Genomic DNA, 281485 nt, shown 5'->3' on the forward strand with positions numbered 1-281485 from the left:
GGGAACATGCTTTCACGTTTTCTGAGTCTAGTTTGTGAGGTGAAAGGTTGTTGCCTGTATGTGGCTTTGCACAGTGCTGTTCATTTTCAGATCCATTTTTTGGACTGTTTTCTGTCAGTGTGTGGTCTTTTGTAAGCCATTGATAATGATGGAGGAATTCTATGCTTTCAACTGCATTTCTTGAAAAACAACTGTTTTTAGTAAATCTGCAGCTTGCAGTGCATCTAAAACAGTCTATTTAGAAAATTGTGAAACATTTTATGTTAGAACACATCTTGTCCATTCTAAGAGCATTTAGACATCAGAAGCAGTTTTATGCAAAGCATGATCGAAGACATGACAATTTATCCTCTCCAAAATGTCAGATTTATTGAAATAGATGTATTTCTGGAAATAAGAAATGTCTACTATTGAGTTACTCATAGATTTGAAAGCTGAACATTTGCATGTTGTGGTTTTGGCACTAAAAGTAACCTATGTGCTGTTCACGAACATTGGCTTATTGTGATTTTTCCAGAACATCTTTATGTTCTTCTCTGCTATATTGAGCACAAAGTTTTCTTGGCCTAATCTTTTAAATACTCTCCTAAATTGGATCATTTCAACCATGTTATTCATATTTTATGTGGAACAATGCAGGACTGTAAATCAAATGTAGTCAGCCATTTTAGTTTCAGAATCAGAAATATTTGGAACCTCATGTACATCATAAACAAAAAGAGGTTTTTGTGCATGTACAGGAACATTTAGTTATGTAATTGTGACCAATCCTTAATAAATTCCATGTAGTGTCAGCGTTGAGGAATAAAATCTAATGAATGCAATGCATACTGACCTTATATAGTTACCTCATTTAGTTCATGAATAGTTCACCCAAATAAAAATGTTATGTCGAACTCGCTTGACTTTCTTTATTCTGTGGAATAGTGTATACTATAATATACTTTTGAATAGCCTTTGTTTAATAGCCTTTTTTTATACAGCGACTTCAGCAGTTTATAGTGACCAAAACTGCTAAAAAGTAGGTTATAATAATATAACTTGTGTGCAATATTCCAATTATTCTGATGTTGTTGGCAGAGACGTTATTGTTATTTGCTGATAACTTTCCAGTGAACATCTGCAGCCAGACTGTGTGAGTGAGTTGCCTTGAAAACTTGATCAGTCTAATTCACGACAGTTCGATTTGGTTCCTCAAACAAAGCTGGACTACTTTTATGGGTCTTTTTATAATTAGAGTTTAACAGCGGTCGTCACTATGAGCTGTGACTGTAAGGAAAAGTATAGTGTGCGTGAAAATTCTTCTTCTTATTATTATTTATTCATTTATTTGCACAGAAGAAAGGATTTGGTGAGTGAATCATGCCTATTGTTGTGTGAACGATTCCTTTTAAATTCAGTAGGTAGGTCATGAATGAACAAGCTCTGTTCTTCTCCCACCCACAGAGATACAGAGTTTCCAACATCTGAATTTCTAAGAAATATACGCCCACATCCTCTTGGACTCATTCTTGTCACTGTCAGCATGTTCATCAAACCCACCTAAGCTTCGCAGGAAGCAAATTAAACACGTCTCCTTAATCAACACCCTCAAAGTAATCAAACTCTCGAGTGAAGAAAATTTGATCTGGATTTGGACTAGGTACTTAACTTCAGCCAATTTTTTAGGAAACACTGTGCAGACTAAGCCCACCTGCTGATAATCACCTGCCAGACCAGCTCCTAGCTTGACAAATGCTACATCTGGGAATCCTGTGGCCATAATTGATGTGTTAACAATTGGAAGACTGGGAGAATCCTGCTGTAAGTAATGGGTATCCTCCCACAGGGCTTCTTGTAATTGAAAGGTACAGCTGGACTCTTAATACTTCATATTCAGTTGGGTTTGGAAAATGGCAACAAAGGCATGACCATGAAGCGAGGACCATGTTTGTTCCCTGAGTGGGAAAAACCAGCAGTGAGGTGTCATTGCAAGAATGATGAATTGCAGTGTGGTTATGTAGTTTGGAATGCTCAAGCCAACTATTATCAAATGAGGAAATTGCGGAAAACACTGAGAAGCACACTAGAAACACGGAAAGTTTCAAAAGTATGCCACGTCATTCATAATAAAGATTTTCTAAAGAAATATTTTACTCTATGGAATTAAAAAAGTAGCTGTCTACCAAGTAAAATAGACCTTCATGCTGTGGATTGCCTATATAAACGTGTAGCGTGGTTTCCTCCCTTTATTAAAAATTGTGTGCACCTATTAAAATTTTGTTAGCCTTAAGGTCATTTCTGCTTAATGGTATGAGAAAGACATTTCATACCACTAAAGCGAAGACATAATACAGTCTGCTGTTTTCATGTCTTTGTTTTAGTTGAACTACTTTGAACTTTGGCTAAATAAATGAGCCCTCTTTGTTTTGGCAGTGTTCATCGGTAGCGTTGTAATGGTTTATAATTCCATGCAATAAACGGCAATTAATGTGATCACTTCTGCGGTGCGCCTGGGACAGTATAGCAGCAACAAGTGATTATGCTGACAGAGAGACGGAGGGACAGAGGCAATAAGAATTTCCATGGAAGCAGTTGGTGAGATGTTTTGAGAGGGAACACGTCTAGCCATATGAGCGTGTACAGTCTCGTGCATAGAGAGAAGGCAGCGTAACACTACTGGAAGACAACCCGAGACTCCGTCACGTAGTCTGAGAAACGGCTGTTGCGCAAAGCGAAAAGCCAGCTTTGTTCTAGGAAAATGTTTGTCATTTTAGTCATTTCCAGTGTATTATTGCTTCATGGTTATGTCATTACAAATTTTAGTGCCAGACTGGGTAACACTGTGTTGATACAACAGTCACGTTCACAGCAGTCAAAGGTCATTATTCGGAAGCTTGGAGAGTCATGGCTTCATATTAATGTTATAAGACAGTTTTCTTAATGCACCCCGTAAATATGGCATGTAACCACATTTATGCATAGATAACACTGTGCCAAGATGCCTTTGCAACAATGAAGCTGAAAAGTTTTACATAGAGATGCACTGGTGAATCGGAACTGGCCGTTTTTTGCTCCAAACACAGGATCGGCAACCAGCTTTTAATTTTATTTTGGCTGATCTCTATTCCGGGCTTGCACACAAACTGCATTGCAATCATTTCCCAAAATGTCATTTGTCATTTTTGTGCTACAGTAACAATTCATTGCCCTTACACAGAAACATTTTGCATCGGATGCAAAGAAGAGAACACAGACTCGCCAGCAGAGAAAATGCTGTACCAGACACAGCAAGCTCACTGTATATCATCACTCGATGCTCAAAATATAGGAAGAAATATATAAATAATGAATTCGGGGGTGAGGGTTTATATGAATGTATCTCTGACAGTCTTCAGAAAAGATTTGATGGCATTTTATTTTCCTCTTACCTCCTTATAAAGTAGTGTTTATAAGTGCAGCGCTGCTTTGTGTACAGCGGTAAACAAAAAAAACACTGCTGTTCCATAAGCGCCACCTACTGTCAGAGGGAATTTGCATTTTCATTCAGACTGTCTGTGTTTAGTTCTGCGATAGCTCTTTTGCAAAATCGTTATTGTAACCCTTATTGATGAGCAGCATATAGGTACAAATAGCAAAGTCACATAGCTTCTCAGTTGTTTTATCGATTTAAGGAATTAAATCATGTGTCCTGTATTTTCTGTTACTTGTTTAGAATCAGAACTAGTGATATCCGATTGGTGGATCAATCACCGTTTCCTTTGGGTTCCTTTGTTTTATATATGTAAATATTTAATTATTCATTTCAGAGGTCCTACACTTAAGAATGGAAAGACAGTTGTCACACATGGCAGATACTCAATGTCAAGTTAATAGGGCTTTGATCCAGGTATGGAGTGTGGCGACTCAAGGTTCCTGGAATCGCTCAGCTCCCGTTCCGGTCCGTGTTTTCATATTCACACTCCTTGCTCACATGAGAAAAGCCGCTCTATGTTCACGTCATAGCAAATATGATTCCCAGTTCACTGTAACATCCTTTAAATATTATTTTTGAAATATTACAAAAGTCTAGGCACAAGATATACTGATTGAAAAAATACATAAACAGTACTTGGAGAAAAGTATGCTTTATTGAAACACTAACATTAGCCTGTTAACATGTGTTTTGCACGTGATGGAACCATATCAGAGTGAACTTGGAGCGAGAGAAAACACAGACGCTCCTCAAAAAAAAAAAAAAAAAAAAAATTCCTTGCCTGGCTTCTACTCTGCACCACTCATGTCCTCTGTGCTTTTTGTGTTGCGATTGGACTGCTTTTGATGTTTAAAGATGTTATGGACATGTTAAGGTTGGGGAGGGTCTCTGATTAAACCCACTTATTTAATTTAATTCTAAATATAAAAGAATAGCAGAGTTCATACTACAACTATAACGATAACGGCACAGGGAAACAATATCGTTGGAATCATTTTTAGAACTTTTTTTTTTTTCTTCTTCTTCTTTTTTTTTTCAGCTGATGAGAGATAAAAACATTGACAGCCAATCAGAATCAATCCTGTTTTAAAGAGCTTGGGCATTTAAAGCGGCAGACGACAAAACTGCAGCGTATGCTTCTAATAAACAAAATGATATCCTTTGCTGGTGTGGACACTAATATAGTTATCATTACAGTTATTGTTCTTGGTGTGAATGGGCCTTTACAGTTTTTTTTTTTTTTTTTTTTTTTAATTGCTTTGGTGCAGTTTTCACAAGCAATTGGTAAATTTTCAAAACTCATCACAACAGATCATCAAAAGTGCACTTTTTTCAAACATTTCAGCATGTTTTCAATTGTGTTAGTACAATACACAAAATCACAAAGTATCCTTTTCACTACGCAAAATAAGTGTTTCATCTATATAAATGTTACATTCATAGTAAATGCCTTTCGTAATGCTATTACTTTCAAACTTTTGATTTGCATCTCTTTTCGTTCAGTTTAATACATTTGTCTGTTATTTAATCCAAATGATCTTAATGGTTAATGAATGAATCATTTGGTGATTTCTGTAGATACAGACTGTATAGATATAGTTTCTACTTTGTTTGCAATTGCTGATACGGATAATTAATTTTTATTTTACATTATAAGTGATTTATCTTAGATTATAACCACTATGTTCAAAGTGTGTGTGTGTGGTCATGGTATTCCCTACGTTATGGGGACCAAATGTCCCCACAAGAATAGTAATACCAGTAAATTCTGACCTTGTAGGGACATTTTTTTGGTCCCCATGTGGAAAAAGGCTTATAAATCATACAGAATGTTTTTTGAAAATCTAAAATGTCAGAAAGTTTTCTGTGATGGGTAGGTTAGGGGTAGGGGATAAAATATACAGTTTGTACAGTAAAAAACAAAAAACATCACGTCTATAGAATGTCCCCATAAAACATGGAAACAGTCAATGACTTTATAACATCAGATTGATCAGATATACATCAGAAGAAGAGAGACAGCATGCAGCATTTTACATAACAGTATGTACAGGTGCATCTCAATAAATTAGAATATCATGAAAAAGTTATTTTTTTTTCTGTAATTTAATTAAAAAAGAAAAACTTAAATATATTCTAGATTTATTAGACAAAGTAAAATATTTCCAGACTTTTTTTGTTTTCATTTTGATGATTACAGCTTGCTGCTCATCTAAATAAAAAAAAATCAGTATCTCAAATTAATTTCAAGTTCTATTAAATGACCATTCTCAGGGTATAAATACTGGGTTTAGGTCAGTAATCCCAACAGCAGTCATGGGGAAGTCTGCTGACTTGACAGTTGTCCAGAAGACGATCATCAAGACCCTCTACAATGAGGGTAAGCCACAGAGGGTCATTGCTGAAAGAGCTGGCTGTTCGCAGAGTGCTGTGCCAAAGCATATTCGTGGAAAGTTGACTGGAAGGAAAAAGTGTGGTAGGAATAGGTGTACAAGTGAAAGGAATGACCGCAGGCTTGAGAAGATTGTCAGGCGAAGCCGATTTAAGAGCTTAGGAGAGCTTCAAAAGGAGTGGACTGAAGCTGGAGTCAGTGCATCAAGAGCCACCACACACAGACGTCTTCAGGAAATGGACTACAACTGTCACATTCCACGTACCAAGCCACTTCTGAACCAAAGACAACGTCAGAAGCGTCTTACCTGGGCTAAGGAGAAAAAGAACTGAACTGTTGCTCCGTGGTCCAAAGTTCTCTTTTCAGATGAAAGTAAATTTTGCATTTCATTTGGAAATCAAGGTCCCAGAGTCTGGAGGAAGAGTGGAGAGGCACAGAAACCATGTTGCTTGAGGTCCAGTGTAAAGTTTCCACAGTCAGTGATGATTTGGGCTGCCATGTCATCTGCTGGTGTTGGTCCACTGTGTTTTCTGAAGTCCACAGTCAACGCAGCCATCTACCAGGAAATTTTAGAGCACTTCATGCTTCCTTCTGCTGACAAGCTTTATGGAGATGCTGATTTCATTTTCCAGCAGGATTTGGCACCTGCCCACACTGCCAAAGGTACCAAAAGCTGGTTCAATGACCATGGTGTTACTGTGCTTGATTGGCCATCAAACTCACCAGACCTGAACCCCATAGAGAATCTATGGGGTATTGTCAAGAGGAAGGTGAGAGACACCAGACCCAACAATGCAGATGACCTGAAGGCCGCTATCAAAGCAACCTGGGCTTCCATTACACCTGAGCAGTGCCACAGGCTGATCGCCTCCATGCCACGCCGCATTGATGCAGTAATTCATGCAAAAGGAGGCCCAACCAAGTATTGAGTGCATAGAAATGAACATACTTTTCAGAAGCCTGACATTTCTGTTTAAAATATCCTTTTTTTTATTGATCTTATGAAGTATTCTAATTTATTGAGATAGTGAATTGGTGGGTTTTTGTTAAATGTGAGCCAAAATCATCACAATTGAAAGAACCAAAGACTTAAAATACTTCAGTCTGTGTGCACTGAATTTATTTAATACACAAGTTCCACAATTTGAGTTGAATTACTGAAATAAATTAACTTTTCCATGACATTCTAATTTATTGAGATGCACCTGTATGCTATGTAATACTGTAAACAGATTACCATGGTAGAGACTGCCACATTGCTGTAACTCACCCTTATAAAGGTCAACTACAGTATAGATTCAGTCATATGGTACAGTGAGAACATTTACTGTATTGGCAGCAAACTCTCTCCTCGCACAAAGCCTCATAGCCATTTCATAACTTCATCACACCTTTTGATAACACAATGAATAGATACTATTACAAACATTATGGATTGTATGCCAATTATGTAATGCTAATGTAAGTGTATTTTCTAATTGTGGCATCTGTAGCCTGTGTAACTGTAAATATTTCAGCATCAAGGGTGATTTGAAATGTATCTTGCATTGTTTGCTACTGAATGAACTGATTGTTAAAAGTACTAAACTGAAAGAAGATCATACTGTTGTGTTTCAGTGATTAAACCAAATGTTCTCATTACATATCACAATGATCTTGTGTTTTGAAACAGTGATTATGTAGAATGAAAATATGTACAACTAGAATGAAAGCATGAGATCAAGTTTTGAAACAATGACTAGCTGTGTTACAAGTGTGATCAGTTTGGAGTTTTGTACTGAGTTTTGAAAACGTACACTTTAGATGTGAAAATAGTACCAAAGCAAATAAAAAAAAAAACTGCCAGTAGGTCAATTTTCTGAATTGATCCATTCAACATTTTAAAGGAATTTAAATATTTTAATCTAATATGTAGGTACATATGGTTGTATTGATACTCTATATTGGCACACATACTATTATTTACTTTATGAAGTTTTGAGGTGTATATCAAAATAGCATTGTATCACTTTGTTATACCATGACTATACCGTGTTTTTGACACAATAGTTTATTTATAATAGGCTACATTTTGTTATAATGTTACACTTGACATGCTTCTAGAAAATTTGTCAGAAAACACGCTTCTTAGAAAATGTAATTTTGCTCTGCAGTATGTTGATAAGTTTTAAAGGAAGCAGCAACTAAGTGTAAATAGCCACAAATATCATCTTATTCATGCATAAGTGCATGTATGCATGTTTAAATGGGTCATAAATGTTTTTTTTTTATAATGCTTCCTGAGATGCACTTATAGTGTAGTGTTAGTTAATTTACACTTACATTGTCGTATTTCTGTTTGTCGTATATCTGTCTGTAAAAGTCTGTTTGTAAAGCCTGTGTTGAATTGCGACAGATTTACTAAAGAATCCACAGTGAAATTAATTAAACAAACTAATAATGCTCTATTTCACATAGTTGAAAATAAACAGCCACTTTCCTAACATTAGGAGCGTATGGAGTTAACCTGTGTCTGTGCAGGCAGATGTATTCATATCTGTTACATAACAAAGAGGAGGAAGTGCAAAACGAGTCATTTTTTTTAATTTCGGTTTCAATAAAAGCCATTTTTTGGATTGACAGGTACGTTTTGAGTTTTGAAGTTACAGAATGTTTTTATAGTACAACTTTTATCAAAAGATTAAAAAATGACATTTTTTAATTGATGGCCCCTTTAATGTTTAAAGTATTTCAAATCAAGACTAAAATTTGACAGAAATACACGCCCAGCTAAGGTGTATGTTCTAGAGTATGGAAAAATAAACCTTGTAAACAAGGCGATTTGCTCTTATCACTGTAATGGACTACAGACACCATATTGAGCATTACGGTTTCTCTGAAATTTTAGTTCTGAATCTCCAATAAACTTTAATAAAAAAAAATGCACATAACATGTTACATGGAGAGAGACAGAGAGAAAGAGAGAGGTTAATTTGTTTCATTTTTATTATAAACAGTATTAATTGAAAATAAAATTGAGAAATGTGCAGATCACTTTGAAACTACATGTACATTGGTTAATATATGCAAACTTTATCTGTATCTTTAAATTACCTTAATTTGCAATTATAATAAAAGTTGGTCAACAGGTTTAACTTCTTGCAGTTTGTGATAGCTTTGTATTTTTCAGTGTTTCAGTCTTTGAATGGACACATTTCAGTTTTATATATACATGAATTACCCTTCACCTCACAATTTCAGTTTCTAATCCTTCCGCCACACTACTACACACACATTGACCCAGATGTTTCCAAGTGTTTCTTTCAAGGGTGCATTTATTGGCGTCCTCTGAACCTCGAAGTTGCCCGTTGAGGTGATCGTTGAGGTGCCCGTTGAGGTGCCTGTTGAGAGACTTGTTGTGGCGGTCCATTAGAAGTAGCATTGAGTAAGGCACACCCAGACGTCAGACAGACTCCAGGAACTCCACGTAGTCCAGGGTGGCCTCTCAAACCAGGCTGGCCAACATGGCCTCTCTCTCCCATCCGACCTGGTTGCCCATCAAATGCCTGGCCAGGTCGCCCACGCTTACCTAGTTATATTAAAATATATATACATTTTTTTTTTTTAAATCAGCTGCATAGTCAACCATCATGGCTGTGAGATTCATTTGATCTCATTTGATGTTTCTATTACAAGATAGGTTAATTCTTGTTCATTATTATGTTACCCTTTGGTCCCTGCTCCCCAATGTGGCCAGGAAGGCCATAGCCTTTAGCTCCCTTGTCTCCTGGTTCTCCCCTGTCACCTGTGGCAAACACATTTGATTAAAATGAACAAACATCTCAATCTGTGAGTGCTACACCTTCAGGCAGGAGAACCTCAAATAGATGTTGGTGTAAACCTTCTTTACACTGATTAACAACCATGTGTGTGCTGAGGTCATTACTGAATAAATGTATAAAGTTACTTGTTTTTGGCAGGAAACTGATACATGACATCACTGCCAGACTAAATAAAGGCCGGGACACACCAAGTCGTCAGGCAATGTCGGGTCGTTTTTAAGCATCGGTCGGTTTAGTTTTTCAGTGTGTTCCGCACCATTGGCTCCAGTTGGACGCCATCAGGGTTTTTCGGGCCGATTCGGCATGTTGAATCGGAGTTGGGCCATCGGTGAGAGAGAGAACTCTGATTGGCTGTTCAGCTTAGCGAATGAGTCAGTGCATGAGAATAAAAGCGAAACTGATGAAAGCGAGCAAAAAAGTCAAGACGGTACAGACAGAAAGGGTTCAAATATACAGATGATTCTGGAAAACCAAATAACGTGCAGGATCTGCACATTGAGAAGCAACAGTTTCAAAGTAGCTTCCCTAACAGATCCATAACCCCCACCTGCAAGGGCAAAACATTTGTCTAGTTTGTTGACATTTTTAACTTTTATATTATTTTATACTGTCAAAACAAGGTAATATAGGTAATTTTTTTCTTTAAACACTTAGTTTGAACTATTGCACCTGTATACTCATTTGCCTCATTAATGCCATTTGGCAGAGTCGTCGCACATCTGCTCATGTTTAATAAAGCTATTACTTTTCCTCCACTGATGCTTGCAGACTAACATTACTTAAGAACACAGGCGCTGATGTGTATTTATTTCATGACACATCCCATTCCAAAAGACAACAGTTCCTTGTAAAGGTGAATCCCTCATATGGTCTGCTCACTTGAGCAGCTTTTCCAGCTGAGAAGTATTTGTTATGCTAGTTCCTCATGCATGAACACGGCCAAGAGCAATACTGACAGATGCCCTTCATAGCATTATTGTTTCTCTATATCTGGGCACGTTCTTTATTTGTAACTTTTTACGCTATCTGATGTTAAGGCAACTGCATATGATTAGCGTGAAGGTTCCAACATGGAGGACCACCCTTGTATTGGTACATGTCCAATAAGCTGTTTGTACAATATGTACTACAGTGTGAAGATGGTTTACTGTACCTGGTGAGCCCTGTCTGCCCAGGTCACCGGGTTCTCCATAGAATCCCTGCTGCCCGATTTCTCCTTTAAGACCATCAATGCCAGGATCACCCTATTATAATAGTTGCAAATTTAGTTATTTGTTAGTAATTAGTCATTTAGCAAACACCGTTTGTCCAAAGTGACAGTATATTTATTTCAGTTGCAACCTCCTTGGAACAGCCTTGATCAAGGGTACAATCATGGTAGCTGTGGGAATCAAACCAGCAACTTACCAATTACCAGCTCTGAACTATGTCGACTTGAGGTCTGTTCCTCACACAATGCTATTTGATGGCTTTAGGAGACTTTTTGTAGCCACTGGCAAATGTGTACTTTTGTTGTATGGAAAAATAGTAGCTTAGACATTCTGCAAAAAAATCTTTTGCTTTTCATGGAATAAAGTCATACAGGTTTGGATAAACATGAGATGATAGTGGTGAGCTACAGTATTCTAAAGGGATACAGTACCTAAGAATCAAAGTCTCTGTAGACTCTTTGTTATGCTGATCCTGAAGTTTTAAAAAGTGAAACCCTCTTTATGTTGAATGCCGTTTTTTTCCACAACCTTCAATTTTACAACCTTTTATGTATTACATGTTTAAATTTGAGGCTCTGTGAACTTTTATCGGCCTTTGGGCCCCTTGAGTGAAAATGTTCGAGAAGTCTGAAAAAAAGATCTGCTTGAGAAATATGGAGAGGCTTTCCACTCCAGTGAAGGTGGGATTCTCTCCAAAAACCATTCAACACAAAGCAAGTGCTTCGTCTGTGACTTCCTATTTGTCTTCACGGGGACTTGGAAATTTTGAATGTTTTAATTCCAACCTATTCTGCCAAACACTGCTGCACACTCTCCAGAGGCCTTCACACTATGTACATATCAGACTTGGCCTGGAAGAAAGTTGATGTATGGAGCATGTTCTTCCTTAGTTTACTATGTTAAAAACAGGTTTAACATGTGCTAACTGTGATGTCTAAAACAAACCACATCTAAATGCTTTTGTTTCCAAGGCCTAGCAAAATTCAAACTGTTCCAGAGTTGTAGTGGGGTAATTCTTCTTAGAGGTGGGAAACTTACTGGAGGTCCAGGTGGTCCTTTCGATCCTGGGGGACCTGGGGCACCCATTGGCACATCTCCATAGAGCGGGCACACGGCTGCGCAAGTTCTTTTCACAGAGTTGGCAAATGCAGACATCTGCTCCAGCACCACCTGCTTGCAGACCTCGATAACATGTTGAGCGGGGAGAGTGGGGCCCTACGAAAGAGATCATTACCACTGAAACATGGAGCTCAGATCAGAGCACCTCTTGCCCGTGGTAGTCTGGAAATGTGTGGCTGTGTAATAAAGGAGAAACAAATACAGCCAACAATATTTCACCAGCCTCATTATGGATTTACAGCCACACTAAATGAAAACCTTGCCCTGAGCTGCAGAGAAAGTCGCACTAATGAGAAAGCGTTTACTAGCGATCTTGACACCAAAATAGTTACCACATATTTCATGCATGTTACGCCAAGTGCCACAAGGGCTGAATCTCCCAGAGGCTTTGAAGGCTTTGTCTTGATGCTTGTTAGTCGGCTGGTGAAATGCAAACAAAAACACCTAACAAAGCTGTAAACAGACATTTGTTTCAGCTTAAGTAAGGAGGAAAGGTTGAATTTCAGTTTTCTTATGGACCTTCGGTTACTTATGGACCCTCATTTGCTTATGGACCATAACATAAAGTCCATAAAGTCCCTCAAGCAGGTGGCAGCCATTTTGGCAACATGGCAGCTAGGCAGCTATTTTCTATCTAGGTAATAGGAAAAGGAGCACAGCTTCTACTGTCTCTGCTTAAATGGGGGAAAGAGCTGTGCCATTACAACCATATGTCCATGCATCACAATATTTTTGGCCAGAGAATTGTATTAATACTTAAAGGTACACTATGTAACTTTTGGCCCACTAGCAGTTAAAATAAAAATTGCATGCATTTTGCGGATGAACATTGTTTTGGTTGGGCTTCGGCTCTGTGTGACTGTGTGGATGAATATGGTTCTTTTTCATAACTAAAAAAAGAGATTATTCCACTGCTCATAAACATTCACTACTAGGCTTCAGAGATATAACCAGTTTAGATGGAAAGGATCTCAAGCTGACTAGCTGAAGACGTTACTGTAGCTTTACCCATTAATAGACCCTGTACTTCCTAAATAAATTCCAGCTCAGTGCTACAACAACCATAATGAAATGAGCCTTCAGAATAGATAATGCTTTACAGTGAACTCTGTTAGAAAGCTACATATGACAATTTAACTGTTCAATAAAACACCTTCACCTGTTGAGTAATAAAAACACCATCATCTCCGTGTCGGTTTTACAACATTTCAATCCCTCTGTCCTCGCTATCTCCGAAAAGCCAAGCTGATGTTGATTCTTGTTTTATTATGAGCTCTATCACATTCTCTTTTTGCCATCAGATAGGGCTGCACGATTTATCGGACGATTAGAAAAATAACATTGAAATCACGCTTGAACGATTTGGCTTAGTGCGATTATGAAATCGCAAAGGCTGCGATTATTTTATTTTTTTATGCGCGGCATGTTAATGAAGTATGGCTCCGAATGCTAATCCATCTGAAAGCACTGCGAGCTTGAGTCACCTATAACGTACATTTGAAAAAGCAACACGCGTCAAACATCTTTCCAGACATGAGAATCATCTTGTCCAAAAAAGACAACATTTAATAACATGTTTTTACTCCAAACTCACTTCATAACGACAGTTGAGCATCCTTCTGTGAGATGATGTGGCTTCTTACACAGAATAAGGCAGTCGTGTGTTTATTAGTCATGTTTAATCAATCAAAGCGTTTCAATCTTCTGTTTATTCAGCTACAGTGATATTATGGGATTGCCTGAAATGACGCGTTCTACTTTGGCAGCAGGGCATATTTGCAGTTTCTGCGCGAGAGCGCCCTCTGGCTTTCAGATGGAGAAGCATTTACTACTGATCACAGACCTGTAAAGCTCTGACAAGCTGCGCATAAAATAATCACAGGCTTTGCCAAATGGTGTGCGATTTAATTGCTATTAAATTGCGATTCATTGTGCAGCCCTATCATCAGACTTTCCTCTGTTCAGCGTTTGTTTAAAACGGGTGATTTCTGAAGATTGGAGATTTAGTTGCTCCATGTCAACCTTTCTTGCTCGTTGTGGCAACTTTGACATGCGTCAAAGCAGCCGGAGCAACTTTTCTCTATGTAAGGATATGATGGGTGAGTGGCGTATCTACGCAATATTGTTTCTTTATTTTTATTTATATACTTGTGCCTTATCATATCATACAGTTAAATAATGAAAAAAAAAGTCTAAATAAGTGTAAACTCAGAGTCTGGTGTTTCTCAGTACTGTCAGAGCAGCTTGTGTGTGGTGTGAGAGACCCTGGGCTGCTCTCACATAGTTACACTCCCTGTCACGAGTCAGGCTAAAAATGTATATTTTCGAGTCCAGTCTATCCAACCCATACATGTTGTAGAGCAATAAGACAAGGCAGTGCCTTTAGCAATAAGGTGACTGGCTCTTTGAACCAAAAGGCAGAGACTTCATTGCATAGCGAGCCTTATGTTTTCTCCAGTTCAAGTCTCTTCCTCTTTATACTGTTTCTGACTGTAGCGTACAACTGGAAAACAGAAGGTATGAGTTGTATTTTTAGACTTACTGGTGGGCCTGGAGGGCCCTGAAAGCCCACTGGACCACCGTCTCCTCTCACTCCCTTGGAGCCTACACGGCCTTTTCTACCCGACTCTCCAACAGGGCCTCGCTTTCCTCTGCTTCCCTGTTGCCCTGGCACACCAGCGTCTCCTGCCTGGAAAACAAACAAATACAAACACACTCATAAACAAGCAAGTGCACTTTTATACTGTGTACATATTTCTGAATGATATCTCGACAGCACGCCTGGAAAGAAATACGAAACGGAACTCAAACAGTACGCTCATGTGGCCATCACTTGGTTTGTAATCCAACTGGATTTCTTCTGTTGTTGTGACAGTGGACAGATCAAAAACCCATCGCTGCTAATGCTTATACGAAAGCTCCATGGTGGTAATCAAACTAAAATGTGAACAGTCTTACCCTGCCTTTAGGTCCTTTGACTCCCTTTGCACCCTGTGGAAACAATGCGGTGTTGTGAGAAACTAGAACCATATGATAATGGAAATGTGTCAACAGGAAATGAAATGCATGAGTGTCGCTAATTACCTTCTGCCCTTTGCTTCCCTGGACCCCTTGAATGCCTGTGTCACCCTGGAAGACACAAAAGCAATGTTTACAACTGCATTCTGGATTTGATAGAACAGATGTGATTTGTAGTTCAAAATAAGTGGTCAAGGTGTTGTGAGGGGAAATCCCGAAATGCTGGTGATGCTTTTCATCACTTTGTGTTTGTGTGAAAAGAGGGCTGTAAAACTCTGAGGAAAACCATTTGGTGTAATGTGTCCTAATCGGAAAATTGCCCTGGAATTTGACACATTAGCCTGTGATCTAATTTTGTGTACTCTGGCTCTCAACTACTCTACTGACGCTCTACACAACGAACATGATGTTCCATGTGTTGCTACAATGTTTCTGCTACCAATAACTGTTTTTATAATTCTTTCTAGATGTGTGTGCATTTGAATTCTAGACCAAAGACCCTGCTTCTATTCCTAAAATGAACAGGGGCAGGAACAAACCCAATATTTTCCATTTTCTAACTTTTGTATACTTTCCATTTTCTAAAACTTTCTAACCATGTATATTACATTACATAACATGTAGGCTCTTACCTTGATGACCAGTCGTTCAAATTTCACAAAATATGTTCTGGTAAATGTGTCTTTACAGTAGTTAAGAGCAATCAGCACTTATGGCAATATCCACGTGATGCTGAAATAATGTTTAGATAACAGATGACCACAGAGGGAAAAGACGTGGCTCTATTAACACCATATGATGCTTCATCATCTAATGCTAGAGCCCCTGTGGAAATTTGATTATTTTCAAATATGTTGATGAAAAGTCTTGTCTGCAGCGACATGTTTAAATGAAGTGTGGCGATCTTCTCAGAAGTTTAGATATCAGCGGAGGGTTGATGCTGGAATGAGAACAGAGCAGTCAACAGTTTCAGTCTAACACACTTTGTAGTGTGACTGCACTCAGAGCCAAGTGACTGTATATGCAGCCAAAAACTGCAGTGCTAACCAGTGAAGAGCTGCACTGCTCAGACATGACTCCAGTGTGAAAACATGCTGGGGTTCTATGCTTTCAGATGACGGCGGGTGTGTTCTGGCTTACCTCCATTCACTTTTTTTTTTTTTTTTTTTTGTGAATGGGTCAGTTCCCACTTTTCAAGAAGATATTGCAGCAGTTTGTCAGGGCTTAAACAAATCTGGTGACAGGTTGTATTAGTATACATTTCACAAATGTTTAAATGGTTGTCTTTCACAGCAGATTAGCCCATTTGTTCATCTGATGGTTTGCTGCTCACTGTAATTGCTCTTATTCTAATGATTCAGTATGTATAGATGCCAAAAGCACTACATAAGAAAATGTAGGCCTCAAAGTTTGTTTGTTTTTTGCTTTTTTTTTAGGATCCTGGGATATCTGGTTGCAGTAAGCTAGTACTGAGTGACACGTGATCTTATACATCTGCAGTGGCCCCTCTATAAAGATTGATGAACCGATAGGCCTATAGAAATACTGTATGATTTACAGGAGATGATTTACATCGCGCCCTGTCCCCAGCCCTGTCTAGCCATTGCGGTGTCTTGCAAGATTCAAAATGCCCTTTTAATGAGACAAATTAGTGTTAAATTTGTGTTTCATAAGCGAGTGGAGATCATTACCTTGGGGCCTGTTCTGCCGGGTATTCCCATGTGCCCCTATGAAGAGACATGGCATGTTTTAGCATTTTGGAAGGTATGAACTTCTATTTCAAAAGCTTTGGAATATTTGGAATATAGCTCACCGTTCTTCCAGGGGGCCCAATAAATCCTGGTCTTCCTGGCTTTGCAGCGGAGCCCTTGTAACCTTGCGGCCCCTGGAGATTATAGCACTTTATAAATCTACCAGAAGGCAGGGTGTATTTCTATGTTGTAAATGTCCAAAGGTAAAATATTTAGGTGGTATTTACATATAGCTCAGTGTACTGGTCATTTCTTTACATGAGCACTTACTGTAAGTCCAGGAGGGCCCATGTTCCCTGGAGGCCCTTGTTCACCTTTCTCACCCTGTGTGAAATATAAAAGCACGTTACATAAGCACACACAGCTACACCCAATCAGACAGATGCTTCTTTAGAGATGGGGTCATAAAGCAATTTAGCAATAGTGGTTCTGATTCGTTAATGATTCTTTTAGTATTTTTAAAATATTAATTATAAATTTATATCTAAACAATCAACATGTATCACAACACAAACTATATCTAAATATAAACAATATGTATTTAAACATATCTTTTAAAAAAACTATGCTTGTTAATGCATTTTAAGTTTTTAACAACAATTACATATTGTCAAGTACACATAACACAGTAAAGTCCCGTTCACACCACAATTATAACAATAACAGCACAGAGAAGCAACATCGTTGGAATCACTTTCAGAACAATATTTCCAGCTGATGAATGATAAAAAGCATTGACAGCCAATCAGAATCCATCCCGCTCTAAAGAGCTCAAGCATTTAAAGCAGCAGCAGATCATAGTTGATCCGTGACCTGTACAGACCAGGCCCCACCCCCACAGTTCGGCACGCACGTGATTCGCTGATTAATTGCACAGTTTAACCATCTTAGAGTGATAGTTAATCATTTGCATGTGTTTTGTCTTCCCAGTTTACACATTCAAGCCATTTTAAACCATTCAAGTGCAAGAAGAGGAGAAAGAGAACTCAATTTGATGCTCGCACGCTCGCACACATGGAAAGACAGTTTCAAATAGCGTGCGAACACCTGCGAATTGATAGCTCGAATTGATTCCTTTTCCGCATCTCCTTGTGCTTAAATACCCATCTCGGCTAGGGGTTGAACGACTTCAGATTTATTAAAGTCGACATTTATGTGATAAGTCGATGTCGACTAATCGCTGATTATGTCATTAATGAACAAATAAGTCTGAACCTCGAGCTGAGACTCAAACAGCTATGGCATATGACGCAACGCTGCCCACAAGGCTATTGCTACCACATAACAGCTTATTTTGATCAGTTCTTTTGTCTTTGGGTCGTTATATTTCTCACAGATTTCTGCTCATTCTAAATCAGATACGGATAAAGTAGCACAGTAAAGATTACATTTCTATGAATACATTTGTGAGAGAGTAATTGCGTGTGAATTAATTCTACCTGTCAGCATCTCTCTACTAATAGTGAAGTTGTGGGTTTTAGTTACTAAGAAATATATGCTAGAACTTTTCAGTTTCTGAGCTATTTTATTGATAAATCACAGAACAGTGTTCAAAATACATTTCTGCACTACTGAATGATTCTGTGTGCGCGTGATGTGCGAGCTACTGTCTGCATGTGTGTGCGTTACAATGCAGCAGTGCATTAGTTAAGAACACGATTAACTTACATGTCTAATAAGCCGTTTAAAAAGTGCATTCTCTCGATCAATTTTGAGCATCCGGATAGTATAATCAAACATGTCTTGTGGAGCACTCTCGAAGTATGCATTTATTTGTCATTTTAACTGTTTTTAAACTGTGCGCAAAAGTGGACTTCAAAGATTTCTTATCCTGTTGCGCCCTCTATAGGCCATGACCAGCAACTAGTCGATGTCAAGCTTAAAGCAGCATGCGATTCACTAGAAAAAAAATGTTGAATAGTTTACATTCACTAGCTGAATAGCAGTGTAAAAACAACAGTATTTTTTAGTGTATGAAAATTCGTTTGTGCATCAGAGGAAAAATACAGCTCAAGAAATGCTAAAGACTGTATGTCATAAAAATCATTCTGTTCCTTTTATATTTTTTACAAGATTGATTTATTAATTCTTAGATTCCTATAAGGAAGTGGTTGATTAGGAAAAGTTAGGTTACCCTTTCGCCAACTTGTCCATGTCTTCCGTCGGGTCCCTGTGGTCCTTGATAAGCCTGCATGCATTTATATACCATGAGATTTTAAGTAATCTAATGGGCATGAAAGCATTGGAAATCATTATTTCTGAACTTAATATGAAACAGCAATCTATACCTCAATTCCAGGGTCTCCATCTCGCCCTGGAAAACCTGGATCACCAACTATACCCTGAAGTATTCAAAGGAAGCAGCACTAGACATTTCACTTACTGGTCAACAAATGATTTGACATTATGACCGGTTGACAAGAAACCAACCTTTCCCCCCATTCCACCAACTCTTCCTTTTGGGCCTTGAATACCCTGTGGATAGTAAAAAGTTATGTGTGTGCCAAAAAATGTTTCCATCATTCAACTGACTGGTTAAGCTTAGCAGAGGAGTGTAAAAAGCAGCATGATTTGTGGGAATGTGATAACTAGTATACGTACTGGCTTTCCCTTTTCTCCAGGTGTTCCTCGCTCACCGGGATCTCCCACAATCCCCTGTCACAGAGCAGAGACAGATTATAAACATCAAGTCAGATTCCTGTGATATTTGCATCGTTTCAAAAAGACCAAATGTCCAGCTTTACTACTCGCGACGTCAGTGGATTGTATATGGCAGGATATCCACACAAGTTGGGTCAGAATCTGTATGCAATCTTAGAAATACTGAATTGAGCTTTAATTTTCCCCAAACTACCATATTTTTCAAAGCTGGCATTTGCAAACAATTTTGCTGATGTTTAAATTATCCCTGCAGACAGTTTCATTCCTCTTCAAACCCCAAAAGATCAGGAATTTGAAGCTTGTGGGTTTCCTTGAAGCTTTGCGTTCCTTTTACCAGCCCATGTTTTAAAATTGCAATAACCCTAATAATAGGCTTTATTTAGTTTATTCACAATAAAGTTTCTTCTTTTGATTTTGGGATAAAATATAGAATAAACATTCCCCCCTTAGAGTCCTAAAACTTTTCCACTTTGACCTCTATGAGTACAGAGATGTGTACATGCATAGATAATTCCTTGAAGTGTCAATTTTTAAATTTAAGATCAGCCCATGGCTTTTAAATGTCCCCAGCCTGTTTTCATACCTGACGACCCCGTGGTCCTCGAGATCCTTCAGCTCCGGGTAAGCCTTCATTTCCCTGTTCCAAGAAGCAATGGGAATTGTGAGATTTCCAACCAAACACAGCAACAAATGTTTTAGAGACAAAAACAAACCAGAGTGAAAGAGAAAGCATACCTTCACTCCCTGATATCCCGCAGCCCCCTCGTATCCCCGTTCTCCTGCTGCACCCTGGGAGATGTGGTGGGGAGCAAATGAGTCATTCATATCCCCAATAACACAATCCATCTCGCATGTATTTTATCGAAGCGAAGTGCTTTAGAACAGAACTTACAACTTCCCCTGGCTGGCCGGTTTCACCCCTCTCTCCAGGTGACCCTCGCACTCCCTATATTCAGATGCATACCATAACACTTATACAATGTCCAATGCATTGCTTACCGTGATGTGTCCAAGCTATGATACAGAACATCATTTCTTTGTGTGGTACTATAAAAATTTGGTTTCTACAGATTTTTTTTTTTTTTTTTAACCACAATCTATAAGGTATCAGTGCCGTTGCATTAGATATAAAATATCAACCCATATTGGCCGTTTTTACAACCAGCTGGTGTCTAAACGTGATTTAGTAATGATGTTTTTACCTTATGGCCTGAAGCTCCTTTTAGCCCTTTCAGGCCTTTGGGTCCTCTGTCACCCTGTGAGAGAGAAGACGATTTGTCATTGTAAAACTTTGGAGGCAGAGCTACAAGGCCGTCAAAGTGGGCTTTGCATTCGTATATATTACCTCCTGGCCTCGAAGTCCTCTCATGCCCTTTTCTCCTTTGATACCTTCTTCACCCTGTGGAACACGAGTTGACCGGTGAGCGAGTCTGTACAACAGTGCCAACCAAGAGACTGTACAACGAAGCCACTCACCTTAGGCCCAGGTTCTCCTATGTGTCCATAATCTCCAGTGTTCCCACGTATCCCCTGCAACAAGAAGGTTTGAGATGAATGCTTGCAAAATTGCTTGTAACAGTAAATAGAATGTAACAGATGCAGAATTTAATTGGCCAATAAGGTTGGCCAAAGACGTAAAGAACTCTTGTTTACGGTGCTGGGAAAAGACAGCATGTATTCCACTATATGAGAGCCTGGAGCTACAGAACGGCTGGAAACGGTTCCCTCCATGTTGGTATAAAAATGCACTTGACCAAACAGGATCCTTACTCACACAACTGAACAACTGCCAATAGCTTCCAGGGTTATAATGAGAAAAACCTACATCTAAATGGCAAGCAGTGGAAGTCTAAACTTCTTAAGGCCTGTGCACAGTTTGTTTTCTTGCTAATTTATTTCTTAAAAAGTAAATGACACATAATTAACAATGCATTTAATTTGCTTTTGCACCACAGAGGTCAAATGTGTAATTAGGTCTAATTGTGTAATATTTCTTCCTTTCCTTCATTTGTAAGCCATTATCAAGGATCTTTTTTCTGGACTGATTTGGGGAGAAATCTTTGGAATTCTCCAAAATGAATTTAAACATGGTGAAATGTGTTAAATGGATCTGAGAACCTCTTAAGGCCTGTTTCAGAGTATGATCAACACATTTTTTAGAGCATTCGCACGGCATGTCGAGACATAGCAGGAGCAAAGCAGAAGCGACAGTGCTGTGAACGTTTTGGCCTTTTTGCTGTGCTGCTCATGCTCAGTTAAAGCAACAATGCATTGTTTGTGGTCAAAATGGCCATAACACAAAAAAGTAGTAACCACACAACATGTTATATGGTTTAACATCGTATATGATTATATGCAGCAATCACTTGACAGGCTAAAGATGATTGGACGACTACATCATTGCATGCAGTTTCATTTCACGCACTAGAAACATTTTCACCAGTGTGAAAGGACAATTGGCACTCACTTCCTTCGCTCTGCTTACTCTTCCGGTGTGAAACGGGCATAAGCCTTGTTGACACACTGATGGTGATTAAAGGATTAGTTCCCTTCAGAATTAAAATTTCCTGATAATTTACTCACCCCCATGTCATCCAAAATGTCTTTCTTTCTTCAGTCAAAAAGAAATGAAGGTTTTTGAGGAAAACATTCCAGGATTTTTCTCCATATAGTGGACTTCACTGGGGTTCAACAGGTTGAAGGTCCAAATTGCCATTTCAATGCAGCTTCAAAGGGCTCTACACGATCCCAGACAAAGAATAAGGGTCTTATCTAGAGAAATGATCAGTCATTTTCTAAAAAAAAAATATATATATATATATATATATATATATATATATATATATACTTTTTAACCACAAATGCTCCTCTTGCACTGCTCGTCTTTCATTGCTCACTGCTCTCACGCGTGATGTAGGCAGAAGTACCGATCCAGTGTCTACAAAGCGAATGTGCAAAGACTAAGTCAAACACCCTCTACAAAAAAAAAAAAGGTACAACAACGATGTCGGACGTTTTTGAAGTTGGAGGAGAAAATGAGATAGAGTTTTTCGCCCTACCGCAGTACTTCTGCCTATGTCACACGTGATCTTTCCAACATGATTACGTAATGCGTGGCGCATCACAGAGCGGTGCAAGACGAGCATCTGTGGTTAAAAAGTATATACATTTTTATATTTTTTTTTTTTAGAAAATGACCAATGGTTTCTCTAGATAAGACCCTTATTCCTCGTCTGGGATCATTTAGAGCTCTTTGAAGCTGCACTGAAACTGACATTTGGACCTTCAACCCGTTGAACCCCAGTGAAGTCCACTATATGGAGAAAAATCCTGGAATGTTTTCCTCAAAAACCTTCATTTCTTTTCCACTGAAGAAAGAAAGACATAAACATCTTGGATGACATGGGGGTGAGTAAATTATCAGGAAAATTTAATTCTGAAGTGAACTAATCCTTTAAACCACTGGAAGTGCTGAGCCTCTTTGCTGTTGGTTGTTATTAGTCATTCCTACTGGACTGTAGTTTCCAGAGGTGGATCACTGTGATCACCACTGGTCTCCACACTGCTCTTTTGCATAAGGTTGAACTCTTCTCAACTTTGTTGCATTGAGGTTGCTTTGCTCATTCGTCACTTTCAGTGAAATGACTGGCCATTATCAAACACTGAGTCACTTAACACAGTTAACTAACAACTTCCTCAGTACATTAAATTCGGTGCCACAGCCACACTTTGCCATTAGTGGAGTAACCTCTGGGAACAAGGGTTCACAAAACACAGTAAAGACTTTTAAAAACTTTTCCTGGTACAAAAGAGACCCCACACACAGCAGCAGATGTACAGTGTGTTTGCGGGGGAAATGCACTCAGTAGGCAGTAAACACCACATCGCCCCCTCCGCTGCACAATCCATCAGACAGACCCACTCCTACAGCGCTCTGACTGTACCGCATTAGCAAAGTAATGAACATGCATTTTGGAAAGATAGTATAGATTCTCTGACTGATTAACACAAGCGACTACAATGTTAATAATTGGAAAAGAGCATGTTCACTCCGTCGCACGCTGCCGGGTCTGACTTTTAAAGATATTATTCCAGCACACCACAGAGAACTGGACTCAGATCAAAGAGGTAAATTAGTCATAACTCTGGGGTGGAAAGAATCAAGTTTACCGCCCAAGGTCGCTCACGAACATGAACTGTGCTTGCATAGCCCAAATGTATACAAGTAATTGGATCCTGATGCGCAATGCCATGTCCTTTAATTAAGCTGATCGGCAGACATTGTCCTGTATATTTGCAGGGCCTGTTTAGACTCTAATGGCTTTGCTCCCTTCGAGTTTGTCTCAGGGATTCTGAGACTGACGCCACAACTGATTTTTCCATTTATTTATTTATACCCCTGCAAACTCAAAAGCAAGTGGGCGTACCGTAAATATAACGATCCTGGAAGCATTTTAAAAAGTCACATTACGCACAGTGTCCCAGAACATTTCCGAAGGAGTGCAACGGTACCGTTCCGGAAGTAAAAAATTCAGTTATTTTCTCCATGGAGAAATATTTTTTCAGAGCCTACCTTGATCCAATATTTAAATTAGAATTAGCCTTCCCTATGTGTTATTTATAGTTGAGATGAGTTAACCAACTGAGCAAGGGTGTTTGAGAAGTTTATGTTGGTACAGTTGGCATTTGGGCCACAGTGTGCTTACAGTAAATTAAGTCCTTAACTTTGTTCTTACTGCACCAATTTTCTTTGCTTTTTTTCTTCTTCTCAATCCTTAGGACTGACTGTCACCATTGACATGTTGCAAAAATGCATGTTCTCCTAAATGTCATGCATTCATGCATGAACTGTCTAAAACTGCTCACGCATTCACCACTCAATCGAATGCTGCATACGAGTGTAAATGAGTGAAGTCAGACAACTGCACTGTAAAACATTTTCAGCTGATTAAACTTAAAAATGAAAGTTCACCTGCTGCCTTAAAAATGTGAGTTAATTCAACTTGAAAATAACCTTTGTTTCAACTCACAAATAGTCAAGACAATACATTATTTTAAGTTAAAAATTAAACTTAAAGTAATGCATTGTCTTGACTATTTGTGAGTTGAAACAAAGATTATCTTCAAGTTGAGTTAACTTATGTTTAGTTGAGTTAACTCACATTTTTAAGGCAGCAGGTGAACTTTCATTTCTAAGTTTAACCAGCTGAAAATGTTTTACAGTGTGTAGACTCTACTGCACTGTCAATGTTACTATCACATCACATCCCAAATAATGAAAAAAAAAAAAAAACTATCTGAAATCTGATCTGACCATTAAGACTTTAAATGCATTTCCAAAAGTCTGATTTTAATCAGATTTCAAACCACATATGGATGTGGTGTGGATCGGGTTTGTAAAAATTTGTATCTCATGTGGTTTTTTTGCTGTTCGGACTACAAACAGCTAAAGGAATTTGAGTCGTACAGTATAAGCCAAAAAATCCTTGTCTGAACAAAGCCAAGACAATTGCTTAGAAACCTTCCCAGAAAACTATATGGTTGAAACTTTCCAGTTCATGCAAGATATTTAGAATATAGACAGATAAGTGACAAGAAAAATGCAAAACCTCTGTATTTGTCCCAAAGTTGAGATTTGGCTGGTTAGCATGCCAATGTTAGCCCTAATCTGGTCTGAAAAATCGTCAAGCATTAATTAGAAGTTTTTTTGTTGTTGTTTTTTAAACAACATTATATAATTAATATAATTAATATAATATAAAAGTTAACATGTATTCATTATTTCCATGAGCTCATTGTTTCCACCTTAAATTAATACATTGTTAGCTAATTGTGTGATTTGCATATGTACATTTCGGAAATTACATTAATTTGGACACAGTCAACTCTGAAACAGATCACTCTAAATTGTAATGTTGACATGCATTCTCTGTAAAGCTGCTTTAAAACGATATGTATTGTGAAAAGCGCTATACAAATAAATTTGAAATGAAAATGAAAAGCATGAAATAGACTTTTTCTTGTGCAGTTAGACAATCAGCATTATCATTATTTAAATTTGATTGTGATTATTCACATGACATTTACAGCTCAGATTACTGGCTGAAAATCCTTTTGATACCATGAGCAAAGATGGTAGGTTGCAAATCTTATACTTCTAAGGGTTATTGAACCAGCCAAGCAACTGTCCTTAAAAGAGTGCCTGCAAGTGGCAATTTTATTTAACATTGCTTTACACACAGTTTTGTATTTTTATTATTGTTCATTCTTAAATGTTTTGAATACTTATGATGGGCTTTAGCTAGTGTAGAATAGTAACAGCCTATCATTGACAGTGATTACTGCTGCTGTCAGTAAATATAAATCTACCACAGGATGCTCTGCGGAATGAGAGAAGCCACAGTGTTTACCATTTTTTCAAAGCGAGTCCTGACTCTTGTTTCCATCATGCTGTACTTCAGTAATGCTTCGACTGCCATTTTCCACAACTTCACTTCCCAGACAGGATCTATTCCAGGTTAATTCCCTCCATCTCTTCTTTCAATCCTCTCTGCTTGCTTTCATTCCTGACTGTGCATGTTTGTCCTTTAATGACCTCTCATTAAGACCCTAATGACCAGCGACTGCTGTTTGTTGTTTGACCAACTCAAACACAGCGGAGTCCCACACTATGGTGAGAGATTTCAGACAGAACTCTTACCCAGTTGCCCAATCTGCCTGGCTCTCCCGTATTCCCTGGCAGGCCTCTGTGACCCTACGGAAGAACGATAGAGTTGTAGAGATTGCATAACATAGTTTATTGTTTAGGAAGAGAGAAGACAGATTTTGGCTACCTTGGGTCCTGGCCGTCCCTGGACACCCGGCTGTCCATGTATACATTTACAGGTTGCTCTTCCTCTTCCTGCAGTTAAACCAATCTCAGCATATCCTCCGCACTGTTGAGGATCAAGCTGATGAGAACAGGCTGACGAACAGCTGAAAGCTCAAACAGAAGAGGGCAAGAGCCCACACACGGGGCAACTGACTCACCACGCTGGAGAGTTCACAGCAGCCTTCAGAGTAAGCCTGATCAGCATCACAGGAGACTTCCATCTTTTGTAGATCCACCTTCACAAGAAATAAGTACTTATCAGATATATAATTAAATGTATACTTAAGCATGCTTGGCTTATTCTGACTTGGCTTATACTAGTATACAGAAAAGTCAATGTATATTTGGCTTATCCCTGTACAGTTTTTTTCTGATCAAGATATTCTTAAGAAAATTATAATTTCATTCCAGGCTCATTGGAAATACGTGCCTGTGGTGATATTTCTGGAAATTATTAGGTTGCTTCTCACACATTTCGCAACACTTTCAAAGTGAAATGTCCAGTGAGTGGCACTAAAAGCTCATTCAGTTTTATCCAAATGCACATGAATCTAGCAACGTCTTATTACGTTGTTTGTTGTATCACAGCAATTTAGAAATGTCTGGTGGGTGGTGCTAAAAGTTTAATGTTCCATGGCATTTGAAAATAACGTAGCACCTACACTAAACCTAACCGATAGTGTTAGGTGCTGTACCGGGTGAGCTGCCAAGCAAGTTTACAATGTCAAAAAAGTCAAACATATGGAGCCTGTTATGTGATGTAGACATCAAAATGTACTAGTTTTTAACTCTTGCATTATGGTGTTTTGAGGTCATAATATAGTATTGTGCAAGGAACCCCACAAGTCTTCAGGACGGGACTTACCATTGGGTTAGACTGGGCTCCAGCCCATTGGCCCCGCCCAGTAAAGCCCTGGGTATACTTAGTTTTTTTTTACGCGTACGCTAGTGCAGTGGTTCCCAACCTGTGGGCCGCGGCCCACTAGGGGTCCTCAGTGATCCTCCAGGGGGGCCGCGAGATAAATTAAAATTAATTTAAATATATTAATATAATTAATTAATTTAATTATTAATGTTACATTAAAAAAAGTGCAGTATTGATTCAGAGAGGAGGGGGGCCTTGGCGTAAAAAAGGTTGGGAACCACTGTGCTAGTGCACAGTTGAACGCACAGCCTTGTATACTTCATTTGACTTGTACGCATACACAGGCAGTTTTGAACAATCTCTCGCCACAAGTTACAACCCATATAAATATCTTTGTATTCTTTAATGCTAGAGTTGTACAAATCAGAGTACTTTCTAACCTCTTCACACAATCTCTCGTCTATGTAGACCTCCATTGTCGCTGTAGCTTGCATGCGTTACGGTCTGTTCTGTTTTTCTTTGACTACCTTGTGAATCGACACCCCCAGGGCACGGTTGCCACCTTGTGGATAAACTAATTATTGCAAAAAAATTAAATGAACCTGTTTGTACTAGTACGCATGGTTGCAAAAATTTGGCAGTGCGAGTACAGTATGCGAGTTCTCTTCTGAACTCTGCCTTTACATGTTTTCATTCGTTTGATTAGTTCAGTTATATGCCAGTCAGAAATTATTAGCTGCATTTCAACTGTTGAGCCAGTGATTTTCCTGTGGAGGTCATTTGTAGTGTAGGTAGGGCCTGAACAGTGACTTAAGCCCAGGGGCCCCCAGCCTCCTAAGTCCTGCCCTGCCTAGGTTGTATAATTTAGTATTCTAAGAATACTTGTCTTGTAGTTGTCTTTGCCTATATTAAATACTTTTTTACACATATTGGCTTCTTTTAGATAGTACTCCAACATATGTTTTACATACAGTACTATCTGATAAACTTACATATTTGAGTTTAGACTAACAAGTCAGTTTTGGTGTGGAATAGCTTAACTCTTTCTCCGCCATTGGCGTAATTTTCCGTCATTTATGACACAACGCTTCCCCACCATTGGCGGAATTTTCAGGCAATCCATGTTTTCACTGTTATACAGTATGGGGCGCTATTACGCTTCTTCTGAAAGAGTACAGGATCGAAAAAGAAGCAGAAACAAGCAATAGAAGCAGTGCTTATACACGTTGCAGTCTTTGACAAAAAAAAAAAAAAAAAACTATTTTTTTAAGCTTTTTGTTTAAAATGTAGCTTTTTTTAAAATAAAATTACCCACATTCAAGTGTCAATTAAAAAAATGAATGAAGCTAGATTTTTTTTTTAACCAGAGGCTCTTGCATGTTCAGAGTAAATAAAGAGTTAATAAAGAGGGATAGAGTTAATAGAGTACATAATATATGGGTGGAAATGAACTTGATCTTGCAGTACTAGAACCTATACAGAATCAGATAAACCTTTGGTTGATGTTATTGACATTTATACTTTCATTATTAAAACTATTAAACTGGTGAGAGAAGTATATAGCTAGTAAACTAACAGTATACCTATAAGTTCAGCTGTAGTATAGTTCACAGTATAGTTTCAATAAACTTAGATGTAAACTACTGTTACACTTAAAGTACACTTAAAAGTATACATTTAAATATGTGCGAATTTAGTTTCAAAAACTACTGAATAGTGTACTTACAAGTATACTTGAAACAATAAAGTATGTGTGGAAAATATGGAAAACTTTACTTTAAAAATATAAATTAGTTATTTATCTGCAGTTTCATTGATATTATTTACTACACTTCAGTTAATTAAAAAGCAGATCGCCTATAACGCCAACTCTAAAACTGGGGTTTCCCACGCTCGCGTGCAGTCATGATCCGTTAATGACATTATTTATCGCAATGTATTGAATCGTGATACGTATCATTACATTAGGTAGTTACTCATCCCTCACTGACCTGCTATGGGCAAATTATACGTTGTTGGAATTACATTGTCCCTGGTACTCACCGAGACAGAGCGGTCACCTGCAGCCCTCTTGACGATGGAGGTAAAGCCTTTCCGGATCACCGGCCGCGGCTCGTCCAGAGGCTCCACGCTGACCTCCTCACAGTCCACCAGGAGCTTCACCTGCTCTCCTTTCACACTCAGAGCCAGCTTGTGCCACTCGCCGTCAAAGAGTTTTTCCACCCTCTGGAAGGTCCGCAGCATCTGTGTGCCTTGTGGGCTGGTGTAGAAGAAGTCGAGGGTTTTGGTGTCACCCTGAAAACGAAGGCCCACCTGGTCCCGTCCTTCAGGGTCGCTGACTTGCCACAGATTCCAGGATGTTTTGGCAGTGTCCTTGGTCACTTTGAAGGTGGCAATGATAGAGTAGTCTGAGGGTAGACCGCCTGGGTAGATGTCGCTGGATGGAGGGATGGGTGAGAGCATATGTGCAGTTCACAGGGAAAAGAGAAAGGAACACAATTTTACTGCAGAGAAGGCCAAATCAGAATCAACCTCTGCACAACTACAAGCAACACAAAGTAGTGGTGTTTTGTTCCAGAATGAATCAGTGTTGTTGAAAGAATTGGTTGAGTGAATGATTCAATAAGTCACTCATTAAGACTTTCCTACCGGCTGAAAGAGACTAATGCACAGACTGTTCAGTATGTCTAGAATGTGCAAACGCAGATGAGACGAGTGAAGAAACAGTGAAAAGTTGGGCTGTGTGTCAGCACTCTGGGAACCTTGGAGATTCTCTCATGGAGATTTGGATATGTATTACAAGTATAAATATTATGACAATATTAGTAAGATTATATAAATGTCCTATAAGCTATGGGTACAGTGGAACTTTGATATACAGTATATTGTGGTCAGTGCTGGGTAGATTATTTACAAATTGTAGTCGATTACTGATTCCGAATTACATGCCATAATCCGACTACTTTTTGATTACTTTTAGATTACTTTTGACCTAACTCGTTTATCACATTGATTTGAATAGGATAATATTTTACCATATTTATATAAAAATACAAAGAGAAAGAAAATATATTCCATTCTTTGTTATTAACAAATGAAGTGCATTAAATATTACATTACATAATGGTTTCCCAGACTGGGAACTTATTAACTTAAAATCTTAGGTGGCACTTCAAGTAAATATATAAGGTCAAAGAGGTTCAGCTGACAAAAAAGTTGAGGAATCCCTGCATTGCATGTAAATATGAAATTATGTGAATTTGTACATTTCAATGTGTTTTGAAGGACAAAATCCTTTCAGAGACAGCTATACATGGTTAAATGACTCACTCAGTGATAAATAATAATCAATGTTTTCATCAGGAGCTGATTAGATATGTATTGTTGCAACGTTGAGAAAACACCATGGTCTGATTACTAGTATTTTAAAATGTAATATAATTACAAACACTTAATTTTTGGAATCTGATTTCGTAATTCAGATTACATGTAATCGGTTACTACCCAGCACTGATTGTACTGAATAATTACCATTTCCAAAAACATGCTTACGTTTTTGCTAAATAGTGGTCTTTCACAGTGACCTTACGTGAAGTTTTACATTAATCTAAACCAAATGGTCTCCAATTGTTTCCAATTCCATTTTCTGCTCCTGTTTGTTTTTTAAGAGAGCCAGTTTGCTGAAATTAGCAGTTAATGTTTCCAAGAACAATGTTCATTTACGCACAGTGTGGTTCCACAGCTCTCATTTTCTGTTTTGATGTTGTTGATCCACATTTGGTGGCTGTTTTACAATCATGTACTTCTCATGATTCTTTGGTCAAGTAGGGGATGTTAGTGGGAGGTGGTTGTGGACAGCATTGTTGGCCCACACGCACAAAAGGAAAGACCCAGCACATGCCATAACCACAGCTGACACGAACGAACAGCTGCTGGAGCTTGAGAAAATCCTGAGAATATAATACAAACATTTCAGGACGATGACTGTGCTGTTTAAGAACAGACAGCTCTGTGTATCTGTGCTATACATCCCGTCGAGGATCATGTGTGAGTATATATTTGATAAAATCAAAATAAAAAGACAGATTATAGCAGTGGAAGATTCTGAGAAGCAGGAGCAGGAAATGAGAGATATTGTTTGGAGGCGAGCATGATTACGCTCAGTGGAAAAGCAGAAAGAGTGGAAAAGTATTATGTCAGAAGGACGATATAAATACCTCGTGCTCTTCTTGAGGTGGAGGGACGGGTTAATGCGGTACGCCACCGCATCGGGTTCAGACCCATTGACCCTTCTCACCCCTCTAGACTCGGACAAGCGGAACTCTTCCAACAGGTCATACGCTAAAAATGAGAGCAAATAGACCACTTAGAAGGGGGAAAGTCAAGCCGGGAATTTAATTTTTAAAGAGTAAATGCAAGGGATTTTTTTTATATCTTCAGCTACAATTAATTAATCAAAGTCTATGTCATGTTTTATTCCCTAGTAAAGAAAAGGAAAGAAAAACTAATGGAAACATTTGGATATGGAATCTGGATATTGAATTAAGCTGACAGATCAGTTTCCACAAAAAAAAAAAAAAAGGGCATGATAGAGTTCAATCTTCATTAAGTAACCCTACTGCACAGATGACGACATACTGGCCAGAAATCTCTTAAAGTGGTCCGTGCTTCCCTCTACTGGTCAATAAGAGGAGCAAATGTACTCTTTCATAGCTATATTGACTTCACCGCACCTGATATCTGGCTGCCTGTGATCACAACCAGAATAATCTGAGATTCTCATAATTTTAACATCTGAGGTCCATTTCATTTACATTGAAACAATTACCCTCACATGATACTGAATTTTGCGGTCAGTTAGATTCTTACTTGGTAATTCCTGACATCTGACAAGGCCAAAGACAGCCAGGAGGACTGTGAACACCAGCATTTTGTTCAAAGCTGGAGTTTTGGAAATCAAGACTATCAGGATTTAAATGTGCCTGCAAAAGGAAGAAAGATAAGATGGAGCAACTGGGAAAGACAAATAACATTGATGTGTAGACCCTGCATAATTGAACTACAAAAATTACATACAGTTGTGGTCAGAATTATTGGCACCCTTGGTAAATATGATCAAAGATGACTGTAAAAATAAATCTGCATTGTTTATCCTTTTGATCTTTAATTCATGAAAAGGAAAAGAATTGAAAGTGGGGGGAAATTCACATTATGAAATAAATGTTTTTCTCCAAAACACGTTGGCCACAATTATTGGCACTCCTAGAATTTTTTATGAGTAAAATATCTCTGAAGTATATTCCCATTCATGTTTATTTTTTAGCACACTAGGGTGATCGTGAACATGAAATTGTCCAGCCATGACTTCCTGTTCCACAGGAGTATAAACATGAAGAAACACAAAGGCCAAATCATTCCTGTAATCATTCAACACAATGAGTAAAACCAAAGAATATAGTTCTGATGTGCAGCAAAAGATTGTTGAGCTTCACAAAATAGAAAGTAGCTGTAAGAAAATAGCTAAAGCATTGACAACCCCCATTTCCACCATCAGGGCAATAATTAAGAAGTTCCAATCAACTAAAGATGTTACAAATCTGCCTGGAAGAGGACGTGTGTCTAAATCGTCCTAATGCGTGGTGAGGAGGAGAGTTTGAGTGGCCAAAGACTCTCCAAGGATCACAGCTGGAGAATTGCAGAGATTAGCTGAGTCTTGAGTCTCAGAAAGCCTAAAAAAATGATCAAACAGCACCTACATCCCCACAAGTTGTTCAGGAGGGTTTCAAGAAAAATCCTCTGCTCTCATCCAGAAACAATCTCCAGCAAATTCAGTTGTCAGACACGACTTGAACTTTAAATGGGACCGGCTTCTATGGCCAGATTAAACAAAAAAGAGCTTTTTGGCAGCAAACCCACCAGATGGGTTTGGTGCACACATGGATAAAAAGTACCCCATGCCCACGGTTAAATATACTGCTGGATCTTTAATGTTGTGGGCCTATTTTTCTGGTGGAGGTCCTGGACATCTTGTTCAGATACATGGCATCATGGATTCTATCAAATACCAACAGATAAAAAATCAAAACCTGACCGCTTCTGCTAGAAATCCAATAATGGGCCGTGGTTGGATCTTCCATCAGGACAATGATCCAAAACAAACATCAAAATCAACACAGAAATGTGTCACTGAGTACAAAATGAAGCTTCTGCCATGGCCGTCCCAGTCCCCTGACCTGAACCCTAAAGAAAATGAGTCGAGTGAACTAAAGAGAGAAAGAAGCACCAACATGGAGCTGGAATCTGAAAGATCTGGAGAGATTCTGCATGAAGGAATGATCTCTGATCTCTTGTCAGGTGTTCTCCAAACTCATCAGGCATTATAGAAGACGACTCAGAGCTGTTATCTTGGCAAAAGGAGGCTGCAAAAAGTATTGAATAAAAGTGTGCCAATAATTGTGGCCAACGTGTTTTAGAGAAAAACATTTATTTCATAATGTGATTTTTTTCCCCCCCACTTTCAATTCTTTTCCTTCAATGAAAGGTTAGATTTTTGATCATTTTAAGAATTAAAGATCAAAAGGATAAACAATGCAGACTTATTTTTACAGTCATCTTTGATATTTACCAAGGGTGCCAATAATTCTGACCACAACTGTATTATGTACAGTAAATGCCCATTGAAACTACACATTTATATAACATAAATGGCATATAACACTAGCAAAATGCTTTGATTAATATAAACATGATATTTAACTAACATTTCAATTCCAAAATCATTTGAAATGTGAAGGAGGTTACTGCTGTGAAATAACACTGTCAAGATGCACTTCACAAACATTTGCTACAAAATTGCTTGTACCTAATCACATAAATTTCTATTTTGTGAAAACACAATAATTTCTTTGTAAGCACTTTTTTAAGGTAAATATTTCAAATTTTTCTATTACTATTTTAGTGAGTTTAGAATACTAGGACAATCAATACTAAAAAAAAAAAAATACGCTGAAGCAATAAACAGTACAGTAAATTTGCCATCAACTATATGACCTACGTAAAGTTTTCAACTGCTGAATAATAATGATTTTAACACAGATTGTGAACTGCCTCCTTCAGAAATTGCAGATCACACTTTAAATGAACTAAAGAGCAGTATTTGCTATAAACATGCATCATTTACTTACATATTCTTGTGAAGCTGTTCACTGCAGATCGGTCCTTGGCTGTTCCAGCAGTGATCATAAAGGCAATTTTAAAGAAGCATCTCTGGTCCCAATGCTGACTTCAGCCTAAACCTGCCGAGAAGAAAACCTGATCCATGAGCTCCACTCCACCCTCGGGCCCAAGAGGCCTTCATCCCTCCAGCACATTATCCTATGCAAACACTGACCTCCACATTCTTGACACAATCATTCTGCAGTCAGACGTTGCATTTGGGGAAGTTTTTATCCATGCTGGTGCGTTCATGCACATTTCAGGTGGGCAGTGATGTGTGTGCAACTACTGTACATCATAGAGACCGTTTTGTACCTAATTCTATGGCTGCTGCCCCAAAAATGACAACTAGGTTTTTACACAGATTGTATTCATAACATGTAGATTAGATTTTTTTTCTTCCAATTTGGGCAGACCAATAACCCTAACCCTATATATATAAAAGCATTTCAGCACTAATTTTAACTAAATAGATGTTCCCAATCTTCTAGCTGAACTTTCAGATAGACACCAAAAATAAGAAAAGTCAAACTATATCTCTGTTAAGTCTTCAGCAGACAGTGGATCACTGTCTAGATAGCGCACTAGGAGACAGATGTAGTATGTCACAGATAGGCACTAGCAGAGCTCTGCAAACATTCTGTAGGCCACAAACTGACCTACTCTCCTAAACTATTAACCAGACCTGAGTGGGAAAATAAGCTACATCAGAGATATTCAATCAGAACAGCAACAGAAAACACTAACATATACTGTATTAAAGAGATTGGGTCAAGCTCCTTTACTTCTTTACATTTTAATTCCAGGACACTTACTGTAAAAAAAAAAAAAAAAAAAGTATTTCTTAAACCCCTTACAATTACTTGCAGTGTTGTTTTGCTTTTTTGATCTATTTTTAAATCGAATCTTAAAAATGACATCTGTGGGGTGCGTTTCCCGAAAGCATCATTCAGCACAATGTATATCTTTCATTCCGAATATATATACGAATGTCATTTCCATCTCTTTGTTTGTCAAGAGATTTATAGCACCGTTTTTGAAGAGTGTGCATGTGCGTACGTGCTCTAGTATGTAAGAACGAGCCTATGATTGAATCTGGAAATAAAGCAAAATAACTGAGGAAAATGAGAATTAGTCCTCAGATGCCATGTCCGTAATTTATAGCAAAAAATCTATCATTAATTCAGTCTCAAACGGATTCATTTAAAGATGTTATTACTCCACCATCTGCATAACCAACGTGGTTGAACGACAGGTTTGCAACAATGCGGTTTCGGGAAACGGTCGAGACTAGCTAGTTGATTTCTTGAACGATGCGTTGTACTATGATGGTTAAACAGCAAGTTGTGTCGTTGTATGGGAAACACATCCCAAACTCAAACACATCTGAACAAGTTAATCAAGGTCTTCAGGACCACTAGAAAGCTGTAGATGAGTTTGGAGATTAGGGTTGGAGATAAACCCTGCAGGACACTGGATCTCAAGGATCAGAGTCGCTGATGAAGGCCAAAGCTTATAATTCACATCATTTTAATCGTCATCTAACCATTCAGTGAGCCAGTGTGTCCTATATGAATTGAGGCATTGTCTGGAAAGAAATGTTTCATTATAGGATGAAGATAATCACACAGAACAACTTTGCAGTAACCCAAACCATGCCAGCAAACATGTAGTAAAAGAGCCACTTAGATACCCCAGCTTTTCCTTTCATTTGGTTCCTCTCTGGTACAGGCTTTGATACCAGAAAATGGTCTCACGATTTCATTTGTGTCAATTTAAACATTGTCTACTGTAAGGCTTATCACCTTACACTCCAAAAAATCTGCAACATCTGTATCTTTACAACAGCTTGTCACTGGTGCAGAACCCATCAACTTTGTATTTATCTACTCGTAAAGGTGTATTAGGACCTTAGTATTATGTAAACCAACTATGAACCTTTTATGTTTAAATATGGTACAAAGACGCCCCTTTAAATTGTTAGTTCACCCAAAAATGAAAATAATGTCATTAATTACGCACCCTCATGTCGTTCCACACCCATAAGACCTTTGTTATTCTTCAGAACACAAATTAAGATATTTTTGTTGAAATCTGATGGCTCTGTACTCTGGCCACTGTACTCACATGAACTGATTTAAATATGTTTTTAGTACATTAATGGATCTTGAGAGAGGAAATGTCATTGCTGGCTATGCAGGCCTCACTGAGCCATCGGATTTAAACAAAAATATCTTAATTTGTGTTCTGAAGATGAACGAAGGCCTTACAGGTGTGGAACGACATGAGGGTGAGTAATAAATGACAGAATTTTCATTTTTGGGTGAACTAACCCTTTAAGGGTCCTGCTCCAGTATCAAGCTGTTGTACCCATAAGTGTATACAATTTTTGTGTTACTGTAAGTTGATTCAACAGGAATTACAGGAGTGTCCATATTGTGTAGTTTACCTAGTCTATACTAACACTATCAGTAACACTTTATTTTAGGGTTTAATTGTCACTTTTAACTAGTTGCTTATTAGCATGCATATTACTAGGATATTGGCTGTTTATTTGTACTTATAAAGCACAAATAAATGCCTTATTCTCAATGACCATATTCTACATCCTTAATCCCAATACCTAAACTTAACTACATTACTAACTAACTAACTAAATAAGCTGTGATTAGGAGCTTATTGAGGCTAAAGTCATAGTTAATAGTGAATATGTGTCCCCATACTGAAGTTTTACCACACTAACAAGCACTGTAGCTGTGTCCCAATTCTTCAGAGGTTGCAGACTTCAAAGGCATCTGCGAAGGTCGGAGCGGGTGTTGTTAAATGGGACAGTCTAGATAGGAAGGATAGTTCTTGTTGCCTAGCAACTGTGACAGCTGGCGTTGACAAGCAGCAGTAACATTTGTACTGGACTTTTTTTTTTTTTTGTTATATTATATTATATAGTTATATTCAACTGTCTGAAAACAAAACAGGGTTCACAACATGTCTTAATATATCTAGGTCCTTTTATGTATAAAGAGTGTAAACCATGTCACCATTTGAGTGTTTTTTTAAAAACAACAACAACAAAAAACATTTGTATCATTAGATATTTGAAAAAATTGAACCCAGTACTTACATTTAAAATTGTAATCCAGCATCAAAAAAAAAAAAGAAGAAGAAAAAAGAATCTAATCGTCACCAGCATGCAATGAATCTTGGGATAGGCTAGGTGGTGATGAATCCACTCATTCTATCCTTCGCAGCATAGGGAATGAAGGAGCCTTTGTCACGCCGCTGTGACGCATTCGATCTTTAAAGGATCCAGCCTCTGAATTGGGATGCAGCTTGTGTCTTAAAAGTAAAGTGGCTAAACTTTTCCATTGGGCCATTTTTGATACACCATTTGAAAGAGAAACAGCTCCTTGGCATGACCTAAAATCTTAGCTTTATTTTTTTGATGTATATAAAAAGGGTTAGTTCACCAAAAAACTGAAATTTCTGTCATTAATTACTCACCCTCATGTCGATCCACACCCGTAAGACCTTTGTTCATCTTCAGAACACAAATTAAGATATTTTTGATAAAATCCAAGAGTTTTTTTTTAATTTAATCTCTCATAGAAAGCAATGAAATTACCGCATTCAAGGTCCAGAGAAGTAGTAAAGACATTGTTAAAACAGTTCATGTGACTGCAGTGGTTCAACCTTAATGTTATGAAGCGATGATAATACTTTACAAGAATATTACCCCTGTCATTCTCCTGCGCAGTATATGTTGAAGACACATTGCAGAGCTTCCAGGTTCTACGTCAGAATGCCGACTCATTATTGTCCGGCTCCTGCATCAGCATCACACCATGCGTCGTGCTGCTCACGTGAACAGGCATCGGCCAAAACTGAGCCGGCGTTCTGACGTAAACATGAAAGCGCTGAACTGCGTCAACTGCGTATGAGTCTGACAGGGTAGAGAATAAAATTGTTGAATAAAGTCTTTATTTTTGTGTTGTTTTTTTGCACAAAAAGTATTCTCGTTGCTTCATAACATTAAGGTTGAACCACTGCAGTCACATCGACTATTTTAACGATGTCTTTACTACTTCTTGAATGTGGTAATTTCGTTGCTTTCTATGAGAGAAACCTCTTAGATTTCATCAAAAAATATCTTAATTTGTGTTCTGAAGATGAACGAAGGTCTTGCGGGTTTGGAACGATATAAGGGTGAGCAATTAATGACAAATTTCATTTTTAGGTGAACTAACCCTATAATTGTTGTTCCTCCACCTGAGCTCTGCCTTTTTTACCTAAAGGGATAGTTCACCCAAAAATTTAAATTCTGTCATCATTTACTGACCCTCAAGTTGTTCCAAACCTGTATAAATTTCTTAGTTCTGTTGAACACAGAGGAATATATTTTGAAGAATGTGGGAAGCTGAACAATTCTGGGGCACCATTGACTTCTTTTTTTCCTACTATGGAAGTCAATGGTGCCCCAAAGCGGCCTGGTTACAAACTTCCTTCAAAATATCTTCCTTTGTGTTCAGCAGAACAAAGAAATGAATACAGGTTTGGAACAACTTGAGGGTGAGTAAGTGATGACAGAATTTTCATTTTTGGGTGAACTACCCCTTTAATGAAACCATCCAACTTAATTTCCCTAGACATTTTCTCAACTGTTGTCATTTCTAAAATACTGTCAAAGTCGTCCACAAAATCCACACCACTTTTTGTTCTGCTATGCCTTTCCATCTGCTTTGGCTTGTGGAGCACATTCTGTCAAGTATTTATTTTTGTCTCCCATGGTCCACTTGTGATGGATGTATCAGTTGACAGCCTTTAAAGATTTGACCCTTTTGAATGATCCTATTCAAGCTGCCAGCCACTCTGCCGGGATGCTCGTGGCAATCATCACGGATCCTATCAGTTCATCCCTCAGGACTTGTGTAATCAACGTAAGTCATAAACCATCGGTTGTGGTGAGAACATCTTCACTGTATTTGAGAAACAGCTGTTAATGCTTTCTGGCACATTGGTGACATAATTAGGCCAGCCTGTATTCACATAATGAATCACCATTTGAAGCACTGTATCTATTCTTTTGAACATGGATCGTTTCAAATAAATCATTGGCCTTGATGCATGTGTTGAGTCATTATGGGCCTCATTGTCATTTGTTAACCCAGCTGTAATGCTGGGGGGAAAAATGGCTTTACTGGTCCACTGTGAGCCTCAAACAAAGCCAACTTTACCAAATCCAGTGATTAGTTCTTCCTTAAAGCACTCGTTATATCAACCTAGTACTTTTCACTTTTCAGCTGTTGGAAATTGCAAAAGAAGCCAGCAAGTCAGGAACATTTTTGCATAGCCAATCAAAACAGATGTTATCCATCTATCACAAGGTAGAAGAACTGATTATCCCAATTATAATTATTGAATCTCTGTCTTATTGTATTGCAGTTGCTGTCATTTTATAAAAGCTATAAACCACTCAAAACCTTGTCTAACAGTGATTTAACCACAATTAGCCATTCTGCTTCACAATGTGCCCAAAACACCCCCTGACCATGATAAAAAATCTCTGTAACGGATGGCCTTGAGTGGCTTACTAGTTTATGAAATCATTTATGAAAGAAACTGAACAGTAAACAGTGTTAAAAATAAAGTAGATATAACGGCTTCAAAAAACAAAAACAACTGAGACACTCTCTAAGCATTTATGAGCTGTGATGAAAATGATATTCATGGAAAAAAGCTTGATCTTTACTTTCATTCCCAAGTTTATGATGCAACACACTGGATCCATGCCGAAACATGCGCATTAGCATGACTTACTTTGGCAGATCCTGTGGAGAAAAATCACACACATTTCTGAGAGAATATACATGTTGACAAGAATCAGCTGATCAAACGGCTAGTGATTGATGCAGAACTTGACAAAAACCAAATCAAAACTATCTCTTCTTTCCCCCCTAGTTCTCTGGTGCAAGGCTAGGTTGTCCATATCCCGTAGGAAGATGTTAAGGATTAACACCACAGCACCACTGACCTCACTTTATCTCATCTGATTACACTCTGACATACTAACATTAATCCAACCAACATTAAAGGCCATCTGGCATCTTTACACAAGATTTCTTTGGTCATATTCACTGCCAGAGGCTACAAGGCTGACATGGCATTTTAGTCTCATAAAACATTTTATTTTCTTCTTAAGACTTGTTAATCTCAGGCCTGAGACATTATTGTGTAAATGTTCATCATTGTTTGAATGCGTTACAGAAGTCAGATACTTTGGAGCGAATGGAAACAAGTGAGTCTGTGATTGTTATATATATTGTTGAGCTTTCTGCAAGCATATTTATTACAAAAAGTTGAGTAATTTGCATCACTCAGGCAAAAAGGAACCATAGAATACACAGGCATGATTGCACTTATATGAATGTTTTTTAGTCAGAAAGTTGTAGTCACAGTTAGCAGGTGGCACACAATCTGTGATTTGATGAAATGAACATTACGGCGAGTGCTACAGACGGGAGTTTATAAGTTTAAAGGCCATGATCAGGATTAACTGTAGTGTATAGCAGTGGTTACAGTTGGAAGTATTGTATTGCCCTTTAAATGCACAACAGCAGCTTGTCATTGCACTTTAAATAGATGAATAAATAATTGTGGTGTCCTGGCAGAATACAGGGGCATATTATCGGCAACAAGCACATCCGCTCGAGGAAATGACTGTACATTCAGCTTCTCCCTCAACACGAACATGTGGAAAAGTGTTAGTTTGCCTAACAACATACAGTCTTTTTTGTGTTCGCTTTCCCAGCGATCAAACAAAATATTAAAGACGTTCACACGAAGTACAGGACAAATACACAAAGCCATTGCATTCCACACACACACACACACACACACACACACTCCACATGAACTTCCTTTTTCACGTTCACAACAGAATAATTTACATCTTGCTACGCTTTTTAAAAACGATAACACTTTGCAGTCTTTAGTGCGAATCTACGTCTGTCCAGTCTGGGTTTAGTGTGCGCTAACCAGTGCTGTCAGAACAGGGCGCTGTAACGTGGCCCCTTCTGTGGACCGGACTGTTGACTATCTCTTGCTGGTCTTGGCCAGTTTGCTTGTAGGGGTGCTCCTCCTTTGGGGAGTTGGGATTTTGGAGGGCTTCCCCCCGTGTTGGCGAGAGGCTGAGCGTGGCGTCGGCCTCCCTGAGTCTGTCACGTTCTCCGACGCGTCCGAGCAAACCGACTGGATGTCTGAAATATCGAAGTCTGAGGCGTCGCTGCCACGGCGACTGCTCCCTCGGCTTCCTGCTTTGCTGCCAGGCCTGCTTGGGATCTTACTCAACCCTGAGGAGAAAGTTTAAAGCCAGTTACAGCTCAGTGCCACAACACTGACATTAACATAATGACTGATGACTAGAGATGAGCAATTAAGATGAAAAAATTATATATTTATATTTTTTATATTTTTTTTTCCCCAAAGGAACCAGAATCGTTTCATCCAAACAACCACTGTTTACAAAATGTAGATTCAAAATCTTTAATCCAAGAAGTAAAACACAAGGAAATCAAGGCATGTTTTCAACACTGCTGTTTGCTAATAAATATAATTGAAAATATTTGTTTGAACTGTTATACAATATATAGTAATAGACAGCAATATTTAACTAAAAATTATTAAAATATTATCATCCTAGTGCAATTGCTCTTTGGGCGACCCGTGTTCGAATCCCAGCTCATGGTCCTTTCCCAATCCCACCCCTTCTCTCTCCCACTTCACTTCCTGTTCTCTCTCCAACTGTACTAGAAGTACAGTAAAACCAGTCAGTCAAAATCATGTGACTATTCAAAATATCACACGGCAGCAAGAAAACTTTACTGAAGAGCAAAAGGTCTGTCAGACTCACCCATGGCTTGACCTCTGGCCTTCATGACTGCAGCATTAATCAGGGTTCCATCCTCTCCCGACTGAAAGCCTTTTCCTGACAAATATCCTGGAAGACGAAGCTTGCTGCCCTGAATGGGGGTGTTCTGTAAGATGTCATGATTTAGAAACAAATTGGCCATTTAGAACAGGACAATGAGGATGTAACTGGTAACTGACTGTTCATTGACAAGCAAAAACAGCAATCTCTGAATAAGAAAAGGTTTCTAAGATGTCGAAGATACACCTAACATGCTGGCAATAGGGGCTTTCGCACCGGAAGAACATTTTTATAGTTTCTATAACTACAGGTGGAAGTACCCGCTTTTTGGCGCGTTCGCACCGCAGGAACTGGGAACGATTTTAGTTATAAGAACGCCTTTCGGGGGAAACTAAATATGCTTGTATTTCAGAGTAGAGTCTAACCCAGCACAATAGGAACTACCAGTGACGTAAGTGTTTGTTGATTGGCCGAGCACATGCCATGTCAAACATAGGCACTTGCCAATTTTAAAAAGCCGGGTAAACACACAGTTTACATATAGCCTACTTACTCCACGAACTAACATACAGAAAGTTAATGGTAGTTGCATTGTGTTCTTTTCTCAGCCTCGATGATATGTAGCACTGCAGGAGATTGTGTCTCTTAGCCCTCATTTTTGCTATTTCAATCGCATAACTTATACATCTACACTCCATCTCTGTTATCATGAAACCCACACACAACAAACACAGCTCTGATCACGGCGTCCTCCATCCTCCAGTTGTTTAAATGGCGTCACTGTCAGTCGGCTTAAGTCACTTCAGAGTTCCTACTGGAGGTGCAAATTCAACCAGGAAAATGGCCCTATGGGAAAGTTCTCAGGGGACCGCCCTGGTGGCTAGATCCTATAACTGAGTTCCTATAACTACCCGGTGCGAGAGACCCTAATGAAACTGCACTGAAACACACAAATTCTACATTTGACACAACAGAAATCCTGAATGAAACATTTAACTGGACAGATGGGATTAGGAGTGACTCCTGTATTCCATACACACACATCACAATCATTTAGGGAGTCACTTCTGCATTTGAATGCATTTGTTAATCCCAAAACTTTGCAGTGTGTACGTTACATGGCCAGAATGATGGAATAAATGCATGACAGACAAGAAAATTACAGTTTACTGCTTACATTGAATAAAATTCAGCCATACACACCAGGAGACAAAGAGGAAACAGTTTAGAGTGAGTTCTGGATGTAGAAAAGATCTCACAAGCATCAAGTTTTAGTGGCAACAGTTAGAATGAGAAAGAGAGTTATGTTTAGAAAAGGCCCAGTTGTCTTTGTACATCAAGCTGATTTAATTTAAGACAATCACACCATCCCCACTGCAACAGAGATTTAAAGATCAGAATTAAAGGACTTTAGCAAACACATCCGCCTTAATAGCAGACCAGCAGAGTCTCTTCCATGCATCACTGCAAAGCCAGAGATAGAGACTGAACTCAATTCCAAATCCACACAGGAAGCGATTAGATCAGTAACAAGGCAGAAACAGAGGTCAGGAGCAGAAGACGGAGATTAGATGGGGATTTGCCACTCATTTCTTAAGCACTATACCTCATTGGACGACCCTTGGCTGTCAAAGGAGTCAGATGATTTAAGAGGAGTAGCTGATTTGCTGTTTGTCAGCCAGGGTTTATCATAATTTCGGGTTAAATGTTGGGGAGTCTGTGAGAAACAGTTGTGGATAAACCACATACAAAGAGTAGCAATAGAAAAAAAGAAAAGAAAGACAATACAGGAAACAATTATATATCAACAAATGATGATGGGATAGTCAAAGGCTCTGTTTCAAATCCTAGTGAGCTCCCTATGTAGGCAGCACTTTATGATGAAAAGATGTTTTTGCTGCCTTTCCAAAATATCATCTTTTGGCCAAATTCTAAATTCGATATCAACAATGAAGTGAGAGAAATATAAATTATAAACATAATTCATTAACTACTAAAAAGGTTGATTAAAAATAGTTTAGTCTAAATAAAAATAGATTTTTAAAAATTTTTTTTTTTTTTTTTTTTACATTTTTGCAAAATACTAACACCAATCCAAAGTGCCTTTCAGTTCACTGTACGGAAGACCAAATGAAAAACATTTATGTCAACCTGCATTTGCAATGGACATTGGTTATGCTCATCTTTGGTAGCTCCTCTGAAGGCGTCTTGAGTAAAACAGCTTCATATTTAACGTTGCATGTACAAAAGACCTAAACCTGAAGCAATGTGGCCTGTTTTACAGAATACAGAATTTGTTGCACATAACCTCTGATTTACTTGAACGGGGAAATACCAAAATCTCAAAAACTTTAGCAATTAGCGATCAGCTTTTTTATTTAGAAGGCGGGACTTAAGGCCCATTCACGCCAAGAATAATTACTATAGATAATATACAAACCCGATTCCAAAAAAGTTGGGACACTGTACAAATTGTGAATAAAAAAGGAATGCAATAATTTACAAATCTCATAAACTTATATTTTATTCACAATAGAATATAGATAACATATCAAATGCTGAAAGTGAGACATTTTGAAATGTCATGCCAAATATTGGCTCATTTTGGATTTCACGAGAGCTACACATTCCAAAAAAGTTGGGACAGGTAGCAATAAGAGGCCGGAAAAGTTAAATGTACATATAAGGAACAGCTGGAGGACCAATTTGCAACTTATTAGGTCAATTGGCAACATGATTGGGTATAAAAAGAGCCTCTCAGAGTGGCAGTGTCTCTCAGAAGTCAAGATGGGCAGAGGATCACCAATTCCCCCAATGCTGCGGCGAAAAATAGTACAGCAATATCAGAAAGGAGTTTCTCAGAGAAAAACTGCAAAGAGTTTGAAATTATCATCATCTACAGTGCATAATATCATCCAAAGATTCAGAGAATCTGGAACAATCTCTGTGCGTAAGGGTCAAGGCCGGAAAACCATACTGGATGCCCGTGATCTTCAGGCCCTTAGACGGCACTGCATCACATACAGGAATGCTACTGTAATGGAAATACTTCCCAGAAAACATTGTCGGTGAACACAATCCACCGTGCCATTCGCCGTTGCCGGCTAAAACTCTATAGGTCAAAAAAGAAGCCATATCTAAACATGATCCAGAAGCGCAGGTGTTTTCTCTGGGCCAAGGCTCATTTAAAATGGACTGTGGCAAAGTGGAAAACTGTTCTGTGGTCAGATGAATCAAAATTTGAAGTTCTTTTTGGAAAACTGGGACGCCATGTCATCCGGACTAAAGAGGACAAGGACAACCCAAGTTGTTATCAGCGCTCAGTTCAGAAGCCAGCATCTCTGATGGTATGGGGTTGCATGAGTGCGTGTGGCATGGGCAGCTTACACATCTGGAAAGGCACCATCAATGCTGAAAGGTATATCCAAGTTCTAGAACAACATATGCTCCCATCCTGATGTCGTCTCCTTCAGGGAAGACCTTGCATTTTCCAACATGACAATGCCAGACCACATACTGCATCAATTACAACATCATGGCTGCGTAGAAGAAGGATCCGGGTACTGAAATGGCCAGCCTGCAGTCCAGATCTTTCACCCATAGAAAACATTTGGCGCATCATAAAGAGGAAGATGCGACAAAGAAGACCTAAGACAGTTGAGCAACTAGAAGCCTGTATTAGACAAGAATGGGACAACATTCCTATTCCTAAACTTGAGCAACTTGTCTCCTCAGTCCCCAGATGTTTGCAGACTGTTATAAAAAGAAGAGGGGATGCCACACAGTGGTAAACATGGCCTTGTCCCAACTTTTTTGAGATGTGTTGATGCCATGAAATTTAAAATCAACTTATTTTTCCCTTAAAATGATACATTTTCTCAGTTTAAACATTTGATATGTCATCTATGTTGTATTCTGAATAAAATATTGAAATTTGAAACTTCCACATCATTGCATTCCTTTTTTATTCACAATTTGTACAGTGTCCCAACTTTTTTGGAATCGGGTTTGTATATTAGTGTCCACACCAATGCACGATATCATTCTGTTTATTCTAAGCACGAGCTGCAGTTTTGTCATCTGTCGCTTTAAATGCTGGATGGATTCTGACTGGCTGTCAATGTTTTTATCGTTCATCAGCTGGAAAAAATCATTCTGGAAATGATTCCAACGATATCGTTCCTCTGTGCCGTTATCGTGGACCCTGCTATTCTATATTTAGAATGATTTTTCGAACTATGTCTTTATCGTTATAGTTATCGTCATTGGTGTGAACGGGCCTTTATTCTGTAATATAGCATGTTGTACTTTCTCCTCTTCTTAGTAATTTGAGTGAACCATCTTGGCATATATACAGTCTTTGACAAAACTCACTTAAAATCATCTATGACTGTGATCCGTGTGCTATTTGTATTATGCGCAGAGTTTTTGTCTTTGTGGTACGTTCCAAACCAATCACTAAGGTTTGTCACCTTACAAAGCAGCTGCCTTTGAAAGCGTTGGGCAGCAGGCAGCTCACTAGGTTTTGGAACCAAGCTAAATGATTGGCGACAGGAAAATGTGACAAAAACATGGAGAAGTTATGCATTTCTCTGCAACCCCATCAACAATAAGCATACCTTGGGTGTGCTGGCTCCGGGTGGATTGGGTTGTGTGGCACAGCTGTGGCTGGAATTGGATCTGTTAGGGGAGGTGCCTCTTGAAGATGGCCGTGACCTTCGACCTCTGTAGCGGAAACTGGCCATCACCTGGGTGGTGCCTTCTGGGAGAATAAACTTCTCGCGCAGCTCCACATTGGTTCTGCCCTTAGCTGGAGGAAGAACACACAGTTCAGTGAGCCGGGAGCCATGACCGCACCAAAACCTTTAGCGTGGGTTAAAAAATAAGCCTCTGAAAATTGATTCAATGGAACATTTGGGGTTCAGTTTCAACTTAAGGTCTGTGTACGACATATGTGGTACACTCTTAAAAAATAAAGTTTCCAAAAGGGTGTTTTTGCAGTGATGCCATAGAAGAGCCTTTTTGGGTTCCCCAAATAACCTTTCAGTGAACAGTTCTTAAAAGAACCATTTTTTCTTAGTGTGAAGAACATTTTAAAAATCTGAAGAACCTTTTTCATTTTTATCATCGATTACATTTAGTCATAGTGTCAATTTAGTAAAAAAAGAATTATCATTTGATCTGTAAATTTATTTTTTGATGCTGTTCATAGAGATTGACTTGTTTTGAACCCAAACCATTAATTTAAATCAAGTTTCAGGAACTTCTTTCTGAAAGCCATTTTAAAGGTTCTGATCTTGGTTGAAGGTCTTATGAAGGAATTTTGAACCGGGTTGGGGATTGATGGGCACCCACTCAAATGAGCAAAACACAGTTCAGGGTTTTGCGCTTTGGTTTGATGTAGGGAATGACTTGCATGCATTTCACATCACTGGCAAATAATAAATAATAAAACAGTAAAGAAAAAACATTGATGCTGCATATAAATATATTATCGTAAAGTAGAAGATGATTAACTTCCAGACACTGCAGATTAGAAAAACAATTTAGCATAAAGTTTAACAGTGTATCGTGTATTGTTCACTTCAATGTGATGTGAGTTATTCATATCTTGCATAGATGAGATTGTCGAGCAAGTTTCACGACACTGAAACAGAGCTACAGTAAGCACATGCAGAGAAAGCGAGAGAGGACACATGACGCAAGACAAAACCGCATGCTAAACAGTCCCAGACAGCACGATGGAAAGGGAAGCATGAGATTAATGTTAATGAGAATACCATTCAAGGATCACTGCAGTGCACACACACACACACACAGGGATGCACACATACCACTGGGATGGAGCAAGGACAGAAAGTGTGAGAGTTGCCAACCTATAGGAGACTGAGTAATTGAAGAATTTGATTCCGAGCGCAACATTTTACTCCCGTGGTGGTGAACTAGAAGAAACGATAATTGGGTTCACTAACAAAGAAGCAGGAAAAGGGAAATTCTGAAAGAAAAGCTTCATGGGAAGAGACCGGCAAGCTTTAAGAATCTCATAAACAGCCAATTAGAGTGCAGGAAGAAAAGATTCAGCCACAGTAAATTATTACAGCATACATAAGAATATCATCAGCATGTTCTCTTTCTAAATATTCAAATTCTTTACTAAAATTTTGATTTACTATGCATAGGTTCTGTTCCAATACCTAGTCTACATGGGCAGGTGCCTTCTAAGGCAGTATCTTGACTGAAATAAGTCAATTTATGAATAAGACCGAACTATTTTAATACATACTTTTCTGTAGCTTGTCGCAATGCTATATTGGATTGCCTTTTCCATTAAGCACACATGTGATACTGCTTTTGAATTTGGTTAAAACAAGGTATCTTGACAGTATAACAATGGAACTGCCTTTGCATTGGGAATGTGTCTATGATGTGTTCAAATGCTGCCTACATAGGAAACTCAGCTAGGTTTTGGAACAGAACTGTTGGAGCAAAACACTGTTTACAAATAAGTTGAACAATTTTGTTATTCACAACTTCAATGTAATTAAATCACCCGTCTGAACACCATGGGCTAATGTTGAGTACAACATAAAGTGGAGTAAAAGTGGGTGGACATTACCTCTGCACGGGTCATTTTTCACCAGGAACTCATCCAGGGCCATCCAACCACCACCCACCCGCACCATCACCGTACTGCGCAGGATCCGCACCAGCCGGAGCTGCTGGGAATCTCCAAACTGGACATGAATAGAGAGCATAGTCATTCCTCCGTGATACAGTCATGTTGTCAGTGACAGGCTCACAGCAGAGCAACATCAGAAACATCTGCCCTGTAACTGTGTTTTCAAAGTAGTAAAAGCTAGCCACCAAATGTGTGGTGGAAGTCAAATCACATTATTATTACAGTCCCAGTTAGACTACTTCTGTTTATTGTCTAGTTTCCTCTTGTTGCCCTGCTGAGCCATTTAATTTAGACAAAACATCTTTTGATTGAGACACAACATTGGTTTCATTCCAGAAGACATGAAATGAATGGTCAATCCAACTGGTTTCATTTGTGGCTTTGTGCTAATTTAAGACTGATCATGAACAGAATATTGAGTGTGGTGGTGCGGTTCACTGTATCTCATTAAAGGTGCACAAAGTTAATTTTAGTTTGTTTTGCTGGCTTATACGACAGTAGATCTAGACCCTAAACTGCCACCTGCAGGCGTGGAGGAAGCATTATGCGAAAGAAAGAGATCTCTGTAATAAACACTATTATAGAAATACTTGATTTGCATTCAAAAGTGTCCTATGTATGTCTTTATCACAGTTCTCTCCTCTCTCTCTCACTTTATATATATATCTCAACAACTAAACACATCCAATTAAACAATTATATATATATATATATATATATATATATATATTTTTTTTTTTTTTACATAATAATAATATATTGTTATTTCAATCTCATGTGAGCAATGTTGGGTAAGTTACTCTAAAAAATTAATTAAGCACTAGCTACTAATTACATCTTCAACAGTGTAATTAGATTACTGTACTAATTACTCTCTCTAAAACATTTTGCATTACTAATTACCTTCTATATCCCATATCAACCTTGACCAGTTGAATTATACAAGGATTAGACATGAAACTGCTCTTTTAATTCTTTTAAATAAATAATATAAAATTGCATAAATTATTCTTGAACTGACAAAAGTATTTAAAAGGAGGTCACATTAAAAACATACATTTTAACATTAGACATTAAATTTTGATGTTAAATCCATTATTGTTTTATAATCTATAAAGTATTTAATTCAATTACATCACAAGTAACTTTAATTAAATTACAGAAAAATTAAGAGTGATCCCTTACTTTACTTTTTCAAGAGAAAAGTAATTAAATTACAGTAATTAATTACTTAGTCGCACCCAACACTGCATGTTGTCAATTTCTTTCTGTCTGAAACTTTACTATGATCCTAAAAAGGGCACATTTAAGACAAGGTGGACAGTATTGTGATCAGTGTGTCCACTAGGGTGCGCTACAAGTGCACTCTACACCCTCTGGCCGAGGATCTGTTTTCATACAAATAAGGGCACTGAAGCGTAGGGGAACACTAGGGTATAAATCTACTGCATCCTACATGCCAAAGATAGGAGCTAAAGAAAACATCAAGCCAAATCATTTGCGTCCAAATGATTGTTGCCAGTTGGATTTGGCCAAGGCATACAGATTTCACAGCACAGAAAATTATGGCCTCATGCTTTCTGTTCAAAAAAAGAAATCATACCATATGAGAACTTTTTCCACAAACCAACAATACATACAGAAGTTGCACCGTCTAGAACTACAAACTACCATTCTCATAGAGGATGCGTGTGTTGACACTGATGCTCGACTCCAACGACACACAATATGGAAGAATGGCTGAAATCGACTCTCTGAGACTCGACATGACCAACACACTGATGGCGACCTGCTGAGCATCTCTCTGGCCTTTATTCTTTAAGTGATACCCAGAATGAATCGATACCACTGGTGAATTTGGTGATTGGGGGAGGAGAAGATGAATTTTGAAGCATGATCAAGAGAAATAATCAAGAGAATCACAACAAACGGCTTTAAGAATGACCATTTACCAGGATACAGCTTTCCAAAACGGCAACGTGTAGATGGGGGGTTAGATTTTGATTGTCCCTGTTTGTTAAAGTCTCATCGGCGATTAAGGGATCATGTAAGCAGTGAACGAGACCAAACTGTCAAAAGAATGGTTTCAGTTGATGTGATATAAAGTTCTCAATACAAAGGAAGAAAAAACATGAGGTTTGCATGGCCTGCCCGATAAAAGCCCTTCACCAGCTAAGAGTCACGTATCTTCCCAAACCACGACCCTGAGAAAGCATGTAGCTCATGATTTTATGTGATTTATGTAGGTAAAACCATGCATCTTTCACTGCAACATTTTTCCTGAAGCTTTGGCTTGCTTGAACATCAGCCACGAAATGTGGTTAAAAGCAAAAGAGTAATTGCACTGACGCTGAGTGAGGCTCCTGTAAAGCAGAACTAAAATAAGGAAATTAGGCAGGTAGCAGAAGGCAAGCACACTGTGTTGTGTTGCAAAGCTCTTGCAAATAATAATAAAAAGCGGAATGCAGCGCTGCGGGGAGAAATGCATTTGAACTCAAAAGCAGATAGGTGATAGTTGACTAGAAACTATCTTGGGTGTTTGTAGAACAGGTCAACATGAAACAACATTAGCAGCCATTACATTACTGGCAAGATTTTAGAATGACTGCATTACAAACAATAAGGCCTGAATATGCTAATAAACACACCTGTGACCACATGTTCTGTTTCAATGTGCCAAGTTTCTACAGTATGTTGACTGTAAACTGCTGCAAGCTGAAGAACTGTTAATTATTAATAAATGTAATTATCAATGTAATTTATCATTGTTATTGGTCTTACCCATGCAAGGCAAAAATCACTGTTATCGCAGGACCTCTCATGGCTTATCGCTTTATTTGCTTTGAAAAAAGTTTGGTTACACTTTATTTTAAAGGGATAGTTCACCCAAAAATAAAATTCTGTCATCATTTACTCACCCTCATGTTGTTCCAAAGACTTTCGTTCATCATCGGAACACAAATGAAGATATTTTTAATGAAATCCGAGAGATTTCTGTCCCTCCATTGACAGCTAGGCAACTACCACTTTGAAGTGTCAAAAAGTTCATAAAACTAATCCATATGAATCAAGTGGTTTAGTCCAAATTTTCTGAAGAGACTCGATCGCTTTATATGATGAACAAACTTAATTTAGGCTTTTATTCACATGTAAACATTGATCAACGCACACATCAGCATGCTTGATTGACGTGCTAGAACTAATGAGATTCATTCGGGTTCATTCTCGTGTGTTACGCAGCACGTTTGAGCTTCAGCAAGAACCAATGAGGTTCATTCTCGTGTTTCACATCATGTTTGAGCTTCAGCAAGAACCAATGAGGTTCATTCTTGTGTTATGCAGCACATTTGAGCTTCAGCAAGAGGTTTGTTCTCACGTGTCAAGCAAGTTCGGATGAGCTTCTGTTTATGTGAGCTGATTAATGTTTATATGTGAATAAAAATTCAGTCTGTTCATCATAAAAAAGCGATCGAGTCTCTTCAGAAAACTAAACTGCTCGATTCAAATGGATTCGTTTTACGTTCTCTTTATGAACTTTTTGAAGCATCAATGTTCTAGTTGTGTGGACTGTCAATGGAGGGACAGAAATCTCTCAGATTTCATTAAAATATCATTTGTGTTTCAAAGATGACTAAAAGGCTTACGGGTTTGATGAATACTTAATTACAATTTTTTCCTTTTTGGGTGAACAAACACTTTAAGATTTTAAAATCCTTGTTACAGTGTAATTATACATTTTATAATTTGTAATATTATTTAACTACATGTACTTACTACATGGTTAGGGGGTATGTTTAGGGTTAGTTGCTTGTAATTATGCAAAATTTACAGTTATTACTATAGTAATTAGATGTAAGATGTGTAATGGACACTGTGTTTTATGAATAACACTCAAAGTTGATTTCATGTTGACTTGAAACTATTCCCAAACATTTCTGCTTGCTTAACTTGCTTTTCTGCTTGCTTGCTTAAATTAATCAATATTATAATTGCACTATTTCACAACACAAAGAACATTGAGGACATATCCACACTAGACACCATTTTTGGTGTCATTTAGTATCAGGGAAGTAGATGTTTTCACTCTTTATTCATAGTTTCACCTGCACTAGTTACTTTCCCACTCCACTGTGCTTGAATGCCAGTGGAGATTTGTACACAGCCACGCCACTAACTACATGGCTGGCTATGGGAAGAGGTTTAAAAACTAATTTAATATGCTTATCCGCTTGTGAGTTTAAGACAGCCTTAAATATTGGGAATTCAAAGACACACTGACAGTGAATCAGATAAAACAAAAAGGGCAGCACAGCAAATCTTTAAAAAGCACTATGCATGTATACCTGGTTTCCAAGGTAGAACTGATGTGGGGGAAAAGACAATGAAAAGACAAACATTAGTAAATATCAGCAGACTCTTTCTCATCGTACAATGAATTATTTTGAAATCAAAAGGGGAAAAAAAAAAAAAACTACAAAAAAAGTTCTATCCAACTTGTCTCCAGAGTGGCACAGTTACAGGCCTCCAGCCAGTCAGAAGAACTATGTTTTTATGGACACATTTATTATTCCCTCAGATACGGGCAGTAATAGAACGGCTGACCGTGACTAAACGGCATGGGACCTGTTTATTAGGAGTGTTGAAGAGAAGTGGACCGGGGGAAAACCCTCACACTTGAGAGACTGAAAAATGCAATGCCACATAAAAATGTAATGAAGTCATTCTCTTTGGCATCAACAGCGTCGGGGGCACAGAGGCTTGTCTAGGGGAGCAGTTAAACAGGGGCCTGAGGAACACTGCCAACTTTCCAGACTTCATGTTTCCATCTTGTCCTCAAAACATTCCTTATTTTGGCTTTGATACAAGGAAAAGGCATTTTCATTTGGATACAACGCCTGAGCTTTACTATATTGTTGTCATACAATTATGTTGTTACTACCAGATAAACAACATATCTTCTAATAAAAGAAGGGTTTTTTCTAGCATTGAGGTAACTGCTGTTTTGACATCTAGTTTTTCTGAGAAAACTAGATCATTTTGTTGTAAAATTACAGTTAGTTAACAATTTATATATCGTTCATCAACTTATTTTCACAACCTTAGAACTGTGATTGTCTTGGCAGGGCTCCAGACTGCGCCTAAAATGGTCGCATTTGCAACTAAAAATATTAATTTGCGAGTGATATTTTTGCTGAGGTCGCCATTGGCGACCATACAGATTCACACGTTATGACTGTAAAATTTGCATGTTATTTGCATGTTCTGTGACAAGTAGGCTATCACATCATTTGCTGTGTTGACGTAATTAAATGAGATGCTGCGTGTGAATGTTTCACTGAGTTAGAGCGCCGGAATATGAACAGGTAGGGAAAAATTTCACACACCAAACAGATGCCAAAGAACTAGAGCTGATGAAAGCCGACTGTGTTGTTGCCTCGCGTCACCTGCGTTGGTGCAAAACAGCTGCATTTGAACAAACCGTTCCACTCTTCTGCTCCTGCGTTAAGGAGACAACTGCCTATTTCTTCATATAAATTCGTCTATATTCGTCATTCAAAAAGGGAAACCAGCTCTACAGACTGCAGATACACACGCAATGCATCGCGTGTTTACCGTTTTAAATATCAATCATGCTGATCACTTTCATTATTCCACTCCGCTCATGCTCATCAGATAAATGTAAGGTTATTAAACAGTATAGCAAGAGTATAAATGATCATTTTAAGGCATCTTATATTTTGTGGATAGAAAAACAAATCGCGATGCTCCCTAATGTGATTATTATTAATTTCATTAAATAAATGTGAGTGCTGCATGTTTTAAAGTCAAAAGATGGCGCTGTTGCACATTCTTCAGAGCAGCTCGCATTCAATGATTAGCACACATTTGTCAACCGATTGCTTATGAACTAATGCTGATCAATTATCACAAAGTTTACTTTATATTATTTATATTATATTGTGTTGTAAATGGTTGTAGCAATGTAACTTTTTAATCCTCATCTGAACTTGAATGAGCAGCAAAAGTAAAGCACAGACATTTCAAAATAAGTGTCCTGCTGTATTTCAAAGTAATCAAAGTCAAGCAGTATGTATATCAATTGCCCCTGTTTGTTATTTGGTTACACAAACCAAATTTAATATATTTATATATTTATTTCCATATATTTATATTTATTTTCATTTGATTTAAAGTAAACTGTTGTAGCCTCAGGAAGGAAGGACTAAGAACATTATTTGACACATTATTTAATATAAAGATTTTACTAGCATCGGGGTTATTATAGTTAACTAAAACCATTAAAAATATTTTTTTATTGCTTGAAATAAATGTTAATACTAAAATAAAAATCTATACAAAAACTAAACAGACATGTTTAAAAACATCAAAAACTAAAATAAATAAATAAATAAAACGTAAAAACAAAAAATGTTTATATATATATATATATATATATATAATATTTTATATCACGGGGAGATATAAAAATCTAATCGGATTCAAAATATTAACAAAAACTATAATAGTATTAAGTGAAAATAGTGACATTCATTTCCTAGAAAAGTCACAAGATGAAAAAGCTGAAACTGTAAAGGGGACATAAATACAACAGGATGACTAAAAGTAAGTGATTTAACATTTTAAGTTCATTTTTGTGTAGCTCTTAAAAAAATTATTTGGTGCCTGTTTTTTCCCCCTATAGGAGCCAATGGCTCCTTAATGAATTTTTTTGTCTGGAGCCCTGCTTGGGGGTCTTGTGAATTTTTTTTTTCTCTTTATTTTGAAAATCTAAGTTGACTGACACTATGATCAGTTTCTACATTTGTATTGGCCTAGGGTTCCATACTGAATCAAGTTTTATAAATATAAAGCTTTTTCTTGACTCATCATCAAAGCATGAAAAATCGGTCACTTACCCGATATTTGTTGGCGCCAATCTGCTCTACTTGGAACCGTTTTGGACACTTGCACTTTGCAACTTGGCGAGTCACCTAAACACATGAAGTCATAAATCAGACCGAAAACGACTACATGAAAGGCTATCTGTAATACTTCCAGTTACTAGGTGGACTTTCCAGAAAGTAAGCTGGTAATGTTTACCTCATCTTCAATTTTGTCAGCATCAGTTAAAGGTTTGTAAGCATCTTTGTTGGGATGTAAAGCAGCCACAAACTCATAGTAGTCGATGTAACCATCACCGTCCCGATCAAAGATATCTGCCACTGCGCTCATCTCCAGACGACTGGTGGGAAACTCTACAGGACCAGAGAGGTGTTGAGGGTAAAGCCTCAAAGACTTAAAGAAGACACTGTTTGAAATCTTTCCTTACTTGAGGACAGAATGCCATCAATGAATTCCTGTCTTGTGACTTTGCCATCCTGGTCTTTATCAATACGACGGAAGAAGTCCATGACACGTGATTTCTTGTGGTTCATCCAGCGCATGTAGCGTTTCCTCCATACGTCAAAGTCAAAGTTGGCAAACTCTTTCAGCTTAGAGAAGAAGATTAAGAAAAAACATTAGTTTGACACATAACTGTTACTCGGGGTATCTGCAAGGGTTTTTAAATTCAACATATAAATGTTTAGATTTTTACAATTGCACATTAGTGTCTTTTTAATCCACCTGCTGAATGAAAATGCAATTTCACTCTCTGACAGTAAGTGGCACTTATGGAACAGCAGAAATATAGCGGTTACCCTGGTAAACCCTGCATACAACGCAGCTGTGCTGAAATGTGATGAGTTTGCAGGCATGATATATATCCTGAAATGGTAATTAAGACTTTTTTTTATACCATTTAAGATATTTAAGACATTTTAGGGCCTTAAATTTTATATAACTGAACTTTAAGACTTTTTAAGGACCAGCAGTGACCCTGATGACTACATTATGCCACAGATCTGAGGTCAGGTGTGCATGTACGACTGACCTCCTCCAGTCTGTCCAGAGCATCATTGAGCTTCCTCCTCCTGTCCAGAGCCAGCAGCCACACCTGCTGCCACTTACTAACCAGCAGGTTCACTCTGGGGTTCTTAGTCTCGATTTGTGTCTGTGATGCTGCGGCGTACATGGTTTGTGTAGGGGATCTCTTTCCTGATGACCAAAAACAAATGGCTTATATTTGGTGGACTATATTACAAAAGCAGATGCTGTTTTTGACTAGCATTAATTAGTCATTTAGTCAAGGGCACACATTTACATTTACTGTGAAAGCATGCGATTTTGGACACAGCCTAGGTCTTTGTATTACCAAACCCTTTTCTAAACTCTTAACACAACTCCTAATTTTCATACCTCAATCCTTACCCCAACACTGACCCCTAAACCTAAATATAAACAAACCCTGTTCAGATCATACTAAAACAATAGTATTGTTCAGGAAAGTCCAGCTAAGCTGCATGCACACTCCATACTAATGACTATCGTGAAGACCATGTGATGCCTGTGCCAAATTAAATTGAAACAGACTGGTACTCACTGACTGTTCGTCCTTTGTCTAGAACAGGGATTTGAGACTGAACCGGGGGGTCTGCTGTGGCTTTTCTCTTATGAGTTTTGGTGATTTTGTCCACATCCGGTTGTTTTCTGGTCATCTCCTCCATGAATGTCTTGTACACAGCAAAGACACAAACAGCTTTTTCTACAGTTCACACTAATAAACCTTTGACTATTTCTGTAATGACGTTAAACTGAGCTCTTGAAGGTACCTGGTGCTCAGCGATGAGCGATTTGACTTCCTCTAACTCCTGAGGAAGAGGTTCCTTGTCTTTCTCGCCGAGTGTGGTCTCAGCCCACTGGAGCCAGTTCAGGAGGTTCTCCAGCAGTTCTTGAGTGGCCAGCAGGTCAGCCAGAGCACTGGAGAGTCTCTGCTGGTGCTGACGAGCCCAGGCTGTTACCTGACATGGACATGGAAATCTGATTAGACTGACAGCTAACAGTTACGGATCACCCATTGTGGGATCTGACCTACAACATTTTGGTTGCCAGCAAAGATATTTGAGGTAGCATACAAAACTGGAAAGTAGTTTTATGATCTGGAAAGATCTGATTGGCTGACTTTACACAACTTTGGGAAATAAGAGAACAATATAGTTTTATAAGTCCATCTGGAAGTGTTGTATTTACAAGGTAACAAGTTGATACAGTGAGCACTTTTGAGGAAGAACTAGTCTTTAATTCAGTGATAAAGATAAGTGTGGCAGGCAAGTGGTATCAAATCTCTGAAAAGGGGCTTATGCACTGGAGTAACATTTTCATAGTTTCTTTTTTTCACAGTGTTTGCACTGCAGGAATTAGAAAAGATTTTAGTTATAGGAACGCCTTTTAGGGGGACTAAATCAGCTCCTACTTCAGAGTAGAGTCTAACCCAGCACAATAGGAACTACCAGTGACACACGTGTACGCTGATTGGCCGAACGCACGCCATATAAAATACCAGCACCCGCCATTTTTAAAAAGCCGTGTAAACTCACAGTTTACATATACTTACTCCACGAACTAACATACAGATAACTAATGGTAACGGCATTTACCTGTCACATTCTGTTCTTGCCTCAGCCTCGATGATATATAGCACTGCAAGTTGTTGTAGGAGATTATGTCTGTTAGCCCTCCTTTTTGCTCTTTCAATCACACAACTTGTACATCTACACTCCATCTCCATTATCATGAAACCCACGACACACAACAAACACAGCTCTGATCACGGCGTCCTCCATCCTCCAGTTGGTGAATGCCTGTCAGTCGGCTTACGTCACTTCAGAGTTCCTACTGGTGGTGCGAATTCAAACAGGAAAATGTCCCTAGGGGAAACTGTAGTTCTCGGGGGACCATCCTTGTGGCTAGATCCTATAACTGGGTTCCTATAACTAACCGGTGCGAAAGCTCATAAAAACACTCGAGAGCTTTGTTTGAGGCACTTTGTTGAGGTTGCAAGTAAACAGATAAATTTGTTTGTCTGTTATTTCTGTACAACCAATTTTTTTCTACTATTGTGGTAAAATCTGTCAACAAAATGAATGCGTTTGGTCACTTTACCTGTTAGTCAGATGGTCTCTTTCTGACTTAGGCCAGGTTCACACTGTACGATTTTGGCCACCATTTGGCTGTCTAAGACAAATTCTGCGAATCCTAAAAGATTCCTCTGATCCTAAGCCAATATCTGTAGTCTTTGATCGCTAGTTTGATAGCCGATTAATGTTCGCTGACAGCCGATTAATGACCATTGCGATCAAATTTTACCTCTGATAAAATTCTGCCAGTGTCAGAAGTTTTGAGGCACAGTCCTGCAAGTGTGGCTTCTTCTACGACGACCGTCAAATCAAAAACCAATAGCAGCACAGATCCTGATGACCGATAAGTGAAACAACAACAAACCACCACTTGCTCCTCACACATCATCTTCATTTTTTTCTTTTTTCTATTCAAGACAAGCCATGATCAAAATTAACGCAAGAGATTGTTTTTGTTTGCTAAACACCATTTCAATCCCGCATGTAAATGCAGCTTACAGTCACTGAACGTGTCAGGGACTGATGATGTAAAATCTTCTTGCATGCATCCGTTTTTAACCAGTCTTGCCTGGTTGATCCCACAACTGAGATCCTGCAGTGTGACATGGCTTACAGCGAGGATCATGTTCATACAGTCTGACAAGCAACAATTGTAAAGGACTATTATAAATCGGTTCTTGGCCAGACTCGATACTCTCTATTATCCACTTTTATTTAAATAAAAATGATGCTTCTCATCAAATGTATCGGAATGATTCAGTGAAAACTAGTAGAAAAAGACAAACCTCCTCAAACCGCGCTTTAATGATGGTGTTCCAGTGTTTGATGGTGGTGATGGAGTCGGGGTGGCAGATGGACAGAATGGCCTCTCCCATGCTGGTGGCTTTATTCAGGGCCAGTCTTTTCTCCTCCAGGTTCTTCATAAAGTCCTGCATATATCAAAAGTTCTTCCATTAGTAAGTGGTCATAGTTACACAAAGAGAAACCCATCAACCACCACTATTGCTTCATGATCTAAGCACATGAATAATTCCTCAGGATGTGTGAGATGCATCTGGTTCGCCATGACCGGTTAAAGTTCAGACATTGACCACAATGAAATTGCAAAACTAGATTGCTTCCATTATAATCTAATTACATAATTCAACTAAATTGTCTACGCTGCCAGTGACGCCTACAAGACTACTTATGAGGAAAAAGGGATTTTTAAATTGTATTTGTCAGTAAGCAAAACAAAAAAAGTAAAGGCTAATGTACAGTCAGCTATTATAAACCCCAGTCAAAATAAACTTGGAGGAGGTGATCAGGACCCCGATACAAAGCAGATATACGTTGTACTGACTGTACATTATTCTGCTAATGTCACCATCAAACGCTATTCGTTAGTAATTGGCGTTTTTTACATGAAGAGAAACCCCATCATCGCTCCTCGAACTGTGGACATGAATAATGTCTTGGGGATCAAACTATTTTCGATTGTGAATATGAGATCACACTACAAGGAAATATGGGTTGAACTCTTTCCTGGCAAGCAGTAGTTAATAAAGATTTGAAGCCATGTATGGCTTTTGTTACTCAGTTGGACATGTAGATAGACTGTCAAAATGAGCCGGCTTCACATTATTAGAGCTAATAAAAAAAGAATGTCAAAGTTGTGGAAAACACAGATACACGTTCTGTCTTGGAAAGATTCTGATCCCTCTGGCTCACACTTGCATTTAAACACAATGTTGTAATGTAGAACAGATAAAATTGCATTTTTTTGTGTATACTGTTGCCAGTAAATACTGATACACTAATGTCATTGAGAGGTTTTAGAAGGTAAAATCACACTTAATGTGAATTCTTTGTCCTTGTTGTGGGAAACTTGCCTTGTGCTGTTCAATGAGAGCGCGGAGGGCTTCTTCATCGTCAGGCAGGGCACCGTGAAACCGAAGGCTCTGCTCCGCCTCGGCAAGCCACTCCAGTAAAATATGAACGGTGGAGTGGAACTCCTCAGCCTGAGGAACAGGATTTTTAAATGTTCTTTAAATGGAATAATGTTAGACAATTATAACAGAGATCATTTACATAGAAGCCGCAGTAGCTCGTTTAAATTGAAGGGTCAGAAAGAGTGTGGAAAAATGTCTTTAAAACCACATGATGTTTTCAGGATATGACCCTGTTTCAGTGTCACATTTGGCAGCATGACAGCTGGTCTTACCTGACACAGAGCCTGCTCAAGCCGTGTCTGTTTGGACACAGAAAGGCTACACACCGTCTCCCAGCGAGTACTCAGCTCTTGCATCTGAACTTTGACCCAGGACGAGTCATCATGGCTGTTCTCAATAAGCTCACGGGCCGAACGCTTCAAAGCCTGCACGCTGCCAGTCCTCTTGCCCAACTCTTTCTGGAACACCTGTAGTGCACATGGACACATGTTTGATAAAAACATTCAACCAATCCAATTTTAAGCTGCCTACACATGAGCCCACAACCTCGTAAATGAGCGGTTTGGAATGGTTTACATTAGTGATCCTCTGAAATTTTGGCAACCGAAAATAATCGGCCAAGAATTTTCAGTTTCAGATGGAACCGAAATCGTTGAAATTTCAGTTTTGGAGGTTCAAAGTCATTGACAAAATTCATATTTTAAAATGAAATTCAATCAATAAATGTCATTTTGACTCTCTTTAATGTGTGGTGACAGACTGCTATAGCATCTCAGTTCAAGCAGCATGTGAACCGATCATCTCTTCCTCTTTACTACTAGTTATAGCACAAAATAAACATGAATGAACATCAGAAAGAATGTTGAAAGATACAGTATATGTCTCACGTAATCAATCAATCAGTGTTTCAACCACGGATCTAAGTAACTGCGGCTGTCAATCCCAAAAACTGACAGTGTGAACGTAGCCAAATATTATTAAAACGTTTATATAAAAACTGCCTTGTGCAATTTAAATGTTTCTGTACACCTCTGCGATTATTTCAGAGTTGATTATTAAATAAATTTGATTAATTAACTAATTATTAAACATCTTTTTTAGTTTTGGTGTTCGGCTAAATAACTTTAATTTCTGTTTTGGTAAAAAATAATAATTTTGGTGCTTCACTAGTTTACACAGGCAGCAACTTCATATTCAACATATTCATCAAACAAATAGCACTCCTCATGCAAATGTGATACTCTATTAAGAATAAAACGTAATTAGATTTAAATAAAACTGCTTATTTAAGAAATATATTAATACTTGTCAGTACTTAATGAATCAAATTTAAAATCAACCTTCTGTCCACATGTTGTGGGGATTGTTTTACAGAGCTGGTCACACTGCATTATGGGATTACAATCACAGTACATGAGATGCTGTACTAGAATTTGGCGAAACTGATTTTGTAGCAGCCTTTGCACTGAGAGCATGTCTCTGATGTCTATGCCATGCCAGGGCCCATGTCCACCTCTGATGTCATCACAGTAGGGACATATTAAGAGCTTCTCATCCTCGGATATCAAACACACTCCTAACTTTATTAACAGTCAGGCTTTTATGACATTTGCACATAACAGCAGTCACGTCAGCACCAGGTTTTAATTATGCAAGCCATGACTTCCCATTAGCATTGATCATTACAAATACATCACAGTATGTTGGCTCTGTGACTTTGATGATGTGGTGTATGAAATATGGATCACTTTAGGTGATCCTTCCTTGTCTCAAGGCTACAAAAATGTTGCGATATTTATAGAATGTTGTCAAAAAAGCTGGATTTTTTTCAGCTCTAGATTGCATCAACAGAAATCAGGCGTAAACAGCACCAAACATAGTCAGAAAATTGCTGGTGACCATTTTCTCAGGCTAAGGCCTTAATTATGATCATGAATGAGGTCATCAGCTCAAGTGTGCTCTGATAACTGTTCTGAAGATGTGATTGAGTTTGGGCTTGCCAAGACTCCTGTCACCTCTAATTGAAACCAGTGGGTTCTGTCATATTACACTCCCTCTGATGATAATACAGCATAATTATATTTTATTCTTGCCATAAACTCCAAATACAGAACTAAGAGGCTGAAAACAGGGATGGATATTTTAAGAAAGTTGCTCAATGCTTGAAAAAAGCACACACAAACACCCGAACCCGAACCCTTACCCTAAACCTATCCTTGACCTAATTATAACCTTATCCCAAAAACCAAGTCTTGACCCTCAAATAGGCGTTTAAAGGGGTTTAAGAAAGTTGAGACTGGCCAAAATGTCCTTACTTTACTCTCTTTGTCCTCATTATGATGGTCTAAAACTCAAACCGCTCGTCACAAAGATAGATGTACGAGTACAAACACACACACACACACACACACACAGAGAGAGAGAGAGAGAGAGAGAGAGAGAGGGAACATTGCATGGGTCAGATTGGATGTCATACTGCCCTCTTTTGTGTCATAATCATGTGCTGTACCCACCAAGGTACAGTATATCCTAGGGTATGCCTTATTCATTTTTGTCTTTACTGTATTATAATATTATTATTTTTATCTAGATTTGCACTGTATTTTAGGTGAGGTTTGTTCAGCAGTGTCACGTTACAGTGTATTTGATGAGCTCTATGTATGTGTATTGATCAATATGCATATGTAAATAAAAGCCTAAATTAAATCTGTTCATCACATAACATTGAATATTTAATATTGTTTTAACAAACCCTTTAACGCTTCCTTGCAAGATAAGGAAGAATTATAAAACTAATCTAATGACATGCTATTTAGTAAAGCCAAAACAATCAAATAATAATATATTGTGTAATAATATATATCATTACTTTAGATTTTTGTATCAATTTACTTAATTATTAATTAATTAATTTCTTTAATATCATGTCCTTCAGTTCAGTAATGAAGAAGCAGGTTGTGTAAACTACCTTATGGCTGTCGATGAGGTTCAAGACGAGGTCTATGTCCCCGTGAACGGGCTGATCTTCTGCTAGCTGTGGTTCCACTTTATACAGCCAGTCGATGAGAGCCTGCAGTGCGTCTGTGAACTGACCTGAGAACAGCAGAGCCTCCTCCAACTTGTTCTGCCTGTAGAAAACATAGCCCATACAGTGTCAAATACACAGTTGTGAACACATATCCTTCAGTCTGATCACCAATGATGCACAGGTAGTTGACATTAACTACTGTTTACTCAACATTAAGATTTTAGGTTTCAATTGATATAAATGCATAAAGGAAAATATGTATTTTACTGTAGGTGTTCTGATGTCACCTTTAATGTGAAAAATTATTTTATGGATGTATGGTAGGGTTGGATGGTATGGATGTATAAGGATTTAAATTTCATTTTAAATTTTAAATTATTATTATTATTTTTTAAATGCATAACAATAAAGAGAATCACTATTAAGAATAATGGAATTACAAAAAATACATAAAATGTCAAATTTCTGGACATTATAGTTTGGGTGCAAATGTGCAATATTGCCATAAAATACCCCAAATTATCCCAAAACAGGCTTAATTTTGATAATGCAAAATATATGCTTTTTTTTTTTTTTTTGGACCTATTATGCTTTTTCACATGTTCATCTTTCTTTAGTGTGTAATGTTGCTGTTTGAGCATGAGTCCTTAAAGTTCTTCTCTATATCAGTGTCAGTGTTTCTGAACTCCCTGAAATGCCTCCATTGTAGTCTTGAGTTTTCTTCACAATATTCCTCATTTAAATAATTCATACGCAGAATAAAGGGGCGGGGCCTGGTTGAGTTAGTTAGTAGTGTATTGAAACTGGTGGCTATGGTAAGGGGCGGGACATTTCCCAAACACACTCGAAGCACTTGGCCAATCACAACACACTGCTCCAGCCGACCAATCAGAGCACATTGTGCTTTTTAGAAGGAGGGGCTTCATAAAGACAGGAACTAAACAGAGCGTTACTGACAGACTGGGAAGAGAGGAGCTGCAACAATGGAGAATATGAACATTCAAGCATGAAAACCTGTTCAAGTAGAGCCCAAAAACAAAATCAAGACTTTGTAAAAGTGCATAATATGGATTCTTTAATAGCGGAGGGGCGATAAATGTAACCAGAACATGTTTGCCTGAAATCCATGTACCTCTCGACAGATTTCCCGCAGACTGTGTCCCATTTGTCCCTGAGCTCACTGAGCATGTCGTCCAGTTTCTGGTTGTCATCTTGCAAGGAGGTCTTGTCCTTCAAAGCTCGTCCTGTGCGACTGGTGGTGTCATACACTGAATGTTTGCTGCCCAGTGCTTTCTGGAACTCCTACACAAGACAAACAGAGGCGTGAGGTCATTCAACTGTAGCTCAAGGGCACACGTCATCCTGTGAGGCCTTATGGGAAGCCTGATGTCATCAGATCCTGCCATTTGTATTTGTGACTGACTCATCAGAACTTCTGAGGTACTGCTGAGCTGTTAATTACAGCACTACGGTCACACAATCCTCCACCCACTCTTATCCTGCTTTAAAATCACTAATGGTGGAGACTGACTTCAGTTTTAAAGCAATTTGAGAAACATCAAACATGCTCAGTGTATTTACTTCCATTATTTGGCATTGTGTGTCATGAAAAGGTGGACCTCTTTAAACCACTAAAATATCATGTAAACCTCTTCGAAATATCATGGATATTTACAAAATGTGGGGGATTGAATTATACAGGAGTATAACAGGATGACACTTCTTATGACCCTCATTCAGTGAGTGAAGAAACACCTGGTACTGTGATTCACACTCTCCATTAACCAGCGCGTCAGATGCTCCACATACACAGATGGGGGATAAAAATATAGTAGCTAATGGTGTGAACAGGAAGTCTGTATGACCCCCTTTACACCTGGCAAAAATATCTTTTTTTTCCCTTTTTTTTTTTTTTGTGACTGAATCACAAGTGGTCCGTGATAAATACCAGTGTAAATACAGGGGGTTTTATTTGATGAATTTTCTCATAAAATGAGAAAATTCAATGAGCTGCATAAAATGGGTTTGTTCATTTAATGTTTGCTCCCGTGAAAGTGATGTAGAGTGTGACAAGATAAGAGGGCAGTGTCTTGAAGAAATCAGAACACAAGCTTTCACAGGAGACGCATTTGGATTGCATGTTGAAAAACAATGAAAATTCTGTCATTTACTCTAATGTCGTTCCAAACTAGTGCTGTCTATCGATAATTTTTTTTATTTTTTTTTAAATCGCACATTTTTCTGTATTTAATTGTGATTAATCACACCTAACATTAAAGTTTTTAAATTTTTTTCATATTGTAATAATTTCACATTTAATCTCCAAATTAATGTAGAAAAAACATAACAACAGTATATTTTAAACATTCGATCTTACATGTAGGAAATATCCAGAAATTGAATCAAGTTATTTATTATAATTTAAATATAGATTCATTTTTATTAAAGCTACAAAAGTTATTCAGTTAAGAGCACTTTAAGAGCTGACACATATGACGCAGATCTTATACATCCTATTTTCTCACAACTCTTGACTTTTTAAAACTTTATTTAACTGATTTAAGTTTGTGCTTACTAGGATACTTGACAAATGGGCATTTTGGCATAATTTTGTGTGCTTTTGTCCGTTCAAGTGCGAAAGAGAACTTAATGTGGCTCATTGCGCACTGTCTGAAGCGGCTTTCTGTGCGCATGAGTTGTGTTTCTGTCACACAGACAGGGGATTCACAGACAGTGTGCCAGTACCGCACTGCGTTCTCTACTGTGTCTTGTCGCGCTTGAATGGTTTAAAAGCATTTGCATGAACAAGAGCGTAATACAATGAAACGCTAAAGAATGACAGAAAAAAAACAGATGCTGCGTTAACTGTGTAAAATATTTTAACGTGTTAAACTGAGAAAATAATGAATCACATGTGTTAATGTGTTAATTTTGACAGCCCTATTCCAAACCCATTAGACTTTCGAAACACAAGTGAAGATATTTTTTATGAAATCTGAGAGATTTCTGTCCCTCCAGTAAATGATGACAGAATTTCATTTTTGGATGAACTAACCCTGTACTACCAGAGGCCGCCTGCATAAACTGCTTAGTACAGTCGTACAAGTTTACAAGTAAAGTTTTTTTAAGACTGGTCATAACTTTTTAAGTCAGTTACATAAAAACATAGATTGTTCTATGGCACGGTTCTGCTAGTTGGCCAGACTCGTTCTTAACTAGTTTTAACAGTGGCTGTGTTTATCTAACTGGGCCCAGGTGGAAATGCATCTAGACTGACCACTAGTGATCGGATCATTGAAAACGCAAGAAGTAAACACTGGGTTATGGACTGGTGTCAGTCACCTTGTGCTGGGTTAACTGTGTCTTGATCTTGTCTGGATCATTAGCGATCTCCAACTCAGAGTCCAGCGCTCTCTCTGACTCTTCCAGCCACTCCATCAGTTTGTTCCAGGTCTCATGGAACTGCAAAAGACAAGAGCACGAGAATCCATTTGTGTAGTAAGCAGTATATTACAGTGTTTTCTTTTCCCAGCTTACTGTAGATCAGATCCAAATGACATACAGTTGCTTCATTGAACCACAGAGGATTTCATTTAGCTTTTTTCATGCTGAACAACAAAATATTCTTTCATGCCCAACAAGTTTGCTCAGAATCAATTACAGTTGATTGCATATATATTCACCCCCTTCCGCTCAGTTTTTATTAGATGCACATTTGGCAGCAATTCCAAAAGTGTCTGTGTTGATACTGTAGGACTTTATCAGCTCTGCACATCTGGCCACTGCAATGTTCCTCATTCTTCTGTGCAAAAGTGCTCCAGCTCAGTCAGGCTGCATGAGCTTGTGAGTGAACAGACTTTTTAAGTCCCCTCATAAATTCTCAACTGGACTGAGATCTGGACTTTGACTTGGCTACTCCAGGACATCAACATTGTTGTTTTAAGACATTCCTGTGAAGCTCTGGCTTTATGCTTGGGGAAAAACAAATCATTGCATATGTCCTGCATAGACAATACAGGGATTTCCCTGTGTTTTCCCACATTTATTTTATCCTGTACCATCACAAGCCTTTCACAGTCTGCTGCGGAGAAGAATCCCCACAGTATGGAGGGATTACTGCAATTTTCTGCACCAGTGACAATTTGGGTGTGTTGTAAATAATAAAAAAAAAATGTAATTTTACATTTAAAATTATTAAATGTATATAATATGTGTAATATAATAAAATAGTATAAAAACGATACAAAAATGTAAAAATCACTTTGTAGAGATCTGTTTTCACTTTGACATTAACGAGTCTCGTTCTGTTGATCAGTGGAAAAAAAGTCCAATTAAGTCCACTGTGATTCAATCTTTACTATAGTGACTGCAAGCTTTTTAAATTAGTTCTAGCACACGGGACCACTTTTTCCCACCTGTTTGGCACGTTTTCTGGCATCGTCCAGCTGGCGTCCTCTCTCCACTGACCGCTGCACGACCTTCTCCCAGCGGCCTTGAACGCTCAGCAGGAGGTTCTTGATCAACACCACATCCTGTTTTTGACTGAAGTACTTGAGGTGTGTTCCTGTCTTATCCAGCTCGATAATTTGATCCCGATGAGAGTTCACCTCAGTCACAAACACCTGCAGAAATCCAGCAGATCCATTTTAGGAAAAGACATGGCTCATAAGTCATGATGAAATAGAAGCGAAATCTTTTCGTCCATATTATGACGTACATCTGTGATAAATTACGGATAACGAATTACCCAAAAAGGAGACTTGGTTCTATGCATCGGTTGCTGATTGGATGTTGAGATATGGGTGTGGCACTCAACAGTGTATGCAGATGAGCATGAGCTTGCATGGGCGGAGTTTATGCACACTTAGGGTATGTTTACGCGATAACAATGTACTAAATAAAGAAAGGTTTTTTTCTTCAATTTTTTTTTTTTTTTTGCCTACAGAAGACAACATTTGTCAAATCGATCCTCGTTCACACAGATCCGTGGAAATGACTAAAAATGCTGTATTCTGCTGCCAGGCCAGTAGTTGGCGATGTCACTTTGTAAAGAAACACTACGCACAAAACACTATAGACTGAACATGTAATACGCATGTGCATGACGTCACCGTTTTCACAAATTCCCGTTTTTGTAGTTTACAAGGAGACGATAACAGTATTGTTTGCAAAAAACGTTCAGTTTGAAACCCGATTTCAAAAGTTTTCAGTTTTCAGGCCCCCAAAACACCCCCAAAATGCATAAAAAGTTTTCCACTTTTAGTTGGTGTCATGTAAATGGCCCCTAAATCATTGGAGAGTCCTGCATACGTCACCAGAGAGAAGTCTGCCATTTCTCTGGAAGATCTAGTTATAAAATTTTGATTTAAAACCACAAGGTCAAAAAATAATTAATAAGAAACTTATGCACGGATGAATTGTTCACAATAAGATCTATAACATGCATTTAGAAAATAGATAAGGTGCATTGACATCAAGTGTTATATCATGGTGTATATCATGTCGAAGAGTACTGACCTTATGCTCATCTATCTGGAACATGATGGTCTCGAGGATGAGAGAGGCAGGAGATATCATAGTGAGGGTCTGCTCGGCCTGGGTCAGCCAGTTAATGAAATCCTGCAATGAGTTATGGAAGTCTGTGGCCAGCGCCAGAGCTTCCTCAAGTTTCACCTATGAGCAATCAAACACACACAGATTAAAGAGGACCTATTAAGCTTTTTTCCATGTTCATCTTTCTTCAGTGTGTAATGTTGCTGTTTGAGTATGAAAAAGCTCTGCAAAGTCCCTCCAGCAGGAGTTCTTCTCTATATCAGTGTCAGTGTTTCTGAACACCCTGAAACGCCTCCATTGTAGTCTTGAGTTTTCTTCACAATATTCCTCATTTAAATAATTCATACGCAGAATAAAGGGGCGGGGCCTGGTTGAGTTAGTTAGTTAGTAGTGTGTTGAAACTGCCGGCTATGGTAAGGGGCGGGACATTTCCCAAACATGCTTGAAGCGCTTGACCAATCACAACACACGGCTCCAGCCGACCAATCAGAGCACATTGTGCTTTTCAGAAGGAGAGGCTTCATAGAGACAGGAACTAAACAGAGCGTTACTGAAAGACTGGGAAGAGAGGAGCTGCAACAATGAAGAATATGAGGATCATATTAATAATCAACATTCAAATAATCAACATTCAAACATGAAAACCTGTTCTAGTAGAGCCCAAAAACACAATCAAGTCTTTGAAAAAAAGGGTGTAACATGTCCTCTTTAAAACAAATCCTTCTACCTCAGTTTAATGTACAGGGACAACTATAAGTCATTCGTAGGTTGACCTCCTGATCAGTGTAAACAGCATTTTCAAAGCATTAATGTTTGGCTCAACCAGTGGGGTTTGAGATGGGACTTGCTGTAATAAGCTGTTTGGCTTATTGTGGAGAATAGACTGGTTTGACGATAGAAGATGAGGATGGAGGACTGTTTGGGAAACGTGTTAGAAAACAGCCCTTGGCACTTACTAAGGCAAGTTAGTAACAAGATATGGCAAGACACCTCTTGAAAGTTGAAATATGATGTTAACTTTTGGAGCATTTTCCTCGTGTCACTGATAGGCAGAGGAGGATATGAGACAAGAACTTCAATGATCTCATCAACATCAACAGCATGTGACTCACCACATGTAATGTGATGTCTGGTTAGCATCACGTCAGGAGGTATTTTTGTGAAAGCTGCAAACTTTAAAGGAGGACTTCACAAATGTTACAGATGAGGATCTGACAAGAGCTTGTGTGGTCAAATTCCTGCTGTAAACAGACGTCTTTGCCAAGCCTTAGATTCAACACAGCAAAATGACCTAAATCAAATTTACATTAATCTGACGTCAGTCGATGAACAGCCAGATCTGATTTGGACATTTTAGAAGCCTTTTGTTTTCCATTGAATATATGCCAATTTTGAACTTTGAGAAACTGAATATGCGCTCATCATTTACTCACCCTTATGTTATAATATAACACAAGTCTTATTTTTACTGTACCTTACTTTTTTAAAGCTGCTTTTATGGCGTTTTTGGTCTGTTTTATATTATATGCGTTCATTGTATGGAAAAGAGCAGCGTGAATATTCTTTAAATGTTCTCTTTTTGTGTGGAAAAAACAAATCATACAGGTTTGGAATGACGACAAAGGTGAGCAAATGATGACAGAATTTTTGTTTTTGTCTAAACTGTTCACTTGTTCCGCTTCAGCAACTTTTGTTTTGAGACCGCAAACAACCCTACTTTGTTCTGTACTGATTTATTACTCACTTTGGGCATGTGCTCAAGTGAAAAAGAATCATTCAACTGACCACATCAAAGCACAACAGCTCACAGATCTGATATCACAGCTACAATTCAGCTCTGGGATCCAAACCATCGGCTCAGTGATGATGATGATGAGTCAAACTGACAGGAAGAACACAGAGAATGCTAACAGAGTAGAGTGAGTAAATTCTCACCTTCCTCTCCATCGCTTTTGCCTGAACACATTCCCATTTGTCCTGCAGGTTGCGTAGGTCCAGTTCAGTGGTGCTGTCTTGACCCTCAGGGGTCATGGCCAAAATCTGCTGCCCTCGTTGAAGAAGTTGCTTGTATATTTCCTCCTTCACTTCCAATGTACTGCAGAGCTCCTACAAACACACAGACACATCGTGTTAACTCGACATATGTTTACTATTCAAAGAGTTATTTCTGATATTTGAGTGTACCCGAAATATTTTCTTTATAGATCAGCAGAAATTAGAGAGTGAAAAGTCTATAAATCCCCTTAAAATGTGTTTTTTTTTATTGAAAGTGTTTTTATTGCACTTTAATACAATGAAATAAAGCCAAAGAAAATGTGAACGTTGTGTTTTTTATCCCATGTTAGATTTAAAGACAAAAATTCTGTCACCACTTAGTCATTCTAAACCTGTAAGACTTTTTTTCTTCTATGCAACACAAGATGAGATAAAATGATGAATGTATTTCATAAAACTATGAATGAGTCTATATTTCAATATTTATATATTGCTTTTGTTATTGTTAGAGCTCGATTCTGATCACTGTATGCTTCTATTTTGTATGGAAAATAGAGATCAGCTTGGAGATTTTTCATGCTGTATTAAGAAAAGAATAAAGTCATGTGGGTTTGGATTGGGATTGTCATGATGATGAGTAAATGATGACAAGATGCTCAGTTTGGGGAGAATTATTTCTCTAAACAAGACTTTTATAATAAACATTCTCTAACAGAAAGCTTTGATAAACCAAACTCAGCAAAACTGTTTTCAACAACAAATGCATAAATCTATTATTACAATTGTTGATATGCAAAACAAATATTGTGTCCGTTAGCTGTTATAAGCTTGCCATAAGTGTGCAGATCTGTTGTAGTATTAAACACGTACCAGATGGGTGTTGAGCTGCTCTCGGGCTGTGTCTGGTAAGCCTCCCAGAGCCTTTGATGCTAACAGCTGACGCTCCGTGACTTTCAGCCACTGCTGCATGTCTTCAATCTCACCATGGAAACCTTGAGCCTAGAAAGCAGATCAGCCAGCATCACAACAATAGAGTTCACACATTCATTACCACCGGCCGGAGGGGTGGAGTTCAGAGAACAGAGGCTTGATTAATGAGCACACATTATTAGCCTTAAAAATGGCAAGTTTGTAGGAATTCTGAAACAAGAACAATGATGTCTGGGGAAAAGGAGTTAACACAGTCATTTTTTTTTTTTTTTTTTAACTTAATAACAGAATGTGTTGGTTTTCAGCTTGTTTTGTCTAAAGTGAGAATATGACTTGTTTAAAAAAAAACAACAACAACAACAACATTCCAATAATAATCATTATTAAGAGCAATAATCAACAATAATGATTTTGTCATGGTATTGCAGATTCACCCTCTACTGAGTTCCTGTTTTTTTTATATATTTTTTTTTATAGGCTATTTACATATATAAATATATATATATATAGCTGCTATTTAGTTGGTCATTATTAATGAATTAATCTGGACATTTAAGTAAAAATTAGGAACCTTATTAGGAATTAATTGTTCCTAAATTTTAGTTTGTAAGTCATTCGACGTCAACTTTAGGCGTTCACACATCAAAGCAAACTCTTTGAGTGAGAGCATGTGGACATCGAACCCTTTACTGCTTCTCTTTCACATTCTTTAAGATTAAGAGAGGAAATTTTTGGCCTCATGTTGAGAACATCATCAATCATATCTCCATTTTAGGAAACACTCGGCCTCTGAGATTCCAGAGGGTTGCCAGGCCTCCGTCTGGCTCGTACTCGCTCCTGACCTGCAGAAGGGCACTGTCCAGAAGCTGCCATCTCTGCTCAGTCTTCTCCAGGATCATCTTCCAGCGCTGGTTGAGGTTCTCCAGCTTGTTCTGCAGACCTCTGGCCTCCTCTCCAGCACTGGAGTCAATGAGCTCATTGCCGGCCTTGTTCACCGCCTCCACTGTGGTCTTATGGGCCAGCACATCGTTCTGCAACACCTAGCGAATAGAAAGGAAATGACAAATCGTGAGATCTCCGATGCTTGTGGTTCTGTGGCTTAATGACCACATTATGAGCTTGTACGTACGTGGTGCTTTGCGAGCTCGATCTCGATGGCTTTGGGGTCGCCGCAGGCCTTCCTCTGTTCACTAAGCAGCTCTTCAGTATGAGTGAGCCAAGCCAGAAGTTCATCTAAAGCATGCTGGAACTGCCCCAGAGCCAACAGCGCACCCTCCAGCTTGTGCTACAAGAAATGAAGACACACAGCAGCCATTAAAATACTGTTTTTTCCGTCATAATTTGGCTAGCGTTACACTATATGATCACGCTCGTATTCATGCAAATGCTTTTAAACCATTAAAGCGCCACAAGACAAACGAGAACGTGCTGTCTGTGAATGTTGTGTCATGTGACACGCACACGACTCGTGTGCACAGAAAGACGCGCACCAGTATCGAGTTCTCTTTTGCGTTTGAACAAACAATAACACACAGAATTATGCCAAAATGCCCATTTTGTCAAGTATGCTAATAAGAGCAGCCTTAAATGAGTTAAATAACGTCTTAAATAAATGTAAAGAGTTGCGAGAAAATGAGATGTGCATCAGATCCGCATCATGTTCGGCAGCGGCAGCTCTTAAAGTGACAGCAGCCTAATAAACCAGCTGTGATGTCTGTCATTAATGTTCATCAAAGAATAAAGGTAACAGAGATAATTGTAGCTTTAATAAGGATTAATCTATATTTAATTTATCATTTATGCAGTGAAGAATGTAGTGTTTGATAACTTTATTCGGTTTCTGTATATTTCCTACCTGTTAGACACAGGTAAATATGACATTTATTATAATGGGTTTATTTGAAGATTGTTTTAAGTTCACTTTTTTTATATATATATATATAATTAATGTTTAAAAGAAATGAGTTTCATAGAGACATCAGTAGCAGTATTAGTATCAGTGATACCTTCATTCATAAAAAGATGGCATTAAAAATATTAAAAATATATCTTGATTAATTACAGGAAAAAAATGTGATTAATTAGTTTTTTTTTTTTTAATCGATTGACAGCACTAAATATAATATAACATGATTAAACCCACAAGCCTTCATTTCATATAAAGGAAGACCTTTGACCTTAGATACTTTATAATTTTGGCAACACTTTACAATAAGGTTCATTAGTTAACTACATTAGTTGACATGAACTAATAATGAACTGCACTTATACAGCATTTATTAATCATTGTTAATGTTAATTTCAACATTTACTAATACATTATTAAAATCTTGTTAACATTAGTTAATGCACTTTGAACTAACATGAACAAACAATGAACAACTGTATTTTCATTAACTAATGTTAACGAAGATTAGTAAATACAGTAACAGATGTATTGCTCATGGTTAGATCATGTTAGTTAATACATTAACTAATGTTTAACTAATGAACCTTATTGTAAAGTGTTACCATAATTATTTTTTTTTTACTCCCTCTTTATTCTTTGCTACTCGTGCATTTGATGACATTTCTTCAAATGCTTAAATTTCTTTTATGTGAATGGCAAAATGTGATTGATTTAAACTTCACCATTATTGCAGTTATCTCAAATAATTGCGATTAGATTAAATAACCATGATTAGACGATTAATCAATAAATGCAACAGGCCTATTTGCTTTCGTGATTACAATCCAATCAATTCCTGATGGATAAAATCTGCTCCTTTTTTGAATATCCTGCTGTACTCTGAGATGCATCACAATAACAGACGTGAAATGGGTTTTACATTGATTTTAAAGTTGGGATCCTTCTCAGGGTCTGACCTGTCTGTTGATAATCTTTTTATCCAGGTTGTCCCAGAGCATTTTCAGCTCAGTCATTGGCTCCAGGATGGAAGTGCGGTCGGATTCCTCGACCACCTTCTTTAGCAGGAGCCCGGCCTGATGGTTCAGCCTTTCCATCTCGATCTGTAGCTGGTATGCGTCACCTTTGAACTCCTTCACACACACAACAGCACACATTACGTGATGAGATCACTGTCTCACTATGGCTGTGTTTGTATATCTGACTGTCTCTACAATAACACACTGCTGGGCTATTGTGAACTATCTCTGCCACTAGTAAATTCTTAGGAATTGTGTACAAATGGAATCTTGGACTAAAAGCATGTTGGTTCACCTGTAAACCATTTTAAAAACATTAATGGTTAAAGATTTTCAGTTGTGCAGGCTTAAACCAACTGTGCAAGATGAAGCAAATGAATGGCTCAGTGTAAACACAGCTGCTGTGTGGTCTGTCAGCTCAATTATATTCATGAAACAATCAAAAATGAAAGGGACTGAAGATAAATAGCTCTAAACTTTGATCTGACTTGAACAGAAAGCACTGTGTCAAGGGTATGAGAAAATCTCCCACACACGAACAGTAAATCAATACCTTCAGCTCCTCGATCTGTTGTTTCACAGTCTCCAGGTCTGTGCCCACGGGCGGCATCGAATCCAGTTTGCTTTCCATAATATCCACTGAGTCAAACATGTTCTGCGGAAGAGGGGAAAACTATTGTCACAGGCTGCACAACATCCAAGCTTTACATCGAGTCGAGTTTCACTTATAGCCCCGATACAAATGTGGCTCAGATGACGGTGAGAATGAACAAAAGCCACACCTAAACCAATTCTACTCCAATCTGGGGTTTGGGGAAAACAAGTACAACTGGTTGATATTCACCTTGATAAGAAATAAAATATCTGCGAGAATAATTGAGAAATAAAATTTGAATTAATCAGCAACCGGAGTGACTCATTCCCTTGAAGAGGCTATATATATATAATTCGCTTTTTGTACTGCCAATGTGTGAACGGCTTCTAACAAAACTAGACTTCCTAGGTTGTCTATGAAAGCCTGTAGTCTGATTTTTATGTGAAGGACTCGGGACATTTTTGCTGGAAAATCCAAAGGATTTATGCTTATACAATGTTCAGGATAATGCCGAAAGAGTTATTCTGTACTGTAATGTCATTGTGTCGTGCAAAGAAAAGGGAGTTATTCAAATTGTAGACTCATATAGCCAGATCTAAATAGTCTATAATCTCAGATATACTTTATAATCAAACTATCAAAACAGTGTCATTTTAATGACCTCATCTGTCGACATGATACGAGTGAATCACAGAGCTGGTGCAAACATTTCCACATCACTATGATCAGATGCTTTCTTAACAGCTGTTTTCTCACCACTGTCATTTTTGTTGTGTGTTTATTTTGTTATTGAGAGGAAAGTGCGCAGCACATATTTACATATTCATCTAAACATGGCTCTCAGCAGAGTGAACGGCGTCTGGATGTTCATTAACAGTATATCACTGCAAAGGTATTTCCAACTTCTTTTTACCTCTAAACAAGGAACAAAAAAGACCAGTGACAAAAATGCCAGTGACAAAAAGCACTGGGTCATCATGGTTATAGGAAAGTCATTTTTTGCATTGTGACTTTTCCATGACAATTAAGCACTAAAGAATTTCCCTTTCAAATTCCCAGTAGTTTCACTTTTAATTTATGCTGATTTAAAAAAAAAAAAAAAAAAAAAAAGTATTAAACTTGAGCTGATATGATATATATATATATATATTTTTCTCTTTCAAATTCTTCATGTACCCTCTCGGCACCCACCAGGGCTAAATCACATCATATGAATTATTCATGGATAACACTTTATTTTAAGGTGATGTAGTTATACATGCTACATGTACTTACTTAAATTGTTAATTATGCATAATTATAAGCAAGTAATCCTAAACCAAACACTTTTAGTAAGTACATGTAGTTAATTAATATTCCTCAGTATGTAATTACATTGTAACAACGTCACCTCAGAATAAAGTGTGACCCATTCATGTAATAGCGCTTTTCCTCTATGAGCACATTCAGCATGACAGGCGATCAGACTGCGCTGACTAAGTTACAGTAGTTTGCCACAGCTGAATGATCAGACAGGTCTGTGGTGTGAGTCATCAGGAGGGTAATGATCTGTGTGTGTCATATTAACCTGGAGACTGTCCTGGAACTGAACCGCAGCTTGCATGGCTTCCTCTAGAGTCTCTACTCTCTCCTTCCATGTCTTGTTCAGGGTTTCCCAAGCTGAGTTCACCTGTGGGACGTACAAGATGTGGTCAGACAGTGTGACGCACAACTCTGACTCATCCAGCAGGAACGTCCGAACACAAATTACCATCATCGTTATGTATTTTAGGATGCCTAAAGTTTTTAAATTACTATTTTATCTATCCATTTATAAGCTCCATGTAAAATTCCACCATCACAAAAATGAAGAACATTTATCACATTTTTGTGATCAGTGCAGTGTCACAGAGAGACTAATACTTGTTCACTCTTTATTATTTTTATATTAATAAAATAATTATGCCTAAGGTAAACCCTAACCTTACACATGTAATGCTGGATAGACTAAGTTCATCATTTTTAAAGCATCCAAAACGCTTTAGAACTTTTGTAACACTTAGAAAAACCTACCATGGTAACCATAATTAAGAAAACCATAGTTACTACAGTTTTACTATAATAAACCCTTGATAACTTACTTTTAGCTCTCATTTGTAGAATACAAAATGAAAGATTCTGGAAGCTTACATCAATATATTATGATTTTACAATAGTAACAATTGCTCTAATAACTATGGTATTTTGGCAGAAACTATGATTGCTTTGGCCATTATTTGTAAGGGAAGCAACTGTTCTCCTATGACATTATTACCTCATCTATACTTTTCTTGATGACTGGTTTATCAGGTTCTCCACACGCTGTCATGAGCTCGGCTCCCAGATTCTGGACCACATTCAGTTCCTCCTGCAGCCCGTCAATCTCTTCTCTGAAGCTCTGTGGAGCAGAACAACGACTATGAAGTTGTTGCACAAAGCTGAATGAACATCAGACTCTCTGTTCAGAAGCCTCCAGACCTCCACAGACTCTTGCTGTTGCTTGACCACTGAAGGATCGACTCCAGGCTCCTCCAGCTCTCTCAGCAGATCGTGCGTGTCCTTGATGGTGACGATGAGAGCGCAGTGATCACACCAGAACTTCTCGGCTAAGTCCATGACATCCAGGAGCTTGGCCTCTCTTTCCTCCAGAAGAGCTTGGATGTCATTCCATAGAAACACCATCTGGTCCAGCTTATCTTGAACAGCTTTAAATGAAACAAAAGAAGGGAGGTGTCATCATGTCCAAAACCACACGCATTCTGTCACACCCTGCCTTAAAATCGAGTAGTCGCGCAACAGGATTATTATAGGTAACTAAATCTAAAATGATAAAAAAAATTATTAAAAGATCTGCAAAATGCTCCTCTCTAGAGTTATGTTTTTATAGTTAATAAAATCAAGTTAACAAGTTTTATGATTGAGTTTATTCATTAAAGAGGATCGAAACAACATTTATTGTTTGAATTTAGTTTGAAAATTTGAAAGTTGAGACTTGATTAATTTCAAAAGTAACAAAGCACAAAGCTTATTGGATGGCAGGGATTTTAAAGATTCGGTGCATTACTAACAAAAATAACTAAAAATTAAAATGTATAAAAACTATAAAGACACATTAAAATAAAATGACAAAAACACACAACACATTTACTAAAACTTTAACTAAAATTTAAAAGAAAATGGAAAATATAAAAATAAAAATTAATTTAAAATATTAATAAAAAAATACAAAATTATCTCAATGACACTAACACCGTCACTCAAGCCCAGATACGGCGAGATGACGACAGCACAGTTACCTTTGGCTGAAAGGTCCTTGTCTGCTCCTTCAGAGCGAGCGATCATCTCCTCTCCTCGCTGCTTGAGCGTCTCATACGACGGCTGAAGCTTCTCCAGGTCTACAGTCACCGCTTTGTTCTCTGATATCTGCTCACGGATCTTCTCCACCTCGACGGAGATGGATGGAGGCTGGCGCAGGCGTTCAGCAATGCGCTCCAGAGACTCCAGCATGGGGTCAATCTTATCATGGAACTGTGGAGAAATGATTTACACGAGTCATTTAAATACTTACAGTACCGCTCAATAGTCTGGAATAATTACATTTTTGAAAGCAGACTCTTTGTGCTCACTGAGGCAGTATATATTTGATAAAAATACAATAAAAAACAGAAATATTGTGAAAAAATTATTACAATTTAAAATAACTGTTTTCTATTTTAATATATCTTATTTTAATATTCAGTGTCACATGATCCTTCAAATCATTCCAATATGCCGATTTGATGCTCAAGAAACATTTTTGCCACTTAATATTTTTGTGGAAACCATGTTGCACTTCTATTCAAAAGTCTGGGGCAAGATTTAAAAAAAAAAAATAATAATAATATTTTTTATTCAGCAAGGGTGCATTAAATTGATCAAAAGTGACAGTAAATACATTTATAATGTTACAAAAGATTTATATTTCAAATAAATGCTGTTCATTTACCTTTCTATTTATCAAAGAATCCTGAAAAACTGTTTTCAACGTTGATAATAATAAGAACCATTATTAATACTTGAGCACCAATAATAATTGATAATAACTGAGCAGCAAATCATCATATTAGAATGATTTCTGAAGGATCATGTGACACTGAAGACTGCAGTAATGATGCTGAAAATTCAGCTTTGATCACAGAAATAAATTACATTTTACTATATATTCACACAGAAAACAGTTATTTGAAATTGTAATAATATTTCACAATATCACATTTTTTACTGTATTTTACTGTATTATTTCCATTAGTAAGAGGAACATTGGCTGACATTGTAAAAAAAAAAGGGGCAGAATATACAGAAAGTGTACCTGGGTGGATTTGGAGATGGCCTCATCCAGGGCAGCTGCTCTGTGCTTGACGTCGACTTTAAGCTGGCCGTACAGTCTGTCGGTGGCCTGGTATTTGTCTCTGATGGCCATGGCCTCTGTGGGACTCAACTCCACCAGCTGAGGGCCAGTTTTATTCATCTTGTCAATGTGTGGCTTGTGCTCTGCTATCAGCTCCCTCATTTGCTGAAGATGGAAAGTTTAATATCATCAGAATAAAATGCAGTGGGCTGTTTATAACATTATCATCAAAAAACTGTTAAAGATCAAGCACAATCCGACAACATATCATGCAGATCTCACACAGCATCTGTCAGGCCACTGATGTACATAATACTTTATCCTCTTGACCACTCTAATGAAGCACTAAGCCATCCGAGGCGCTGCATTACAGTGATTTTGTGACAGTTAAGCACAAGGCAAAACAGTATACCATGGTAAAATGAACAGCATATTGCTTTAATAAAATGCCAGCAACTGCACAGTACTTGACATTTCTTATGTCCATATGTCTACAAATTTCTTCAACGTGTCTACACTGGATGAATCACCTCATCACCACACACTAGGTATGTTTACATGCACTAATTTCTGATTTCACAATCTGAAAGTTCTGTTTAAATTAACGATGCAGGTTGCAATCTGATTCATACATTTGTTTATATGTGCATTTCATGTACTCTAACACTTTATTTTGATGCTCCTCAACAGATATTCTACTTAGTATAAGTAACTTTACAACAGTATGTCAACTTATTCTACTACCCCTAATAATCTACTAATACTCTAATGAGAGTTAGTCGACATGTACATTACTTATGGTCAACAGCAGGGCTGGATATTAACTTTTTTGCTCACCAGTCACTGTGGCTAGTGGTTTTCCAAAGTTACTAGCCACTCAGCATTTTCACTGGCCACAATTTTGACATTGATACCATTGGGAAAAACTGCCATATAAATATTTTTAATATCATCTCATAATTTGTCAGCAGGTTTATTAGGCTGCTGTCACTTTAAGACCTGATACACGGATCCAATATACTGTTACACATGCGTTTTCTTTCTCAACTGTTTACGTTCACTTAAAACATAACTGACTGTGTTTACATGAATACTCGCCAAGACCGGCATTTTTACATTATTTTGTCTGTATTTGACTGTTTAAGCAGCAAAAAATAACTCAATTTAGCACTGAGAGGCAGCTTTACGTGTGCGCACTTTGGGTGTGAGCAGAAAATCTGCGGGAATGAGTAAAATTATGCGCAATATACGCAATCCGATGCTGAAATTCAAGCCCTGTAACACCAACAATATTCATCCGGAGCAAATGAAACGAGTGAGTGAGGGGAGGAGGGTTTGTGTGTTGAATCGCTGTCGGAGAGATGAGAGAGAGAGAGAGAAAGAGCAGCTGGTATCGTGTAACTATTCTGTGGAAAATGAGTATTGGAAATGTGTCAGATATTTCAATAATGACATGTATTGAAAAATCTATATTTTTGACAACACTACATTGCACTTAGTTTATTATTTCAGATTATTTTGAAAAAGACTACAATTGAAAAATGGGTAGCACTTTATTTTACAGTCCTGTTTTCAATTTACATACGATGTACTTAAGTAATTACAGTACTTACAATAACTGGGTAATAACTAGGTACTAACCCTGAACCTACCCCTAAACCTAACCTTAACCCATGTAGTTACCTTATATTACCCTGTATTTCCTTAGGTAAGTACATTGTAAGTACACATACTGTAAAATAAAGTGCAACCAAAAAAAAAACAAAAAACATATTATATATAAAATTCAACCTGCCAAAGAAGGAGTGACTAGTAGGCTAGTGTTACACGCCACTGCTGAAATCCACCTGCATTTGGTGGATTGGCGTGTGTTATTGGCCCTGGTCAACAGAATGTCTAAAGTGGACCATCAAAATAAAGTGTAACCAAATGATTTTATTTCAGACAGATGATGAGTAGCAACCATCAACTCAAGGTGTGTGCTGCATCAGGCACTTCCCATGTCTACAGCTTCATTTGCTGTAATAGGAATGATCTAGCTCTTACCCTCAGCTCCTCTTGTTGCTGTCGAAGGGCTTCGTACTCAATAGCCGGCAGGGACAGCTGAGTGAAGGTAGTTCTCGTCTCCTGCAGCCATGGCCAGAGTTCATCGTATGTCTCCCAGAACTGGCAGGCTAGAGAATGAGCTCTCTCCAGCTGCAGACAGCGCTCCGAGTTCAGCTGACTAACCACACTGTATTTCTCCGACAAGGCCTGGAGCTTCACCTGTATGAGACCACAGTGATTTTACCTCTATGTTACACAGCTTAGGCTCCCTCTCTTTATAAATGTACTTATATTTACCCTCAACGCCTGCTTCTCTGCTTCATCTTTGCTGTTCATAATGGCCTCGCCGGTCTTCACAATGTCATCCACGGCATCTTTATGTCTCATAATGTCCATGGAGAAGCTCTGGAGGAGAAAGCAAGCTTTAGACAATGTGCGTTTTATAATGTATATGTTAAAGATGACCACGCAAATTCCCGACTGACCTTCTGAGCCTGTAGCTGAGCTGTGGTCTGCTCCGGCTCAAGCCTGATGTCTCCAAGGCACGACAACTTCTTCTCCGCCTCCGTCAGCCACTCCAGCTCTGCGGCAGCCGCCTGATCAAACTGCACATCAGAGGAAAAGCAAGCAAACAGTGATATGTGACTGTCCATATCACATTTCCATGCGTTTCTAGTATTCCATGCAGTTCTAACAAAATGCATACATTTAATTGTAAATAAAAAAAAAATCAAGATTAATTGAGTTTGATGTATTATATACACATTTTATATGTTCATAATGCACAGCTTCAACCCAGAGAATTAATGGAAACAAAGCAGCAAAATCAAGCCATTCAGAAATTCACACATCTATGAACTCATTTACATGATCCCCTAAATTTACATAACAACACTGTGAATATTCAGCAGATGAAGACAGGTTGTTACTTGTTTTACAAGCAAAGAGATTAGCCAGTCAGGTCATTTGCATATATAAGTCTAAAGACAGTATGTTTAATCCTCAGATTCAGATACTGAGTGGAAAATGTTCATGAAAAATGAAATCAAGATAAAATACATAACATTCCACTTTATAATAGCCAGATAACCCATATTACTAATATATATATATATATATATATATATAAATGTATTATATCTTATTAATATTTTATTGTACATAGTATTTTAAAAACTAGGTCAGCTATGCATAAACTAATCAGTATAAATGATATAAACACACTAATGTGATGCAAATGAAATCAATCTGGGTCACACTCCATTAGTTTATTATGTAAATACCATCAAGGCGACTCAAGAGGATAAATTGAGTTTGGACTATAAAGCATTAAGAATTAACAGCACAATGAGACCGATCACTCTTGGCAGCAATCACAGGCGCTTCATTGTTTGGGCTTTTCAACAAACTTCATTGTGAATCTTCCTAATAGACGGGTAGTGTTATTTTCTCAAGCAGCTGAGAACCGCCGTACCTGCTGGGATTTTAAGATGGCAGCTCCAGTCTGGTCCACATGCTGTGTAATGGCATCGCTGGCCGATCTGTAGCGCTCGTTGTAATCTGTGACCATCCTGTCTAATCCTTCTCTCGCTCGCCATGGGACGAGTTCCAGCAGAGCGCTGCTTACTTCATTAAGAGAGTCGACCAGTGGCTTCTGCTCCTTAACCTCCTTCAGCAGAGTCTGAATGTGACAAATAAAGGCAAATAAACTGATGTAACCAACCAATTATGAGTGTATTTGAATATTAAAAACACTTTCTATTTTAAAATATTTTTCTGTTAATTTTAAGTAGATTTTTCTTATGGGTTTTAATGTGTGAAATAGAGTTTTTGGTGTCACTTTATTTTACAGTGTCCTTGTTATACATGTTACATGTACTTCCTAGAGTAATATCAGCAAATTATGCATACTTACAAGCAACTGACCCTAAACCTATAAGTACATGTGATGTTAATTATTAGTTGTTAAGTACTTATTTGTGTAATTTCACTGTAACATAAATAAATATATATTTAACTTGTGTCTTATTTTAACTGCATTTTTTTTTTTAATTCAACATCAGCATTATATTGCCATCAGCCAGTCTTTGCAAGCTTTTTATAGGAGTTATATTTGATTTTAATTCTCAGTTATGTTTCAGCAATAAAGTTGGACATCAAAGACCATATAATTTAGTCTGGCAAATCTGAGCACAGTTTGAGATATTATTGATATCTCTTCTGAAACTAGGAAGGACACAAATAAGAGGGAGACTTAGGGTGCGTTTACACAACAACGATGTACTAAAAACGGAAAAGTTATCCTTTTGTGTTTTCGTATACAGACAACACAGTTGTGAAAATGATCCTTGTTCATACGGTTCCATGTAAACAGCTAAAATCGCTGTATTTTGCTGTCAGGCCAGTAGTTGGCGATGTCACTTCGTAAAAAAACACTACACGCCTATAGACTGAACACATAATACGCATGCGCATGACGTCACCGTTTTCACAAATTCACGTTTTTTTTAGGTTTTACAGAGACGACAACAGTATCATTGTCAAAAACTTTCACTTTGAAACGCGTTTTCAAACGTTTGCATTTTTAGGCCCCCAAAACGCCATTATCATGTAAATGAACGACCAAAACGCATAAAAACTTTTTCGTTTTTAGATGAAAATGGTGTCATTTAAACAGCTCCTTTAAAGACTCAATTTGTTTGGTATTCTAAGTGCCTAGCATAAACACTGTTGTCAATTTTCTTTCCTATGGGTTAAAATGCTGCAGCACTGTCACTTACTTTCTGCCTCTCTTGCAAGCAAGTGAGCTGCTCTCCGACTGGTTCTTCAGCTTTAAATGTAGCCAGCTCAGACTCTACCTTCTCCAGCCAGGAGCTCAGCTCCTCGTGGGTGTTTTGCAGCTTTGTGGCAAGAGACAGGGCTTTGTCCAGAGTCTTTGAAACATTGCTGCTCATTGTGTTGATCTCTGAATACCTCGTCTTTATTCCATCCAGTTTACCTTGGATGACGACAACCTCATCACCTGAATGAAAGTGAACACACACATGATTCACAGGCATTCATACAGAGAAAACTTCACATCAAACAGCAAACCTTCCAAATATTGACTAAGGGTTTTTTCTTTAATCTCACCTGTGGACTGTTTCAACAGTTCTAACCCATTTAGGATGGCCTGTTCAATGTTTTGTTTCCTCAACTCAATGTCTTCATGAAGAGCCTGGACATTGAAACATACATCAGTCACCAGCATCTTCTAACAGAGCGATAAAAAAAAATCACACCACACCACTGAAGACAGAGATATTAAATGATCAAAACAAAGGGAAGGAAGCCTTAAGAGGAGGAGCTTGTAAAGTACCAGCTGCTCAGCGTGCTGTTTTGCGAGCACGGCCATCGTGTAGTCTTGAATCGAGACTTCGCTCAGTTTGCGGTGCACCTCATCGAGCCAGGTCATTAGGGACACTTCGTCCTCCCCAAAGAGCTGCGCATTAGCCAGGGCCTGCCGCAGTAACTCGGCTTTCTGCCGGCAATGCTCCTGCAGCTCCATATAGCTGCTGTTCATGTTGTCTAGCTTTGCCTGCACCAACTCCTTGTCATCCACACAGCCGACCGCCCGGAGAGATTGGCCCAGACTCATGGCCTGGTACAAGAGCTTACCACGGCCCAAAACCTCCTCCTCTAAGGCCTGTTTACCATGGATGTCACATAACCAGGGAGCGGAAACCATAATAACAGAAAAAAAGAATGGATCAAATGTGAACATAAGGGAGGAGAACATAAATGCAGGGGAAATGGGCAATGGATAAAAAAGTAAAACACAATGGAGAACAAACTAAGCATGGTCATGGGACTATGCTGTCGCTACAGACGGTTCTGTACCTTATGCTGAGAGATTTGCTCCTCTAACTTGGACGTCTGGGTGCCAATGGGCTCTGAGTTGGCTAGTCTTTTTTCGGTAGCTGTCAGCCACTCCGTCAAAGGCTCAAGGGTCTCGTGGAATTGCTGTGCCACCACCAAAATATTCTCCAGCTGCTTGTGTCTGCCAAGAATGCTGCAGTTAGTTTTATTGCTGGACATGACTGGGTTTGATTATACTGTACACACATATACTAAAACACAGTCTTTTACCCATGAAAAAAGACAAATCTGGAATTTATACATGCACAGCAGTGATTATGATTATACCTTATAAGCAGAGTTGGAAAATGAGAACTGATTTGTATTTAGAGCTGTAACTTAAGATTTGTCCACCAAAGTTTAAACTGGTTCAAAACCATTGTAAAATGCTGGTAAACACATAAAACATATAAACTATTAATGCCAGAAATTGCTAGTAAATTTCCCAAAATAATTACAAACAAACGCAGAAACACATTAAATTAAACTAGTGCTGTCAAATCCATTAATCGCATCTAAAATAAAAGTTTGTTTACATAATATATGTGTATAAATATTATTAAATTTAAATATATATAAATTAAATTTACATATATATATATATATATATATATATATATATATATATATATTTATTAGGGGTGACCCTGAATAGTCGACGACTCGATGCTTCGATAGGAGGAGCCTGATTCGACTACCAATCTCACAGTCGAATCTTCGTAGAGGTGTTATGAAACGAGATATGGGGGTGCTCAATATCTGATTTTACATAGACTTACCGGTTCTCTCCCAATAGTTTAATATACAGCCTATTATAATAATGCTGTAAATAAAAATGTGAAAAGAAAGAAGCTTTTTTTGAATAAATCCAACCACCCCTGTGACAGATTTAAGTTTTACTTCCATGATCCGTGACCGACAGAGGAGAATCTTGGCGGCAGGGATTAAATCTTTGGGATAAGAAAATCTAAAGTGTAGAATTGGATGCACTTTGAAATGGTAAAAGATGATCCAAAAAACGTAAGATGCAAGTTGTGCCAACAGATCATGTCGCACTTCTGCCGGCCAACATTAACGAGCTGACTAATGTTAGCTGACTAACGCACTATTTGAAAAGACTCAAACGGACACAGGCAGATCGTGTGAAAGAGATTTTTTTCTCTCAATCAGGTAGGGTACAAGTGATTTCAGAACATTTCAGCTGGTTCTAATTTGATTTTTGGATGCTGTGAATGTTTAGCTAAAAAGACTGCCACTCCAGTTTAGCGTTTATTGTCTCTGCAGTTAAAAAGACAAAGTTGACAGTTCTGGCTATAGCTACTTTCGTTATTTTACTGATCACTCTGGGTTATCTAATTGAACTATTTGTGGCTTGTGTTTTGAATATATGTTCCCCTGCACTTTAGGCATTTTGCAGTTGTGACTTGATTATGACTATTTCATTTTTAAAATTATTTTTATTTATTAGAACAGTATATTCTGTTCTAATTCAATTCTGTAAATTCATTTTTGATTGTTTTTTGGTGCATCGATGTTGCACTGTAGAGTTAAAGCTTGCTCACACAGGCAATTTAGCCGATTTAATTTGATTTGCCGACATGTGAAATGCATATCTATCTGCAGTGTGGCCTTTCCCCCCGCTCCCCCGCTCACACATATATGATTTGACTATCAGTCGAATATAGGCAATCTGATTCAAATCTGATTTGACTATGTAAATCCGTAGTCGGGGACACCCCTAATTTACACACACACACACACACACACACACACACACACACACACACACAGTTAGATGTGATTAGTTGTGATTAATCGATTTGACAGCACATGACATTTGTTGTAGAAACACTGAAATTGTATTTTTAGTAATTAAGGGAACATCTTATAAGACATTTTGCAAAACAAAACATTTTGATACCTATTTGATTTGCCAACAATGGGCACTTTATGTCCAGAATTTAATAATAGATTTGGTAACAATTTATTTCGATGGTCCACTTTAGACATTCTGTTGACTATAGGGAATGTTGTTCCTACATGTCAACTAACTCTCATTAGAGCATTAGTTGAGTATCAGCAGACGGTCTGCTTAATATCTGCTAACACTTTATTTTGATGCTCCCAACAGACATTCTACTGACTATAACTTGGCAAGTACATTTCAATTTACTCTAATAACCCTAAACCCTTATTCTACTAACCCTAATCCTACCCCTAACAGTCTACTAATACTCAAGTAATGCTCTAATGAGAGTTAGTTGACATGTAGGTGCAGAGTTACTTATAGTCAACAGAATGTCTAAAGGGGACCATCAATATAAAGTGTAACCATAGATTTGTGTTTGTTAATAGTTTTACCTGTTCTCAGCTTTCTTGAGTAGGGCATCCCACCTTTGCCCCAGGCATTCAATCTCTCTCGCTATCTTCTCCTTATCAACAGTGTCAGCTAAGTCTGTCACCTTCCGTCCCTCCGTCTTAATCAGCTCCACTGTAGCTCTTCGGTCATCCAGCAGTCTCTGCAGGAGCTAGACAGAGCCGAATGGAAAAATAAATTAATATCAAAAACCAAAAGTAAAACCAAAAGATTCACATCAGCAAACTGATTCTCATTGAGATAGGGTCTAAGCATTTCTGACGTCATACCTTCTGCTCTTGTATCTGTGCTTTGACCACTTTGAATTCTGCTGATGGAGGCTTCTGATTGGCCACCAGCTCCTCTGTGTCCGTGAGCCAGCTGAGAAGGGACTCCAGTGCATCCTGGAACCTGCCACAGTGCAGCAGGGCTTCATGAAGCTGTGCAGATCGCTCCGCAACCTGAGAAGATCACACATACAGCAGTGCTGAGGAAACTACCTTAAAACTGTAGCTTGGCATGCTACACATCATTAAATTAGTTGGTGCAGCATCTCACACTACACCGCTACTTGTTCTAAAACATAGGTACCAGAAAGGCTACGCTATTTTGAAAACTTCTCAAAGCACTGAAAAATACAGCTAAGGTACTCGTCAGTACTTGTTAGGTACTCACCAACATTGGCAAACATTATGATTGCTATCAAAAGATTATGAGCATTCCAGAGTGCAGTGGATAAAGAAATCGAACAATTCACACATGATATTATTGCAACTCTTCAACTGAAATGTAAACATTTTGTGAAACTTAGCTGAAGAGTGGGTCTTACTTTTTTGTTGAGGGTGTTCCATCTGGTGTTGACCTCTTCTAGATCATGATCAAGGCTTTTGGTGCTGGTGCCTTTGGCAGCATTCTGGATCAATGAATGGCCCAGAGTATTCAACTCGTGCAATTGGCTCTGCAGCGACTCAATGACGTCTTTCTGGAAAGCCTGTAAGTGATAAATATAGAAGAACACCAAAAACCAATGAAAAACCGCTAAGCTGTTAAATGTTTGAAGATTCATTGAACTATGATCTTTAAAGTTACTCTTTGACACTACCTAGAGTTCTCAGTTATGGTTCTACATTAAGAATCAAATGTATCTTTGATGTTTCTCCTAAAACTCCTTAGGAGACATAAACATTGAAACAAAAGAGACTTTATCAATGTGCATATAGCATACAGCATACAGTAACTTCTACTACAATCCCATTTTGGGAACCAGCATCCAAAACATAAGCTAGTGCCCAGTTACATTGGTCTTTTCAGCAGGGTAACTAGATATGTTTTAGCCAGCATCCTTATAAGGTGATGTTCTTCCACTAAAACGGGCACTATGTGCTCCAGCGCCAGTCAACTGGTTGATGTGAGAGGCTTCTACTCAGTTATAGCCAGCTGTGCACGATCACAACATCTGAGTCACTGACCAGCAAATAACGATAAACCCAATTCAGCTGTCTCCTAATCTGATAAAAGGCCAAACGGCACTAGCCAGCCTCCCAGGAAACGTTAATCAAACAATCAACATTCACCAGCTATTTTGGGGTACCTGGGTGGAAGGCAAGGCCACAAGGTCCATCTGCGAACATTCAGCTATGGATGTTAATAGACTCTCTATGTCTTCATCGTCCATGTGTTTTATTCCGTTGGTGAAGCCTGCCTCCCTTTCAACTAACAACAAGAAATCCTCCAAGTCTGCCATTTTGGAGTCTGTAGCTCTTTGCTCGTATTCATAACTCTTTTCATCCTTAGTTACATGTTTTTCTATATTCTGCAGGCAATGTGAAAGAGTCTTTGGTTCTGTCACCACAACACTGAGCAGCTCGCAGTCATCCTGTGAACAAGTGTCTTCAAGAAGTTCAGCTGTGGGTAATTCCTCATATCCTGAAAATGTTGTGGACATATGTGTTTTACTGCTTGACTCTGGCAGCGTACTGACATTTATATCTGGACAATTGCTATTAGAAACAGTGTGCTGACCCACACCAAGGTCTGAGTTGTATGTATTGTTAAGTTGTTGGCTTCCAAGAGTTGATGCATCTGTGTAATACAGTGGAATTGGTAACCTGTCTTTCATTGGGGAGAAGGGGAAGTCTTCCTGACCAGAGCTGAGGGAACGCCCTGGCTTCAGGTCCCCAGATAAGTGCACTCCCTCAGCAGAAGAAAGGCTTCTTGTGCCTGGCCCGGTTCTCCTCTGGGCTCGTGGGTTTTGTTCTCTTTCCACAGTTGGACTACACAGGCCCGAATCACCTTCTGAAGTAAGAGAGTTTGTCATACTGCGTCCTCTTCCTACTCGACCCAATCCACGTTGGCCCGTTCCATCATTGCACAGCGTTCCGCTGGAGCTGCCGAACTCACTGAGGTTTGCGGGGGCGAAGGTCCGCCAGGAGCGGCGGTGCTGAGGTGGCTCCCTTTTCTCGCCAACTGGTCGTGGCTTACACAGCATGGTGTCTGCACCCCGGATAATATCCCCATTAAGCTTCAAGCCGTCACACACGAGCCGCTCATCCAAACGCACCGCCTCCCTGCTGCGGAGCTCAAAGGCACTGGAGGAGGCCAAGACGCCGTTCCCACAGAGTGCGCTTATGTCCATGGTGCGATGGCTATATGGCAAAGTACCAACGAAGTGCCTTGAGGCCAGGCTGCCCTTGGAACCTGAGTCGATCTGTTCATTCAGACGCACTGTGTCATATATGGACCTCTGGGGAACATAACAGTCATCGATGTTGAGGTCTTCCTCCTCTCCTTTTCCCACACAAGAAGGGTTCTGCCGCAGACAGTCTGGTCTACTCAGAGGTTTTCCCATTATGACAACTTACAAATGACGTATAACAATGAGGTAAAGGTTTTCAGTGCAACAATCCTTACAGACATGAAAAACATTAAGCCAAAAGGGAGTCCTTACTTTTGCAAGTCAATAGACATACGCTTTACCCCAACGAAAAGGTAAGAAAATAAATACAGCCGTTAAAGAAAAATATAGACTTTTGCTATGAATATACAATTTAAAACAAAAAAATTACAATACCACAAAAAATACTATGAATTTCTTTAAATTACTTTAATAGAGATTGGTGAAAATAAAGTTAATGAAAAAAAATATATATATATATATTTTTTTAAAATAAACTTTTGGTATTTCTCTTAACACATCACTTCTTCCTCTTAAACATCCTTTTCCAAGATGACAATCCTGCTGATTTCCATTTCTCCCCATTGTCACAACTCTTCATTGTTGCTTGTTTCCTTAGTTCTTTATAACTCCATCATATACATCATGCAGTCCAAAAAGTGCCTGGAATTTTAGAATTTCCTGAGAACTCCCCTACAGTTATCCACACAGAGGTATCCCGTATGCATGATGGTGGCATATCCTGATACAAATCCTGAAATCTGGGAAAACAAAGCCATAAGCTCCAGGAGAAACAAAAAGCCGCTCCTGCCTCTCTTGTGGTCCAACCGGCAATGACAGACACCCTCCTGGCACAGGCCTCAAGGCCCCGCCCCCCTCACATTATTCAGGCAACATCTGCCACAGCTCCATTTGTGTGGTGGCCGGCTCATGCTGATTGGTAGATGCTTGACCCTCTTTTAATTCTCCCCTTCTGTCTCCGTGTCCCATTTGACTTAACTTCTTAGTGTGCTTCTGCTCTGACAGCAGCCCTCCTCCTCTTGTCAGGGTAGGGCAGAGAGAGAGAGAGAGAAAAAAGCGGCCGGCACCCTTTCAGATGACATCACACAAGGCAGAAATAGATATGCTTTCTGCTCTCTTGCCCTTTCCGTCCCTTGTTTCTCCTCCTCTCTGCCTGGTGTTTTGGAGCCACAGAAGTGCCTGTAGTGTCTCATAATTACAGTGGAATGCTGAGGGAGGAACTAGATGTGGGTAATGAAACACCGTGACCTCTGCCAAGTGCGTGACAGGTCTTTTTTCATGGCAAGTGGACAAGGTGGGAGAAGCAATGGATTAAAGGCTAGACTGAATAAAGAATGCAGTTTTGTTTCTGGTACTTGTCAACGTTACGTCGGCAAGATAATCTCTGGATACGTTCTAATCACCTGATAGTGCCTTCCGTAGTGAACTTCTCAGTGCATTTTACTCAAATTGTAGGGAGCGTATATGCTCAGATTTAAAAGGGCCCTACATAGGGAACGGGGAGGGGGGTGAGGATTATAAATGACCACGAACCGGGACTCAAACTCGGGGTGCCTGAAGTGCAACCGCACCATGTGTTGGAGCGCTGCCCACGAGGCAACTAGCTATATATCAATAAATCACTTCATTGAAAGCGGAAAAGGAAATTTACTTATCAGTCTTAGCGCACCAACTCAGTACTACATGACATTATCATACGTGAAAACCAAGTGTTGCCTGTGTATGATGACATTACAGCGTATTCTAAGTGAACTACATACTTTCCCTTCTAAGTGTGTGGGGGATAGTGAACAGTGCATAGGCATCCAGAAATCAGAACACAGCCTCTGTGCTAGCGAAAAGAGGAAACTGGCAGAGGTGAAGAGGTTAAAGAGATGTCTGTGATTTGAAGAAAGGATATTTTGAAATAATCCAGGCAGTGAATTAAGAAAGACATTTGTTTTCATAGTTCCAAGGTCCAAGTCTTTAATGTCTCTGAGACGTGTTTACTGCTGTTGACGCCACATGGACGTCTCATGAAGCAAATAAAAGGGATTTATCTTTCTATGACGCAATTTATTTGGATGAACTTGACCATTTGCTGTGCTTTACAGCTGCTTGATCTCAGGGCCTCATTTATGAAACATGAGCAGAATTTCTGTATAATTTTTTATAAATTAATTCTTATGTAAAATGTGACAATTTGCGCATGAATTATTTTACAAACAATTTACACAGAAGTTTGCGGTCCTTGGAGTTTTGGCCAATCATTTGCAGTTTACTAATGGAGCCAGCTTGCAACTTTGCAGTGGGCCTTTTAAATGTGGATGAACAAATTCTCTGCCCTGATATTACATGCATGAAACCATTCATTTAAAACCAGACATGATGGGAAACAATGCCCGTCTGTGCACAGAAACAGGGCAGGGATGTTTCCCCATCCGAAAAAAAACCTCTGTCAACAGAATCTCTCACCATTCACATGAACAATACCCACAGGCACTGAAACGCAGAACTATTATTTAGACGAGAACAAAGCTTTTGTTGAGAAAAAAAAAAATCTCAGAATAAATTCCTCCAGCACTCAAGGGCTGAGATCCGTTGGGCCAAAAACGTTATCTCTCTCTCTCTCTCTCTCTTTGTCAATGTCCCATGCAACATGATCACAGTCGAATAACAACTTCATCATAATGCAACAATGTGCATAAGTTCTGGTGCTCTGCTGGTGCAGGGTTTCAGGTTCCCTGTTGGGCGTCTGTACGGTGAGTCAGGCTGATGATTCAGCCAACACTGGGGGCCTCACAAAAACCCTTTTCCAATAATCACCTATGGAATTATGAATAGCTATGATTCAAGAGCCAGAAATTCCCACAGGTTTGCATGAGACATTAATGTCATGTCTAAGTAGTGGAAAAGAAGACAAACAATTGCTTCATTTCCGAACATCTCCTGTAAAGCTCACCTCCACAGTGCTGTGGGGCTGTTTGTCACTGTCATGCGTTGCTATGTGTTTGCTAAGGTGTTCTGGGTAGTTGTTAGAATATTGTGGGTTGATTCTAGCTGGCTTTACTCAAATGACCCCACCTCCAGTTCTCTATGATATTCTGGTCTTTACACATGGCTCGGCTCCCTACATTTCGGGGTTTTTTTCACAAATGATTCCAGTGAATTGTAACAAAGATAAGGATAAACAAGCAACATATTTTTAAATGACAAAGCCTCTCTTTGTGTTTCACGATCTGGGTAATTTCCCTGAGTTTAATGGCCGTATCAGTGCGAACAAAGCTGATTTTCCAGCAGCAGCTGATGTAGCAGTGATCATCCATCCAGACATTGAAAAGAACAAAAAGACTGGGGGAGCCCGAACAACAAGGGGCCAAATGATCGACTGAACAGCGGCAGCTGATGCTTCAGCACAGCGCATGGACGTCCATGTTTGATTCATATGCACATCCAAATATAGGTTAAGCTTCTTTCAGCTTCAAGCGTTTAAAGGCTTTCCGGACAATGTTTTATCCCACTTTAAGTCTCGACAATGGTTTTATCCAGGAATGATATTGTAAATCACATTGTTTTGTTGAGCAGGTTTTCTATCACTGTTGTAATAACATTACAATATTATCCATTCTAATATTTCCTACAATTTCTCCTAGTAGTAATTAAACTGTAACAAGAACTGAGAAATCTACTCCAGGTCTTTTGTTTATGATATGAAACACACTGCGTTGCCATAACAAAAGAATAGAAAGAAGGCTTTGCTCCAACTTTTGGAGGCACAAGCTTTATTTTTTGAGGATCTGAACAATCCAGAAATTCCTGCAGCAGCATACTTTTCCAAATGATGTACCACTTGAAATATGGAGTCAAAAAACATCGAGAAATCCAAACTGACAGGCCAAAACAAATATGTAATTTTTTAAAGTGGAAGTCAACTTCTCTAAAAATATTCCTGGTTAAATACAAGTTAAGCTTTATCAACTGCATCTGTGGCACAGAAAACATTTTCGACTCATTCCTCAGTTTGTAAAAACGAACAAAAACAGCTGTTTGAAACAAGACAAACATACATTTTTCTGCATTGCATACTTCTGTTGTGAGCATGAAACTGTCAGCAGGGTTTTTTTTTTTTTTTATAAAAACAAATTATTTTCAGGTAATGTAACGCTTAAAATAAAGTTGTATTTTACGGAACATCCTTTAATCCTTTAATGCTTTGCTTGAAACAATATCATAAACATGCATTAAAAGCAACCACACGCAATAGCAAAAAAGGCTGAGATGATTTTTTTTTTATATATATATAATAGTAATAAACAGTTTTGCTAATGTTCTGCAAACAGAATCCTTAATTTTAGCAGGTTAAAATGAAGGGGAAAAAAATTATGTAGCAGCTAAAAATAAGAGAGCTAAAAACATCCATTGTTTGCACTGAATATAGAGGCCTGCTCTAGCACTTGCTAACAGGTCAAGGAGCAGAAGTCAGACCCCGCTAGCTTTCACTGGCCACTACGATGCACAGCACCCCTCTGGCCCTCAGCTGCCTCACTGCACATTTGCAACAATGATCCATCAGCTGACGTTCTTTTGTTAGCACCAGATGCTCACCCACATATTGAACTGTCGAGAGGAAGATCTAACACGTGGCTAACAGACCAAAACCATGCTACATAACTGAGGAGCAAGATAGCAAAAATCCTCATGTAAAACTCTGCAGATAAAAATAACTTTCATTTTCTGTGAAATGTTTTGCTTGCAAACTGTGGCACTTGCTTTGATATTCATACATTATTAAGTGTGATATAAAGATGAAGTGTAATTTCTGTGCTACTAGTGGCACCAAAAGGAATTGCAGTCTGTTTGATTGAGCAACTGGGCACAACATAACAACACTGGCTCAACCAATGGTGTGAGTTTGTCCAAAAAATGGAACATTGTGACTGACTGCTTGAAGACAGTCAATATTTCTGCAACTCTTTTTGGTGCCACTAGTGGTGCATACATTACACACTTCACCTGTTCAAATATTTTTGGGTGCACTGTAGATACAGATCTTGTTCATTATGAAATGCAAAGCTCACATTTACCTCATGATCATTAATGAGTAAGACTACTAAAGGTAATTTCTTACAGTTCTATTTGCAATATATCAATCCTTTAAAATGTCAGTGCACTGCTATGGACCTTCGAGAAGGGGAACAGAACAAGGTAATGAATCTTAATTTTACCTTGAAGGACTCCAGTTGTTGGTTAATGACTTCTGTTTCCAATCCAACAGACCCTTGGGACTCCTCTTGCTTCTCGGCATTGCTCAGTTTATGGGTAAACTCTTGGGCCTTGCTGTAGAACTCCTCCAGATGACCGAGGGTCTCCTCAACCTGCTCTCTTCTACCAGTGGCTCGGTCCATCAGCTTCCCACATTGCTTGCCCAGGGCTTCCAAGTCTCTCTTCAGACCCAGGAGATCTGGTGAGGCCTCTGACTCCAGCATCTTCTTGCAACTGTCTCTGCCATTGGCTGTGTTGGTCATCAGTTCCTTAAGTTTAGCAACAAAGTCTTTGATAGTGCTTTGCTGATCCCGTAAGGTGTCAAGATCCCTGCCTACTGGAGCCATACCATCTAACTCGTCATCCAGGTCTGCGAAGTTTGCAAACATTTCGCGGATGCTATTCTGGAATTGTCCAATGCCCTGGAGCTTGTTCTCCAGGGTGGAGCAAGCATCCTCTACCTTTTTGGTAATTGACATGTGGTCTTTTTCCAAGCTATCTGCCTGAAGAAGAAGGTCTGTCACACCTTCGACCTCAGAAGCATCTACTACAAGACTTTGTGCAAGACTTTTGAGATGCTCAATCTGGTTGTGGACACCCTCTAAGCTGTTCTGCTGAGCCTTCATGTTGGACAGGTTCTTGTTGCTGTAGGCCTGGACACCCAAGGAAGAGTGAGAATCGAGCTGTTTCCTGACACCCTCTAGTTGGCCCTTGGCTTCTTTCTGTAAGTCGTTGAACTCTTTCAGCTTCTGCGAGATATTTTCTAATGTTTCTCTTTTGAGCATTAAATCTTCTGTCAGCTTATCCACTCTTTTACCAGTGGTTACCTTCTCCTCCCTAACCGTATCGCCATCTGATGTGACGACCTCCAGGAGGCTGTCTGCAGCTGTGTTCATCATCACAACTAGCCCTCTATGCTTGTCAACGTCCTTCTGGATGGCCTTCAACTGTGAGAGGGAGCCCTCGATCTCCACTGAGTTCATGCTGAGCTTCACATTCTTCTCCCTGTCTTCACACTCTTGCAACCATGAGCTCAGCTTCTCTAAATGTTCCTTGTACTTCAAAGCCCTCTGCATGGCACCTTGAAGCTTTTCTGCTTGCTCAGCATTGCTTTTCTTCACATCATCCCAGCTGGACTTTAGAGCAGAGAGCTGTCCCTGAAGTGCCACCTTTTCTGCCCCCTCTGTTCTCTGAAGGAGAGTTTCACCCTCTTTCATGATGGTGTTATAAGGTTCCTCATGGTCACTAATGGCCTTCTGAACAGCACTGTTCTCCTTGAGACTCTGTTTTAACATCTCTGCATAAGCGGAGATGGGCTGTGTCTTACACTGGTCCTGGAGAGTTTGATTCAGCCAGGCTTGGAAGTCCTTAGATGTCTGATGGAACTGCTGGGAGCTGGCAAAAGCCGAGTTGAGCTGCTCAATCCGCTTTCCTGGTAAACACAAGGTAAAATATAAGAATGTTAGATAAGAAGTCTGAACAGTTGTCACAATTATGTAATAGAGTGTCTGAGCAGGGAATAACACGACAAGTGTCTAGCGTCTAGAACATTTTCAGCCATGACTGAAGGCAAAAATGCTGCGTGAAGTGATTTAATATATTAATAATGAAATAATATATTATTTTTGATTATTATTTAAAATTTTGAGGGTATTTTATGATACTATGCAATATTTATACATTTTCTATTAGCTATTTTCCCCATTGAAAATAATACACAATTTTTTTTTTCTAATATATTTTATGATTTTCAATTAAAGCAGAATTCCATGTTAAAATAGAGACAAGGCATTTAAAAATCCAATTTTTTGAAGGTAGACTAGTGCCATCTGGTGGGAGTAAAAATAGAAAAACTTATGTAATGCCACTAGATTCCTATATAGCTCTATATAAAGTGGCGTATAAATTCTCTAGTGTTTTTTTAGACATAAATATTATATTTTTATTAAGTTGTGGATTTGGATTCATACTTAGACATTCTCAAAGACTACTTTTTGTCAAGGTTTAGATTTTTATTTATTTATTTATTTATTTTATTGAAATGTTAATTTGAAGTGTCAGTTTTTGCAATAATTTTACTACAGTCAAACCTGAACACAGAGGACATTATGTTACACATAACATCAAAATTCAATAAAAACGTAACAAAAATGAACAAGTATGATTTATCACAGCTTAATAAATATAGGTCTGATCTTATTTCAACATTTTATTTGAGCCTTTTGGGTCAATTTTACCATATTGTTACAGCCACACCAGTTCAATAGTGTGTTGTGTTGTGTGTGCGTCTCTGTGTGTGTGTGTGTAAGTGAGTGTGTGTTTGAGTGTGTGCGTCTGTTTTGTACTCTCAATGTTTTAGAGTGCAATCTTTTCTTGTTTTTTTTTTTTGTTTTGTTTTGTTTTTTTTTTTAACTGCTTTGTGGCTGAATTATTGATTTTATTTTTATTTTTTGCAAAAACTTGCTCTGTGTAATAGTCACGCGGTTTGTGTGTATATTTTGCACTCTTGACATTTTAGAGTGTCAACCCTTTATTGCTGTGCATGTTTTTCTGCACAGTGGCTGAGTTGTAGTTTATACCATCAAAAGATTCTCTGAGTTTTCGTATTTTTTTGTATTTCCCATTAATTTCCTATGACGGTCATTTTGTACCACGAAGGATCCAATGTGACTATTTTTTTCTCAACTCTTTAACTATATTCTGTGATGTTGCAGAAAGAAAGACGAGAGTAGTTGAAGTTAACTACAATACCTGCTTTGTCCTCAAGTTGTCTAAATGGTTTATTGACGGCCTCAAGCTGTTTGGTCAAGTCTGCTCTGAGATATTCCTCAGTTACCATGGCAGAGAGCTCAGAGCAGACGTTTTCTGCCTCTTTCAGCCTCTTCTTCTCCTCTCGTAGCTGAGCCAGGATTGCATTGGTGGCTTCAATCTGCTTCTTGACTTCATCAGGTTGGGTGCTGAGAGGCTGCTGGTTATTAAGTTCAGTCTCCAGGCAAGTGGCACTTTTATTGAGGCTTTGCAAAATCTCCTGGAATTGAGTGGTCTTCCCAACAGCCTGCTCAATGAGGGCATGTCTTTGAGACAGCTGACCTGTCAGGGCCTGCCACTTCTGGGAAATAGATGCCAGCTGTTCTTTAACCTGCTCTAAAGCAGGATCCTGCTTCTCTGATGCACTAGTGATTGCTGTGGCGGCTTCAGTTAACTTCTCATACTGAGGCTTGCGGCTGTCAAACTCCTTGAGGAGAATCTAATCAAAGGAACGACATATGACATTAAGCAATAGGCATTAAGGGATAAGCATTCTTCAGTAGCATAAGATATAGTACAGTATGTCACTCCATCTTTGTAACTTAAAAAAAAACAATTGACCAAAAATAAAAAAAAATTCTGTCATCATTCCAAATTGGTTTGACTTTCTTCCATGAAACACAAAAGTGTCTGGCAGAATGTTTACACTGCTCTTTTCCATACAATGAAAACATACAATCAGGGTCTATCAAGCTCCAAAACCAATAAAAAAGCACATGTTCATATCACCAGTGTACTATATTGCAAGTCTTCTGAAGAGAACAGATCACTTTGATCGAAGAAGGCACTGAAAAGTCACTATTTACTAAACATCACATCAAATGCCATTGATTTGTTTGTTCCAGGCGACTGATCAAGTGTGATGTGCAAATAAGAGCTACTGCTGATTTTTAAAGGAAAATTACTTATATTGTGGTGTGTTCCTCACAAAAAGCCATCATATGATTTCAGAAAACTTGAAATTTAATGTGAGTCATATCCATACATGCTTTATGGTGCTTTTCAAGAAAGAGAAAAAAAGGGCAGGAACATTCTTCAAAACATCTCCTTTAACTGTTGCACAGAATGATTATGAACAACATGCAGATGAGTGAATGATGACAGAAATTTATTTTAGGGTGAATTAGGGCTGGGCAGTATGATATATTGTGATATAAAGTGTCTATCTCTAAAGCTCACGCTAACTGACACACACCTGAAGCGCATACTCAGAGAGTTTGCAAGTTTGCGAAATAAGATTTTAGTCATATCGCACATCCCTAGAGTGAACTATTCGTTTAACTTCATTTAACCTTTAATATTTGATAATACTGTTCTTTCACATGAATTACAGATCTTACTATGTTTACAGCATGACTGCCAATACCTGGACTTGCTGCTTTTGTGTGTTAAGCATGTTGGGATCCATTGACAAGGACCCCAGGACGCCCATCATCAACTCCTTCTCCTGCAGCCACTGCGAGAGTTGTGGTTGGGTCGTCTGGAAGAGCTCCAGCATGCGGGACGACTCCTCCAGGTGCTGTTTCTGGATCTCCATGGTGCCCTTGACCTCCTCCCATCCTGCGTCTGTGTGTGGAGCAGAGCACACATCACTTTTTCACTCCCAGCTTCACTTTAGCTGAGCATTGATTCAGAGTGTGTGGAGGAGGCCAGACTCCTCCACTATCAGCTTGAGCTTTCACAGGAGCTTCACTTCAGTTCACAGCAGGGTCGGAAATTAACGGGGTCTTGGGGCAAAAATGCCACCAAGATGAAGAAAAATGCCTGCTAAATTCAAGATAAAGGGGCATAAAATGCCCCTGCACAATTAAACTAAATCTATTACGACTGTCGTGATTAAAATGAATTGTGAAAATTAATGAAAAGTGTCGATTACAGAATTACATTTAGATCTGGTCAAGTTGGATCAAAGATTTTGCAGCATAGAGCATTACAGCCACTCACAGATGTGTCTGTTGAGCGTATGAATGTAATGGCCAATCAGAGGCTAGCAGCTTCTGCAGTGTAAAATGGCATTGTTGATGTTTGTTAAAATTTTATTGGTAACAGCCAACATAGTATGTCATTATTCTGATCGGCTGAATTAATTGATTAAATTTAAGTATTTGACATAAAAGATACATTAAATAAGGTAATTTAAAAGTTTATTTCTGACCCTGGTTCACAGTTGGTGCAGGAGAGAAGTGTGTGAATTTGCACCTGGCCATCCACACAGCAGATAAAATTAGATAAATGCTTTTGGATGTGATGGACGCATACCTATCTGTGCCAGCATGTGCTTCCACTTTTCTGCCTCAGGTGAATCTGGGTTCTCCTCGATTAAGCTGAGCAAATTCTCCCTGAGCTGCTGGAGCTGCACTTGCTTTTGTTTCATATTCTCTTCAAAGACCTGCAAGACAGATATAATAATCAGCTTTTTTCAGTGCTTACAGTTTAAAGAATGGGCTTATAATGGCCGACACAGAGTTTGTGCTGTGTTTCTATCATCTCAGAGTGACTCAGTTCACAGTAAACGCTGCTTCTCATCAACTCCATCTCTCCATCAGAAACAGAAACAACTAGACGGTTTTTATTTATAATCCAAAATACGTAGGAGAACTCACGCAAACCACATAAATCATATACGAGAACTGACAAGGGACTGAACATAACAGGAAGTTTAAAAAGAATAATGACTGACAGGTGATAATTATCCGTAACCATAGAAACAAACAAGGAGATAATCAGTAACAAAGGAAACCGGAACTAAACAGAGCAGGACAACAGGAACAAAGGGAACCGAACAGAATATTAAAGTAGAAGACCATAATCGTGACAGTATCTTGCCAAAATGAAAGTTTGTGGATTTAAACATTTCAAAGTGAATAACTTAAGACATAAATATTAGTATTGAAACTTGTAGTGTAAAATAAAATTATTAAAAATTCAGGGTTTTTTTATTTTACAGGACAACTGTAATATAACAGTATACATATACAACAGTAATATACTGTGTTTATATCTTCATTTTTAATAATTAATTAAAACAATATAATAATAATAAGCCCCAATATATACGTGCAGCCTTATATATATAAATACATTTAAAATAAAAACAATCTAAATTAATGTGCCCCAATTATGGATTTTTGAAGATTACCTTTCATGTAATGTGTAACATAGCTAAGCTAGGTTCGCTAACATAAACATAAAACAACTTTATTTTTTACAACAGAGCGGAGCACCATCATTATTATAATATAATGTAAGTGATGCAAGCACTGTATACTGTACTCCGTGTTAAACAGCAGAAGTCATCTGACCAATCACCGCAGATTAGTGTCACGCAAACGAGGGGTTTGAAAAAATTAATCGTTGAGCGAATCATTTGGGAGTCGTTGAGCAAATAAGGTAAATGCATAAGATAATGAAAGTGTTTTTTGACCTAGCATGCTTGTAAACCTGTTGCTGGGGACTCCCAAAACAAAAATAGGAACCTTTCAAATACCATAATAGGGGCACTTTAAAATGTCAGCTGTTTACTTGCATGTCATGTGACCATTGACCAACATCAGAGAACCATGAATATGTGAACGTATCGTTAAATTATTGAAATATTCAAATCTGAGGGGGTACAATATTTTACATCTAAGGGGTTCAGATGCAAAAAAGTACAAATAATGCTAATGAAGTACACATATTCCACATTAACGAGTTTCATTTACCTTCTGTTGCTCTATCTGTGATTTTACTGTGTCTTTCCCAGATGGAAGGTTACTCCGTGATGATGCTGTTTTCTTTGTGTCTTCCATCCACTGACGTAAAGACTCAGCCTGTTCATGGACCCCTTGAACTTTCTTCAAGAAAGCGCTGATCTCAGATGATCTGGCCTTCAGCAGCTCCCCCAGATGTTCGTAACTGCTGTTAATGCAGGACATGTTCTGCTGCACCAGCATCAGCTCTAAAGGCAAATAAAGTAATAATAGGCAGAATAGTATAGATTTACATTAGCCACCATAATAGTCACAGCATTAAAAAAAACAGTTATGTCAGCCAAAACTGATGCATCACTAGTATGAACTTTCACCTTGGTTTGTCAGATAGGCATGACTTCCTGGACCAGAACCGTTACTGACAGCTGATCCTAAAGACGAAAAAATACGTGTTCACTCTAGATGGAATTAATGAGTGATCATGTAGAACTGAGACATGCAGTAAATGTTTTTGTAAAACCTTAAAATACTCCTGGGCAATACCTGAGTTGTGATGTATCTTGGCTTTGGCCGGTGATGTCAAAACACTGATTAGGCTACATAGAGCAGATCCTCTGCTATTTATATCCTGGACTGCAGGAGCTTTGGAGGTCCATTCATCCAATAAGTCCTGCAGATAGCATAAAAAAGACCAGAATATGTCATTTGAAAACTTTAAAATCTATATAGAGTTAGGAGACATTCTGACATGTTCATTATTCTCTGTTGACCTTTGCAGCATGACACACACATTCTTAAATGCTGAGCAATGCTGGAGGCTGGATATGACTAGAGTAAAGAGGGTTAACTCCCTGGAATAAACACTTTAAAACAAGAATGTGTGCAAAACATGATCCACTGTTTATCCTCCTTGTATGGGTGATTCTTCAGAGAAACTTGTCGGTCCTTTAGGAAGATTTTATGGGAAAAAATTTCAATGGATTTTCAATGGGAAAAAAAAATATTCTAGTTTAACCCCTATGTACTGTTGCGGGTCAATTTGACCCGTTTTGATTTGAGTTGTCAGAAATGTCAGTTAACCTATGTTTTTTTTTTTTTTTTCTTGAAATCTTGTAACTTTTTCTCATTTAGGGTCATGAACATGTTTCAACACGCTGATGTGTTGTGAAATGTACATACAGAAATTTTATACGTTCTTACTGTTCGTGGGTCAATTTGACCCATATAGGCAACTACAGACCCAAAATACAAAACGCTTCTGTGTTGTATGTCAGAGCTCTTCAACTCTAGTCCTGAAGTGCCAGTGTCTTGCTGAGTTTAACAACTTTTTATTCTCAAAGTTTGTGAAAATAGTTGTTTTACCTGTTAACTGTCTGTCCACTTTTTAAGCATAGACTCGAAAATGACTTTTCCAGCTTAAGTTTGGACTTAAGTTTGGTATCTTTTTAAAGGGAACGCTTCACAGATTATTGTAGAAATAAAAAAAAAGTTTAAAAAAAAATAAATAAATAAAAAAAAAAAAGTTATAGAAGTTTAAGTTTATGAAAATTTAAAATATATAAAATATATATTTTTATTTTATATAAAAAATATATATTACAAAACATGTTTAACTCTAAAACATCAAGAAAATCAAAGCTAAATATCTGAACAAGTTTTGTGCCAAATTTTAGGTTGATATCTTAAAAAAAAAAGTTCAGTAAGATTTTTTGTGCACAGTTACAATCTTTTCTACTAGATGACATCCAGACTCCACCGGTGACCATATAAGGACTCTTCAATTTCCATATATGGTTTCAATGCTCTGAACCATATATTTCCAAACTTTTCCAAATATTTATGAAGTAGACTTCCTATTCAGAAGAAGTTTGGGCAGTAATGTTAATATATGATTTGAATTCAATCCCTGAAACACATATAAAAAACATACGAAAAGAATCAGACCGCGTGTTACAGTTTGGCACCACATCACAAATGAAGAATCTATCACTATTTATCTATTGCTCTGTCATTTCTTTTGAAAATCAGTCATGAAATATGAAAACTAGAGTCTGAAAGCTTTTAAATGATATATAGTTTGTCAAGATTACTTTAGGTTTAGACTAAGATATTATTGTTATAAATGTATAATTGTCCCACGGGTGCGGGGAGGAGCATTTTTATAAATCATAAATTCAGATATTTATTCCTTGTAATGTGTGAAAAGTATTGATATTAAAAGTTCATTACTTGTACATGATTGTATGTTTTTTTTTTTTTTTTTTCATAGTGTGATTTTTGGGTAATTGTATTGAATCCAATTAAATCGAACAGTGCATGAGGGTAGATTTAAAAATCTTTATTTATTTTATTTTTTGGTCTTTATTTATTTATCACTGTTCATCAGTGTGATATAATATTTGCTAGAAGGATTCTGTTTTTGCTTAAACTTCTATTTTTTATAATACTAAATACTGCTGCTACTACCACCATTTTACAAAACAATTGGGGAAAAAAATAAATTGGTTATAATGGAAATGGATGAAGGATGGTTTGAACATCAGAAATTTAAGTAACCCCTAAGTATTTGAGATTTGTAATTTAGAGACAATATATATTTAAATGCATTCACAATAATTGACTGATAATAACTAACTGTTTTAGCAAGTCCACTGATTACCCAACCCATCCAAAAAATGAAGAAATATATATATATATATATATTGTCATTACCATCTCAAACATTACTTGCACGCACAGTATCAAAAATCACACCAGTTCACGTTAGATTCTCCATTAGATTTAGGTTACACTTTATTTTGATGGTCCACTTTAGTCATTCTACTAACTATGAGTAATTTTGCACCTTCATGTCAACTAACTCTCATTAGAGTATCAGTAGACTGTCTGCTTAATATCTGCAAACACTTTATTTTGATGCTCCCAACAGATATTCTCCTGACTATAAGTAACTTTACAACTATATGTCAACTTATTCTACTAACCCTGACAGTCTACTAATACTCTAATGAGAGTTAGTTAACATGTAGTTGACAAGTTACGTATAGTTAGTAGAATGTTTAAGGTGGGCCATTCAAATAAAATGTAACCGACCTTTTTATTCCAGGACGTGATAAATGTTTCAACAAAAATTAGCAAATAGATTTGAAGTAGTTCAGAAGAATCTGAGTATGAAGAGTGAAGTGAGATGCACGTCTTCTTCTAGTTCCTTTCTGTTAGTCGCATTCTATCCTGAAAGTTTTGTGGCCACAAAAATTAGAGTTGAAAAGTTAAATCCATCACTCACATTGACCTTCTGCAGGTCTTTTCCCAGGCCCTGTTCACTGCAGTGGGGCTGAAGCACTGGCACTTGCTCTTTTGTCTCCTCCAACCATTTCATTAACACCCCTGCGGCTGCTTTGAACTCCTGCAGCTGCTTCTGGCAAGATGAAACCTCCTGCTTCCTGCAATACACAGAACACATATGCACACAGAGCTTTATTAAAGAGTTTGACATCTGGCAAAAAGCATAACTAATATTATATGTATTGTAATACTGTTTTATTACAGCACATGGTTTTTATAACAGTCCTAGCTAATCAAAACCCTCACTTTATCCAATTAAATTAATAGTTTTCAACATTGATAATAATCAGAAATGTTTCTTGAGCATCAAATCATCATATTAGAATGATTTCTGAAGGATCATGTGACACTGAAGACTGGAGTAATGATGATGAAAATTCAGCTTTGATCACAGGAATAAATTAGTTTACAACATATTCACATAGAAATTGTTATTTTAAATTGTAATGATATTTCATAATTTTTACTCTACTTTTGATCAAAGAAATGCAACCCTGGTGAGCAGAAGAGACTTCTTGCAAAAACATTAAAAAATCTTGCCAACTCATTTGAGGCATAATCTGTACAAGTATTAACATTTAACATTTCTGTACAAGTATTGTTTTTAAAGGGATAGTTCACCCAAAAATTAAAATTCTGTCATCATTTACTCCCCCTCAGGTTGTTCCAAACCTGTATAAATTTATTTGTTCTGTTGAACACAAAGGAAGATATTTTGAAGAATGTGAGAAACTGAATAGTTCTGGGACACCATTGACTTCCATAGTATTTTTTTCCCCTATTATGGAAGTCAATGGTGCCCCAAAGCAGCCTGGTTACAAACTTTCTTCAAAATATCTTCCTTTATGTTCAGCAGAACAAAGACATTTATACAGGTTTGGAACAACTTGGGGGTGGGTAAATGATGAGAGAATTTTAAATTTTGGGTGAACTATCCCTTTAAGCTAAGTGCCTTGCTTAATCACTTACTTCTCTGTAACTGTCTCTTTAAAAGCATTAAAGCTGTCTGAGATGTTCTGCATCTTGTTTTGAAGAAGAGCTGCGCTTCCTTCAGGACCAAACCCACTGAGTTCCTCGGAAAGTTTCTGGAGGGTTTCCATGTCCTTTGCATGCTCAGCTAACTCTGCATTTGTGTCCTACAAATAAAGACTTTATTAGAACTTCAAGGTGTGAAACATAAACAGATTATAGGACATAAACATACAGGCTGTCTCTGCTCCAAACTGTAGACAGCTGCCTCGCTTTCTATAAATTAAAAAAAAAATCAATATCCTTTAATTAATCCTTTACTTCACAGCCGTGAACCATGATTTATATCACTGGATAAAAAATTGTATTGATCTCTGAGTGCAAAATAATTTATCAATATCTTTAGAAGACAAAGCCTGTACTTTTGTATGTTTATATCAGTAACACTTTACAATAAAGTTCCATTTGTTAACATTACATTAGTCAACATGAACGAACACTGAAAAATATGTCTAAAGCATTTATTAGTCTTAGTTAAATGGGCACTTCACCGCTGGCAAAATGGGCTTTCAATAAAACTTGGCTGCCTATACAGTAGAAAGACGAAAACATTTTTGAAATCGGTGCTACCTGACTAGAGAAAACAGATAAAAAGGCTGTTGTCTTCCCTTTTGCCAGATAGGTAGGAAAACTTCAACACCCATAATGCACTGAGCATGTTGCGGTCCAAGGCCACTCCCACCAGTCTGCTATGGATACGCTTACCAGAGTCAAATACCACCTTTCTTTAGTTGGAAATACTTCTTAGCAAACTTTTAGTCATAATGGTGACGACTTGTATTGAATTCAAAGAGTAAACGTTTAGCAGGAGTGAGCCTTTACCATAAGGCTATTTAGAGAGTAGACAAAGTATGATACAATTTTCAGTGATAAACCTACCCTTACAATAACTGTTCTTACTGTAAAGTGTTACCTTTATATCCACTATAGGCCAATTTTGTCAACTTCTAGGAGGACACAAAGGGCATCCAGTATAGATTTTGACCTCAAAGCTAATAGAAATGAACCGAAGACATAAAACTCAAAATAGGTAGTTCATGGGCTTTAGGAACAGAGTCAGGTTCAGTGAGCTGACAGCACACCTGGACGAGCTGTGAGAGTTCAGCGACGTTCTTTCCGGGCCCGTCTGTCTCTGACAGAGCCTGTGAGCTCTTCAGCACAAACTGCTGCACCTTCTCAGATGTCTTCTCAAACTGCTCCACCTTGTCTCTGAGCTCCTCCATCCGAGCCATCTTCTGCTTGTGCTGCTCAGAGGCGTCAGTAAAGCGCTGGGACAAGCCCTCCATCTTGGTCTGGAGCAGTGCGGCAGCTGCTGGGTCAGCGTTCTCCACAAACTTTTTCACCTTTGCCTTCATGGCCGAGATGCTGCTCTGCCTGCTGGACATGTCCTGCTCCAGAGCCTGAAATAAACATTTTTGAACAAAGTTTAAATGTGGTCATTTCATTATTGTGTTTACTAAGTTAAGATTAAAGCTGTGTAAGTTTGCCACCAAATGGAACTGAAGAAATAATGAAATTATTAAAAAAATAACTAAAATGGCAAATTTAGTTATATCTTTTTAACAGAAGAAAGAAACTCATACAAGTTTGGAACAACATGAGGGTGAGTAAATGATTTTTGGGTGAACTATCCCTTTAAATCGATACAATGGAAGTCAATGGGCACCGAAACTGTTTGGTTCCCAACATAAGATATGTTCTACAGAAGAAGGAAATGCATAACATGATGTAAATGAATAAATGATGATAGAATTTTCATTTTTGGGGGAAATATATTTTTAAGTGTGCATGAGTTCTGTCTGGTTTGCTTTTGCAATGTTAGTTTTGTAATATATCTGTGAATGAAAGGTCAAAGGTCACATACTGCCTCCTTGCTAAGCGCATCTGTGATAGAGTTGGAGTCCAGCGGCACTTGTGGCGTGTCCTTCACACTCTCCTCCACCTTCTCCATCCAGGTCATCATCTCATCCAGCCCATCCTGGACGCTCAGAGAGCGTGTCAGAGTCACCTGCAGCTTCTCATTGCGGTCGCTCACTGACTTCGACAGGTTGTCGTATCTCTCTACAATGTCATCTACAAATAGAAACATATTTAGAAATGTTTATTCATGTTGTTCAAGATGTCAAAGCTCTGCAGGACTGCAGGGAAGACTAATTTGAGGGGAAAAGGAAAATTAATCCTGGTAAGCAATAGTAATCTACATAAACTGACAAAATGTATTTCAAGGGGCACAGCATGTTAGTGTTTGATCATGATTTATGAGGAAAAGGAATCAACTGTTCTATTTAAGTATTGAAAGAAAGCGGACAAAGCTTGTGTGAAGAAATCAATATTTTCATGTGCAAATGCTGTTAATTTCTCCAGGTTTGAGTGCACTGATAATAACTTGAGCCAATGATATATTGAAAGTTTTGTTCTGTCTTTCCAAACGAGTAAGATATTTTTTTTTCCTTACTGTCAACGAGATTAATAAAACAAAAAAGTTTGAGATGGTTAGATATCTTTAACCTGTTAACCTTCACGAGGACATTGACGCACTGAAGCATTCTTTGTTTAAATTAGCTCAAAGTTACTGTTAGATGTAATGTAATTACTTATAAAAACTATACATCATTATAAAGATCTAAGACTCAAGCTTCATTTTTTGACCTCTGTTTTACTCTCAAAATCTTATAGTCGATACCTTTTGATTGAAATATGAGTATCAGACATTCATTGAGAAAGAACTCCTGTATGATCGTCATGAAAACGCTTGACGAAACAACATCCATCATGGCTTTTAGTTCAAAAGCATGCACATTTGGAGTAATACTGATATATTCATATATGTTTATGGCAAATGTTTATACAGAAGAGTAATATTTATTCAACTTTTTTTCCAAAATGCACTGATATAATCATTATGAGCACTGGATACTCCGATGTACTGTGTTTTCAATTCATACTGGCAGCCTGAGGGTGCTCTATGCACATTTTGTACACAAATGGCACTCGTGATGAACAGGTATATCATGTGACATTCCAGGAAAGAGAATTAGCTGGCTTCCAGAGATCGCTATAACATGCAGATAGACTTTTGAAGACAATATAAACACAATTGTGATGATATATGGTTTATCTGTGTTCTTCATGCCATGTTGAGTATTTTCATAATAATAGATTATATTTATAATGCAATGCTAATCAACACAGCTTTTATCATTGTGCAGAATACAGTAAAATAATGTATTTTCTGACTGATTTTTTGATCCGAAGCCACATCAGATCACAGAAGGTTATTTAAAACACTCGACTTGTGATATAAAGTAAGCTTGGAGAAAAAACATGGTTTTAATCTCATAAATTGTCGTGCATTGATGGTGCGCTAAGCTAACATGCTAGCTAACCCTAAGATGCACCTGCCACTTAGCTGAGCAAATATGTTATTTTTATAAATGATTTTGAATAGTAAGGATCACTGAAATGTTAATTTTTTTCAAGAAGGGCATTTGATAGAGTTTCAAAGAAGGTGAAGTGAGAAGTTTGATCAAAGAAATGAGGGATTAAAACAGTGTGAATAGAAAGTCGTCAGTAATTATAATAAAGACAAAAGAAAAGTATAATTAGGGCCATAACCAGGCCGGAGAGGTGTGAATGTGTGCAGGGGAGACAGAAACTGAATGGGGCAGTTTGCACCACAAAACAATAGAGACACTGAATGGATGCTTAGAAGATGGCAATAAACATTAGCAGTTAGCATTTTAGAGACTTCTCAAATAAAATAACACAACATGACATATACATGAAATATAACATGGTCAGACATGTGGCTTTAGCCACAGTGTGTTTTTAGATTGCAACAAGGCCAACTTCAATTTTATTTTCATAAGGATATTTCATAAAAATAAATTTCTAAAAACTTTACAAAATATTGAAGCTATTTATAACTTTTTTTTTTCATTAAGACAATAATTAATTTTGACTTTACAGTAAACTGCAAAGTGTCTGCTTTCAAATGAGACCATACTTATGTTTATAGTGCAAAGGCCTCATGAAGTGTATCTGTTTTAGTTTGGTTATGCCATTTCTTGGGATTTTTTTCAAAAGCGGCTAACAGGTTAATGTAGGCAGATGTTTTAGCTTCTAAACTTATGATTTAATCATACATAATTTAAACTGGTTTAATTATCACAGTTGCACTTTATTTTACAGTGGTAGGGTGCTACCAGTATTATTGTAGTATGTTATACTGCTAATTTATGCTGATTTAAAAAATACTGAATAAAGAAATTATTAATGAATAAAATATACTTTGATATTACAGTAATGAATTTTTGTGGGGGAGGTGTGGAGATTGTGCTTTATTGTCATGAAAATTCTTCATGATGCTAAAACAGGCCTTATTTTGTATGCAAAATGTAATTTGTTCTTTTTTGCCTTACGCTTCTGGTGTGAAAGCCCAGACACGTTTTTGATGACTCGTTGACTCACCCACTGTCTCCTGAATATCCTCTGGATTGGACAGCAGGTCTCCCTCTGTGGTGATCAGGGCATCAGCTGTTTTTCTTAGCGTATCCACCGCAGCCTGACGGGACGTTGTTTGCCCTTGAAGACTCTGGAACAGACCAATGCTTATTACAATCCACTAATAAGAGTGTGGTCAATAGACTGATTATCTTAAAAGCACAGCATCAGTGGTGTGTGTTCTACATTCATCTCAGTAAGTCATACGAGACAGTGACATGAAAAAAGGTCCTTTAGCACAAGGACATATATATATATATATATATACAAGGTCAGAAGACAGTCTTACTACTACACATCCCTAGAGAACAGTAATGGAACATGAATACATTTTCTCTCTGTGTATCTGATCTGGTCTGCATCATGGGAGATGTAATTTATTTAAGTATGATTAGCATTGTCTGCTTCTCTATCCATGTTTGCAACAACAACTAGCTATAATGCGCCACAAGTAAATTAAATCTGCTAAGATATCTGTGTCGTGGCAAGTCTTCAGTGCTATAAATACACAGAAAAAAAGTGAAACGACTGTGTATCATGATTTTGTTCAGTTTGTCTAGAAGCAAATCACTAATTACTATACTCCCCATAGAAGGAATAAATAAATTCTATTTTATAAATAATAATATTTTAAAAAGAAATCATAAACACCAAGGTCTTTTGAAGTTTTTATAGTAAACTTAATACTAACAGAATGTTTTTAGTTATATTTTAAGTGAAAATTCTAATTTTATATTATGACTAGTTTAGCTTTTGTTTATGGTGAAATTAGGTTGTAAAAAAAGTCTATAACAATTTATCCTGTGTTCATATGCTGCCATTTCACACTGTACTCCTAAACCCTGGTTTAATGTTCTTATTTGCGGTGTCAGTGTCATTGATTGGACGCCGCACGAGGCCTTTTTCATAAAGGCTCCAGCATTGCGCACCTTCATATTATATATTGCGAACTATCAAGTTTATATTGTCTTTTCAAGCTATAAAGGTTAGAATGAAACTGTCTATTCTTCACTCCAAATGATGTGTTTTCTGTCACCATTTGACATTTTTACATTTAAATGCTGAAACGACTGTTTATATACAATGTGCAGTGTTTCCGTGACTGTCCAAAGCATGTGCTAAGCACCAAGCCATAACATTCTAACACCTCATCATTGGCACTGCAATGCGGGGATAACAGCACAAGCGTTGCTAATCCGGTTAAAAGAGGGGTTTAGAACGATGATAACTCAGGGTTCAGCACAATATGAAAAGCCTGACACAGTGCCACTATATTTCTGTGAAATAATGAAAGTAGATTGTGTTCATGCCTTGGTCTCCTCCAGCTGTCTCTGTAAGGTTTGTGGATCTCCAGCAATGGGCTCCGACTGCTGCCTTCGGGACTCTTCCTCTGAATTACTGAGCCACTTCACCAGAGCACCACTGGCATCTTCATACTTCTTGTACTTGTCCACCACGTCTTTGAGATTGTTTCCAAGCTGATTACACTGAAACAAATTAGATGTTTTTTTTGTTTGTTTTTTTACAGTTTATTTTTCCTGTTCATCATCTCAAACATTTAATGTCATTTTTTTATTTATAGTAAAAAGATTGGAGGATTTAATAATGTAATGTCAGAACAGACCTGCTGGATATTGTTGATTGTTTGCTGAATTGGAACCATTTAGAGACATATGCTGCCATCTATTGGTTGTAATTATAAAGTGGTTCATTCATTTCCCATACAGCAAAACTAACTAAATGTGTGTGGAAAATGCAATTTTAGGCAATGTTCCTTAAAAATAGTCTTTTTTAGGCTAAATGTAATTTCTTTGTGTTTGATTTTCAGGGTATCTGGACATATTCTTCACAGGATTCTGCCACCGATTCTACATAGAGATCAAAAAGAGCTTTACCTGGGTGTGCAAGGCTTTGTAGCGAGCGGCAGCAGAATCTAGCTTTTCTTTGACTGCAGCACAAGTCCCGGACATATCAACCACCGACAGGCCGTCCGTTCCCCCAGATTCACTACGATCACAGGCCTTTGCTGCGTCCAGCACCTTCTGACCTGAGATGGTAATGAAGCGCAGGTCTCCTTTATGAGAGATGACGTCTTCAGAGAAACTCTTCTGTCTCTGTAGATTATTACTCAGAGCGTCCAGACCGGCAGCGGGAGCCCCCAGCTCCTCCACCTGCCCGTGGGCCTGCTGTAGCCACGTCTCAAACTCCTCACAGTCCCCCTTAAACTTCTGAAGTTCCTCCTGAACAGTCTGGACTTGCTTCATCTGCTGCTCGGCCTGTGTGAGAGAGGCCTCGTAGCGACCCTTCAGCTCTTTAATGTCCCTCTGTAACTTGTCTTTTTCAGCAGGTGACAGGACTTGAGCCTGTTTGTCGAGTAACGCCTGCGCTGACTGTGTGGCGATGATCAAATCCTGCTGTTGGGACAAGATTTCCTTGTGGTGAGCCTGTGGAGATGGAGAATGGAGGGCTTAGTAAGTCAATCCATTTAATTGCCATTAAATCTGGTTTTAAATATATATAGTTCAGTGATGAAACTCTAGAGGGCTCAGACTAATAGGTCCTTTACATACAATTTACCGCATGGCCTCTGCTGATCCTGCAGCCAATGAAATAGCTTGCTCAATTAAATAGTCTAGTTCAGTGTTTGCTGTAGGTTAGTTCCTCTGAACCCCTCCACCTCCCCAGCTCCACCTGCCTAGATCTGCTATGGGATTTATGCTTGTCTATTTATGAAGCAGCAACATATCTTACATGCTCACAGCAAAGTCCATACTTGCTCTGCAGCAACAATAATCATCATCAGCAGCGTAACAGATCTAGTCCGCCAACACCAAATACATTAACACTGAATTGCACCACTGTTTTAAAGTATATATTTTTTCTGTAATAATTACACTTTTGTATGCTGAAGTGTATTTCTGTTTCTCAAGGGTATGAAAAGTCTTCCAAAGAGCCACTGTAAATAAATACCAAAGTGCTTACTTGAACTCTATCATACTGCTGGTCCAGGTCCAGGGCTTTTCCGTCTTGTTTTTTGCCAGTAAGGACACTTGTGTTATCTGTAGCATCTAATGCATTTCCATTAGGATCATCTTCCTCTCCAATTATTCTCTTCATTGATGTATCCTCTGGCATGTTTCCGTTCTGTTTACCCATCTGGTCCTTTTGTATTCCACCCATTTCTTTCTCTTTCCCAATGTTGGAGATCCAGTCTAGAAGACCCTCAATTTTGGTTTTGCTCTCCTCAAGTTGTTCAACAGCTGCTACCTGTATTGTAAAAAATAATTATGATTTACTGAAAATCACAGAAATCCAAATATACTTTTGAGAGCCAGCACAAACTAACGGCACTAAAGTCACTAAATTACATTTTTTAACTATCACTTGAATAGTGTTTGGAAAAGGTTTTTTTTTTTTTCTCCTAACCTTCTCAGTCTCCTGCTTGATAGCACTTGTTAAAACCTTCTCCAGATCCTTCCTTGACTCTTCTGCCATCTGGTTGAGCATATTCGCTTTGCTCTTCAGTTCTTCCAGTTTGTTCTCAAGAGCTGATATCTGCTCTGGAGTGAGTTTACTGCGATTCTCCTCCAGAAACTTCTTTGTGCTGCTGATGACTTCATTGAGGGCATTGGCATTAGCCTGCAGGTCTTTCTGTAGAGCCTGAGAGACCAGCATAGAGAAACAGTCTTTAATATTCAGCTTCCATCTAAACAGATAAAAACAATATAGCACACATAATTAATTGCAAACACTGTGTTACAGTGATTTTACCTCAGGTAAAAGGTTAAGGTGTTCCTAGACATGCAATAATGGTAAAATCATTGTAACACGCAGACATGAGTGGCTAATAATATGCAAAAGAAATACAAAAAATACACTATTGTTCCATAAACACTTACATTTATTATTTATAATGGAAAAAATAATAATTATTATGGAAATAAAAAATATTCCAGGAAACAATGTGGTTCATTATTGTAAATATAGGCAATTAAAGTTAAATGTTTGTCAGGACTTTGACGTGCAGCTGCTACAGTGTTCTGACTGGTTGTTAGCATGTTGCTCAAGAGCTGCTCAAGTGTTCAGGATGGTTTCTAAAGTGTTGCTAGGTTGTTTCTATTGTCATTGCAAGCTATTTGCTAGGTAGTTGTGAAGCCAACTTGTCTGGGTGTTTGCTAGGGTGTTGCTAGGGGAACGATAGATTGATTTGGGTGGTTGCTTGAAGGTGACTGAGCTGTTTGGGGTAGTTGGTAATGTTGGTAATTTTGTGATTTGTGTGGTTGTTAGGCAGTGGCTATGGTGTTCTGAGTGTTACTAGGATGGTGTTGGGCTGTTTATCAATGCAAGCATGTGGATTTTTTTTGCTCCTCTTTTTAAACTCATCTGATCATTTATAAATTTAACAGCATATCTTGAATCAATAATCGCCACAAATTGAGTTATGATTCATCTGCCTCCATTTAATTAGCAACGCCCAACTTCCTGTAATCCAATCAATTCCCGAAGAACAAAATCAAGTCCTGCTCTACATTTTTTTTCTCATTACAGAAGCTGTTTCACTTGGATACACATCACAATTGGGAAGAAAAGACTATCCCAACTTCTGTTTCATGCTGACTTTAAGAAAGACCTGTAATAACTTCTTTAAATATATGTGTTATATGTAGAAGCGTCATAGCAAGTGTCACCAGGCTGTACCTGATGCTCTTGCTGGTATTGCTGGAGGTCTCCCACAGTCTTTGCACTGGCAGCCTGCTGCTGGTGGCCAATGAGTCGGTTTTCCGTCTGTGTTAGATCATCAAACAGCTCCTGCAGCTTTTCTGAAAACTCCCTCTGCTTCTCCACAGCGGCCTACCACATAAGCATTCAGTTAGAAAAGAAACCTTTTCCACTGAGGAAAACCACAGCATCAAAGCAAATACTGAGCATTTAACCATTAGCAGTGACTGAGTATGCTGTAAACATGCCAGCCATTCAGAGATTTTGGCAATGGTCGAGAAATGTAGGTTAGTGCTGCCTTTACTGCCGGAAAGCATATCCACATATAATAAAGTTTAGGTCCTGTGGTAGTAAGAGCCTGAAAAATGCAAACAGGATCAGAAGAAGGTAAGCTGGTGGCAGTGATCAAGCCATGGCTTTTCTGTGTTGTAAACAGAACAGAAATTGTGGTTAAACTCAGCAAAACACGCACACACACACACACACACACACACACACAATACATTCATGAATAGTGAATTTGATCTTAAAAATATCATTAGAAAACTCTTTTGAAAGACCTCAATGAAGTGAAACATTTTTGCCTTTTATAGTAAATTTACAGTACAGAAAAAATAACTAAAAATATTAATTACTCATCTAAAATAGCATATCCGCATTTTGGTCCAAAACAATGAAATAATGATTGTTTCTAGAATGTGAACATTTATTATCAATATCAATAGCAAGTAGCAGATCATAGTTAATAGCTGTGGCATAAACAAAACACTATCTTTTCTTTCTTTATTTCTACCAATTTCAACAGAAAATGTTGACGCAGGAAAGAAAACTACACTCAAGACACTTTTGGGGTCCCATGGGTTAATAGGGCAATGAGTTTTTTAACACTTCATTTCAAAATACTCCACACATCAAAGCAACAACTTTTAGAAGCATCTCCATGCATTTTCATGTGATCAGGTAAATGTCAACGGTCAGTGTGATCTCTCTCAGACCTGCTGCTGAGTCTCATCCTCACGGATCTCCAAGTGGACCTCCAGAGTTTGTCTCTGAGTGAACACTCTGTCCATTAGCTCTTTAATGGATCTCTGGGTAGTGCTGAGAGCCCTTAGAAGGTGTCTGCTTTGAGCAGGACTCAGGAACTGAGCATGCTCAGAAATGAAGTTTTGGATATCAAAAGCAGCATCTTCCAGGAGCTGTCGAGTTCCTGATAAGCCCTTCTCTATGTCCTGAATCAGGAACAATAAAGAACACTACGTAAAACTGTTCAGATAGTGACGTGATGTGGTAGTGAATAGCAGGATATGATGTCACACTGTATAAAAACAACTTACCTTATTTTGCTGAATCTTGATCTTAATTCTTTCTATGTCATCAGTCTCCACGATATCAAGCTTAGACACCATCTCAGAATCATCTTGTATACAAGCTGAGATCTTATCAAGAGAGCTTAGCAAATCCTGATATGAGGTTTCCAAATCGATCTGTAACCCATATATGAAAAAGTGTGAGATAATATAATTTACATTATTCTATATTCACTCTTTCTTTCTTTTCACAAGTCTTCACTAACCTTCACTGTTTCAATGGCTAGTAGAATAGCATTACTTCGCTCAGCTGACAAGTGGCAAACATCTGTGAAAGCATTCTGTATATCTACATAGACTGTAGCCAAATCTTGGTGGATTTGCATAGGAATGAGTTCATCAGAAGAATTCAGAAGTTGTTCTGCTATGCTCAAATCAGCTGTTAGCATGTCAGGGAGAGCAGCAATTTGTGCTTCCAGAGACTAGAAACAGAGTGTGTGGAAGTAGTTGAGGGAAAAAAGAAAGGAATTGTAAAGAAGAGTGACAGAATAAAAGGAATAAGCAACAGACTACAGTAGAGATAATCATGTAGACAGAAAGCACTGGTCAAATATTAGCAAAAAGCAGGAATATCTGGGGTCTGCAGGTCAAGAGAATTTTGGTGAAGTGAAGAGAGAGAGTGACAAACCTGAGAGTGACCTGAGAAAAGAGAGAGTGACAAACCTGAACTTCCTCTAACTGACAATGCAACCCCTCAATGTCTTCTGCTAATGGACCATTGGTCTGCAAGTCGCTTCTTATATCTTCAAGAGTATCGCAATGATCCTGAAGTCTCCCAACACATTCCAAGTAATTCTGGGTGGAAAAAGTACATCATTATACTTACATCATTATCTAAAGATCCAAAACATGCACCTGGATGATACAGAGTTGATAATGCTTTGGTAATCAGAGTCTAACTCAGCTGAGAATAGCAGCAATACTCACTCTCGGTTTGACTTCATCTGTTTGCTTTATATTTGGATCATTTGCCACAGAGACCTGGTTGTTAGAGTTGGTTGACTGGAAGACATCATCTGCAGCAGCATCATCTGTGGTTGAGATCTTGCTTTTAGTGTCCATGCTTTCATCTCTCAGGACAGTGTCTCCCAAAAGACTGTTAAGCTCTCCACCCACATCTTCGAGCATTCCTTGATCTCTACTTGTGGAGATCCCCTGAATCATCTCCAGTATATCAGTCTGACGCTTTGATCCATCATTACCCTCATCAGATGGACAATTCTGAGCTTCTCTTGGATCAAGTCCTTCATGTTTTTTCAAATCCAGGAGGATATCTGGATCCCTAATTCTCTCATTTGAGCTGGGATGATTGGCTGGAAAGGATCCAGAGTGGTGCTGAATAATTTCAATAATGCCATCAATGGCTTGACATTTTTGTTTTTGAGCCTCGTCCACACTTGTTTCATCCATCTTCGTTTGGATTAACTCATTTAAAAAATCATTGCTTCCCATTGATTTTGGAGTACTTTCATCTTTGGCCCCTGCCATTTGAGGTAAATGAAGGTCGTCTTGGTGTGCAGCTTCAGCAACCACTGTATCTCTACCCTGAGACTGTTTGAAGATGCCCGCCTTTTTCTCGCTATTCCGATCAAGCATGACTCTGACAGAAGGACTTGGAATTTGGGGGTCAGACTGCAATTCATTGGATTCTGTGAACATCTCGTCTGAACAATGACCTGAAGTTGACTTTAGAGTTTCCATCAAGTCTTTTACATGTTCATCATTGTCACATGTAAAGTCGGATTCAGTTGATCTGGCTATATCAGTGGCCTTTGAGGCTACCTGATAAAAAAACTTGCCTTGCTCACTTGGGTGTTTTATGTTATGCGTACCTCCGCTTGAATCATCTTGACTACAGTTAGTAGCAATTTCAAGAGGTAATGGCTTAGAATTTACTGTCGATCCAGCTAAATCCTTCAAGTTGAGTTGAAGTGTGTTCTCGGATCCTTTGAAACCTATAGAGTTTTCAATGTCACCATTCTGTTCTACCTTACAGTCAATCCTGCTTTCTGTACAGACCGCTCTGGGCTCAGGTTTTGTTATTGGTGCATTTCTGAACATTTCTGACATGTCCTCATAACTAACTGACTCATTTACTTTGTTCTCTTTACAAAACGCACCTGGATCCTCATTAGAGTGCTCATGATCTGGGTTCTCGTTTATATTATTGGTGTATTTAGCTTTATATGAGGCTTTGGTCTGAAGTGATATATCCTCTTTCTCATTCGGCAAATTTTGAGCTAATATGTGGTGACAATCAGTACTTAAATTCACCTCTGTTACAGTCTCCATTGGTGACTGGACACTTGCTCCACATAAAGACAAAGATGACCGTGCTTCTGCAAGTGTTCTAACTTGTGCAACATCTTTTACCATTGGAAGCGAAGTGCTCGAGCTCTCAGAGAGCCCTTTGTCGAAATATGCATTTGTTATTGCGGACTCCACTTTGGACCTGTTGAATTCCTCCTCTGGATTAAGTACACTCTCTGATTTTCTTTCATCAGTGCAGACATCACTTTGTGATGAACATGATATCCCAGAGTCACTCTGTACAGGGCTAACAACCTGACTTGCTATAGTCTCAAGATATGCCACCTGCCCGACACACGATGAAGGAATTCCAGTTTCACGAGAAACATCAACAACAAAAGTGTCAACATTGTTATTTGGCCTTTTTGATTCATTTCCTTCCAAAGTGAAAATACCTTCTCTTTCATCTGTAGTGTTTATCTCATTTTTAGTATCCATAGTCTTGAAATTACCACATTGTACATCGCAATCCTCCCCTATTCCAAGAGTCTCCGAAACATCATCATACACATTATCTTTTGTAGAAATAACTTTAGATGGAATGCCACAAATGCTGGGTAACATAAGATCCTCACTACTGCTCACATCTGATATGTCTGTAGATACCTGTATGTCTTCATCTGATCTTGAGGTTATCTGACCTCCTTTTGCTGAGTCAAGCGCCATAATGTCTACCTTTTCGTCCTGCTGTGAATGTAGCATTCCCTCAGCCTCTTCATCATCCAACATTCCCAACCGGTGGGCATCATTTACACTGAGCACACACTTTGCCTCTGGATCAATGATGGCGTTCTTGATTGCCTCTGAACAGAGAACACTTCTGCTATTATCATCAGTAATCAGAGCCGTCTCTAAAGCATCACAAATGCTAATGGTTTTTCCAACAGCTGCATCATAGAAACCACCCAAAAGGTTCTGCTTTTCCATGATCCGTAGTGCTACCTTACTTGAGATGCAGCCTTTATTGACAGAAGTGTTCAGAACTGACAGTGTAGCACTTTCGTTATCTTTCAAACCATCCTCTTCAAGCTGCAATGCAAGTACTTCTAAGACAGTCTCTTCATCAATAAGGCCTTTATCGAGAGCAGCTTCAAGGTCATACCGTTTTCCAGAGGTGACATCTAAAATCCCACCTTCCTCTACTTGTGCCATAAGAAGATGGATGGCATAATCTCTCTCAACTTTGTCATCCCACACAACCTCTGCATGTGGGAATTCAGAGGGCATATCTGTATCGTTGGTTGTTTCACTGGACGACAGTGGTGAGGCTTTCGAAAGTTTTTCTTGGCCTTTAACGGCATCATCACATTCAGGATTCGCTACGATCGAGCACAAACTTGTGGCAGTTGCTGCTATAGAAAAGGCTGTTTGTGGTAACTGCATTGTTTTTGATGGTTGAGGGGAATCTATGTCACTTTTGTCTGCTTGGCACTTGTCTGTGTATGAACATGTAGAAACCACAGGCAGTTTGTTAGTTTCAACTGCAGTCACATGTTCATTACTGCCTAGGTAACTGTCACACTTTTGATCTGTTGCTAAGGTGTTTACATCAGATTCAAAGGGTAGAGTAGGTTCTAGGCAACTGTGTAATACTTTCACATTCACTACTTTATGTTCTTCTTCTGTTGTGCTTTCCAAAGATTCACATATTTGCAATTCTCCCAAAGCATCATAATCAGCATCCAGACAATCATCATCACTATTAGGAATGCTGCTGTTCAGTGGAGACTCATGCAAATCTTCTGAAACATTATTCATATGAAGACCGCTGATGTCACATTCTGATTCAGATGTTTCAAAGAGTAATTTAGCCATTTTATTTAACTGGCAATCAAAGATCAACAGCCTTTGGCCTGACTTTGGATCCATATAGCTATTCATCATGAGGTAAGAAATAAATAACTGTTTCACCTCAGAGAGAGATGGTGCATCTGTGCTGTTTTTGTCACTCACTGCTTCACCAAATGTACGAGATCCTTCCATTTGTAGCTCCCGCATTACCAGCCATGATGAAAACCTGTTATTCAGTTCATCTATATCAGGAAAAACATCTGGGATTTCTATTGTCTTCAACAACTCTTTTGTAAATGTCTCAATCAAGTTATTCTCCATTGCAGAGTCAACGTCAACTACCTCAGAGGTTTCAGGTATGTACAAGGCTGTTATCTTCTGCCGGTTATGCAGCAGTTCAGACGCCAGTTTGTCTGTGATTATATTTTGCTGAAGAGAGGTGGAGAAAGAGAGGATTTCACCAGCATTTGGCCAAAGGAGACCCATGAAGGCTTTCTGTCTCTCCAGAACTAACAATCCACTGCTAGAGCTTATTAAGTCACACTGGACAGCCTCATCGACTGTAAGTCTAGCCCCATTGCAAGGATTAACAATGCCACCATTTTGGGCCTGATGGCTCAATATCTCGCTCGCAGTAGCCTGATCAATCAGACCCTCAGATAAGGCTTCCTCAACAGTCAGCTTTTGGCCGGTTTTAGGGTCAACTATGCCTCCTGCAAACAACTGGGTGCTCAGCAACCGAAGCATGGTCTCTCTATCAATGGCACCCTCGTGCATAGCTTTCATAACGTTAATCTCTCTCCCAGATGTCAGGGATATAGTTCCATCTTTTCCACGTTTCACTGGAAGCAGGCGAAGTCTTGTCGGCTCGTGGATCAGGCTCCTCTCCACAAGCTGACTAAGTGTGACTTTTTCTGCAGTGTTGGGGTCAATCAAGTTCTTCCAAGTGTCCTTTCTCTCTAACATCTGGATAAAGAGTGAGTGGGGTATCAGGCCAAGTTGAAAAGCCCTTTCCAGATGTAGGATATCACCGGTGTATCTTAACCCTCCAGTCGCTAGCTGTATTTCAATGATCTTTATAGCTATTTGCACAGATATAGCCCCATTTTCCAGCGCTGATATAACTGGCAATGGTTCTAAAGCAAACTTGGGATCCTGAACACATTTTATAGCTTCATTCAAGTCTTGCAGTTGCTTGAACATTGTGTCATCCACAAGTTTGTTCTTGAATGCGTCCTCCAAGTCCATGCACAAGTTCTTTTCAGGCCAAATGAGTCCAGAGTTTATAAGTTGAGCCTCTAGAAGACCAAGTCCCGTGTTGTGGTCAATGAGGCCATTGTTCACCGAGCAACACACAGACATGACAGCTCCACTTTCAACATCCAGAATGCCTTGGATGACCTGCAGTACCTGGAAAGAGATAAAAGATATCAAGATGTTTCTGAATGTATGTTCAAACATAATCACTAGAAATTTGGTTAACAATATTGGTTTTAAATACGATCATACATACTCACCCATCAGTCAAGTCTACGGATTGTACTAGCTCATGTGCAAGAGTCATCAGCAAGAGAAATGGGACGCAATAAAAGCTTACATGCATCTGTGAACAGAACTATCAGTATTTTGTAGAACAACACAGTTAGAGAAAACACGCAGAGCATTATGTTATTATGTGCAGTGTGGTGAACCTCATGTAGACAGGGAAAAGAGTGTCCTGCTGTGAAGAAAGAGTGAGACTGGCTGACATGCAATGTATGTTTACAGCATACTCAGTTTACCATGAAGCTTTAAAACACACACAAAAAAGTATTTTTTTTGCCATCTTCACAGTGGTGGCATTAAAAAGTTAGAGTGGCTGAGGCTTTTGGAAATTTTCTTACCATGCTACATATTTCAAGCTGTCAAAACAAATGTTAGTCATGCAGTTGGAGAGAAAGTTTACACTTTGGACACAATAATCACCATATATAACCACCATTTGGTTGGCAGTGGCAGAATATCTCACCTGATCAGCTGAAGAAGTTGCATCTGCACACTGTTGAGAGAGCTCGCTGTACGCCTGATGAAGAGATCTTAGCTGCTCTTTTGCTTCTTGCTTTTCTTCTTCTGTCATTCTATTAAAAGAAAACATTTTACAAAAATCCCTTTTGTGAAACCACATAAAGCACTTAAAAATGAGAAATTAAGTTAAACAACACAAACAAGTGCATTCAAATAAACAAGCCACAATTCATTCTATGCGAATTCTTCCCCATCGACATTATAACATACTTGTCACTGTGTTTGGTTAGCATCAGCTGGGTAGTTCTCAATGCTTCTCCAATTTGTTCCTTCTTTGTCACCATCTCCTCCATTGATATCTATAATATAACATGATAATGAACAGTGTTTAGAAAATCACAATTAAGTTAAGATTAGTTGCACTTTGAAAGCCACTTCATCCAACATCTACTGTAGGTTATTCAATCATTTGAATTCAGATAAATGTTTTTTAAGCAACCACTACCCATATAGCTTGCAGAAAATGTGGGGATATGCCACTATTAGAGTTACATTATTTTAGTCCAAAAGTTTGAGACCACACTGAAAACCTGAGATTCAAAATCTAAATTAACACAGTAAATAAACAAAGTTTCATGATTTTGAATATGTTAAAAAATATATAATTTCTATCCATTCATTCTCAAATCCTCTGTAGGAAGCTGGAGCGTATCCCACACACACAACTATGGACAATTTAGGGCCAGACTCACTAACAGCTTGCACCAGCGCAAACCCTATTTTAGTGTGTTAAAAACTACTGTCAGGATTTACTAAAGACACGCAGTGAAAAATTATTTTTTGCAGCTGGCCTTATTGCGTATGCATTTCTAAGTGTTTCCCTTTCAGATGCAAAATGTATGGGAGGAGAGTATTTAAATGTTTCATGCAAGGTGATTTACTAAGGTTTGCACTAGTCAATTTACTGGAATTTGCGGTATTATTTAACGCCCCCCAAAAAAGCACGTATTAAACCAGACGCTTTTAATTTGACCTGCTCTTGGCAGATTATGTTGGTCATTATGGAAATGATCCGGTTGCGTCTGTGTTCTTTAGTTTGCGCGTCGTCAGTAGATCACGTGCAGAACTCTCCACTCCCATCGCACTTTTTTGGAATTGCGTTCTCGTGCTAATTTGCCCTGGTTAGTAAATCTGGCTCTTAGTGTCTTCAGTTCACCTATGGTGCAGGTCTTTGGATTGTGGGGGAAATCAGAGCACACATAAGAAACCCATGCCAACACGGGGAGAACGTGCACACTTCACACAGAAAGGCCTCATGACTTGAGGCAGGATTTACACCAGGGACCTGTTCAACTATTAAACTTACCAATTATTTATAAATATAATATTTGCTTCGGATAAAAGCATATGCTAAATGCATATGCCATTTATAGATATTGTGACTGACCATGTGTGCTCTTTTTTACAAAATTTATTGCTCCTACTTTAGCACAAAATTCACTTATTAACATTCACATATCATGCTGAACAACATGATCAACATATTTTACACAAACCTGTGGAGTCCATGTCAGCTTGTGTGCATGCTGCTATTAAAGGGTTAGTTCACCCAAAAATAAAAATTTTGTCATCATTTACTCACCCATTTTAAAGAATGTTGGTAACCAGACAGTTGACAGGTAGCCATTGACATCCATAGTATATATATATATTTTTCCTACAATGGATGTCAACGGCTACTGTCAACTGTCTGGTTACCAACATTCTTTAAAATATATTCGTGTTCAACAGAAGAAAGAAACTCATAAAGGTTTGGAACAACTTGAGGGTGAGTAAATGATGACAAATTTTTCATTTTTGAGTGAACTACCCCTTTAAAGCAAATACAGATTCTGAAACTCATGCTATTTTTTCAGTTACACTTTTCACTCAAATTGTTATGGTGATCATATGATTTGTAAAGGGGGGAGACAGAAAATGCGAAATACAGGAATTTCCACAAGTGGTCTCAGACTTTTGGATCCGATTGTATTTTTAAAGACATTTTGCCATGTTTATATAAACATGAAGGTTGAGTAATCAATCTTTTGTTTGGAGAACTGTATAGTCTGTCATTAGGGATGTGACATTGTAGATGGATGAATAGTCATTCTGACACAACTTTCTAACTTGGGAAACAATTTATTTTATGGCATGGCATGTAAATTGCTCTCTGCTCTTGGTCAGTCAACAGCACATTTACCACGTAAATTACTTGGCTCAGACAACCAAGCAGCACTCCAAAATGAGTGGTGTGCAAGATTGTGTTTGATGAAGTGTAGAAATACAGCAACGTCACTAGTGCAGGGAATGCTTTAACCACCATAGAACACAGAATGCCCAGTGTCATTTGTACAGTTTATCACACTATACATGCACTGTATGTTGTTAATGTGTCTGATGGAGCCACTTATGTGCTTGTGGATACATTTTCATTGGATTATCATTGTTGCACCCTGTAAAAAATGGGTGGTCCAGATGTGATCTAACAAAATAGTGATTATGGTGATTAAATAAATCACAATTTGAAATGAAAGGGTAGACACATCACGGGTAAATATTTTATGTGAAATGTGGGTGGATAATAAAAGTAAACAACAATTATGTGAACAACACAAACATATGAAGAGATACACAATAACAATCTTTATTCAGAAAATTAACAATGTAAATGTGTTTTGATGTGTCTGACATATTAGCAAAGTTTTGAAATGTCAAAAAGGTCAGTTCCCTATAATGTTCACTATGTTGACAAGATGCTGACATTAAAACAGCTACAGATAAACCTGTTAAAAACGAAGAGAAAATAATTGGGTAGCTTGACTTGTTTACCTGGGGTTTACTAGTGCTCTCAGTGCTGGGTTTACCATCACTTTGAGCTTTTCCATCTTTGTTTAGATTCGTTTTCATACTGGACATCCAATTCAATAACTTGTTAACTTTATCGCCATGTTCTTTCTTCTCATCCTCAACAGACCTCTAAAATCATTGAAAAGAAATTGCAGGGTCGATTAAAAGACAAAGTAAAACATTCATTATTAGCGCAATAAATCCTGTGTTTGAATGCAATATACAATAAGGAATTAGCAGGTCTATTAAGCTCCCAGCCATTTTACATGGAAGCATGCTTGGCAATAAATTAAAAATGCCATCAAAAAGAAAAAACGGATCACATAAGATATAAGACATTTTTGAACAATATCTTACAGTAGAAAAAAAAAAGTCCCAAAGACTCCCATTTTCACCATTTTGACCATTATGGTATTTTTTCAGGATAAAAATATATATTCTTCTATATTGGATAATGCTCCATCATAAAGTGTTGCAAATATACTAGCTATGTCAATTGCTTTTTCTGCCATATACAAAACATTCACCAAAAAACGGCCTGATTTTAGATGTCCAGAAGCACATCAGAAGTGCCGATAGGTCCAGAAGTATTGGAATGATGAAGTATTGCCAGTACTATGGGGCTTTGTTACTTCAAGAAGGACAAACCCAGTGTGGCTGTCAAAGACACTCTTTTCTAGAGCTTCCTTGAAAGACATTTTTCTCTTGGTTTTGGGGCAAGTGATACATTTTGAATGGGAATTGTCATGTTGAAGATGTGCAGCGGTTGCTTTGTCGATCAAGCAATTCTGTATGCCAACCTCCAATGAGACTCTCTCTTGGCTCTCTGGGTTTATGAGCCCACCTGTTGCCAGTTGAAACTCAAGACACCTCACTGCAACATCTTTTGGGAAAAGGTTCTCTTGCATTGCCTGAGCCACATTCAAAGTCTTTCCATTTTGAGGGTGAATGATACCATAGTAGGCTTGCTCACATTGCTGGATCTGTCTGGCAAAACCTTCATCTAAGAGTCCTCGATGTTGTGCTTCTGTAATCAGAACCCTTTCTCCAGACGCTGGATCACAGATGCCTCCAGTGCAAGCCTGGGCTTCTAGCAACCTCAATGCGGTGAGTCGGTCCACAAGGTTCTGCTGGTGTCCTTTGAAAACCGGGAGTCGTTTCTTCAAAGAAACATCCCAGAGTCCTGCAACAGGACAGTTTGAAACTTTAAAGGCAACTCTTCTGGAAATCAAAAGATCAGCAAACTCGGAAATGCTGAGCTGACCACTTCGGTAGCTATTGAGCTCTTCTGCTTGGAGAATTTTCAGACTAAGAGCATTTTCAATGCAAATCTGCCGCCCACTCTTATGGTCTGTTAGGATGTGTAAAAGATTCCTACTTGAGTCCATGATTGTTATCTCTTGCCATTCGCTCTCTTGTTGTGAGAGAAACAGGTAAGTTCTCTTGTCAATGTGACCGGCCTTATATGCTTCATAGGCTGACATTTTCGCACCATTAGAGGTGTTGATGACCGATATTCTGTGTTTGCTGGAAGGTGAGCGGGTGAAGAGATGCTGGTCACCAAAAGGAAGAAGGTATACTCCACCGTTGACATCATATACACAGATTCGGAGCAGTTCGCTGTAGTATGCCTTCTGCCCTGTTTCTGGGTAGTGAAAATCTTTTGGGTTACTGACTGGGTCATAGAGACTTTGAAGGGTGGCTTGATTTATGAGCCCCTGCTCTAGTGCACAATCCATGGGTACCCTACTTCCAATCAATGGATGAATCAAACCTCCAGTGGCAATTTGAGTTTCCATTATCGCTTTCCCTCTATGTCTATCTAGAATTCTCTCTTCCATAGCCTGAAACACTGATAGAATCTTCCCAGCATGAGTATAGCCACTGACTGCTTTGTAAGCATCACTTATTTTGTCCTTGAGATCCTCAGTAATGATACCTTTCTCAAAAGCATCTGAAGGAGAGTAACCTTTGCCTGTCACAGGATCAATAATGTATCCTGTGGCAGCTTGCGCTTCCAAAAACTCAATGGCATAGGTTTTAGATATGAATCCTCCTGCAACAGCATCAAGGAAGGACAGCTTTTTCTTGCTAGACTCCATATAAACACCTGCAATTGAGGACGGTTTACCAACAAATTGAGCAAGTGATGCTTCTATCTCCTCCATAGTGATGAGGCCTGTTTGCAACTTGAGTGCAATTTCCTGAGTAATTATTTTTGTTTTGATTAACTTTTTAATACTTATCCGTCCTCTGAGACCTTGAATTTTATTGGAAGAAGACTCCATTTTCAGCCCTTTCGATTTACTTGTTATAGGCGAGTCAGAAGCAAGATCGATGGAGGACTCAGAATCATTGATACTGAATGAAACAGTCTGGCTTTTACCAGACCTGCCTGAGCTTTTCCTGAGTATAGGGTCAGTGATGTCACTCTGACTGTTACCAACGATTACTTGATTTGTGTGTATTTCAAATGCATTCGAATTCTGGAGTGGAACCGAATTTTCTGTTTTCTTGGTAGCATATTCCAGAGTTCTCTCGTTGATTACGTGCATTTTGGTTTGCTTGACCTTTCGTAGCTCCTCCAGCACTTTTTCCTTTTCCAGTGTAGCTATCTGCAAGCATGAGATCATTTATGCAATTAGAGCATGAAACCTAAATTGAAATCTAGACTCTATGATGATGATACCGTACTGCAGATTCATTATATATTACATTGCATTTATATATTCATAAATATTTATACAAGAATTAAGGTAAAGTATGTGATTTCTGCACTAATAGAAAAAATATAACCTCTCTCCCCCACTGTTTTTATTCACAAAAGCGAGCACTATTTGCCTCGTGCAATTATTGTGCTATTACCATCTGGGGTACATAGATGGTGAACAGAATTTAAATGAACAGAATTTATAGTGAGCGCAATAATTTTTCAAATGATGATCAAATTCTGGAGAAGAGCAGGGAGGACAACTATCAAATGACTGGTGCTTTCAAAGTTTTGGTGCATACTTGATGTCAGAATATGGTTTGTTTGGATAATGTGAACGCTGTTTTTAGAACAGGGGTGCACTGCACACCTGTAACCCATGACTGAGTCCACTTAAAAAGGTGGTCTGGGGTACTCCGGTAGGGTTAGCTGCTGATATGAATGCTATTGTTCTAAATCATAGAAGTGATCTGCTATTGATGATGCATGATTGGTCAAATTGTGTCAGTGTGTGGTCACTCACTTTCCTGACAAGTAGGATTGATGCACTGCAAGCAGAGAGATAAAGGTTTATCATCTATAATTTCTGCTCGCCTCCAGCAGAAGCTGACTTCCGCATTCTCTGGAATCTTTGCGGCAGATAGACCAAAGTATAAAAGTGAGTCTATTTTGCTGCCTTGTCCCGCATTATCATTACCTAGCAACAAGGGTAAACAGCTGCCAATTTGATGACGCAAGCGTACCGAGGATCTGACCCACAAAATAGTGTGAATAAAATACAAGAGGTGCAACTGACCAAGCAATGGAACCAAGAGTGAAAGCACCTTTACTTATAGTTGTTTCTGCACATTGTTAAAACACAAAGAAATTACACACTTCACCTTTTAATGAAATCTTTCACAGAAAACTGTGAATGCAATTGAAGTCGTACCTCAGAGCTCATTTTCATTTTCTTTAGTTCCTCCTCCAGGCTCTGTTTCGCTTCTTCGTATGACACAACAGTTTTCTGAGTCAGCTGAAGTTCAGTCTTGAGCTTTGTCAGCTCTTCGTCTTTTGCACACTGATGATTGGCTTGTCCAAGTGCCTCCAATTCTTTTAGATGCTTCTGCTCAGAGTTGACTGCTACCTCAAGCTTCAGATTCTTCTCCTGTAGAGACTTCATTTCCTTGATGTATGAGACAATCTGTTCTTTTAGAGATCTTGCTTCCCTTTCTGAGATGTCCAATTTCTGCTCAGTCTCTGCCAACATTCGCTTTAACCTTGATATCTCGTTTGAGCTGTCTTTGTGAATATTGTCGAGTTGAAAAATACTGGATTTGACCCTGATTTTTTCAGTTTCCAACTCAGAAATCTTTGATTTTGCTTTGAGAAGTTCAAGGTCAAGAATTCCCCTCTGTCTGTCAGATTCGTCCAACTGTGTACGAACATTGCAAAGGTGTTGTTCAGCTTCCTGTTTGGCTTTTGTTGCATTAGCAATGAATGCTTTCAGCTTTTCCAATTCTTGAGACAGGTTCTTGTTGTCTCTCTCTGCAGTTTCCACAGTATGAGAGTGCTCCTTTGATTTCCTCTCATGCTCCAACTTTAAGCGTGATTCTTGCAGAGAAAGCTTTTGCTCCATTTCAGCCTGCACTAACTGCAGTTGAGTCTCATAGCCTTTCTTTTGTAGGTCGAGTTTACCTTTGAGATCATCAAGCATCTTTTTACAGTTTTCCAATTGTTCACCAAGCTTTTGTGACCTCAACTCAGCAGCTGCCGTTTGATTTTGCTTCTGCTTAAGCTCTTCCTGGGTTTGTTTCAACTTCTGCTTAAGTTCTGATGTTTGGAGAGTTAAACTTGTTATTTTGTCTTCTGCAGCATTTCTATCCTTTTGAAAAGTGACTAGTTCTTGTTTTAAATTCAGTACAGATTTATCTGCGCTTGAGCTCAATTCTCGCATAACAGAACTTTTCCTTTGGAGTTCTGCCTCCAATTCTTTGAATTTGGACTGACTTAACCGGTTTTCTTCAGTCACCCGCTGTAGCTCATCTTTTGTTCTTTTTAGAGTGGAACTAAGATCATCAAATTCACATTTTAACACCTGTAACTTCTGGTCAGCGGTTTGCTTATCCCTCTGAAGAGATGAAATGTCCTGTTTCAGGCTTACTGCGGCTTTTTCTGAACTTCCACTGATCCTGCTAATCGTCTGCTTACATTTCAAAAGCTCATTTTCAAGTTCTCTCACCTTTGACATGCTCTTCTTACCTTCAGATGACTCCCTTTGAGATTCTCCTATGGCTTTTTTTAAAGCCATGTTCAAGTTATTTATCTCGACTTTATGTTCCTGAACCTTCTGATTAGCCAGATTCCTCTCGGTGGTTATGGAACTCAACTCTGCTTTGAGATTTGAAATATCTTTTTCATAGTTGGTGATGGTCAGTGTGAGAGACTTGATCTTCTGCTGTAGCTCGGTTGTCTTTTTGGCTTCTTCATTGTAATCTTTAAGTTTGATTTGAAGCTCATGAGATACCTGTGTTTTATTCTGAAGTTCCTCTTCAACTATTTTCACCTGAGATTTTGCACTTTCTGCCTGGGATCTGAGTATATTAATTTGCTGTTCCTTACTCTCAATCTCGATGGATGCTCTATCGAGTTCTGCTTTCGCATTTTTAATGGAACGCTCACTGTCCATGTTAATCTTCTTGAGTTCTTCTACTTTCTTAGCAAGCTGTGTCAATTGCAAGGAACTTTTCTGAAGCTCCAATTCAAGGTTTTTCATTTTGTGTTGAGCTTCCTTCTCTGTTCTTGTCTTCAAATTGATCTCTTCTTTGGCTCTCTGCAGTTGCTCCTTCAAAACCTCTGCTTCACCTTTCAGGGTTTTAATCTTTTGGTCAGCATGTGATTTGTCTTGCTGGATTGACTCAATACTTACCTTAAGATGTCGGGTATCACTTTCCAATAACTGATTCTTTCTATTAAGTTCATTGACCTTAAATGCCATCTGCTCTACTTCAGTCTGTTTGGAAGACAACTCATCTTCTAGGCACCTCAACTTATGAGTGCTCTCCTGTTCCAAGGAGGTCCACTGTAAAAGTTTTCCTTGGTTGACCTTGAGCTGGTCCTTTATGCCATCAACCTCTGTCTTCTGGAACAGCACTCTCTGCTCCAGAGCCGATTTGTCTCTTTGGAGAGACTTGATTTGCTCTTGATACACATAGACAGACTTTTTCAGTTCAGAAGATTCTTGTCTTAACTCCTCTGCTTTCTGTCTCATGTTGGACCTATCTGCATCCATTTCCACTTGCAGCTTCAACAGCCTGCTGTTTGCCTCATCTAAGAGTTCTTTGAAACGTTGGGCTTTCTCCTCAGCCACAGTTTTGTGGACAATGACTGAGTTCAATTCAGACTTCAAGGTCTTGATCTCAGTCTCAGCTCGCTTCTTGCCCATAATGAGCTCTTCCATTTTGCGTTGCAGAACCTCTGCCTCAGCTTCAGAATGGATTATTGAAGAACTGGTTGTAAAGGTTGAGAGTTGTGCACCTTCTTTGGAGAAACCTGACCTGACTTCTGACTTGTGGGCCAGATCCATTTCCATGATTCTCACTTGGCTAAGGAGCTCTGCCTCAGCATCTTCCTTAGCCCTCAGTTCTCGCTCTAACGTACGACTGTGCTCCTCCAGGCCCTGTACATCACTGTCCTTGCGACGTAAATGATCTTCCAGCTTTTTACGGGCTAATGTACTTTCCTCTATGCTCTTTTTAAGGTTGCGGAGGCTCTCTTCCAGGGAGGCCTGTTTGGCCTCTGACTGCTGAACCTGCTGTCGAGCACGATTCAACTCTTGCTCGATTGAACCCTTGCTTTTGATCACGCCTTCTAGTTCAACACGATATTTCTGGGCCTCATACTCAGCCTTTGACTTCTGTAAGGTCAAGTCCTCAAATGACTTTTTCTGCATCTCAAGGTCTGCTCCCAAGATGTCCAGCTGCTGTTGCCTGTTAGAGAGTGATGCCTCGAGTTCCAGTACCTGACGCCGGAGCCTGGTGATCTCCTCTTCACTTGCAGCTTTTTGCAGCTCCACGCTCTCAGTCCAGCTTAAGTACTCTGCATTTTCCAATGATTTCCTCCTCTGAAATGAAAGATACAGTCATCTTCCAGTCAACACTTGGAAGAGAAAAGGCGGTTCTTGCCCACTTACCAATACAAGGCTGAAAAACCACCACCACGTATTTGCATGTACTCTTCAGCCTTTTTCCAGAACATGCTTTCCTAAAGGTCAAGGTCACCAGCAATGATACAAAATAGAGCAATCTGTGCTATTTTGTATCAAAATAAATCTCCAAGCACCGAGTAACATTTTGAAATGCAGGAAACATCAGCAGAGTGTAATAAAAATGTGTGCCACATGTTAGGGTGTTTGTCACTGTTCTAACTGGTGAATGAAACATGGCTGGGAGCATAGCCTTGCTAAATAACATGCAATAAAGCTGCTACAAAGCAAAAAACAGAAAGGGAACATTAGCATTTCAGTTATAATGCTAATGCTAATCAACTCTATTAGATGAAGCATGAAAGACAAGAAAAAGTCAACAAATGCCCTACCTCGTCCTCTTCCGCCCTCTTCAGTGTTTCACCTGCAAACTTCACATACTGTGTCATGAGAGTGACCAGGGCTGTGTAACGTGTACGAAGGTCCATAAACTGAGGAGGGAAACAAAGACATACATACCCATAAAAAAACTCAAAAAAAAAATAGCAGTGTAAGCCTATGAAATTAGGTAATATTTATCTCGTACCTCTTGCTGGATGACATCAGAGGAACTCTGCATCTTCCTCCTCTTCACTGGGGATTTATGCTGAGAGTCAACCATGGCTCTATAAGTCATCAACTGCAGTTCATAGTCCTTAAAGAAGAACAAGGTTGAAACAAACAGTATAAACTTAAATAAAAGTTTGGTTGCTATGTGCTTAATTGCCATATTGCTATTTTTTGTTTTTATTTTATTGTTTCCCTGGGGAAAGTACTGGTGTCACATGGTAGTAACATGGTACTACATGATTAAAATATTCACATGAGACAGTATACCTTAGTACCCGAAGACAAAAAAAAAAAAAGTATTACCATGGTACCATATATTTTGTAATGTCAGAATATTTCCAATAAATAATTTTGTCTTACTTTCACTCCAACTGCATACTGTTCTGAATACTTCTGGCACTCCTCAATTTTGCTCTGTTTTTGCTCAATTTCTGCAACCAAAACCTAGAAACAAAACAAATGTTAGGATTAGATGCTAGTAAACTAGATAGACATACAATTTAGACATAGACATACAATAAGAGTTTTTTTTCTTCGTACTTTCTGTTGGTTAAGGAACTCAGCCAAAGCCTTGCTGTCCTCAGGTTGATTCTCTTGGGCCTTGAGTTGCTTGGCCTCCATTTCTGTGCTCCATTCATCCAGGCTGTTGTATGTGTCTTTGTAGTATTTAAGAGATTTGCTAATGCCTTCCAGGTCTCGGAGCCTGAACACAATGGAAAACAAATACATCATACATCATAAACAAGATAAATCGCTCATTATCAAAATAAATGTCCATGCCTAAAGCTACATGCATTCCTACAGCTCAAATGGTAGATCATGGTGCTAGCAACGCCAAAGTAATGGTTTGATTCCTGATAAAATGTATACCCTAAATGCAATGTGTCGCTTTGGATAAAAGCGTCTGCCAAATACATAAATATATGTGTTATAAATCAATGAAAAACACACTAATCCCTGCAGCATAGCATAGCTAGGGGCAAAAGAATGAACTTAATGACCTGTTTTCAATCTGAGAGTGGATGTTTTGCCATCGTTCTTTGAGCTGGTCGGCCTTCTCCTTGTGCCAATCCAAATCAAAGTCTCTCTCATTGTGCGTTTTGAACATACGCTCACTGACCACTCGTGCCTTTTGCAGCTCGTCCTCCAAGTCATGGAATACCTCACGTCTTTCATCGATTTCAGACCTCCATTGCTAAAAAATCAAAAGTGTTAAGTCAAAGATGTTCCATGACTAAACCATCGAGACAGCTTTTTCAAAGTTACAATGAGACTTTATTACCTTAAGAGTGCTCATGACACCATCGATAGATTTTATATTAGCATTGACTGTATCCTCCTCACACAGCTTGGCTTCATAAAGTTTGACCAGAGCTTCAGCACTCTGACTGTGTTTCACCACCAAGCTCACTGTCTTCATCCTGAGTGTAAAAGATAATCAAGTCAGATAGAAATTATATAGCAGCCCATTTTTTTTCCATGTTCATCTTTCTTCAGTGTGTAATGTTGCTGTTTGAGCATGAAAAAGCTCTGCAAAGCACAAAGTCCCTCCAGCGGGAGTTCTTCTCTATATCAGTGTCAGTGTTTCTGAACTCCCTGAAACGCCTCCATTGTAGTCTTGAGTTTTCTTCACAATATTCCTCATTTAAATAATTCATACGCAGAGTAAAGGGGCGGGGCCTGGTTGAGTTAGTTAGTAGTGTGTTGAAACTGGCGGTTATGGTAAGGGGCGGGACATTTCCCAAACACCAATCACAACACACTGCTCCAGCCGACCAATCAGAGCACATTGTGCTTTTCAGAAGGAGGGGCTTCATAGAGACAGGAACTAAACTGAGCGTTACTGACAGACTGGGAAGAGAGGAGCTGCAACAATGGAGAATATGAGGAAAATAATGTGTTTTTTGAACATTCAAGCATAAAACCTGTTCTAGTAGAGCCCAAAAACAAACTCACGAAAAGGGCATAATAGGTCCCATTTAAATATTTAAATAAATAAATTTAAATTTAAAGAGAATTTTCCATTGGCCTGGTAATGCCAATTAGAAGTTTTTTAGAGCCATGGGAACCCTTTTATAAGGACAGCAAAGAGCAGATAATGTTGAGAAGATTGGAGAATAGGACTGGGAAGTGCCACAAGCCAGATTGAAACAATGCTTGCATGAGCACCTCAGCTCAGTGTGCTGAAGCACATATACTAACCACTAGGTCACATCAGTAATACTCATCTTCACTCTTTCAAACACATCTCATTTAAGGACTGAGTAAAGACTCACTTCTCCAGGTAGATGCAGCACATGGAGTAGACCTGGTTCGTGCTCTGGGTGAGGATGCTGAGCTCAGAGGAAAGCGTGGGGACGGATGGAGAGGCAGCTGCTTGCCTGAGGAAAACTTCACACTTCTCTCTCAGGGTCTCCAGGTCTTCCTTCAACCTATCCAGCTCTACTTTCTTTTTCTGAAATGTGTGAGAAGGAGAAGCCAGACGTATTACAGAAATTGTTTCAGGATCCAGATTTTACACTGGACATCAAGTGTTGATCCAAAAATGAAGCTGAAGATCAAACCTCCTGTTCAGTGATGCGCAGCAGACACTCCTGCAGGTCATCTCTGTCTAGCGGAGTACGGATTTTCCGGATCAGCTGTTCCTCATGACCCTCCACACGCATGCGGAAGTTACGCACCTCAGTTATGAAGTGGTTGAACACAGACTCCTCGTGTTCTTCTGTTGACCACCAGAGGGCAATGCATTACATCAGTGAGACTCCATGTCCAGACAATAATTTACATTTTGTACTTTTGTTTGTTTGCCTGTTTCTGTGTCTTGGTGAAAATACAGTGAAAATGTAGCTAGTGACAACACAACTAAGCCAAATTAATCTTTAACACTTGTGTATGTGCTCAGTTTTGTTAAAAATCTTGCAGACAATATTTCAGGACTTCATTATTAGATTACAGTGAACTCATGAAACCTCACAATGAGAGCAACATTTGTTTGAGAAACAAAAACAAAATTATTTAAAGTTCACTTAGTAATTACATAATGATTTTAGATGCATTACAAATGACTGTAGTTCAACTGCCAGATGAAATTTAAATGCATCCCCACAAACACTTGCTCTCTAATTTCTAATGTTGATGAGGAGATCTTTGCATGGATAAAACATCATTCCTTTTAGTATTAACTTTCTACTTAATAGGCTTAGGAGAACATGTGTTTCTAATGAACGCGTGCTATATGTCTGGTGGCACCAGTCACTGCTAATTCAAACATATAGTTCAGTTATTCTCTGAACAGCCCCACATTTCACTACTCACATTTGATGTTGCCCTGCTTTCTTAATATGGCCACAGTCTTTGAAAATGCATGACTTCTGGTCACTTTGTTGTATGCGTGGGTGTGTATGTGTACTGTAACTTGCCTCTCTCTGCAGATTTGAGGAGTTCCTCATAGTACTCCTTACAAGCCAGAACCTCCTTTTCCAGCTGGGCACAATCAGCCACTGTGAAAACATCCGATTCATCGCTGTCCCGCAGGAAGTCCTCAAAGTGAGACTGCAGGCTGCTCAGCACCTGCTCGTGATCACCTGGCAACAGGGTCTTGATCTAGGGAGAGAAATTAACATTATACGCTCATTAGGTTTTAAAACATAACTTTAGTCTCAAGGGACATGCAAACAGAAGATCTGTACCGAGGCAACAGTGCTTTTGCGGATGGCACGGATGTCAGTCATCAGATAGTGCCAGGACACGACGCTCTTCATGTTAATGTGAGAGTGATGCCACAGAGCCAGAACATTCTGATACAGCTGCTCAATCCTGATGGAGTGAGAGAAAGAGAACCAAGTATAATATTAATATTCAACATTTGTGAGCAACTGCTATTAAGATGAATGGGAAGGATACAGGACAAATATAGAGACCTCCCTCCTTCGTTTAAACTAGGGCTGCACGATATTGAAGAAAAATGCGATATGCGATAACATAAAACACTGCTTAGCCTTCGCTGTACGATTGAAATATATAATGATTCTTATTAAAGCTGCACAAGTTACTCAGTCAAGATTTAGTGATTTTCTCTTTGTCTTTTGTTGTTTGATTGACATTAAGCACACAGACGGAAGCAGGTTTATTAGGCTGCTGTCACTTTAAGAGCTGCACAGATCCAATATATTGTTACACGCACACTTTCTTTCTCAACTGTTTAGTCTACCTAAGACATAACTGACTGTGTTTACATAAATACTCACCAAGATGGGCATTTTGGCATTATTTTGTGTGTATTTGGCCATATAAGCTGCGGAAGATAACTGAACTCGGGATTACGCACTGTCCGAGAGGCAGCATTAAGCATGTCACACGTGTGTAACAGTCATTTCCAGTCTATGTCAACCTAAAACTTGGACTTTTTGTAATATTCTGGAGCATTAAAATCATGCAGTTATCATAAGCCGTTGCGATATGCATATCACGATATGTACATTTGCGATATTTCAATAATTTCGATATATATTGTGCAGCCCTAGTTTAAACAATTACTTAAATGCTGTATTTTATCATATTTGAACATAAATTGGACATTTCACTCTAAAGTTAGCATGAAATGAAAATTCATCTGTTTTCTAAATGCATGTTATGCATCTTATTAACAATTAATCCGTGCATATGGGTTATATTTAAAAAAATGTCTTCGTCATGTTTAATCAAAAAGTCATAATTGGATCTTCCAGTGAAAACGTTAGACTTCTCTTTGTTGACATATGCAGGACTCTCCAATCATTGAGTGTGCTTAAACTCCACCCCTGCAAGCTCATCTGCATACGCTTTTGAGAGCCACGCCCACATCCCATCATCCAATCAACAACCAATGCATAAAACCAAATCATCGCCCTACTTTTTTTTCCCGACGATCTGTTATTCTCGGATGTACGTCACAATACAGAAGATCTGTCACTACTTCCATTTTGCAACTTTTAAAAAGAAAAACAATAAAATGGATTCCCAGAATGTCCTCACTCCTCACCTGCTTGCCATTTCAACTGCCTCCTTGTTGGGTGGAGGAACACTGAAGCAGACCGAAGGCACCATGGCCTCATTTCCAGACGGACTGATCACTTTCCACTTTGCCCTGTGAGAATTACTTACTAGAACACATTCATCTTCTTTGCCGATGGTGATCTGAGGAGAGACGGGTCACAAAATGCATTATGGCAGACACTGCTGTTAATATGGGCAGCAGCAGTTCTGGTGTGGTGACCGTACCTCTATCTGCCGGTAGTCACAGATGGCTTTGACGGGGATGGAAGTTCTGATGGGATTCTCTGGGTTGCGAGCCTTGAGCTGAACAACGGACTTTGCCCGGCCCACTAACCCACCCACAGTGCTGCTGTATTTCAGAAGCTGTTCTTTCTCATCCTGTGAAGAACAAACATCAATCCGGCCTCAGTCATGCACATACATGTACACATTAATGGACAGGGTAATGCTCTAACCCCAAATAATTGCATGAATTTATTGTGTTGAAGCTAACTAACCATGGACTCTTGAATTAGATCTTCCAGCCGATGTAAACTGCTGCTTCGGTCGCAGCTGTACTTCCTGTGGATGGCATCTTGGAGGCTCTTAAGGTAATCCAATGACTCTTTGGCATCGCTGAAAAACTATAAGGAGAGTAACGTCATACCTGTTGATCTGACACAAACTCACTCAAGTCATGAAAATCTGTTACGCTAAAACTAGCTGTGTAACTCACGTCAAAGTAGACAGCGTTCTCTTTCAGATGTTGCTCCACACAGTGACAGAGCTGCAGGATCCAGCTCCACTGAGTCTGCATGGCTGCTCTGTATGCCTGATTCACAGACGGAAACAGAGGGAACATCTATGAATTTACTCAGTTTTATTATTTTATTTTATTTTATTATGGAATGGTCAAATAAAAAACAAAATAGTAATAAAGTGTTAATAAAATGTTTCCATACAGTTAGAAGGAACATATGTATTTACTAATTTTTAATTTAATTTTTTTTTTGTTCTATTCCATTCTATTCTATTCTATTTCATTATTTTAGAATGTAAAAAAAATAAATAAATAAATAAAAATAGTAATTTAATGTTTCCATACAGTTATAGGGAACATTTATTTTGTTTTGTTTTGTTTTGTTTATTTTATTTATTTTTTATTTTATTGTATTTACTCAGTTTTTTTTTTTTTTTAGTTTTTTATTTTTTTTATTTTATTATTTTATTTTATTTCATGGTAAAATAAAAAAATAAAATAGTAAAATGTTTCCATACAGTTAGAGAGAACATTTATTTTATTTATTTATTTATTTAATTTTATCATTTTATTTTATTTTACATTTTACTTTGTTTTGGAATAGTAAAACAAAAAAATATGTTTCCATAATAAAATGTTTCCATACAGTTAGAGGGAACACATATGTATTTACTCAGTTGTAATTTAATTTAATTTAATTTAATTTTTTTATTTTATTTTGGAATGAAAAAAAAAAAAAAAAATAGCAATAAAATGTGTCCATACAGGAATATCTATGTATTTACCCAATTTTAATTGTATTTTATTTTATTATTTTTATTTATTATTTTATTATTTTATTATCTTTGAACATTTTGCAGAATGTTCAATGAACTTGAATGAAAACGGAAGCTGTCAAATCCAAAAAAACCCTGAATATATCATAAATGTGGTCCATGTGACTGCTGCTCTATATTCTAATACGGCCCATGATGATAGCAAGTGTAAATATGCGAAGATCAGAAGGGAAAAATGACTTTAGAAGACTTAGGAAATAATGTACAAGAAGTTTGCCTAACCCTAACTACTTTCATCATATGGAAAGGAACGGCGTGAGCATTCTGCTAAACTCCTCCATTTGTGTTCCACTTAAAAAAACTCCTACAGGTTTGAAACAACATGAGCATAAATAAATGATGGCAGAAATGTCTTTTTTGGGTGCACTATTCCTTAAATAGTAGTGTCATGACTTTTTATATTTTATTCATAAAAATGATATTTTAAAGTTTAGATGGATAATTTCATTTGCCATTAAAAGAATGTTGCAGGCGTCAGTTGGCTCACCTCGATGGTCAGTCTGGCCGGATGGTTCTCCAGCAGGAGGCTCTCTGCCTTCTCCTGTACTGACTTGATCACCTCTTCCTTGTCATCCAGTTCTCTCATCAGATCCTGTGGAAAGACGCGGGCATATGAAGACATTCCTGCCACAGATATCTAGCCTCCTTTCCAAGAACCTGCACCTTAACACGCAAAGGCAAGTGAAGGCAAATCATGACGGATGTTTACAGTGCCGCCACATCTAACAGCTGTCTTTACTGCTCCAATAGAAGAGGATGTGTTCACTGCTGCTGCGGTTAAAGTTAGTTTCCAGTGCGGCTCTTGTGGATTAATATAATTATGGGCAGCTTTTCATATTGCTGAATGAAGCATCAAACCAAAACACTATTTATCATAGCTAATTCATCTGATGGCAAACTATATACATACTACTGTTCAAAAGTCAAAAGTTTGGGGTTGGTTTTTTAAATGTTTTTGAAAGTAGTCTCTTTTGCTACTTACTGACCCCATACTGCCAACAAAATTATATAAAGTATATGATAAATATTCCATATATGCCCTTTAGACTGAGCACAACATTCAGTTGATGTGTGTTGGATGGTCTTACTGCATGATAATCCCTCTTCCTCGAAATGTTACTGTTTCGTTCACTCCAGTCGAAAGCCACTTCCTCTTCCTCCTTCTCATTGAGCCAGATCAGCTCCTGAGTGGCACGGGATACAAAGTCATACAGGCTGTCCAGGTGTTTCTGCCTCTCACCAGAGCATTTCTGCAAACACAAGAGCACAAGAAACTCAGACACACAGTTCTTACGGAATGTGGCACCTAAAAGGCAGAGTTCATTTACCAGCAGCCTCCTGTACTGGCTTTCTAACTTGTTCAGCTTCTCAGAGTAACTCTGCTTCAATGGCTGGGTCATCTGGATCTGTCGGGGTGACACGGTAAGTTTATTATTTGCTGGTATGCATATAATTTAAAGGAATAGTTCACTCCATAAAAGTGACAATTTTCCACAGAAACTCATAAGGGAACAATATGATGGTGAGTTTACAATGACTGAATTTAGATTTTTTTTTTTTTTTTTTAATGAAATTTCTAAATATGTAATGGTTCACCTCATTCATTTTGGCTTCTTTAATGCTCATCTGGAATTCTTCAATGGCTTTGTGGAAATCTTTATGATTCCCTAAATTTGATTCAACACTCGGTAGGTCCGATCCCCATTCTGCTTGATCCAGCTGAACCTTTCAGAGACAAAAAGATCAGAGCAAAAGCGTTAATAACCTCGCCACACCTCTTTTTGTCTTGCTTTGCAGTAAAAATATATAAACATAATTACACAGTTTTGCTTCTCAAGCAAATGAATGTTTTTAAAAGACAATAAGGGCCAGATTTACTAAACAGGGCAAATTAGCGTGAGACCGAAATCCCATAAAAGCGGCAATGGGAGTGGAAAGTTCTGCGGGTGATTTACTGACATTGAGCACATTAAAGAACACAGAGCAAAGAACATTTCCATAATGACCAACATAATTTATTAAATTTGCGTAGGGTCATAAACAAGCAGAGACGCTGATATTTATGTGATCTACAGTACAAATAATGGCACAAATACCCATAAATTGACTAGCACAAACCTTCGTAAATAACACTGCATGATTTATTTAAATACTCTCCACCCATAAATACTGCTTCTGAAAGGGAAACTCCTACAAATGCATACGCAATAAGGTCAGCTGCAAAAACAACTGTGTCCACGACTTTTCAGCGCTAATTTTGCACTGCGTGTCTTTAGTAAATCCTGACAGTAGTTTTTAATGCCAAAAGAGGGTTTGCGCTGGCGCAAGCTGTTAGTAAATCTGGTCCTAAGACTTGATTTCAGAAAATATTAATTACATTTTGAATTGCATTTATTTTTCTTACTCTATTGGCAAATGATTTTTTCCTTATTTTAAGCATAAACCTCTGAAAATTTTGCAAGATATATTCTCTGAGGTAAATGACCTCAATAATTCTGTAAAATAACTCAAAGTTTTGTTTGCATCATCACTTAATGCATTAAAACAGCGTAGAAAATTGACAAATGGACAAAAATAATTTTACTAATTCACACAAAGAATGATAACTATAATGATAACTATATTAGCGTCCACACCATCGGAGGATATTGTTTTGTTTATTCTAAGCATGTATTCTATGCATGTATGTTGTCTGTCGCTTTAAATGCTCGAGCTTTTTAAAGCAGGATGGATTCTGATAGGCTGTCTGTTTTTATCAAAAAAATCATTCTAAAAATGATTCCAGCTATATTGTTTCCCTGTGCTGGTGTCATTATAGTTGTGGTGTGAACTTTGCTATTTTTTTACATTTAGAACGATTTTAAGAACATTGGACCCTATCATACACCAATGCAATGCGGCGCCAGTTGCACCAAGTGTTTTTTGCTAGTTTCAGCCTGACGCAGTTATCATTTTCACGTCCAGCGCCATGTTGTTTAAATAGCAAATGCATTCATGCCCATCTGTTCACCCATGGGCGTGCTGGTCTGAAAACGAGGTGTGTTCAGGTGCATTGTTGGCGTGTTGCTATTTTGAGGCAACTGAAAACGACTGCGCCATTTACCAACTGAAACCTGGTCTAAAGTCAATGCTGCAGTATTTTATTATTTTGTTGTTGTTGTTGTTGTTGTTATTTAAAGAGCGCGTTAGTAATATGCTCCTATGGGCGGGTGCACAACACGTGTACACTCTGCTTGTTACACACACAGGGACGCGCAGCAGCACACAAACATGCCAAATATTAAAAATGAAAGGATTACAATGTAAAAGATTATTATTGTGTACATAAAGATAAAAATGACTACATGTCATAATGGATAATCATTGCATGTATCAGAATGACCTATCTGCAGTAATGACGAATGAAATTGGCTAATTATTTGACCAATCATGGCAATACACACATGTATTTAAACTGACTCGTCAGGTTGAGGGTGTCTATAATCCACCATGTAAACAGCGAATCCGCCATGGTGCAAGCGCAGCTGGCTTTTAAAGGGAATGGGAGATGACACTCTGATTGGTTTATTGCATGTTACGCCCAAAACACACCCATGACTCATTAAGAGACTTGGTAAAACCCTTTTGGACCATGCACCTGGCGCACCAACCATTTTTTTCATCGTTAAACTAGCAAAAGTGGATTCAGACACGCTCTAAGTGTACCTGCGCTGCAGACCATGCACTTAAAATAGGGCCCTATATTGTTATCATCCTTAATCTGAACAGGCCTTGAGAATGATTTTTTTGCAGTGCACTAACAGAAGAAAGTCTTAAACATACCTGCATTTCCTCCACCCAGTTAAGTAGATCCTGCACAAACTTCATATTAACCTCATCCTCGGTCAAGTTAGGATCCATGAATGAGGATTTGAGCATGGGCTTGCGGATCTGCATTTGTTTGAGGTGCTGAAGGATAGGAGGCTCCATGCCTCCTCCTCCTCCACCGGTGGTGAGGTAAGTCTGGACCGAGGCAGGCTGCATGTTGGGGGTCATGGCTGGAGTCATTGCAGGACTGCCGCCCGTACTGACCAGGCCTCCGTGAGTGAGAGCTGGAGTGAGGGCAGGAGACAGTCCAGCATTGAAGCTTTGGGAAAAGTTTGAGTTTAAACTCTGCGTGATGCCGGAGATCATCATCTTGGTCTGTTCTGAGGTCAGTGTGCGTCCTTTGCTGTAAACGCTGGAGCACTCAGTCCTCAAAGCCAACAGGTCGTCGCGGAGCTTAGATACCCTGAGGAACCACAGAGAGCATCACTATTGCTCATTTTGAGAACACTGTTAACCCTAACGCTCAATATACTTTGAGTATATTGGTTTGAGTACGACAAACTAAAACAAAACAAATTAGTTCGGTTAAATGAACTGTTATGAGTATTTATAACTTTCTTTTTCTTTTGAGTTCACAGCACTGACATATTTCAAGTAAACTGAACTGTTTCATTGTTTTGAGTTGTATGAACCCATTTCTTTTAATTTAGACTAACTTAAACTGGGCTAGGATTTTTTATTTCCCATCATGCTTTGCCCATGGCACTCAAAAGAGAGATTAAATGCTAAAATTAAATGTTATATAATGTTTTGTTTTTTTTTTGTTTTTTTGTGCAAGATTAATGGTAAGGGAGATTTAGTAGTGATTAATGTTTTGTTAAGCTAATTTAGAAGAGTTTCTGTTAATGTGTGCTTTTGGAGAGTTACCATCATGGTGACAAGTGGCACATGTGGCTTGGTTTGAGAGCAGGTAAGTTACATGTTTGAAGTTGCTGTACTCATTCAGTAAGTGCTATGCCATGCTATTATTAATATGTTAGCAAATTAGCAAGTTGGCATTTTCTGAATTAGTTTGTTATAGCTAGCAAAATATTTACATTGAGATAACCTGATAATTTTAAGTTAAATGTATAAATTAGAGTACTCAAATATTTATACAATATACAAGTTAAGAACAATAAAAATGTATGAGTACAAAATAAAAATCTTACTTAAACTTTGAAAGTATGAAACTTTTTTCTAAACTTAAAAAATTCTCATTCAACATTTTTGAGTTCTGGCAACTTATGAGGGTTTACAGTGAAGTAAATAACTCATTTGATTTGCAAGAACTCAAAATAAAAAAGTTAATTAACTAAACCTTTTATGTTAATTGCTATCAAAATGTATGAGTTAGCTAACTCAGTACTTCAAGTTCATGAGTTCATGAGTACTACAAACTCAAAACTTGATAGTTCTGCTTACTTAAAATTGGGAACATCATAACTCAAAAAAATTGATGTAACTGATTACCTTAGCCCAACTTATTCAGGTTTACAGTGAATGCCACAAAGAAGATTATGAAGGCCAATTATTATCTTTAATAATGAAGTTCATTGATTCACGTTCTGACCTTTGAACAAGCTGATCAGCCAAGTAGAATTTCCCATCCAGTAGAAGCTGAATATCCACAACCTGCTGCCTCAATAAATTCTCACACTCCAGAAGATAACCAGCTATCTCCGCTTCATTTTGGAACTGGATTCCTGATTCCAAACGTTTCGCATCCTAGAGGAGATATTCGTTTTCTTTCAGATTTCCATTGTAAGAAAAACAATACGACATACCTTTGCCGTGGCAAAATTTCCAATAATTATTTAAAAAAATTTATTTTATTTTTTTTAAACTTTACACCTAAACATAGAAAAAAATTGAAACATCCTTAAATAATAAATATAAATTACTTGAGAAAAGTAAAAAAAAAAAAAATAAAAAAAAAACATATTGGCCCGGCTCCACAGACAGGGCTTAGATTAAGTCAGGATTAGGCATTAGATCAATTAGGACATTTAAGTCGCTTTTATAAAATGTTGCTTAAAAAAAAGCATTACTGGTGTGCATCTTGAGACAAAACAATGGCAGTGACATATTTTAAGATATGCTTTCAGTTAAAATAGCATTTTAGTCTGGGACTAGGCTTAAGCCTTGTCTGTGAAACCGGGGGATTAAGTATAAAACATTTTATTTCCTTACTCCACTGGCCCAATCAAAGGTATCTGATAATTTATGGAAATCAAGACATTTTCATTATGCATTCAGCAGATGCTTTTATCCCCAGCGACTAACAAAAGACAAAAACTATTGGCCATTTGTAATATATGCAAAATATTGACAAAGAAAGACGTCTGAACTCACCGACTGAAGAGCCGTCCGTGCAAGCGCTAATTTGTCCTCTCCAGCTATGCAGTCTCGCTGAACTCTGTTTGCAATCTGCTGGAGCATTTCAAGTCTATAAAAACAACAAGACAGATGCAGTCAAACAACAGGGTAGGTTTTGCACAAAAAGCTCATCTAAAGCTGTCCCTAAAGCGCGTGCGTCTCCCTCACCTGGGTCCATACACAGAGCTGTTATTGAGATAAAGCGGGGTGCTGGACAGAGGCTCGTGAGCTCCGGAGAGCAGGTTTTCAGCAGAGCCCAGGCTGGTTAGAGTGCTGTCACTCACTGATGAGGTGCTACTGCAGTACACCAGGTTGCTGTGCATCATAACAGACTAACAGTGTCTTTGGCCGACCCAGAGAATGGCGTTTACCACCCCTCCATCAGCAGCAGACACCCCACCGGCCATTTACAGCCCATCTGATGGCACCCGCTTCCAGCCACTGATATTTATAGGCTCATACCCGTGGCAGAAAAGCCAGCCCACAAAAACATTAGCCCCAGGTAAAACACTGAGCGTTCATTTGTAAGACAGATGATCCACCGCAGGTTCAGACAGTAAAGCTGTGAAAGACGTGGGTGTGCCACACTACACACCACATTCCTCACCGCCTTCACAGCCATTTCAATCATTTAACCATTTATGCCATTTATGGCTGTTGTTATATAATCACGTATAAATAAAAGTGATAACAAATATTAAATACATGAGTGATTTCCATATATTTCCAGGTGATTTCCAACACCATGTTTTCACATAAATATTATGAGTAATACAGCTGTGAATTGCACAGGTGTGACAGTCATATCTGTGCATAAAACAAAACTAATGTCTGCTGCACAACAATATAATTAAAAAATAAATTTCAATCTTTTTCAGCCTTTTGGCGATATTAGTTATATACACCTGTCAAAAGTATGAAAACATTACAATTTTTTATGAAGAAAGTCTCATGCTCACAGAGGCTGTATTTATTTAATCAAAAAATACAGCAAAAAACAGTGAAATATTAAAGTTTAAAATAACTGTTTTCTATGTGAATATATTGTGAAATGTAATTTATTTCTGTGATCAAAGCTGAATTTTCAGCATCATTACTCCAGTCTTCAGTGTCACATGATCCTTCAGAAATCATACTAATATGATGATTTGCTGCTCAAGAAACATTTATTATTATCAGTGACAGCTTTTTCTGCTTAACATTTGTTGTGGAAACAATTTAAAAAAAAGAGAGAAAAATAAAATAAAATAAAATACTTTTATTCATCAAGGATGCATTAAATTTATCAAATGTGACAGTAAAGACATTTATAATGTTACAGAATATTTCTGTTTAATAAATGCTTTAAATTAAATAAATAAATTTAATAAATGCTGTTCACTGAACTTTCTATATTCATCAAAGAATCCTGAAAAAATATCACCATATCCAAAAAAAATGTTGTGCAGCACAACTGTTTTCAACATTGATAATAATCATAAATGTTTCTTAAGCAGCAAATCATCATATTAGAGTGATTTCTGTAGGATCATGTGACACTGAAGACTGGAGTAAGGATGCTGAAAATTCAGCTTTGAACACTGGAATAAATTACTGTACATTTTAAAATATATTCAAATAGTAAACAGTTCTTTTAATTTGTAACAACATTTTGCAATATTACTGTTTTTACTGTATTTTTGATCAAATAAATGTATCCTTGGTAAACAGAAGAGACTTCTTTTTTTTAAAAAAAATCATGTTTTTTTAAACTTTTGACGTGTACTGTAAAAAAGTGAAGTAGCATATAAGGGTGATTTTAATAAACTATATACATATTTATTAAAACATTAAAAGTGGAGCATGTAAACTAGCATCACTGGCCCTAATTCATGAAACATAAACAGAACGAATTACAGCATTGATCTTGATTTTGTGAGTAAATTATTTCAGTACATTTGTTGTTTTTGAGTTTACGTAAGAATGGATTTATGAATGATTGACACAGAAAATCCTTCTGCTCATGTTTTGTGAATAAGGCATCCATCTCCTATTGATCAGAGAAACAGGTGGTCCCACCCCAAACTCAACCATTGGCTGCTACAGTTGTGGTCAGAATTATTGGCACCCTTGGTAAATATGATCAAAGATGACTGTAAAAATAAATCTGCATTGTTTATCCTTTTGATCTTTAATTCATTAAATTAGCAAAAATCTCACCTTTCATTGAAGGAAAAGAATTGAAAGCGGGAAATAAATGTTTTTCTCCAAAACACGTTGGCCACAATTATTGGCACCCCTAGAATTTTCTATGAGTAAAATATTTCTGAAGTATATTCCTATTCATATTTACATTTTTTAGCACACCAGAGTGATCATGAACATGAAATTGTCCAGCCATGACTTCCTGTTCCACAGGAGTATAAACATGAGGAAACACAAAGGCCAAATCATTCCTGTAATCATTCATCACAATGAATAAAACCAAAGAATATAGTTCTGATGTGCAGCAAAAGATTGTTGAGCTTCACAAAATAGAAAGTGTCTGTAAGAAAATAGCTAAAGCATTGAAAACCCCCATTTCCACTATCAGGGCAATAATTAAGAAGTTCCAATCAACTAAAGATGTTACAAATCTGCCTGGAAGAGGATGTGTGTCTAAATCGTTCTAATGTGCCACCGAGGAAAGTTTGAGTGGCCAAACACTCTCCAAGGATCACAGCTGAAGAAATGCAGAGATTAGTTGAGTCTTGAGTCTCAGAAAGCCTAAAAAAATGATCAAACAGCACCTACATCGGGAGGGTTTCAAGAAAAATCCTCTGCTCTCATCCAGAAACAATCTCCTGGCATATTCAGTTGTCAGACAAGACTGGAACTTCAAACGGGACCGGCTTCTATGGTCAGATGAAACTAAAAAAAGAGCTTTTTGGCAGCAAACCCACCAGATGGGTTTGGTGCACACTAGAGGTCGACCGATATATCGGGCCGATATTTGTCTTTTTTTAATATATCGGCATCGGCCGATATCCGTGTTTAGTAGCGCCGATTTAAAGCCAGGCACGTCCGCAGGCAGCCCTGTGTTATTGGTGCGGTGGAATGTGCTGCTGCCGCATGTGAATTGAAACTTTTGGAAGATTCAACAACAGTACTGGGAGATAAAGGTAGCCTAAAGCTTAAATTCTGATATTTCCAAGTCCTTTGGCCATATATTTACTATATATTACTAGTAAACTATGAAGTGTTGCTTCACTTAGTGAAAGAAACAACGGATAGCATAGAACCGTCGGGAACTGGCATAATGCTACAGCTGGTTGAAGGTTTGCTTACTTGTAGATAACTTTAAGGACTGTAGTCCAAAACTACCAGCAGCTTGCTTGCTAACATATTAGCCCCAATGTTATAAGTTCTGTTTTATTTTTCCTGTATCAGAGTCGGAGAATTTCACTCTGTGCTTGGGGGTGGAGAAGGCGGCAGCTCTCACAAACACTGCAGCGTGATTGAGGGCTACGTTACTCCGACAAATATTGTCAATATTAAGAGGATTTGGCTTTTCCAATTAATGTAAGCCTGTTACATTCTTCTAGTCTATTATTATTACTATTAGGTAAGCTACTTTTATTATTAAATTAATATTATAATAAATTTGCCCCGCAATAATTTCACAGCGCATCACCGCATAACTGACGTGCTGTGAGGATAATAAAAGATTAGGCTATCAGCTCCTCTTTGAAAATGTTTTAAACATTTTTTAGGTCTATTATACAATGAATTAGACCTATAATTAACATTATTAACAGTCTATAATATTTCCTAACACTGCAGTCATAAATGAAAATTAAGAGCAGCTTTAGGCTACTTCAAGCACCAACTTAAAAAAAAAAAAAAAAAAAAAAACAAGCTGTTTAACACGAAATACTATTCTTCTCATTTGTTTCACTATATGTACGGGCAACAAGAGAAATAATGGAATAAATTAAGACAGTTATATACCGTTATCAGCATATTATGTTGAAATTCGTCTCTGAGAGAAAATGCTCCGTTAATGCAGCATCAGGCAGCTCCGTCACTTTTACTTTCACTTTGAATACTGACCGAGGTTAAGCTTTTACCGGCATAACTTTTCCGCAAAGTTTGCACGTTGCTTCTTGTGTGATATCCATTGGCTCCCCTTCTTGGTTGAACCCCCGCGGATTTGTGCTACGCCACTGCGCAGAAGTGTATGACATTTGTTCGGAAGCATGGTTTGATGCAGATAATAGCCGGGTTTCCATCCAACTTTGCATTAATGAAAATTCAGCTCAAGAATATGCGCATCTGCGTGTGTTTCCATCATCTGTGTAATGGGAAATGGACATCAGCCTAATAAAGTGATGTGTTCCGACCAATGACTATATATATATACCTATTCGCACAGTTATTATCCTCATTAAACCTGTCTAACGTTGACCGTCAAGAATGTCAGAAATCACTAAGAGTTTAGCACTGTCCTTACATACAAGGCTGTGCAACATGACAAAGTTTTTAATTGATTTTTATTTATAAAGTTGTATTTATTTTATTTAAATGTATATTTAAGTTTACATTTATGTTCCAACAAACTTGAAAAATTCAGCTTGATAAATGCTCTAAAACTTTTATGTAAATCAAGTCAGTGTTCAATAAATGATGTTAAGTTTAGAAATGTTGTGCATCCACTTATTATTAGTGTGACATTTTAGCATGCAAATGAAGGGGAAAACTTCAAGATATCGGCCCTAAAAATCGGCAGCACATATCGGCCATCGGCTGACCCTGACCTCTAAACATCGGCATCGGCATCGGCTATAGAAAAACCCATATCGGTCGATCTCTAGTGCACACATGGATAAAAAGTACCCCATGCCCACGGTTAAATATACTGCTGGATCTTTAATGCTGTGGGCCTATTTTTCTGCTGGAGGTCCTGGACATCTTGTTCAGATACATGGCATCATGGATTCTATCAAATACCAACAGATAAAAAAACAAAACCTGACCGCTTCTGCTAGAAATCCAATAATGGGCCGTGGTTGGATCTTCCATCAGGACAATGATCCAAAACAAACATCAAAACCAACACAAAAATGTGTCACTGAGCACAAAATGAAGCTTCTGCCATGGCCGTCCCAGTCCCCTGACCTGAACCCTACAGAAAATGAGTGGAGTGAACTGAAGAGAAGAAGCACCAACATGGAGCTGGAATCTGAAAGATCTGGAGAGATTCTGCATGAAGGAATGGTCTCTGATCTCTTGTCAGGTGTTCTCCAAACTCATCAGGCATTATAGAAGAAGACTCAGAGCTGTTATCTTGGCAAAAGGAGGCTGCAAAAAGTATTGAATAAAAGGGTGCCAATAATTGTGGCCAACGTGTTTTGGAGAAAAACATTTATTTCATAATGTGATTTTCCCCCCACTTTCAATTCTTTTCCTTCAATGAAAGGTTAGATTTTTGCTAACTTTATGAATTAAAGATCAAAAGGATAAACAATGCAGATTTATTTTTACAGTCATTTTTGATCATATTTACCAAGGGTGCCAATAATTCTGACCACAACTGTATGTCTAGCTGCTTAAATGTCACTTTACATTATGTTGAGACATACGAAAGTATTTTAGTGAACATTTTTAAATGATGACACACTTTTAATTAAATCACTTGCATTTTTTGCAGCTGAATTAAAAAAAAACAAACACCTTAAACACCTTAATGCTGTGATCTTACTTAATGTGAAAAGTCATGAGACAAGAAATTATAGTGAAACTAACTTTCCGCGACGGTCCGTGCACTGTCCACTAGTGATGTATTGTGAAGTAGTTGAAGAACACATTGTATTAAGAACAGTAAACAAAGCAGCAAATCATTCCCCATCTGCAAATTTTTGAATGCAAAGGCTGCATTGGCATTTGTGCAATTTTATGTTTCTCCAACAGCTCATATACCTATAGGATTTTAGATATTTTCTCCAACAACTTTGAACATGCAGCATATAGAATGGTGCATGAAACAAATTCATAAGTACAAAAGGGGTTTAAATAATAAATCAGCTTCATAATGAATTCCAAGTGATCAAGGGCTTAGTGAGTTTCATTTAAACCTTATGCATGAGTTTGCCAGTAGTGGGCACCCATGCAACGTAAACAATGACGCACATCCGAGTCCACGAGACGGAGCGAAGTTTGCAAGTGAAGGGCATAATAATTTAGAGTGGAACGCAGCCAATGGCGGATCCGCTTCTTTTCTTCTTCTATCCTTCCGAGTGAATGTCCTGTAAATGACACGACTCAGTGCTGCCCTCTGGCATCTGGCAGTGTATAAAAAAGCAACTGCACTGTGTTGAACTCGTCCATCTGTGGTTGAGTAAGGCTCTGTCGCAAATGTAACCCTAAGCCCTCGCGATCTACCTCAGAGTCCACACTTTTGTGATGTAATGCCACTTCGACTGTTGGGTAGAAGTCTGCTGAGGAGCTCGCGGGCTTGCGGACTCGACAAAAGCATGCATCGAGGGTGCATATAAGCCGCAAACCTATTTGTAGGAGCCTTCGAATTGGGACAGCCTTCGTTGTACCGCTGTGACGCTAACGGCCTTCGAATGCTGCCTCAGTAGGATGCAGTCTATGAATTGGGACAGGGTAAAGCTGCATGATTTAATCATTAAAAGATCGCCATCTCGATTCAAACACCCACATGATCTCATTCATAAATGACAACGATTCGCCTGTGTCTATTAAACCTTTGACAAAATCACACCGGAACATTCAGATCTGCGACAGTGCTGCCGCTGAGCCAGAGAGAGCTGTTGTCATGTATAGGTATGAAACAGCTTCAAAACAAGTCAACCACACAGTATCATTATTTCTGTGTTACAAATATTCATATCACAGAAGAACTGTGATAAAAGTTCGTAGTTTGGATATAAACACTGTCTACGGTAGCTGTCTAAAATAGAGCGATCAAAATCACCTTTTGAAAGTAACATGGCGCTTCAAATGATGATTCTATCAATTACATTGTTTCGCCACCAGGTGGCAACAAGTGACTGTTAAAAAATGTATTTGTCATTCAATCATTCATTCAAGAGATTCGTTCAAAAACGCTGATTCATTCAGTAATGAAACAAGTTAAATCTTTATGAGTGAGTCATTGAATCATTCACTCAAACTGATTTTTTTTAAATAATTAATTCCGATTCATTAAACACTTTAAATGGACTGCAGCAATTAACATTTTGTCAGAACCTCTAATAAATTGCATGTTATTTTGACAGACTCTGTTCAGAATTGTAGGAGAATCATGATCTCTGTTTGAAACAAAAAAATTGTGATTCTCAATTTACCCAGAATTGTGGATAAATTCAGGGCCTATAATTTGAAAGCTGTGCAGACACGACTGTGCACAAAATGGAGCAGAAAGTGATAAATGAAGTATACCCAGGCCTAAAAGTCTTGTGGAAACTTAACAGCCAAATAAAAAGCTCATTCAAAATCATTGATTCAATATTTACCATATGGCTTAACTTTATATCACCAGCAAAATTATAGCAAAATAATCTGTATCACCCATATAAAAACAGAACACATAAGATATTAAAATATCACTTTGAAAGATCCAATTTAAAAATTCAACATTACAAAAGATTTGACCCTTATAAATGAATAAGCAGTACAACTCCTTTCTAAAAAACATTCTAAAGTTCTAAAAAAAAAAAAGTGTATTATTGCTTGTTTGACCTGATAAAAATGATCAAAAATGTCAAGTAGATCCTAAGTGAATTCCTCAGTGGAATGCATGTCATCCACGCCCATATTCTTTCATTAAGAAATAGCGATGGAGAGATAGCATGTGTAAATCATGCCGACTGCCTCTCATACCTGTCCACTTCAGGCCTCAGGCTCTTCTCTCTCTCCAGCATGGCCACGATCAGCTTGCCCCATTCCTTCTCCACGTCATTAGGATGGTAACCTTGAGGGAGCTGGATGCGACCGAACTCCATCCACACCTACATCCCAACAAATAGCAGCGCTTAAGACACCCCTACATGTGTCAAGTACTGTAAATGTAAAAGAAATATGAACAATCAAAAAAACAAACAAAAGATACAAACCTCTAGCATTTTGTAGAGATGCTTGATTTTGGCCTTTTCATTCTCTTTCAGGGGTATTTCATTCTCTTTAAACTGTTGATACTGAGTATAAAGTGCCTGTGAAGTTAAAAACAGTTAGTTAAGACAAAACAAAGCATGCCGAACAGAAGAAACGACAACATACCCACTGCAGAACACCTGTACACTATGCGTCTGCTCTAGGAGAAAGATGGAGCTGCTCCTCGAGTCTTTAATAGTTTTTTAACACGAGTGGGACGCTACCTATTTGCCGTGTAAATCCTCTGAGCGAGTACAGGTACAGTAATTTGCCTCAGGCTCCAATACACTAAGGGATGTTTAATGTTAGCGAGTTAGCAGCTGCTGATCTCTGAAAATACATGTCAGCAAATTTCTGATATCTGACAAATTATTACTTCAAATATATCTCCAATTTAATAAATAACAGTGTAAAATTGGCCTAGGAATGGTACACCACGAAACTTCCCCCCATTGTCTCTCCAAACCTGTATATTTCTCATTTCAAAATAATAGACCCTTTTCAGTTTTTTATATTTTAATTTTTACATAAATTTACATTTCTAACACTATACTTAGTATTATATTACCATTGCATCAAATTACAAAAAACTAGTTAACGCTGCTGTGAGGGTGTATCTAATACAGAGGCTATGGGAGTGACAGTTAAAATGACATCTTTCTCTCTTCTGACTGCCGTTATCAATCGCTCTCTATAAGTGATGAAAACACTATTGTGGAGTTTTTCTTTTGCTATTTGTGCAAATGAAACGCAAAAAATATATTTAATGAAGTCTCTCATTCACCGCTATAATATTTTACCCAACTATGACGACTTCCGCTTCTGAGAAACCCGGAAATGTGAAAAGAGTCTATTAAAAAAATAAATAAGACATTATATTTTGCATAAAAAAAAGAAGGATGAATATGTTATAAGGATGAATATGTTTTTTTTTTTGTTTTTTTTTGTTTTTGCATCATGGCATTATTCATGGTAATTTCATGAAATAGAACTAGTCATTCAGATATGGAAGCTCATTTCTGCTACATAATGGAAAAAAATCATGTTTTGGTAAATCATAATTATGAGATGAAAAGTCAAATTATGCCATACTAAGACATAAAAGTTGAAATTATGATATTAAAAGTTGGAATAATGATATAAAAAGTCGAAATTATGACATAAACATCATAGTTATGAGATATGATAATACTTAATGACACCAGGTCAAAATTATGATTGAAAGTTTACTTTATGACATAAAACATCAAAATTATAAGATAAAGTAGAAATTATGACATACTGAGTCATAATTATGACATACTAAGTCAAATTTTGATTTGTATCATAATTTACAGTCAAAATGATGAGATTTATGAGCATTATGAGAAGTCGACGTTATGACCTGGTGTGTCATAATTATGACATAAAAGTTTAAATTATGACAAAAAATGTCAAAATTATGACATAAGAAGTCATAATTGTGACATACTACATTATAATTATGAGACAATATGACATACTAAGTCATAATTATCACCAGTGTTGGGAAAAGTACTTTTAGAGGTAATGAACTACAATATTGTGTTACTCCGTAAAAAATTAACTAATTGCATTACTTCGTTACTTATTACGGAAAATAGTGTTATGTTATTTTTGCATTACTGTTTTCTCACCTGAGCTTGCTTGTTTCTTATGTAATAATAATAAAAATAAATAAACAAAAAACTATTTTTGGCGAATGTAAAGGCCGTTTTTCACCGAAAGTGAATAAGCCTCAGGCTGAACGAAATGCAAATTCACACGATAAAGTCAAAATGATGACATACTGAGTCATAATTATGAGAAAAGGTTGAAAGTCCAGACTTTATATGTCATTATTTAAACTTTTTAAGTCATAATTTCACCTTTTTATGTCATAATTATGATTTGCAAAAGCATGTTTTTTTATGTGGTGGAAATGAGCTTCCATATTCAGGAAACACACTGAGTAGTCAGGTTTGAAAATATGTTAATTCTTAAAAGCATGATAAAATCGTGAGGCATCTCACCTTAAGTTCCACAGGATTGCTGGGGAAATTTCTGTCTGACATAACAGTCACATTGTGTTTGATCCACTGGCTGAGGTACATCACCATGTTCTGGTATTCCACCCATTTAATGTCCACATCCTGTTTCAGGAACAACATCAACCATCTTAGTCTTTTGATCAAGGTCAATATCTGACTGCAATTCCATGAAATGTGAACACGGCCATACTTCCAACAATATGAGTTTATAGTACATGTCACTTCTTGGCTTTCTAAAAGCATTTCCTTCATATTCTATTCATTTGCTCATTTATTTGAGAATTGCAAGCATGTCTGATCCAAGGTTAATGTGACTTAAATGGTAACCAGTATACTGGTTCTCTTCCTCAGGCAGAATTTTCCTGTTCTGGGAATGACTCCAAAGAATCAACAGATTCCTTAAAAGCTTCTAACTTAGTTCAGTTTCCTGCATAACAAGCCTCAAACTCCTCCAAGACACATGGAATGTTTATGTAATAAAAAAAAAATGTAGACACAAAGTTTATTTTCATATACCAAGACCAATTCACCAGCCCAACCAGCTGAAAAACCTTCTATAGTATGTCAGGCAGATACTGTCATCCTTGAGATGTTTGTGTACTGTCAGCCTGAGTATCCTCAGAGAAGAGTCATGGCTGAAATTAACTTATTTCTGTGATTCAGTCACAGACAGAGATAGACGCAATGACAAGAAATGTCTTTATAGCGCCATCACCACACAGACATCCCGCACTGAACACAGAAGGTTCATTTCAGGTCATTTGTATTTGTAGTGCTTTCAATTAAAACAAACACTTCAGAAAAAAAAGTGTGCTTAATTGTATTGAATGTGCACTTGCAGTGTACTTCAAATATTGAAAGTATATATATATATATATACACACTTTATATAAAACTGTTCTTGCACTTAATATCATATCAATGCAATAAAAGGCCACTCTTTCTTAATACACTCAAGTACACTTTTAAAAAGTGCACTTTGTAATAATGTCAAATTAAAGTTTTACTTTGAAGTACATTTTAAAACATGTTTTAATAATCTTTTCTCATGCTTTAAAGATGTGTTGACAAACATACTAAAGCACATGTAACATACTTGATTATTATTTTAACTATAATGTTATTCAATATTACATTTAAAGTTAATATATTTTAAATATACTAAATTGCAACTGCATTACAAATGTGTAGCTGCAAATATTTTTAAATACATGACATACAAATTTCAGCAGAAATGACATTAAAGTTTACTTTAAATATGTTATACATTTAAATAGATAAATTATTAGAATTAAATAAACTATAAATGTTTGTCAATACATTCAGCAGTCTTTATGAAATTACATATAAAGGTGTACTTAAGTTCTACTTAAGTGGGTTTAGAAATCACTCAAGTTTAGCTAATTGCATTTAATATAAATTTAAACTATAATACACTTTTAATTAACATGGAATTAAGAGTCTGAAAACATTACAACATATTTTACATTCAGTTTGTACTTAAGTATATACTTTTATTTCCGTAATAAGCACTCTTATTAAAAGTGTGCTAAAGTGTACTGCTTTTTTACAAGGGCAGTTACTGCCTGTTATAAATCTGTGATTGTACTTACATTTGCACTGATGCCCTCCATTCCTTCCGGTACTTTCGGGAAGACATCGTATAACGTTGAAACGTATGTAATGACCGACTTCTCATCCGGAGATGACACGTCAACATCTGCTCGAAAGGGCAAACATTTGCATAGTTAAAATGCTACTTTATAAACAGTTTTGTAACAAATATTGATGCTTGTAACCTTTCCTTTCAGAACAATTCACTACAGAAAAAATGTTTACTCTGCTGAGGCCATTGGGTTTGAAATGAATACTATTCTTAGATCCCAGTGTTGTTTTGCAAATGATCATGAAACACCACGAAACTGCAAGGTAAAATGTCTGACATTCAGACTGCAGCTCAGATTCATCGCTCTGGTGACTCACTGTATAGACTGAGGAACCCGTTGTGCTGCATCAGACATCAACATGTCAAAGTTAAACCAATGATGGGTCACTTCAGAAATTTGGTAGAGTTGTGTTAACTAGCAGCTCATTCTCACTCCAAGGAAACAATTACATCTCTGAAGTCTCACACTTCACCACAAGAAACAGAGATACTCTTTGGCGTCATTATTTTGCAATGCTTGGTAACCTCATTGTTTTCAGTGAGAAAATGTTGGCATAATAAGGATGAAATTGTTTTCTAATGACATTGCTATCAAACCTGGCATGTGCGTTTTTAATATAATTTAATTATTTACATTTATAGTCATGCATTTAGCAGACACAACTTTGTCACAGTATCAATAATATTCATAGTGTAGAATTCTAGGTTGATTAGAAAGTCAGACTAGGAAACAAGCTAAATCCGGCTCAGACTTAAGGAGTTTTAGGCCAATTCATCCATGATTTTCCCTACCGACAATCTGAGAAAAAATCTTGTCCAGGACCTTGGTTGTTTCATTAGCATTAAAACATGTTGTTAACATGTTAGCAATATGCTAAAGTGCTAAAACATGCTAATTTAGGCTAGCATTGTGCTAATTTATGCTATCAAATGCTAATTAACGTTAACGATGTGTTAAACCATGTTAACAATGTGTTAATTCATGTTATCAACATCAATGTGCTAAAACATGTTAATTCATGCTAGCAACGTATTAAAACATGTTGTTAGCATGTTAACAATATGGTAATTTATGCTAGCAATGTGCAAAAACATGCTATGTGTTAAAACATGCTAGCAATGTGATAATTCACGTTAGCAATGTGCTAATTCATGCAAGCAATGTGGAAAAACATGCTAATTCATGCTAGCATTGTGCTAATTCATGCTAGCAATAGGCGAATTAATGCTAACAATGTGTTAAAACATGCTAACAGTAGGTGCGTCCCAGTTCGCGTACTTATGCACTATTCTATGATGTTTTTAAGTATAAATAGTGCGAGTAGTGCGTTCACCCTGAAAATTCCTAAAAGAAAAAGTGCACTTTAAATACCCGGATGATGCACTAAATTAACGGAAAAAACTAAGTGTGGAATGTTGGACACTTCATGCAATCAACTGTCGCAGCTTTAATTACGTAGCGGAGGGGGAGGGGGTATCAGAATCTGATGTTAAATGACAAAATAACCTTATGCTATTCACGCACTACATGGATAAGTACATAGTGTACAAGTGCATAGTGTGTCATTTGGGACGCAACTAATGTGCTAATTCATGCTAGCAACATGCTAAAACATGCTAGCAATGTGCTAAAACATGTTAATTCATGCTAGCAATGTGCTACAATCTATCTATCTATCTATCTATCTATCTATCTATCTATCAACAGTCTATCTATCTATCTATCTGTCTGTCTTCTGATAGAGTATACTGCCTTCAAAACTGCTTTAAAACTACTTAAACTTCAAATTATTTCAAACTGAAAACCTCTGAAAACCAAAGCTTTTGTATTTGGATTCAGCTCTCCCTCATTTCTGAGTTTTACCTATGTTACATTTACATGCACAGCCAATAAACTTTGTCTTTTATAATGACTTATTAATGTATTATTTTACTTTTACAGTACCTACATTTAAAAATATTTTTAAACATTTTTACTTTTTTTTTTTTTTATACAAGCAGCATTGTGATAAAAGTACCACATGAATAGGAATGTAATAATGCTAAATGATTCCATTGGTGACCTCCGGCCCAAACATCAACATGTGACACCTTGAAGCCAGGCAGTGTTGAAAATGGTCAATATGGATTAGGACAGTAGAAACTCACCCTCTGGGTCCAGCAGTCGGGCCACACCAAGCTGCTCGGCCACACCAAACGCTTGCTCTAAGTTGGATCTGCTACTTTGTGTTGAAACTCTGCTCATATCGACCAGGTCAGGTCTGAATGAAGACAGAATCGAGACGATATTATCTTATTTCACAATCTCTCCATGTCTGATATCTTTCAGTGACAGATATGTTTTGTATCACACACCAAGATTTTGCTTTAATCAAAATGTTGTTTGATTGATGATGACAGGCATTTTCATTAATGCAAACTGGCCCTGGAGTAACACTGGGTTTGTGTAAATCCCCAAAGGATATCAGTGTCAAAGACTTCACATGTACAGTACTCACTTAATCAAGCCACGCCATTCATTTGAAGCAGCATACAAGGAACAATTATAATTTGCATAGAGAAAAAGAAAGCTATTTTAGGACCGCTAAGAATCTCAATGGTCCCAAAAATAGGCTTCATAATCTTTAAGAAAAATAGAGTTTCTTTCTTTTGATTTTGGGGTGAAATATGACCCAGATTTGCTCTTGGCAGGTTTTGTGAGATTCACTCATAAGGATCATTATCACTACCAAACATTCCCTGACTGACAAGAACAGTGATGGCTAGAAATATCTTTGCACAAAGAAGTAATTATTCAGAATCTAGGTCATCTGTGCGTCTGTTAGGTAAAATGACATTTCATCAAACTATAAAGTGCAGGTTATGACTATGAGGCACAGCAGATCATTCCAAGAATAGAGATCAGAGATAAACATACTTTATAAGTGCAAGAAACAGAGTTCATAACCTATTTTACTTCCATAATGTAACATTTTATTTCAGAGTGAAACAGGATATTCTGTTTTAAAGAAGGCCAAGACTAGGGTTGTCACTGTACTAAAATTTTAGTAGTCAGTTCCAACAGGGGTGGAACCAGACATTGCGTGCATTTTGAGAGTTCAAATTTAGAAGCTCCAACCCATGTTCAGTGTGCAAAAAGAAAAAAGTCTGAGCATTGACTTGTACCTGAACTTTAAACCTCTTTTTAAATACCTTCTCTACATTACATTCAAACTGGTGTTTTAGGAAGCCAAAAGATTCAGGGCTGGAGCCCCAAAATCCACCCCCTCACTCCACCCCTGGGTACCAATACCAGTCAAAAAGAGTATTATCCATCTGTAACTGGATTGAATGGTGAAAAATGGTGAAAAAATTGTGGAAAATGTCAATTTGACATTTTGATGCACTATAAACAATATGAGAAAGAACCTGTTGTTTTTTTGCCTTTAAATCAATTCAATTCAATTCACAAACTGAAATTCTGTCATTTATTTACTCACCCTTTAAAACATGGAATCAGATGCAAACCTATAAAAAAGACATGCATATGGATATTCTGTGGGCTGTTACCTGTACTTATGAATAATAGCATTGAACAGTCGTCCATCCCTCCACGAGGTAGTGAAGTTGTCACAGCGGACACCTACATAGCCTTCAGTCATCTGCTGGGACCACAGCAGAAGCCTCTCCTTGGCTGTCATGTCCTCGGACTCTCCTGTCACATGGATGTCCGAGATCTGCAGGCAGGGAAGATGACGTTTTTGTTAATATTGTTAAGGACCTGTGTTATAACATAGATACGTGGCCTCTTCTCAAACCTAGTCATATTCAGCAATCTGTAAAAAAAAAAAAGGTCATTTTGTAACACAATTCTTAAACGGTTTTAAAAACAATTGTTATATAACAGAATTACACTTTACTTTTTAAATTAATGTGCATGACATCATAAAGTGTACCCATTAAGCCCATGTACCCTTTAAGCCCACTTTTAACTCTGAAGTCAAATTAAACAAAAGAGCAAATCATATTTTATGCTGCTTATTTACAAATCCAGTGATTTGTTACTTCCCTGACATTTTTTATTGCATACCAATCACATTTGGCAAAGTTGAGTTAGCCCCACTCATGTGCATGCTGTCTCAGGGGACCTCACACAAACACACCCAAAAACCCTTCAGAAATCAACACATTTCCACAATTTTCAGCCATTTCTTTGGCAAGTACATTTATATGTCAAATAAGAGATAAATGTATTGTTTTTTGTATATGAACAAATAGTACTTTATCATTTTAGATCATTTTCCTTTAAATGGAAAGATGAGTTTTATTAGCTTGTGCACGAAGCTAATCTCAGGGTCAAACCATTAGCTTTACTGAAAGATAGAAAGCCAAATAATTAAGCATGTGAACTACCAAGACTAAATGTTTTGTGATTCATTTTACATTAATTTACAAATAATAAATTGTTTTGTAGAACAGATTATTTTCATAAATTAACTTTTTTTTAAGATGGGCTTAAATGGTACAGCGCCACAAAACGAATGCAAACTACAGCCAACTCAAGCTAAACTCAAATGAAAAAATCTTAACATTTCTCGATGTGGACACAATGAAAATTACTATAATGCTTAGTCCACATTATATTTAAGCTCCATGCATGACTTTGTAAACCTATCTTATATTTTTAAAGGAAAACATTGTCATTACTCACTGTGGTACCATTTAAGCCCACCTTATGTGTTTCAATGAGGAATCCCTCTTATTACAAACTTTTATCAATTTTCTGAGTGAAAGTGTTTAATGATAACATTTTTTGTGTACTTTTACCTTACTTACCTTTTACCTTAACTTACCTTACTTACTACTTTAATTTACAACTATATTTAGATAGGCCTACAAATTACACACATTAATTCAATTGAGACAGAGCCTGTTTTGTCCTAAAGTTCCTTATATATAACCGGACATAACTCTGGAGCCAAGCCAAGTTAAGGCTCCATACTCCTGGAGTGGGGGGCCCACTAGGAGACCCCTGTAAGCCCAGAGTATGGAGCCCCAACTCAGCTTGGCTCCCGAGATACACCCGGTCAAACTTCCAGCTTGACTCCAGCTACAACTCCAGAGTCAAGCTGATCCAGCCTGGACCCCCAGCCACTAACACCTACCCATCCCACCCATTGCTCAAATCAAACATTAGTAAAAGGACTTTTTTAAATACTTTCCTGCCACTGAATAAATATATTGATGTTTTACGTCTTTAAAACCAATAGATTTTTATATTTTGTGAATCAATTATGGTGTGGGCTTATTTGGAACACATGCAGGCTTAAATGGTGCCAAAGTTAAATTAAGCCCATGCCAGACTTCTGCTTAATTTTATATTCTAAAATGTACATCAGCTAACTTATAAATTTTCAAATGAGAGATAAATCTTGCATTTTAAAAAATTAATTTTCTTATAAACCATGTCAATATCTATGAAAAACACCTAAACTTTGATTTTAGTGGACTTAATGGGTACACTTACCCCTATTTTTGCCATAATGTAATGTCAAAACTGTTCTGCAAATAATCTAGGAAAATTATTCTAAACTCTAGAGTTTAAAATTAAGAATAAATAAAGATGCTTATATAATGCACATACTGATTTTTTTGCGCACCTCAATTGTTGTGTTTTAAGAACATCGGTCTTTATGATTATGACTGTGAACACAAAGCACGGCAAGACTTCATCAGCAAAGAAAAATAAAGGGGAAAAACCGAAAATGAATGACAGAGTCCATCGAACACCAAGAAGGATTGTGTCCAAACAACACATCAATGACAGCCAACATCAACATGAAAGAGCTGTGCTAAAAATCTAATCTCATACACCAATGCAAAAATGTGAAAAAGATGGTGTTATGATCATAAAACCTGGACAGGTGAAGCACCAGAATGAACGTCATCATCTGCGTTTCCCAAAAGCATCATAAGCTTAAGTTGATTGTAGAGACCATTGGTGACATTTTGGGAAATGCAGCCCTTGTCAGTTTAATCATCTGACTTGAATATTATTCAACTACTGATGGCAGTTTTGGAGCAAACAGTGAGAAACAGATTCCCTCCTTCAACATCTCTGAAGAAACTGGCAGATGTTCTGATAGACAACATTCAAAAGCTGTATTATTCTATTCTAATAAAGTTGAAAGCTGTATTAAGGGCCTACTTCCTTGTTCACATTATTGTGTCCAACCCTTGTCAATTGTGTTAAATTACAACAAAAGACCTATTCATATAAATATTAGCAAATATCTGTAATTTGTCCTTTTTTAAATGGCTGTTTCAGCATTGAGGCTCAGCTGGTGCAAGTAGAAAGTCTGAATCATGTGACATTTGATCAGTGATTCACCAGCACATTTTGGTTGCTCTGTTTCTTCATTTAGAGATATTTATAGTAGTCTCCATGTAGGCAATAAATCATATTAAATGTATTTTCAATATAGCAGTGAAATACACTGATGCTGACTAATGAACAGTGACCGCTAACGTAGACGTGTCCACTGACCATTAGACTTCACATTACAAAAAAAGAAGAATTTTCACCTCTAAAATCAAATGCCTTGAGCAAAAGGCAAGCCAACGCCTACAGATTTAAGGAAACACATTATACCAAAACATATAAAATCCAGCAGCTTAACAATCATTTACAGATTGATAAGTGTATAATATGTGTACGTGCTGACACTGAAGTAAACTGAAAGGAATCTGCCGGCCGGCCGCAGTGTAATTATAGCTTGTCGGAAGAGAGCAGAGCGCATGGTGTTTAGACTGTGGGTGTGGAAAGACTGAGCTATTAAACCAAGAACCAAACACACCAAAACATGCCAACTCTGACTAAACACTGCCATGAATGATAATATTATGGAAACTCTGTGTCGTTCATTATAAAATGACTAGTGTCTAGATTTTAGATGCTAATTGCTCAATATATCTAGTTAAAATAAAGAATATAGTAACAGCCATGACACAAAGTAACTGTTACTAGTTATATCGCAATGCAACATAAAGGTCAACTATCACCCTTAGTTTATTTTAGTGGAATAAACTAAATTCATTTGCTTGTCTCCTATAGCATTCCAGTGGCGCTAATAACGCCATATTAATGGCTTTGATTCCCAGGGAATGCAAGTACTGCTCAAATGTATACTTTCAATGCAATGTAAATCAATTGGAATAAAAGCGTCTGCCAAATGCATGAAAGTAAATGTACTTGGCTTAAATATTTCTATTATGTAGTAAGCATTTTATAATAAAACAAAACATGAAGGCACTCAAGGCTGCTGTATAGGTAGGTACATTCACGCCATGTCACACCATAACTTGAAAAAGCATTCACGTCCTTGTCATAAAACAACTGAATTTCTTGAGAGTCCCGACCTGTACCACTTGACCACTGCAACATCATACAAAAACACACAAAGTAGTAGTAGCTTCAGGCCCCTGTCAGTGCATCCATAAAAACCCCAAAATGTCCCCCAACCCCTTAATCTGTTCTTTCAGAGCAGTTACATTGTCAACAAACAACAGTGAGCTGGAACAGTGATACAATAAAAAAGAAGAAAACTACGAACAATAAGACAAATACAATAGATACAAAAAGATACAAATTAAATAAACAATTTAGCCTACTGTACAGAATTTGAATAAAGTAATCAAATGTAAAAATAAAACACTGCATAGTCTTCACTGTATGGAAGACATATTTTCCATTTGTGCTGGTGGACAACAGCAAAACAAACGGCCTGCACCAAAACTTCAGCTCTGGTCGCGTCGCAGGGAAACGCATTTTTCTGTTGTAGCACTGAGGAAACGAGCACCTATACAACCAATGTCTCAATACATAGGTAATGAGACAGAAGTAACAGAAGTGATGCTTCCTCACGCATAATACCGCAATTATAAACTTATGTGCAGAGATTGGACTGAACGAGGTCTTTCTCATGAATAAATGCAGAGAAGCGCTCAGAACCCTGTGGCATAGATTCGCCCCCGTAAGCCTATCTACACACTTTGTGACGTAGCTTCGACTTTGCTTTTCAAACCGGAAGTACAAAATTGCTCTGAAAAATGCAAAAATAACCAATTTCCACTTGTTGATAAACTAGTTTTCAGTGACATGCAACCTGTACATATCAGTTCACATCTCAAAAAATGTGTTCTGGGGTTTCATGAGCCTTTAAATGACAGACAGCAGCAGGTTTATTAGGCTGCTGTCACTTTAAGACCAAATGCACAGATCTGTTATATACTGACAAGCATTTGATTACCTTCCCAACTGTTTATGTTCACTAAAGACATAATTGAATGCGTTTACTCCCCAAGATGGACATATTTTTGTGCGTATTTGTCAGTTTAAGCACACACCCAAAGCCCAAAGCAACCTATACTTGTCCACGTTTCATGGAGCGCGCACACAGAAAGCCGCCTTCGCAGCTCAATACACTGTTTTTTAGTATCGACCAAGTCCAACGGGTGATTGTATATTACGACAGTCACGTTACATGATTTGACTGATTTGGATGTTACGTAGGAAGGGCGACAGCGCACTGTTTTGAAGAAAAGGAACAGAATGTGACATCATGTTTTCAAAAACCAGCCAAATTCAAAAACGAAAGTAAAACTATTAATAACACAGTCATTAAAAATTGGTAGATGGGGGCCCTCCACAACTAAATGGTGTATGATGTGCAGCGGACTTTATAGTTTATGTAATGTCATTTGCATTGTATCATTGCATCATAAATGGCATCTCAAATGTTGAAAGATGCTGATATTACCTCCTGGTGTTTAGTAGAACCGAGTTTAAGATCTTGTTGGACAGTATCCAAAGAAGCCTGGGAAACTAACTCTCCCGAGCAAGTGTAGGCCCTCCTCCGCTTCCTGTGCACTTGAGTGTCCCATATAATTTTGGAGAACCCTTCCATGTTTTCCAGCTGATGATCTACACTGCTCCTCGCCAGGGGGCCTTTTCCTCTCAGTGTCTGGAGCATATGCTCCACCGCTCCAAAACTAACCGCCCTCCTCAACTGTCTCCGCAAAAGTTTCTTTTCCAAAAGCCCATCCTTTGAGGCGATGTTTCTGGAGCACTTGGTAACCCCATGTAGATTATGCTCAGCAGTGGGTCTGCTTTTGTCCTTATTTATCTGATGAGTACCTGGCCTTCTACCGGTTTTACCTCGGAGGACTGGGACTTCTCCAACATAGACCCCATGGCTGATACTGTGCTGCCGGGGCCTTGGAACCTCGTCTTGCTCCGAGTTCAATGTACCAACCTGATTGAGAGAATTACTACTGGATGTGGCATGATCCAAGTCATCGGTCTTACAGCTCTCAGTTCCATGGCTTCTTAAAGAGTCAGTGGCATTAAAATCTGCTGACTTTCTCTTTTTCCTCCTTTGAAAGTATCTGCGTCCTCTGAGCTCCTTTGGTGCGGGGCTGATTGGGGCTTTCGTGGGATCAACATAACTCTCCTCCTTGGAGCCCCTCACGCATCCACACATATTACCCATGGCGGCTTCTCATGCTAATAAGGCTCCCCATCAAGAAAGTTTCACTCCTTCCTGCCAGCTGTAAACAAGTTCAGCAAGTTCATGAGTTCCTTATCCCGGGAAGTATCAGCCATCTTTTCCCCTGCAAGTGTTTAGGTCCGAAGGTGATGTCAGACAAATCAGCAGTAGTCCAATATCCAGAGCAGTACGGATGATGTGAATCCCTCTGAGACTCCGCAGAGGACCGAGACACTCCACATAAACTTCTGTTTCCTGTATTGCACGTTCTCGCTGCACAGCCCGGCCCTTTCTTCTCACGCTGCCAACACACTGAAGTCTCAATGACCTTTGAAACGGCACCCTTTGCCCTGATCCTCCAGAACAAACACTATACAGATCGAGGCGCTCGGCAAGAGACACAAACTAACTCTAGCTCTCTGTCACAGCTGAGGAAACGTCACAGTCCTCATGTGATATGTAAACACAGCCACCCCCAGAGCCCTGCTGGTGTTGAGTTTCCAGAGGCTGAATGTCCTTAGTGGTCGGAGGCTGGAGAGAGAGAGGGGGAAAGGGGAGGGGAGTGGGACATACTCTCATCTGATCCCTGATGGCTTCTGGTAACTGTGGGCTGCGTGTGAAAGCTCTGCTCAGCAAGTTGAGCCATTCAAATAGGACGTACCAGGCTGAGAGAGTCATGGCCTGTCATGTGGCCTTTTAAAATAACAGGACAATGTGGCTGGCTCGACAAACATGGCAAACTGTGCTGCCCCACACGACAAAGCTCTCTATTTGCTCTTTAATCTTGCTCAAAACAAGAGCAAAGCTTTGAAAAGGATCAAGTCCAACACTTAAAGCAAACAAAGATAGGCAGTGGTCATAGATATGGAAGATGATAACTTATATTAACTATATAAACTTGCTTGGGTGAATGTTCAATCATCTCAGTTGTATAGTTGTAAAATATAATTAGCTTCTACAACAAGTTATTGAACAAACAATCATTTAAAGTTAATTAAGGTTATTTGCATTATTAGAGTAAATTGTTTTAGGGAACCCACACAAGATGTGCTAATACTTTTGCCACATCTCACCACCATAACATCTCACACACTTGAGAATGGATGCCTTAGAAACTTCCTAGAAAATTGTAGTAACCATGCAGCAACATGCTACATACCGCTTTAGCAATAGGGGTGTAATGGTACACAAAAAGGGAAAACAGGTCTGAAATGCAATTTAAGCTGCACATGAGGGAAAATTAGTTTGTAGTGTTTAGTATAAAGCATGTCTCACTCTTCTAGGACAACTTGGATTGTGTACTTCAGATGTGTTCGCAACATCAAAGTGTATCATTGTCCACACCCAGAAGCTCCACACGTGCAGTGGTTAAAACAATGCTGCACTCATCCGATACACAAGTGTGCTGAACCGAAAGACAAGTAACCAATAAATTTCAGAATGAATATGTTTAAAGTTACACCCCTACTTAGCACCCATATAGCAAAATTCTAGCACCATGACTGTGCCCTTTTATGGATGAACATAAAATCGCATGTCGCTGGTGGAGTAGAAGTAGGTTTTTTTTTTTTTTCTTTTTTTTTTCTTACACCAGTTGCGCTTCGGCACTGCTCTTCTTCACGGATGAATCGAGGAGTCACCATGGGTAACGATGATCACCAATCAGAGTGGATCGGTCATGCTGCATCCCAGATGCACTGACAGTAAAAAAGTGCTTCCAACAAAGCAAATAACAGAAATAAATGGCATCTGAGCAAGTATCATATCTGCTGATCATATTTTGGCACAAGCTCTGTCACTTTCCCTTTATGGATGCAGACGCTTCTCACTTCTCAGACTCTTCACAGATTTTTTGTTTTGACAGTGAGTGATTCCCCAAAGGTCAGCAAGGCCTGCCGCTTAGAACTGCCCATGTTAAATGGTAGCTAGCTGACTAGTCTGTGCAAACACATAGCCACATGCTACTGTACAAACACTCCTCAGCACCCAGCGTGATGTACTGTAGTAGCCACATGATGTAAACACAAACAAACGTATAAAGCGGGGGTATTCAATTAAAGTTCCAAGAGGTCCCGTCTCTATATTTCCTTCCCAGCAGAGGTCCAGACAATACTTTTTTGGATCAGTTATACATTTCCATCGGGGCAGCCGAAGTACTTTGTAAAAGAAAAAATCTTACACACTCAAAATAGTCATCAAAGATGAGAATATTGGAACCCGAGAGCCAAAGCAGTGATGTCTATGAATTTTTACCAATATTTACTAAAAAAAAAGTAAATATTTCTCCCAACTGGATATGAGTATAGAAGGTTAGATCAGATGTTTTATCAGGCTACACTTTTTTTTTTTTTTTTACATTTAGACACCTACAGGACGTGTATGGCACAGAGAAGGCCTTGGGAGTGAGAAAACATACTGGGGTGCAGGGTTTACCTCTTAAGAAAAGTATGGGCCATTTTTATATTTTAAGATAAGAAAAAAAAAAATTGTCTTCCCTTGCCATCTCTAAATAATTTTCCAAATTATAACATTGTTTATTATGAAATGCTCTTAATATGCTGATTAATAATGCTAAATATGGTGAAAAACTGGTACTGGTGTCACAAACCAGTTTAGTTAAACGGTCGGATCTAAGGCAGATAAAAATGGGAATTGTATTTTTCTGCTCACCGTGTTTCTGCTGTTGTTAAAATAACCGCGTCATCTGCAGCTCTTAATGCAACGTTTTACATCTTTATCAGGAGAAAGCAATGTGAATGGAGCAGTAAGAGCCTTAATGAAGCGTGTTTGGCTCTAAATGAAAATATTAGAGGATTTAGTGCCAAAAGATCATTACAGTAAATGACCCTGAGCACTTGTGGTGTGAACAGCTCCTTTGTTTTGACGCGCTGCTCACTTTAATCTGTAGAAACGGTAAAATGGTGCAATTATGTCCCACGGTCCAGATGAAACTAATGCCAAGGTCCGGAACCGGCCATTTGAATACCACTGGTATAAAGCAAACATTTCCAACCAAATCTAAACTCAAAATTTAAATCAGTATTCCTTACTGGCTTAACGTACTGAATCGGAGTAAGGCAGGTTTGAACATGTTTTTAGGTACTTGCTCAGTAATGCAATTGTGTTCATGTTTGACCAAAAAATATCAAATATCATGTTGTTGTTGCATATTGTGGCTAGAGGACATGTTCATACATCCTCAATACACCCTTCATTCATGGACTTCAAAGCATGTTCACAAGGCAAAAACATCAATCAAAAGCTTCTAAAACAACATAATGGCTAATGCCAGCCTGATTCAGAACTGAATGTCTTTGATCGCATGTTTAAACAGACAGTATTCAGATGCCAGCTGTGGATATTGTATAAATGAATAACTGCGTTCTTTAACATCTTTAATTTCCTAAAGAGCCGCAAACAACAGATGTAAACGTAGTGAATTGTGATATTTAATTTGTTGGAAACTGATTCAAAACAGGATACTTCCAAAGAAGAGACCGGAGGGCAAAAGAAAATATGAACACGGTTCAAAAATCAGCCCTGAGAGACTAATGTCTGAGCAGAGGCATCAAAAACAACTCTACGTACCCTCCAACCGCAGATCATGAGGGAACAGGCCGCATGCCCAACGGCTCGCGTGAGAGTGACAGCGGCAGGTGCTTCTGCATGTCCCCACGCTACCTGTCAGCAAGTTTTATGAACCCAAGCATTATTTAACACATTCTTCGGCTATGCCCCAGAAATGGATTTTTAGGCTTGTTTTGTATGCCTTCAGCCCATTGAGGGCTGTCAGGGAGGCTGGGCCAGCATGGTTGCGGTGAAGTTGTTGTAGCACGTCATTCTTGCATGTTAAAGATGTGAATTAGGAAGAGCTGTGATGGTTTGGGTTCGAATCGAGACTCGGTTCGACTAACATTCTTCACTCATAACATCATCTCGAAGCGAACGTGCAGCTGAGCCAAGGATATTAATAATCTGCCGCTGTGAAGGTGGGACAGTGTTCAAAATCAGTAGGGGATATTCGCACTGGATTCGTGTTGGCAGAGGAATTAAACCAATCACAGGAGTCCCGAGACGCATTTTACAACTTTGAAAAGCAAGAGCGTGTCCTCTCCGCCTCAGTCTTATATACTGTACATTTGATGCGGAGAAGGTTTCACAAGCTCAGACCTGCAAATGCGCAGCTGCAGTAAAACCTCTGCGTGACCTCTGTGTGTGGCAGCTAAAGCACAAATCCCTCAGACTCCAGATCACGGAGCCAGAAATACTGCAGGACTACTAAGAGTCAGAGTTTTAGAAAAGCATGTCGCAAGCACAAAATGCATACATCATCTGCACCCGCACAGGATGGCATCAGCACTTGAATTTTAAGAAATAAAACTCTTGCACCATGAAAAGCACAGACATATATATATCACAAGGAATGAAAAAGCTGATGAAAATACAAATGCATTTTTACAAATCTGAATAACTGAGTAAAAGATACAAGACAGATCTTGTGTATGTAATGACACAATTATTTTCCAGCTACTGCATGTTGATACTAAAATGATGACCTTAGTAAGTCAATCTAGTTGTAGTAAATCAATCCATGTAGTTACTGAGAAAAATCACATAATTGAAGTTTCATTAAAACAGGGGAAATGTTCCTGCATGAAAGAGCATTACAGGAAACGAACAAGAATCAGACTGGGCCTGAGTGTTTGAGAGAACATGTTGTGCCGACTGACAGATACACCCAAACAAACAGAGCTCACTGCACTCCACCTACAGCCAAACAATAATTACACTAGAGGAGGGAAATGAAGACAAACTTTGAGCCTTGGCTTGATGAAGCCTTGCCTGAAGATTATTTATGGACTTGTGTAATTGGGCAGTTTGAAGAAAGAAATTGAAGGCTGAAAGCTATGTGGTTGCAAGGGGGTTCAGAACTTACTGGGTTGCTGCTAAGGTGTTCTAGGTGGTTGTTAAGGTGTTGCTAGATAGTTGCTAAGGTGTTCTGAGTGCTTTCTAGGGCATTGTTAGGCAGTTGCCTAACAAAACTACTAAAATGTTGTAAGTGGTTTAAAGCATTGCTAGGTGGTTATGCTAGGCAGTTACTAAGATGTTCTGAATGGCTGAAAGGTGTTACTAGGTGGTTGTTAGCATGTTTTGGTTTCTAGGCAGTTGCAAAGGTGTTTTGAGTGGTTTCTAGGGCATTGTTAGGCAGTTGCTAAGATGTTGTAAGTGGTTTAAAGCATTACTAGGTGGTGGCTAGGCAGTTACAAGGTGGTTACTAAGATGTTCTAAATGGTTAATAGGGTGTTGCTAGGTGGTTTTTAGCGTGTTTTGGTTTCTAGGCAGTTGCAAATGTGTTTTGAGTGATTTCTAGGACATTGTTAGGCAGTTACTAAGGTGTTTTAGGTGGTTGTTAGGGTGTTGCTAGGTAATTTCAAAGGTGTTCTGAGTGCTTTCTAGGGCACTGTTATGCAGTTGCTAAGGTGTTGTAAGTCATTTATGGCATTGCTAGGTGGTCGCTAGGCAGTTACTAAGAAAATGGTTGATAGGGTGTTGCTAGGTGGTTGTTAGTGTGTTTTGGTTTCTAGGCAGTTGCAAGGAGGATTAAAACTTACTAGGATGTTGATAGGCAGTTGCTAAGGTGTTCTAGGTGGTTGTTAAGGTGTTGCTAGGTAGTTGCTGAGGTGTTCTAAGTGCTTTCTGGGGCATTGTTAGTTGCCAAGGGCTGTAAGTGGTTAAAGGCACTGCTAGGTGGTTGCTAAGCAGTTCCCAACAAACACTGGTTGGTAAAAATATGTAACACAGAACATTTCCTAAAAATGCATTCAGATACGTTTGTACATGTCTATAATTCTCTGGGGTTGCATGTATAATTGTTACTTTGACTTTTAGCTATGTGTAGTTCAATATATAATAGTTAATTAATTAATTAATTAATAAGATAAGATAAGATAACGTCAAAGATGTCCGTTCAAATTTCATTTTGGAACTATTTTTCAACCATGACGGGACGTGTCAGATGGACGCCTTTTTAACGGTCATTAAATGTCCAAATGTTTGCTGGGTTACAATGCAGCTACTAAGATAACCTGAGCGGTTGATAGGCCACTTCTAAATGGTTGCTAGGGTGTTATGGGTGGTTGTAGTTTAAAAGCTCTAGGAGTTATAGTTGAAAATGTTGGTCTTTGGTCAGGGATTTTGTACAATAACAGCATGTTTGCCTTCTCAAGCCAACATAAATACACAGTGTGTGCTGAAATACAGCAGTCAAACAATGTTGGTTACCCATCACAGCCACAGACAGGAGTAAATACAGGGCTTATTTGTCTCATTTTGCTCAATACTGCACAGTGCACACCCTCCAGCAAATACATGTCTGACCTCTTGTGGTCAGAGAATGAACTGCAAGATGAAAGCAGTTTGCATGTATTTCATGTTCCCAAGTAAATCTAATGAGCTAAAACGTGGACAACAAAACTGGATCAACAAAATGAAACACAACACAAAAATAGCCAACTCACCTGAAAGTGCAGAATTATGGTCCATATTAATCCCAATGTCAGTTTTGGGTTTCCATCCGTTATGTCATCATTCCTGATGTTCACCAGTTTCACCTGAGTACACGAGGAATGAACGAACATAATCATGCAGTGCTCCGCATCATTACATGAAGACATGAAACACATGACTGCATATGTAACGACATTTTTATTTATTTATTTGAAATCAATGCATGTTTACACACAAAGACACATACAAAACCATATGCAATTTAAATGTAATTAAAAAGGTCATTTTTCACCTCAATATTACAATGTGCAAGGCTATATTTTAAATTCAGTAAGATTTAATTGCTGCTCAATTTCATGGCCATTTAAATCTGATTCAGCTGCTTAATTAATTCACTCTAATTCAGTAGTAAATGAGATGAGATTAAGCACTCAAAGGCATGTAATATTATTTGTAATGTCTACAGAAGCACATGCAAGAGTGTTTTTATACTTTATACACTTAATATAGAATGTTTTCATGTGGTTTACAAACACATACATAGATAAATATATACCCTACACATTTAAAATACTGTAGATCCAAGTACATGATGGCATTTGTATAATACTGCCATTAAAAAAAATGCATTTGTTTTCCAGAACTAATCTATGGCGCAATCTACTTCTAGATTATAAACATAATTCTAAGAGCAATAAATCTGTAACAAACGTCATGCGGTTTATGACAGTGACGTAACATTGTCAGCGGCTCACCACAAGATGGCACTACAGTACAGAACTGTTATTTAAAGCATGATGGGGTATAATTGTCTGGATAATTTGATGTATTCTGTTTGAAATGGCCACATTTAAAGCCACTGTGAACTTTCTATTATAATGTGCAAAGTTGGGACACTGGTATTGTTGATTCCAATTTTTTATTATTATTAATACATGCATTTGTAACTATTTTGGAAAACTGCTGTCTTTAAACAAATTGGGTTAGTCACTATTTTGAGTCAAACAAAAGAACTTTGTTCTTACCCATGATAAAATCACTGTTATGCACTTACATATGGCGTGTGGTTTATTACGTTAATATTCACTGATTTTAATGCTGATAATGAAAACAGGATGTGGGTTATGTGCAGTGAATCATAACAATAGCCTGCAGTGATGAATATTTCACAGCTTTCCCACAATTGTAACCATGCTTGATCTTGGATAAGGCAATGATTTCTTATGTGCACATTTCACTGAAATATATTTATGGCATAATCAAGCAAATACAAATAAGAGGTCATAAAATATTTTATAAACAGTCAGCTAAAGGGCATTGTAAGGCAAGACTATCTCAAATATTTATGATTTCTGATGTCAAAGTCTGCTTCCTCATCTTTCACTCATCATCCTGAGCAGAACTGCTTGGGTTTGTATTTTTAGAAATAGCCAAATTAGATGTTTCTTCTCATTTTCTCTATAGAAATGAAAACCCACCCATAGCACATACGCATTGCAGACTTTATCTATTCTCTTTGGAAGATATATATATATATATATATATATATATATATTGTGACTGACCATATTGTATAAGGAATTAGAATTATTCCATATAAACTTAGAGAACTAGAAAGTGAATATGCTCAGTGCATCATTTATCAAAAACTACTGGTAGAATAACAACATTTGTGAATGTTTACCCATCAGGAATCTTGTATCTATCAATTATGTCACACAAGTGCAACATGAGTGGAATTTACAATAATTTAGTTGAAACGTATGAAATTTGCTCTGTGAAAAACAGTCAAATATCTCTGTGGGAGCAAAGCAGCATCATTTTGAATTGCAAATGTAACTTAGAGTAGCATTATTGCAAATGATTTATGTTATCAAGATGATACCGCACAGCAAGACTTCTGCAGATATCAACAACTGCAGTGAGTTTGGCTTGTAAATGAGATTTCATTCTTGTTGAGCTTCAATGTTGATTTGATCTACTTTACAAAGACTGCAAATGACTTCACTTTCGTTATATTTCAGCAGCAGAAACTTATACACTATTTCTTAGTGTTGCACAAAATTATACAAAAAAATATAAACTTATTTAATCACTCAATTTGTAAACTGCATGACAAGGCCATAACCATGTCTTGAACATTTGGGGTCCTTTTTTTTTATGTAAAGTAATTAAATAATCAGTGGATTAAAAGAGATTTAAAGGAATAACAAAATAAAAACGGCACATAAAATATGTTGTAGGTCTAACTGTGAAGTAATCCATTGATTTAAACTACTTGCAAATTATGTTTTATTTTAAAATATCCACACACACACACACACGTTCACTCATATGTCAAAAATGCAAGATGCTTTTAGTCTTGTCACATTCAGTTATGAATTACATGAATAAAGTAAATTAATAACATATTTCCATTTCAAAATGGTGAAATTTCATAGAAGAGTTTGCATTACTAGATATTTCTGTCGGTCGTTAAACATCACTATAGTAAAAAGTTGTGTGATATTAAATGTCGCCATGCACATTTTACTATTAAAACTAAAGTGCTTTGTTGGAATTTGCACTCGTCTTCTGTGAAGCCCCGCCTTCTTTGATTTGATTGGCCATCTCAAACATTTTGACACTGACAAGCGCAGTTAGAGCGCCGAGGCAGACCAGCATAAAAATGTAACTTTTTTAACTTTTTGTCATAACAATAATCAGAGAAGTGTGTAATGGAGTGCAGCAGAGCAACATCAAGAATATCAAATATTGGGGGGGGACGATTTGGCCATTTCTAATTCTCAATATCTACAGTGGTTACAACCCTGCTGCATGAAAGCTGCTTAAAAAAAATAAATCCCACTGCCTACGTTGATTATGTTTCCCACTGGTCTTACCTGTCGTCTTTTTAAATAGTCCAGTGCAATCTGTACATTCTGGAGTCTGTGGAAGCGCATGCGGCCCTTTTCCCGCGGCTGTGAGGGGAGGAGAGAGAGGAGAAGCCGTCAGAACATGTATAATCAGACACAGCCGAGCTCTCGGCACCAGACACTCACCGTACCGTCACACAGACGCTCTGCCTGCGGGGAGAGAAACTCACAGTGCCCCCTATCATCAACTACTGCACATCAATCCCCTCTTTGAACGGGGAAGCTTGCCTGACAACAGTAGATGATATTTCTTGCTAACTTCACACATGTACATGACAGGTTTGCACTAAGTTATATGAAGCTTTTGAGGGAACACAAAGCCAAACGCAAGGTCAAAGACGCAGAGTGGGCCGAGACTGGTGCGGGAAGCAACTAAATGGGAATAAAGCAGATGGAAAGAAAGAGAAAATCTCCACTGTCCAGCTGAAACATAAAAAAGCCTCAATTCAGCTCAAACTTAATGTACAGTACAGTGTGGGTAGACTTAAAGAGAAATGAGCACAATAGAGCAGATGATGGATGACTTTTAGAGAATCGTCGTTTGTTTTGCCCTTCAGTGCAACAGCACAGTGAGTCTGGAAGTAAAGGACTGACATGAGCTCCTTGTGTTTTGTTCACAGAATTGTGAGAAATGACAAAATATTTTATCAATCAAAACCAAAAGGTTTCTATCACATGATATAGCGATTTTGATTAAAGATAAGTATGTGTAATTTTTTTAAATAATGATAAACATTAAAGGACCCCATGAAATGCTTTAACAAATACAGATGACAAATACCAATACCACAGCAAAAACTAGTACTAGGTGAACTAATGTAAGTAAAAAGTCCTCAAACAATTATAGTAATAAAATAAGAGCAAAGAAACAAATTACGAGCATTTGAGCGCTACAGGGATGACATAGTTTTTGTACGCCAACACGTAGGTTGACATCACACTGGTTTCCTCGAGAAAAACCCAATAGGATTTTTACATTGGCTTTTGGATATTTGTAAAAAATAAGCTCTGTGACCAAAATAAGTTTATGATTATTACACGTTTTGCTCATCATGATAATCTTCACATTGAACACAACTATTAATACTGAAGCCTAAATACAATCGACTGAAGTCAAAAGCTAAACCTAGGATATAAGGATATAAGTTTAGATAGTGGTTCCCTGATACCCATAAGTTATACTTTTTCGTATTCCGTTTGCTGTCTTTGTTTAACAGTTCTATCTAATAAAGTATTAGAACTGTTAAAAAGAGAATAAGAGTCCAAAGATGCGCCATCAAAATAAAATTCCCACTTGCAACACACTGGCCGAACAGAAGAACTTATTGCCTATCATTAAAAAATGCCAAATATCAACCGATATATCGGTCTTGGCAATATATCGGTCAAGCACTATTACTAAAATGCAGTCTAAAAAAGTAAATTACTAAACAGATTAATTTAAAAAATTAGTGCTTAACCGATATATCGTAAAGGCCAATATATCTGTCAAGCACTAATTTTTAAATGACTCTTTTTAATATCAAGCACCAGTAGACTGCATTTTACAACAATAATGGTAACAAACTAGGTATGAAAAGTATAAAAGAAAAATTATACCAGTCTTTCATTTAAACCGGTTCTTCCCTAGGAAATGAAAAATGATTCAATAAAGAGTTTTAAAAACTGAAGATGAAATCATGCTGACATCATCATTGCTTAATAACTACATAATCACTTTAAAAAATTTTGTGGATTTAATTTAAACTAAATCTCCGCTGAGCCAGAGATGTCATCAATTTTAAAGGCCCCAGTATACTCAAGCCGAAGGATATTTGTTTTTTTGTTTGTTTTTTTTGTTCTTCGCTCAGGGGTAAAAAGAAGTTGGAAATACCTTTGTGACAATATACTCTTAGTGAACCATCCAAACACTGTCTACACTGCTAAGAGCGATGTTTAAATGAATATGTAAATATGTGCTGCGTGCTTTCCTCTCAATAACAAAATAAACAAAATGCCAGCGGTGAGAAAACAGCCGTTCAGATAGCATCTGATCATAGTGATTTTGATATGTTTGCACCGACCAGGGGTGCGTTTTCCATACAACGACAAAACTCGCTGCTTCACTACCATAGTACGATGCACCGTTGAACAAATCAACTAGCTAGTCATGACTGTTTCCTGAAAACCGTATTGTCGCAAACCTGTCGTTCAACCACGTTGGTGAATGACGTCACGCAGGTGGTGAGTAATAACTTATTTAAATGAATCCGTTTGAGATTGAATTAATGCTAGATTTTTTGCTATAAATTACGGACATGGCATTCAAACTTCATTTTTGGCCAGATTTTGTTCGCATTGACGTCACAGCAGTTCATCAATTTCATTTGAAGTATATCAGGGCCTTAATCATCAACAGACATGAACTAAAAGCCACAAAACTTTGATTTCATGGGGTCTTTAACACACTCTTGAAGCGAAAGGAACTTGAATCAGGCCTTTAGTTCACAGCTCAAGCTTCTGTGTCTTGAGAAATGACCAAGCTGGCATTCTAGAGCTCTCCACAGAAACCCCAGAAGGCAATATTTAGCCAATATGAACATGGTATTTACCCATCCCTGTGGCTTCAACCTAACTATCGGGTGGATTTGTAAAGATCGGGAAAGTTCTAGATGCCTACAGTCCACTGATGAGAAGACAAGCTTCTCTGGGTTTAGCACTCCAGTTAATATCACAGCACTCGCTACATTAGTCCTGTTACTGAGGGGGCAGGAGGACACGTGTCCACACCTACCCCCTTATCCTCATCTTTATCATCATCATCGTGGTCACGTCCATGCCGCTCAACCGTGCATGCGTCAGCCGCACTCACCAACCGTAACGTCTTCAGAAAATCACGCTCCCTTGGCTTACCGCGGGAACGTGAGCACGAGAGAGAGACACACATACAGACACAGAAACAGGTGGACACATAAGAGATGGACAGAAGAAGAAAATGAGAGGAACAGAGGACAAGGAGGAAAAGAAACAGGGTGTCATCAAAAGAAAGGGGGCACTTCTCTACAGTGATGAGAAGGTCTGTCAGCAGCCAAACTAAAGACTCACATCACAAAATGACCGGACTTGACAGTAAAAGCTTCTGGAGGAATTCTCAGTCAAATTAAACTCAATCCCTTTAACAGTGTTCCTGGTTTCTAACGATAAAATTATCTTCTAAATGAATAAATGTAGGTGCAATGTCAATCATTTGATCCAGACTAAAACTAATCAAATATAACTAAATATAGCTGCAAGCAGCAATTACTGGGCTGCAGCAAACCCACCAACTGCATGAAGTTTGATTGGTTGTAGTATTATGGTGATTCTTTTTGGCTGTTGAAAATATACCATTGGATTCTGTAGGACTAAAGGAATAGAAAGAGGTGAGACTTATGGCCATCAGTTGAAATTCAAAAAAGCTAAAAGAATTATTGTATATTTTGTTATATTTTTTGACCACTAGATGGCACCAACCCAAAACTTGACAGGTGGCTTCAGGGAATGGTGCTAAAGACACATAACAAGTTTCGTCATGATATGTCAATGCCTTTGTAGAATACAGCATTTTAATTCAAAATTCAAAATGGCCGACGCCCAAAATGGCCGACATGTGAAAACTGGATATCGTTTGGTTCAGCACGCCACACCAAATAAAGAGAACAATATTATGAGTTTTGGTCAAACTGTACAAAAGTTATAACCAAAAATAGTCATTTTCATATCTCTTGACTAGTAGGGGGTGCTGTTCCAAAACTGTGCAAGTACCCTCAAGTCATGCTTGTGATGATAGGTACCCAGTTTCATCTCAAAATGCCAAAGCAGTGCAGAGATACAGCCTCACGTCCACTTTGGCGTGCTTGTCGTCAAATTCGTAAAACAATTTCTCAGTAACGATTTTGAATTTTGAAAAAAAAGGTGATAATTGTTTTTGGCTCAGCCTCACAATCATCTTAACAAAATTAGGTTAAGATTGGAAATTTTTTAGGGGGAGCGGTAAATGTTGCGGTAAATTCTCTGGTTCAGAGGAAAAATTAACTTTTAAAAAATATCAATCCAAGCCATTTAGGAGTATTTAGGAAAAATATAAAAAGCCTTTATTTAATCATGGCTTAGGTATTTAAAAACAGGTGACATATAACCACACACCGATGCGTTGCGACTAATGAGCCTTCATCAGTGTGTGAACAACAAACACAATCAGAGTTCACAATCAGCAATTAATTAGTCATGTGACAAACACCTGATTACGTGGTATAGGATATGCACACGAGAGAAAGTTTAAATGATATAGAGAACATATCCCACCAAATATATAATTTGTACAAGCATAATATATACAAGCATATGTTTCTGTAATAAAAAGTATTTTTAAAAGTGGGCTAAGGTGTACTTTTTCATAAGGATAAGGTCATAATAAATATATTTTGACTTACATTTTAAATGTGTACCTCTTGGTTTATTATGTCAACATCGAAGGGCACACTAGCACATAGATGTTAGCTTCAAAGCTTACAGGCAAAACAATGATTTCATGAGGTCTCAAATATATATTACACACAATCCCAGACCTGGCTTCTAAAATGTGGACTGCATACTATAATCTGCTAGTATGTGTTCGTTTACACAACTCTACAGCACATCTGATGCTGAATGAGAATTCCTCCAAAGCTGACACTGAATGTATTGTAACACAATCCACAATACACTGTCTTTCTTAGTGTAAAACTGCTATAGTGCGAATATGAAGGGTTTGTTGTACACTAGGGTGTAAATAAGCAAAAGCATGTTCACATATTACACTATTAGCACAGATGTTTTAGCTGCTGTAAAACATGAGTGTGCAGGAACTGGTTATGTCACTTTTAGCAAAGCTCATCAGTGCGTGAGTGCACATTTAATCGGCCTGCTGGATTAGTAACACAAACACACAGATGTGGACTGGTGTGGATGGTGAATCTAAGATGCCCCCTTCAAAAACAGCAAGTGACTGCACACGTGTTCAAGTGTTCCGCTTCAAGACTGCTTTTCAAGTGTGTTTCAGATTCAAACAGTGGACAGACAATAAGAAGTGATTACTGAACAGTTGAAACAGAGCAATACTCACCAGTGTCTCACCGGACAACACTTCCAGAAGGGAGATCAGGTTATGTCCATCTCGCAAATCCTCATACAGATCATTCACATGCTTTCGTACCTGCCACAAAGTGAGAAGAGAGTGTATAAAAAAAATCCATCAATCTATTAGCAGTGTAAAAATTCATGAATTTTCTCAATGCATCAGCTACAAATCCAGCCAATGCATGAATTGTTTAATCATAAATCATTTGTTTTGGTCAAAAATTGAATTCAGTGGGGGGGATTCAGTGTTTTATTTACTACAAATTTATATGAACTTTAAGAATTTGATCAAGCTTTTAAAATGAATCTATCAAATCACATTATAATGCAGGATAATTTATCACCATTATGTCATGAATACATTTCCTTTAAGGATTTGCAGGGGATTCTTTCATGAGAAATCATCTCCAGCAATGAATTATTATCCTTCAAAAGACAAAGGACCCATTTTATGACTGCGAGACACTAGTGCACCTTGAAAAAGGCCCGTTTAAGCACATCAGCAGTTCTGATAAAGGCCAAACCAGATCATGTCTGCCCTTACTGTAAAAAGAAAATATATTTTGATTGATATTACTGAGTTACTGGTTGTCCAAGTTCAGCATCACAGTGTCTCAACAATTAGTCATTGCTTGTTGCAAACAAGTACTCAGGACTGATGTTTGACCATTGTAAGAGGATGTTTTTTGAGGTATCATTTCACAATGAATCATCCCTTATGATGTGTTGAAAGCCTTTTTATCCCTCACATACACATACAGGATTGTAGCAGTTCCCTATACTAAACACAAACGCTCTCGTGAGATACTGGCTAACGACAGACATCAGACAAGGCCTTTCACTACTGCAGCTCCAGCAGCATGACCGTTGCCTGACCATGGTCCTGAATACCACGCCGCTGAAGTCACCTCTCTGCCTCACTGACCTGCTTTCACCCAGGTCCTCTCGTTCCCCAGCAACCACAGCTACCTGATTAAAATAGATGTTTAACTCGGGATCTGGGTCAGTCCGTTACACTTTACCATGCGCTGCAAGTCAGCACCTTGCATAACAAATAGTAGTAGTAGAGGTGACTCCAATACTGTAAAATATATACTGTAAAAGTATTTAAAATTATTATTTATAGTTAATGGTATAGACTCAATCAGTGCTGTATTGCCATTGCCAAATTATTCATTACAACAAATGAGTATTTTTCATTTAAATTAACCTACTCATTTGCAACTTTTTTTTGTTACTTTTTTTAATACAAAAATATATAAATACTTAATAAATAAATCTGACCTGGAGTGTTAAAAATTATAATCTTATAACAATACACCTTCTTTCTTCTTTTTATTTAGTTAAAATGTACTATTAAAATAGATTTTTTTTTTTTTAAGAAAACATTTTAAACCATTTCAGAGGAACAAAATATATAATAATACTGATAAGTGTGCTGAAAAATATTGATATTATTTCTTGTTATACTGTCCAACTGTCACTGATGTGTGGCTGTAGTAAAGCGAACAATGATAGAGTCCAAATAAAACAGTCTTTAATAAATCCAACCAGGAACATGCAGGAGAATACAAGTAAAAAGTTTTGAACACAACCACGTAACATACACATACACAAGACTGAACCATGAACGGAGGAAACTAATAGCTTAAATACACAGGGAGAGCTAATGACCTAGATCAGAAACAGGTGTGTGAATAAATCAGAAACCATAAAAACAAACGAGGAATTACAACTCAGGCAAACAGAAACAGGGAAAGCCAAAATAAAACACAAATGAACTAACAGAACTAAACATAAACCTTACACTACATCCCCCTTCCGGAAGGCGCGTCCTCGCGCCGTAACTATTAAGAGTCCAACAGTTGAGGGAGGGTGGGGGCTCTGGAGGAGGATGTGGAGCTGGTGAGGAATATGACCAGAGCAGGACTAGCTAATGGAAAAACGATGGCAGAGATGGAGGAAGGAGCCAGGGAGGAGCTGATGGAGGGAGGATCCAAATAACAACCCAGTGTACAGCCAGGATGAAGGCCCATGGTGGAACCAATGGTGGGAGGAGCCAGAGTGGAGTCAGCTGTCCGACCACCAATGGTGGAGCCAGGAGAGTTGGAGACCTAGGTGGAACCGAGGAGACATAGAGACCGGACAACACCTTAGGTGATAATGAGCCGCCAAGGTGGAACCAGGGTGCCAGAGGACTGAGGTGGAGCAGGTGGGAGTAAGGACCAAGGTGGAGCCGGAGGAAAGGCAGAGCCGACAGAGCTGAAGGGGTGGAGGGACGAGGCACAGCTGAAAGCCCGGACGTCCGTGGCGCAGGCAGAGCCGGAGGGACGAGGGAGCTCGGTGGAGCCATAAGGGCGACAGTTTCAAGTGGAGCTGATGGAGGGAGGATACAACTAACAATGCAGAATACAGCCAGGATAAAGGCCCATGGTGGAACCAATAATGGGAGGAGCCAGAATGGAATCAGCTGTCCGACCACCAGCGGTGGAGCCAGGAGATTTGGAGACCTAGGTGGAGCCGAGGAGACATAGACACTGGATAACACCGGAGATGTATAGAAGGCAGAGCCTGACGGAGCTGAAGGGGTGGAGGGACGAGGCGCAGCTGAAGGCCCGGATGTCCATGGTACAGGCAGAGCGATAACTGACCAAGGCGGAGCCACAGGGAGGAGGGAGCCCAGTGGAGCCGAGGGAGGGAGGAGCCCAGGTGGAGCTGACTGGTTGATGGGCCAAGGTGGAGCGATGGGCTCAGAGGCTGGAGGCAGAGCCATGGGATCCCCTTGCCAAGGCAGAGCTGGAGACCGCAAGACCCAAGGCAGATCCACGCAGCAGAGTGGAGTCAACAAAGGGGTAGCTGAGGGACTGAAGGAAACCTGCAGAGGCGAGACTGAAGGACTGGCTGTCTTTAGTAGAGGAGGTGGTAAAGGGAGGCTGGGTGGGACCACTGGAGACATAGGAGACTTGCGGCTGGGCAGGACCAGCGGAGAAGGGAGCAAATATCCTCTTCCACTTCCACATATAATAATGCAAAGGCCAGACACAGCTCACCCTCATTGCTGGGAGTATGAGCGGGGCTCCACTCCCTCCCCTTACTCTATGAGGACACCTACTGGCACTGACTCAGGCTCCAGGATGAAGATGGCCATAGGCTGTTGCTTAGGCTCAGGCTCTGTGGCGGTTGTAGGCTCAGGGTCTGTGAAGGGCTCAGGCAGTATGTCTGTTCTGTGTGGATGGATGGCTGGGCTCTTGGTCTGGAGTGGGGCTGGCAGGGTCTTCTTCCACTGAGCAAACGATGAAGGGCAATCCACAATTCACCAGCACCCACTCCAAAGAGGTGGCAAAGTTTCAATGAGGACTGTCCATGAACAGGGGTGCCTTCGACTGCACACTGGGGCACGTGAGCTAAAAATTACCTTGTGTGGTCTTCGAGGTTTTGCTCCTTCTGCTCCAAACAAAGAAAACGGACTGCAGATAAGTCCATAGTGGGCAAAAGAAAAAGAAGAAACATCACAAAAATTTTCTCTAGGTTCAGTCTTCTGTCACAGATGTGTGGCTGCAGTAAAGCGCACAACGATAGAGAGACCAAACAAACCAGTCTTTAATAAATCCAACGAAGAACACACAGAAGAATAATACAAGGAATAAGTATTGAACACAACCATGTTTACCATATACATAAACAAGACTGAACCACGAATGGAGACACAGGAAGAGCTAATGAATTAGAATAGCAACAGGTGTGTGATTAATCAGAAACCATAGAAACAAACAAGGAATTAGAACTGAAACAGAAAAAGGGAAAGCTAAACTAAGGATACGTTTACACAACAACAATATGCTTAAAACGGATATGTTTTTCCTTTGAGTTTTCCATGTACAGATGACAACCATTGTCAAAACGATCCCCATTCACACGAATCTGTGAAAAGGACTAAAAAGATTCACGTTTTTGTTGTTTACACGGAGGCCATTTTCAAAACCTTCCACTTTGAAACCCGTTTTCAAAAGTTTTTGTTTTCAGGCCACCAAAATGCCATTGTCGTGTAAATGAACGGCCAAAGCGCATAAAAAGTTTTACGTTTTAAAGGGTGTCGCGTAAACGGCCCCTAAAACACAAATTAATTAACAGAACAAAACATAACCCCTACACCAACTCTAGTGCTAATGCTAGTCGTTAAGCTCACTAAACCCTGAACAGGGCCATTCTGTGATTGTGGTATTGATCATACTACTACAATCTAGAGCAATGTTATTTTAGTATCTATGAGATACTATTTTAGTTTTTATTCAAATTTTGAATTAGATTTTGTTTATATTTTCCGTTTTCATTTTAATTTCAGTTACAGTTTCAGTAATTTTGTTGTGTTTGTAATTTTTTAAAAAATGTCTATATAGATTTTATTAATTAATTAATTTATTTTTAAATAGTTAAAATTTTAAAATGTATTTATTTTAGTACATCAAGTTAAACTAAATAAAAATGGGAAATGTTTTTTTATTTATTTATTTATTTTTAATTACAGTTAACATTTATTTTATTTCAAGTAACAGAAATGTATTTTTATTGTTTAGTTTCAGTTATAATAACCTTGAAACAGAAATCTATTAAACATTTAATGGTGAATAGTTGATATATATGAACACTTTACTCAAGTCATTTAGAACATTCCACAGAGTGAATTATAATAATTATCCATATCAAATTATTCATCACGTTGTTACTTGTTTTTTTTTTCTTTATGGTGGAATATCCTGCTACCTTATTGACTGTAATAATAATGACAGTAATAAAAATAAATGCTATCTATAAAGTCATTTATCTGATTGGAGATGTGTCTTAAATAGAAAATCAAGTGATTATACCGGACACGCTGTTACTTGCCATCTTGGATAAGTTTGTTGCCTGGGAGAAAATGACATGAAATTAAGTCTAAATGAACACAAAACATTTGCACAGACTTGAAAAGGTAGTTGGACCTCATATGGAAAATACGGACAATAAAACTAGTTTGACTGATTATTATACCTGTTATTCACAATAAAATGATCTGTTCTGGAGACGACTTCTTTTTATCCAAGAAACAGTATATTCTGCATATCATGGGATGTTCAGGCATGCCGACATGTGCTTCACGGTTAATAAACTGATCATAAGATCAGTTTATTATGGGACCTGTTTTAAATAAAAGTTGTCCTGCGAATGCCCTGAAGACGTTGGCACACCTGAAGAATTAATGAAGCGTGTAAGGAGCTGCCAGGTCCCTCCCAAACAGAACTACAGCACATGTTAACACCTTCCTTTTCAGAGTTCATTGTTTGTACATTTATATTTGTTTTTTTGTTGCTATAATTCAGATTACAGCATATTGGGCATGTTCTCTTTCTATAACCAACCTTCACCTCAGTAATGTGCACTGATACAAGACCCCAGTGCTATGAATACAAGAAAAACAGACCTACCTTTAAGAGGTGCTGATTGATCCATTTTGTAAAAGTCTTTTTCTGGACTCGGTCTCTTTCATCTGAAAAACAAGAAGGATTGATGTTAGGACTGCTTTCAGAATAAATTTTAGCATTGACACCATATCCAGTAATACTGGCTCACCCAATGGCAGGAATACTTTTATTGTATTACAGTAAAGATGTCCTTAATTATGATTTCACTTTTTTAACTTTAGTTAGTGTGTAATGTTGCAACAAATGGCTGGTAGGGACTACAACAGGCTTCTTCCCGGGTTAGTGACATCACAAACCCTACTATTTACATAAACCCCGCCCCCGAGAACACACAACAAAGGGGGCAAGGCCATGTTGGGCTGCTTTAGAGAAGAGGAAGAGTTGTTGTAGTAGAGTGTTGTTGTCATGCTGTCATTTTACACCGGACTGCTTCACAGAAGAGGGTCAATTCAACACTGGATTTGCACAAAAGATTAACATGACGGCACATGCTAGTCGATGAGTTGAATCAACTCCACAGCAACTACATAAATTTATCCACTAACCATTCAGAAACGTCCAGTTTCATTCTAAAAGTTGTAACTTCTTCCTGAATCTCTCCATCAGTGTCGACTCCGGTTTGAACAATGTAAGGCTGAACACCGTTACTGACAATCCTCATTTTGGCTGCGTGAGATTCTCCAGCTTTGTTGTTGTTGAGCAACTGAAGAGTGAGCTGTTAAAACTCCGCCCTCTTTTGGGGAGGGGTCCGGGAGCAGCAGCTCATTTGCATTTAAAGGGACACACACAAAAACGGTGTGTTTTTGCTCACGCCCAATTAGGGGCAAATTTGACAAGCTTTAATAAATTATCTGTGGGGTATTTTGAGCAGAAACTTCACAGACACATTCTGGGGACACCAGAGAATTATATTACATCTTGAGAAAAGGGCATTATATAGCGCCTTTAAACTAACTCAATTCAATTATGGACAATGATTCCACATAATGGAAACATGTTATCATACTTCATGCATGATGAACTAAACTGACTAAAACTTAAACATGTCCTTAATCATGATCATCCTACCTACAGTATTTAAGTAGAAATAACATGTTTCAATCATATGGAACCACTGTACATGATTTAATTGAGTTAAAGTAAAATATTTTTGAGTGTACTGGACCCAACCATGTCAGTATACATAAGAGCTTCACGATTAATTGTTAAACGATTGCAATCTTGATTCAAAACACCCACACGATCTTATTCATGACAGCGATTCGGCTCTGTCTATTATATTGACAAGTCCGATCACAGCGAACATTCAGATCTGTGTTCTGATCCAGAGAGAGCAGTTGTCATGTATAGATATGAAACAGCTTTACAAACAGTCTTTTCAAACACACAGTATCATTATTTCTGTACTGGGATAAAAGTTTATAATTCGGATATAAACACTGATGTCTATGGTAGTGATCAAAATAGAGTGAATCACTTTTTGAATGTAACTTGACACTTTAAATAACGACTGTATCAATTACATTATTACACCAGTAGGTGGCGACAAGTGATTGTTGAAAAATGTTTTTGAAATTTGCCATTGAATCATTCATTCAAGAGATTCCTTCAAAAACAGTGATTGATCCAGTTATGAAACAAGTGAAGTCTTGATGAGTGAGTCATTAAATCATTCTTTTTTTTTCTGCAATTTAAATATTTTTTGTATACAACTCAGTTTTTATATAAGTGTTTTGATTATGAAATAAATTTGATTCATTAACATATTATTAAACATTTTATTTTTTGAATTTTCAGCTAAATTAATATTTTAATTTTGGTTTCAGTACAAAATTGATTTCAGTGCATCACTACATGAATTTATTTTATTTCAAAAAGAAAACTATAATTGAACAAGAATTGGGAATGAAATGACCAGTCTGTATTCATTTGAAAATACATCAAAAATGTCTTACATGTAAACACGATTGCATTAAAATAGGATGTACCTATTCTGCCTAGTTTTACAAAAGCTACAACCTGGAAATAAATACTAATGTTAGCTGGCATTTGAGGTTTCTGTCATGTTGTAATGTCATGTTTCTAATCTAGAATTCTGGACAGGATGTGAAAGCTAATTACAGAAAAAGACTGAATCCCAGACAACTCTTGCTTCCATTACATAGCGCCTCCAACCACAGTATTTTGTTTCCTGTGTCCATGACAACAGACAGGCCTGCATCACAGACAGCTCAACTGTGAGAGGATTCTGTCTTTTAATAAAACAGCAGTATAATGAAAATATAAATAGTATTTCATACCCCATCAGTGAACAGTCATCTTCATATAAAAAGGAAAGCAAAGCAAACTTGTTCTTAACATCATGCAGAAGCTCTAAATCAGACATAGTCATCATCATCATAACATCATCATCATCATCACTTGACCATTTGTTCAGTGTTGCACATTAATATTTGAAAAGGCTCTGTTCTCTAGCAGAGACCCTGCAGTGCAGAAAACAGGACTATTTCACCATCTGTCAATTAAAATAGTGGGATGAGCTACAACTAATCCTAAAACTACATGTTTACATTCTCTGAGGAGAATGTGCTGTTAGCCTGTGAAAACTTGTGTTGCTATGCATTTATTATTTACTGTGGTTGCTAATAGTCAGATGTCTCCATGATATTCCGCTCTATAGATATGGTTCTCTCCTTCAAACGTAAGTATATGGGATTATCTGAATTCTATCATTCATCAGGAGAAATCTGATGCTGATGATCGAGCAAAAAGCACTTGAAAAGGGTGTGCGATGTGACGCATGTCATGTTTTTTTACAGCTATGTTATCTGGGATTTGGTGCCTATTGCCAGTGAGATTTAAAAGGATACTTTATTCATCGTCAGGTAAAAATCCCATTCTGAAAGTAACAGAAAGCATAACAAGCAGCATACTTTGGGGTGTTTTGATGATGCAGCACAATAACAGCAATCAGAACATATTTGATGTGCAAATATGCAACATTAAAATGCTATACTGTGCAGTGATATTTTAGTGTTATTTACACTATTATAGTATTTACTAATATTTTGAAATATTTACTAATAGTTTTTCATCTAATATTTATATTGTATTTTATTTAAGGTTTATGTCAATTAATAAAATAAATTTGTGTTAACACTTTACAATAAGGTTCATTTGTTAACATTAGTTGATGTATTAACTAACATGAACTAACAATGAGTAATACATGTGTTACTGTATTGGTTAATCTTTGTTAACATTAGTTAATACAGATACAGCAGTTCGATGTTCATGTTAGTTCAAAGTGCAATAACTAATGTTAACAAAAACAACTCTTGATTTTAATAATGTATTAGTAAATGTTGAAATTAACATTAACAAAGATTAATAAATGCTGTAGTTCATTATTACTTCATGTTAACTAATGTAGTTAACTAATGAACCTTACTGTAAAGTGTTACCCAATTTTTAATAGTTGTAGTTAACAACAACAAAACTACTGTGTCATCTAATAAATAAAAAAATAATAAATAAAAATCATTTAAAATGCTACAAGTGACTTTAGGCATAACAACATCATTGTGTACAGTATGAAAAATAGATGGAAATTAAATTTTGAAATTAAACTAAAGATTACATTTAACAGTGTCATTAAATTAAAGCTGCATGATTCTGGAAAAAATGAGAATCGCAATTTTTTGTTTCAAGCAGAGATCATGACTCTCCAACAATTCTGAATAAACCACTAAACAAAATGTTACTAGCTGCAGTCTATTTAAAATGTTTAATGAATCTGAATGAATTATTTTTAATAAACGGTTGAATGAATGATTCAATGACTCACTAATAAAGTCTTCACTTGTTTCATTACTGGATGAATCAGCATTTTTGATTCAATGACAAATACATACAACAGTCACTTGTCGCCACCTGCTGGTGTAATGATGTAATGATTCAATCATTATTTGTAGCATCATGTTACTTTCAAAAGGTGATTTGCTCTATTTTGATCGCTACCGTAGACATCAGTATTTATATCCAAACTATAAACTCTTATTCCCAGTACTTCTGTGATCATTTGAATACTTGTAACAGAGAACTAATGACACTGTGTGGCTGAAAAGACTGTTTGTGAAGCTGTTTCATATCTATACATGACAACTGCTCTCTCTGGATTAGCGGCAACGCCGTTGCAGATCTGAATGTTCCGGTGTGATTTTGTCCGAGGTATAACAGACACAGGCGAATCATTGTCATTTAGGAATAAGATCTTGTGGGTGTTTGAATCAAGAGCCATCTTTTAATGATTAATCTTGCAGCTCTACATTAAATGTTTTTTGGAAATCAAAATGTAAAACTCAAGGAAAAGAGATAGCCATACAATATATATCCAACATTGATCGATACCACTGAATTTAAAAATCTCTAATATCAGCCAGTAAATCAATATGGTAAAACCTTGACATACTTGATATGTCACTTGGAAAGGACTCATTGTTTATGGTTTGTTCTAACATTTAATCCCAAGTATGAACAACAGCCACACCTATAATTACCAGAAAGCAAAGCATGAATCTGAGCCACTGTCACACTAGCCAACTCAACCTGACCGGAGCGGCGAAACATTCGAAATCTCACTGCACTTTGAACTCTTCAGCACTGATAGAGATAAACTCTCCCCCAAAGAGCCTTATAACAGCAGATCTGGAAAATGGAAAGAAAATGAAGATGAAAACACTGCACACTGCAGCAAAGCCAGGAGGAAAGACACTGACCCATGCAGCACATAAGCGTCACCAGCAGAGCGCCGCGCCAGCCGTCTCCCCTCATCAGACTGAGCGTCCCCAGCCCGGGTGTCTTCAGCAGAGCGCCGTGCATGTCTGTCAGACCGGCTACAGACGCCGCGTGTGTTTGAGACGGGACTCCTGTCGGCTTCTCCGCGAGGCAGCAGCTACTCCCTTGCTTTTTTTCAGTATTCCTTCACAACCGTCTAGAACGAGTCCCATCAGGTTTTCCAGCAGCGCGCAGTGAGTAACAGACTCCGCCGCATGGTGAATGTTTACATAAGGACAACTCACTGCAGTGTGTTACCAAGGCTGCTGGATGAACCTCTGAGGATATGAATGTGCTGAGCAATATATTCAGTGACACTTTCTACACAGCGCTCCTTTGTGAAGCAGCAACGAACGGGCCTGTTTCTTTAAGGAATTAATGATCGATTCCATTACTTCATACAGTGATTAACCGTATCCTGTACACACAGACTTCAGTTATCTATGGGAATAACAACCAAATTGTATTCTCTCCTAAAAATTGCACTGCCATTTACATTAAAGGGATTCTGTCATCATTAACAAACCTGTATGACTTTCTTTCCTCTGCATTCACACAAAACAAAATATTTTGAAGGATGTTTCAACTGGTTTTGTCCATGCAATGAAAGTCAGTGGGGTCCAAAACAACACTAGATCCCATTGACTTTCATTGTATGGACTAGTGTTAAAAATACCGACTTTGATACCAAGTCGGTACTGAAATTTTAAAAATGTGACGGTTTGAGCACTGTTGAGCGGATTCGTAAACACTTCTGATTGGCCGTTGTGTTCATGCGCTCATCAGATATGTCTGTGATTCGCTACAATGATCAACGCACTGGAGCGTTTGAATTTGAAAGTGTTTTGAAAGCGGGAGCGTTTGAAAGCAGGCGTCTATCAGCAGACCGGTCCCTTGTGTATCTGTGAAAGCGCTCGGTGAAGAGCGTCATTGATGATTATTTACAACTTGTTTTTGAAGCGTTGATCCTTGTAGCCAATCACAGACATACAGTGCTGCTTGAAAGTTTGTGAACCCCTTGCAGAATCTGTGAAAATGTGAATAATTTTAACAAAATAAGAGGGATCATACAATATGCATGTTATTTTTTATTTAGTACTGTCCTGAGTAAGATATTTTACATAAAAAATGTTTAAATATGGTACACAAGACAAAAAAAAATAGCTGAATTTATCAAAACGACCCCCTCAAAAGTTTGTGAACCCTTAATTCTTAATACTGTGTGTGGTTACCTGGATGATCTACGACCATTTTTTTGTTTTTTGATGGTTGTTCATGAGTCTCTTGTCTTTTGCGTATTTGAACCCTTTCCAGCAGTGACTGAATGATTTTGAGATCTGTCTTTTTTTTACACTGAGGACAACTGAGGGACTCAAACACAACTATTAAAAAAGGTTCAATCATTCACTGATGCTCCAGAAAAACAGGATGCATTAAGAGTCAGGGGTGAAAACTTTTGAACAGGATTAAGATGTACAAATTTTTCTTATTTTGTTTAAATATCTTTTTTTTTTTTTCATTTAGTACTGCCCTTCAGAAGCAACAGAAGATACTTAATTGTTTGCCAGAGGACAAATTAAGTACAATATTCCTTGATCTTCAAATTAAAAAGGTTTTCACCCCCTGACTCTTAATTTCTCTCGTGTTTCCTTCTGGAGCATCAGTGAATGTTTGAACCTTTTTTAAAAGTTGTGTTTGAGTCCCTCAGTTGTCCTCAGTGTGAAAAGATGGATCTCAAAATCATACAGTCACTGCTGGAAAGGGTTCAAATACGCAAAAGATGCTGGAAAACTGAAGAATTTTCGGGACCTGGAGGATTTTTCTGAAGAATATTGGGCAGTTTAACTGCTGAGGACAAACAAGGGACTCAGAGGTGTTTACGAATCAAAGCGTCAAGTTTTAAATTTCAGTACTGACTTATCAAAGTCGGTACTTTTGACAACAGTAGTATGGACAAAACAACATCGAGACACTTCTATTGGTTCTCTATTGTCCTTTTCAATAAAGGCAAAAAGGCTGGACTAAAACTACTGGACAATAATAGGTTTTAGTCTTTCGTCAAAAATATCCAACATAAAATGCTGTTGGAATCCTTTTTTTCTTGGTTATCACTGTCAACCATTGAAATTTCAGGATCTACTCCTGCATTTTGTACACACACAAAACAATAATGTACTCATGCATTTAAAGGAACACTCCACTTTTTTTGAAAATAGGCTCATTTTCCAACTCCCCTAGAGTTAAACAGTTGAGTTTTACCGTTTTCGAATCCATTCAGCCGATCTCCGGGTCTGGCGGTACCACTTTTAGCATAGCTTAGCATAGTTCATTGGATCTGATTAGACCGTTAGCATCTCGCTCAAAAATGACCAAAGAGTTTTGATATTTTTCCTATTTAAAACTTGACTCTTCTGTAGTTACATCGTGTACTAAGACCGAAGGAAAATGAAATGCAGTATGCAGTAAGTACTTCATTCCAAGCAGTCAGTGTGAGCTGTAACTTAATTAGTGCTGCGGAAAATCAAGGTCATCAAAAACGACCTTATTCGTGATCACTCTTGAATGTATTTAAAGACATCAGCTATAGGATGTTTTATGATCTCATCTATGAGGCTATGTCTAGATGTAATGCTCTTTAAAACATGGAAGCACTACAGATGAATGACTGCAAGATCATCAGAAAAACTGAGTGTAATAGATTCTTCATTAAACAACTGTCTATTAAAGGCAACATGAAACGACACTCGCAACCCATTTAACTACCATCATGTGACATTTAGAGTTTGCAGGGTATTGTGGGGGACTATCCCCCTCCGGAAACACAGCATCATCCACTTTTGTTATTTACTATCAATGCCGTGATATTTATTACATTAACGTTAATCAGCATTAACTTATTGTAGAAAGTCTGCATTAGCTACAATAGCCTAGAACAATGCTTAAAATATCTAGTTGGCTAACTTAATTTTTCTTGTCCATGTAGCCAAAACAATTGCCACAATGAGACCAGGAATGTGAACTTTTGGAAGTCAATTTTCATTTCTTTTTTAACCTTAAATATGAAGCATATCATTTCTGCATCACTGGAGGCACCACTAGTAAAAACAATGAGTTTCCAAAAAGGTTTACCAAACAATATTAATAATTTTCCTCGTTAAAAAGTTTTACACATAAATATACAAGAGAAAAGAAAATATGTTTAATGTCAATGTTCAGATCATACGACCAACCGGATACTTGATTCATCAGAGTTATCAGATGCTTTCGCTTGCAGAATAAATAATGGCTGACTGAGAATCAAGCATTTCTACTAAGACATCAGTAACAGCTTTTGATTAATGCTACATCCATGCTGAGAAAGTATTTTTAACAAAAATCATCAACTTTACACAAGAAACACTATTCACTTACAGTATATATGATTATTAAAATGATTTAAATGCATATGCATGGGTCTTGCATAAAAAGAAAGGTGGCATCAGCATCCTGAGACAGAAGCTTTCTTGAAGAAAGAGGTAATGATGGAACAGCAGGTAAACGATGCCCCCTTCAGGATGCCAAAAAATCTGTGTTTTCTTGCTTTCCGATCACAGCATTCTTCCACATACCAATGAGTCAACTCTCCATAAAACTAAGATAAACTTACTGTGAAGACTTCAGGAAACAATAACTAGGCTATTACCAAAGTAAATTGGAGTCAAAGGTCACTAACACTCATAAATAGCTCATTTTACAGCTCAATTCTTCAATAGTGCCACAGTGACTCATGTTTATTTTATATTTTTCAACTCAGTCTTTGCGAAAGTAAACAAGCCCGTGCCTGACGACACGCAATATTCAGAGAGTGATGACTACAGCTGTTTTGCTGCAATACACATATCACTTATAAACACATTACGGTTCATAAATCACGGCAAGCTGAAGAGGCGTATGAAGTGACTCCTATTTCATAGATGTGGCTGGTGTTTGTACATGAGTCGACAAAAATTGTTGCTGAATAGCTGAACTGTTTGAAACAGGTCTCTGTTAAAGGTTTCTTTTGTATTTTTTAAATACGAATCATTAAAATGTGTTCCAAAACCATTTGGCGCCGCTAGTGGTGCAGAAATGACACGCTTCACTTTTAAAGAGATGGTCGCAAAGGCGATTTTGAGTGATAGTGTGTGTTCAAAATGCCTGACACGCATCCCACATCAAATAAAATGCTTATCGCATGATATCTTGCCAGAACAAAAACCTTGAGTATTCAAGTTACAATATCCAGTAAAGCTTTTAAAAACAATCGATGGCGTCAGGACGCAGCATGTTTGCCTTTAAAAATGTAGTGCTAAAGTAATTCTAGAAAAACATAAAATTTACTTGACCACCATTTGACCTTTCCTCTTCGAGGAAAAGAATAGGTTGTAAAGCGACTATGTTGATATATGATGACAGTAGCACAAAATAACAGAAAATCACACTACAACAGGACAAACCCTCAGAACTGAATCACACAACCTCAGATCATCTCCACTTACAAAAAATAATAACACCTTAAGCTTAAGTCAACTATCCAGCAAAATCAAAATTCTGTATTTTGCTGAAAGAAAATGAAAACAAATTAGAGATTCTTCACTTTCATAGCAATTAAGTGTTGCTCTCAAATTCTCAGTTTAGACATTTCATTTTTGCATTTTTTTTGTAGCAATAATGAAAAAAAATATCTATAAATTATTTTAAAAATAAGGTCACAATGCAAAACAAAACTTAATTTTAGATTTAATTTCTTTATGCAAAGTAAATTTGAATGAAATATAAACTCTATTTAGGGTGAACCTGGACATGTTTAGGTTTCAGAGATTCACACATGAAATATGTGTGCACAGCAGTGATAATTTAGTTATTATAGTTTTTATGAATATTTTGAATTAGTTTTTATTTTTATATTTTCTGGTTTCATTTTAATTTTAGCTAAAATTTTAGTAATTTTGTTGTATGTTTTTGACATGGTTATGAGATTTATTTTTAAATATGTCTATGTACTTTTTTATTATTTTTATTTTAGTTTTAGTTATTTTAGTCCAAGTTAAACTAAATGAAAGCAAGAAATGTTGCTTTGGCAACTAGCTGAAATAAGTTTAAGTTTTTGTATATTTTATATTATTTCAGTTAATGTTCATTTTATTTCAAGTAATGGAAATATTTGTGGTTTCACTTTTAGTTATCTATAATATAATGTGTGTGTGTGTGTGTGTGTGTGTGTGTGTGTGTGTGTGTTAAAAACCTGAACCAAACCTGAAAACAATCCCATAAAATTTATTCATAGCATATAATTTTCTGTCATTTTCTTGTTTTTCTCAGCTTCTCATACATCGCTTCTTCAGGTTTAATATGTAACCTCAAGGTTTTTCGCCTCATTAAGCACAATGTTTCTTCCTCAGTCAGCAAGCAAAGGACTTTGCATACAGTACAGCAGTGCCACATACAGAACATCAGTGGACTGGGGAGGAAGTGCGGTCTGGGCTGAGAACGGCCTTGTCTATGACCAGCCACTCCAACAAAATACAGATCTCCTGTCATCACCAGCTGTATGGCATTTATGCCAGTTATTGTGCCAATATTCACCTGGGCTCATTAGGGTGCTGCTGAAACCCTTTCGTGAATTATCTGGAAATCTCCTGATCAAAGCTCACACAATATCCGGGTATACAACATTTAGTGTAATTTTTTGCTTCAATATCATGACATGATCAGGAGGGGTGTGGATTATAACTAGGGCTGCATGTTTAATACAAAAAAAAATTGTGATATGGCTTAGTGCAATTGTCAAATCGCAAAGGTTGCGACTGAAGTACATAAATATATGTGAAGTGCAGCACTGTGTTCATTTACACGTGAGCAGCTCATGATCCACCAGTGTTTTCAGTGTCTCAGTGCACCTCAGTTTTCCATCAAAATTTTCCGGTTTTACATTAAAGGTTTGATGGTTTAACATGTGTGTGTGTAAATCGCATTTTATCTTACAGTTTTTATCAGAAAATTTGCAATTAGATTTTTTTTCCTAAACAGTGCAGCTCTAATAATTACCATGACCTCTGCACTCTCAGCATGCAACAGCCTGTTACTGGACATTTACCAAATGTTTTGTACTCACGGCTTATTCAGAGCAACTTGCACAACTCTAATTGCAGGGATCGTCCCTCTGAAGCAACCCAGGGTTAAGTGACCCACTCAAGGGCACAACAGCGATCTGGATCTCAGTATCTCAGCAGTTCACTTCTTTAGTGGGATATTTTAACCTGGTCCAGTAAGAAACCACCCAGACCACTCCAGAAAGTACCTAGAAACCAGCCAGAACTGAGAACCTTTGACCCAGTAAAAGTTCCCACACCAAACCCATCTTAACAAACCTGTTGGTGTTTACTCATAATTACGGGCTGATGTGTTACACCTTTCCAAGGATTAGAGTCAAAATCTGCTAAGGGGTCATTAAATTTAACAAATCATGTAAAAAATTGTCATCTTTCATTGGAAAATTAAACAACTGCCTTAATCTTTTAAACAACTGAGGAGATATGAACAAAAGTCTTATGGATTTGAAACGACATGAGGGTAATTAATTGATGACAGAATTTTCATTTTTGAGTGAACTATCCCTTTAAGATTCACTTAAGCAAACCAAATGGCTCAACATTTCTGCAGTACATGATGATAAAATCAGTAAAGCAAAGGTTTGCAGAAACAGGTTTGTAAATCACAGTAAATGATAATGAAGATGTATACCTGCAGAAAACTAAAATTGCAACACACTTTGGCAATCTTTGTTTACAACTGAACAACTGCAAAGCTAATGGTAGGGCTGCAGTTTTGTAGTCATCCATATGTCTGGCAATCAAATGCCTTTATGGCTGCATTGTTGTAAATACCTAGCAGAAATGTTGCACATCTGCCTTTCAATGGAATGAAATGGACCATACCACAACATTTTAAGTCTTTAAAAACTTAAGAAATAAACACACAAGGCCATGTGAGATAAACAGCAATTGACGTTCTCCTCATTCCACAGCAGTGAGAAAACCAGATTGTCTCCCTCAGGCAAGGTCAGCATGTGAAATACATTCATGAGACAGAGAATCTTCCCAGCTGACATAAACGCCTTCATATGGGCCAAACAAACAGCCTAAAGAACTGAAAGCTACTGCGTTACAAGATACACAATCACTGCTTTCATGGAGATCTGCCACTTCTAGAGCATCACATCCCATATCCTTCACAGCTAAAGCAATAAAATTTACATAAACCCCGCCCCCGAGAACACGCAACAAAGGGGGCGAGGCCATGTTGGGCTGCTTTAGAGAAGAGGAAGAGTTGTTGTAGTAGAGTGTTGTTGTCATGCCGTCATTTTACGCCTGACTGCTTCACAAACGAGGGTCAATTCAACACTGGATTTGCACAAAAGATTAACATGACGGCACATGCTAGTCGATGAGTTGAATCAACTCCACAGCAACTACATAAATTTATCCACTAACCATTCAGAAACGTCCAGTTTCATTCTAAAAGTTGTAACTTCTTCCTGAGTCTCTCCATCAGTGTCCGACTCCGGTTTGAACAATGTAAGGCTGAACACCGTTACTGACAATCCTCATTTTGGCTGCGTGAGATTCTCCAGCTTTGTTGTTGTTGAGCAACCGAAGCGCGAGCTGTTAAAGCTCCGCCCTCTTCTAGAAAGGCGTGTTTTTGCTCACACCCAAATAGAGGCAAAATTGACAAGCTATAATAAATGATCTGTGGGGTATTTTGAGCTGAAACTTCACAGACACATTCTGGGGACACCAGAGACTTATATTACATCTTGTGAAAGGGGCATTTTAGGTCTCCTTTAAGTATCATGTAAATACTAAGGCGCATAATTATGGTAATCATTCATTATCATGTAAAATGTCATGGTATTACCATCAAAATATTCCTCATAGGCAGCAATTAACTCACGCACCACACAAATATCGCAGGAGAGACTTAACTAATGTTCACTTAGAAATTTGCTAAGCTACACTGGACTTAAACATAAAACCATGGTTCTCCTCAACATGGTACTGTCAATACAATTCATCTTAATCAGCTTGACTCGCACATGACTTTCCATTAAAAGTCCATTGCACACTTTTAAAAGCCCTCCAACAAAGAGCTGCTCACTTGTAAAACATGTACATCTACACACAATATATTTGCAATTAGTTTGCTGCTTTCAGAAACTGTATTTTTATACATGAAAATGCTGAATCACTGTCAATGGTGAAAGAAGGGTCTGTATGGTTGTAGCTATGGCATATACCAGCAGGGGTAACATCACCAAGCTAACCAGCCAAACCCACACTCCTTGATCCAGCCGCCAGTGTCTACATTACCATGGCTTTATAAGAGCTTTATCTTTATCAGGTTAAAAGCCTCAAGCGGCTAGCAAGAGAGTTAAAACTGGTGAGATCCATTAGCTGCAGGATGTTCTCAGACCAAACCCCCTCTCAGCCATGATTCAGAAGATAATTGTGTGATAATGCTGCATGGTCAATAGAGAGATCAGAAGAGAGTTGGGGTCACAGGGACTGTGATGTGTATTGATTACCGCCTCAGCCATTAGGACTCAGATGTTCTAATGAAGCTCTCTGGAGGGTCGGCTGTGACGATGCTGATGAGGTGATACAACAATAGAGTGTCTACTGTGCATTACTGTCATAGGAAAGAAAAGCAAATAAACAGAGCACTATTAAACTCACCATTCTTATTTTTATGAAATATTGCCATATTTATTATAAATGATTAATCCGTACAGTCTTTCCTGGTAATCAGAATATCTTCCCCTCCCTCTTGCAGCAGCATCTCTTCTCTGATGATGAGGGCGGGGCAACCTGTCACTCACACGAGATCCACCAATAGCAAACCACAACCATCCAACCAATTCCCCACAGACAAAATCAAGCCCCGCCCTACATTTGTTCTTGTTCCAGAAGCGTTTCACTCACATATACGACACAATAGGGAAGAAGATTTCTGTTTCATGCCGACTTCAAAAGCTAAAATTTGAACAAAGGAACTTTCATTTACAGAAGACAGACTTTAAAGCAGTGGCGTGCGGTCCATATAAGCTGCGAATGCTCTGCATACCCAAGCCATTCATGGACTCGGCAATTAATATTAAAGGTGCTGTAGAACGCATTTTCAAAAGATGTAATATAAGTCTAAGGTGTCCCCTGAATGTGTCTGTGAAGTTTCAGCTCAAAATACCCCATAGATTTTTTTTAATTAATTTTTTTAACTGCCTATTTTGGGGCATCATTAACTATGCACCGATTCAGTGCGTGGCCCCTTTAAATCTCACGCTCCCCCGCCCCACGAGCTCTCAACTATAATACAGTGATGAAACAAAGTTCACACAGCTAATATAACCCTCAAATGGATCTTTACAAGATGTTCGTCATGCATACTGCATGCATGCAACAGATCATGTAAGTATAGTATTTATTTGGATGTTTACATTTGATTCTGAATGAGTTTAATTGTGCTCCGTGGCTAACACAACACACTGTTGGAGAGATTTATAAAGAATGAAGATGTGTTTATGAATTATACAGACTGCAAGTGTTTAAAAATGAAAATAGCGACGACTCTCTTGTCTCCGTGAATACAGTAATAAACGATGGTAACTTTAACCAAATTTAACAGTACATTAGCAACATGCTAACGAAACATTTAGAAAGACAATTTACAAATATCACTAAAAATATCATGATATCATGGATCATGTCAGTTATTATTGCTCCATCTGCCATTTTTCGCTATTGTCCTTGCTTGCGTACCTAGTCTGTGATTTCAGCTGTGCACATCCAGACGTTCTGCCCTTGTGTAATGCCTTGCACATGAGCTGGCATATGCAAATATTGGGGGCATACATATTAATGATCCCGACTGTTACGTAACAGTCGGTGTTATGTTGAGATTCGCCTGTTTTCCGGAGGTCTTTTAAACAAATGAGATTTACACAAGAAGGAGGAAGCAATGGAGTTATTAAACTATGCCAAGGTAAATTCAATTTTTGATTCTAGGGCACCTTTAACATTATAAATTACTATTATATCCCTTGTTTGAGGTATACCATAAAGCCTACATGATTGGCAATGCGTATGTAACTGTCCGTCGTAATTCATTTATTTGCCAAACTACGGTAATTTTCTTTGAATCTGCCAGTTACGGAGACTTCCGGCTAAGCTGATCTACAGCAGCTTTTGCGCCTTTGCGCTTTTGTTATGGAGCATCATCATTGTAGCGCGTTCTCATTGGTTTGCTGGCCTATGGCGGATTTCATAAGCAGGATAAGCTGTGAGCTGATAGCTTGACCAAGAGAAAAAATGAGCTGCTGCCAGGTCTCGATCACCGGAAATCATATTGTATTTGATACAAAACTAACTAGACTTAACCAAATGGGGAAAAAAAATCATAACTAAAACTTTTTTCATAGTATTTCATTTTCTCCATAGGGATTTTTTTTTATGAAAACTTATAAATTGTTTAAGACAGTCCTACTGTAACCAAAGAGTATAGAAGTATAGGTTCTTTGCTGTAACTAGGCCTATCAGAGGATGTTAATCGATAGTCTGTGATTTAGATCTGTGTCCTAAACTGATACATTTAAAGGTGAAGTATGTTGTTTGTGTGACACTAGCGGCACCTAGCGGACCTTTCGCATGTCACTCCTCCGTCGACTCAAACATCACAAAAGCTCAACAGGTAAATGTAGACTACTCTCAATAAAAGGTCCAACCTATTAGAAATACTTTTCGCTGTGTTGCTATTTGTCATGAGCAAGCAAATGAGTAAACTAACGCTAAGAACGCGAGCGTCTCGCTTATTAGCTATAAACCCATTTAACGTAACTGCATCGGCTACATTTTTTACATGACGCATCACCCAGCATACCCTGTTAAAAAAGTCACCGCTCGCCACTGCTTTAAAGGGGTTGTGAATTGAGAAATCAACTTTTCCTTGAGCTTTTGATATGTAAGATGTCATCATACAAGAATACCCTGTAAGTTTCAGAACTGAAAAAAACGTCCTTGTTTGTCCAATAAAAGCTTTTATTGACACCAGACCCAGCGAACAACTGATCCCGGAATGTGCCTATGACATAGATAGGTGAAACCCCGCCTCTGTAGAAGAAATCAACACCTACTTCATCATTGCAAAGATTAAGAGGAGAAAAGAGCGATACAGGACACCTTTCAAAGGATCCTAATGCTAGGAATATGGTTGTTTATTTTCAACAATGTGAATGTCTTAGTTAAGCGTTATTTATTTGTATTCAGTACATTTCACTGTGGATTCTTTGGTAAATCAATCGCATTTCGGCGCAGGCTTTGCAAACAGACTTTTACGATATGCACTCGACAGTAAAGCAACAACATGTGAGTAACTGAGTTAATTCTAATGCCTGATCTGATATTAATGATTCATGTACAGTCAGATGTTCTTTGTCTGTGTGTCAGTGAATCAAACTAGTGACTAAATGGTCAACTTCATGTTGTTTCTCTTAGTAGGATGAAAATAATCTGTTATTCAAACGGTGAATAAATTATATAAAGAAATCGATCAAAGAACGCTTCCTTTACAATCACTGGAGCTGTCAATCAAACAGCGCGAGTTTATCAGTGACTGAGTTCTGGACTCGCGCCAAAACTCCTGTTTTATTCAACAAATCTCTTTAAGTTACATCGCGTTTGCACTGTTAGTTATGATGAAAGCATTCGTTAGTGTGCAGAAATTGAGTTGCAATGACGAGATCACTGCTTTCATGAGCTCAACAACATGTCTGTGATCGGCTTCAGTGTTCATCACTGCAACCTTTCATGCCACAATCTAAATATAATGCCATAGATCTAAATGTAATGCTATAATCAACACTTTTCATGATTAGTTAACTTTGAGAGCTGTAATAGTAAAAACGTGCTAAAAGAGAGAGTAAGACTTGGATATTTAGATATGCAAAGATGTTAGCCAATCACAGCAGTGGCCGTTTCCACTGAAGTCTCACAGCAGACACGCCCCTTAAAACAGAGCGTTCAAATCAGAGGGATAAAATCAGGGTATAGAAAAAATGCCTTTTATTTCTAAATTATGACCATTTTTGATGTAAAAAGCATACTAACATTATAAGTGCACCCCAGGAAACATTATAAAACAATAAAACACTGCATTCATGACCCCTTTAAACTGCTAAATAGGTCTCCAAACTGAAGGAGAGGCTTTCAAAAAGACAAGAAATCTTTCTGTATCTACTTGTTCAGGATTAAGGGGGGTTTATGAGAATCATGCTGTATTGCTGAGTCACTGCTTGCTATGACTAAGGAAAAATCCTGGTTTGATGTTCAGCTCTCTTCCTCCGATCTTAAAGAAATGGTATTATGCAAAACCTTGTTTGCCTGCTAGGGTCTAATCGGAATGACATACTAGAAAACGACTATTAGCATTATAGCATATTGGCATAGTACTATTTTCTGCTTTCATTATATTTAAATTGTATCTGTGCATAGAATACCCAGATGACCCACTGCATTTCCCAAAATGTTCAGTATGCAACCAGATCACACTGCTTGAAATACTGTATCCCACAATGCAATATGCTCAACTTGACCTTTCATTTTCAATGTGGCTCTGATATTAACCTCTTCAGATCACCAAGAGTCCAGACTACACAAAATTACACCTAATTACGTGCAAAATGACAGTTTATGATAACTAACGTGTATGTAATAAGGTCAATGATAACAAAGTGCATACTACTGTCTGAAATGTTTATCGTAGCATACTGCATAATGATTCACATAGCATTTTTAACAATAGTGATCAGTCTTCAGTGTATATTTTACAGAATGCAAAATTTCCTACGCTAATAATCCATTCCAAATATAGTTGTTGTCTTAATATGTCATGTCATGAATTTCATGTTCGTTCATAATACATTTATTTATACACTTCAACTTGAAATGTTAAAAATGTATTAGTATATATAGAAATTAAAATGAACCTAAATTATTAAACGATATACCCCTGGTTTCACAGACAAGGCTTAAGCTATTCCTAGACTAAAATGCATGTTTGAGCTGTTTTAACTGAAAGCAACTTGTACCGACATATCTTAAAATATGTCACTGCCATTGTTTTTGTTTCAAGATGAACACCAGTAATGTTTTTTTCTAATGTATGTTTATAAAAGTTACTTAAATATCCTAATTGAACTAAGGCCTAATCCTGGCTTAGTCTAAGCCCCGTCTGTGAAACCGGGCCATAAAAGTAGAGTTCATTGTTATTTAATTTTAGCTATTGCATTAACTATATGTTAAAAAACTATACCTAATTGTTAAGTATTACCAATATTACATATGCCGCAAAATATTATTGCATTCCAAACATTTGTAACAGTGTTATTGTTAACTAAAACTAAAACTATTAAAACATGTCTGTTAATTGAAATAGAGCTGAAATAAAATAAAATATAAATATCAGTTGAAAAACTTAATTATAAATGTTGCCTTCACAATAAAATGAAATAAGTTTAAGTTAAAACATTAAATTATTAACTGGAAATAAATACAAACTAAAACTAAGTAAAACTAAAACTAAAATAAATAACAATATTAATTAAACCTAAATAATAGCAATATTAAAATAATAATAAAATGACAAAAGCACGTAACAAAATTACTAAATATTAAAATAAATTTAACATAAAAACAAAAAATATACAAATAAAAGTCCAATTCAAAATACTAATAAAACTATAATAAAACTTAAAAATTAAAATAGCACTGATTTGTAGAGGGGAAAGGCTTTTGCATGACAACAACAGGTTTCCCTTTTTTCCCCCATTTTTCACTGTGCGCTACATAGTGTGAGAAAAGAACTGTATCTGAAATATATTAATGATCACTTTATCATTCTGTCACCTTATTCTGTCCTAAGGCAGTAGCAGGTCCCAGCAACACATCAGCTGCATTGGGCGTGTTTCCCGCATCCTTCCCTGATTAAATGCGAGTCCCGAGGGGCGGAGCCGTGAGTAATCACATGACCTCACTCAGACAAAGCTGAGCTGTCTGGAGCAGGGAGCGGCCCGCATACTGAGCAAAGTCACTATGGCAACCGGATAGCACATTCACTAACACACACTACTCAGGCACACTAACAAGAAGCTGTTACTTCATCAAATACCCCGTGAACCTTCTCATCTGAATCACTGCTCAACTACTTTTTCTCCTGTTGCAACTGTTCTCCATTTACAAGCAGAAACAGCTGGGATAGTCATCACCAGTTTTGATCAATAGCCAGTGCATTCTTAAGACCAGCCGTTTGCTCTCAAAGAAAAAACTGAAATGAAATAAAAAAGAACACACAAGCACCAGTTCATTCATTCATAACGATCATAACATTTCGATGTTTGAATAAATTTTAATCTCGGATTGTTTTTTGTTTGTTTTTCAGTGGCAGTTTGTATTTGATTTTGTAAAGTCTGCTGTTTCGCTGGGAAAAGCATCTGCAGCTCCGTCGATGACATCATGTCATGCACATCTGCCAACCGGACGCCCCTCTGGGAAATGACATCAGACTTAGGAAACGGTTTCAAACGGAGAAGCTTTTTTTTCCCTCCCTACATTCAAAATTATTGAAATAATTCTATTTAATATTAATAATATCCTCCTATTTTTATATTGCTGGATATGTCAGCATACAATACACCACACTGTAAATAAATATATAAATAAAGATTGGTTTTATAAAACATATTAGCTCCAGTATACACAATGAACACAGCATCTGATTTCTGGACCATGTTTGTATCAGTGCATCAATTTATAAGAGATAAAACAGAAGTACTTTAATATATATTGATGCTTATAATTAATAATAAATGGATGCTTAAATGGATAATTATCAGCACTTTTGCTGAAGTTTCTAATGTGGCCTTGATACAAATCTGTTTCTTTTACGCTGAATGCAGCAGACTTTAGCAGTGTGTTCAGTTTCTCTCTGGTTTTAGTATGTCTTTATATTGCATCTCTTAGTTACCATTACCAAACAACAATGCAAAAATAATGGTTTCCATTCTGTTACAGGTCAGAAAAACAGATAGTCTTGTCATTGATGGTTGAGACAGAGCTTTTGAAAGAGCCACAGCATGGGTTAATTATAGTTGTGTCTGCATATTAATCTTAGATATAAGAAATTATAAGAATCCAAAAATGAGACACTTCAGCTTTAAGTCTATGCTGATCATCTGAATGATGTCAGTGACCTCATCATACCCTTGTGATGTCACCAATCTCTCAATCTCCTCCTCACCACGGTTACATAACTCCTCTCTGGGCGAATTGTTTGAGCTGACAGAGAGATTTGTCGTCGCTCCAGTGATGAATTCTCCTCTCTTCATGGAGCTGAGAAAGACCCTTGACTGAGGCTGCATGTGTGGAATGTGTTTTCTGGGTAAAGAGTAACGCACTGCTGTGGGCATGTTAGTGTTAAACTCTGTAACCACTCTGTAAAGCTCGTCCCAGGACATCCCATTATTCTATTCACACAAACCAACAGCACACAAAGCCAGTCCTATCACAATTATTACATAATTGCCAAATCATGGTTATTTGACCTAGTATATATGAAGGGATAGGCTCCAGCACTGTGTAGGTATGGATGGATGGATGGATGGATGGACGGACGGACGAATGACGGACGGGCGGCCGGATGGATGGATGGACAGATAAACAGGGATGGATGGATGGATGGATGGATGACAGATAAACAGGGATGGATGGACGGACGGACAGATGGATGGATGGATGGATGGATGGATGACAGATAAACAGGGATGGATGGACGGACGGACAGATGGATGGATGGACAGATAAACAGGGATGGATGGACGGACGGACAGATGGATGGATGGATGGATGACAGATAAACAGGGATGGATGGACGGACGGACAGATGGATGGATGACAGATAAACAGGGATGGATGGACGGACGGACAGATGGATGGATGGACAGATAAACAGGGATGGATGGATAGATGGATGAACGGACGGACGGATGAACAGATGGATGGATGGATGGATGATGGATGGAGGTATAAATGGAGGGACGGATGGATGGAAGGATGATGGATGAATGATGGATGGATGGATGAGCAGATGGATAAACAGGGATGGATGGATGGATGGATGGACAGATGATGGATGGATGGTGGATGGAGGGATAAATGGAGGGATGGATGGATAGATGGATGGATGATTGGAAGGATGGATGAAAGGATGCATGAATGGATGGATGGATTGTAGAATGGATGGATGGATGATGGATGGAGGGAGGGATAAATGGATGGATGGATGGATGATGGATGGAGGGATAAATGGATGGATGGATGATAGAGGGATGGATGGATGGATGGATGAACAGATGATGGATGGAGGGATCAATGGAGGGATGGATGGATGGATGGATGGAGGGAGGGATAGATGGATGGATAATTCATAACATTAATGATAAGTCTGACATGGGTGCAAAAACAGCTTTACATTATGTATTAGGGCTGCACAATTAACTTAAATTTCTAATTGTGATTACAATTACAGATGCCATAATTATGTAATCGTTCAAAGGCACAATTATGAAAAAAAATGTCCACTTACACTATTCACTACATTATACACTATTTCTACAGGTAATCTTTAGGGTTTTTTCCATTGTTTTAGTATAACATTATAACATTGTGCATATTTTTGCTTTTTTTTTTTTATTTAAAGAAGAAACCAAACCAATGTATAGTTGACATTTGAGGCTTAATGCTGTAGAAAAGCAATGAGCTTTAAGTTTTCAGGAAAAGTGTTTACAGTGGATACGGAAAGTATTCAGACCCCCTTAAATTTTTCACTCTTTGTTATATTGCAGCCATTTGCTAAAATCATTTAAGTTCATTTTTTTCCTCATTAATGTACACACAGCACCCCATATTGACAGAAAAACACAGAATTGTTGACATTTTTGCAGATTTATTAAAAAAGAAAAACTGAAATATCACATGGTCCTAAGTATTCAGACCCTTTGCTGTGACACTCATATATTTAACTCAGGTGCTGTCCATTTCTTCTGATCATCCTTGAGATGGTTCTACACCTTCATTTGAGTCCAGCTGTGTTTGATTATACTGATTGGACTTGATTAGGAAAGCCACACACCTGTCTATATAAGACCTTACAGCTCAGAGTGCATGTCAGAGCAAATGAGAATCATGAGGTCAAAGGAACTGCCTGAAGAGCTCAGAGACAGAATTGTGGCAAGGCACAGATCTGGCCACGGTTACAAAAAAATTTCTGCTGCACTTAAGGTTGCTAAGAGCACAGTGGCCTCCATAATCCTTAAATGGAAGACGTTTGGGACGACCAGAACCCTTCCTAGAGCTGGCCGTCCGGCCAAACTGAGCTATCGGGGGAGAAGAGCCTTGGTGAGAGAGGTAAAGAAGAACCCAAAGATCACTGTGGCTGAGCTCCAGAGATGCAGTCGGGAGATGGGAGAAAGTTGTAGAAAGTCAACCATCACTGCAGCCCTCCACCAGTCGGGGCTTTATGGCAGAGTGGCCCGACGGAAGCCTCTCCTCAGTGCAAGACACATGAAAAAACACCTGAAGGACTCAAAGATGGTGAGAAATAAGATTCTCTGGTCTGATGAGACCAAGATAGAACTTTTTGGCCTTAATTCTCAGCGGTATGTGTGGAGAAAACCAGGCACTGCTCATCACCTGTCCAGTACAGTCCCAACAGTGAAGCATGGTGGTGGCAGCATCATGCTGTGGGGGTGTTTTTCAGCTGCAGGGACAGGACGACTGGTTGCAATCGAGGGAAAGATGAATGTGGCCAAGTATAGGGATATCCTGGACGAAAACCTTCTCCAGAGTGCTCACGACCTCAGACTGGGCCGAAGGTTTACCTTCCAACAAGACAATGACCCTAAGCACACAGCTAAAATAACGAAGGAGTGGCTTCACAACAACTCCATGACTGTTCTTGAATGGCCCAGCCAGAGCCCTGACTTAAACCCAATTGAGCATCTCTGGAGAGACCTAAAAATGGCTGTCCACCAATGTTTACCATCCAACCTGACAGAACTGGAGAGGATCTGCAAGGAGGAATGGCAGAGGATCTCCAAATCCAGGTGTGAAAAACTTGTTGCATCTTTCCCAAAAAGACTCATGGCTGTATTAGATCAAAAGGGTGCTTCTACTAAATACTGAGCAAAGGGTCTGAATACTTAGGACCATGTGATATTTCAGTTTTTCTTTTTTAATAAATCTGCAAAAATGTCAACAATTCTGTGTTTTTCTGTCAATATGGGGTGCTGTGTGTACATTAATGAGGAAAAAAAATGAACTTAAATGATTTTAGCAAATGGCTGCAATATAACAAAGAGTGAAAAATTTAAGGGCGTCTGAATACTTTCCGTACACACTGTAAAAGCTGCTTCAAAGTTTCTTCAAACAATAGTATAAAGCTATTCAAAACATCATTCAATGTAAATTGTGATAATCGTAATTAATAATTGCAATTACAATTTCAAGAGAATAATCGACAATTATGATTTTTGTCATAATTGTGCAGCCCTAATATGTATCCCTCAAAACAGTAACACATAAACATGACTGGAGGAGTCAGCTCAGAACACAGACAGATGAACCTGAGAGAAAGAGGCAGACGGTGTTAGCGTGGGCTGCTGGTCGAAATGAGCGAGTGACCACGACTGCAGAGGAGGGGCTGATGGGAGGAGGATGAACACAAAGACAATGACTGTGCACAAACACAGGCTTCAGGCCTTGTGTTGATGGGATTAATCGAGTATAAAATCACAATAACATCATGAATCAGCCTGCTATGGCCAACGCTTTCACTGTAATGTTCTTTCACTCTTCTTTTTCTCTTCTATTTTTTATTACTACATGAATGATGTAATGATGCACCTCATGGATGTTAAAGAGGATTATGCTATGTTTTCCCCATGTTCATCTTTCTTCAGTGTGTAATGTTGCTGTTTGAGCATGAAAAAGTTCTTCTCTATATCAGTGTCAGTGTTTCTGAACTCCCTGAAACGCCTCCATTGTCTTCACAATATTCCTCATTTAAATAATTCATACGCAGAATAAAGGGGCGGGGCCTGGTTAAGTTAGTTAGTAGGGTGTTAAGACTCACGGTTATGGTAAGGGGCGGGACATTTCCCAAACACGCTCGAAGCACTTGACCAATCACAACACATTGCTCCAGCCGACCAATCAGAGCACACTGTGCTTTTCAGAAGGAGGGGCTTCACAGAGACAGGAACTAAACAGAGTGTTACTGACAGACTGGGAAGAGAGGAGCTGCAACAATGGAGAAATATAGAACGGTGACATGATGGCAGCTGAAGTGTGGGTGAAGAAGTTGTGGTGATTGTGTCTCATAAAGCCACGCCCTGAACTGAAGACCCTCTGGCTGCGTCTGCAGTGGAATACTAGTATATACTACTTGCAAAATACTGTGCAGTATACTGCATACAACCTACTAGGGATGATGCGTAATATGGGAAAATAAAATTGTGATTGCATTTTAAAATGTATTTCTCTGCCTCCTCTGTCAAGCTCTCAGGCTGATAGAAGACTTTTAGTTAATACAGTATCAAAATACAAATAATTTTGGGTATCAGACAAGACTTGCTGTTAACTGGTTTTGAGTATGAATCCAATATTCCTGCAGTGGAGATTCAATCTAACATTTGATCAGCAGGATATTGGCACGATCTAACAATGGAAAACTGCAGGAGGGCCCTTAAAACTTCTCTTTTATTGGCAACATCTTGTTTATAAGCACGTTTGGGTGGATGGTTGGCGAATGTTGCGTTCTCACATGCAGATTATAAGCAACACAAACTCCCAGCACATGCAGTTCATATGGAGCAGCATTTACTGTGAACCGAGGCGCTCCGAGACACTGAAAACACCAGATCATGAGCTGCCTTTTTATCCAAAGAAATAGAAAACAGTCAATAAATGAAATAGCTAAGAGAACTAAATGTCCAGGCCACTCATCTACACACAGCTGATCACCATTAAAGCCTCTTTTCATCATGTTTGTGAGCTGAGATTATCTAAGGACTGTGTCATGAATATTACCATAGGCCATGGCCATGTGAAGTAAATAGACTCTTAGAGACGGTCTAATAAACACGAAAACAGTGAGGGTTAGAGAAGGATACTGTTATTTTCAAAGTCAAAAGGAATCCATGTATATGAGGATGAAAATCATTAGTGGTGTTTCCCAAGGCAAGCAGCACATTGCTATTGCTCATATTTGAGGTTAGAGAACAAACCCCTATCCCTGTCAGTTCAATCTGACACATTCATTGGTGCTTTGTGAAAAATGACTTTAATATTGCTAGATGTCAAGGCAACAGGGTTGTTGAAAACATTGTATCATTCGCCCCAGGTGTTATTTAATCAGTGTTTTGAGGTTTAATGATCACACTGGTCCATATTGTGATTCAGATTTTATTGAATGAATGAATCGTACAGCTTGTGTAGCTTGATTGTGCGGAAGATAAAATGGGCAAAAAAAGCCCACAGACTTACAATGAATGAGCGACCCAAATTCACCAGAGCCGAGTATAATAGAGACTGGGAGGTGGGCTGTTTTGAGCCAGCGAGCAACCACCCAGAACACCCTAGCAACCGCATAGCAATGCCCTGGCAACCACACAGAACGAACGACTTTTGAACAGGCAACCATTACGGACGTTTTCTTCAGAAAGTGAAAAAGTGCAGTTAGTAAATCACTGCAACATTAACCCGATAAAGCCTGCTCTATTATATTTCTAAGGCTTCTGAATGATCAACATGATCAAAATTTAGCTTGAAAACCTGTTGCTACTACAGTCCTTCTGTCGTCTGATTGATAGTTTTATAGTAGGAAGTAAAAGGCCTTTTAGTATAATTGTACAGCTCATGTTTCACGTGTCCTTTTGCTGTGAAATCTTTACTGATTATAATAATAAAAACATAAGAATAACTTTTATATTGATAGTAGGGATGTGCGCAACGACTAATTTCATAACCGTTTAAACGGAAATTTTGCAACTGACTAGTCGACTAGTCTAAACCCGTCCCCCTAATAGCTTATTATAAATAGGTTTCCTCAAATAAAAGTTAGTCCACATAAGTCAGCGCGTTAAGGTATTGTTGTTCGTTACCTCGGCAACCACTTGAGTGTCCGGGTTTGAACGTTTCTTGTGTATGAACATTATCTGTACACATGACAGGCGGCAAAAATCGCAAGAAAAACTCGATGTGTACTGACAACTACATTATTTAACCGTATTTACTTCGTTAGGATGTTGAATAGCAACTGCTCAAATGTGAAATAAGTTTCATTCATGTTTCTCCTTTAATCCGATAAAAACCGGTAGTATAACAAGCCTAAGCAAGCTTAATTGTCATACTAGTTTGACATGACATTGAAGAAAACGGAAAAGTTTTGTGTAGGCAAGGCTTTCAAAATAGCCTGCTCCTTCACCTTGCTCATCTTCCAATCGGACATTTCTCTGAACCCGCCGCGAGCGCCACAGAGAAAACCAACGCATGCAAAATCTGAGGTAAAATTAAATGATTTTGTTTTCCGCTGCAGATATACAATTTTCAAAATAATATATTAATTTCAATATGTAACATTAACATGACGGTAATTTAAACTTAGCCTTTGTAAGAATATAAAGAAAAACATTAAATGTGCAAAAAAGTTACGTGTAAACAACTAGTGTTTTCCAAGTCGACTAGCAGCAGCAGTATCATTTAATCGACTAGTCGGCTAGTCTCGCACATCCTTAATTGATAGTAATAATTCAAGATGAACACCTTCTGGACTGAAGCAACTTCAGTTCACTTGATTATTCATTATTTAAAAAAAAAAAAATTATATGATCATCAGGCTTTTGAGGAAGGTTTATTTGTTTATCTCTCCATCATTGTTGTTATTGCATTGCATTATATGATTTAAAACTACAGAGTTTTGACAATAAAACTTAGCATTTAAATATTATTGGCAGATATAGAGTGACGACTGATTTTATGAGGATTTTATGTAAGTTGATTTGCTATACTGTTATAAATAATAGATAAGAATATAATAGATAAGAATTTCCTTTTGTCCATATAAATATCAGCATCTGCAGCAAATTGCATAATTTTGCTAAGTTTGGGCCTTTGAATAAAACAGCTATTTTTTCCTCTTATGAGCTCCATATTTTCATTATATTATATGATTTCACTTTTTTAACTTTAGTTAGTGTGTAATGTTGCTGTTAGAGCATAAACAACATCTGCAAAGTTACGACACTCAAAGTTCAATGCAAAGATTTCTTTTACAGAAATCTCTGTTTAAGGACTACAACAAACGGCTGGTAGGGACTACAACGAGCTTCTTCCTGGAATAGTGACATCACTAACCATAAAATTTACATAAACCCCGCCCCCAAGAACACTCAACAAAAGGGGCGAGGCCATGTTGGGCTGCTTTAGAGAAGAGGAAGAGTTGTTGTAGTAGAGTGTTGTTGTCATGTCGTCATTTTACACCGGACTGCTTCACAAACGAGGGTCAATTCAACACTGGATTTGCACAAAAGATTAACATGACGGCACATGCTAGTCGATGAGCTGAATCAACTCCACAGCAACTACATAAATTTATCCACTAACCGTTCAGAAACGTCCAGTTTCGACTCCGGTTTGAACAATGTAAGGCTGAACACCGTTACTGACAATCCTCATTTTGGCTGCGTGAGATTCTCCAGCTTTGTTGTTGTTGATCAACCGAAGCATGAGCTGTTAAAGCTCCGCCCTCTTCTGGAAAGGGGGCTGGGAGCAGCAGCTCATTTGCATTTAAAGGGACACACACAAAAATGGCGTGTTTTTGCTCACACCCAAATAGGGGCAAATTTGACAAGCTATAATAAATGATCTGTGGGGGATTTTGAGCTGAAACTTCACAGACACATTCTGGAGACACTGAAGACAAATTTAGATTTTTTTTTTTTTTTTTTTTTTTTCATATGTCAGGGTTAAAAACTTCCAATACTCTGATAAAATCTTCAAGGTAACATGCTCAGTCATATTGGAGCTAAAAATACATCATGGATTCTAAAACAGATGAAAATCTTCAAGGCTACAGAAACTTCTTTGAATCTGAAAAAACAAGGACCTGATAATTTGAGATATATCTAGTGCCTTAGAAACACGCACACAAAAAACATTACTTGAAATGCTCCTAAACAAGGTTTGACTGTGTCATACAAAGACAAAAAACAACACATCAGTGGTCGATGGTGGGTCATGTGACAGTGGACCGTTTGGCATTCGCTTTGCCAGTATTTCAGCTGGCCAGAGACCCTGTGACAGTATCTGTGACCCGGAGCCTCATCACAGGTGTGACATTACACATTCCAGGCTGGCCAGCTATTTATGGACGTTACTTCAAACGTTTACACTTGCCATGCGGAAAGAAACACTTTCCTCAGACTCTCACGCACAAATAACGGAAGCATGGCTATGAAGTGTGATTTAAAGGGGTCATGTCATGAATTTTTTTATTATTTTAATATTTTCCTATGCTATACTCATTAGTATTATGGTGACAGCTCTATTCAAGCCAAACTTGAGGGAAAACTATATGAGAAAACTTTGCTCTCTTACTCATCCTTATCTGGGTCCTCCTCATCACCCGCACACAAATTCACTGGCTTCCACAGCACATCACCTTATAAGTGAATGCATAATAGCTGACTTCAGTGTTTACTTCCGTATAATTCTGTGCTGTGCGCCATGTTTGTTATTGTTCTTTTGCACGTGCGGGTCAGTTCAGGATTGTGAATAAAAAAAAATCTGAGCAATAATTCAGAATTGAGGACTAAGTCTTGCAGTGTGAACCTACAAATTAAATGTTTATTAGAGATTTTCAAATATTTCTTTAAATTATACAAATGCGTATTTGCTGAATGTTGAGAATAAATGAGAATGTATTATAGTGTTTGCCTTTTTATTACTAATAATATAAAAGCAAACGCAATAGTACTTTTTTTGTATACTGTTTACTTTCTTTGTTTAACAGTTCTATCTAATAACGTATTAGACAAAACTGTTAAACAGAGACCGTAAACTAATGAAGACAGAGAATGGGAGTGCTGTGTGCTCATGCGCTGGCATTCTCAGCACCGTAAAAATAAAAGTCCCGCTTCTGACACATAGGCCAAACAGAAAAACGTATCGACCAATGCCGATTTTTAAAAAATACCAAATATCGATCACTACTTGTAGTTGCTGAATAAATTCGCTTTCTCAAATTCTGTGCTACAAAACAAAGTATTTTTGTTGTTTTAAGAGAAAACTGTTAACATCATTTGGAATTAAAGGGGTAGTTGACCCAAAAATTAAAATTCTGTCATCATTTACTCACCCTCATGTTGCTGCAAACCTGTATGAGTTTCTTTCTTCTGCTGAACACAAGAGACGATATTTTGAAAAATATGTGTAACCAAACAGTTGATGGACACCAATGACTCAATGGGGTCCATTAACTGTTTGGTTACTGACATTCTTGAAAATATCTTGTTTTGTGTTCAGCAGAAGAAAGAAACTCATACAGGTTTGCAACAACATGAGGGTGAGTAAATGATGACAAAAATTTCATTTTTGGGTCAACTATCCCTTTAATATTAGGAATTTCACTCTTTTAGCTTTATTAGAGAAGCCTCTTAAAGGGTTCGTTCACCCAAAAATGAAAATTCTGTCATTAATTACTCACCCTCGTGCCGTTTTACACCCGTAAGACCTCACGGAGCCATCGGATTTAAACAAAAATATCTCAATTTTCGTTCCGAAGATTAACTAAGGTCTTACGGGTGTAAAACGGCATGAGGGTGAGTAATTAATGACAGAATTTTCATTTTTGGGTGAACTAACCCTTTAATGTTTTACCAGTTTTCATAATGTAGGCAGAGTGTGTTAGTTTATTTGATAAATATAGTAAATGAGGAAACTAGATGAGGTAAAATAAACCTTGCATGAGTTGATGTTCTCTTGATTTTTGATTTGTACACAAGTGTAAAAAAGAAATTTCTTAAATAAGAAATGTGATTAGCAATTGTATGGAAGCTTGTTTTCGCCACAGAATAAAAAATTGCTCATTGTGAGATAAAAAGTCACATGGTGGAAACAAGCTTCCATAATATAACTTTGATTATTATTTTAACCATTATTGTGCATTTTTACCCAATATTTACAAGTGCTGTAACACAGAAGTAACACAAAGCTCTTTGCAATTATTGGATGGGGAATTGGGAAGCGCTACAAATAACGTTTGGTGTAGGGAAAAACTGCGGACCTGGCAACCCTGACCTGATCATCAGCTGTTTTTAAATCAAGAGTGAAAATAATTGCTTTTATTAACCGATACTAATTACTGGTCGATATATTGGTGCATGCCTAATTATTCTCATAATGCATGTTATGTTTTGTTGCAGTAATGATTTATTTATTGTATACATTTGTTATATAAAATGCAGAAATAAATCACTTATCAGGCACTTAAACATATAACATATATAATGGTTGATATGCAGGTTAGTGTCCAGTTACTTTATGGAATTTAGTTTGTTTTTGTTTCAAAACTACGCACTTCACCTCTAATATAACAAGTTACTAGAGGAACTGCAATATTTTAGAGGAAGTCCAGAACTGGAAAAATGCTGGTCTGATTTTCTCAGGACAGCAAAAGAAGCTGACCTCGTACAAAGGATAGCAAGTCCAAGCAAGTACCACAAGTCTCACAATCTCTTCTGTTGACTGTGTCCAAAACCTTAACAGGCAGCATTAGTCACAGCAAAGTCTCCAAGGCACCATAACATCATGTCTAATGATGCAAAAACAATTTAGGTGGGATTTAGAGATAATCAAGCATATATATATACTGACCATGAACAAAATTCAGCAGTCTAAAGGCTATAATACACTACACAAATTTTGTGTGCATTGTCCGTTCAAGCACAAAAAGACACAAAAAAGACCTCAATTCAGTATTTGTGCACTACATGAGAGATATGTGCTTGTACATGAGCTTTCTGTGCACTACAGATGTGTGTTCAGCCCAGAAAACAGTGTGCGAGTACCGAATTGAGTTCTCTTTTGCGTCTTCTTGCGCTTGAATGGTTTAAAATCGCATTAAATTAGCAAACCGAAATTTTATTTTTATAACAAGAATCCGATTCCTGACCTTAAGTATCAGATTCCAGAATTGGAATCGATTCCAAAAATGAAATAAGAAAAAAAAATTATTTAAAGTAGCATCATTTTATTCTTTCAACGCCAAAGACTGTTTGATATCAAACATAGCCAGGAATACATCTATGCTGCCTTCAAAAATCAACCAGATGACGGCACCTTCATAGACGGGATGTTATGCAACACTGGATTCAGATGTGCCTTGATGTCTTTTTCAGGTTTCGGACACTGTTGTGTCTCATTTAACACGTTATTGCTGCAGGTGTGCTGTAACATGACACCCTTGACCAGCACAAAACTACCCTACAGCAAGTCTAGAAACCTGAGCATGTGCATGAAAGTTGCAATATATTAGCAGCAATATATTTGATGGCACACAAATTAAATCCATCTGACCTGGTTAAATGCAACGTGTCTGAGCGTATGAACTAAATATATAGTGGCCCAGTATTTTACTAAAGTGTGACGGGAAACTACAGCTATAAGTACAAAAACTACTGGCTCTTTTATGCAAATTAGTTCTCTGGAATTCCAGATTTTCTGCAATACCCTAATCATCATAATAATATGTTTTATCTATACAAAACAACATGTAATCACCAGAAAGGGCTAATATTTCCAATCCCCTGGTTGCTTTTCTTTTCTTCTCTTCTCTTCACCCACATAAGAACTCAATCACATAAATCACATAAGCCTTATAAAAGCAGTTCACAGTGACAAACGGATGTGAAACGTGTTGGTTCTGTGTACACTGTAGTATCTTTAGAATTTCATGAAAGAGCTTCTTATCTTAGTAGAAAGGAGGCTCGGTCAGGTTCAAAAGAAAACTGCGAGACGCACCCACACCTGAGTACATCTTGAGCTTTCTTAGACACACAGTGTTTAAAAAGACAAAGGCTTATGCAATTCAAGATCTTCACCTGTTAGTATATTTCCAGGCCTGAGTGATGGTAATTGTTCATGAGCCCGAAGCAGGATCCATGTTCAAGTCTCAAATTTACAGGCCTATTTAAACGTGTGCATTTGGGTCCGGATCAAAAGTACAAGATTAAAACATTTTGAAAGGAACCGATTTAATCTCATCTTTGATGAAACACCTCTGGTTTACAAGAACCGGTTTACACTCCAAGAAAAACCTTTAATACCCAATTAGCCAGGTATTGTACCACACATTTTCAGTGCTACTTATCTCGAAACCAAAAACAAACTAAATTCCTCAAAGTAACTGGACACTAACCTACAAATCAATCACTACATGTTATATGTTTAAGTGCCTGATAAGTGGTTTATTTCTGCATTTAATATAGCAAATGTATACAATAAATAATTCATTACTGCAGCAATGAAAACATAACATGCATTATGAGAATAATTAAGGATGCACCAATGTATCTGCCAATAATCGGTATCGGCTGATAAAAGCAATAATTTTCACGACAGAAAAGGGGGAGGAAAAAACGTGTCAGACTGCAACACATACTGTGTATGAAGAAAACGTGACAATAATGCTTTAACAGTTAAAGAAAATAGCTTCATAAAAGAAGGATCTATTTGAGTCACCCATAGTTCAAGTCAGGGTTGCCAGGTCCGCGGTTTTTCCCTACATCAAACATTATTTGTAGCGCCCTTCAATAATCACAAAAGAGCTTTGTGATTTGTTACTTCTGATAAGAAATTAAGTCTTAGCTTTCAAATTCTGTCAATTTTATCAAGAAATTCAAACAATAAATGGTGTTTTGATGCTCTTAAATGTCACGTGACAGATCGCTGTAGCGCACCGGGTCAAGTGGCAGCGCGAGTCTTTTCTTCCTCTTTAATAGAAGTTATAGCATAAAAAACATGCATGAATATCAAAAGGTATGTGGAAAGATACAGTACAACTTACTGAAATGAATAATGTCTTATGTAATTGCTCAATCAGTGTTTCAGCCGCAGAAAGACGTCAATAAAACAGCTTGTGAACAATATCTCACTTGACCTTGTATTTACCTCAGGAAAGTTATCCGACGTTCACAGTTCATTAGTTAGCTATAAAAACACACTAAAGAGGAGCTTATTTACTGTTAATTATATATGGATTTTTCAGTAAGTAAGTAAGTAAGTATTACTATTCTATGAATATATGTATAAAGACTCATTAAGACCTATACTGCATTATAAGAACAGTTATAGTTACATTTATATTATTTTTAAATGTATTTATAAGCCATGCATTTGCTTTTTCAATGCACATGGTCATAATGCATTATAAACTGATTTATAAATGATCAAGTATAAAATAGTTCCAGAGACACTTGTTTGCTGTACCAGTTAGTTATTAATAATTATGTCTTTAATGGCTAATGTTTGGATTAAAGGTCATGAATGGTAATTTTGATTTGTTAATTCTATTGTAATATTGTATAAGTCTTAATGAGTGTTTATAAATATGTTTATAAAATACTAATACTTACTTATAAATAAGTATAAATGGAGTTATAAGTCATTATAAGTATGGTCTTCATAGAAAGTGTTACCGAAATATATATTGATATATTTGAAATATATGCTGTTGCCATCTCCCCACATATAAAGTGTACATTGACTGTAGCTGAACTACTTTAAATTATGAGCAACTTGAAGCTTGACAATCAATGTAGATTCCCCAACACTGACCCCTTCCTACGCACAACATACATTCAGCATGATTTTTCACAATAGGGCTAAAGAGAGACATTTAGCGCAAGAGAAAAAAGGCCAGACAGTCCATGTGAACATCTTTTGTTGTGAGAACAGCTCCAGCAGTGTTACTGTATAACTCTACTGAGCTGGACGTCACTTCCAGGAATGTTTCCACCAAACATCAATTTTATCATTGTCAGTGGTTCCCACTCTCTAGAGAACTCCAAACCAGATAAATAGACTACTGACAAGGGTAAAGAGGAAAATAAACCTTAACATTGCTGAATGATATTGCTTTGAATTCACATTTTATGGATTTGTAGTACTTCATAAAAAATGAAGCTGCAATGACCTCACTTCATTTTTTTAAATATGGAATTTTCTGGTGATGATTACAGAGGAAATATATTCAGAGCATCACACTTTCCAGCACGTGTGAAGCCTTGGTCACATGGTTTAAAAGTCATTGTTTCTGGAAGAACTAAAACTGGATTCACCGTGAGGCAAATAGTATGTGTCACCAAGCATCTTTAAGAATAAAGTACAATATTTAATTCAAAGGAAATGCTTTTCTTTAATGTATATCTCAAGATTATAATTTCTTGTGACTGATTTATGATTTTGTCATTAAAATCACAACTGACATCACCAAGAAAGTATTACAGTAAACAAGTGAGGCTATTATCTGTTGAGTCTTCATGTAGATTCCTTGTTAATCTTCCTTAATGCAAAAGGATTTGTTCATAAAAGATTCCTTTCAGAAAACACACACACTTCAATGACAACCTCACTGTAGCTATAACATAAACTAAATCACATGATACACCAGCGCAGTGACATATATCGAATATTCACACAATACATTGAGAATATCAATAAATAATTTGTGCTGTGACTCACAGTGAGACAATTAAGAGGTTTTATACTTCAGAAGAAAATGTTAGTACGATTCATTTCTGTGAATCAGTTCAAACTGCAATCGATTCAAAAATCTTATTCAGCGATTTATTTCCATCATAAGTCAAAAAAGTTTCCCCAGAGCACATTAAAACATTTTACAAAAGCTATAAGTAGGTAAACATTGCATTAAAATCATTATTAAGCATTGTTAAATGAAACGATTAGGTAATATTCTCCATTGGGTTTTTATTTTGTGTAACTTCCTGAGGAATCATTAATAAAATCACCATTTTAAAATAATTCACTTTGCAAATGCATGCTATACTGAATAGTGTCAAAATGGTGAAATATATATATATATATATATATATAGGGGTGTAACGGTACATGTATTTTATTCTGACTTTATTCATCATCTGACTATATGCACCGAACCGTGACGTCCATACCGTACGGTTCGGTGCATATAGTCAGATGATGAATAAAGTCAGTCACAGGCGATCCACACTCCAATCCAGAAGGGGGTGCGTGCGGTAATGAAACACAGTTTGCTAACCGCCACAACAGGAAAAAGTGCATAAGAAGAACAGACAATCTAGATATGCATGTAATCTCTCAACCAGTGTTTCAACCACAGAAAGACATCAATAAAACAGCTTGAGAATAACATCTCACGTAGCATTACATTTACCTCAGGCAAGTCATTCAGTGTCCACAGCATGTTAGTTCACTACAGAAATGAGCATTTCACTAAATATATGCACTATATTGGCTTATATATTCATTATATTTACTTTACCTGATAGTAATATCTTAATTATTTAATGTTTAAATGACAGTTAATGACAGTAACTGTGTAAATGATCATATTTCAAAAATGAATTGGAGTAATAATTTATAATAAGTTTTAGAAGTTAATGCAAAACCTGCCTTATGTGCAATTTACTTTTTTTTTTCTTTTTTTTTTCTATTTTTGAGTGTTGATTATTATATCTAAAAAATAAATAGCAACTGAATTTAATAGTTTGGGCTCTGTTGTTAATTGTAACCTTTAATATTATAGTAATGTGCAAGAGCATTTATCCTTAAGAAAATGTACATTATAATTGAATTAAAGAGACACAATTTGTTCAATAAACCACTGTTCAATAAAAAGAAGAAAAAGGAAGCAATTTTATGTTTAGTTTTCTCCCCCTGCTGTACCAAACCCGTACCGAACCAAGACATCAATACCGAGGTATGTACTGAACCACCATGTTTGTGTACCATTACACCCCTAATATGTATATATAAATATATATTCATTTTGTATACCTCAATATTTTCTGTCTCTGCTCACCCAGCCCTAGTTGGCACCCAGGCTTGTTAAAGGTGACCAATAAACTATTTCTGATAACCTCTGGCCTGTAGTCAAACACTCCTGACAGCCAGAACAAAAGGGACTTTTAACAAGACATCGCCTGAACCTAGACAGATTCCAGAAAATCAGGAATGTTTAGGTGTTTTTCAACAGTTTGTGTCAACCCACAAAAACAGCTTAAATATAGGTTTTCTGATAAACAAATACGGTTTTGTCACCATGGTTTTATATGTACTAGTATGCACTGTAGAAAATAAACAAGTCTAAGATAATAAAGATAAGGGATTATTTGTCAAGCTTATTGCCTCCAGAAAGCAAAAATCAGAGAATCAATGACCCCTAATCATATGACTGCAGCACACACACACACACACATACACACACACAGCTTTACCACAGCTGACTGTGAGCTTATGATACTCGACAGCTGATAGACTCTCTGCTGCTCTGCTTGAGCTACAAATCACCAAAAACAACATCGATCAGCTTCACCTGAACCCTCAACACACATTCACTGAGGGAAAATGCATTTCTGTGCACGAGTGCATTTGTTTATTTCCTTAGAAATGCATGTTGCAGAGACAGAGCTTGACTGGTAGGATGATGCTGAGATGAAAAAACATCCCTAAGCCAGGACTATAATGATCCAAATGGCTCTAAACCATGATAAATGCATGAGGGGAGATGCATTTAGAGCAGTCACGACGGATGGGACAACAACAGGCGGATCAATCAAATCACAATTCCACAATGGGCTTACATTACAAAAATCACTAACACTTTACTATTATGGTTCCATTAATTAACTATGGTTAACATGAGCTAACAATGAACAGTACTTCTAAAGCATTTATTAATTTTAGTTTGTTAATTTCAACATTTACTAATACATTATTAAAATCAAAATCTGTTAATTCTTTAATGAACATGAGCTGACATGAGCTAACAATGAACAGTTGTATTTTTACATTAATAATAAGTAACAAATGCATTGCTCATTGTTAGTTAAATGTGTTAGTTTCATGCTTTAACAATGGAACCTTATTGTAAAGTGTTTCCCAAAAATCTACTACAATGCATCTGAACACATAAACAGCAACATTTCTTTAATATTCGTAATATACAGATAACCACACAGAAATGTCTTCTGTTATATTGTATCAGGTTTATCATATTGTTCACAGCAGGTCAGCAAACCTGCATGTACACTGTAACAATCAGCCATGTATGAATTAATGTAACACTGTATCACGCTGATGTTCTGACTGTTAACTGTCGCGCTGCCATTTGGGAGCGACAGGGTTATTAAGCAAAATTCCACCCATTTGATTCACCAAACGGCCGAACTGAATTCATTCTTTACCTTTATATTTCTCAAGCACATCCTCGTACGCCTGGAGGTACTCCAATTCGTCGGCGAGCATATACGGAGCCGGTCCGTAACGGGCCATTGCCGGGGCGGTCGAGGCTGGTCATTTACCAGCCGCACAAGCGAACTGAAGCCCTGCCCGTCTGCCTGACCGATGAGCGCCGCTGCTTCATGACCGGCGACGCCCTGCTTCCCTCCCACATCCACAAACCGGCCAATGAGCGGGACTTCCTCTGCCGATTCAGCCGTAAATCTCAGCCGTTCGGCCGGTAAGAGGACGGGCTGTGGTTATCAGGGACTGTCGTTCACCGTGTCATCATCATTCCCAGCAAAAGCCAGTAGGCTCTTGGCAACATTAACAGCATTTTTTATTATATGACGTTTTGCATGCTCATTTTACAAATGCTACTCTTCTTGACCATACTGTGCATGTGTGTCACTGGTCAGCTCTCAATGCTATATATAATCAAATGTGCGACTAATGTGTCATGCAGAGTCATCCTCTATTTTAGAGGCGCACGCTGGTGTTCACTGGCTGCCATGTGTCTATGACACAAGCGATGCGCGTGCACGTGCTCTCCAAGGTCCTAGAACCAGAAGATTCCTGCCCTCGCGCTTGCAACGGGAACATGATGGCGCTGAACCACTGACATTTACATCTTTTCAAGCAGACACCGACCAATCAGAACTTTTATAACACTTAGTACAATGCAGCTTTGTTTCTACTTTCACAATGCATGTTATGATATCTGTGTCTATTATTATTGTTCTATAAAACCATTAAAATAAAAACTATTTCTCATATAGATACCAAATGATGAGCATGCAGACTGTCTGTATCATAGACTGTAAAAAAGGTCTGTATACAGACTATTAAGGTTTTTTTTTTTTTGATAGATATATAAAGAATTATTATAAATAAATAGATAGATAATTATTATAGATAGATAGATAGATAGATAAAGAATTACTGTAGATAGATAGATAGATAGATATATAAAGAATTATTATAGATAGATAGATAGATACAGAATTATTATAGATAGATAGACAGATAGATAGATAAAGAATTATTATAGATAGATAGACAGATAGATAGATAAAGAATTATTATAGATAGATAGATACTTTTTTAATTTCATCACTGCAGGACAAAACTATTGGTTAACTTAAAATAAAATGTCGTTTTAAAAAATGATATTATTATGACATGTCATGCCTGTTAAAAATTAAAGCTCTTTATTGGCATCTATGGCTCCATGAAGAATCTTTATGAAATTTTTCCATTTCACAAAAGGCTCTTTTAGAGTGGAAAAAATATTCTTTAGATTATTAAAATGTTCTTCACAATAAGAAAAAAAAAAAATTCTTTTTAGGAACTTTTATAACACTTAATACCACGCAGTTTTGTGTCTAATTTCACAATGCATGTTATTTTATCTGTCTATATTATTATTATTCTATAAAATGATTAAAAGAAAAAGTATTTCTCATATTAATATCAAATGATGAGCTGCAGATAGATAGATAGATAGATAGATAGATAGATAGATAGATAATTTCATCACACAGGACAAAGACATGCAACTATTGGTTAACTTAAAATAAAATGTCATTTAAAAAAAAATGACATTATTATGGCATGTCATCTCTGTTAAAAATAAATAATATATATATATTTTTTTTTTGGCATTGATGGTTATAGTGGGAAAAGGCTCTTTAGATTATTAAAATGTTCTTCACAATAAGAAAAGAATGTTTTTAAGAACATTCCACCAAAATGGTTCATCGCTGTGAAAAACCTCTTTTGGAAACTTTATTTTTAAGAGTATATTGCCATCCCCTTCCCATGTTCAATAGTTTGCTACAGAAGGAGAGCATGTCCTCTCATTCCAGAGCTGGATAACATGCACATTACAGATTGCTGATTCATCTTTCAGCCTTGAGCTTTTAAAAACAACACTGGCTTCCAGCTACCAAAACAGTTTCAGAGTCCATCAGAAGAAACGTTTCAATGATTATTTTTTCTTATGATGATGATGATGATGACCTGTAGATTTTACAGGATCAGACACATAAAGCATGTGATCCGGACCACCCATAGCCAGCTAAAGTTCCAGTGATTTTTTAATACTTAACCATTTCTTAAAACCTAAAGTTAATTTGTCAGGATTTATTATTATGTATCCAGCTCTGCATTTGCATCTGTAGTTCACTGATCAAACAGTAAAATGACAACAGGCCTCACAGAGCTAATGAATGGATGTTTATGGGTGCAGTAAGAGTAGGATATTTTGGATTCCTACCCGCGATTCTGAGCACAGCTCTCTCTGCAGGATCGAGCACGGATCCTCCCTGGATCTTCCGCTTCGAGCGCTCATGTCTGGGTAGATTCCACGGTAACGTGTCCCCCGGTGCCGGCGACGCCGACCCAGATTTCACACTGTAGTCTTCATCATCTGAGAAATCAGCCGATGAAGACATAGAACAGCGCAGGGACGCGTTCCCAGACCCGGAGCTCTGTGTGAACAGACAATAGACAAGCAATAAATCGCGTATTCATCACCGGAGCGTGAATAAAACCAGCGCCGTGCGCGTAACCTCACCATTACTGCGTTCACAATACACTGAGATTAAAAGACACATCGGACTCGAATGATCAGAGATCGACAATAAAACAAAACCCCAGCAGGATGATTTGCATGTGGCTCCCCCACCAGGACAAGGCAACACTCACCGTTGTGTACATCTCTAAAGGATGGGCAGAAATTCTACTTCCACTTGCAAAATACATACGGCGATGTCATTTTGGATAGAACCACACCCTTGTGACGGTATTCCGTCTCGCGTTGCCCGGTTTTATCCAAAGCATGAAACGGTGCGAAAACCCCCAGAGAGAAAGAGAGAGAGCAGATTGCGCTGAGGGAGAGCAGCACACAAACCCACAGCGTCACCGTCCACAGACACGCGCAGACTAGAACCACGGACAGAAGCCAGGATTCTCCAGTCAGTCTGGTGTTACAGCGCCATCACCGGACGCGCGCGCACTGCTGCTGCTTTTGTCTGCTGCTTTCGCCCTCAAACGCGTCCTCACTTGCTCTTTCACCTTCTCAACAGCTGCTTTCACCGATGGGTCATTCAATTTGTGCAAAATTAATGTTGGTGTTGATCAAAAATTAATAAATCAATTAAGTTGTCTTTCAACGAAAAGGCTATAACCCCCCAAAAAATGAAATTCTGTCATTATTTACTAACCTGTTATAAATCTCAAGATATTTTCCCCCCATAAAAGAAGAAATTTTGAAGAATTTATAGAGAGCATGGCTGTCAAGCTGCAACATTAAAATTAAATAAAAATAATTAGATTTTCCAGTGAAATATCCCTTTAATGATAATTCTCAGAAGTTCCTTTTTGCTGCAGTCTTCAATATATTGTCAGTCACAACTTTCTGTTTATCCAGCTAAAGCTAGATTATATGTATAACCTTCTCCATTTTTGATCTTTGTGGATTATTATGTTCTTCATAAGTGTTTAAATTTTGTTGAAAGGCATCAAAAAACCTACATTGGGGGAAAATTGGTGTAGAAACAATTTTCACTCAGAAATTGCTAGTAAATTTCACAAAGTAACAACACAAGTAACACATTGAATTAAACTTGAATTTTGAAATAGCATTTTCTTGTAAAATGTACTCCAATAATAATCTGTTTTAACTTTGTTTAACTTTGGGAAAAAAAAGGGGGAAAAAAGTATCATACTTTTTAAATACATATGCACTGTAAAAAAATGCTGGGTTAAAAACAACCCAAGTTGGGTTGAAAATGGACAAACCCAGCGGTTGGGTTAAATGTTTGCCAAACCTGCTGGGTAGTTTTATTTAACTCAACTATTGTTTAAAAATTACCGCTTGCTTAAAATGAACCCAAAATTAAATTAACATTTATTAATATGTTTAATGAATAATAATTAAACAACAAAAACATTTATTAAATTGCTTATTAATAAATGTTCACCTTGTTGCCTCTACTAATTATGTGTCTGATTTTTAATTTCCAACCTATTTTGGGTTCATTTTAAGCCAGCCATATAGTCATTTTTAAACAATAGTTGAGTTAAATAAAACTACCCAGCAGGTTTGGCAAACATTTAACCCAACAGCTGGGTTTGTCAATTTCAACCCAACTTGGGTTGTTTTTAACCCAGCATTTTTTAGAGTGCACTGAAGTAAAAGCTCCCTGGTCCCCTCAATCTTCAACTTTAAGTATGACAACCATGTCACGGTCTGAATGTGAGTTAACAGGTGCGAGGCAAGCTGTCAGTGAGCTTCTGAGGTCTCTAAGCCAGACAGCATGTGCTCCAGTGTGGGTTGGGAAAAGTAACACAATACAAATGGTAAAATATTTAAAACAATATGATATTGACATGTTCCCAAAATTAAAAGAAATGCTTGGTTTTTCACTGAAGAAGCACTGAAAGACTTCAGTTATATGCATGGCAACTATTTTCTGTATAAACTGTTACAGCAAGTGTCCACACATATACAATGTTCTGGATTCAATAAAAAAAAAAAAAAAAAAACACAGCATATAATATATATATATACACATATAAGGTTTGTGTCTATTACCAGGTTAAATGAATATAGCAACATTAAAGATTGTGGTCCATTAAGTCCTTGTTTCCTCCAAACTCACAGATTTACACATAAAAACAGCATAAAGTCAGACTATTTCACTACATTTGAAAGAAACTAAATATGTAATACACATACTGTGGATGTACATGGTTTTTCAGCATGTATGTGATGCCTGGATAACACACTGATACTATACTTTTATAGTAAGTATGTACTATACCTACTATACAGAAATCACCACAAACTAGTTAATTTTAAAAAAGATTTAAAGCGCTCCATTATGCTTTTTTGAATATGCCCTTTTATGCAGTGTGTAATATAGCTGTTTGTGAATGTAAAAGGTCTGCAAAAGGTCTCACTTCCTGTTACATATCTACACAACAATGTAATAAATCTGCATAATGCCAGTCTATGGTCTTCACTGGCTGCCCGCGAACAACATCTACAACATCAGTTTTAGACTCTTTGAGAAATGAGGTGATGTGCAATGTATATTATGTGAAAAATATTTCTTGACCTTGAATGCATGTGAACCTTGTAGGAGTCTCCAAAACAAAATTTCCAGATTTGCTGTGTGGTTTCTGACTTTGTACTGCATGACGTATGTACAAGTATACTGTTATGCAGTATATACTTTTACGTACTACACAGTATGCAGGGCAATACTTTGTAATATTGAGCATTCTGATGTACTACTATTGATTGTGCCTCCAACAACAAAGATCAAGTTTGGTTGTAAGGTAATACAGATCAGCATAAGCAGGCAGCATTACAGTATAACTTTTTCGGGGAATATTTTTAGTAATGCTCAATGCCTCTCTCACCACTGCAGTGGCATGCCGCTATTGATCAAACTAACAGTGAACAACAAAGTTGAGATGCGCACTGTTCAATAGCAATTATACAGTATATAGCTGTTTAAAAGGAAGGGCCTATTTCAAGAAAGGTTCGAAATGACAAGCAGGCCTGAATTCATTTATGCAAAATCACTCTCATCTACATCCTGTTTTTCTAAGTATAAATATCACTTACAAAGGGTCTTAGATCACCTTCCTGCCTTTCATAAGAGTCTAGCCAGTCTAAAGCTAACAGCACACGTTTCTACTGTTTGAATTAAGTGAGTTTTTCTGCATTATGTTCCTTTAATTTCCACATATATGAAATTACAGAGTATTTTAAAATCTGGTATATCCTAAACATTATGTGTCAGTACTAAAAGATCATGCAAGCAAAAGTAAGATGCACTTTTTTGCAGGTTTTAAATCCCATTTGGGTAACCACTGCAACTGTGGAAATGTAGTGCTGCTTTGGTGCGTTCATGTCCTCCCAGGAGTTTCGTATTCACGAGTTGGGAAGTCGTGTTTACGACGTCAGGTGCATTCAAACCACTTTTGTTGAAGCAAGATGGCAGTGTACCTTCTCTTAATTAACTAAACAAAAATACAGCAAAGCTTGAAAACTCTACTTCTAGAAAATGAAGAACAAAGAATGTGCATCAGGTGTGTTTTGCTTTTTTTAATGTTTTTAATTAATTAATGAACTCACTATAAACTTTATTGTTACATACTGTATTGTTATATTATAATGCTATCACATTTAGTGTATTGCAATTAGCTTATTTTGTTGTAAATATAAAAGCCTGACAATGTCACTGCTAAATGCCTAAATATTGTGGTTTCTCACTGACACGCTCCAATTCTAAACTCTGGGCTTAAAGAAAATCCCAAGCTTCCCACCCGTATTCACTGGTGGCAATCACCATTTATTAATCACTTACTGAGAAACACAAATTGACTTAAAGGATGAGTTCACTTTCAAATAAAATTTTTCCTGATGATTTACTCACCCCCATGTCATCCAAGATGTTCATGTCTTTCTTTCTTCAGTCAAAAAGAAATTAAGGTTTTTGATGAAAACATTCCAGGATTATTCTCCTTATAGTGGACTTCAACGGCCTCCAAACGGTTGAAGGTCAAAATTACAGTTTCAGTGCAGCTTCAAAGGGCTTTAAACGATACCAGACGAGGAATAAGGGTCTTATCTAGTGAAACGATCGGTCATTTTCGAGAAAAAAAATGTAAATGTATATGCTTTATATAAACAAATGATCGCCTTCCAAGTGCTTCCGCCAAAACCGTACTTTTGTATTCTTCAAAAAGCTTACGCTTTATGTCCTACGCCTTCCCTATTCTACTTAAGGAACGAACGCAGCGCCAGTTAAATTTTTTCCTTAAGTAGAATAGGGAGTTGGTTTCTCTAGATAAGACCCTTATTCCTTGTCTGGTATCGTTTAAAGCCCTTTGAAGCTGCACTGAAACTGTAATTTTGACCTTCAACCGTTTGAAGGCCATTGAAGTCCATTATAAGGAGAATAATCCTGGAATGTTTTCATCAAAAACCTTCATTTCTTTTCGACTGAAGAAAGAAAGACATCTTGGATGACATGGGTGAGTAAATTATCAGGAAAATTTTATATGAAAGTGAACTCATCCTTTAACGACTAAAAGGTTTAGTTCACCCAAAAATTAAAATTCTGTCATCATTTACTCACCCTCATATCATTCCAAACCCATAAGACTTTTGTTCATTTTCAAAACACAAACTGAATTTTTTTTTTTCTGAAATCTGAGAGATTTCTGTCCCTCCATTGACAGTCTATTCACCCAAAACACTGATGCTTCAAAATGTTCATGAGACCATAAAATAAATCCATACGAATGGAGATGTTTGATTCAAATCTTCTTAAGAGACTTGATCGCTTTATATGATGAGCAGATGATCACTGCACATAAACAGAAGCTCAACCGTAATTCTTGGCAAGTGACAACAAACTTCATTGGCTCTCACGGAAGTTCAAACGTGCTGCGTAAAGGCCTTTACACACTGAGTCCGAAATTTTCGTATGTGTTTTTTCGTATTCGTGATCCTAAAAATTCGTCATGCACAGAGACCTTGCACATCGAGTCCGATGCGTATTAATGAATCCGTTGTGAAAAAAATCAAATAAAATCGCAAAACAATACAAAATGGAGTCTTCAAGCAGTGAGCATGATTTAGTTGTCCTCGTTCTTCTTAAAAAGAGAAAAAGAAAGAGGAAATATTGGGTCCATCCAATCCCGAGATTGCGTAAAGAGGAAGGAGAGTTCCACCTCATCAAGGAGCTGCGTGATTATCCTGAGCGTTTCAAAGTTTACTTCAGGATGTCAGTGGCTCAGTTTATTGCTTTGCTAGCGATACTGGAGCAATCTGTCTTGATATTCTGTCTCTTTGTATTCCACACTTTGTTTGTCATACAGTGCTACTGCTTTGTGCTGTAGACGACGGGGATCAACTTGTCAGATGGCATTTGGGATTTTGCCGTTCGCTTGTACGGTGGCTCTGAATTGTCAAAACGTCTCTCAAAATGCGTGTCACAATTGCGAAAAACACAGAAAATCGAACCTGATCCGTTTTTTTTTATGACGGACGAAAGTTTCGTAAGCAGTGTGTAAACATGATCGACACAACGTGCAGTCTTATTTATTTCTTAACTTGCGAAAATTTTGGATGCGAATTTCGGACTCAGTGTGTAAAGACCTTAACACAAGAATGAACCTCATTGGTTCTTGCAGAAGCTCAAACGTGCTGCGTAACACGAGAATGAACCTCATTGGTTCTTGCGAAAGCTCAAACGTGCTGCGTAACACGAGAATGAACCTCATTGGTTCTTGCTGAAGCTCAAACGTGCTGCGTAACACGAGAATGAACCTCATTGGTTCTTGCGAAAGCTCAAACATGCTGCGTAACACGAGAATGAACCTCATTGGTTCTTGCGAAAGCTCAAACGTGCTGCGTAACACGAGAATGAACCTCATTGGTTCTCCCAGAAGCTCAAACGTGCTGCATAATATGCGAGAATGAACCTCATTGGTTCTTGCGGAAGCTCAAACGTGCTGTGTAACCAACATGTTCTCCAACCAATACGCCCATATAGGTCGTTTGTCACTTCCCTGAAATGCAACCCATAGGAGCGTTTACTAAATTTGCGCCCCTATCGACAACAGGACACTTTCATTTTAATGCATTGTTCCCTTTTATCTGCGTCATATTTTGGGTTTTGTGTAGCTCAGTTGGCAGAGCTTTGCAATATATAACAATATGCAATCATGTGATCATGCGATCGTGGGTTCGATCCCAGGGAACGCGTGTGCTCATAAAGTGTATATGCACTATAAATCACTAAGGGTAGGTTTAGGGTTGGGGTAGGTGTAGTCCTTAATAAAAAAAAATGATTTTTGCTAAATGGAAATAGGACAAATTGTAGGTAAGGGACCGTGTAAAAAGTCCACACATTGCATTTAAATGAACACGTATTTTGATTGGTAACGACAGTCATATGTCATTTCATGAGGACAGACGTAACACGACACTGTCATTTTTTTTTTACACCAGCTAGAGGGCGCATGAATTTAAAACATAAATATAGGTCGTGATAAGGTGCTTGAAAAACGACCTATAGGGTCAGGTTTTTTTTGGAGGACAGTCTGTGTGTAACATGAGAATGAACCTCACTGGTTCTTGCACGTCAAGTGAACATGCTTGAGCTTCCGTTTAACATCTGATGTGTGCATTGATGAATGTATATGTGTGAATATAAGCCTAAATTAAATCTGTTCATCATATAAAGTGATCGTGTCTCTTCAGAAGTCTTGCCTTAAACAGCTCAATTCACATGGATTTGTTTTACAATCTCTTTATGAACGTTTTGAAGCATCAAGAGTTTTGGGTGAATAGACTTTTTAACTGGGGGAAAATGACAGAATTTTAATTTTTGTGTCAACTGTCTCTTCTCTGCATTGCCAACCCACTTCTGTGTGATGTATTTGTGAGGAAAGAAATGTAGGATGGTATTAGGCTAGTTTTCTGGAATTATTTGGTTGGGGAAAAGAGATCTAATATGACAAGTGATTGGAAGGAAAGATTGAAGAAAAATATGTTAAAATTGAAAGTTGGTGCAGAGGCACAGCATTTTTTTTTTTTTTTACAATGAAGTAATTAATATTTTATCACAGATGAATCATGCATAATAAAAGCAGGGTTGTGTATTAAAGGGGTCATGACATGGATTTTTTCATTTGTCCACTTGTCGGCAGACTCAAGCGAGTGGAGTTAAGTAAACGGACATCTGTATACTGTATCCAGTGCAGACAGCGTCAGTGATTATAATCAGGGATATATTTGCTTTTGATGGACGCTCGCATCCGGTCTAGGCAAGTGTCAGTCGTTAAGTGACTGAATGCCAGTGGGCGGGGCCTATGGTGTGATGACGTAAAACATTTTATGCTCTAAAACTTCCATGTTTTATTGGTACAAAGACCACTTATATGTCAAAAGATCAAGGCAAATTTGATTTCTCATGTCATGACCCGTTTAAGAAAATAAATAAGGTCGATTTTGAGTTCATGTTGACTTCAGCTTATCCCTGCTCACTTTTGGAAAGGGTACAATCAAACAGTCAAATTATCACATTTAATTAGAATTTTTTAATGAAAAGTAACTAGTAGACCTATTAGAAAATAACTTATCACAAATGCCAAAGATGTCTGAGGTTATCTTGGGTAACGGCACTCTCTATTTTAGAGGTCTATCCTTACATGTCAGGGTACACATATGATATACTGTAAGTAAATGACTCGTATGTCAGCGTATACCTACTGGTTTGCGTGTCGGCGTGAGCTGCACGGAGTGATAAAACTCCGGCGGGACTCTCTTCTTCACTCTGCGCTTCCTCACGGCCCCGCTCGAGTCCGGCTCGCTCTCAATGAGCGGCTTCTCTTCAGAAACACGCGCGCGTGCGCTTCTCCTCGCATGACGTGGACTGTGACGACATGCCTGTCAAACAATGTCCATAATATCAGCGCATATCACAAAAACAGAGAAACGCTACAAATTATTGCATTCTTTCCATGTCCTAAAATGTTAACATTTGGTCTAATTTAGTTTTGTTTTCAAATATTTACTTGGTAACATAAGAAGTATATAGGCCCATAGCATAGTCTTTCCTGAATTATTTCGGTCACACATGCGCAATGCGTATTTCACGCAGTTGCTTAGGATACTGTTTCTTCATCAAGATGAAAGTAACTAGACAAACTATCAAACAAAAGGGAACATTACTTAACAATCTCATTATTTTGGATGATTTGCTCTACTTTTCTGTTTTCTATGACCTTGACAGACGGAGCAAGAGAAAGAGATTTACCTCAGAGCGAAAATGATGCGGCCGGAAACCAGCTTCTAGAACAAATGGGAATGATTGAAACAAACCCCACATGCATTCAGTCATATTGTGTCTTAGAGATGCTCTTCAAACAACTTTGTCTGGTCTTGAAATAAAGCACACTTTATTAAGTATACAACAACAACAACAACAACAACAACAAACGATGAAAAATGAAGGCTCGCTCGCACTCATGCGCCTCGACGACCGTGTCGTTTTTAACCCATACGAAGAGAAGAATGAATGGAAATGTCTAATAAATACTGTCGTTGTACATGCGGCATGCATGTTATCGCAATGACATGCTATAGAAACACGTATATAGGGTGGACATGTAATGCGACGCGTCCGTCTACTCACCACGACTCCTTGAACGCCTCGTAAGCACAGATTTTATGGGAATTTTCTCATTACGGAGCTTCCGATGCCAGCAACAGAGAAACAGAATCGTGGCGACAGTTCCTATTAAAAGCAATAACAGCAATAATACACACTGAATACTTAAGGGTCTCAATAAGACCAAAAAAGCCGCAGCAATCATTGCGATGTAGGACAGCCACTCCTACACGTATGCTATGCTTCCTCTCCTTATGTAAATACTATGAAAGCCTATTTCATGCTGTGATGCCTCACTTGTAGGTCCCCGACATATAATCTATCTCATGGTGTCTGTACTTCAGTAATGGACCACAACAAGCCATGACTCAGCAGGAGCCCCTGTTTTTTTTTTTTTTTTACAGCTCAAGCAGGGCAGCGCCAGCATCAGCATCTGAGCTCAGCAAAGCTGAACAGCCTACAGCGCCTCTGCGACGACTAGTTCAACAGCATCTGCATGCGTTTTGAAATGTTCACGTGATGCGTCTTCTACACTCTTAAATATAAAGGTTCTTTATTGGCTTGAGGTTCCATGAAGAATCTTGAACATCCATGGAACCTTTCCATTCCACAAAAGGTTCGTTATAGTGGAATGACTAATTTTGGGTTTTTAAATAGGCTAGTGGATTTTTTGAGTGGGTATTTAAATTAAGAATTTTTAAAATGTTCTTCACACTAAGAAAAAAAAGAGGTTAGTTTAAAGGGGTCAGGGCATTTTTTTATTATTATTATTTTAATACATTCCTTAAGGTTCACTTATAATGTTAATAAAGTTTTTTGCTCAAAAAAACAAATATATATGCAGAAAATTCTGAGCCTCTGTCTGATACGGTCAGTTTTTAAGGTGCGGCTCCTTTAAGGCTTGTCAGTAAATGGCTACTGTTATGATTGGCTAACGTCTTTGCATAGAAAACAGTATCAACGCCCACTCACTATTGCAATGAGTAAGTGTTTTGAAAACATTATCCATATAAAAGTGCCATTTACAGACAAAGCTTTATGAAATCATTTGCTTATGGTTTGTGACGCAGCTGCTGTCAGATCCAATACAGTTGCTGCTTCATCTTTCAACAAAAGTTTCTTTGTGAACTCTCTATTACACTGTGCCTCATTTACAAAACAAAATGCTCCGAACAAACATATAATCCTCCAACACAATCCGGGACTCCATTAAAATAAACCATCCAGTTGTTTCCAACGCTGGGATCCTTCTGAAGTCACAAACAAGCTGTTTAAAGCGAACGTTCTTTCACTCTTCCGTTTGTCCTGTTGTCGACAGACTCAAGCAAGTGGAGTTTGTCAGAAACTGAACACATATCCATTGTTATGAGGCAGTTCAGGAATGACAGAGAGGAGGATCCAAATGCAGTGACTACTTTATTAAAACAAAGAGAACTAATCAACAAGAAAAACAAAGGACTACAAAACATGGCATAAAACAGGAAATAACATAAAAGTCCACACAAGATCAGGGAAGCACAAGACAGAAATCATGACAATACTGTATCAGTGTAGACAGCGTCAGTGATTATTACTTTTGCTCACATCCAGTGTAGGCAAATGTCAGTGGGCGGGGCCTATTTGTCGATGTCTTGCTCTGGAGGCAGTCATATGCAAATGTATTTGCCCATGTGACATCACAGATCCCACAATATCCAAACAAGCCATTTTTGGAGCTTGATTAAATAAATGCTTTGTTTATAGCTAATGAGGAGTACGTTTTAAGCTCTGAAACGTACAGGATGTTTTAATGTTATAGAACTCTTATATGTCAAAAGATCAAGGCTAATTTGATTTCTCATGGCATGACCCCTTTGAGAACTGTTGACTGAAAGGTTCTTCAGGGAACCCAAAATAGTTTCTATTGCATGACTGTGAAAACCTCCATAAGAGTATATGCTCATGAGGACAAACATTAGCCATTTTGACTAAAACTGGCTTTGGTGTGAACTCTTTCATTCAGCTTCATGAAGCTGCATGTGGACTTAATTAATGCATTCGTTTCTAGGACATCTTGAACTATTTTTATTTTTAGTGACTTACTCTTCAGCAAACAGGTAATTGAACAAAGCAATCAGAATCAGATTTAATGGCAGCACACACTGAAGGAATATGTCTATAGGTGGCAGGGGCGTATAGAAAACTAATACATTATATATGATTTATAGGCTTTTGGGTGTTTGGGGTCCCCGATTCCCTGGGGCCCTAAGCGGACTCTTACCTCTCTTATTGGTTAAGTTTGACCCTGATAGGTGGGTGGTTTACAGTTAGCATGCCATCAATCAATCAATCAAATCAAAACATTACTGTAAGAAATACAGTGAGGATGTTTCAAACATTACAGCATATCATTTTGGTAACTGTATAATTTTATAACATTATGCCCCCTTTCTATATGAATTATAAATGGATTCATAGGTCTACTTGTTAAAAAAATAATGTCCAAAATATTTTACTGTAAACATGTTTGGCCTTGAGTAATATCATATTAATTTTCACTGTATGTTATAAGGTAATAATTTAATTTTTAATTTAAAACAAAAATCAGTATTTCACAGAAAAATAACATGTGTTGTCTTGTAAAATATATTCTTTATTAACCATAAATCACCATACAGTTAACATTTTCTTTTTTAAATTAAAATTGGTAACAATTTTATAACGGTAACCCACGGTACCCTTAAGTACCAGCAGATGGCAGCCTCGTCCCTCACTGTTTGCATAGACTCTGTTATTCCAGGACTTCATTTCCCAGTATCCTCTGCTCAATATTAGTTAGCCTGTTTCAGCTGTGTCTTATATTCTTATTTGATTACCCTGTCTATTTAAATGTTTTTTGCCCTGCTTTATGAAGATTTGTTTGTTTTGGTTTACATTCTCTATTGGCATTTTGAGCAGTTTTTGTGTTTCTTATGTTTGATTTCTGCCTGAGTCTTGGTTTCCTTGTTCCTGTCTGCCCTTCATGGACTGTATGTGTGTTTTGGGCTGATTATATGTGCTTGACCCTCTGCCTGGTTTGGACTATGACCTTGGATGATACTTGTCATTAAACTGCGTCACTCCTTCTGCTGTATGCTGTCATTCCACTAATACCAAATCATTACAATAACATTACATTACAATAGGCCTACTGTATCAGAAATACTCCCGGCGAAGTTCTTTTTCATTCTTCGTTTAGGAGTAAAATGAAGTTTGAAATATGTGAGCAGCAATATACTGTTATCCAGAGGTGGGAGTAAGTCACGACATGTCAAGCAATTCAAGTCAAGACGTAGCTTGGGTCAAGCAAGTCACTGGCAAGTCATTCAAATGTTTGATGGTTTAACTGAATTTATATTAAAATGGACTATGGGAGTTATATTTGCAACAAAAAATTGCAATATGCATTTCTACTCAAAAGGTGTCCACATAAAGCTGAGCTATTAAAGGATGAGTTCACTTTCAAATAAACTTTTCCTGATAATTTACTCACCCCCATGTCATCAAAGATGTTCATGTCTTTCTTTCTTCAGTCGAAAAGAAATGAAGGTTTTTGATGAAAACATTCCAGGATTATTCTCCTTATAGTGGACTTCAATGGTCTCCAAACGGTTAAAGGTCAAAATTACAGTTTCGGTGCAGCTTCAAAGGGCTTTAAACGATACCAGACGAGGAATAGGGGTCTTATCTAGCGAAACGATCGGTCATTTTCGAAAAACAAAAAAATGAAACGTATATGCTTTATATAAACAAATGTTCGCCTTCTAAGTGCTTCCGCCAAAACCGCATTTCCATATTCTCCAAAAAGTTTACGCTGTATGTCCTACGCCTAACCTGTTCAACTTACGGAAAAAATGTAACTGGCGCTGCGTTCGTTCCGTAAGTTGAATAGGGAAGGCGTAGGAAATACAGCGTAAGCGTTTTGAAGAATGCGGAAATGCGGTTTTGGCGGAAGCACTTAGAAGGCGAACATTTGTTTATATAACGCATATACATTTACATTTTTTTCGAAAATGACCGATCGTTTCGCTACATAAGACCCTTATTCTTCGTCTGGTATCGTTTAAAGCCCTTTGAAGCTGCACTGAAACTGAAATTTTGACCTTAAACCGTTTGGAGGCCGTTGAAGTCCACTATAAGGAGAATAATCCTGGAATGTTTTCATCAAAAACCTTAATTTCTTTTCGACTGAAGAAAGAAGGACATGAACATCTTGGATGACATGGGGGTGAGTAAATTATCAGGAAAAGTTTATTTAAAAGTGGACTAATCCTTTAATACAATAAAAATCTAAAAATAAAACATAAATGAATGTGTGTGCGTGTGTATGAGTGAAAGTGTATTGTTTGCATGTGCATGGTTGTGTATGCAAATTTGATGTTTTTTTCTTTTTATTTGTGTGTGTGTGTGTGAGAGAGAGAGAGAGAGAGAGAGAGAGAGAGAGAGAGAGAGAGAGCGAGGTGATTTGATTGAGTGTGATTCATTAATATTTGTGAGTGAATGTGTGTGTGTGCGTGTATGAGTGAAAAGTGTAATGTTTGTTTGCAAGTTCGAGTTTTTTTTTGTTTGTTTTGTTTGTTTGCGTATGCATGGTTAGGTCTAAAGCCTGTATGTTTTTTTTTTTTTCTTTGTGTGTGTGTGTGTGTATACAATATATTTATATGCATCCCCATAAACTATCCAGGCTTTTCACTCAAAGTCTAAGCATTGGCTGCTGTCACTTTAAAGGAACACTCCACTTTTTTTGAAAATAGGCTCATTTTCCAACTCCCCTAGAGTTAAACAGTTGAGTTTTACCGTTTTCGAATCCATTCAGCCGATCTCCGGGTCTGGCGGTACCACTTTTAGCATAGCTTAGCATAGTTCATTGAATCTGATTAGACCGTTAGCATCACGTTAAAAAATGACCAAAGAGTTTCAATATTTTTCCTATTTAAAACTTGACTCTTCTGTAGTTACATCGTGTACTAAGACCGACGGAAAATGAAAAGTTGCGATTTTCTAGGCCGATATGGCTAGGAACTATACTCTCATTCCGGCGTAATGATCAAGGAACTTTGCTGTTGTACCATGGGTGCAGCAGGCACAATGATATTACGCAGCACCTGTGACCCCCTGTTTGCACAGGGTGCGTGCCTTGCAACCATGGAGACATTTGTGAGAGACGCTGCGTAATATCATTGCGCCTGCTGCAAACATGGTACGACAGCAAATTTCCTTGATTATTACGCCGGAATGACAGTATAGTTCCTAGTCATATCGGCCTAGAAAATCGCAACTTTTAATTTTCCATCGGTCTTAGTACACGATGTAACTACAGAAGAGTCAAGTTTTAAATAGGAAAAATATTGAAACTCTTTGGTCATTTTTTAATGAGATGCTAACGGTCTAATCAGATTCAATGAACTATGCTAAGCTATGCTAAAAGTGGTACCGCCAGACCCGGAGATCGGCTGAATGGATTCGAAAACGGTAAAACTCAACTGTTTAACTCTAGGGGAGTTGGAAAATGAGCCTATTTTCAAAAAAAGTGGAGTGTTCCTTTAAGATCTGCCGCGGATGTCGCGGATGTTACGCGCGTCCCACTTTCTCACAACTCTTTACTTTCGTTTAAGACTTTATTTAACTCATTCAAGGCTGCTCTAATGAGGATACTTGACAAAACTGACATTTTTGTCATTATGTTTTATTTTATTTTATTCTTTCTGTGTGCTGGTGGATCCAAAATGGTCAATATTCATATTCATGCATTTCATTCATATTTTATGTTAATCATTTAAGGCTTATGATTTATCAATATTACTTTTGATTTCATATATTCATGTACTCCTACTCCATATATTAATCTTCATCATATTTTCAAGTATTTACACTTTATTGTACCCTTATGGTTATTATTCTTTTACAGGTGCTGGTCATATAATTAGAATATCATCAAAAAGTTGATTTATTTCACTAATTCCATTCAAAAAGTGAAACTTGTATATTATATTCATTCATTACACACAGACTGATATATTTCAAATGTTTATTTCTTTTAATTTTGATGATTATAACTGACAACTAAGGAAAATCCCAAATTCAGTATCTCAGAAAATTAGAATATTACTTAAGACCAATACAAAGAAAGGATTTTTAGAAATCTTGGCCAACTGAAAAGTATGAACATGAAAAGTATGAGCATGTACAGCACTCAATACTTAGTTGGGGCTCCTTTTGCCTGAATTACTGCAGCAATGCGGCGTGGCATGGAGTCGATCGGTCTATGGCACTGCTCAGGTGTTATAAGAGCCCAGGTTGCTCTGATAGTGGCCTTCAGCTCTTCTGCATTGTTGGGTCTGGCATATCGCATCTTCCTCTTCACAATACCCATAGATTTTCTATGGGGTTAAGGTCAGGCGAGTTTACTGGCCAATTAAGAACAGGGATACCATGGTCCTTAAACCAGGTACTGGTAGCTTTGGCACTGTGTGCAGGTGCCAAGTCCTGTTGGAAAATGAAATCTGCATCTCCATAAAGTTGGTCAGCAGCAGGAAGCATGAAGTGCTCTAAAACTTCCTGGTATATGGCTGTGTTGACCTTGGACCTCAGAAAACACAGTGGACCAACACCAGCAGATGACATGGCACCCCAAACCATCACTGACCGTGGAAACTTTACACTGGACCTCAAGCAATGTGGATTGTGTGCCTCTCCTCTCTTCCTCCAGACTCTGGGACCCTGATTACCAAAGGAAATGCAAAATTTACTTTCATCAGAGAACATAACTTTGGACCACTCAGCAGCAGTCCAGTCCTTTTTGTCTTTAGCCCAGGCGAGACGCTTCTGACGCTGTCTGTTGTTCAAGAGTGGCTTGACACAAGGAATGCGACAGCTGAAACCCATGTCTTGCATACATCTGTGCGTAGTGGTTCTTGAAGCACTGACTCCAGCTGCAGTCCACTCTTTGTGAATCTCCCCCACATTTTTGAATGGGTTTTGTTTCACAATCCTCTCCAGGGTGCGGTTATCCCTATTGCTTGTACACTTTTTTCTACCACATCTTTTCCCTCCCTTCGCCTCTCTATTAATGTGCTTGGACACAGAGCTCTGTGAACAGCCAGCCTCTTTTGCAATGACCTTTTGTGTCTTGCCCTCCTTGTGCAAGGTGTCAATGGTCTTCTTTTGGACAACTATCAAGTCAGCAGTCTTCCCCATGATTGTGTAGCCTACAGAACTAGACTGAGAGACCATTTAAAGGCCTTTGCAGGTGTTTTGAGTTAATTAGCTGATTAGAGTGTGGCACCAGGTGTCTTCAATATTGAACCTTTTCACAATATTCTAATTTTCTGAGATACTGAATTTGGGATTTTCCTTAGTTGTCAGTTATAATCATCAGAATTAAAAGAAATAAACATTTGAAATATATCAGTCTGTGTGTAATGAATGAATATAATATACAAGTTTCACTTTTTGAATGGAATTAGTGAAATAAATCAACTTTTTGATGATATTCTAATTATATGACCAGCACCTGTATATTTAAGAGTATGTATGCTTATTATATTTAATTGTTCTTCAAATGTTCCAGTGTGTCAGGTCACGTTGACACGTTTGTGGTTAGATATTGGACGCCTGCCAAGTACTGCAGAAGCGATGATGTTTTCAGAATTAGTTGCTCATTTGAACTCGATGTACCTTTTGTATCAAAATATGTCCATTTCAGTTTCTGCTGACATGTGATAATGTAAGATCTGCAAAATTCCCTTAAGGGGGTCAAAACATCCCCCATATCTATTTTCATCTATTTTTTTGACATCGGACCAGTCTATGACATAATGGATAAATTCATTTGACCTTTTCTCATTAGAACAAAACATAAGTTTGAGTGGGATGAAAATTTCCCTATGTTTATGGTATAAAATGGACTGAGTCGTTGATAGTTGAGCCTTTCCCTTTGCTTTTTTCCTTTGCTTTTCTTTGCTCTTCTGCTTCTTCTCTTCTATCTCTCATTTCATTCTGCAGATGTCTTAATTTTGTTCCTTCTTTCTGTATATTCTTTCTGATCTTCATCTATTAGATACAATACTCTGGATTTTACAATACTCTAGATTTTATTATTAACTAATTAATTTGTTTGTCTCTATAATTTTTAATCAATAAATTTGTTATTCCTTATTCAGATTTGATCTTTGACATAATCATTGCTGGACTGCCTGGCTCTCATTTTCTCAAGTTTTTGCATCAGTGTCATGTGTGTGACAGGACATTCACAGACAGCAGACAAAGCTCACGAAAGCTCTCTCTGCTTGCCTGCTGCGTCACGTGGTTAGGTTGCGGTGCATTCAAAAACAGATATTTATTAAACAAAAGACAAGTTATTTCGAGTCATTTAACTCAAGTCTGAGTCAAGTCTCAAGTCATGAATGTCAAGTCAAGTCTTTTATTAATAGCCTATTTGTCAAGCAAGTCTCAAGCCCTAAATGTGTGACAAAGAATTAGTCCACTTTCAAATTAAAATTAAAATATAAGAGTATATGCTCACCCCCATGTCATCCAAGATGTTCATGTCTTTCTTTCTTCAGTCAAAAAGAAATTGAGGTTTTTGATGAAAACATTCCAGGATTATTCTCCTTATAGTGGACTTCAATTGGCCCCAAACGGTTGAAGGTCAAAATTACAGCTTACGCTGCATGTCCTACGCCTTCCCTATTCACCTTACGGAACGAACGTGGCACCAGTTCCTTTTTTTCCGTAAGTTGAATAGGGAAATTGTAGGACATACGGCGTAAGCTTTTTGAAGAATACGGAAGCTCGGTCTGGCGGAAGCGCTTGCAAGGCGATCATTTGTACCTATAAAGCATATACATTTTATTTATTTTTTTAGAAAATGACAGATTGTTTCACTAGATAAGACTCTTATTCCTCGTCTGGTATCATTTAAAGCCCTTTGAAGCTGCACTGAAACTGTAATTTTGACCTTCAACCGTTTGGAGGCCACTGAAGTCCACTATAAGGAGAAAAATCCTGGAATGTTTTCATCAAAAACCTTCATTTCTTTTGACTGAAGAAAGAAGGACATGAACATCTTGGATGACATGGGGGTGAGTAAATTATCAGGAAATTTTAATTTGAAAGTGGACTAATCCTTTAAGTCTGACTCAAATCAAGTCATGTGACTCGAGTCCCCCACTTCTGCTGTTATCGAACATCTGACGCCGCCCACACTGCTGAGAGCGGCGTTTAGATGAATATGTAAATATGTGCTGCGCACTTTCCTCTCAATAACAAAATAACCATTAAAAAAATGAGAAAATAGCAAGCATTTTTTATAGAAAGCATAAGAAAAGCATCCGATCATAACAACATGGGTATGTTAGCACGAGCTCTGCAAATTAAGATCTCCGCGGGTGAAAACATGATCATCCTGGATAGCTGCTTTATAGTAGAAAATGAAGTTGTGCTATGTTTCATCAGAAGAACAACTTCATTTTCTACTATAAAGTGGCTCTCTAGTGTGTTCATGTTTGAACAAGCCAAATGAACCAGAAAAGATTTCCATGTGAAAGAAGTCACAGCTCACACCTACCTATTACATTATTGTCACGGACCAATGGTAGTACGAAGGTGTTTACCAGCCGAAGCGAACTTCTTTGCCTTTGTCAAGCTGTTTTGAACTCCCAAAACGAACACAAAATGAACTTAATTTTGGCCTGATTTTGTTCTAAATGACGTCACATCAGTTTGTTCTTCGATTTCGCTTGAAGTATATCGGGGCGTTAACAGTTTATCACTGCTCACGTATTTCGAACTTCATTTTACCCCTAAACGAAGAACAAAAAAAAAGAACGTAAATATATCGGGGCCTTTCGATTTGGCAAGCTGTTTCAAACATGAAATGAACTTGGTTTTGGCCTGATTTTGTTTGAAATGACATCACATCAGTTCGTTATTCGATTTCGTTTGAAGTGTATTGGGGCCTTAAGTGTGCTTAAAATGTCACTGCCTTGATTTCTAATTTGAGTTATGAGGACAGTTGTGTGGATCTGGGTCTTCTCACTTGAGAACTGGATTGAGGCTGTATATTAAAGCACTGATTCATGTTGTTTTAGGAGGGCCCTCTCAGACCAGTGCTGGAATCCATGTCATGTTGTTCCACAACACAAAAAACAGGCTGCTCTTTTCCATCATGATTCATGCAGCCAAACTCCAAGTCTTCTGAAGCCATTTGATAGCTTTGTGTGAGGAACAGGCTGAGATTCATGTCATTATTTTCTGATTTGAATTGTAGTGTTGTGGTGCTTTTGTAACTTAAAGGCCCACTAAAGGCTCACTACATTGACGTAATAATAGACACCTTACGTACGTCACACAACAAGCTAAAAAACAAACAAACAAACAAAACAAACAAAAATGGCTGCCCACTGCTCCATTTATTAAAGAATGGGATTATTATCTGCTCTTAGACTGCAGCCCCATATTATTTTATGTACCTCTATATGGATGAACTCTAAATATCTACAAGATATGAAAACTCTTCACGTTCTCATAACCAACTTTCAGCTTCACAGCAGTGAATTTCACATTCAAATGCACTAAAACTACCAAAACACTCATTCATGTCTCAAATCAAGTCATTCTTCCAGAACACTAGCAATGGTTGTCAGCTAACAAACACACTTTGTCACTCATAATACAATGATCTAAAAAATACTAACAACAGGCAACATTACACAGTGATTTCTTTAGTAAAATTTCTTTACAAAACAAGATTGACACTCTGCTTTTTAGAATTCACAGCAGTTACATGATCCATGTTTACATTACAGTACAAAATTACAAGTTTTCCCATTTTGAATAGATGGTAATGAAATGTTCTGCTACATTTAACTGTTTTGATAATATTTCATTTTTTAGATTCAGAATATATTTCAATATTGTATTGCTGTAGAAATGTAGAAAATTATTCAGTTTTGTATTAACTTTATAATTAAGTAATATTTACTTAATTTCTTGATGAATGTTAAGCTCAATAGTAGATTTTTTCTTGATAATAACAGGTAAGTTGTACAGAGTGGTAGCAGTAAAATTTACTTTAAATTTGTTAATGCAAATTGTTACGAGGATTTTATCAAGTAAATCCTACAAGTTAATTTTTTCAGTGCACACTCAGATATTCTTTATGACACACTCAGATATTCTTTCAGAGTTTAGAAACACTGTTCAGTTTCTGTGTGATTCTGACTTTATAACTCGCAATTGTGAGTTTATATCTCACAATTCTGGGAAAAAAATCAGAGAAAAAAAACTCAATTGTGAGATAAAAAGTCGCAATTACCTTTTTTATTTCATGGCGGAAACAAACTTCCATAATTAACCCTAATTAACCCTAATTAACCCCCCCCCCCCCCCCCCCCCACACACACACACACACACACACAAATGGCCTATATAAATAGCCTATATACAAACCCGATTCCAAAAAAGTTGGGACACAGTACAAATTGTGAATAAAAAAGGAATGCAATAATTTACAAATCTCATAAACTTATATTTTATTCACAATAGAATATAGATAACATATCAAATGTTGAAAGTGAGACATTTTGAAATGTCATGCCAAATATTGGCTCATTTTGGATTTCATGAGAGCTACACATTCCAAAAAAGTTGGGACAGGTAGCAATAAGAGGCCGGAAAAGTTAAATGTACATATAAGGAACAGCTGGAGGACCAATTTGCAACTTATTAGGTCAATTGGCAACATGATTGGGTATAAAAAGAGCCTCTCAGAGTGGCAGTGTCTCTCAGAAGTCAAGGTGGGCAGAGGATCATCAATTCCCCCAATGCTGCGGCGAAAAATAGTGGAGCAATATCAGAAAGGAGTTTCTCAGAGAAAAATTGCAAAGAGTTTGAAGTTATCATCATCTACAGTGCATAATATCATCCAAAGATTCAGAGAATCTGGAACAATCTCTGTGCGTAAGGGTCAAGGCCGGAAAACCATACTGGATGTCCGTGATCTTTGGGCCCTTAGACGGCACTGCATCACATACAGGAATGCTACTGTAATGGAAATCACAACATGGGCTCAGGAATACTTCCAGAAAACATTGTCGGTGAACACAATCCACCGTGCCATTCGCCGTTGCCGGCTAAAACTCTATAGGTCAAAAAAGAAGCCATATCTAAACATGATCCAGAAGCGCAGGTGTTTTCTCTCATTTAAAATGGACTGTGGCAAAGTGGAAAACTGTTCTGTGGTCAGACGAATCAAAATTTGAAGTTCTTTTTGGAAAACTGGGACGCCATGTCATCCGGACTAAAGAGGACAAGGACAACCCAAGTTGTTATCAGCACTCAGTTCAGAAGCCTGCATCTCTGATGGTATGGGGTTGCATGAGTGCGTGTGGCATGGGCAGCTTACACATCTGGAAAGGCACCATCAATGCTGAAAGGTGTATCCAAGTTCTAGAACAACATATGCTCCCATCCAGATGGCGTCTCTTTCAGGGAAGACCTTGCATTTTCCAACATGACAATGCCAGACCACATACTGCATCAATTACAACATCATGGCTGCGATAGAAAACATTTGGCGCATCATAAAGAGGAAGATGCGACAAAGAAGACCTAAGACAGTTGAGCAACTAGAAGCCTGTATTAGACAAGAATGGGACAACATTCCTATTCCTAAACTTGAGCAACTTGTCTCCTCAGTCCCCAGATGTTTGCAGACTGTTATAAAAAGAAGAGGGGATGCCACACAGTGGTAAACATGGCCTTGTCCCAACTTTTTTGTGTTTTTGTGATGTGTTGATGCCATGAAATTTAAAATCAACTTATTTTTCCCTTAAAATGATACATTTTCTCAGTTTAAACATTTGATATGTCATCTATGTTGTATTCTGAATAAAATATTGAAATTTGAAACTTCCACATCAATGCATCCTTTTTTATTCACAATTTGTACAGTGTCCCAACTTTTTTGGAATCGGGTTTGTATATATTACTATATTAGTTCCACTCTCTCAAAAAGTGGGCCTAATTAAGACCAGCATCCTCGTGATTGCTGCATGATCATGAATATGTCTGACTATGTCACACTTCTCACATTGTTTATCTTAAAAGTGACTATATACACCCCCACACAAGACAACAGCTGACAACCAGTGACAGACAGTTTTAGGAATTAATCCTCATCTCAAACTTTATTAGATTTTTAAGACTGTGACTTTAGTGTAAACCTTCACTTTTGGGGAAAAACATAAACCATAGGTTTTCTCAGAATACAGTGCTATTAGTTTGTGCTCTGTGTGTCAACGTGACTTACTACTAACATAATTATGTTAGACTTAAAACTACCATAATTGGTTTTGGTTTAGCTGTTTTGGTTTAGATTTGTTTACCTTAAAAGCACTTGATAAGAAACACATGTATGTTTGAATATGTTGTTGAGTCAGAGGACAATCCAGGGTCAGCATAAAAATAATACAACTGATTCATTTTCTGTGCATTTTTATGTCTCTTAGATGAGATCTTTTTCCTGAGTATTCGATGGTATTGATTAATCACTGGGTCACAAGATTGTGATCTGACCCTCTGTGATCTATATAAATGATAAATGAGGGCAGTGAGGTGTTGGGTCATTGAACAGGATCATCAAGCCATCATGAGGTCTTTGGTTTTCCTTATGTTTCTCAGCACAGCATGTAAGTACAATAACCTGTAATGTAATAGCAGTGGTTTTCAAATGCTGGGTTAATGGCTTGTTGGATAGGGTCTTGTGCATCAGGGAAACTATTATTTAGCACAGATACTTTAGGGTCATTGACATACAAGAGTACCCAGGAAAAATATTTTAAAACTGTAGTTTAAAACACAATGCATTTAAAAAAAAAAAAAAAAAGTTTCAATTTCAAGTTTGAAATGTCATGTGGTTTAGCCATCAAGTAAAAAACAATGGAATGTATTTGAGTATTCAAATATAATCATTTATTTTTACAGAAGTTATAAATATATTTTGTAAAGTAAAAAGTATTATTAATATTTTTACAAATATCATGCATTATTAATTCATACATATTATGTTTTTTGGGAGTCGCTACATTACATTGTACAACCTGAACTAATCTTGCCATCATGTCATAAAAAGGATTAATTATGTGATATTTTATTTACTTATTGACCTGCACGGGTCCTATCTATGATATCATTTCCTGTTTTGTTTTTTTGTTGTTGTTTTTTTGCATGTTTATAGAAGTTTGTCATAATTATAATTGTAACATTTTTTTAAATATATTTTTAATCATATATCTGGAAAAAAGAATGAGCATGAAAACATAAATTAAATTAGATTTTAAGCACATTTTTGTTTTGCACTTTTCTATGATAAACAGTATAAGTTCTGAGTCGCAACTGATGTAAAATCTGGTTCCTTAAAGGCGCAATATGTAAGATTTTTAAAATAAAATATTCAAAAACCACTAGAACAGTGTTATATATTTTGTTGACTTGTGTACTTACATCATCCCAAATGTTTCCAAGAATGTTTAAATCCAGACAAATAAGCAATTTTAACCGGACTTCGGAACCGGATTTCACACGGACTGTGTGTCGCATATCAATGACATCATACCCGCGTTACCCTCGATTTTCGGTTTTATTTTGTCGCTTTAATATATTATGTGTTTTATTAGTCAGGTGAGCAACTGTTTGGATACATTCATTGACAGAAAACTAATCATGTTATATAAATTAACACAGTACGTCTTATTGTTTGAATCTCATTTTCTTGATTTACCATGAGTACCATGTTTTACCATGACTAATATCGATCTAGCTTACTGCAGTGTGCAACAAGTGTCTCATAGTAGCCACTGAGCGAACGCAGAGTAGCATTATAACAACTTTCAACACACCAATGTATCTAATATGATAAACAGCACTGCTTTACCCCACATATGCTTGACCGGAAGAAGCGGAAGCGGCGACTGTGGCATAATAATCGAGCTGTGCCATGTGTCGCGCTCATCTCTCAATCGCTCCAGCGGCCTCGTTCTGTTCCAACGGCTTTCAGCCACACCCTGCTTCATACTGCAGTAATGTTAATAAATATTTAATACATTAGCTCATCCATGAATATGATTTCTGCCTGAGTCTCATTGGATTCTTTCCAACAGCTCTAGACGTGAAAACAACACCTCCCATGATTCCCCGAAATCAAGGTGTCATCAAGCTACGCCTTTGTTTTGAATAAGCGACCTCTAGTGGCGAAAGATTACATATTGTGCCTTTAAGAAAAAAATTAATCTGCTTCCTAGTTTAAACGATAAATACTCATTAAATGTCTAACTATATGTACTGCGCTATAATTAACAATATCAGATGATGACAACAGACATTCAATGTATGCAGTTGCTGAAAATGATTTCAAGATTGTTGGAGGATATGAATGCAAGCCTCATTCCCAGCCCTGGATGGTGTTTCTGCGTGCGACTTCTCACCAATGCGGTGGAACCCTGATCAATCAGAACTGGGTTCTGTCAGCTGCCCACTGCTACAGCTCGTGAGTAACATCCATGTATAATCATAAAACAGTTTAGTTAGCTAACTGTTAAAGCTGGAGTCATTTCTGCACGACTGGCTAAAGCACATCTGTCTATTTTAAGGCCTGACACAACAGTGGTGAGTCAACCAACAGAGTGAGTTTGGGGCTCGTCTGTATGGGCAGAATATTTGTTCACTTGAAAATATAGAGCTCTATATAAAGTGAATCAGTCCCAGATTGTTAACTCATAAATGTGTTCACCATTATTCAACAAAAGTTTTTCCACAACATTCTAAATCAGTCATTTGAATAGGCTACCAGCAGTTAATCATAGGTTAGTTGGGTTAGTCATATAGCCTACAATTTGACCCAGAATCTGCCCCACCTAAACTTAAGGTCAGGAGTTGTTTCTGGGGCGGGGGCATCTTTTTGTCTGGGGGAGTGTATGAATGAAATTAGTTTGAAACAGTCATTTTTGGTAGCGCTAATGTCACAGTTAAGTTCCTCACACAAGGGAAAATAACATTCAGGTTTGTGAGTAAATAATGACCGCATTTTCTTTTTTTCTCTCTCTGTTAGCCATATAGAGGTTCGTCTGGGTAAACACAACATTGCGGAGGATGAGAGTAGCGAGCAGTCCATCCTTTCTGAGCTTGTCATTCCTCACCCCCAGTTTGAGTCTTCCACCCTTGACAATGACATCATGCTGATAAAGTTGAGCAAACCTGCGACTCTCAGTGAGAATGTGAAGCCTCTGGACTTGCCCAAAAGCTGTGCTCCTCCTGATACCATGTGCAGAGTCTCCGGCTGGGGAATCACCATGAGCGAGAGTGAGTTCATCCATAATGTCTTCTTATGTAGGGCTCGGACAGCTGTTTGATAGTTTTCGTAATATTATTCTGCTTGATAGTGGTGGCTCCAAATGACTTGCTGACAAATGTTTTTCAAATGTCTCTAAAATAGTTTTGTTAAAGTCAGTGTAAAGGCAATTCAGAGATTTGTTTCTAAACGCATTATAAATGTTAGAAATGTAATCCTGAAAACACTTTACAAAGACTGTGAACTATGTAGTACTGAATTGTGGAGTTAGACCGTTAAACAGTTTTTCACCATTTTTGTGTTCAGGATTTTTTGGGTGGGTGTGAAATCATGGCTCGATGAAGCACTGGAGTCACTGAACATGGCCCCGCCCTAACACTACAATAACTAGAGCGTGTTAGCATCAGGGTTCGCACGCTCAATCGCGAGTTACTGTCATTACTACAGCCTACAGTTTGCTAGCTAGCTATGCATATTTACCTTGAGATAATTTACAAAACAGCTTGGTCTCCTTATTTAAATTTCCTAAAAACGATGATATCAAGAAGAGGTATATTAATTTTGTGAAGAGCCATCTTGACTAAACTTTCATCAGAGACAACTGGGATTCACTGATAATCCACTGTTACTGGTGAATGGGGCCGAACTGATCTCCCGCCCCAGCCTTCATCCTCCCGTCCCGCCGACTACTGGTGATGGGGCCGGACCGACTATCTCTCATCCCGGCCTTCATCCAATACTCCCATCCCACCGATATCTGGTGCCATTGTCATGAGAAATCGAGTCCCCCCCAGGAATCGAGTCTCCTAAAAGTCCGTTTAAACAATGGAATCACTCAGGCTCCTAAAGGAGACCCAATTCCTGGGGGGACATGATTTCTCATCACACCATCATCAGCAGTACGTGCCCACCAATGACTGTAAGTTTTCCCGCGAGAGGGCGTGGTTTCAGCGCAGCCAGCAGACACGCCCCCAGCATTTTAGAGTAGAGAATACTGCTTATTTTTTAAAGATTTTAATTACTTCCTTTTTTTTTTTTTTTTTATCATTTAAATTTGGCTCGTGTTAATAGCACATTTTTCTGTGGTGTGACAAACTCAGAACACATATTATTGCTTTACACGTGCATTTTTTTTCTGAGAAGCAATAGAAGATTATTTTAATGATTATTTAATGGTTTTCTTTCTTCATTTTCTTTCTTCATTATGATCGCAGGACACTTATGAACAGATTGAAATGCCATTATTTACTGAAAATGCAACACACTCGCATAGCAAAATGTTGGCGAAATTGAACGATCGGTTAGTTCACCTAAAAAGGAAAATTTGATGAAAATGTACTCATGCTCAGGCCATCCAAGATGTAGATGAGTTTGTTTCTTCATCAGAACAGATTCAGAGAAATTTAGTATTACATCACTTGCTCACCAATGGGTCCTCTGCAGTGAATTAGTGCCGTGAGAATGAGAGTCCAAATAGTAGCTATAATAATCCACAAGTAATCCACACGACTCCAATCCATCAATAAGAAACAAATCCATCATTAAGGCATTTTAACTTTAAACTGTTGCTTCTGACCAAAATAGTCCAAAATCCATAATAGCTTCCTCCAGTGAAAAAGTTAATTGATGGTTAATTGATGGACTGGAATGAATCGATTTACAAAAATTATTGAGAAATATATCACAGTAGTCATTGACATGATTTTCTGTTGAAATCTCACAGTCTGTTCACTTTCGAATTTCTTTGTAGCCACTGATTCTGATAAGCTGCAGTGTCTGAATCTTCCCATCATCTCCGATCGTGACTGTAACATTTCCTACACTGGCCTAATCACTGGCTCCATGTTCTGCGCTGGATACCTGGAGGGAGGAAAGGGCGTTTGCCAGGTAGCGGATGATAGACACATTACTATGCCTTTTATATAATGCATTTAATCAAAGACGGACATTGCACTGATCTCCAAACATGGTCTTAACTGGTTCTTGTAAAAAAAAATATCGGTAACACTTCAGTATGGGGAACAATTATCACTTTTAGCCTGCTTTTTGACTGTTTATTAGTGCTTATAAAGCAGATATTAATGCCTTAATCTGCATGACCATAATTCTACATCCATTAATCCTACCTAATACCTGAATTTAACCACTACAACAACTACCTTACTAACTATTAATAAGCAGTAAATCAGAAGTTTATTGAGGGAAAAGTCATAGTTACTAGTGAATGTGTGTTTCCCATACCAAAGTGTTACCAAAATATTTAATCCTCATTCTTGTCCCACTCAGGGTGACTCTGGTGGTCCTATGGTGTGTAATGGTGAGATACAGGGTATTGTGTCAGCGGGTGGCCGTTGTGCTGGAAAAGATCAGCCTGGTATTTTTACTAAGGTATGATGACAGCATTTTAAAAGCTCAACTGCATCTATCTCCCTAATAGCACACATACATCTATCTATTTATCTGCACTTTGATCGTATTATAAAATAGCATTAAACTGCATTGCATACAGTGACTTGAATATAATGGAAATGTTTAAAAATTCTCAAATGATTTTGATATTTTTGTGGTCAAAATTTCAAGGTGGTATACTGTCTTGAGCTCTATTAGAAGAAAATGTTTAATTAAAAGTCTTATTATCTAATGAAATCCGCAATATTTGATGTAATAGAAATGTTTATCTATGATGTTCAAAATATAATACTCTGTATAATCTCGCTCATTCTCCACTAGGTCTGCCTGTTCAACACCTGGATCACTGAGACTATAAACAAATACTAAAAACTGCTTAAGATTCCACACAACTGAATATTCCCAGTGTGAAACCTGTCGACAGTTTATATTGATTTAATGTGCAAATAAAATAATTTGAAGAATTATGTTGATGAGTCTTCCTTTCTCTAATGAATACATAAAACCTACTGAATCACACTGAATATGGTCAGTGTTTTACTGAATCTGCTTAACTACAGTGACCAAATTAACTTTAATATAAACTATATACATTGTTTTTGTTGTCAGAAGAGATTAACTAACCATTCAGAGCCCCCAGATTTGATGGATTGGCAAACTAAAATCTACAGGTGTGCATGAGAATTAATTTAAGAAATTATCATTTTAATTTAAAAAGTGTACTTTTTGTAGTATAAGAATGTTTAAATAGTGAAATGTTCATAAAATCAACACATATTATTATTAGTATTTGATGAATGTTCTCATAGTGTTGGCAGAAAACATTCTTTGAACTACATTGTTCAAATGTCCTTTAAATATTAAGGATCACTAGTTTTCTGGTTTAAAAAAAAAATGGCTTAAAGTTGCATGTTACACAGCAAAAACCCCTGTGTTTAATGAACACTGTTCAGTGTTCATACTGTATGTCCACACTACAGAGTGTTAAAATAACACTGAAGCAGTGCTGGAGTTTATTAGATAATTAAGTGATGATTGAGCATTAGTGATGACACACTTAAGGGAAGAGGAACAAACATTTGAAGTAACCATTGTGGTGATTAGTGGTTCCTGTAGTTGGGCTCTTGACCCTTGATTGTTTTGTTAGTTTTTTCTCTGGCTGCTTTGACAGCATGTTCTGAAAACACCTTTCTTGAGAATTGCAATTGCTGAAAGAGAAAGATCAATAGCCCAACTAAAGCAAACACCGATCTCCATAATGGTGACATCAAACAAAACAGTTTCAATAAAACGCCAACATTCTGTTTATCTCAATAAGAACTTCTGTAGATGTATTTTATCTTCAGTTGATTTCATGTGATTTTTATGTTTTTGGAATGTTGCAAATCAAGGTTCTTATAATGTTGAGTTGTTAAGTTGAAAGAAGGTTTCTGGAATGTCATACTAGCCTTAAAAAACATTCCACCAACATTAAGAAAACTGGACATTTTAACATTCCCATAACCAAAACTGAACATTTGGAAAATGTTCTTAGAACAAAAATTGTTGGCTGGGAACACACTTGATCTGGTGATCTCATTTGACAATAAACACATGACTACGACAATATATGGTTTATCTGTGTTCTTCAATCTATCTCGGGTATTTTCATAAGAATAAAAATGCAATGCTAATCGGCATAGCATTAATTACAATATAATACTACAAAACAATATATTTTCTGGCTCATCCTGTGATGAAGCCACTTCTGATCCCAAATGGAAGTTGTTTTAAACACTCTACTGATGTTATGAAGTGAGTTTGGAGTAAAACGTAATGTTTGGCGCATTTTGCTTTTCAAATGCACATCATAAGTGATTCAAACTCAGAGCTTGCAGAGACTGAGCCGCATATACCGAACCAATCAAGCTGCTCCTCACTATGAAACATTATTGTTTATAACAATATAAACATTACATCTGAGCAGATATTCACGAACACAGTATTTTACAGTAAACTAAGCATTCTAATATTCATCGTGTTACAGAGTAAATGCTCATTACTTTTATATCGTACTGTTTTATATTATAGAGAATAAAAACATCTTTGTGTCTGTCACAGACACGCCAGGCTCTACACTCACCCAATCACATCGCACTCCCTCTCCTGAGTACTGACAAGCCACACCTGACGCTCATTCACCACAGCCACATATAAGTCACGCCAGTTCACTCAGTCACTGTCCGGTCTCGTTAACACATACCAGTGTTCACTTACCTCCAGGACTCCCTACTCGACTACTTACCTATCTCCTGCGTCTTCAGTGATTCCCAGTGTCTCCTCGTCTCCTGTGCTTCTCCTGTGTGTTCGTCTGCTCCTCGTCTCCCGGTATCCACGCTCCCTAGAGAACACAGACAAGTATCAGTTCCAGTTCATCGGCTCATCAACCCATTCATCTGCCTTCACTCACCTGCACTCTTCTCACGCTCTGCTTTACCTGAAATAAACCTGTTAATCCTTACCTGTGTCTCCGCTCCCTTCTGTCCTGTAACAGAAGACCGGACCAACACCGTCCAGGTAACAGCATGAGCACCCGGGATCCCATTCAAGAGCTGGTCGATGCACTTCGTCGCACCTTCACCAGCACCTCCATGACAACGGCACCAGCGAACACTTCCGCATCCACCGCCACAGCTCCTTCACCTCCCGTGGTCGCCAGTCCCATGGCCAAACCGGCGCCCTTCTCTGGTCTGGCGGAGGATTGCAACGGTTTTCTCCTGCAATGTTCGCTGGTCCTGGAGATGCAACCGCACTTATACCCAGACGATCGTTCAAAAGTGGCTTTCATAATCTCTCAGCTTCACGGGAAAGCACTGCGATGGGCTGAACCTCTCTGGAGCCTAAACAACCCCGTTGTATCATCCTTGTCAAGTTTTACAACCCACTTCAAGGAAGTTTTTGGAAAACCCGCCTGGGACTCGTCGATTGGTGAGAGATTATGCAATTTAAAGCAAGGTGCACTAACTGTGTCTGATTATGCCCTCCAGTTTCGTACCCTCGCTGCTGCTAGTGGCTGGAATGAGCAGGCCTTAATAACCACGTATCGTCAAGGCCTCGATCCCCGTGTGCGGTTGCATCTCGCTGCATACGAGGATTCCATCGGGCTCGAGAAATTCATTCAGCTGTCTATCAGATTCGCCACTCGTATGCAGCTGTGCTTAGAAGAGCACCAGGGCCAGCCGCTATTCCCCTCCATTTCCCGCCAGCCAGAGTCCGTCAGCTCCCCAGAACCAGCAAACGATAATATGCAAGTTGAGCACTCACGCCTTTCAGCAGCTGAGCGACAGAGGAGGCTGACCCAGAATCTCTGTTTGTATTGTGGTGGTGCCGGGCATTATATCGCTGAATGCCCTTTACGTCCTGCCCGATTTTTGGTGAGTGCCGTCCTGCCCACTCTAAATAAAATGAAACCACTCACAATTGTAGTAACACTTACTGCTGCTGAACTTTGTCTTCCAGCCAGTGCGCTCCTCGATTCTGGGTCAGCTGGAAACTTCATCTCCGGAGCCCTCTGTCGCCAGCTGCGTCTCAAGACCACCCCAACGCCGAAGATCTACCAGATCCACGCGATAACAGGAAAACCTTTACGGAAGGTACGTTACAGCGTGGGACCTCTCCGTCTCCAAGTGGGAGTGCTTCACACCGAGGAGATACAGCTGCTGGTTCTGGAGGAGTCTACATCTGACGTGATCCTAGGGCGCCCATGGCTTGAGCAGCACAACCCCACCATCTCCTGGAGGACAGGAGAGATCCTGAAGTGGGGTAACCAATGTTTCCAGGACTGTTTTCCCGAACTCCCAGCGCCCAGTTCTCCAAGTTCCCATGAAATCCAAGTCGGGGCTACCACAGTGGAAAGCCCTCTCGAGAAACGTTCCACGGACATCCCAGCCTGTTACTCCCACTTCAGAGATGTCTTCTGTCCTAAGCAAGCCTCCAAGCTGCCTCCTCACCGGCCATGGGACTGTGCCATTGACCTCATCCCAGGTGAGCCAGTGCCCAGAGGGAAGATATACTCCCTATCCGTCCCGGAGGAGAAAGCCATGGAGGAGTACATCGACGAGGCTCTCAAGCAAGGTTACATCCGACCGTCCACTTCCCCTGCTGCTTCTAGTTTTTTCTTCGTGGCCAAAAAGGACGGAGGCTTGCGGCCTTGCATTGATTATCGAGCACTCAACCAAATCACCATAAAATTCCGTTACCCCCTTCCTCTCGTCCCAGCAGCCCTGGAACATCTACGCGGCGCCACTGTGTTCACCAAGCTGGACCTCCGCAGCGCGTACAACCTCATCAGAATACGTGAGGGGGACGAGTGGAAGACCGCCTTCGTGACACCTACCGGCCACTATGAATATCTTGTTATGCCGTATGGCCTGGTCAACGCCCCCTCCGTATTCCAAGACTTCATGCATGAGGTGCTCCGGGAGTTCCTGCACCGGTCTGTCCTGGTCTACATTGACGACATTTTGATCTACTCCCGGAGCCTGGCCGAACATCGCCGACACGTTGCGGAGGTCCTCCAACGCCTGAGAGATTATCACCTCTTCCTGAAAGCCGAGAAGTGCACCTTCCATCAGCCTTCCGTGCAATTCCTCGGCTACAACATCGACCACAGTGGCGTCCGCATGGACGAGAGGAAGGTCACAGCTGTAAAAGAATGGCCCATTCCCTCCACTATTAAAGAGTTACAAAGATTCCTAGGATTTGCCAATTTCTACCGCCGTTTCATCCAGCACTACAGTTCCATCACCGGTCCACTCACCAACCTCCTCCGTGGTAAGCCCAAGTCTCTGTCCTGGACCCCAGCAGCCACCCAAGCCTTTGAGGCCCTCAAGACCGCCTTCACGACCGCTCCCCTCCTGGCTCACCCTGACCCTGAGCTCCCCTTCATCGTCGAAGTTGACGCCTCAACCACCGGAGTGGGAGCGGTATTATCCCAGCAGCAGGGGAATCCCAGCAGACTCCATCCATGCGCTTTCTTCTCCAGGAAGCTCAACCCGGCGGAAGTCAATTATGACATCGGCAACCGCGAACTCCTCGCCATCAAGCTTGCCCTAGAGGAATGGAGGCATTGGCTTGAGGGAGCCAAACACCCTTTTGTTGTCTTAACTGACCACAAGAACCTAGGATACTTACGTGAAGCCAAGAGACTAAACCCCCGCCAGGCCAGATGGGCTCTGTTCTTCACGAGATTTAATTTCACCATCTCCTACCGTCCCGGATCGAAGAATGTGAAAGCCGATGCCCTATCTCGTATCCACAGCCTCGACGAGAGCAACGAGGATCCAGAGCCCATCATCCCCGAAAGACTTATAGTAAGTCCCATATCCTGGTCGGAAGAGACGCTCCCCGAGTCCAATGCCTCCACCAGCATTCCGCCGGGTTGTCCCCCCGGATTGAAGTATGTACCCCGGTCACGACGCACACCCCTCATCCATTCAACCCATACTTCACTGGGCACTGGCCACCCCGGGGTCAACGAAACCCTCTCGCTGTTAAAACAGCGCTTCTGGTGGCCCAACATGACATCCAACGTCAGAAGGTACGTGCAAGGGTGTAGGGAATGTGCCGTCTCCAAGAGTCCACGCCATCTTCCCTCCGGAAAACTCCAGCCTCTGCCCGTTCCCACTCGTCCCTGGTCGCACCTAGGAGTGGATTTCATCACCGACCTTCCTGTCTCCGATGGATGCACATGTGTGCTAGTAATCGTCGACCGCTTTTCCAAGTCCTGTCGTTTAATTCCCCTGCCTGGACTCCCCACTGCCATGGAAACGGCAGAACTATTATTCAACCATGTATTTCGCTACTTTGGATTACCTGAAGACATTGTATCAGACCGTGGATCCCAATTCACCTCCCGAGTCTGGAAGGCCTTCTTCAAACTCCTAGGTGTGACCATAAGTCTCTCCTCCGGATACCATCCACAGACGAACGGGCAGACGGAGAGGAAGATACAGGAGATCGGCCGTTTCCTGCGTACCTTCTGTCACGGCCACCAGGACTCCTGGAACCAGTTCCTGGGCTGGGCCGAGTACGCCCAGAATTCCCTTCGTCAACCCACTACAGGCCTTACACCTTTCCAATGCGTGCTCGGCTACCAGCCCCCACTTTTCCCCTGGGATGGGGAACCATCAGACGTTCCGGCGGTGGATTACTGGTTCCGGGAGAGCGAGAGGGTCTGGGACTCAGCACATCTGCAACTCCAGCGAGCCCTACGCAGGCGCAGGTTGACAGCCGACCTTCGACGCTCCCACGCACCCAACTTCCAACCAGGGCAGAAGGTTTGGCTGTCAACCCGGGACATCAAGCTGCGCCTGCCCTGTAAAAAGCTGAGTCCTAGATTCGTTGGCCCCTTCACCATCACCCGGCAAGTCAACCCCGTCACCTATCACCTGCAACTCCCTCCTGAGTATCGCATTCACCCAGTTTTCCATGTGTCACTCCTGAAGCCTCACCATCCCTCTGTTCTTCCCTCCACAGAGCCTGGCGACCCCGAAGATCCCCCTCCTCCACTCATCGCAGAAGACGGGGTGGCCTACCAGGTGAAAGATATCCTGGACTCCCGACGTCGTGGTGGGTCCCTTGAATACCTGGTCGACTGGGAAGGCTATGGCCCCGAAGAACGCTCATGGGTCCCGAGGAATGATATCCTAGATCCCAGCCTCCTTGACGACTTCCACGCCAGACACCCCAGCAAGCCAGGCCCCCGAGGCAGAGGTCGACCACCACGACGTCGGGGTCCGCGGTCCTCAGGAGCGGACCGTGGAGGGGGGGGTAATGTCACAGACACGCCAGGCTCTACACTCACCCAATCACATCGCACTCCCTCTCCTGAGTACTGACAAGCCACACCTGACGCTCATTCACCACAGCCACATATAAGTCACGCCAGTTCACTCAGTCACTGTCCGGTCTCGTTAACACATACCAGTGTTCACTTACCTCCAGGACTCCCTACTCGACTACTTGCCTATCTCCTGCGTCTTCAGTGATTCCCAGTGTCTCCTCGTCTCCTGTGCTTCTCCTGTGTGTTCGTCTGCTCCTCGTCTCCCGGTATCCACGCTCCCTAGAGAACACAGACAAGTATCAGTTCCAGTTCATCGGCTCATCGACCCATTCATCTGCCTTCACTCATCTGCACTCTTCTCACGCTCTGCTTTACCTGAAATAAACCTGTTAATCCTTACCTGTGTCTCCGCTCCCTTCTGTCCTGTAACAGTGTCATACAACATTTATATTTATTTTGACATTTAGCAATGAAAGCTTGCCTGCCTACCAATATAGCCTATTTCATATTTCAACATGTTTCAGTTGATTTCACACATTTTAGTTTGGCAATAGTTCATCTAATAAAATGTGTAGGCCTACAAGTTTATGTAACAATAACACATTAACTAATATAAGTAAGAATAAATTATACTTTCTCGGAAATTATATCCTCCGGTTGGCATTCTTCTTCTGAGGTAAATTCAAGGCTTATTCCTCACAATGCCTCTTCTTCCAAACTTGATGAAAAGTAGATGAACGTGAAAAACTCCTCCGCCAACCCCAGAGGGTTAACCATCAGCCACCCACAGATTTTAGATGTTGCCATATCTGACCACTATTGTGTCTTTTTTTAAAATTCAGTATGTATACCAAAACGCTATCTCAGTACATCCATCATAAAATGAAAAAGAGACTCCGGGAGAGCAGAAAGGCAATGGAAGCACACACAGCCTGAAAATGTTAATTAATACAATGAGGTCTGCCAGAAAAGCTTATTTTTCGAGTTTAATTGACAACAACAAAGACAACCCTAGATTCTCATTCTTCACTATCGATAGGCTACTTAAGCCCTCAACTCAATTATCATCAGAACTTCTCACAAGTGCAAAGTGCAACGAGTTTGCAGAATCCTTTAATGACTAAATAACTTCCATAAGACAAAACGTTTCCAGCACTTGTCCCACTCGTAAGGCCTCCAACTAGGTCCCAAGCTAGTCCTTCGCAATGTAGTCTGTCCTCCTTCTCAGCTGTCAGTCCCAATACACTTACACAGCAGGTCCTGTCATTTATGAATTCCTCTAGCTGCTTTCTCTGCCCATTACCCACTACATTTTTAAAAACTGTTTATTACCAGACATCCTGAATTTTGTTAATCAGTCGCTACATCAAGGAATTTTTCCACAGATTTAGGCCCCTGCTGGAGACAAGTAATCATGATTCTTCTGTGCTCAGTAACTATAAACCAATCTCTAATCTTCCATTTCTTGGTAAAATAATTGAAAAAAATAAATAAATAAATAAATAAATAAATAGTGGGTCTCATTCACTAATAATTGCATGGATTATTCTGTATTTGTACACACAGGAGAACTTCTCTTGAAAAATATCTGCCTAATTCACAAAAGCAATTTGTTCTTAACCTCATTCTAATTTTAGTAAATTTTGAGTATTCTAAATGAGTGGCGGTGTACACAAAGTTAGTCATTTGCATGAAACACACTCAAATTATGTTAATGATATAAAAGCTTTCCCCACAACATTTCCTTTACAGCCTTTCATCACTCTCATCAAACATACACAGATCAGGCATAACATTATGACCACCTTCCTAATATTGTGGTGGTCCCCTTTTGCTGCCAAAACAGCCCTGACCCGTCGAGGCATGGACTCCACTAGACCCCTGAAGGTGTGCTGTGGTATCTGGACCAAGATGTTAGCAGCAGATCCTTTAAGTACTGTAAGTTGCGAAGTGGAGCCTCCATGGATTGGACTTGTTTGTTCAGCACATCCCACAGATGCTCGATTGGATTGAGATCTGGGGAATTTGGAGGACAAGTCAACACCTCAAACTCGTTGTTGTGCTCCTCAAACCATTCCAAACCATTTTTGCTTTGTGGCAGGAGCATTATCCTGCTGAAAGAGGCCACAGCCACCAGGGAATACCGTTTCCATGAAAGGGTGTACATGGTCTGCAACAATGCTTAGGTAGGTGGTACGTGTCAAAGTAACATCCACATGGATGGCAGGACCCAAGGTTTCCCAGCAGAACATTGCCAAAAGCATCACACTGCCTCCGCCGGCTTGCCTTCTTCCCATAGTGCATCCTGGTGCCATGTGTTCCCCAGGTAAGCAACGCACACGCACCCGACCATCCACGTGATGTAAAAGAAAACGTGATTCATCAGACCAGGCCACCTTCTTCCATTGCTCCGTGGTCCAGTTCTGATGATCACGTGCCCACTGTTGGCTCTTTCGGCGGTGGACAGGGGTCAGCATGGGCACCCTGACTGGTCTGCAGCTATGCAGCTCCATACGCAACAAACTGTGATGCACTGTGTATTCTGACACCTTTCTATCAGAACCAGCATTAACTTCTTGAGCAATTTGAGCTACAGTAGCTCGTCTGTTGGATCGGACCACACAGGCCAGCCTTCGCTCCCCATGTGCATCAGTGAGCCTTGGCTGCCCCATGACCCTGTCGCCTGTTCACCACTGTTCCTTCCTTGGAGCACTTTTGATAGATACTGACCACTGCAGACCGGGAACACCCCACAAGAGCTGCAGTTTTGGAGATGCTCTGACCCAGTCATCTAGCCATCACAATTTGGCCCTTGTCAAACTCGCTCAAATCCTTACGCTTGCCCATTTTTCCTGCTTTTAACACATCAACTTTGAGGACAAAATGTATTCCACACACTAACAGGTGCCGTGATGAAGAGATAATCAGTGTTATTCATTTTACCTGCCAGTGGTCATAATGTTATGCCTGATCGGTGTAAGTTCTTAACACGTTTATAAAACCAAGTGTATGCTGTGCGTGTTTGGTGCCTCTTCTAACCGGGGCTGTTTGTCTGTTTTGGTCTTGTCTTGTTGTTTAAAATGTTTCTCACACACATAAAATGGACTTCAACTGTGATTACTTTTTTGTGATTCCTGCTGCTGGACGTAGGTGGTGTGCTCCGCTCTGCCACTTGGCATGGTGTTTCATCCAGTCTACCTGAATCCACCGCCCTGCCTACCTGATGGTGTTTGTAGCATGGTTGCTGCAGACAGAGTATCTGCATCTTTGACGAGAGGATTTTGTGGAGTGGTGGCCATCATTATAGAGTGTTCCCATTTGTTTGTGGTCCTGGTGTTTGCACTCGTTTGGGCTCTGTGGCATTCGAGATGACGGGGGCTGCTTGATGTATCCACTCCATGAGGGACTACTTTGATTACTTCATTTTACTCTACTGCTCATTCTGTTTGGACTGTTGGTCAGATATTTGTATATTTTTCACTCAGGTCTATGCATTTCACTCAGATTCCATGATCGTCTGTGGTGTTTGATGTGTATACTGTACTGTTTCTTATATTTGTCCTGTATTTGATGTATTTATGTTTATTGATTGTAAAGTGCTTTGAGAAGACTAAAGCGGAGCCAGAGGGGAGGCAGAGCCCGACAGAGCTGAAGGTGCAAAGGGACGAGGCGCAATCAAAGGCCCGAAGTCCTTGGTGTAGGCAGAGTGACGACTGACCAAGGGAGAGCCGGAGGCACATGGGAGCATGGTTGTAAGGACAATGGTCCAAGGTGGATCCAACTGGTTGATGGGCTGAGACAGGACCAGCAGAGACTTGGAGCTAGGTGGGACCAGTAGAGACGGGAGACGACAGGGAATAATCTTTTCTGTTTTCTCAAAAAATTGCATTCGGACCTGGCACAGCTCACCCTTTATATATATATATATATATATATATATATATATATATATATATATATATATATATATTAGGGCTGGGCAAGTTAACGCATTAATTGATTAACGCCGACAATTATTTTAACGTGCATTAACACAGTTTTTTCTAATTATTATTTTGAAAGTCCGTTGCTTACGGACAAACAATGGGTCACAGGAGGGGTGGGATGTTGATCAATACTGGCTTTGGATTGGCATCATCACGCGCCTCAACCAATGAGAGCGTTAAGCATCTTCTTTTTAACAGGCGCTACAAGGGAGGAAATGCCCTGAACGCGAAACTTTGCGCGTCGCATTCATCTTCTAGGCTTTTGTCTGTACATAGTAGGCTAAGCGTTTTCCTCCCATAGAGCCTATTATAAAAGAAAACACTAAACGTGGCTTAATGCAGTAAGACGGTGATATTAAAGGGATAGTTCACCCAAAAATGAAAATTTGATGTTTATCTGCTTACCCCCAGAGCATCCAAGATGTAGGTGACTTTGTTTCTTCAGTAGAACACAAATGATGATTTTTAACTCCAACCGTTGCGGTCTGTCAGTCATATAATGCGTGTCAATGGGAACTCCATCTATAAGAGTCAAAAAAACATGCACAGACAAATCCAAACTAAACCCTGCGGCTTGTGACGACACATTGATGTCCTAAGACACGAAACGATCGGTTTGTGCGAGAAACCGAACAGTATTTATATCATTTTTTACCTCTAATACACCACTATGTCCAACTGCCTTGCGCATCCGGTTGGTGAGGTCTGAACGCGCTCTGACAACGGAAGTGATGTCTCGCACTCATTGAAGTATAAGCGCGAGAGATCACTTCCGTCATCAGAACGAGTTTTCAGACCTCACCAACCGGATGCGCAAGGCAGTTGCAGACATAGTGATGATTTAGAGGTGAAAATGATATAAATACTGTTCGGTTTCTCGTTTCGTGTCTTAGGACATCAATGTGTCGTCACGAGCCGCAGGGTTTAATTTGGATTTGTCTGTGCGTGTTTTTTTGACTCTTATAGATGGAGTTCCCATTGACACGCATTATATGACTGACAGACCGCAACGGTTGGAGTTAAAAATCATCATTTGTGTTCTACTGAAGAAACAAAGTCACCTACATCTTGGATGCCTTGGGGGTAAGCAGATAAACATCAAATTTTCATTTTTGGGTGAACTATCCTTTTAATAGAAATTATGTCTAAACGGTACTCTCTGCCGGAGCCAGCAATTCCAGAGACCGCTTATTTTATGATTGGGGGGCGGAGAAAAGCCACCTTTGAAACAAGATGATATCTGATTGGTCAGAACTCCTCACAGAGGTGGGACAAACACCTAAGTTTAAATAGTCACATCACAAGACAAAGAACAAGTAACAAAAGAGACTGCGACAAGACCAGAAACAAAAGGACAGACAAGCAGCTCATTCAAGCCATCCAACTTTTACTCATTTTTTTTTTACTGTAACTTTCTTTTCCGTTGAGAGTCTCGTGTTCTAAGCAAGTTCTAAGTTAAGTTTCACCGCAAAGTTTAACCAACGACTTTTGCCGCCTCAACTTTAAACTCCAGCCACTACAAGAGACTTCATTTCATCTGCCAGCACGCTCAAACATGATTGGTTTTTACCTAACCACAATCCAGACCTGAAAAGATCCTGCAACAAATCATCGACTCGGAAAAACCCTTCTCTCCAAGCCAAGGACGCCGACGAGGAGATTCCCATTTAAAGTCGACAAGCAAGTACCTCCAGATTCTAAAGCTGAACTGGTGCATTAAATTAATGATTCATGGTTCGTTCAGGTCAGGTCTTTTGAAGTGCATATTTTGCTAGAAATCATGCTCATCATTTCATTCTCTCTTAAAACTCTTTCTCTCCCATTTCCTTTCTTTCTGCAACGTGTACAAATGTTTGTGTCAGACAACAGACGGGAACAAGAGGGTCACAGTTAACACTTTGTTTATTTTGAAACAGAGGCATGAACACAGGAACAACACAGGTAAGTAGTTTACAGATATGAGCACATTGATGATAGTCACTTAGCTGAACAGATAATAAGTCCTTTCTCTTTAACAGGTTACACGCTGGAGGAAGACGAGACTTGATGATGGAGTGGAGACACAGAGACATCAGAAGAGGTGAGGAGCCCAGGTAAGTGTGAACAAGACCAGACACTGAGGTGAGGTAAGTGAGAGTCTATATAGTGCTGGTGTAATGAGGTGCAGGTGCCGTCGATTAGAACTCTGGTGATTGGGAACGAGTGGGCAGAGCGTGGAGATCCGGTGACGATGATCTTAGCGTGAAGGTGGTGGGAACTGACTCTGTGACAGTTTGTGTGTGTGTGCGTGTTTGTGTTAGATTAGTTTGTGTTAGAATAATCAATAAAGTCTCCTGTAGATTTTAAAAGAAAGTGTCTTGTATTATATGTTTGTAAAATTTAATGTCTTAAACTGTCGATCTTAAAGTTACCGGGCTCTAATCAGTGTTTTCACGATAGCTGGATATTCATATCCGCTACAAGAGCTTATTACGGCCTGAGTGAATGAACGCTGGACAATTCAGTTGCTCGGTCGTAAACTAAATGACTCTTTATAATTCCCTATAAATTAATTATTTCATTTGAGCTGATTTGGTCCTACAGAATGACATGAGGGTTCATTTTTGAACGCTTTAATGCCACATAATGAATATTAGAAGAAAGTGCTGGATTGAGGAGATTTACTGAAGTCAACAAAAGCTGCAAAGATATGATAGTAGTGCAGGTTATTGTGTGAAGTGTGAAGCTGATGAGTTTTTATTTCTGTTTTCTGTAGATTTTCCAGTCTCTCTCAGCACTTTCTGAATCTACAGATGTAAATGACAAACCCTTCAGTTCTCTCTCCTCTTTTGATGGTGTGAGAGAATCTGTCCGTCACCTGAAAGACAAACTGGAGAATTTCTGCAAAGAGGAGCTCAAGAAGATCTCTGACAGAGGTAAAGTCCTGGGCCTCATTTATAAAGACATGTGTAGAATGATCCTAAATGTGAACATTCAGCAATTTCAGAAATGTTCCTACAATTTATAAAACATCCATACAGACAAGAAAATGTTCGTAAATGTATCCCACTTTATAAATCATCTTAAATTTAAGTGCAATGTGAACAAGCGCATCGACTTCACCAACAGAACGGGCACAAAAATCCCTTGATGATTCAGAGGTACCTCACTCATCATCATGGACAATATATATAATTTAGGATCAAATCCAATATATGTGTTTTATAAATGAGGCCCCTGGAGATTCATCTGCTCTCGGAAATGAGTCCAACATCATCTTATGTCATGTAGAACATCATATTAGAAATGTCTTAAAAATTGATTAATTTTATCTTGACATTTCTCTTCACACTGTTCATATCTGTTTATTTTTTACAGTCTCGTTCACCAACATGAATCCCAAAACCAGGAACGACTTCCAGCAAAGTAAGTCACTAAGAAAACAAGCAGAAAACTCACTGAGTGTGATTTGCACAGGATATCTGGTAAGCTGTACCGAGACACTGCTGATACACTGAACATTGAGCCATGAAGAGTTCAGCTACATTAAAAGATCAGACAGATTCATAATTCCTGATTCTGATGTGTTTTCCCTCCATCAGATTCCCATCAGCTCACTTTGGATCTGAACACGGTGAATAAACACCTCCGTCTGTCTGAGGGGAACAGAGTGATTACTTATACTGACACAAAGCAGCCGTATCCTGATCATCCAGACAGATTTGAACAGTGCCGTCAGGTGTTGTGTAAAGAGAGTGTGTGTGGACACGGTTACTGGGAGCTTGAGTGGAATGGTGGAGTGTTTGGTGTGTTTATATCAGTCTCATATAAGAGCGTCAGCAGGAAAGGACAGAGTGTTGAGTGTTGGTTTGGACATAATGATCAGTCCTGGAGTTTGATCTGCTCTCCTGACAGTTACTCATTCAGACATAATAAGATGGCGACTGATCTCCCTGTAAAGTCCATCAGCCATAGAATAGGAGTGTATGTGGATCACAGTGCAGGAACTCTGTCCTTCTACAGCATCAACAGAGACACAATGAGCCTCATCCACACAGTCCAGAACACATTCACTCAGCCGCTCTATCCTGGGTTTGCTGTTGGTTTTAATTCATCAGTGAAACTGTGTTGATGTATCAGAATAGACTGTAGAGAGATTCTACCCATAATACTTTGAGCTGCTTGATAAATCAGTAATAGTGAAATGTTATAGAGTCTCTCATTTTTTCTTCATTACATTATTACAGCTGAACTTCTGTCACTGAAATAATATCAGAATTTAAATGTGTATTAAATCCTCATATAGACAGTAAGATCAGTGTGTGTGCGTGTGCTTGTCACTTTCAAATTTCACAACTATCAATTTTTTATATTTATAGGTGTTTTTTAACGGTCAGGTGAATGTTCTGAGTAAATGTTTATATATATATATATATATATATATATATATACACACACATACATACATATAAATATAAAATTAAACAAGACAATCTGCCGATTCAGATAATTTCAGTTCTGCCATTTAATATTTAATATTTATTCACCTGATCAAATAAGTAAAATGTTGATTTTTCTAGGCTAACTCCAAATGATTTTATTGAAAGAGCTTTATTGCCAGGTATGTTTACACATGTGCTTCCACAGCACAAACACAATGACAGTGACAAGACACAGATAATAAAAAGAATAAAATAGAATAAGTAAATAGGAAATAACAATATATAAAAAAATATTTTAAAAAATATACAAAAATAAACAATAGACGGTATATGTGCGTACATGTATGTTATGTACAAATTGCAAGGAAACGTAAATAAGTATGGTGTGTTAAATAAATAAAATAAATAAATAAATGTTTAAATAGTGTTGTGTATTGCACGTTTATTGCCAAGTGGGGGTGTTCATGACATGGATTGCCTGAGGGAAGAAACTGTTTCTGTGCCTGGCTGTTCTGTTGTTCAGTGCTCTGTTGTGCCTACCAGACAGCAAAAGTTCAAAGAGGAAGTTGAGTGGATGGCTTGCAGGTGTGGGTGATTACTGAGTGGTGGAGTGAGTGCAGGTGAGGGCCAGGGAGGATTATGGGAGATGGAGTCCAAAACTGACGGGAACTGTGCCAATTCATGATGTGGTGTGCAAAATTTGCATCGTAGTAGTTTGTCTAACCAGAATATTCAGGCTCCTCCCATTACACCAGGTTAGGTGTGTTCAACATCGGTCTGTGCAGCGCTGCATGAAGTCAAACACAACTAATTAGTTCAGTCTTCCTCTGTCCCTTGCCTGTTTGTATCCTTGGTTACTGATTGAGTTAGTTTGGCTCAGGTGTGTTTAGTTAATTTACCCTCTCTCATGTCAAGTCAAGTCAAGTCACCTTTATTTATATAGCGCTTTTTACAATGTAGATTGTGTCAAAGCAGCTTTACATTGATAACTGGTACATTGTTTGACTGCACAGCAGCTCTTAAAGAATAGTGTCAATGCAGGCAGATCAAAAGCACTGTTGAATATCAAAATGTCAAGTCAAGTGTCCCCAACTAAGCAAGCCAGAGGCGACAGCGGCAAGGAACCCAAACTCCATCAGGTGACATCAGGTGGCAGACAAGTGGCAAATTGGTGTTAAAATGGAGAAAAAAACCTTGGGAGAAACCAGGCTTAGTCGGGGTGCCAGTTCTCCTCTGGCCAACAGTGCTTTGTTACAATTCAGGTTGCTATCATAAGTCCAATAGGATCGCAACATTAAAAGTATTTATTTCAGTTCCATCCAATTGAGGATCGTATTTATCACGCCGGTATGGACGGTTGTTGAGGAACTGTGTCGTGGCTGTCGTGTCGATGAGGCCTTCACAGGGGATGATCTAGTTGACTCAATCTCTGCTGATACTTCAGGGCTGCGTTGTGGTCGTGTCAAGGTGCAGGTCCTTGGTCTCACCTGGATACGGCCCGGATCCGGTTGACTACGGTGAACCTCGGGATAAACAGAAAGACTAATATTAGCGTAGATGCCATTCTTCTTCTGATGTAACGAGTACATCAGGTGTTATAGGAAGTGTTCCCGGTTCCGGCTGACCTAATTTATGCAGCCTAATAATCCTTTAACGGATTTGGAAATATAAATTGGTAATGTGTTATGTGTATGCCAGGTTAAAGAGATGCGTTTTTAGTCTAGATTTAAACTGACAGAGTGTGTCTGCTTCCCGAACAATGCTAGGAAGATTGTTCCAGAGTTTAGGTGCCAAATAGGAGAAGGATCTACCACCTGCAGTTGATTTTGATATTCTAGGTATTATCAGCTGGCCTGAATTCTGAGATCGCAATAGACGTGAAGGACTATAATGAATTAGGAGCTCGCTCAGGTACTGGGGAGCTAAACCATTTAGTGCTTTGTAAGTAATTAGCAAGATTTTAAAATCTATACGATGTTTAACAGGAAGCCAATGCAGTGTTGACAGAACTGGGCTAATATGGTCATACTTCCTGGTTCTAGTAAGAACTCTAGCTGCTGCATTTTGTACGAGCTGTAGTTTATTTATCAGGCGAGCAGAACAACCACCCAGTAGAGCGTTACAGTAATCTAGCCTTGAGGTCATGAACGCATGAACTAACTGTTCTGCATTTTTCATTGAGAGCATATGTCGTAGTTTAGATATATTTTTAAGATGGAAGAATGCGGTTTTACAGATGCTAGTAACATGGCCTTCAAATGAAAGATTGGTATCAAAGAGCACACCTAGATTCCTAACTGACGACGAAGACTTAACAGAGCAGCCATCAAGTGTTAGACAATATTCTAGGTTATTACGTGAAGAAGTTTTTGGTCCAAAAATTAGAATCTCTGTTTTTTCTGAATTTAGTAGTAGGAAATTACTGGTCATCCAATTTTTTATATCAGCTATGCACTCCGTTAATTTTGTGAATTGGTAAGTTTCGTCAGGGCGCGAAGAAATATAGAGCTGAGTATCATCAGCGTAACAGTGAAAACTAACGCCATGCTTCCTAATGATATCTCCCAAGGGTAGCATGTACAGAGTGAACAGTAACGGTCCTAGTACTGAGCCTTGTGGTACTCCATATTGAACTTGTGATCGATATGACATGTCTTCGTTTACTACTACAAACTGATAACGGTCAGATAAGTATGATTTGAACCATGACAATGCAATTCCACTAATGCCAACATAATTTTCGAGTCTATTTAAAAGAATATTGTGATCAATAGTGTCAAATGCTGCACTAAGATCCAGTAACACTAATAGAGAGATACAACCACGATCTGATGATAAGAGCAAATCATTAGTAACTCTAATGAGAGCAGTCTCAGTACTATGGTACGGTCTAAATCCTGACTGGAAATCCTCACAGATACCATTTCTTTCTAAAAAGGAACATAGCTGTGATGATACTGCCTTTTCTAGTATTTTTGACAGAAAAGTGAGATTTGAGATCGGCCTGTAATTGACTAATTCTCTAGGATCAAGTTGTGGTTTTTTAATAAGAGGTTTAATAATAGCCAGCTTAAAAGTTTTTGGTACGTATCCTAATGATAAAGATGAATTGACGATATTGAGAAGAGGGTCTATGACCTCTGGAAGCATTTCTTTCAATAGCTTAGTCGGTATAGGGTCTAACATACATGTTGTTGATTTTGATGATTTAACAAGTTTAGACAATTCTTCCTCTCCTAAAGCAGTAAATGAATTGAATTTTTCCTCAGGGACACTACAATCTGACACGATACTGTAGTAGACGGTTGCATGGTTATTATTTTTTCTCTAATATTATCAATCTTGCAAGTAAAGAAGTTCATAAAGTCATTACTGCTGTGCTCTTTGGAAACATCAGAAGTTGAAGCTTTATTTCTTGTTAATTTAGCCACTGTATCAAATAAATACCTAGGGTTGTGTTTATTTTCTTCTAAGAGTTTTGAAAAATAGGCAGATCTAGCAGATTTTAAGGCCTTTCATTTGCTGTGTATTTAAGCCCCGTGTTTAGTCCTGTTCGGTGTCTGTCGTCGTCTATGTGTACCTGTTACTGTGTATGTATTACTTTGGACTGGTTGTTCTGTTCTTGTTTTTGTCTTCCTGAGAAACCTGATTATTTCTGTTTGATTTTGATTGCAATATAGACTGCTGCATTTGAATAGAGTTTCATCTCTGCTGCATCCAGCCTGTGACAGAACGACAGACCTTAAACTGAACAATGGTTTCCTTTCATGGGAACGACGCCCAATTGAAGCACCTGTGAAATCGAACCAATGGCGTGACGGAACATCAGAGGCGGGTGACGTCACAGACCAGGAAACTATAAAGCATACCTAGAACAAAGAATGCCAGCTTCTGTGTCTTCAGCAAGCGCTCTGTGTTATCGTGTGTCTTATTTGGTGTTGTCTGTCAATTACATATACAGAAACGATCTCTTTGTTTGAGGACAAGAGTATCAGTGTTACACCACATATATATATGTATAAAAAAGACACTATAATGGTGAGCAAACATCAGTTCAGACCGTGTGCTTCTCCCTACCCTCATTACTTCACGGGTGGAGATACACACAAGCTCAGTGTTGTTTGTATGGGAGCGGAGCATGCCCAGGCAGCCCTCGAGGGTGTTGCTTGTGAGCATTGTGATAAGTTTAATATAAAACCTCTCCGCTCCCGCCGGGCGCTCTTTGAGGAGGGCACCGCGGCTCGCGTTCCTTGTGGTTGGGTCCCGCTTCTGCCGAGGCAGAGCGGCTCAGATCATGGGGTTCACCGATGAATCTGGCAGAGGGATTAGAGACGGGCGCTGCCCTTTCTCTGCCCTTACTTGCCAGGTTCAGTGCCTTTTCCCAGGTGGAAGCACGCTCTGCGGTTTCTTCCCCCCGGGTTGAGGCACCGGTACTTCACATGTCCAGCTCTGAGGAGGTGGATATAGTGATATCGATCTGAGGACTCGCCACCTCACACACATATCGTGTTTTCAAATCACACGCCTATTATTCTAACATCAAAAACAAGCCAGTTGTGTTTGAAAGCCATGATTATTTTTGTGTTTATTTGAAATATTCAGACCATGATATACTTGTCTGATTGTTTATTTGCTCCATTTAATTTTTGAGAAAATAAATTAAATATCTTTCTGATTTTGTAAACGTACAAATATTGAAGATATATAGCGAACAGCAGTTTGAATCGCGTTCCTCCCTGTGCTACACTACAAAGCGAGTGGGGATACACACGATTTATGTGTTGTTTGCTGGGAGTGGAGCATTCACGTCAGCTCACATGGGGCTGACAGTGTTCATTCATAAAAATGTGTAAAGAGAAGCATGCGCTAGCGGGAGTTTCTAGCTCCACTCCTGTTGGCTACATAAATATATATGTTTTTATATATATTTGGAGGGAACTAAGCAAACGGGAGTTTCCCTTTCTCTCTTTTCCCTATAACCCCTTGCAAACTATTTCGAGCTATAATTCTTTTTGTATTCTAATATGTTCTGTATGAAAATACTTTATTCAGCCTTTCATCCAGATAGTTTTTACTTGTCTGTTTGATATCTGGCTATATTAAATAAAAAAAATAAAAAAAAGGAGGCCGGTCTGCCAACCCTGCCACATAAGTGTGCTTCAGGGCGCAGCGGTTTCCAGCGATCCTCCGAGAAGAGGAGGGTCGTAGGGTGGTCAGTTTAGATGTTCCCTGCTGGTTCGCCATTTCAGGGCACTGGTCTGACCGTTCATCCAAAAAAAAAAAAAAAAAGTGTCACCACTCGTGCTCCCCCGCAGAAAGCTTGGGGACAGGGACAGGCGACACAGCCGAAGTCTTCGCGGGGTAAGACAGATCTGAGGACTGTCATTATTGCCAAGAAGGCTTCGAAGAGGTTCTGACGCCAGTGGTGTGGGACCTTCGAGGGCAGCCCCCTCCGAAGAGGGTCCTTTATCACACTACATGGTATCCGTTCTGCCAACCCTGCCACCTTGTGTGCTTCAGGGCGCAGCGGTCTCCACCGACCCTCTGAGGAGGGCCGGTCGACATTTGATTCGGTTGTTCCCTGCCGGTTCGCCACTTCAGGGCACCGAGTCGAATGCTCAAAAAACACCAGAGGCCAGTCTCGAGAGACTGGTTCCCTTAGTAGAATTTAAGGCAGAATGGAAACTTCTTCCAAATATTTCTCAGTGGGTACTGCTCACAATAGAAAAGGGTTGCAGAATTCAGTTCGGGTCTCGCCTGCCCCAGTTCAACGTGGTCCTCCCCACGGTGGTGGACGAAGCTTATCAATATCGGGTTCTTCCTTTTGGCCTGGCACTTTCACCCCGCACCTTCACAAAATGCATGGATGCAGCTCTGGCTCCTCTGAGACTCCAGGGCATTCATGTATTGAATTATATCGACGATTGTTGATTTTAGCTCAATCCAAGCACATGGCAGTCCAACATCGAGATGTTGTTCTGTCTCACATGAGAAGGTTAGGACTCAAGCTGAGACTCAATGCCAAGAAGAGTGTGCTTCTTCCAGCTCAAACTACCAACTACCTGGGGGTAGTCTGGGATTCCACTACGATGCAGGCACGTCTGTCTCCTGCTCGTGTGAATTCCATTCTCTCAGCCGTGAATGGGGTGAAATTAGGCCAGTCACTCACTGTAAAACAGTTTCAGAGACTGTTGGGTCTGATGGCAGCTGTGTCCAACGTGATACCTTTTGGCCTGCTGCACATGAGACCCTTACAGTGGTGGCTCAGGACCAAGGGGTTTTCTCCGAGGGGAAATCCTTTTCGCATGATCAAGGTCACGCGGCGATGCCTTCGTGCCTTAGTCATGTGGAAGAAGCCTTGGTTCCTGTCCCAAGGACCTGTGTTGGGGGCTCCTTGTCGTCGTGTAATGCTAACAACGGATGCTTCCCTCACAGGTTGGGGGCCGATCATGAGTGGTCGCTCAGCTCAGAGTCTGTGGGAGGACCATCTACTTTCCTGGCACATAAATCGGCTGGAAATGATAACAGTATTTCGAGCTCTCAAAGGGGCCTGAGGGGCCATCATGTGTTGGTCCGCACAGACAACATGTCGGTGGTCTCCTATATCAACCATCAGGGGGGTCTGAGGTCTCGCCATTTGTGCAATTTGGCCCATCGGATCCTCCTGTGGGCCCAGGGGAAGCTCCTTTCCCTGAGAGCAGCTTATATCCCGGGGCATCAAAATGTGGGGGCATACATCCTGTCGAGGCAGGGGCCGAGGCCCGGGGAATGGAGACTCCACCCCGAGGTGGTGGAGCTCATACGGAAAAACTTTGGCGAGCAGAAGTCGACCTATTTGCTTCGAAAGAAACAACTCACTGCCCTATGTGGTTTTCTCTTTGCAGCCCCTCTGGGTTTGGATGCCATGGTACAGACGTGGCCGAGGCTACGTCTGTACGCATTTCCCCCGATTGCTCTGCTCCCAGGAGTTCTGGAGAGGGTTAGCCAGGACAGGGTCCATCTCATATTGATAGCCCCGTTCTGGCCGACCCGAGTTTGGTTCGCGGACCTTGTGTTGCTTCTTGACGGCTCTTCTATGGAGATCCCCATCAGGCAGGATCTCCTGTCTCAAGGGGCAACATGATACTTCACCCCCGCCTGGAGTTGTGGAAACTGTGGGCCTGGCCTCTGAGGGGGCTAGGCTCATAGAATCCGGTCTCTCAACTGAGGTTGTGGAGACCATACTCCACTCCAGAGCTCCCTCCACAAGAAAGCTGTATGCATATAAATGGAAGTTGTTTTCTACCTGGTGTAGACAACGTCAGTTGGACCCTGTCCATTGTTCTATCAGCCTAGTGCTGCAATTCCTCCAAGAAAAGTTCTCGGATGGTCTATCTCCTTCTACTTTGAAGGTCTATGTAGCGGCTATTTCCGCCTATCGTGCTCCTCTGGGGGACTCTTCTGTGGGAAGAGATCCCCTAGTCATACGCTTTCTTCATGGTACTCTCCTCCATTTTCCAGTCCAGATCAGGAAAGACTCAATCTGCTTTGCCCGGTTAGGGCACTAGACACGTATGTCCACTGTGACGTAAAACTGAACAATTGTTTGTCTGTTACGGGTCTCCTAAGAGGGGAGGCCCTGCATCTAAGCAGAGAATGAGCAACTGGGTGGTCGAGGCTATCTCACTTGCTTATGAATCTTCCGGACAGCCTTCTCCTTTGGCTGTCCGGGCACATTCTACCAGGGGTATGGCTGCCTCAAAGGCTTTAATCTCGGGGGTCCCCCTCCATGATATATGTGATTCGGCTGGGTGGTCCTCTCAGCATACGTTCATCAGGTTTTATAACCTTGACTTGGGCTCCACTCCGGGGTCTGCTGTGCTCTAGTCTTAGGATAACAGACAGGCACTAGGTATTATGGCGTAGTTGGGATAGGGTTCCCAATGCGTATCGACGCAGCGTCGATGTTCCCATGAAAGGGAATGTCTTGGGTTACGTATGTAACCCTGGTTCCCTGAATAGGGAACAAGACGCTGCGTCGCCTTGCCATACTCCCTGCATGCTTGTGAGCGTCTTGCTTCAGCCAATCAGAAGCTGGTGTTCTTTGTTCTAGGTATGCTTTATAGTTTCCTGGTCTGTGACGTCACCCACCTCTGACGTTCCGTCACGCCATTGGTTCGATTTCACAGGTGCTTCACGACGTAATCACGCAGAGGTGATCCCAATGCGTATCGACGCAGCGTCTCTTTCCCTATTCAGGGAACCAGGGTTACATACGTAACCCGAGACGATTTTGCAGCAGCCTTGAAGGCTCGAACCCTGACCAGTTCTAAATGACTAAAGAAAGAGGGGGTTGAAACAGTAAAGCAAATATCTTTGTTCTTACAGCTCCAGGCTCAGCTCCAGCCCCTGAGTCTACTTCAGATTCCGCTCCAGCTCCAGAGCCTAGCCCAGAGAGTGCTACGCTGACCATGATGGCCATGGCCATCTTGTGCGTGTGGTTGGCACACACCCTCAAAATGCTCTCCATCCACAGAGGCCATCCCTGAGCTGCCCGCTCTCCCATACACAGCCAAGGAAGCCCTCCCTGACTGCCTGCACCTCCCTGGCCTCCTGAACTGTCAGCGCCGCCCTGGAGGCGTCCCGTTCTTCCGAAGTCGCCCCTTGTCAGCTTTCAGGGTGCCCACCCTCCCACCCCTTGGATTACTATGGTGTTAGGATGCGCCTTCAGGGAGGGGGAGGGTACTGTCACATGTTCATGTGTTTTGATTCATGTGTGTAGTTCTGTTCTAGTGTTTTGCTGTCTGTGTGTTAATTAGTTCAGTCTTCCTCTGTCCCCTGCCTGTTTGTATCCCTGGTTACTGATTGAGTTAGTTTGGTTCAGGTGTGGCTAGGTAATTTACCCTCTCTCATTTACTGTGTATTTAATTCCCGTGTTTAGTCCTGTTTGGTGCCTGTCGTCTATGTGTACCCATTACTGTGTACATGTTACTTTGGACTGGTTGTTCTGTTCTTGTTTTTGTCTTCCTGAAAAACCTGATTAATTCTGTTAGTTTTTTTTTTTTTTTTTTTTTTTTTTACAATAAAGATGGCTGCACTTGAATAGAGTTTCATCTCTACTGCAACCAGCCTGTGACAGATATATAATGCAAAGAAATGTAAAAATATATATTTTGTGTGCTTTTTGTGGAAGGTTATTTGTGTTTGGAGCTTGCATAGACATTTATGGTAAACTAAAATATACTTTTTATATAACTTTTTTGTATGTCATGTATTTTCATATATGTATTTGTAATTACATATTTGTAATGATGTTGCAAGTTAGTACATTTAAAATATATTAACTTTAAATGTAGTTTACAGCTTTAGTATGTTGTCAACACTTCAAAATGAGTGTTTCTTTAAAGCACTACAAAAGATTAAAACATATTGATTTAAAATGTACTTTAAATGAACTTTTACAATATATATATATATATATTAAATTGCAATTGAGCAATGTCTGCCTTACTGTAAGAAATTTTCCATTATAAATATATTTATTTACTTGTTTGTTTTTACGATTGTTGCTTCATCTGTGTTTTCCTGCTGCTGATAAACTGTAGGTGAGCCTCACATAGCTAAACGTCAAAGTTAAATTCATGTACAGTAAATGTTTCTCAGTTTTTAAGTTCTCTCTTGTTTTCAGCATCTCTCTCAAGCTCACTATTGAGGGTGTAAATGGAGGCTCTGTTGTCTTGCCTTGCTCTTCCACTGGGAATGAGCTTAAAAGCCAAAAAATGACCCTTCACTGGAAACACAATGAATGTATATGAAAACTGAATGTATATGACATAGCGAATGGCAGAGGATTGACACCAGATCAGAACCAAGCAGATATCATGTCCAATTTTACTGTAAACATAAGCTATATGTTTGGCCTTGAGTAATTAAATAATAATTCTCACTGTATATCATAAGGTAAATTGTACATTTTAAATAAATAAATACAGTATTTCACAG

General features: G+C 38.4%; 4 protein-coding genes across 10 annotated transcripts; 1 reads left to right on the forward strand and 3 right to left on the reverse strand.

Moving 5' to 3' along the window:
- Nucleotides 1–8813: 8813 nt before the first annotated feature.
- On the reverse strand, nucleotides 8814–37743 carry zmp:0000000760 (collagen alpha-1(IX) chain). Of its 2 annotated transcripts, XM_051916350.1 has the most exons (28): nucleotides 37500–37743; nucleotides 34348–34458; nucleotides 32033–32145; nucleotides 31381–31504; nucleotides 29207–29600; nucleotides 26457–26534; nucleotides 26261–26362; nucleotides 26128–26181; nucleotides 20904–20957; nucleotides 20773–20826; nucleotides 20630–20683; nucleotides 20320–20373; nucleotides 20163–20216; nucleotides 20011–20064; nucleotides 19368–19421; nucleotides 19197–19241; nucleotides 19055–19108; nucleotides 18901–18954; nucleotides 17037–17090; nucleotides 16829–16900; nucleotides 16707–16742; nucleotides 15082–15126; nucleotides 14956–14988; nucleotides 14540–14686; nucleotides 11917–12093; nucleotides 10821–10911; nucleotides 9553–9630; nucleotides 8814–9414 (listed from the first exon to the last, which is right to left on the reverse strand). In XM_051916350.1, exons 3-28 carry the CDS (start codon nucleotides 32091–32093, stop codon nucleotides 9161–9163), a joined length of 2331 nt encoding a protein of 776 aa, XP_051772310.1. In that variant the 5' UTR covers nucleotides 32094–32145; nucleotides 34348–34458; nucleotides 37500–37743; the 3' UTR covers nucleotides 8814–9160. The 2 variants fall into 2 exon arrangements, with proteins under 2 accessions (XP_051772310.1, XP_051772311.1); XM_051916351.1 differs by lacking the exon at nucleotides 37500–37743 and having other exon boundaries at nucleotides 34348–34560.
- Nucleotides 37744–40682: 2939 nt separating this feature from the next.
- dst (dystonin) lies at nucleotides 40683–237936 on the reverse strand. Of its 6 annotated transcripts, XM_051916336.1 has the most exons (104): nucleotides 237524–237936; nucleotides 237146–237180; nucleotides 236599–236775; nucleotides 228574–228787; nucleotides 188785–188846; nucleotides 183309–183398; nucleotides 178154–178231; nucleotides 175283–175375; nucleotides 162787–162953; nucleotides 161386–161498; nucleotides 159185–159291; nucleotides 157554–157673; nucleotides 155487–155582; nucleotides 155254–155381; nucleotides 147364–147457; nucleotides 146582–146736; nucleotides 144985–145432; nucleotides 142759–142887; nucleotides 142491–142568; nucleotides 142251–142412; nucleotides 141650–141754; nucleotides 140303–140398; nucleotides 140085–140210; nucleotides 139813–139965; nucleotides 139574–139728; nucleotides 138243–138369; nucleotides 137973–138156; nucleotides 137118–137275; nucleotides 136830–137008; nucleotides 135836–135974; nucleotides 135555–135748; nucleotides 135094–135256; nucleotides 134914–134997; nucleotides 134531–134638; nucleotides 134337–134435; nucleotides 127034–127180; nucleotides 124433–124521; nucleotides 124167–124275; nucleotides 118985–123568; nucleotides 118721–118852; nucleotides 118264–118479; nucleotides 118025–118174; nucleotides 117686–117919; nucleotides 116670–116822; nucleotides 115398–115631; nucleotides 114954–115238; nucleotides 113867–114415; nucleotides 113282–113458; nucleotides 111939–112062; nucleotides 109333–109541; nucleotides 108551–108868; nucleotides 107409–107575; nucleotides 106381–106537; nucleotides 103638–103764; nucleotides 103469–103525; nucleotides 103107–103342; nucleotides 101662–101791; nucleotides 100769–100968; nucleotides 99346–99841; nucleotides 96558–98026; nucleotides 89488–89649; nucleotides 88949–89119; nucleotides 88664–88830; nucleotides 86285–86444; nucleotides 85764–86090; nucleotides 85538–85622; nucleotides 85186–85427; nucleotides 83880–84086; nucleotides 82891–83010; nucleotides 82703–82810; nucleotides 82406–82624; nucleotides 80321–80524; nucleotides 79269–79500; nucleotides 78451–78677; nucleotides 78248–78370; nucleotides 77522–77623; nucleotides 75913–76014; nucleotides 75300–75473; nucleotides 73564–73719; nucleotides 73277–73474; nucleotides 72375–72503; nucleotides 71445–71615; nucleotides 69474–69629; nucleotides 68372–68578; nucleotides 67299–67418; nucleotides 65089–65258; nucleotides 63897–64056; nucleotides 61201–61395; nucleotides 60869–60997; nucleotides 59783–59926; nucleotides 57693–57881; nucleotides 57464–57593; nucleotides 56915–57078; nucleotides 56312–56474; nucleotides 56083–56237; nucleotides 55899–55973; nucleotides 53325–53342; nucleotides 50934–51050; nucleotides 48919–49036; nucleotides 48137–48244; nucleotides 46922–47112; nucleotides 43909–44019; nucleotides 42285–42408; nucleotides 40683–41724 (listed from the first exon to the last, which is right to left on the reverse strand). In XM_051916336.1, the coding sequence occupies exons 1-104, from the start codon at nucleotides 237702–237704 to the stop codon at nucleotides 41468–41470; spliced, it is 22533 nt and encodes a 7510-aa protein (XP_051772296.1). In that variant the 5' UTR covers nucleotides 237705–237936; the 3' UTR covers nucleotides 40683–41467. The 6 variants fall into 6 exon arrangements, with proteins under 6 accessions (XP_051772296.1, XP_051772298.1, XP_051772297.1 ...); XM_051916338.1 differs by lacking the exon at nucleotides 50934–51050 and having other exon boundaries at nucleotides 48179–48244; nucleotides 237524–237935; XM_051916337.1 differs by lacking the exons at nucleotides 48137–48244; nucleotides 50934–51050 and adding an exon at nucleotides 180960–181073 and having other exon boundaries at nucleotides 237524–237934.
- LOC127524632 (plectin-like) lies at nucleotides 130624–133480 on the reverse strand. The gene has a single exon (XM_051916346.1). The coding sequence runs from the start codon at nucleotides 133330–133332 to the stop codon at nucleotides 130639–130641; it is 2694 nt and encodes an 897-aa protein (XP_051772306.1). The 5' UTR covers nucleotides 133333–133480; the 3' UTR covers nucleotides 130624–130638.
- A 13192-nt stretch (nucleotides 237937–251128) lies between the features above and the next one.
- LOC127524638 (trypsin-2-like) lies at nucleotides 251129–256741 on the forward strand. The gene is made up of 6 exons (XM_051916355.1): nucleotides 251129–251208; nucleotides 252914–253064; nucleotides 253626–253876; nucleotides 255616–255752; nucleotides 256152–256253; nucleotides 256596–256741. The coding sequence occupies exons 1-6, from the start codon at nucleotides 251169–251171 to the stop codon at nucleotides 256641–256643; spliced, it is 729 nt and encodes a 242-aa protein (XP_051772315.1). The 5' UTR covers nucleotides 251129–251168; the 3' UTR covers nucleotides 256644–256741.
- Nucleotides 256742–281485: the final 24744 nt, after the last annotated feature.

Source organism: Ctenopharyngodon idella, chromosome 13, assembly GCF_019924925.1.
Source record: "Ctenopharyngodon idella isolate HZGC_01 chromosome 13, HZGC01, whole genome shotgun sequence".
In the NCBI taxonomy this organism is placed as follows: Eukaryota; Metazoa; Chordata; class Actinopteri; order Cypriniformes; family Xenocyprididae; genus Ctenopharyngodon; species Ctenopharyngodon idella.

Excerpts from the sequence above, each read along its gene's own strand:
- dst (XM_051916336.1), bottom strand. The coding sequence starts at position 237,704 with ATGATTGCTGCGGCTTTTTTGGTCTTATTGAGACCCTTAAGTATTCAG. Across the intron at positions 116,823-117,685 it reads AGGATGAGACTCAGCAGCAG|GCCGCTGTGGAGAAGCAGAG; the intron begins GTCTGAGAGAGA and ends CTTATGTGGTAG. Across the intron at positions 67,419-68,371 it reads CCAGAAAACGTGCCAAACAG|TTCCATGAGACCTGGAACAA; the intron begins GTGGGAAAAAGT and ends TGTCTTTTGCAG.
- zmp:0000000760 (XM_051916350.1), bottom strand. The coding sequence starts at position 32,093 with ATGCTGGTGTTCACAGTCCTCCTGGCTGTCTTTGGCCTTGTCAGATGT. Across the intron at positions 20,684-20,772 it reads GAGGACTTCGAGGCCAGGAG|GGTGACAGAGGACCCAAAGG; the intron begins GTAATATATACG and ends TCTCTCTCACAG. Across the intron at positions 20,374-20,629 it reads AAGGAGCTTCAGGCCATAAG|GGAGTGCGAGGGTCACCTGG; the intron begins GTAAAAACATCA and ends ATCTGAATATAG.
- LOC127524632 (XM_051916346.1), bottom strand. The coding sequence starts at position 133,332 with ATGGAAATGGATCTGGCCCACAAGTCAGAAGTCAGGTCAGGTTTCTCC.
- LOC127524638 (XM_051916355.1), top strand. The coding sequence starts at position 251,169 with ATGAGGTCTTTGGTTTTCCTTATGTTTCTCAGCACAGCAT. Across the intron at positions 253,877-255,615 it reads GGGAATCACCATGAGCGAGA|CCACTGATTCTGATAAGCTG; the intron begins GTGAGTTCATCC and ends ATTTCTTTGTAG. Across the intron at positions 256,254-256,595 it reads AGCCTGGTATTTTTACTAAG|GTCTGCCTGTTCAACACCTG; the intron begins GTATGATGACAG and ends ATTCTCCACTAG.